General features: G+C 34.9%; 3 protein-coding genes across 9 annotated transcripts; 1 reads left to right on the top strand and 2 right to left on the bottom strand.

The window, feature by feature from the left end:
- Positions 1-6,844: 6,844 nt before the first annotated feature.
- Positions 6,845-16,536, bottom strand: LOC149778676 (uncharacterized). Its single transcript, XM_089939479.1, has 6 exons — positions 16,407-16,536; positions 12,478-12,670; positions 10,878-11,039; positions 9,929-10,045; positions 8,442-8,549; positions 6,845-7,325 (listed from the first exon to the last, which is right to left on the bottom strand). The coding sequence occupies exons 1-6, from the start codon at positions 16,485-16,487 to the stop codon at positions 6,880-6,882; spliced, it is 1,107 nt and encodes a 368-aa protein (XP_089795605.1). The 5' UTR covers positions 16,488-16,536; the 3' UTR covers positions 6,845-6,879.
- A 128-nt stretch (positions 16,537-16,664) lies between these two features.
- Positions 16,665-161,639, top strand: LOC149778675 (uncharacterized). 5 transcript variants are annotated; one of them, XM_089939483.1, is made up of 7 exons: positions 16,665-16,738; positions 73,062-73,256; positions 110,280-110,493; positions 124,961-125,121; positions 131,508-131,581; positions 136,357-136,411; positions 143,599-161,639. In XM_089939483.1, the coding sequence occupies exons 3-7, from the start codon at positions 110,376-110,378 to the stop codon at positions 143,647-143,649; spliced, it is 459 nt and encodes a 152-aa protein (XP_089795609.1). In that variant the 5' UTR covers positions 16,665-16,738; positions 73,062-73,256; positions 110,280-110,375; the 3' UTR covers positions 143,650-161,639. The 5 variants fall into 5 exon arrangements, with proteins under 5 accessions (XP_089795609.1, XP_089795611.1, XP_089795610.1 ...); XM_089939485.1 differs by lacking the exon at positions 16,665-16,738 and adding an exon at positions 28,486-28,525; XM_089939484.1 differs by lacking the exon at positions 16,665-16,738 and adding an exon at positions 44,651-44,791.
- Positions 161,640-165,306: 3,667 nt separating this feature from the next.
- LOC149778674 (exonuclease mut-7 homolog) lies at positions 165,307-240,016 on the bottom strand. Of its 3 annotated transcripts, XM_089939477.1 has the most exons (20): positions 239,633-239,982; positions 234,977-235,043; positions 227,337-227,484; positions 223,033-223,789; positions 220,507-220,560; positions 217,472-217,611; positions 215,677-215,777; positions 214,500-214,573; positions 212,998-213,036; positions 205,767-205,924; positions 202,353-202,527; positions 201,224-201,285; positions 198,699-198,835; positions 183,464-183,573; positions 182,853-183,093; positions 178,811-178,992; positions 175,279-175,437; positions 173,079-173,132; positions 168,894-169,022; positions 165,307-167,094 (listed from the first exon to the last, which is right to left on the bottom strand). In XM_089939477.1, exons 3-20 carry the CDS (start codon positions 227,441-227,443, stop codon positions 166,657-166,659), a joined length of 3,117 nt encoding a protein of 1,038 aa, XP_089795603.1. In that variant the 5' UTR covers positions 227,444-227,484; positions 234,977-235,043; positions 239,633-239,982; the 3' UTR covers positions 165,307-166,656. The 3 variants fall into 3 exon arrangements, with proteins under 3 accessions (XP_089795603.1, XP_089795602.1, XP_089795604.1); XM_089939476.1 differs by lacking the exon at positions 234,977-235,043 and having other exon boundaries at positions 239,840-240,016; XM_089939478.1 differs by lacking the exon at positions 234,977-235,043.
- Between the last annotated feature and the right edge of the window lie 5,780 nt (positions 240,017-245,796).

Below are 245,796 nucleotides of genomic sequence, written 5' to 3'. Positions count from 1 at the left end.
TCCAAAAAGTTATCTTTAACCTGAAATTGCAAGTGTTCACAGATTATATGCAAGTTATTTCCCTTTTCTTTCCCAACAAACCTGATTGCTATGCTCTTTTTCGGAGGATGGCATACAAAAGAACTTGCAACTTTTGTTATTTTTGCCATGTATTTTTTATTTCTTTTAATACAATTTTTTTTATATCTACATACCTAAAAATCAAACTAGCAAGAAAGACTGGTTACTTGTTTTATTTTGCATCAGTCTGCATTGGATATAGATGGCATTGTTCTGGTAGCAATTTCAGATGTTCATGAGTCCTTCACATGCAACAATGTTGATTAACAATACTTATTGCTTAAATATTAAAGTCAGTCCTAATTCAAAAGAACTTTGCTATACAAAATCACCTAGGTTTCTTGAAAATATTCAAGTTCACAAAAAAAATAAGCTTCCTGAAATTAACTTTAAAAAAAGTTGTAAATATATCTTCCTACTGATTTTCTGTGGGTAGGGCTGATGTAGCGTCATTCCAGTTTGCTAGGAGACTAATACAAGAAGAAAAAAATATTTACTACATTCCTTTACTACATTTTCTGGCTGCCTTGCATTTGAGACATGACACCTGTTTATTTTTGGTCAAGATCAGATGGTCTCCAAAAAAGGAAAACTATTTTCATGAAATAATGCGCCTCAACCCATGACAAAAATTCATGGATAGCATGCATTTTTGGGATGAGACTGAAAAAAGAAAAATGCTTATCACAATAACTTCGCATGGTGGTCATTTAATATACTGCGTATGGTACAGCAGACAACTTGTATAGGAAAACACCCATCATGTTTCATTGCTTTATGAAATTCAGAAAAAAATTAAGTTAAATGCAACTTGACTTTGTCAAAGGAGCATGAAACTTAGTCACTGACTTGCATTTGCCTGGCAACTTAATGGGACGAATACGCCCATAAAGTTTCAAAACCACACCCAGTAGTGTCATAGAAATTGATTTTTGTAATCGCGCGAGGATGAATAGTATGTGAAAGTGACCTACTGTTTGCCTGCAGAGTTCAGTACCTTAACAAATTAATACATCCATTAAATTTAATGAAGTCATAAAACTTTTGAGAAAGAACTTCATTCAAAAACTTAATCACCTCGTCCAATTTCCTGCTATCATCTGGGAGAAAAGTACCCTATTAGACAGTACAACCTTTGAATTTCAGGGTTATATACTAGAGAAACCGCGCTACGAAAAGTAGATGAACACAACAAACTTTTGTGCGGTGAGCACTATCAAGATCAATACACCCATGTTTAATGACTGCACACTATTCCCAATTGTTAGGGATGTTTACACTAAAACCTACTTGGGACCCAGCTTGAAGCATGGTGTAGTCACCCAAAGATGCAGTTTAGAATTTTGTTGTCATTTTCTATATAAAAAAAGTACTGCTGCACATAATTTAAAAAAAAGTGCATTTCCTGGATAAAATTGTTGGAAACCATAGTTCCTAAGGGATACCTCCTTCTTCCATCACCGACAATACTTCTATATACTTCTATCTTCCATCACTGGCAATTAAGCAAGCTCTGCCAATCCCATTAAAGTATGCCTCATCGGAGTGTATGCATGTTGCTTATTATCTTGGCTGATGTCTTGATGATGTAAACTAGTGTGCTATGTTTGTGCTATATTATCTTTTAATACCTACAAATCTCTGTGTCAACAAGTAATGTTGATGAGCAAAACATTCACAAGGCCATACCAGGAGGGGAAAAAAGTTTCAGCTTGATAATGCTGTTGAGATCATTTTGTTGGCTTTTCAGCTCTGCTGGCTGTTGTTGTAGGGTTTAACGTCATTTTTCAGCACAAGATAGGCTATACATGGCAGCCAGTATAAATAATTGGTGGAGGAAGAACCTTGGAAAACGTGGGAGAGAACAACTGACCCACGAGAAGCTACTGGCAAGAATTCTTACATAACCATATTAGCTAAACCCGAGATTCGAACTCTCACAGGTGAGATGGCAGTGATCTGTAATGGTGAGCTCTTTAGACCACTCAAAGTGCCCCAGCTCTGCTGGTCTTATTTGGAGAGCTAGTGGGATGGTTTGTTTGTCTGTTGGAAGAAGTTTGTTCTCATTACTGAACATACTTGGACGACTGCCATGAAACTTGACCTTTGTCTCTGTGGTCATCTTAGTCTGGTTTTTGAAACTCTTTCTCACTAAAAGATTCTTTATTATTACAAAATGGTCCTGGATGAAAACTGTGCTGATCTGATGCAGCAGTCATCTACCAAATCTTGCTTTTGATATTGCTCCTAAAGGGAAAGTCATATTGACCTTGGGTTTTCACTGAAAGATGACTTGTGAGGTTGTAAAATAAAATTGATCTGACCTCCAACATAACCACCATTACAAAATGGTCCTGAATGAAAACTGCTGATCTGATGCAGCAATCATCCACCAAATCTTGCTTTTGATATTGCTCCTAAAGGGAAAGTCATATTGACCTTTGGTTTTCACTGAAAGATGACTTGTGAGGTTGCTTGTAAAATAAAATTGATCTGACCTCCAACATAACCACCACAGTGGTCACATTGAAAATCTTGTCACTATTTCTCCTAGATGGCTTGCCATATCAACATTTTGCTTTCAACAAGACTTTGGATGATGTCCAGTTGGTTCTGAGTGGAAATTGTGTAATCTGATATCCATCATTACTAAGCCAAAACATAAAGTTGCATCAGCAGATGACTTGTTTTTAGTGGTCTTGTTCATCCATGGTTAAAATCATGCCAATCTGATGTCCAATATGGCCACCTTGGTTTGCCATCTTGAAAGTCTTGGTGTTAGTTACTACACTTAAATGGGAAGTCATTTTCACATGGGGATTTTATCAAGGTGTTATTGCGGTATCTAGTTGGTCCCTAATGAAAATGGTGCCAATCTGACATACAAGATTGCCACCACTGCAGCTAATTTTAAAATATTGTTAAATGCCATGACTTAAGAATATAGGAGATACTTTTCAAAACAATTGTTAAATGGAAGAAAAAATGGTCTCAAATTCCTTCAGTCAGTTACCTTCCTATTCTGTCAAGTCCTAATGCTGAGCATATTGTGTACAGTAAAACCTGTCTTGAAAAACCACTGTTATGTGAGACCACCTGTCTTGAGAGACTGGTTCTCCATTTACAGATTTATGGATTATATAGTGTCAATACCTGCTGTGAGAGACCACAATATTTTGGCAGAAGGGGTGGTCTTTCAAGACCGGTTCTGCTGTACTAATATTGCCAGCTCTCAGCAATTTCATTTCCACCCAGTAACTCGAGTTGTACTCCATCTATAGTTTACATGTGTAGATGGCTTGCGCTTGGTGTAAGAAATAATCCTATCACTTCGAGGTAAAAAGGTAGTGGTCACAGTAGCTGATAGAACAAGTCTCTTGAAGGAACTGATGCTCTATAGATCGTTTGTTCCTTTTAACTGCAAGTGTTGAAATCATCTCATATTCTTAATCAATAACAAGATTTTCAAATTGGTTGCTGCAGTGGACTGAATATCAGATGGGTACCATTTTCATGTACGATGAACAAGACATCATTTAGGACCAAAACTCCATCAAAATGGGTCTTGTGATAGAAATCCCAGGTTCATAGGACTTTATATTTTTTGCAGGAGATAAGATTTTCATGGTGGCCATATTGGATATCAGATTCACCAAGGCATTTTATAATGTCTAGTTGGTTTTAAAGCAAAATGGTACCAATGGATATCAGATTGGCAACATTTCTGTTTAAAAACAAATGGACATTACAAATGCCTTGGTGAAAGCACAGTATTGATTTAAGTAGCAATAACTTTAAAAAATGACCATTGTGGTGGCCCCATTGAAAGTCAGATCCGCACCATTTTATTTATGACATACCAGATATAAAAATGTCTTTAAGTGAAACCCCTTGCTGATGACGTCATTCAGTGGTAGTGATAAAAAGATTTTCAAGATGGCAACCACCAAATCATTGTCATTTAGGAGCAACTAGTCATAATAATTCGTTACGTAAAAACCACATGTTGATATGACCATTTTTTTTAGGAGTAGTAGAGGTGGTGGTGGCTAAATTGAAAGTGCCAGTCGACTAAGTCCAACTATACATAAGAATTCTGGCGAAAACCCTATGGCAATATCATTCAGGAAGTTTAGCAAGACAAACAATTTCTAGATGACCACTTTGGCAGCTAAACTGAAAATCAAATCAGCAGCATTTTCATTTAGGACTATCTAGATATAAGAAGTGTTCTGGTGAAAACATGTTGATGTGAGCATCCATTCATAAGTAGCAGCAAGACTTTCGAGATGGACACCATGGTTGTCGTATATATTGGGCATCATATTGTTACCATTTTCATTTAGGACTATCTAGATTATAAGAAGTGTTCTGGTGAAAACTTGTTGATGTGAGCATCCATTCAGAAGTAGCAGCAAGACTTTCAAGATGGCTACCACAGTTGTCATATTGGGTATTGTATTGTTACCAAGGAGAGATCATAAGAAGTCTTCTGGTGAAAAACCTTGCATCGGTATAACTTTCCATTCAGGAGGAGTAGGGACAAGATTTTTACGATTGGAACCTTTTTTTATTATGCACCAACCAGACGTCATAAAAAGTCATTTATTGAAAATCATATGTTGATATGACCTTTCTTTCAGGAGTAGTAGTGATAAAATTTTCAAGAATGTTCCTGTGATGGCCATATTGGTCATAAGATTGGCATCATTTTCATTAAGGCCCAATTAAACAAAACGTTTTCTGGTGAAAATGCTATTTCAATATGACTTTTCATTTAGAAGGAGTAGCAACAAGATTTGCAAGATGGCTGCTGTAGCTCATACCGAATGTTACATCAGCACAATTAGGATGAACTAGTCAAAACAAATCTTTAAGTGAAAACCCCATATTGATATGACCATCCATTCGGAAGGAATTGCAATAATGAGATTTTCAAGATAGCCACTGTGGCAACTGTATTGGATGTAGAAGTGGCACCATTTTCATACAGGGCCAACTAGACTGTGATGAATGCATGTACTTGAGGATGAGTATGAATAACAAACTAGGGTTCATGGTGGAGTGTGTGTGATTATAGAGAAAACAATTGTTGATTTTGCATGAAATGTTTTGTTGCATTTTTCTTTGTGTTGCATATTTTAAACCCTGGAATTGTAACAAAACTTGTTATTGCAAGAGCATGACCCTTTGTATAATATCTCCTGACCTTTGTATGATATCTTTGCATATGGTCTGATAAAGTTCTTTCCAAAAATCATGGTGTAATTAGTATATAAAGCTCGCATTCATAATCCCCAAAAATGTATCGAATGTGTTATCCCTTTTACCAACATTTATTGAAATTGGATGAGAAATTTAAGGATAGCCAACCAAATCAATTTGTTAACATTCTCAAAATTTACTTGTTATTGAACATAAGACCATGGTGATTGATGTACACTTATTTACCAAGGATGTTCAAGGTCTGATCACAGAAGGGATGGCAGTCTGATACATGATTACTGTAACGTCAGATGCTCCGAGGATTTTATCATGAGGAGATTTTCCCCCATCGTATCTTTAAGACCCCTATTTTAAAAAAAAATCTTTAAAAGATGTTCCCTCTTTTTGTATAAGTATTAATCTGTTCAGTGTTTTTCAGCTTAATCAGTTTCATATCTCTGTATGAACATTGTTCTGTACTGTGAACACCCTTTCACAGCTCACAGGGATTTTTCAATAACATAAACTCTACCTTCCTTGAATTAGCACTCAGCTGACTACAATGCTGGATTTACCTTAATGATGTATTAGGATTTTAAGTCCATTAATGCCAAGGTCTACTTGTTCAAACAGAGGTATATATTAATCAAATAAATATCTTTACCTTTTAATTTCATTTATAGATTCTTATTTATTAGATGTATTCATAACCTTTATATTAGGGCTATATAGTTTTGTAGCACATGATCCCACTGGGCTAAATTGTGACAAGAAAAGAAACAAAAATTGCTCTCTGCTTTTAAATAGTTTGTATTTTAATTTGGCTTTTTTGTCTGCCTTTTCTACAGTTAATCTAAAAATAGCATTGAAATGATGGGTTGACTGTCATACCGACTGTTTTGGTTCATACAGCATTTACATTGGATTCAAATTTTTTTGTTCAGAATCACTCACTGGCATCTCCTTTAATACTTTCCCAGCTCATATAATCTAATATGCTTCCTGACTTTACAAATAGTCTTCATTACTATCATCAACCAGCATTTGCTGAGCTAAATCGTCTTCTATAGATTAACAATACTGGGAATTGCCCATTTTGGGTCTTCTCGATAGCCCGTTTAAAAACGCATTTGTAGAACTTCCTTTATACAAGGTTCAAACTTTGTCACAATGCTTGTTACGGGGCCTATTGTGCCAATCTAATTCAGAAAAACAAACATTCATGTTAAGCTGAAGAAACCAGAGATGACAACAGTTTACATGGTGCAATAAGGGCTTCAGTATTTTTACCATTTCTACAAGTACTTTAAGAGTGAACGGCTGAATAAAGTTGTATACTGTGCAGAGTACATTATCATATGCAAGACTTGAAATTAATTTGTTGGAGTTTTGCGCATCACTGCTTTCCAAGTGTGCAAATTGAATCAAGCACCCTGGGAGCATCTCTGTAACATACAAGTCTGCCTTGGTGGAAACTTGACATGTAGCAATTATGTGTGTGCGTATCTGTGTATCCTTTGTTGGCTCACAATCTAACACATCCAAGATCTTAAATTTACAGTAAAACGAGACAAAACAGTGAAGACACTTTTTTTCAATGAAAATATTTTAATACTATCCAATGAGGGCTAGATAATCTTTTAAAGTCTGTGGTAATGGCAATAACTCGGACTTTACTAGTATGAAACCATCTAGTTTATCTCTTACAACAATCCTACACAAAGCTTTCAAAGATCTTGGATTATGAGTCATATTATGTAAATATGCTTTGAACTTTGCATAGTCATCATCATCAGATACCACAGAACAAGAATGTCGATGAATTTTTTTGATGGTGGATAATAACAGGGCTGATTCTGCAATATGGAAAAGCTGACTTTGGAACAATGGACTGCATGCATTTAGAGATTTCAACAACCAATGACGATGGTCCTTGTTACTCAAGTCGAATCCTATTCCAGAGGAAATTAATGCACGAATCACAGAAAATCTTGCCTCCAATTTCTCTTCACCATTTCCTTTGTCAATGTGATGAAGTTCATAGCATATAGGTAGTCGTCCTGAAAATAGTAATCAAATATTGACCATAGCTATCTCAGTAAATGTACAATGGGAAATGAAAGACTACCATACATACTAGAGTCCAACTGTAAAGAACAGAGATTCTGATCTACCGAGGCACAAAGCACCTGCAGATCAGGGTTTGTGTTCTTTAATGATTACTCTTGATGAACCGCACAGACCAAGATCTACAAGCAAATTATGTGATGGCATTTCTGGGTCTGTGCAGTTTGTAGTTGGACTTGTCTTATAAGCAAGTACAGGGTACCTATAGCCCAGGGGATTTTTTTTATTTGATTGGTCCCTTAGTCTTGTCACATATTCCCCACTTTTCGACAAATATATACTGGTTCCCTACTCTAATTATGGGAAAATTACAGTAATTTGATGTCTTAATATTTCTCTTCAAGACTATCAAAACTACAAGACCAGTGTTATATGTTTCCCACTTCAATGCAATACCAGTGTTATCTTTTTCTCACTTCAATCTCCACTATTTGCAGCAGAACCTTGTTTTTAAAACCAAAATTTCTTGGAATTCAATCTGTCTAAAACTACCCATACCACAAATGTCAAAAGAAAATACCCAAGGGACATGTTAGGTGCATATAAATTATGTGTGTTATGCCTATCAGGTACATATCGGGGGAGCTTGAGAATTTGTGACTCGGAGAGGGGACACATTTTTATGCCACAAGTGCGTAACTCCCTTCAGAAGTGCCTACGCTTGCTCTGTGATCTCACTTGCTTCTCTATCTCTAACACACACAGTCACATAATTCAGGACTTATCTGAAATTTATGTAAAACCACTACCACCATATGCCTAGCCCAACCCCTAGGGGGTGCATTATATTCTAAAACCCCAATCATATTCCCAAGTTTGAAGTCTATCTTGAATGGCTGAGCAGGAGTTGTGATCCTATATAAATGCATGGGCAGGAAAACTGAATTCTGCCTTTTCTCAAAAAGAATGGGATAATAAAGGTTGAGCTAGCTTTTTAAACTAGTCAGAAATACATGACAGCTTTCTCCCAGAATCTGTGAATGAACCTGTGGAGGGCTGTATATTTAAATGTTAATTTTTTAAAAATAAATATGAATATGCTTAAGTACCTCTCTTGTCCATGATGGTCGAGGAAAGGCCTGCATATAAAAGTTTGTACACTAACTCCTTTCTTATAACTGTGTCCTGGTTGAAGTTGTCACATACACAGTGAAGGGCTGAAAAAATAAAGTTTTCATCTACTGAAACAAATGAAACATTTTCCTTTCTCGTTCATCTTAATTGAACCTCTTTTTAACAGCCTCCTCTGGTGATGAAAAATTGAATGGGTAATGGAAGTGGCTGCTCAAAGAAGGTAAAATACATTGAAACCAGAACTTGCCTTGACAAAGCAAATACTGACCCCCACACACACACTTTCCTGCCTGTGACCAAATAACCCAAAGTCCATTCCATACCATATAAACTTGTTTGTAAGTTGAGTCCGACTGCAAATTGCAATGAGTCAGATATGCCATCATATAAGCACTGGCAGATCTGGCCATTTTATTTTAATACGATTTGCACAACTCGTGTTGCACCGTTATGTGAGTCGTGTCCTTGACGATAATAAAGATTTAACAAATTTTTCCTTATTGACAGGATATTCCTTAAGAAATGAATCATTGTTTACCTTGAGCAAATACACTGGGATGTATATAGCACAAAATACATATAAACGGGAGAGTTTCATGTGTGAAAAAATACATGTTGTCATTATTATTGTACTTTTTCAGATAACTTTTATTTCAGAGAACAATGTCACGACATCCTGTAAGAAAGTGTTGGCACCAAAAAGGGTAAATGGGACATTCACTCAAAACGCCTCACATGTTAAATGTGCACACTTAACAACTGTTGTATTTTCTGCACAACATGGACTACTGAAATGTGGAATCCAGTTGATTCCATGTGTAGTTATAGAGAGTGCAGGAATTGTCAATTGCCCTCATTATTTGAATGTTCAGGTTTTCTCTCCTCCAGAGATCCAAGAAGCCCACTGCTTACAAGAACACTCCAAGGTCCCATGAGCTTATGGGAACAGCATCATTTGGAGAAAAGTAAGATGCTTTTGTAGGAGGAAATAATTTTCAAGGAGTAGAAAAGGAGCAGTTGAACATCCTGTTTAGATTCCTTCAGCCCAATCACACCTGTACAAATTTTGACCCCTCTACCCCAATCAGACATGTAAACATTAAACACAAACATCACCATAACAACAATGATAGCTCTCTCTCTCTCTCTCTCTCTCGCTAACGAAGTTATTTCATTTTGTCATAAATGTCATTTCTAATACAAATTGATAGTGTGGGTGTGTGTGATTTGGATTTTTAATGTAGCTTTAACAATTTTCCAGTCATATCGCTACAGCGTCTACAGTGTGACAGTTTATAGTGATGTCTAGCACTGGGCCATCATGATAGTGTGCACACAATGTGCTAACCACAAACATGGCAATTCTCATGCAAATTCATGGCATCTACACAATGTTCCAATCACAAACCTGTCCATTCTAAAGCAACTTCATGGCATTGAAAACAATGTGATAACCACAAACCTGTCATCCCATCACAATCTGTGAGGTGGATATTGGCTTTGCGATCAAGTAGGTATTGCATAATGGCCAAACTTTCTTTACTGTCACAGCTGCAAGCTTCCATCAATGGGGTTCTACCTGTCAGAAACACAAAACAATGATTTATTTATTATTACAAATCTGATCACTGAATGAGGCAAACTTCTGTACAATATAATAAAAAGAACCTTCCTACAAATGCATCTTTGTTAGCCAAGGTTCTGATATGATAACCCTATCTACACCTTGGCGTATCGAGCAGATATTTCTGTGCTTTGGGTCTGTAAATTTCACTGGATGAGGCAGCAAGCCACCGTATACAAACAAAATTAAGTTGTTCAAGCTTGAAGACTTTTTACATGATCGAGACAAGGGGAGCACACAACTTGAATGGACTGATAAATAAGCAATTTTCCACCCCTGGTCCGTGTTTGTACAAATACGTTTCACTCAACTACACATATAATGGCTTCCTTCTGGTATGTAGTTATACATTCAATGTTAGACTTACAAAGTATCCTTTTTATGTCAATTGCCTCCATCATTTTTGGCCAATGTACAATTCACCACTGTTACATGCTACTGGTTAGTTTGCATTACATACTAATTGAAGCAACTCATGAAATCCAAAATATGTTGCTAGGACAAAGCAAGAAAATATCTGTCTGATCTGCCAAAATGTAGATAGGTTATCATATCTAGGCCCCTTGGCTAGCGAAGATGCCAACAAATGACGAAACTGAAAATGTTGTCTAATGTAAGTTTTGCAACATTTTAAAACAATGATCAATATCTATCAGAATAACTTAAAAGAATTATCAAGACAACTAATCTAACCACCTAAACATCCTACCAGATCATTTTAGAATTGTTCCTACCTTGTCTTTACCAACAAAAAACACATGAACACTTAGCATATGTAGCATCAAACCTGCATTATCTTGAACATCTGTTTTACAGCCAGCTTCTAGTAGTGTTATGACATAAGCGGCAGATGTTCTAGCTGCTATGTGGAGTGCAGTTCGTCCAAACCGGTCCAGCAGATGCAACGAGGTGCCAAAGTACACTAGGATGTGAATAATTTCTTGCAGTTCTGACAAAAGAGAAATATTTTACATATAGGTTATACAATGGAAAAAAGGGAAATAAATTGCATAGCAACTTCTCAAGGAAACACAACTGGAAGGGGACACCATAATCAAGTTTTGCTTTGGGGGGGAGTCAGAATTTCTTACTATGCCATTATAGTCAAGGAATAGTGAAAATTCTTTTCTATAAACCATATCAACCCATAAAGTATCCAGACACATAACCATTGACCTCTGACCTCAGCTTCTGACAAGTATCTGTTGAATGGGTGTAGATACTTTTCCAAATCTTGTATTTGTTCACTGTACGAGTTCAATTTGCAAGTCTAAACATGACATTTAATACAAAGGATATTTGTAACAAAAGTGATCTCAATTTCTTTATAGGGAATTTCATGACACTAGTGATGCAAATAAATGTGTCAACAACAGGTGTACATTTCAGACATTTACCAGCATTTCTTGTGGCTCCTGAGGAATGACTGGCTGAAGGGTCCTTTCTACATTTTAACAACTTGTAAATCCACATGGAATAACACAACCCTATCTTCTGTGTCCATTTCTAAGTTTGTGGCTACATACTGTTGTTCCATGTGATACAGCAATCACATGACTGTGTCAAGAGAAACTTAAGGCGGCAGTGGAATTACTATGAATATTAACAAGTGATTTTTTTTTAGCCCACCTTTATTTACTGTATATACTTGCTTATTATTCAAGTAAAATTGAAAACAACAAAGATCCAGTTCTGTCATTGCATAATGCAGTCACAGATCGGGGTCTATGTTGTTTGCTCTAATGATTACTCCCTATATATAAGCAATCATTTTGTATCATTCTCGCTATAACACAGTTCATTACAGAACATGGTCAGCTGCGTGTGTGTGTGTGTGATTTGGATTTTTAACATAGCTTTTTTCAGTCATATTGCAAAAAAGTCTGCAGTGTGGCAGTTTATAGTAATGTCTAGCATTGGTGCATCATTCCGCAGACATGTAGCATGTTGTTCCACCCAGACACATTATTCTGACACAAGAATGACCAGTCTTAACACTAACCTCTTAATGCTGAGCACCTAGTGAGGCAGGTGTTAGTACCACTTTTATAAGTCATTGGTATGATGCAGCAGGGGTTCAAACCCTCATCTGAGGCAGATGCTCTCACCACTAAGCCACCAGAGCAGTGGTCAGCTGTAATAGAACCTGTTTAGGAATGAGAGAAATCTGTGTCTGCAGTCTGGAAACGTTTTACATTATAGGGAAACAAAATTTGACACTGACCATATCATGACATGAGGAAGAAAAATATGGAAGGAAAAAAATGTTAATGACAGATTTTAAGCAAAATGACAAACTCCTCTTCTTCTTTATACAAAGTTTGCATTTATGTATGAATTTGTTGAAGAAAATTTTTGTATTCCATTTACATGGAAGTGTAACCTACTAGCACTGGAGGGCTGATTTACTGCAACATGGAGTGGAGAGCTACCAAAGTCATCCACAAAGTGAGTGTCTATGCCAAGGTCGATGAGTCGCTTAAATTTCTTGACATTTCTTCCACGAATTGCATCCAGAAGCTGGCACTGAAGATCAGCCGTACCGTCATCATCGAGGTAATCTCTTTCCCACTGCGCTTCCTAGAAATGATGATAACGATAATAATTTTATTACAGTAATACTAAGTATATACTAATAACAGTAACATACATAAAAAAAATAATGAGACAGCAAGCTGCAGGCAAACACACTGTCACATTCTGGGACTGGCGGAAACAGCACAAAATAATTACCAGGTCTAACAATTGCCACATTTTCAACAAGTGTAACCTCAACACCATTATATATGCATATCCAGTTTTTATCGGACCATTATGTTAGCATGATTGACTTTGGAGATTATTACTGACTGATTGGCTTCTTTCTAACCCCAAGTGTATGCCATCAACAAACATTGGTGAAAGTACATGGTCAACAGAGGTGCACTGTATTAATGGTGTACCAGTTTACAGCAGAATTTTTTTTCCAGTGGTACATACCATAGTACTTTTTCACTGTGCTGGTACAACTAGTTTCTGTCAGCATGATGTTTTTCACATTATCAGATAGTGTAAGCTTAATCATCCCACTTTAGTTACAGCTTCAAGATTATAACTTATACATGCACGTGCAAATTCACTGTTGTTGTTGTTGTAGGGTTTAATGCACACGATAGGCTATACATGGCGGCCAGTATTAATGGTGGAGGAAGAACCCAGGAAAGAACCACCGACCCACGAGAAGCTACTGGCAAGCTTTCTCAAATACCCACATTGGCTGAATCCAAGACTCGAAACCACGCAGACAGAGGTGAGATGGCAGTGATCCGTAAGGGAGAACGCTTTAGACCACTAGGCCACATCTAACGTTAAGTAAGATGACCATTTAATTTGTGAGGGGACTGTTATTTTCTATTGAGCTAAAAAATTTCTTTTATCAGACGAATAATAGTTTTTCCAAATACTATCATGGATATAATATGGTGCTATTTTGTTATAAATCAAAGGAAGATCTTTACAATAGTATCAGGGCCATGTCTCAGAACATTTAACTGTTGGTTTCTAATTTTAATTGTGGGATACAGTGGAATAAATTATGGTGTGTTAAAAAATACCACAGTGCAATATTTTTTGTGGTACCCAGCTCCAACAGTAAATACATGTACCTGAAAACTGTGTGATAAAGGCCATTGTTCAACCAGTGTCCTTGGCCACTGACCCACAAAATCCATATACATGTGTGCCTTTTTGCCTCCAATGCAGGCCATTCATAAAGTTTGTTTATGGCATAGGACCAGAATCCTCTTGCAGTCCTTATGATGCTAACCACTGAATTCTAAATTCATTAGTTGTCTTCCTTATCTCAAATGCAGGGGGTGCCAGGTGTTTGAGTGGTCTAAGGTGCTCATTCATATCACCATTATCTACATGGATTTAAGTCTCTGCAGGACCAATGTGGGTTTATGAGAAAGCTTGGTAGTAAGTAGCTTCATGTAGGTTGGTGGTTCCTGTACTGTACATAATACAGATGATGGAACAATACCTCAATTCTAAGGCTTTTGACAAGTCCAGGACATAAGTTTTCTTATCTCTTCTGTCTTGTGTTTTGAGGTTTCAGAGCAAATAAACAACTGGGAAATATAAATGACCAAACATGCTTAGTCTGTGACACAAATGTTTATTGTCCAACAATGAAATGATGTAGTCGCCATTGAATTGAGTGCTGTCATTAGCATCTTCATCGATTTATTGACGATGAAACAATCTGTAAACAAGACCTAGTGACCAATGAACTTAAGGTGTTTATTTGGCCTTATATTGGATGAACAGATCAAAGAAAAGTTGTTATATTAAAATTTAAAAACTCCCACAAGTGATATAAACTTGCTTAGAGGATGTACTGGTGAAAACCTGACCCACCAAACATGTCAGGCAAGAAATGGTACTTAAGAATCTCTGCTTTGCAAATATTTTAAGGAGCAAATCTGATTTTATGACTGCATATTTGTAGATGGTAGTAATGATGCATCTATATGATAACAGTATGCTAACCTTGTATAATTTGTATTGCCATGTTATATTTTGTTTCTTGTATGCAGTATACATAGATGCTGGCAATTTAATTTCATGGCCATAATGTGAACAAGATGCTAGCTAATTATGTCCCCTTAGATAAATCAAGGATATTAACATTATTATTATGAATGGAAACAAAAAAATTTGGGGATTACATAAGCAAAATAGTGTTTTTGAACAAACAGAACTTAAGATTTCTCTAATAATCATGAGTAATACATGTACATGCCATATATAAACTATTTTGTGCGCAGATACACTGGACAGCATTTGTATCACATATGCTTACCAATCCTTTATTTTACATTGGGGGGGGGTATAAATATCAGCAAAAGCAGGCTGCAATGACCCACATTTCAAGCTCAATTTATCACAAAATTTTTTATATACAGTATTAAAATCCTAGGCAGAACATACATTTAGGTAGGAGTGACATCCATGTCCTTTTCATGTCCCATTTAATATTTTTATTTTTGGCAAATAAATGTAAATGTAGTTCAGTTTGCTAGACACTGATAAATATATTATCATGAAAACTGATGTGTCTTCACTTTTATCATGTATGTTTGCACTCATAAAAAGTAAACTGTGGTTGTAATGGCCTACTTTTCTGGCTCCTGTGGCCATGCAAAATTTTAAAATTCAGTACCGGCAAAACAACATTCTACAGAATGTCCTCTTGGTTCATTCTAACCACTGACCTCCACATTTTTAACAAATATAAACATAAAAGATCAGAAATATCTTTTACAGGATTGATTTCATGAATGGGAAACATGCAAAACCTCATGAAATTTCACTCCCATCCTCTCTTTGTGGTGGAGAGAGCCACCTGAATGGAGGTAACCATTGGAACTGATGGTAAAAGCAAATAAAATTTTAAGTTGCTTAGTTCATTTTTTAACTGCACACTATTAATTGTCATCTCTTTCACCCTATTTCTTGTTCACACTGAGAAAATACAGCGCACATTAAAGAAATATCTTTCTTTTGCTCGTCTTCCTCATTCGTCTGTTGCAAAGTTAATTTAAAGATATCATGACCACCTTTGATTACACACATTTCATAATTAGGCAGTGAAGTTTTGACATAAAATATTGCTATTCTTGGAGAACAACTGTAATATTAATACTGAACAGATTTTATGTACAACTTAATAAAGAATAATTAAAAAATATAATAATAAAGATGTTTGCAGACATGGAGAATTACTTGAAATTATTATAGAACAGTGATCAACAAGATGGTCAGATATTACAACCATTACATTTGTTTCCCGTGGAATAAATAATAATATGAAACTGAGGGGCCTACTCCATATTTATTTCCGGTTAAATACTTACAGCTATTATTATTTATAAAGTCAAATTCATAGATGGAGTACAGACATATTGTACACGTTTTTGGATACCAAGTCCATTGCTATTCACCCTTCCCTTGGTAATTATCGAAAGTATCAATGTAGGTTTTGCACAATTTTCGTTATAAATATGGAAGAACTTGTTACGATAGACAGAACAAACATAGAAGATAAGTTTACTGAATCGTATAGAGGTTATAATCATAGAGTTAACACCATCACCATGTAAGGTCAAAGCGCCTGTGGGAATAAGAACGATTTTGAGACAACCCCTTCACAGTAACGTTATAATAATTTACTAATTTGTCTTTCATTTAGATTTGTTGTTGTTTATATAATAGCGAATGCACGTGTTTCTACTTAAGTTAGAATAATCATATGTAATGAATGCTAGATAAAGACCTGAATTTCCCACTTAAGCTCCCGATTTGATGACATACTTCTAACTGCAGCACGCAATGTGCTCCAAGTGACTGGCAACATCAATTCCGGATTAAATTTTTTAATAACTAAATATTTTTTTATTATAACACCTTAAAGATACAAATATAACAAATTAAATAAGACAAATAAATTAAATTCGAGCTGAAGATAAATATAAGTAAGCAAGATATAGTGCTAATTTTGCTTTTCGACATCTAGAGCACACTAATTGATGACGTCACAACAAGAATACATTTGGAAGTTGCAGATGCGGAAGACGACTAGTTAGCAGGTATATAGTTTTGATAACTGTAAGTATCTGTTTTATTTTATTTGCACAATTAGACAACTATTAAGTGTTCATATATTTTTTATAACACTGGCTGATAAATTTGTATATACATAAGGTAGATAAATTTACAGAAAATGTCTCAACTGCTCAGTTTCGCATTCCAGAAATATCTTAACATGCATTTTTTCGCCCTCATTTTTTTTTTTGTTGATTATGTAAAGCTAGCTGTCGTCGTAACGGGGATGCCATAGTTATTACTGACAGTACTGGACGTAATATTCTTCAGAATTGTCTCAGTATTATGTGAGTGGATAATACTGGATAAATACTGGTTATTTTACTCAGTAGTACTGGATTCCATTGGAGAAATACGCTACCAAAATTACCGGGCAAACCAGGTATGGGTACATAATACTGATATATATTAGTTACTGACTGTGTATTAAAAAATATTGGGCCAAAGTACGTTTTCTTTTGCGAGGGTTTTCATTGACATATTAACAAGGATCAAATATTTTGTAATAGTCAGTATTGTTTTTATTATTATATAATTTAAAACAAGCATATCATGCTCTTTTGCTATAAGAATAAAAGAACTAAAACAAAAATATTTAAATGATTTGTAATTTTTTTTTATTGAACACACATACATTGTACGAATTAAACCTTAGCAATTCATGCTACTTTACTGATGTGGAAGAGCTTGAGTTCATGTGTGGCTTTTATTCAGCAATTAATGGAACTATGTTAAAGAGGAAGGAATATCATGTAGCCCCTCTCCCCCCAGTAAAATGTTTATATTAGACAAAAATGATGTAACACATCGATGAAAAATTGTAAATGTAAACTTTAAGAGAAGATGAGCCAGAAAAGTGATTGTACTTATTCAGTAGTGCTCTCATGGTGGCAGATATACTCATTATTCCCACTATGAAAACAAAGTCATATGGACAGCATTCTTTTGCATACCAAGGCCCAGCAATGTGGATTGAATTGCCCACTGAACTTAGACACAAAGACACAGTGATCACATTCAAGAGGGCTCTCAAAACTCACTTATTTCGACTGCAAGAACAAACTTAAAGACCTAATAATGTTTCCTACCTGAAATATTCTCAGCATGTTTTTTATTTTTTAATGTTTTTCTAATTTCATGGTGTTTGTTTTTGTAATAATATTATTATATGTTTTTTTTTATCTTATATGTGTTGTCTAATGTTGTAAAGCGCTTAGAGCTTCTAAAGATTAGGCACTATACAAAGACCTCATTATTATTATTATTATTATTATTGTACATTTGAAATGTGCATTGTTCTGGTGTTTGTCAGGAATATTGCCAAGGTATTGTGGCTCATCACTTTGGACAATACTGAAAATAAAGATATAGATTTTCGAGTTGCATGTTTGCAGGATGAAACAAATTATTAATTGTTTAATTAATTTTCTTGGTGCAGGATTTTGTTTATGTGAAAGACAAGTTGTTTATTGATGCATTGTATTAGAGGCTGGTTTGACTCATTGTCAGTTTTGTATTAATAGCAGCAACTAACAATCACTAACCATCCATTTTCAGTATTTTTATAAATCATTTTTTTTGTCTTGTTGCAATATATGTTTTGGATGTATTCAGATTTTCTTTATTGAATTTGGATGTTTTATTTGAATACATTCAATTTAACTATCGGTTATCATGTGATAGATCTATTGTGTATAAAGAGCAATAGCAAATATTATCATTTTCAGAAAGTTGATTTTTCAGCACTGGTTTAAGGTAAAATAAGCTCTGCCATTGTTGGCCTCTGGTGGGCATCAGCTTTATAATGTGGTCAGTGTTTGACATTTCTCTTGCCTTTTTGTATTTATTGATAACCATGTATTTGGTGTATAAGGAAGCAGTGAATGTTTTTAGTTCACAACAGTTAGTAGTACTTGGGATGTTGACTGGTTGCAATTACCTTAAACTAATGGGATTATTTATAAAGTTTATAACAAACTGCAGATATGGACTATACCAATATTGGTACAATGACAGTATTGGATTTTGCTTGTATTCTTATTATGTGAACAAATTATAAGTGGTGAAGGTATTGATTCAAGTCCATTTCAGCACTGGTATTTGGATCTCCTTCCCCCTCCCAAAGAAAATGTATTGCTATTGGTAAAAGTATGACAGAGTGAAAATATGAAATTGTACCAGTTTTACCTACAATGAAGTTGTTGTTTTGTTGTTGTAGGGTGGCCAGTATTAATGGTGGAGGAAGAACCCATAATCTCCATTTTCTGGCTCAGGACTAGCAGTTTTCTAAAGTTTAAACCTGGTCTATAGTTTTACCAGGGCTAATGCTCTCTAGATCCCCATCAAGGGTTCTTGTACAACGCTGAAGTAATTTCTCTATAATGTAGAACTTGAGTTACTCTTTTGCAGCAATGTTTATTATTATCTGCTGCTCAGGTTGAATCAGCAAGTCACATGATTGTGTTTATTTATTACATTGACTCATATCCCATATAGAAGCTATGTAAGGTTGTGCTTTCTTTCTTTCTTCAGTTTGTGTGTGTGTGATTTGGATTTTTAACGTAGCTTTAACAATTTTTCAGCCATATCGCTATGATGTCTGCAATGTGGCAGTTTATAGTGATGTCTAGCAGTGGGGCATCATGCCGCAGACATGTAACATGATGTCCCACCGAGTCACATTATCCTGACATCTTCAGTTTGTTGTTATATCATTGAATAGTATAATTTTGAAGGATGATATGATTTGTTTAAACAAAAAAAACTCTCTGACATAAGCTGTTCTATGATAATTTTGTTGTTGTAGGGTTTAACACCATTTTTTCAGCACACGATAGGCTATACATGGCGGCCAGTATTAATGGTGGAGGAAGAACCCGGGAAAACCTCAGAAAGAACCACCGACCCACGAGAAGCTACTGGCAAGCTTTCTCACATACCCACAAAAATTGGCCGCATCCGAGACTTGAACCCATGCAGACAGAGGTGAGATGGCAGTGATCCGTAACAGAAAGCGCTTTAGACCACTCAGCCACTCTGGGCCACCACTATTCTATGAAATAATCAAGATGTTAATGACATTTAAATATTCAGTTTAGAATTAAAACATGACACCCCTTAATTCAGTCAATGAAGTCACTTGTAATTCTGTTCTTTTTCGGGAGTACTCCAAAAGTCATGATGTGAAACATTCAACAAATTCCATTAGTGTCTGATCTAAGAACAACGTTTGCACATGGCAAATTGATTTGACTGAGAATGAAGAGAGGCAAGCCCACTTTTTTAAGTGGCTTTGAGAAGAAAAAGCATGCATTAGATAAAAATAAGACTTAGGTGAATATTTGTGATCAACTGGGATGCTGGAATAATTTGAAGGGCCAGCTTGTGCTAAAGACAGTATTTACCAAGCGTGGTGCTGATTTCTTATGTTTACAATGGTGACATCATCAAATCTTGTGTTCCAGCTTTCAACTGAAATCAGTTGACCCATGAATACACTGATCAACATTGGATTAGTTAATGTGAAAAAGGGCAGTGCTTCTCAGTTTGGGGTATATTAAATGGCTCATACTGTATTGAAACATTATGTTATCTGGTTTTAATGGAACCCAATAATGTTTAGGGCCAGTATCTGTCAAGATTTACAATTATTCAGATGATTTAACATGTACAAGTTTTTGCATTTAATGGCAGCATTGGGGTTTTAACTTGTATAGATCTATTGTGCATAGGTTACTTCAGAGTGCACACAAATTTATAAACAGCATGAAATCACCGCATCATAACTGGAAAACTAGTGTACATGCAGGTATATTTTTTTAGTCAGAAAACCTGCGTTTTGTTGGCTTTACAAGACTTGTACAGATATATTTTGATATTGTTTGGTGCTTTGCAGCATAGCAGCACAAATAGGCTATTTAGTGCCAAGGCAGTTGGAGTACATGTTAGCTGACTCAGGCTGGTCCAATGGTAGGATTCAACCCAAACCCTTTTAGTCATGAGTTCAGCATGCCAATCACTGAGCCATCATGATTCCTTGTAAGGATAGATGCATAAAGGCTGTTCAGTTGGCTACAGGGTCATTAGGCCAAGTAGTCTAAAGCATTCACCTTTACAGATCATTGTCACATGGGTTCAAGTCTCTGGCTGTGAGAAAGCTTGCCAGTAGCTTCCTTTGGGTCAGTAGTTCTTCCTAGGGCTTTCCTTCCTCCAGTTAAACTGGCTGCAGTGTATTGCTGAAAAAGAGTGTTAAACCCACCACAACAGAACCCATTGTGCACTGTATATATTTGCATGTAAGTCAAGCCAACCGCACAGATACTGATCTCTGTCGCATAATGTGTCAGCAGATCTGGGTCACTGCAGTTTGTTATGAGTAATCAGTATAACAAACAGCGTATACCTTGATTTCCTGGCACATTATGTGACAGTAGATCAGGGTTTATATTGTTTGAGGTTGTAAGTGAGTACATATAATACCTATTCTTCAAAACATTTGTGGTTCATGTGGAATCTGCATTCTTCTTGACTACTAGAAAAATTACAATGACCATTTCGGCATTGATCATGTTCAACATCAGCATAAATAAGTCCGTCTGTTCTGGATACATTACAGTTCTTCTGTACTGATTGACTACTGCCTGTATAAAAATCTGTATTATTCTGATGCACTTCATATTCATTCATTGATTTAACACCAAAATTTGTTCACCATTTATGTGAATCAGTAATGTACAGGGCCTGCCCTATAAATTGTGATGAAAGGGGTGTGTGTCTAATTAGATAAGAATGGATCCAACAGTTTTGTACAAGTTTGTGATGGTGTTACGATCAAGCTTGGACTTGTCATAAGAGAATTACAGCATTTCATTACACTCTGTGATGGTGCTTGGTGAAGCAGCTACATGAAATCCTGAGAGACTACACAGAATTCCTGTTTATACCAGGCCATGTTTAGAGGGGCACCTTGCATTATTGATGATTGCATGATTTTGATGTACCACAGTTATTCCAGTGAAGGTGCTCTTCTCAGCCCTCATCCATTATGGGGGGGGGGGGGGTCAGTAAATTTGGAAAAGTTTCCACATTTGGGGGACTAAGTCAGAATATATTGCCTTGAAGAGATCAAACTGTAAAGGACTTTATATTAGTTTGATCAAAAGTTATGGACTTTTGTATTGGTTTGGTCAAAAAGTTAAGGATTTGTTTTATCGGTTTGTTCTAGGGGTTGCCAGGTTAAAGATGAACAGTAGAAATATAATAATTATGGTATTGACTCTGTTACCTTTGTATTACATGGAATTAATTTTTTTGTATCATTTATGGTTTAGTGATTTTTGACACCTACATTTAATAAATGCATTTTGAGATGTTACGGTCACAGTATTAAATATTTAGTCTTAACTCTTATTGGCTTTGTAGGATAGAGACGAGCCTTAAATTAACGTAAGCTTCTTTGTGGCCAGAAGGACTGATGAATTAAAACAATTACTAGTCCTGGAGAATCTTCACTAGTTCTTCAGACAAATGCTGACTCATGATAACTGAAACTTTACTATCCATTAGACTATGTAAGTTATGAAAATTATTAGTCCAACAAGAAAGGTACTAGCAGATTACTGCCAAAATCGAGCCCTGTGCTTGCAAGGAACAGTCTAGATCAGGGGCATTCAAACTTTTTGGGCTGGGGGACAACACCAATAACATGCATTAATGTCACCTGCCACACGAGCAGGTACACTTCTTTAACACTAATTATGCATATTAATTAGAATGCATATTTTCAGAAGGACTACCTACATGGCCTTGGGCCACATGCAGCCCAGTCCTTCACCTAGGTTGGACATGCCTGGCCTAGGTAGAGACAATACAGATTTGTCCAGCGTAAAGTTGCTTCCTGTCAAGAATTTCTTATTTATTTTATTAATTTATTTCCCTATACAGTGTTGTAAATTGAGTGAGCCAGGGGATATTCTCCCACCCAAAACTGCATGTGACCACCTAAATTTAATAATTCTATATGTGTTTGTTATAAGGCAAACATGTACACGAAGAGTACAGTGTCCCCCTTGAAAGCTCAACCAAGGTACAGTGTAGTGAGAGATTTTGCTGGATTCTGGGTTTCTAATAACAGGACCTGTTTGCACAAACACAAACATATTCATTATTGACAACTGACTGGTTCTGTTGCTGTGTGGTAGTACATGTATCTGGTTGTAAGAGAATATTAATAAGAATTGATTTTTTTGTTTTTTTCTGACATATTTTTAGGATTGTGTGACAATGAGATTAAATGTAGTGCATTCTCACATAATTTAATCAGGGTGTAAAATTAAGAACAATTTTCACTGTGAAGACAGTTTTGCTAAAAGCCTGTAAAGAAATTTTATAATGAATTAAAAATCAGGCCAAACAATTTAATTTTAAGCATTTAGTCCAAGTTTTAAAGTGTAATTCTCCAGATATGAGCACAGTCCATGTTGTATGATGATGCATTTGGCAAATATCAAATTATGCTATCAGATGAAGTTCCGAATGTTTATGCTTGTTTGAAATTATAGTACTTGATCACTGTGAAAATTATATATCCATATAATTCAATGTGTCCTGATCTAATCGTTGTTACTAAGCTGTTTTATGCATTCAAAAAGCATGATAACATCGTAATGATTAAGATTCAGTCTCATGGTGGATGTTTTGTGTTTTGCAGTCTTCACAAAATACTCCATCAATTTTAAAAAATGCAGTTAGGTACAAACGATGGAATGTTAATGCTTTTTTATGGAATTTAGTAAAATATAAGGCTGCTTGGAAAGGATGGTCCATGTTGTGTACATGTTTTTAAAGAAAATTTAGTTTTGTCAGACTGCCTCTTCTGCCAAGAGGTTGATTTATTAAAAGAGGTAAATCTGTCATTTGTCAGTATTGGGGCTGTTTCATTTGTTCTTCCAAAAACAAAGTGGATTTAAGTCAGGTTTGACCGTATTAATAATGACAGTCTCAATTTGTTGCCAATTCTTTCCCCACCAACCTCCAGATTGGGAGTCATGGTAGCTAAGTGGGTCATCAACTTATAGGATGCAAGTTCAATACCTATTCAGATCAGTCAGGGTCAGCTGTCCAGTAGTGTGTCCTTGAGAAATGCACTTAATTCCCATTTCCCTGGTGTGGTATAGCCAATAATGTATTAATGGTGCTGTTAAAACCAGCACCCCTCTCCCAAAAAGGTCATATGTTCATGGATGGAATAAGGAATTTTCATTATCAATAATAATCACAAAACCCCACCATTGCTGTTCCCAAATATAATGCACATTATAACACTGTCCATGGAGTACACTATTTAATAGTGAAACCACCTTATAATGAAATGAAAGTACAGTCAACTCCACTTATATGCACAGCCTCAGGACCGGACCCAGGCTATGCATATAAATGGAGTAGGCATTTAAGCAGAATTCATGTATATTTACAATGTAAAATGGACCATACTTTCGCTATGCACTTAAGCGATCTTTGCAGTTAAGTAGAGCTGACTGTACATGATACATATATTTCTACTATGAAATAATAAAATGGAATCTGTAGCTGTACACTCATTTTAAAGGAAACTGTTTTAATGAAGGGTGCTGTAATGATGGAGTGTTATATTAAGACATGATTGAAACTGCGTATGAATGTTATCTCCAAAAAGCTATTGTAATCACACACACACCCCACCCCCCTCAAGCAAATGTTTTCATTATCAGCTAGTGACAAAGAAGATCATCTGTTAGGTGCAGTGAACAAAATGGTGATAGATTGTGTTGAGATATTGCCTGGTTATTTTCTCCTTCAGCTAATTGATGTATTATTTATAATTTTTTATATACATTTACCTTCAGTCCCTATAATTAACAACTATTTTTGTACTTTAATATTTTGAACATAAAATGCATAGATGATAAAAACGTTTTTTTCGTTTTTTATTTTATCTCGAAAAACGCGTTTTTTTACGTTCTTTTATTTTTTTTGCGTTTTTTATATTTGGTACTTACATTTTTTTATCATTGGCCATACAGGCGGTCCTCTGTCATACTCTGGATAACAAATATCGATCAATAATGAATCTATGATGCTAGCCTACGATACTTTACGTAAACATGCTACAACATAGTGCTGATATCTGGTAGTGCAGGCCAGGCATGGTCAGATCAGTCAGATGGTGATAACGACATTGAGTGAAAAAAATTTCAATGTTATCTGGACTACGGTTTAAAACTTTTGACATTTTTTCATATTTGTGTCACTGAAACTTTAAAACTGGTATGTAGCGTATAAATAAGTAAAATATTGATTTTTGTGTTGCCTAAAAACTACTGGAACGTTTTTTTCGTTTTTTATTTATTGAGAAAAAATGCGTTTTTTTACATTTTTTATTTTAATTTTAACGTTTTTAACATCTATGATAAAATGTTTTATGTTAAAAATTTGCAAACTTTTGCTTTTTAAAATGGGCTTACATTTAAAATATAAAAAAATAGTCTGAGAACATCTAAATCTAATAAAAATAATATGCATACATTTTTAGAGTTTTAAGGTACTGATAATATCTCTGTTCTGTTACAAGACACATAACTCTGATAGGGTTAAGTTTGGCTGGTACATTATCAGAGACAAAAGTACCTTTCAGATGGACAACTTATTTAATAATAATGATAATAATAATAATAATAATAATAATAAAGACTTTATTTAGAGAAGGTAACTCAATTAGTTACAGAACTAATCTACCTTGAGGCCTTCTATCTGTTATGTACAATATATACAGTATATACAACATGATGTGAAGAGTCTGGCTTGACACTAAATAATTAAGTAATTTTAAAATTCAAAGTATCAAGCCTGGAACACATTCACAGGCATCAGTGAAAACATAAACATATATAAAACAAAATATAATCCTGCATTGAAAAATTCAGCTATGAAAATGATGTAAAATTACAGAAAAGCAGGCGGTATTTTTTGTACTAGAACTGTTCAATGTTCTAAAGATTTCATCCATTTAAGACATTGATTGTGAAAAGATGAAATGCTAGGAGCCTGCCTTATGTCACTGGGAATGTTGTTCCATACCAGTGGACCAGTATATTGAAAACTTTTTTTAAACAATTCCTTCTTTGGCCTTCTTTAACACAGTCTATCTCAGAACTGCCAGTTATTGGAAACCTACCGGTACCAATTATTCACTAGCTTGTGCCACTATGTCTTATATTGTTACAAAATAATAAAGAGGGGTAAAAAACAATGTGATACTCTCAGCAGCTCAGTACACATAATAACTATTGAAGACCAGTGCATGAGTAGACAGAAGTACTGGATATTTTCATTTACAGTTCAGGTACATCTTACTGCAAATATTGTTGGCCCTGATCTGCCATCACATGATACATGTGCTAATCTAGGTCTCAGCTTAATTCTTTAGCCATTATACACCAATATAAATGATATAGATGCCATTATAAGGGATCAACCATTTAAGTTTGAGGGGGGGAGGATGGGATTATTTTAAAAAATTTCCATTACTTCAATAGTTTCCAAAAATATTCTAGCTCTAGTTTATTGGGAAAAAAACACTTACATGTATATTCATTATATTAGTTGAGAACAAAAATTCTCAAGAGAATTAACAAAATTCTGGTTTGAAAAAAGTGCAGAGCCCCCACCCCCCAAAAATTAAATGGTCAGTCCCTAATGAGAATTTTACTTTTAAATTTACATTGACATGCAGTATATGTTTAGCTGGAATCTGATTCAGCTAGACAGTTGTGAATCTTTTGCCTATCAATCAAATTAAACTTTTCCACTGAATGCTAGCAGGTGGACATATTACCAGAGAAAGGAAACCTTTGTAAATACTAACCAAAAGCATGGGTTACACACTTGCACACAAGCACACTTACGCATGCATGCATCCCAAACTCTGGTGAATGATTGAAGGTGGTTTTGCCCACATATTGCATTCAGTTAATTCATTCAAATTTTGTTTCATACACATACTGCATGTACTAACTTTCTTGGAAAATATAACTTGCAATAATAGTCATGAAGGATATGAAAGCAATACATTTTTACCCATAATTCTTAACTCACCATAAATCTATGTGGGTTTTATTATCAGTTTTATGAGAAAGTTCCATTTAATTAGGTTATTTTATATGTATATCTGATTGGCAAGCTTTGTTACTACCAGTACTGTGGAGACACAGTGTTTCTGGTCTGATTATAATAAAACTTGGGAATATTTGTTTGTTCAACATGGATTGTTGTTGTTGTTGTTGTAGGGTTTAACACCATTTTTCAGCTCAAGATAGGCTATACATGACGGCCAGTATTAATGGTGGAGGAAGAACCCGGAAAGAACCACCGACCCACGAGAAGCTACTGGCAAGCTTTCTCACATAACCACATTAGCTGAATCCGAGACTTGAACCGACGCAGACAGAGGTGAGATGGCAGTGATCTGTAATGGTGAGCGCTTTAGACCACTCGGCCACTCGGGGCCCCCAGCATGGATTGTACAAGTTTGATAATGAGTGAGATCCATGTATAATGTTATGGCGATCTTGTGAAGCATTTGTTTAGATTTTTACCATGATCAGAGTCATGTTTTTATTGTAAAATTTTGATCAAACTTGGAATGTGGTTTCATATCATCAAGATCTTGGATACGTTTGAATGAGTGAGACCTACATATATCAACTGAGGTGATTTTGCATGTGCTTATCTGAGCTTGTTGCCTCTCTAAAGATGTATTTATATTGAATGTTGGTAAATAGGCTTAAATCATCAAAATCTCAGATAATTACAGCAGTGAGTGAGATCCATGCATATTATTGATGTTATTGTTTATCAGATTGGCTGATCTTATAAGTACTTTAGCTAGTTGATTCTTATCAGATTTGCATGAAAACAGTAAATAATGTTACATGTATGCCTCGCTTCATTAAAATGTGATTGCCGATCCTGAGCATGATTGAGTGGGCATGACAGGAAAGAGACTGAGTATTTATAGTTCTCTTTGACACAGTTTGATTTCTGTGTCAGGTAAGCAAGTTGTCTTTCATTAATACTGAATCAGATAAAACAAGACTGATTTGTATCTAATAGAAGAAGATGCAAAACTTAATTGAATGAATCATCTTGGATGGAACATGGTGATATATTAAAAAATATTTAATCAACTATTTTTGTTGTCTTTCCTGATCTGGAGAGTGCATTTCTATAAAATTTGGTAAATGGGTTTTTAATATCGAGATGTAAGATGACTTAGATTATTAGTATGAGAATATGAATGTTAATTGTGCCTTTTTCTGTGGAAATAATTTTTATCAAACTATAGTAAAATGGGTAAAATCAGCATGGTATAAAGCTCAGGAGATAAATGATATTGGTTTGCGTTCTGACAGGACTACATAAACCAGCTTAGTGATATGGTCAAATGTTGAGCTGTTTTAGACAGTTGAGCAATATCAGGTCACATGGGACTCTTGTTAACTCAATGATTGGCAGATTGAAGAATAAAGACTGAGGTGCTGTCATTGTGTCCCAAGACAAATTGTGCCCAGCCTCTAACATGGCCAACTTGTATAAGGGTAATAGACCAAGAAAAAAACAAGACAGTGATCAAAATATATTTACATTTTTGTTAAGTCCATACATCACTAATGTAAATACTTGTTTTTTTACCACAGCACTAGCGTGTCCTGAAGATTAAAGAAGCTAAATGGATAATTTGGGTGAAATTTGCAGGTAAAACCATTGTTTTAGATTGGTATGCACAGCTTTGAATATGCTTGCTATATTATCTTAATTGCTATTTTGAGAAAGAAACACTTGGTTTCAATTGACCTTGAAAAAAAAAGGCTTGTATGAATTTGTGGAATGTATTTAACACTTGGACAATCCCACGCAAATTATACCTTGTCCACCAGTGTGCTGTTACAATGGAAAATATGTACACATCCTTACTGTAGATCTGTATATATGGCCTGAAAAAGACCTGCATAGTATAAGTCTGCAATTTTTTTTTTTAAATCACAGCTTAACTGTTTTCCTGGGCTGTGCTATGGTCACGGTAATAAATATCGATTACGTTGAACTTTGTTGTAGAGACCACTATGACACTCAGAACACAACATGCTGTATGTGGTAATAGGATGGTAGTAGCTTGTTGTAATAATTGCTACCATATACACCGATAAAGGAGTACCCACAAGTTGATAGTAGTAAGGTTATATTGCATTTTACCTCATTTTGCAAGAATCTAGCTTCCATAGATACTTGGGATGTGGATAATACTGGATGGGTGAGTGAACTGTCTATCTGTCTGTCTGTCTATCTATCTATCTATCACAAAGGACAGATGGTTGAGTAAATGAATGAAGAGATCATTATGTTTTTAAATTTTCTTTTCTGGCTTGCTAATAGAGCTGGTTACCACAGAACAGTTTGTACATAGGTATACAATAATTATAATGGGGTCTTGCATATTAATGTTCAGGAACAGGGCCTGACTGACACTTTATTGAAAATGTCCAACTGTCAATAGCTGGAAGAAATATCTAAGTCTGATGTACAGTAAAAATAATACCATATTATATCCATTATATTATTTGAAAAAGATAATTATCTTGAGGGGGGAAAAAAAGCAACATATCTCAACTCAAAACATAATTGTAACCCCCTCCCCCCAAAAAACAACTAAGTGGTCAGTACCTTATATTTGACAAATTTGTTGTGTGTACTTGTATGTTAAGTTTTATGTTTTAAGTTGTAATCCAAAACTGTACCGAAAGTGACGATGATTAAGCTTACACTAGAGCTGACACCCTGGGAAAGACATTATGCTGCCATTCGTGAGCTGTTGATAAAAATAGAAGATGCCATTTGAGAGCTTGTTGATAAAAATAGAAGCATTGACACTGAAGTCTACAGCTTACAAGCTACACTATTGATATAATTGACAAAGAAACCTTGAGTGGGATACCATCACCCCGACAGTATAATTATCAGAAAGGGCCAGTAATATACAACACAGTTACTTAAGATACAAGAGAAAACAATAACTTTCCTGAAAATCTTAGGGAATATATGTACGGTACTTAACGTATTCACATGTGCTAGTAAATAACTAAACAATGACATTTAAATCAAAAAATTTTCCAAAAGTTGGAATGATGTCCAAATATCTGTCACATTCTATTTAGCCACCATGTTTGCATACATGACACATGTCTAAAAGCTGAGTAAAGGATGATAAATATATTTTTATTTGTAATATTCGGATTTCACTTGTGACAAATTTAACTTTGTTGGAAAAAATGTTGACCTATTTTGTCGTTACAAATGAAAGCATGCTTTTAATATCTTTAAATTCATGTAAGATTACTCTGGTATTTCCGTATATTTCTTACTGTCAGAAACCACCAAAGTACCATACATTGAAAATGTATCATGGTACATACCACTGGAAAAAAATACTGCAGCAAACATACCATACTGATAATGCCACACACCTCTACACACTGTGTTAGTTTTATAACAGGATGAGTCTGAGTTGGGTTGGATCTAATGGATATACTTAACACATGTCTGTTTTTGTTGTTTCATGGGTTTTAACAACATATTTCAGGACATGATATGCTATACATGGCGGCAAGTATATCTAGTGGATGAAGAACCCGGGAAAAACCACTGACCCATGGGAAGCAACTTGCAAGCTTTCTCACATACCCACGTTGGTTGTGCATGAGACTCCAACAAATTCAGATAGAGGTGAAATGTCAGTGATCTGCAACAGTTAGAGCCTGTAGACCACTTGGCACCCCTCTTCCCCCTCCTTAAATTGAACTAGAATGACTGAAAACTACTTGTACATACAAAGTTCACAGTTGGATATAAAAAATTGTATCATTTCTCTCTGGATATGATCAAAGTTTGGAGTTTCAACAAGTATTGCAGATGGTATTGTTTTTCAATTATATGTTCAATATGTGGATTTTGTCAGTGGATATGATCATTTATGGAATTATTAATGAATATGTTGATCGATGGTGCATTAGATACATACACATTCATCCCATCGTCTAGTTGCACTTGGATGAAAATGTTGCTGCTTGCACATCCATCTTGAAAATCGTGATGTCTCTTTTAATAGATAGTCATGTCACTGTGGGGTTTTCACTAAAAGAATTCTTACGATGTCTAGTTGGTCCTAAATGAAAATGGTCCTGATCTGATGTCAGTAAGGTTGCCATGGCAGCCATTTTGAAAACATTATTATTGCTTCTCTTCCTGCATAGGTGGTCATATCAACATGGGGTTTTCATTAAAACACTTTATGATGTCTAGATGGTACTGAATTGAAAATGAAAATGGTGCAAATCTGATGTCCAATATGGCAACGATCTTGAAAATCTTGTTGTTCCTACTTCTTGAAGGAAATCCTTGTCTTGAAAATATTGTTATCTCTACTCCTCTCAGATGGATGGTTTTATCAGTATACCTTCTTATGATGCCTAGTTTGTCCTAAATAAAAAGGTTCCAGTCAAACAGCCAATATGGCTCTCACAATGATTGTTTCAAAACCTTTTTGTCACTATTCCCCTGAATTGATGACAATTATGTGGGGTCTTCATCAAACGACTTCTAATAATGTCTATGTTGTCCTAAATGAAATTGGTGCCATTATATATACCAAATCAGCTGATTTTAAAATTTTGTGAGATAGTCTCAACACTCAACAGTCAAAAGGAAGAAATGGTTTTATCTTGTATTCCTGGATATATATACACTGTATGTATATATATACAGTGGAGCCTCGTTAATCCGGACACATTCGTTCCCAGAGAATATGTCCGGATTAACGAGTTTTCCGGATAATTGAATCATGCACATTTTTTATTTTACGATATCATCACACCATATATATGTACATGTATGTGCTAGCTTTAAATGTAATGTACTGTATATTCAATAATGGTTGAAATAAATTAATGAATACATCTACTCGTCTGCGCTTGCTTGATGGTGTCGCCATAATATATGTAAAAAGTACAACGAATACAAACTGTTATCTCCCAGTTAAATGCGTAATGGTAAACTAATAAAATGCAGTCATTTTTATAAGTCGTATTTTAAAGTTGCTAATGATTGACGTCCCCCTTTTATTCGAAAATGAAGCCCTATACTGTCCACAGCTTAAAAATGTCAACTGTATTTGCACAGCAAACAATAAACTGTGATTGTTACATACAATTGGTAAACAACAAAGAGGCTTAATGACACTTTTAATATATTTACCATATATTATGTCAAAAAGTGTGGACGATTTGATCCCAGTGTGTTTATTTAATTATTAATCTCCCGTCGGCGACTAGCTAAAACAGACATTGTTTATACAATCGCTGGTTACAATATGGTCACATACTTAGTTATTGATAGTGGCTATAGATTCTCAAGGGCTTCACTATTGTGTTTTATGTATTATTCTTCTGATTGTATTTTCACATACGATTTTTCGAATTTTCTTATTTTTGGACAGATTATTTCTGGATTATTGAGACAAGTTTTAATGTAATTTTACACTTTGGTCCCCGATTTTGATTTCCGGATCCGGAACGCGGATTTCTTGATTAATGGAGCAAATTAACGTTTAGGAATTCCGTTCCTGTTATGTCCGGATAGCGAGGTTTCCGGATAAACGGAGTCCGGATTAACGAGGCTCCACTGTGTGTGTGTATATGTATGTATGTATATATATATATATATATATATATATATATATATATATATATATATATATATATATTTATATATATATATATATATATATATATATATATATTTATATATATATATATATATATATATATATATATATATATATATATATATTTATATATATATATATATATATATATATATATATATATATATATATATATATATATCCAATGTAGTATTCTTATTTTATAACTGAGATAAAAACTCTGGATGTGCTTTTAATTTTGGGGTACATATTTGTTGAGGCTTGTGAAAAAAATGGTGTTTGATCTTCTGTACAGTATTGTAATATCAGGAATAACCTTGTAATGTCAGGAATAACCTTGTAATGTCGGGAATAACCTTGTAATGTCAGGAATAACTGTCAGGAATAACCTTGTAATGTCAGGAATAACCTTGTAATGTCGGGAATAACCTTGTAATGTCAGGAATAACCTTGTAATGTCAGGAATCCTTACATGATCTTTGTCTGTCCATCATATCCCTTATTATTAGATGGAAAAACAATTCTGTGACCTGAATCTGGAACAGAAAGCACTTCAGTAACTAATGTACCATATATAATTGCTTATAAGCCAAGTCAGACCGCAAACATCATACATCCTGATCTGCCATAGGAGAATATGCATACAGATCAGGGTTGATGTTGTTTGTTGTACTGTTTACTCATAGCAACCTGCACAGCCCCAGATCTGCAGGTGCATTATGTGAAGTTTGCAGTTGGACTGCCTTATAAGTTAGTATGGTAAGTCCTAGACCCCCCCCCCATAATTATTTGTTTATTTCCAGATTGTCTTTATTATCATCAGTAAGATTTTTCCATACTACCAAATTAATTACAGAAATCCTCAGAGGTCTTTAGTATTCATATTGATGAAAACTTGGTTATTTAGTGCTAATTGAGGGAAGATGATAACTGATTAGATATGGAGATGTTCCCTCTCATCTACTGGGGTGTTCATGTCACACACACCCCACCCCACCCGTCCCTAACCCATTACTATTGTAACTCATCAGAAGGAATAATTCAGGTTGATTCATATGCTCAACTGCAGTGTCTAAGCATATTAATTTATCTGACCAAAACATAAATTGTGTTAAATATCAGATAACATAAATTATTAAATCTGTTCAAGCTCTCCAGTAGCACTCTTTTTAAGAAAGATAGAAAACATTTTTTGATATACCAATTACATACTCTACAGTGGTAGGGATTAACATCTACCGGTATGCGATGTCTAAGCATTTTCATTTACCTGACCACAACATAGATTGTGTTAAATATTAGATGATAGAAATTATTAAATCTGATCCAGAGTTCTCCAGTAGCAGTATTTTTAGGAAAGATAGAGAAATTTTTGCGATATACCAATTACAGCTCTACAGCAGGTGGGCATTAACATCTCAACAGTGTCTAAGCATTTTAATTTATCTGATCACAACATAGATTGTGTTAAATATAAGATGATGGAAATTATTAAATCTGATCCAGAGCTCTCCAGTAGCAGTAGGATAGAGAATGCTTTTGGATATACCAGTTACATACATTAGGTAGGGATTAACATCTCTGATTAAATGGGAGTTCAGGCATTTTTAACTTAATTTAGTGCCAATTGAGTTTATGTAGTATTAGGGCTTATGAGTTGTTTTACCTTGTTGATATTTAGTGTTAATTGAGTTTATGTAGTATGAGAGCTTATGAGTTGTTTTACCTTGTTGATATTTAGTGTTAAGTGAGATTATGCAATATGAGAGCTTATGAATTGTTTTACCTTGTTGATATTTAGTGTTAATTGAGTTTATGTAATATGAGGGCTTATGAATTGTTTTACCTTGTTGATATTTAGTGCTAAATGAGTTTAGAAGATAACAACCTACCAGATGGAGATTTGATCTGTTATTTAATTTAGTTGATAGAATGTGCAGAGCAAAAAACAAGAGGTAACTATTACAGTTGGTTCATTATCATTGATGCATGAGTAAATCACCATGGTGATAGTATGTCTTGATATATATATATATATATATATATATATATATATATATATATATATATATATATATATATATATATATTCAGACTTTCAATAACTTTTGAGAACCATGGATGTTTTAATGAAACTTTGTCCAAGTATGAATCAAGACTAGATAGATTATCGGTCAAGTACTGTAAGTGAACACTCTTTCTCAGGATATAGGTTAAAACAAATGATAATTTACATTCTGTCCTTGACTTCTTGTCTGTAGTATATACATGACTTTTGAACAACTGATGTTACAAACTTTACTGAAGTATAAATTTTGACTAGTGGAATTTATAGCATACAATAGTTATGCTCCCAGCTTCAGTTTCAAGAGAAAATTAATCATATGACTTGTATCTTTGTGTTTAAGTGTACTTTTGACCCCTCTAAAGCTCAAGACACGCTGATAGGTTAAATTTAAGGGGATGCTGGCAGTTTTAAGTGGGAAAATGTTGTCTTGGCTCTCACAGTGGGTAATACTGGCTTGGTATTTAAAGGATTGTACTATTTTGGGCTTTTTCCTTTGTTTTGTATGGCCTTTACTGAGATGGCTAAACTTCGTATAATAATAATAATAATAATAATACCAATATTAATAATAATAACATTATTAAAGAAGCTCATATTGTCAGTGACATTTGTACAGATATATTTATGTATATAATACATATGTTTTATAATATCAGGTGTATTTAGTCCACAAATGTTATTTTTAAACAATCAGACAATCAGTCTGCTGCTATCGTAAAATGTGCATAAGGCTTCAAGGATGAGTACGTACAGGATTTATACATATAGTAGTTGAGTGAACATGTGTAGAACATAATGGGTGAGTACATACTAACATTATGTTGTGTGTATGTGTGATTAGGATTTTTAATGTAGCTTTAACAATTTTTCAGTGATATCGCTACAATGTCTGCAGTGTGCAGCTTATAGTGATGTCTAGCACTTTAAGGGCATCATGCCGCAGACATGTAACATGATGTCCCACCCAGTCATGGGGCCCCGAGTGGCCGAGTGGTCTAAAGCGCTCTCCGTTATGGATCACTGCCATCTCACCTGTCTGCGTGGGTTCAAGTCTCAGATTCGGCCAATGTGGGTATGTGAGAAAGCTTGCCAGTAGCTTCTCGAGGGTTGGTGGTTCTTTCTGGGAATTTTCTGGGTTTTTCCTCTGCCATGTAATAGCCTATTGTGTGCTGAAAAATGGCATTAAACCCTACAACAACAACAACAATCACCCAGTCACATTATCCTGACACCAGGCCGACCAGTCCTAACTCTGACCTCCTAATGCTGAGTGCCTAGCGAGGCAGCTGTTAGTACCATTTTTTCTAAGTATTTTTTATGACTCAGCCAGGGATTGAACCCACGATCTCCCACTTCCGAGGTGGATGCTCTAACCACAAGGCCACCGGAGCAATACATTATGTTGTAAAAAGTAGTAGTACTGAAGTAAATAAAGTCTTGCAAATGATTTGTTATGTCAAGGTTACCTTGATCTGTTGCTGTTAACCAGTCATCCACCATTCTAGTTAGTGCTTTCTGGCATGAATGTCATTCATGGAAACCTAATTGTCATGGATGTAGTAAATTAGATGATTCCAGGTAGTTTCTAAATTCATTACAAATATGTCTTTCTAATATCTTTGAAAGTGATGATAAAACTGATATAGGTCTATAGTTATTCATGTCAGAAAGATCTCCCTTCTTATGTAATGAAGTTACTTTTGCCAGTTTTAGCCTGTTTGGAAAAATACCTATGGAAATACTTAGATTGAAGATATACATAAGTGAAAGTGGAATCAATTGAGATGAGAGTTTTAGGAATTTAGCACTTATATTTATAATCTAGACCTGTTGCTGTTCTGACATGAAGTTGGTCTAATTCATTTAAAGTGAATTATAGACTTATTTTGGTATTTTGAAGCACTCTTCTTTTCTAAGTTTTGAAGAAATATGTTCATTTAATTCATCAGTGGAGAATTTTTGTGATCTTTGAGATCCACAAGTATTTTGTTTATATTCACAAAGTAATCATTGAGTGCATTTGCAATTTCAAGAGGTTCTTGCTGAATATCACCGTTTTCATCACTAATACATGTAAATGGTAAGTTATTGGCTCTCAAGTCATTTAAGGTGTTCCGGAGTTTCTTAGGGTTCTGTACTGTAATACTATCTGATATGTCAGGTTTTCCTTGCCTTTTGAATCAAATCATTGACTTGAGTCCGTATCTTTTAATTGATAAAATCTGTCCCTTGTCTTAATAGCATTCAGTATATCACCTGTAATCCAGTTTGGTTGATTTTGTTGCTTGACTGTCTTGAAATTAATAGGAACATGAGTGTTCAGGGTGTTAGGAGCATCTGATGGGTCATCAAAAGATTCAACTGTTGATCAAGGGATATTTTTCAGTTCTTTAAGGAATATTTGTGAAATGAATCTTTCCATTATTTAATACTTTTTTGTGAGGATCAGTTTTACTGTTTTGACATTTCGTGTACAGCATTTAGGATAATGATTATTAATGGAATATTGGGGAACTGCAGCCTCTTTAATATTGTCAGCATTGTTAGTATACATATGATCAATTAGTGTGTCAAATACTTCTGTTATCATAGTGGGTACATGAACTAGCTGTTCATAATTCAGGGAATTCATCGTATTAATCCAGTTTTGATTGGTATCACAAAGCAAATTGTAATTGAAGTCACCCATTAAACAGACTTCTTTGTTTTCTGTATAGTACAGAGTTTCAAGCTTATTTTGAAATATAGTATGCCAAGTATTGTCATTGTTCAGTGGTCTACATACATTGCCTAATACAAACAGTTTTTGGACATTATATCTCATTTCTAGCCAAATTTTTTCCATTCCAGTTTATTCAAGATCATATCGACATTCGAAAGAAATGCCATCCTTAATGTAAATTCGAAGTCCACCACCCTTTTGAAAAAGTATTGCCAAGATTGTGCTGATGCAGTGTTAAATCCCATACATACACACACACACACATACATACATACATACATACATACATACATACATACACACATACACAGGATATGTTGGCACCTGTATCTAATGAATTATGTGCATATTCTGTATTTTGCAAAGTTTGATTTTAGTATGGTAAACACTGCTATTTTAATCATGATTTATTCAACACTAGACTGCTAAATTAATCAATGACATCCTGTTAGAATTCCTTTACTTTATGCAGTCAGTAGAATTCTGGTCTCTAAAATGTAAACCTTTAATGTATAATATTTTTCTATGATATATTCTTTTTTTGGTACACTGTCTTGTAACAGATTGTTTGTGCAACAAACTTTTCTGTATGAATTTGTAGAGCAACACAGTAGTTTTAATTAGACAAACTTATTTTCTGCTGGTTTTAATTTCTGAAATTGTCAAATTTCGCTTGTTTAGAAGTAAATCATACATGTTTGTTTTTGCACTTTTGAAATTTCTTTCAGAGACATAAATATGATAATAGGCTGTGTTACAGCACTTTTATTTGTGGTAGAATGCTTTTTTTTCTACTTGAGAGTGGTCCCCCCCCCCAAATCACCTTGCTAATTACAGGTCACCTTGACAACAACAATGTTGTGTGGCCTTCTGATCACCTGGTCATAAGGCCATGGGATGGTCCATTATCTATTGCATTTTGTCCATCCATTGTCTGTCATATGTAATCTGTTCACTTGACCAGTTTGTACCAAATTGTACACAGTGTTTGGGCAGGTTCTCAGATTTGTCCAACTGATGATTATCTATATTTCTTATGGCCACCATTACTAAAAATAAAAATATGCTCAATAGTATTTGAACAAATTTGAAACAAAGCATGCTGGCATAAAGACATTCTAAACCTGCATACAAATATGGTTGCCATTACTAAAAACAGAAAAGAAAAAAGCTCTGAATGGCTTCTCAAAAATTGCTCACCATAATTTGGCCATAATTTCAAAATTAGCATTCTTGCATGAAGGACTTGAAAATTTATGAAAATAATGCTGGTCCATCACATCATATATGGCTACCACAAATAAAAATCTGTAAATAGCCCCTAAAGAACTGCTGAACAGAATTTAACCAACTTGGACAGAAAGCATCCTGGTTTTAAGTGCTTTCAAATTTGTACAAAACATGCCCTTCGGACATCAGGTGTGGCAGCTAATGTTAAAATTAGAAAAACATTTGAATGTTTTCTTCTCAAGAAATAAAACGAAAATTGGACCAAATCTGACAAAAATCTTTCAGTGAGGAACTTGGGAACAGTTGATGCCAATCTGTTTTCAAATATGGCTACTGTTGCTTAAATAGAACTACCTTTAAATGACTCTTTTGACAGAAAGCGCCATGACTTCAAGGGCTTTCAGATTTTTAAACGTTATGCCAATCTGTCATCACTAAAAACAGAATTTTTATTAACAATTTTATTTTCGAGGATCCGCTCAACTTGACCAGCTTTGGCAGAAAACATCTTGAATGATAAAGACCTTTCAGTATTGAAGAAACTGTTGATGTGCAATGAGATATACTGAAGGTGATGATGCGAAAACGATAGAAAAACTTCGAAACAGTTGTTATCAGAGAGCATCTTACTATTGCAGATTTCTTGGCCAGCTGCTTGTGCTTTTGGCTGTTGGGAAGAAGTCAGCCAAGCGGGTGATCTCATGTCAGGTCAAGGCATTGTTCCACTTCTTACCATTTCCCCGCATAATAACCTTCTACTTTTATAAGACCTTCTTCTTAATGCATACCTGCCTTTATACATTATTGACATAGAGTTAATTAGGGCACTGCTTGAACAAGTTGTCTGAATCCTATAGTAATGATGTCTGTCAGTTATTCTATCCATAAACAATTTAGTTTTTCCTTGTTAACTTTACTGGTAATTGGTATGCAGCTATGATGAACCAATGAATGATTTCTATTTTCATTATTTCTACAGCTTTATTTACAAAGCTGTATTTGTGCGTGTGTGTGTGTGTGTGTGTGATTTGGATTTTTATCATGGCCTTAAAAAAACAGTCATATTTCTACAATGTCTGCAGTGTGGCAGTTGATAGTGGTGTCTAGCACCGTGACATCATATATCAGACCTGTAGCATGATGTCCCACCCAGTCACATTATCCTGACACCAGGCTGACCAGTCATAACACTAACCTCTTAATGTTGAGCGCCTAGTGAGGCAGCTGTTTTTATCATTTTTATAAGTCTTTGGTATGGCTCAGCCAGGGTTCGAACCCATGTTTGCTGAATGCCAATCCTCCACCTTTAGCTGCATAAATTTACCAATGCCTGTTATGTTTTGATCAGATTTGGCTTTTCGTATGGTATCGAAGATATCTTGCATGAGTTTCATTTCCATTATCCACAACATCATTTACAGGATTACCCAGACCTTTCACGTTATGTGTCAAGACATTACTTACATCAGAGAAAGTGTCAGTTGATGTAATAATATTCCGTTGTTATGTTACACAAAAATGTGAGAAAATACAGTTCCTGGCCTGTCCCAATCTGCTTTAATAGCCATCTTTGCAGTATGTTAATAATATGGTCACCATCTCAGTCAACTGTGTGTCATTACTGTTGTTTTAGCCACGTTAAATGCACTTTCGGTTGTGAACAGTATTATAGACCAAGATTTGAGGTACAAAACTTGCTTAATTGGAACATTTTTGTCTCTTTCCAATGCATGGAAATTAAGTAGTCTGGATCCTATAAGATTAGCACTTAGTTATCTGTTTTACTCCCAATCTGGCCTGAATATTTTGGTCCATAACCGGATTACACCAGTTTTAAGGTGTTTTTGTTAGTAGTACCACACTCAGAAACTGTTGGATATGTAAAAAGAAAATGATAAATTGGAGCCTTTGTTTTTATGACTTTGGTGGAAGCCCACTACAATAAAAACAGAGGATCAGTCAATCTCAAATGGTTGTAATGAGTAACCATAGGAACATTCCAATTTCTCTAAGAAAATCAGTGGCCTTTTGGGATTGTCCAATGACTCACTTGCCTATAAAAAGCAATACAAAATTTTTTAAACAAAATTAGCCATTAGAAAATTTGAGAGGCTAGCAAGAAAATTTGATGGGTTTGGTATCTCTTAATATTTTTCTTGAAGCAAAACTAAAGCTTTATTTCAACTGGTCATATGGGGAGCCCATTAAAAAATAATTTCATTTTAACTGTATCTGTTATATTTTTCTTTCAAACTGATGCTGGCCTATCCCTGGAAGATCCATGTGATGAGATATGGGTTGAGTTAATGCAACAATTTTTTCTCTGCCACTTTTTATTATTTTTCTGACATTACTGTCTGTGGCTGCAATAGCCAGTTATGTCAGAAATTAATAAAAACTTGGTGGCAGAAAGCAACTTCTTGGTCTTGCCATATTTAATGGCATGGATGACAATTTCTTTATTATTTCTGAGCTGATTTAAACAGCTCAGAAATTGGAATGACTTTTGATTTTTTTTATTATTCTCTTTTGAGTTAGTAGGAAATTGATTTTTTTAGCACACAGTTATAGTAATAAACGGTCTTGGGGGTGGGGGCAAAGATTTTATGGGTTAAAAAAATTTACCTAAAAGATTGAACTTCATGAAGTTTGAAAATTGATTACGTGCTTTGTTAGTGCCTATAGCGTAGCAAATGCCTTTAATACACAACATGTAGTTGTTATTGTTGTTTGGCCCAGCACCTGATAGGGTATACATGGCAGCCAATATAACTGGTGGAGGAGGAACCTGGGAAAACCCCTGATGAGAACCACCGACACACAGGAAGTGTTCTCTCATATCCACATTTGCTAAGCCTGTGATATGAAACCACGTGGACATAGGTGTTATGGCAGTGATCGGTAATTTAGGCAAACGCTTTAGACCATTTGGCCACGCGGGGCCCCTGAGCTGTGTTTAGTTGATTTTCAAGCTATATGACTTCATGAATCCATCAGAATACGAAGTTTAACTGTTATAATTACAAATAGTTCTAAAAAAATAAATAAGAAATGAATAGCAGAATTATGTTTTAACCAGTGTTTTCAAATATCAAAGCACACAAGTATGTTTTCTGACATAAATGGTTTTTTGCTTGTGTTATGAACAAATTCCTTAAAATACGTTATAGGTTTTAATATTAATACAGAACCTGTTCCTGTTGCATAGCTGGTACTTTTCTATGCAGGAAATACCCTGACCACATGCTGAGAATTCTTCATCCCATTATGATGAACCAGAAGATTTTAGAACTCAAGATCGCCCTTGGTCCAACGTGCAGATACATTTCCCATGTGCACTGTCTTTTGTTATTTTTCCAGCTGCATCCATCACAGGGTTCTTAATTCTACATCACAGAGAAATTGCTTTCACTTTGTGTTTTACATCATAATTTGAGTTATCTATTTATGTGCATCATATTTATCAAGTGCTATATCCCTGATTTTTACGAATTGAGCCCTCTCAAGAGCTGTTGTTTCTGGGTAAGTTTTATATGACCTTGTGTTTACGTTCTCACCCAAACCCCTCCATTGTTGGGAATTTATCTCTGGCTTGGTATGTATTTTAGTAAAATATTCCTGTCCTTGTTGAATTTGGTTTGCGGACACTTGATTCTGTTTATTATTTTGCTGCAGTAATGAATCTCCATATCTCACATTTTCTTTTAATGTGACTTGTGCTGTTTTTTTGTTTTTATTTTAATTTCTGGAAAGCAGGTTGCAGACCAGTTTTTTTCAGTATATTGTGTGTTTGGTAATCAGTCACTAACTCATTCTTGTAATTAGTACTGGAAGGAGTACTCATTTTTTATTAGCCTTTTTATTAGAAATCTTATCAAACTAGATTTTTACTAAATTAGTCTTATGATTACTTATGTAGAAGTTCTTAAATAAATTTTCTTTAAAGCATTCTCATTCAACAATGGGTAGGCATGGTGTGGGTGGGTGTACCATGTGAACGTCTCCTTGGGTCCACACCCCACTAATCTATCTCTGGTCTGTCCCCTTCCTTCTTTTTTGACAAAAGGCCACAGGGAATTAAGGGGTGCTGCTTTCCCTTACATTGGGGTCGGTGGGTGGGTGGTCACTTTGCTGAGGGCAAGTAGATGGGTGAGAGGAGGGGTGAGTGCTATGATACCCCTGCCAGTTATGGTGCTTTGGTTATCATTATCATGGAGATGATCAACCATGGTGTTATTGCCCAGATCAAGCAAACAATAAAATAAAATATGAAATTAATGGATAAAATAACAGAGATCAGAGCAAAGATATAGAATAGAACAACATGAGCTCCTATATTTAAAATATAACAATTTAATCAGTTAATTGAACAAGACATTTGAATAATACACTTTCTCTTTGAAAGAGAATTGAAAAATATATTTGAAATTGAATTAGCCATTCTTTTTTTTACCAATAAAACAGAATTTCATTTAGAATCAAATGACTGATTGAACTCAAATTACTGGTATGTCAGCATAACCTGATTGCTTCCAGTCCTTTCCAAATCATCGCTGATGACATGGCAGCATTGTTGTATTTCTTTTCCTTCTCTCTCCAACCTATTCATGTCATCAGCCATAACTTGGTGTAGTTTGCACTCCTTCCGACTGTGTAGCACAGGTATGGAGTTGGTGTAGTTTGCACTCCTTCCCACTGTGTAGCACAGGTATGGAGTTGATGTAGTTTGCACTCCTTCCCACTGTGTAGCACAGGTATGGAGCTGTTTTTGACCTTTAGATAAATATAATATGAAACCTAAATATTTGTCAGATTTTTGTTCTTTTGGGATCAAACAATTTTCCCACTCTTTTACACTAGATATCCTGTTATCGTATTTCAACAGGACTAAGCTAATGTGGTCAGTTCGCACCTGATACTGGTACAAAATCCTATTAACATTGTTATGTATATTTAATGGATTGTCTGTTAGTTTTACTTTTTATTTCATTACATGTTATTGTAATGTGACATTGTTTACTGGACTTGACCTTTTCCAAAATTGAGTTCATTTCTGCTTGAGCTGATTGACGTCTTGTTATTTTTTAATATTTATTTCATTGATGTAAACAACTAATAATAGCTTCAGTATTCTGTATGTTTATGAGCCAATTAACCGAATTATTATTCAGGTAAAGATGTTGATCTGGATCAGGGTTTTATTAATAACTGTTCCTGGACAATTTCATTTTATAAAATTCTACTTCAAATGGCTCAAGATTTCCTAAAATTTGTCTCTAGCTTGTCTCTACTTCGTCATTTCTTCCACTTGACCCAACGTTAACATATCTGTCTGACTGTTATCCTAGAGGGTCCTAATTAAAATCTAATCATGCCTCCAAGCAAGAGAGGTGAACCATCCTAAACTACCAATTTATTGCAAGCCTAGCCCATCCATCGATCTTAATGTTTATGTATCACACTTACCGTGACAAAATGTGCTGCCACTGAACATCTAAAAGGTTTTGCACCATTACAAAGGGGTATGTATTTGTGGTTGGACCCAGGGTGGTTTCACGTTCTGCAATATTCTGGTTCACCCTAATGAGAGGATAAATTCTTGTCATAGAGCTGGGGCAGTTTTCACCTGGATACAGGTAAGTACCAGTTATTCAATAGCAGAGGGTAAATATTACATAATTAAAGTTATCTGGTATTTTGAGCTGCCATGACTGATGTATCAATCGCTAATGCCTAGATTGATTCACTTGCATCTTGCAGTCTCCAACTTAACACCGCTGTGAATCATTAGGTCAGCCTTAATACCCTCCAGCCTGTTTTCTTTCTCTTATTAGCATCTGTATGACAAAGGAGCAAGTTTCATGGCCTATCCATTTGAATGAGGTCCATAAGGTCCTAAACTGACTAATTTAGCAATGCAATAGCAACAGTTTTTGTATTACTGCTACTAAAATGTAGTTTGTTTTAGGTAAAACTAAATTTAATGATACCATACTTACCTATCTATTGCTATTGCAAGATTCTACACTTTACACTTTTCTCCCACTAGCTTTGGATGAAGGACAGTGCACATGGGCAAGTACAAGTGCAAGACATTTGAGGGTTGGATCAGGGGCTATCTCATGTTCTAGCATATTCTGGTTTATTCTACTGAGACGACTGATTCTTATCACACTTTCAGCATATTTTCGGCCCAGCAAAGTAACAGCTATGCAATAGCAAAAGGTAACTATTACATAATTAAAATTTGTTATGTCCCACCCCCACCCCACTACATTTCTGCATTACATGATGTGATTTTAACCAATCTTCATGATGGTTGCAGAAAACAAGTAGCTTTTTCTCGTATGAACAGCAATAAATGAAAGTTAGAAATATGGTCTCCAGTCTTGCAAGACTAGCAGCAGTATTGTTTTAGATCCAGCATCCTCCGTGCCAAACTTTGATGAAAAATTGCCTCAGCATCAGTTGTAAGCCCAGTTACTCTCTGTAGCAGAAATCAACTACAGATAGGTTGTAAAATGACTGTCTAGACAGGTAAGGCATGTTCTATAGCATGCACTGACTGAAATATGCACACTGAAAATCAATAACCTACTTTCAGCTACAAGATACTGTTCAACATTGATATATTATTTTATGAGATCATTTGCTCACAGCTATGAAGTTCTGTTTCTACTCATGGTCTAAATTCAGGCATTCTTTAGTACAGTTTAATAGCAGGAAGTAACTGTATGTTGACCTGAAGAATGTTTCCTTGGTAAGTTATACTTAATGACTTGAGAATGCAATATATTTTTAGCTCTTCTGGTTGTATGGCCAAGTCAGCTTATGCAGTGGTCCTGGGTCTATCAGGCATCATACATCATGTGTTGTTCATAGTAGCAGTTTACAGAAATGCTCAACAGACTTTGATCATATTTGAAAGAATGCATGCTGGCATGTAGTTATTTGTCAAATTTATTCAAATGATGCTGATCTGCCATTAAATATGGCCATAGTTACTAAAAATAGAAAAACCTTTTGAACAAATTTGTCTCAAAAACAGCTTTATGGAATTTGACTAAAAGTAACGGGATGAATCCTGGAATGAGGGTCTTTCAAATTTGTTCAAACAAAGCCAATCCACAGACCAATATGGCCACCGTTGCAAAAAATCGAAAAACCCTTAAAGGACAGCTTCAGCAAAACTGCTCAGCAGAATTTAACCAAATATGACAAAACCATTCAGGCATAAAAACCCATTCAAGTTTGTACAAATGATGCTGATTTGCAAACAAGTATGGCCAGCAGTATCAGGTATTTTATTTGTTATCAATGCAGTTGGAGTAAAATACTTTGCCCAAGGACACACACCACATTGGACGACCTGAATTGATCCAATGGTAGGATTCAAACCCATGCCCTTTTGGTTACAAGTCATTCATGCTAACCACTAAGACACTGCCTCAATTAGTTGCATCTAATGGCACGAACGGTGGCCATATTCTATAAATGGGTTGTGAAACCTAAAACATTTTTCCGGTGGTGATGGGGACATCATTTACATTGATCACATTCTTGCATTGTAAAAATTTTGTTTTGGGTTAAAAGTCAAAGATCAAGGTCATCGGGACTTGAAGAAAAATGGCTTTTGCATAATGACTTCTTTTAAATTAAGTTCCTTGTCCAAACTTTATGTTGGTTTATACTTGGGTATTAAAAAAATCTGGTAGATTCTAGGGTTTAAAGGTTGGTCTTGTTAAGTCTGATAAGAAAAGTAATGGCTTCAGCACATTATTTTAGTGTGTTAAATGCCCACAGAAAACCATTAAATATGGGGTGGGCATATAATGGTCCATTCATGGTACTCCTGTTGTGTCCATGGTCACAAAAATTAGTTTGTATATGCAGTCTTTACTTTGTGGGCCACATATCCTGTTCATATATATATACAGTCCACATATTGTATGGACTTCCAGATTTTGTTGGGATAGATAGCTCTCAAGATCAAAGTCCCTCAGGATTAAATCTAATTTTCTGTTCTGATGGTTGTTTTGGTTCAGTGAGCTTTGTTTTTTCCATGTAAGAATGATGCCTAGTCTGGTGTCTTCTCCTACACAAGTCAGTAGTGTTAAGGTTAGGTTTTTGACAAAATATCGATAGTCAGTCTGTATTTTGTTTACATAGAAATATCTCATTGATAATTAGAATTTCATTGCATCTGTATGTGTTTGTGTTTGGTTTTATTTGCTCTGCATGCTGGTTTAGGCTGTTTAAAGACCATTGGCTGACCATATTCATGGGGTAACTTAAGTTTTATAGGGTTTAAAATTTTGTTTGTTTTACAAAGTAGATGGATGAATGAATGGATGGACATTACATAGAAAATGTGACTCTAAAGTATTGAAAAAATCAGTTTAGGAAGATAAACCCATTCAATTGAACATATTTTTCTGAGTAGAGGGGTTTCAGTTTTGAGAGTTAAGTACATTTACATTAAAGAAATGAAAACTGGGGTCATGAAACTTAGTTTGATTTCAAGGGGATTTTGGTTTACTGAGGTTTGGGTTTTAAGAATTTCTCTGACATGGAAATGTAATTGTAGGTTCAGAGTAGGGATGAAGCAATTCACCAGTGTCTCTACACATACTTAATTTTCACTGTTTTGATACATCGACACTAAAGATGGAGAACATATTGAAACTGGTATTTAGATTATAAAAACAACAAATAATCTTCAAAAGCCATGAGTAATTAATAGTTGTTTGCATCTCTATGCTTTGCATGTATCGATATCTATTGTATCATACATTGAGTAATGTGATACATATTGATACTTGACACAGGGATATAATTTTATGCCTGGTACAGAGGATGCATTTTTAAAGTAGTCTTTTATAAAATCAATATCACTGACTAACCAGTTGGGAGACAGATTTTACTAGTTAATGTGTCTGTTATATTAGTTTGCCAATTTAGACTGGGCACCAGCAAAGTTCTGAGAGATTTTATATACAGTGACTTTGTTGTTTTGTTATTAAATAATGTAAAAAAAAATGTTTATACAGTTTTAACAGTTGTAAACAAAAGTCACCAGAAAATAGGGGAGACTTTGGGAAATCAGTAGCAATTTACAGAGTAGTGTGAAAAAAATGCACACCTACTTATAAATGTTGAAGTGAATTTGCATTACTTAATGGATTCATGTCTACCAGTATGTAAAAATATAATTGATAAAAGACTTGAATACACAAGCAATCATCCTTAATGATGGCTGAAATGTCCTGATTATTGATCTCTGGATATTTAATTTTTTCTGTGCTAAATGGTGGTAAAGAAGACCTGTCAATTGATTGACAGACAAACACATTTACTTGAAAGTTCACGTCTCTACTTTGTATAATTGTCCTTTATCATAGTGGCTGAGTGGTCAAGGCATTGTACCTGTGTCCAGAAGGGTGCCAGTTCAGTTTCAGCATTGGATAAGCCTGGATTGGCAGCCATAGTTTGTCTTCGAACAAGGCACTTTGTTCTGTAACTTGCCTCTTTTTTAGGACATTTCTTTTTCCTCTTGCTTATTTTGGTGGTGATCTTTGACTTAGATTTAGGCATTCTTGGTATTGGTTTAAAAAAAATTGTTTATTCATTAGAATGTGCTGGCATAATACAGTTATATATAGCCTTCATGTAGTGTAGCGTTGTTAAACACCAAATCAAACCTGTTTTCTCAGTGTTCATTGACATCTTTATTTTGTTTCAGTTTTTTTGTGTCTTTGCCTCTGATTATTTACAAAAACCAGTAATAGCTGAAGACCAACATCGAAAAGGCTTTTCTTTATTTAATGTTGTTGTGCCTTGCATTTGTGTCACACAGCAAGGCCAGTAAATTAAGGCATTAAACGGTGGACATTATAAATGTACGGAAATGCATCCTTAACTGTTGGACTGTCTTAAGCTTATATTTTACAGGAAATGGACTTTTGATGGCAGATTAGTCTGTAACAAAAAAGCTTTAGAAAGTAACCAATAGTGGTGGACTGGATTGTGATACCAGTCCATAGTAGTAGTAAACTGGATTGTGATATCAGTACATAATAGTGGTGGACTTCATTGTGATGCCAGTACACAATCGTGGTAGACTGGATTATGATACCAGCACACAGAAGTAAGTGACGAACAGGATTGTGATATCTGCTCTGGATTTCTTTGTGTTGTGCAGACAGTAAGATTGATCTGTAGTTTGCTTGTTGTAGTAAGGCACCGGCAGTTTGGTAAATTGGCACTTCATTGCCTAGCTTACTATTGTACTTTGTGTGAGTCTGAACAGGAATGGTAGATTTTATTCATATACTGCTGTCTGTAGAGATCAGACATATGCATGGTTGTTGCATGTACACCCACAAGTCAACATATAATATAAGGTAAGCTGATATTCATTATCTACATACACACAGACGGACACACATGAATCATGCAGCTGGACTGAAAGCTACTATAGTTTGTTCAGCATTATGAATGATATCCATGTTGATAGCTGAATCAATTTTCACATTAATGTCCTGAAATGCAGATTAAATTACCTAACAATGTTATGTACATGAATGATTTCAGCATACTGAACAACACATTTTGTTTGATACACAGTGGTCTTTGTACTTGTAATCTGCTATATAGTTCCTGACATCATGGAAGAGTTCATTTATGTTAGAGGACTGGGCATTTATGGGAGACAAAAATTATTAGTATCATATAGTTTTCATTCATCTATCTTAAATTTCTACCTAATGTATGTTTATATGATACATTTGTCTAATGAGTGATGATATGTTTATATGATACATTTGTCTAATGAGTGATGATTTTTGTTTGCCTGTGCTCTCTATGTCGATACATATGGGGTTAAAATCATTGATGCTTGGTTACTTTATTATCCACATATCGTAGTATGTGAAAGGCAATGTAGATGCTGTTCTGCCCACAAAATGTACCATGCTGTAAGTGAGGTACGTTATACGGACATTATGGTTCATTATGCATGACCCGACCTATATCATATGAGTTACAATTAATTATGCATGACCCTTCCTGTATCATAGGAGTTATGGTTCATTATGCATGACTACACATATATCATTTAAATTATGGTTCATTATGCATGACTATACATATATCATAGGACTTATGGTTAATTATGCATGACCCTACATGTGTCCTATGAGTTACGGTTTATTATGCATGACTATACCTGTATGCTATGAGTTATGGTTAATTATGTGTAACCCTACCTGTAATATATGGGTATGTATGGTTCATGATGCCCCTACCTGTATCATATGTGGTGCTTATATTCTGTGGTCCTTTTCACTGAGGGTCCATTATGCAAAGATTTCATTATATGATGGATACAGAGAAAGAATATATGTAATTGTGATATCCATTATGTCATACTGACATACATTGATTTGGCAGTTGTAGATACATATATGCAGACAGATGAGTACACTAATTTAATATGAAACAAAGTACGTATGACACAAATTGAGACCAGTTTAATTTTTAAGAAAATTCTCTCTCTCTCTCTCTCTCTTTCTCTCTCTCTCTCTCTCTCTCTCTCTCTCTCTCTCTATATATATATATATATATATATATATATATATATATATATATATATATATATATATATATATATATATATATATATATATATATATATATATATGGACAAATAGCTTGAACATTATTATCATATAATAAATAATATCATAAAATGAGAGTTCATGAGACATGTGGACATACCTGGAAAATTATTAACAGATAATGAGAGTGTTTGGGTTTGGTGGGTTTATGGCTACTCTTTCAGTGCATGATGAACCATGCATGGCAGCTAGTAATTTATTTTGTGGAAGAAGAAACTGGCAAAACCTGGAGAAGAACCACTGACCTATGTGAAGCTACAGGCAATCTTTTTCACATTCCCACATTGGCAGAGTCGAGTCTCAAACCCACATGAACAGAGGTGAAATGTCAGTGATCTGTAAAGGTAAGTGCTTAAGACTACTGAGAGAGACAGAGACAGATTTTACTGCTGTTTTGTGAAAGATTTATCAGTGATTTGCATGTTTTAAGAAATTTAGGCAGGCAATTTAGTCTGAACTCCTATAAAAGCTCAGCCAGAGCAACAGCAAAGATGGTGGATTTAATTGTTGGTGGTTGAAATGTAGATATTTTAAGTGAAGAAAATAAAAACTGCCATTCATGTACATACATACATACATACATACATGGATGGTGGTGGATTTTATTGTTGCTGGAGGAAATACAGATATTTTATTGCTTGCACGAGTCCAAAGTAAAGGAAAGAAAGCTTTAATTCTTGTACATGCATATATACACTGTACAGCAGTGATTCCCAAAGTCGACGTTACCACCCCCTTAGGGGCAGTGGGATTATGGGCGGGGGGGTGCTCATGTTGAATAATGCTTGTTATTTTGTAATGTAGAGGGGTGCTTAGGATAACCAAGGGGGTGGGAGGGGCCTGAACAAGTTTGGGAGCCACTGCTGTACAGTATATGTATGCATCCATCCAGCAGACTTCATAGCGATATGACTGAAAATTTTAAAGCTCTGTTTAAAATCCAAATCACACTAACACACACACACCTGCATCAATCCATTCGTGTATACATACCAGAGATCATAAAATGGCTGTATCTGCCAGATATGTCCAGCAGATTAAAGGTTTGACCAGCAACTGGACATTAGTCATGAGATATTTCAAATATCTTTGATTTGTTTATTTAGTAAACTGCCAACAACAAAGTAAAATTCAAAGTGCTTTTGGGTTGATTTAGCAATTTATAAAAGCATTTCCATTTTAGCTTAATTCAAAGGTGACTAGGTCTAGTTTACTCATTGTTTCTTTGTTTGACAATCAGTAGAGGTGTATAGATACCTAAACTTGTTTGATCATTATGTTTTCTAGTTGACTCAATAATCAATAGTCAATACTCAATAGCTACAAAACAAAAATCAAAAGAGGTTCATCAGAAACTATGATTGAATGATTGCCGCAGGGTCTATACTACAGTACATAAGTAATATTCACATATTGTGTTGTGGTCTATCAGCACAACAGACTGGCTTTTATTGCATCAATTTTAAATTGATAAAGAAAAAAGGATAAAGAAATAAAAATAAGAGTTTGTTGAGATGAATGAAGAAGTAGTTTATTGAACTCTTTATTTTGCTTTATTTATGTCATTAAATTTAAGCATATTAACACTGATACTAAGTGCCCAGCAAAAGTATTTTCCTTAAATAAAAGTCTAAAAAAGAAAATTGTTTCAACTTTTCAATGAGTTGTGCATTGATTTTCTTTAGAATATCTCAGTTACAGTTTACGTACTCAAAGTTCTTTTGACAGTCATATTTGTTCTATAGACTAATATTTAATTCAAAAGCACATCCTTTTTGTGATGTGTACCTGTATGGCAAGTAGTCTATTTAAGTAGCTCAATGCAAGTAAAAGACATACTTGTGAAATTCCTTGCCATTGTTAAGTACCACTGACTTGCCCTGTACATTTGCCCCAAACTGTTTGGAGATTTCAAAACTGATATTTAATTTGATCCTTTCATAGCAACTACATTTATTTGACCCAGTTATAGTAGTAGTTTTAAAATGACCTTTTACTTGCCAGTGTGGACTTGTCAGTTTAAATGCCCTGGCTAATCATATATTGACTAATTGGTTTGGTTTGGAGCTTTACAGCAAAGTGATGGTTGTTTAGTGTCAAGGCACTATTTGAGAAAAGTGTATTGCCCAAGAATGCTTGCATTGTTGTAGTTGACCTGGATGTTTCTTATTTCTGATTGGCTGTTGTTGTTGTTGTAGGATTTAATGCCATTTTTCAGCACAAGATAGGCTATACATGGCGGCCAGTATGACTAGTGGAGGAAACCCCCTGGAAAGAACCACTGACCCATGAGAAGCTACTGGCAAGGTTTCTCATGTATCCACATTAGCCAATCCTTCGACTTAAACTAACGCAGACCAAGATGAGATGGCAGTGATCCGGAATGGTGAGCACTTTAGACCACTTGGCCACTCAAGGCCCCCTTGATTGGCAGTAGTGTGATCGTTGATATAACACATGCATTCCTAAAATTTAACTTCTTATCAAAAGAAGAATACATTATAGCATGTTAAACTAAGCTAACTGCAAGAATAATAAATTGACTACATTTTTTTCCCCAGAGAGACTACTGGAAATGTAGGGGATAACACACTTAGGTCCGTATGTACCTTCAAGCTGGTAGCCATTATCTGCAAATATAGAAACCATTTGTCTTTTCCATGCACATGTCATAGTCATCTAGTCCATACATATTTGTTTTGCAATTAGGGGTGGGGCAATGGCTTGGTGGAAGCACTGTTTTATGTTTTTGCTTCGGATTTTTGCCCATCATGATTTTTTGTGTTGAGGCTTATCATGTTTCTCAAACTTGTTTTACTAGTGTTGCCTCAGTTTCCTGTGGTTTTTTATGAAAATTTTGCAGTGTTAAGTCATCTTCTTCAATTCAAAGCATGGTCATCCTCTCTTTGTTGGTGTTGACAGAGGACATGTTACAGTGAGGACTAGTTGAGTGATGGATATATTCATTGATGAACAGATGGACGTGGCAAATTACAATAATAGTATCAAAAGTGCATATGTAAAAATGATTAATGCAAAGGCCTTTCTAGTAAAGTAAATTAAAAAATATTGTTAATCTCAGATGTGCCACATAAGTAAATTCAAAATCTTTTAATGCCATCATAGTCCATTTTTATAAAATCAATTCTTTCTGCACATCTACTGTGTTTATTAAAAAATGAACATTAAAATTTCTTGTAGAATTGAAATGATTGGAATAAAATTCCTTTGAAAGAAAATGATAAAATCAACAAAAAGTATAAAAGGCCATAATCTGCAGTGAATCATTTTGTTTGCAGAAAAAAGATCTGACCTCAATAACTGTGTCATCCTGAATATTTGATTGTCAACACAGTCCCTGATATAACTCAATCCATGATATAACACAGTCCCTGAATCAGTTACTGGGTATATATTGGGTATGATCATGGATCCCACTACAGGTTGAGTTTACTTTTTTATGTACAGTGATATTGAAACCACCTTATAATGAAGTGCATGATACATATGTAATTTATCTGTTACATAATGAAATTAAATCCATGACCATACTGCATTATAACATGAACCATAATATTCTGACTGGCAATACTTCTTTTGTCTAAATTGACCTGTGTGTTTGGGGTGGGGGTATCTCAGTGATATAAAATAAATCACCAAACTAATTTAAATGTATTGTAGAGAATTTGCTTATGTGCACACTTCATATGGAAAAATTCCTGTCTGCCTCACAAATATTTCTACACTTCAGTCTAGCTACATTATTTTCACTGAACTGTCAAACCACTCCACTTACTTCCTGTTACTTGGTCCCTAAAATCCCCCCTCTCTCTCTCTCTCTCTCTCTCTCTCTCTCTATATATATATATATATATATATATATATATATATATATAGAGAGAGAGAGAGAGAGAGAGAGAGAGAGAGAGGATTTTAGGGACAAAGTCTGTATTGACATACCAGTATTTGCTTCCCTTTCATTCAGAATATGATTGGCTAACTATTATGGATCAGCCTTGTACTTAAATGTTGACCCAGCATTTTAGTAGATCATGATACTGTTTCCAAGATTGTCACTGATTTTCTGTCTCCTATTGTTATGTATATTTAATTTGCATTGTTTGTTAGTCTTTTATGCGTTGTAAGCTATGGATAATTGTATTTTGGACTTGACCTTGTCCAAAGTTAAGTTCAATTTCTACCTGACCTGAATCATTGAAATCCAGTAAACAACTCATACATAGCTATAAAAAAATCGGTGAGTATGAGCTATAAAAAAAATCTGTGAGTATGAGTTCACTATTGGGATTATTATCATTACTGGAGGCAAGGACATTGTGTTTACCATGTTCTTTTATTATAGTATTAGTAACAGATTTTCTAATTATAATTAAGATTTTATCTTGCAAACATTTGGAACCTTCCAGAATGAAATTTTCCTTTAGGTAATAGTTTTGTTTAGAAATTGCTAATTGCTACCTGAGGTCAAGTAGAGGACTATATAAACTTGCTTATCTAGAAATTATTCATTCATGCTATAAGATCTTGAGGCATTGTGTCTAGTATTTCATTTGGGCTGGAATTTATTCAATTCATTTATTAACTGGAAATACAAAGTGCTCTTCATAAAAAAAATAACATTCTTGGACATATAGACTTGGATTGTATAGTGAATTTCAAAAAAGGATATATTCTTGGATGTATTATTGTGATTCAACAAAGACTGTTGGCACATTACTACAACACAGGCCAGTTCAGAAACATCAACACTTTCAGCATTGGATTTTGTTTGGAACACCACTAAAGTTTATTCAAAACATTAATTATTAGGACTTGTGTTAGAAATTCTAGGATTATTTGGGATTTATTTTGCACTACTGTTGGTTCTTTTTAAAATATTCACTTGTATTTTGGGGAGATAAATTATTTGTTGAATTGTACAAAGCTTCTTGCGTCTCACTCTTTTTTGTTGCTTTGTTTAGGACCATGGAGCAGTAATACCATAATCTTTATCTTTTCAACTGTCCATGATGTTTAATATGTTTTTCGGTTTCCTCCTCCACACTTTTTTCTGACATAAAAACTGGTAAATGGTAGTTCATCCTGTTCTGTCTAATATTGCACAACATCTTGAACTTTTTATCACCTTAAAATCCCATTGGTCACATTATACTGGTGGGCATTATATTGGGGGAGTGCTGTATGATTGTACTCTCTTGCCTGTAAGTCAGTACAGTTTTATGACTCACTGGAACATCATTATATTGAGAGAGTGCTGTGTGGTGGTGGCCTTGCCTATCACAGTACAGTTTTATGACTCCCTGGAACAACATTATATTAAGTGAATGTGTGTGGTGGTGCCCTTGCCAGTAAGTCAGTACAGTTATATGACTCCTTAGAACAACATTATTTTGAGGGAATGCTGTATGGTGGTTCCCTTGCCTGTAAGTCAGTACAGTTTTATGACTCACTGGAACATCATTATATTGAGAGAGTGCTGTGTGGTGGTGGTCTTGCCTATCACAGTACAGTTTTATGACTCCCTGGAACAACATTATATTAAGTGAATGTGTGTGGTGGTGCCCTTGCCGGTAAGTCAGTACAGTTATATGACTCCTTAGAACAACATTATTTTGAGGGAATGCTGTATGGTGGTTCCCTTGCCTATAAGTCAGTACAGTTTTACAACTCACTCGACCATCATTATAGTGAGAAACCACTATGCCGACAATAAACATTGCCTTCTCCAGAAAACATTTTTACAGTGGTGGGAAAAATGACAGTCTGTGAGAACTGTTGAATATTGCAGTTCTTAACATTTATCATGCTTAGTGACCTGTCATGCGGGAGTGGACTTGTCATTAGAGAAAAAAGGTTTTCTTAAGGTAAAATATTACCAAAAGTTGTCAGAAATTTGGATAGTTTTCTCCTCATGTATAAGCCTGTTGTGTGTGCATTGTAGTATTGGAATGTGTTAATCTTGAAGGTAGGATAATGGTGATGCAAGCTTCCTAATTTCATCTGTCAGGTAAGAGTGTGCGTGTCTGATGCTGATGAAGCTGTACGGTCTGTAGAGATACTGTGCCATATTTATTCCATTACCAGTAGCTTCTTTGAACCAAGATAAACGTTTGACTAGCAGCATTATGACGGACAAATTCCTTAGATCTGTTTGTCTGATGCAGCCAACTTATCATAGTATAACTGTCAGTCACTGTTCCAAATCTGCAAGAACCACAGACCAATCTCATATGTGTGTAGCATGGGTCAATCAATTATCACTTAAGTGAGATTGCGGTGACCCCAAACCAATTTCATCACTAACTAGGTGTGAATTGTTACTTAATCAGTTGACTTGACCAGGTGGCGGCAACCTACGGTGCGCGCACCAACTATGGCCAGTCAGATTCTTTGGAAAGGCGCGTGGTAACAGTTGTGCTATGTATTGTACGTAATAAAAAATGATGACCGATAAAGGGACGAATATGACCTGACACGTCAGTTCTAAAAGGTTGCCGATGCCTGGACTAGACAAAAGGAAGTTTGAATGAATTAGTCAAATAGATTGCATTGTTTTTGGTTAGCTTTATTGGCGCTTTGAACACATTATCAACTTTACCGTATATCAAACAACATAGTTCTCAAGGACACACACAGGCAGCCAAAATGGGCAGGTGTTGAACCTGCGATCCATGGATTACGAGTCCAGTGCTCTACCAAATGAGCTTCATCAGCTCACATTAGGGAAAATATTTTGCTATGTGGCATAAATTCAGCTCTTTATAAGTTGGATACCTTTTTGTCCAGCTTTCATAATATACTCTTGAGTCTTGTTTTAATCAGATAATATATACTGTTGAAATAAAATACATGTAGGTAGCTAAATGAGTAGGTGGAGTATTCTCCATTTTTATTTATAAAATATCCTAATTTTTCCCTCCATTTCCCCATACTTATTTAGCCTTTGCTTATCCCTGATTTTTCATGAACGGTTACAGGGGAGATCGGTGTTTTAACTAAGACAGGAGCCTCAAACTCAAACCACCCTAAGTGCTGCAAGAGGGAATTTTCGATGGACCAAGGGCCGTACTACCTTTGTTATCTCTCGTGACACCTTGTGATGCCAATCATTTTGCGGGCCACAGAATACAGCTTGAGACCCCTGATTTAAGAAATACGTGTATCTTAAATGATGCCAATAAAATAGCCGTGTCTTTCTTGTAAAAATTATAAATGTATTATAGATTTAACCAAACCCAGCGTCTGTGTATATCTTGACATCTGGGACGAGTTGAGTGATTTACTATCGATTATATCAGGTTCAAGGTTAAAGGCAATGACACTTTTTTTTTTTTACAGCTCTTACGGTTGTCTTGTGAACAATAACGCGGACAATACAACACTATTTTTGTCACCAACTTGGTATGTTTGATTTTCTCAAAAATATCAGAGATGGTCTCAATGCTTATCAGTTAAAAAGAATCAAAAACATTTGGATTCCTGGAAAAAATAAATTGTCCAGTAGATCGTTGGTTCCATCAACGTACTTCTGTTTTATGCTAGCCCATTTTGTGCACCTTCGAGTAAATGTGGCTGTTTCAGTTGACCATGTTATACTTTTTTTGAAAATAGTGTTTTGTTCGCAGTGAGAACTTAATAGCACATTTACAAGACTGTTAATTTAGACAGGAAGTGTGCCTTATTAACAAAATCAAAATCATTTCACAGGATTTTACATGATTTTGGTCTGATGAAGATTGCTTGTCAGAATCACTGTAAATATTAATTATCTACCGGATATACGCCCTCGTAAGTCGACGTTATTTTTTTAAATGAAAATTTGACTAATGCAGCGGAGATGGGGTCGTCTTATACAGGTATTGATGGAAACTCCAGATGTTTGCTTATCACAAAAATACCTTCATTTGAGTATGTTTTACGTTTTCGTACCACTATTACCATTGAGAAATGCATATATGTTATGCAGTTTTTGTTCCATGGCAGTATTCATTACACAATCTTGAGGTATTTGGATTTTAATAATTGAAAAATAAATGCTACCCACCACGGGGCCTCGAGTAACTGAGTGGTCTAATGCGCTCGCCGTTACGGATCACTGCCATCTCAATTCTGTCTACGTGGGTTCGAGTCTCGGGCTCGGCCAGTGAGTGGTATGTGAGAAAGCTTGCCGGTAGCTTCTCGTGGGTCGGTGTTTTTTTCCGGGGTTTTCCCGGGTTCTCCCTTCACCATTTATACTGGCCACCATGTATAGCCTATCTTGTGCTGAGAAATGGCGTTAAACCCTATAACATCAACAACTACCTGCTCAAATTAAAGTGTCGGGTTAGTGTTGTTTACTTGAATGGTTACTAGCAAGTGTATTGCTTTCATTTTCATGCAAGTCCTAACAACATCTATTTGTAAAATACTTGTGTTTTGCTGTATAAACAGTTTGCAGTGTAAGTTTTGATTTTTTTCTTTTCTTTTCCGTCAGTTAGATTTAACTCCCAAGTGACATTTCCCAGGTTTTCGGCCAGTACACGTGGCCCGTTAGACCCTTAACTTTTAAGTCAGCGACCCTTGACTTGTAAGTCAGCACTGGCATTGTTTTCAAGCTGACGATCCTTTTGATCAAGCCGCGATTTTAAAACATGTACTTATTCGGTACCAAATAGAGTTCTACAACTTCCTGTAAATGTTCTATCTTAATCCCATAACTTCTCAAGACACTACCGTCTTTCTTTTCCTACGTGACAGCCCTTTGATCGAGCCCGAGTTTTATATTTGCTTAGTGCCAATTAACAGAGGTTAGTTATTTGAACTTCCTGTGATCTTAGCGCATACCCGATGGTGATTATTTGCATCCTTTAATAGAGTTCACAATTTCGATGTGTTAGGGGTCGTCCATTAATTATGTCAACAAAATGGGAGGGGGGGGAGGGGGTTTGAAGAAGTTTGACAGTTGTTGACATGGGGGAGGAGAGTTCAAGATAAATTGATGTCAACAATGTTATTTTTTACAATAAATTTAATAGATCAAAAAATAGGAAATTAGTCGGTGCGTTGGTATGGCACACGCTTGCCCGTCAACAGCCCACCAGTTTAATCCTAAACCGTTCGAGCTCTTGCCAAGGAAGTCATAGTCTTGCATCATCATATTTTGTTTTTATTCAATGTAGATTGTAGACTGTAGATAGGCCTTAAAGCACCAGATGCATCTGAGAGCGACTTGCAGATTTCCATCTCTTTTCTTCAATCAGTCTTTGAAAGTTGATAACATGCTACCTCGATCGGCAAAGGCATTCAAAATTCTTCCATATGATCTGTATTGTCCTTCCATTCAGTTGTCGTTGCTTGAACGGACCTGCAGAATCTGTCACCCCTATGTTGCTTCACGAATCATGTTGAAGAAACATGTTCAACAGCAGCGACAACGCGATCTTTGGCCTAGGCAATTACCACATGCTCCTCAACCGCAAAGAATTCGGCCAATACGAGTGGCTGCCAAAAGACAGAGAGAGCTGATGGCAATTATTGCTCATGGAGAGATGTTAAGCGCAGAATGGTTATATGAAGATGATGTTGACTTGTCGGGTGTATCGGTTCCACAAGAAATTAATGAATCAGCCACTATGCCCATTATAACAATTGAGGAACATTTGGCTTCCCCATGGGAAGATGATAAAAGCTAGAATATAAACTCTCGATTTTTTCATGAATTCAAAGTGTTATAGTCAATTTGAAATCTGTTAAACAAGTTAAAAAAATGTATTAAAATTTATTTGTAGATCTTTTAATTTCCATAATTCTATTTTTAGCATAAAAGCCAGCCGTATAAAAATATTGTTAGTTTGTAGGGTGGTGGTGGTAAAATTTTATTAGGGGGGTCACTGAAAGTTTGACAGTTGTTGACAAGGGGGTGGTGGTAAAAAATTGCCTAAAAATTGTTGACATAATTAATGGACATCCCCTTACTTACACTACAGAACCCAAGCTCAGTCTGTACATAAGCACCAGCATATGAAAGTGAAGCCGAGAAAACGGAGTTGGGCGATATTTACGGTAACTAGAGGGTGACGGAGGATTGAAGAACTTTACCAGACAGTGAGGATCAATTCTTTGACTTTGTACCAGACGACATCAGAAAGTGCAGTTTATAGGCTACCGTGATTCACAAAAAATGTAGCCTTCATTGTTTATTTGGAAGACGATATGGAATTACTAGATATTGTGAATTGGATCATTATGAACTATTTTTTTTATGGTATGTGATTTGAATTCATGAATTTAAAATATCAGTCATTATGGATTTTAATGGATTTAATTTGGACGTTATCAGTTTATTTTTTTAGATATTCCACTCAATAATATAATTGTATTTTACAAAGGTTTTGTCTTTATTTTTTCATATATGTTTATCCATCTAGTTTGGCTTCTCTTTTTCAAAGAGCAGCTTTGATTCACTGACAAGTCACCCCTTACGGCGGACCTGACTTGAAAATACACTCAGAATGTGGGGTCCCAGGCGCTCGCCTTTGCCGATTACTGACGTCACGACAGCATAGTTTCGAGTCTCGGGCTCGGCCTATGTGGGTATGTGAGAAAGCGTACTAGTAGCTTCCCATGGGTCGGTGGTTCTTGCGGGGATCTTCCTCCACCAATTATCTTGGCTGTAATGTATAACCTATCATGTGGTGAAAATGGCGTTAAACCCAACTATAACAACAACAACACCCCGACTTATAGGAGGGTCAAATATAAATTGGCTTTTTTTTAGCCCATAAAATGGCGGGGTGTGTGTCTTATAATTGAGTATACACGGTAACAGTGCTTTCCAGAAACAGTGAAATAAATTTGTTTTAATGCGGGTTTATATAGCAAGATTTTGTTGTCAGAAATGACGCGGACATGTTGATACCACTACTATGAATTGAAAATAAATCTGCTTGGGAGTGTCGGTGATCTGTGTCGATGAATATACAATGGCAGGGAACAGTCGTTTATGACTTTACAGTTTTTGATGTGGCTACTACTTTATTTATACTGATTGATTTAGCTCACCTGGACGAAAGGTCAGGTAAGCTATGGTACAACTCGTTGTCTCGTGCGTCATCAATTCGGCATCTGTCAACAACAGCTATTTTCAACTTCATCAAGGAAAAAAATTCATGACCAATTTAATTCTAACTTGGCACGGAGCATCCTGGCATAATGTAATTCCAAGTTTGTAGGACAGTAATATGTAAATAATATTTGTTGTATGTCACAAAATAAATACATTTCACTAAATGACTTCTTGTGATACGGAGTTGGTCTTTATTAAATATGGCGCTGATTTGGCATTCAACATGGCCACGCTGTTCCTACTGACTGGAACGGCTTATCTACTTGGGGTTTTCAATGAAAAACATCTTTTGACATTAGTCTGTCCTAAATATAATTGACGTCATTCTGACCTACAACGTAGCTAATTTAAAAGCCATGGGGAAGCTTTGGGGGGGGGGGGGCTACTCTTGCCATACTGACCATAGGTTTTCAACCAAAGACTTTTTTCTGATATATATTTGCTCGGAATTGAACATGTTTCCAATCTGACCTCAACTTGGCTACCATGGTGGCTATCTTTACAATCATTCTCTAGGTCAGTGCCTTAACTAGGATAGTTGGCCCCTATGCGGTTCTATAGCAAAGCTTACTGATAGGATTCGAACATTAAATTAGTGGCTCCCTATGCTGTGCATACTCTTGCTATATGGTACCTGCGCCGCTATTCTGGGTTCACCTCCAGAATGGTTGGTTGTATCAACATGAGGCGTCGTAGCGGACAAAAGCTGGTCCAAAAAGAACGTTGCCGTTGAAATTTTAATGTCACGTGTCCAAAATTCCAATTTTACGTGTTGTATCAAAATTGCTTGTCCTTAAAGTTCCATTTTCTAGGTCGAGATTTTAGATTGCATCAGTTGAATTAAACAGTAGTGGTTGAAAGTTATATTTTCTATGTCGAGGTTTTAGATTATGTCGTTTGAATTACACGGCGATGGTTGAAATTTCAATGTCAAACGTGGAGAATTCCTAATTTACGTATTGGTTCAAAGAGTTTACATTGAAAGTTCCATTTCATATGTTGAGTATTTAGAAATTATCTATTGAATTACACAGCGCTGGTTGAAAATTTGATGTCCAATGTCGAGTTATTAGATCGTATCTTCTGAGTTACACGGCGGTTGTTGAAATTGTAATGTCATATGTCGAGAGTTTCAATTTAACATGTTGAATCACATTGATTGTGCTGAAAGTTCCATTTCATATGTTGAGTTTTTTGATTGTATTTGTTGAATTACACAGCAGTGATTGAACATTTTATTGTGCTTTTCTGATTTGTTATTTTTAAATGGTGTAATGATGTGTTGGTGTTAAAAGTAACATTACACAGTGTCCACTTTATCAGTTCAAAATAATATCAAGTATTTAAATACATCATTTGTGTATTCAATTATGAGGCGCCATTACATTTCATGCATTGACAGTTTGAAAGTTACCATTTACAGGTCGAGAATTACTATAAATTTCTTCGCTAGATGTCGCTCTCGTGAATGGCCCGCGTTTGATTTTAAACAAGGAGGCTGCTTCTCGTTGCTGTGAAATTCAACAGATGAAATCTAAATACTCTCCATATGAAACTGAACTTTCATCACAAACAGTTGCATACAACGTGTGAATTAGGGATTTTCGACGTATGATTTTAAAATTTCAACCACCGCTGTGTAATTCAAAATATACACTGTAAAACGTCGACATAGGAAATAGAACTCTAAACCACCACTGTATAATTCAACATATATAACCTAAAATCTCGATCTAGAAAATGGAACTTAAGGACATGCAATTTGATACAACACGTGATATTGGATTTTTCGAAATACGATATCGAAAGTTCGACTGCAACTTTCTCATTGGACCAGCTTTTGTCCGCTACGGCGCTTTATAAACACGGGAATTTCTCAGAAGCATTTCTTGCAATATCTAGTTCATGGGTGACAAACATAGGGCCTGAGGCTCTGCCAGACTCATCAGTGCGGCCCGCAGACCAGTTCTCGTGTAAGCGTATTCTTATCTTGTTCGTGATACGTATCGCTCGAGTGAAGTATATCAAATATACGAGTGAAGTATATCAAATCTGCAAGTCTGCGAGTGGAGTATATCAAATATACGAGTGAAGTATATCAAATATACGAGTGAAGTATATCAAATCTGCAAGTCTGCGAGTGAAGTATATCAAGTCTGCGAGTGAAGTATATAAAATATACGAGTGTAGCATATCAAATATACGAGTGAAGTATATCAAATATTTGAGTGAAGTATATCAAATCTGCTATTTTGCGAGTGAAGCATATCAAAACTGGCCCGCCATAGCAAACGAGTGTACTACCCATAATTTAGATTGCCCTACGAGTTTACTACCGATAATTTAGATTGCCCTGCATTTAAATGATGCCAAAAAATCCAACCTCCGAAATGGCTGCCTTGAAAATCATCTTGAAATCTTTTTAAGGCTACTTCCCTTCAATGAAGGGTCGTATCAGAATTGGATTTTCTCCCAAAGACCGTATAAATAAGCAGCAGGTATCGAGAGAAAATGATAAATGGCTACTCTAGTTATCACTACAGCTCTGTGGGTTCTTGCTGGAGTACTTCCTACACTATGTTGTTGATCGTCGATGAAAATGATGTAGATCGACAACTGACGTGTTCATGCTGTTGTGAACAAGTTTGAAAACCAGACCTACTTGATCTTGGTGTCAAGTCAAAGGTCACAATTACACATGTACAAATGAATTTTTACCAGACATTTTACGTAACAGGTTCGTAGTCAGACTTTAAATTGATTTCAGTGGTCAAAAGATTGACTCGTGTGTTGATCTGTAAAAGGTTGTAATCCTGATAAAAATTACGTGTATGTTCTTTTTTAAACTTGTTAATCAAAAACAGTTTGTGGATATAGTATATTGAAGAATACTATGAGTGATTGCAGTTTAATAACTATAAGGCACGTGCAACCTGCGGCCCACAGTCTAGATGTGGCAAACGACTTAGTTTTATACGGTTGCACTTACTTTATATGGGTGCATTTACAGATTTCTATCTGACCCGTTCCCTGGAGGAAAGATTTGTTGTTGTTGTTGCTGTTGTCGTTGTCGTTGCCAAATTTGCTATGTTGGAGTTATGCAAGAATATCTGAGATAGTTTTAATATGCAATACCGCATCGGACGTGGGTTCGAACCCTGGCCGAGTCATACCAAAGACTTATTAAAAAATATGGTACTTACAACTGCCTCGGTAGGCGCTCAGCATTAAGAGGTTAGTGTTACGACTGGTCGCCTAGTGTCAGGACAATGTAACTGATTGGGACATGATGATACATACATGCCTGCATCATGATGACTGAAGTGCTAGACATCACTATAAATTGTCAAACTGCAGACATCGTAGCGATATGACTGAATTTTTTTTTTAACGCTACATTTAAAATCCGCCACCACCCCACACACTATTCACCAGTTTAAAATAATATTAGACGAAATGAAACGGACTTCGTATGAATACTTGCTAATGCTTTATGGCCAGTAGAGCATAAGCCCGTTCAAAGGGTTCTTGTTTTTTTTGTGTTATTTTATAGGAAATTTTACTGTCAACATAAGTTTTTTTTTAGTTCAGGCTTAGTTAGATACGTGTAACTGCTCTGTTTATATTGAGCACAAAAACAAGCACAAGCAAAACACAGATCCAACAAACCTAGTTATTCTAAGAATACAGTTCTGTCCACATTAAAAATTACACAACTCGTACATTTTTAAAACTTGGTTCATATTGGCAAAATTCAGTGAGAATTTGGCAAAATTTGAAGAGGCTGTAAACGTATTCAAATGACTTTTAAAGGATAAAACGCACACTCAAGGTGAATTCAAGGACACTGGAGAGTAACCTTCAGAATTAGAAGGATTTTTCAGGGTTGTATGAACCATTGAAGAAAAAAGAAAAGGGCAAGTTGCGCAGAAATGGCCGATACAGTAACATCTGACTTGAAAGACCACGTACTTTTTTCTAATCACATTTTCACTAATGGGTCAACCTTGTCATGTAACGTGATGATCTCAAATGAGAAGTAACCTGTCTCTAGCAAATTCCTTTTGTTGGCAAAAGGGGTTGTCTCAGAACTAAATTCTGATAGATGCCAATTATCTAGTTTCAATATACAGTTGGAAAGTAACCACCTAAGTACCACCACTCCAAACCCGATCTGCGGTACGGTGGAGTGGTGGCAAACTTCCCATCAATTAAACATCATTTTCAATTGGGAGCGGACCCTGAATTAAGTTTAGCAGGGGCTGGAGGTTGGGACATTACTTGCTATGCAACTGCTTAGCAGAAACCTCTATATAAAGGACATGAAATACAATTTTGAAAATACAAGTATACACTGTATTTGCCAAATAAAAACCAATATATAGTACCGCTTTGGTGGCCTAAGTGGTTGGAGCGTCCGCCGTGGATGCGGGAGGTCGCGGGTTCGAACCCCAGCCGAGTCATACCAAAGACTTACAAAAATGGTACTGACAGATGCCTCGCTTGGCGCTCAGTTGTTGTAGCTGTTGTAGGGTTTAACGCCGATTGTCGGCACAAGATAGGCCAGCATAAATGGCGGAGGAAGAACCCGGGAAAACCCCAGAAAGAACCACTGACCCAGGCATGTTTTCTCACATACCCACATTGACCGAACCCGAGACTCGAACCCACGAAGACGTCGGTGAGATGGCAATGATCTGTGACGCTGACCATTCAGGGCCCCTTTGACGCTCAGCATTACAAGGTTAGTTTTATGATTGGTCGGCCTCGTGTGAGGATAATGTGACTGGGTGGGACATGATATTGCATGTCTGCGGCATGATGCCTCAGTACTAGACACCACTATAAACTGCCACGCTGCAGGCATCATGGCGATATGACTATAAAAAAAATTGAAAGCTACGTTAATATTCTAAACCAGACGCGCACACACAAAACCAATATATAACTAACAACACTAGGTGACCCAGCTGTTGTTTGGTACAATTTATGGTAAACTTGTGATGTCATGTGAAGCACATTTCTCCACACAAGCGTAGTAGATTACGTCAAAGCAACAAAATCTATTTGAATAAGATTTTTGCTTACCGTAGGTAAACAAGGACAAAACTGGGTCGATCGTCATCTTACCAAACACGGGATTAAGACAGTACTCCTTATTGTCTTAACAGTAGCGGTATATAGCACTAATTTATGTAATGTTTTTCAACGCCTGTTGTTGCTTCGCAGTTTTGTTGTTTTTTTTGTTTGCCTCATTAGGACAGCACTGGCAATATGTATATTGTTTACACTTTGCTGGCTATATTTAGCAACATACCTTCACATTTATCCAGAGGGAGGGAAAAGTAATAACATATAACACAGTAAACATTACACGTTGATCTATAGTATTGTTGTACGGCGGTGTGGTGTATTCATATAACACGCTGTCATTGAAGGCTATTAAGTGGAAAATTTAAAGAAAGGAGCAGATTTCGCAATTTTGTTTACTGGGATTAGCTATAGGAAGGAGTGACAAGAAATAATACTGGAATATAAAAGGGGTAAGGGTGCATATGCTTTTGATAAACAGGTCTGGTTTGCATTAACTGAAATCCTCAGGAATATTTTGGTTTTTAAATTACAAATGGATAGTACTCATATGTGTAGAAATGAAAATGGAGTGGGATGTTGGAGTTGGGCTGTGATAGGTGGCTTAAAAGTTTTAATTTATGGTTTGGGGAGGGGATAAAGCAAATTTAGTCAGTTAGTCCATGGAATGATGAGGAGTTGTATGTAAGAAAACAAAATTAGTTGTACAAGCAGGTAGAAGGGGGTGGGGGTAAACAATCTTCTTTGATCTCTCTAATCAATAAATCTGCTAATGTAGTTGGTCAGCTAGCAATCTAGCTAGGTAGAGATATATCAGTAGAAATATTATTGAACATACAATGTTTCCAGTTTGATGCTTCCTGTTATTTTTCTTTCTTTCTTTCTTTCTTTCTTTCTTTAGAAGAGCTTTCATGCTCATGTAACATGAAAAGAATTGTAAACTTTCTGCATTGGAATAACGAGATTATTACAATAAATATTTTAATTTACAACATTTTTAAAATCAATTTTTTTTTGTACACAGCGGAATTATATTAATTACAGGTATTCACGTTTTTTGTACAGTTCTGTTCTTTAATTAATATTTTTAAAGTGTATTCGGTTGCCATTGTTTTTTTAGAAGACAATGCATTGATCTTTCTACACTGTTCAAAATATATCTTTAAAGCTTGGAATATGATTGGGGGGTGGGTGGTCTGGAAATGTTCACCGTTTTCTTAGATTTCTGACTCGGGCCCTGGCGACAGAGCTTTGTAATTGTGGAGGCTTGCATCAATATAATTTTATGTAAAATGTTTTGTAATTTCAGTTATTTCCGTTGTTGCGTTGCACAGATTCTCCTGCTCCATTGTAACATAAAAGTTACTGGTCTTGGGGTGTGATTAAGCATGGTCGGTGTATGTGCAAAACAGTTTTAAGCGTTCAGGGGCGCCCTCTGGATTATTTTCGGGGAGGGGGTGGGTGTTCAGATGTTGATGAAGCATGTTAAATAGTATCATTTCATCAAAACATTGAATGAATTTGATTGTGAGGAAACACTACACATATATGTGAGGTAATCATACATCTAATTGGCTTGTGATTGATTCTGGAGACCGAATTAAGATTTTATTTATTCATATATGTTAAGTAAGCTTGTATCATCATAGCCTTTTCAAGTTCCATAACAAACGAAATATGCCCGTATTAATAATATAATCTTGCATCTGATTGGCAGAGATTGTTACTTCTTTCGGAGACTCTATTTCCCATCCAGTTTGATAAAACAGTGTAAACAGATTTATACTATCATGGCCTTGGATGCATTTGACTGGGAGTAAGAGTGCAATACTTTGAAAATATTCTTTTTTTTTCAGACAGTAGTTTTTGTGCTTGTTGTATTGTGTGATTCAGATTTTTAACGTAGCTTCAACAGTTGGCACTATGGCAGTTTAACCCAGTGCTGTCCAACCTTTTTGACACCATGGGCCACTGAAAAAGTTTTTCTTAAAGCCGAGGGCCACAGCAGAAAATTGAAAAGCAATGACTATATAGCTGTTCGAGCTCTGGCAGGCCATTTAAAATCAGCCCGCGGGCCGCGGGTTGGACAGCACTGATCTAACCACTTAGGCCACCGGAATGGTCAGACAGTAATAAAATGGTACAATATACATTTTATATATATATATATATATATATATATATATATATATATATATATATATATATATATATATATATATATATATATATATAAAGAGAGAGAGAGAATTTCAAGGCTGCTACATAAAGGACAAGACTGTATGCCCCCCCTAGGATATTCTTCTATGGTCCGACTGAAAGCCCCATCAAAAATTCACAAAAAACTTGGATATTTGGGATGTAGTTTCAGATTAATGAGACATTGAGTGAGTTCCATCCGGAGCTTTCCATGACCACATTTACAGGAGCTATGGACTCTGCCTGATTTGGTTTCTGCAGTTAACTTTACTAAACTTTGTTGGATTTGAATTAAATTTGGGATCCACCTTTTAGTGGTGTGTGAGAATATAAAATATCTGTATATCATGATACAAATACAAAAATATGTATCACAATATTTAATTAAAATATATTGTTATAATATTATATTGATGTAATATTTGAAAAATAATCTGTTGAAACACTATTATTTTGGTACAGTTAATATTACCAACCTTTTTCCACTTGAAACACTTTCTAACTGACATGTGTCTATTCTGAATATAGGGTAATGGAACAATACTCTGAGAAACTTCCATTAATTTGATGTTAATAAATTACCACTTTGTTGGCTTTGATATCTGATTGACCTTGAATTTATACAACAGGGTAACAAGTTTGTCAAGTATTGCAGAGGATTTAATACAATCAGAGATATTAATCTTGATCCCCTGTATGTATGACCTCATGAAATCTATTGTAGCATGCCAAGCATTATGGAATCTAGGAAAATAAATGATTGATGAGGCAAGTGAACAGGTATTCTGATTGAATTTTAAATTAATTCGATTCTGTTGAGTCAGTCTTGTCCAGAGCAAGTGCAAGGCGTTTAGCATCTAATTTTTTTCTTATTATATTTTAAATTATGTTATTGGTGTTTGCAGTTATTTTATTTCAGCAAAATAAGAACGTTTTTTCTTCAGTATTAAATATATTGCAATATAATTTTCAATACAAGATTTACCGCTGGTAGCTTTTATTGATAAGAACTTTAATTTAATTTCAAGTTTTCCACGTTTTCATTTAGAAGAGTTATGGCCCCTGATTGACTCTCCTCCTAATTTTGTTTTCCATAATATAACTTCACTTGAATGAGTTGGATTTTTAACATTCCAAGTCATCAGAAGTGTTATAACCATTGAAAATCCATCTTTTATCCTTTCCTAACAGAAGTTCTTCTAAGGTAGGGGACCGCTCTGGTGGCCTAGTGGTTAGGGCATCTGCTTTGGATGTGGGAGGTCGTGGGTTTGATCCCCGACCAAGTCATACCGGAGACTTACAAAAATGGTACTTACAGCTGCCTTGCTTGGCATTCAGCATTAAGAGGTTAGTGTTAGGACTGGTCGGGCTGGTGTCAGGATAATGTGACTGGATGGGACATTGTGCTACATGTCTGCGGCATGATGCCCCAGTGCTAGACATCACTTTAAACTGCCACATTGCAGACATCATAGCGATGTGACTGAAAAATTGTTAAAGCTACATTTAAAATCAAAATCACATCACATCACATCTAAGGCAGGGGTCTGAAACATGCGACCCGTAACAGGATAAACCTGAATGGATGCTTGGATCAAATGACAACACAAAACAATGTGATGAAAGATGGAAATTGATGAAATGAATTAATAAAAATATATATATTCTACAAATACAGTGATTTTTTTCACGGTCTAAACATATGTCTCATTCAGTTACTTTATCCAAACATTCACAAATAGGAAAACAAACAAAAAATGATTCATATATTCAGATGTATGACGGTAAGATTCATATAATCTCACGTAATGAAAGTGAGATTCAAATAATCTCGTGGAATGAAAATGAGATTCAAATAATCTCATGGAATGAAAATAAGATTCAAATAATCTCGTGTAATGAAAGTGAGATTCACATAATCTCATGTGATGAAAATAAGATTCAAATAATCTCATATACTGGTAATCAAAATGACTCAATTGTAATCAGTTGAAACAACAATCAATTGAAACGAACATATGACTCGGTCATTTGTACAGCCATGTGATTTATAAATATTTATAAAAACTTGCAAATGTGTCCACTGACAAACCACATAGTTCTCCCAAATTCTTCGGTTGGCCCACACTTGTATCAGCTACACACACCCTTCATGGATCCATCATGCGCACAAGTTTACAAGTTAGCGGTTTCATCTTCATATGGCCTTGATCGTTACATCATCTTCCATGTCTGTATAGACACACAGACAGCCAGACAGACAGCCTGATATACCCGCACACACATACGTACAGACAACACACAGTTCTCCTGAATTGGGTTGGCCCACTTGTATTGGCCACACCCACCCTTCATGGAGCCACCATGCGCACAGACATATGTATAGACATACATACAGACAGCTACAATAAAACCAAACTGATCATAATAACAGGTATGCAGTTAAAATCTATAGATACATGCTACTAAATTAAACCCCTAATAGCAACTTGTAACAATTCAAAAGTTCACACAACGTTTCAAATCCACGCAGTAATAAAGGTAACATTGCGCGCTACGACATTAAAATTGAATATGCTTCAGATATCAAATAAAATACAAATGTAACACTTACCCCTTTAGCTGTAGAACAAAACTGGAGAATGTTCACTTCTTAACAAGATTCAAAATACCAATTTGTCAGTTAGAAAAGAAACTTGCCTTAAATCTACAGGAGTGTGAGTAAGGATAAAATACCAGTACATATCATGCTTTTAGTGTATCTTGATGCAAGCAACCTACAACAAGATACATGCTATTTCAGTTGCTTACCTAGAAAAACAATTATCCACCCTAATGTTGTATGCATGTACGATGAAAATGATCAAGTTGTTCTAAGGCAAAACCAAGTTATTTCTTGCTTTATTCTGTGGCACTGCCAACCAAGCCATATCCTGTGGCCTGCAAAATGATTGGCATCACAAAGTGTCATGATAGATAACAAAGGTGGTGTGGCCCTTGGGCCATTGAAAATGCCCTCATGTGACCGTCAGGGTGGTTTAAGTTTGAGACCCTGTTCTAAGGCCTTGCCAAATAAAGTTGTAGAGAGCAGGGCCCTTTGTGATGCACCCATTGCTACAGTAGAGTATATTGTTTCAACTTCATACACGATAAGAATACAATCTCCCAATTATGTATTTATTCTCAGGACTGATGATTATTGGAACATTGAAAGTTGGAACACATTTTGACATGTGTAGAATAGGAAAGTAATGAATCTAGCTTACTGGGAAAAACTGGAGTTTATACATACTTTCTCTTTCAGGGAATACTGTTTACTATTGAGAATGAGCATTTGAGTGTGAGCTTTCATTGAAATAGGTTGACATTTGATTCTTTCATTGGAAAGTTTTTGAAAATGTATGCACAGGTGGATGCTCCCCAGTTGTATGTTTTTTTTCCCCAGTGCTTTGAATGCCTTGCTTGTGACATGTTTGTATTTCACACATAATAATAATAACTTATCAATCAAAAGGATTGGCATTTGTTTTGCAAGGAGGTTGAAGGGGCACAAAATAATTTAAGTGAGTCAAGAAATAGAATAGTGGAACCTTGAAATATCATCCCGTTAATCCCTTCTAAAAATAGTTTTCATTCTGAAAGCGTTTTGCATGTGTTTATTGTTGTTGTTGTTGATTTTGGTTTTTAGGGCACAGCAGCACAGGTAGGTTATTTAGTGATGTAGGTTATTTAGTGCCAGGTGCAGTTGTAGTAAAGTGCCTTGCCCAAGGACATGCCATCGTAGCTGACCCACGCTGATCTGATGTTATTATTCGAACCTGCACCCTTCTAGTCATGTCTGGAACACTAACCACTGAGCCACCGCAGCTTCTCAAATGTGTTGGAGAAACAGTTAGTCAGTATTCTTGAATGGATATGCCTGTAACTAATGTTGTTTGGTCCTTGTCGTATATGCTTGCATATTAAGTTAAGTTCATCAGCAGACAACATATACCCTGATTTGCCATCTCATAATGCATTGGCAGATTAGGGTTTATGTTGCTTGTTGTACTGATTGCACCCAAAAAAACTTCATAGATGGAGATGGATTTCGACTAAAGTTGATGTGTGTGTCTTGATTTTTATGAGACATTTTCAGCGTTTGATTGTCAGCAGCCTGCGTTGTTTTAGGGAAATTATAGCCCTTGATTGTTAGACCCATCCACATTTATTTCAGCACAAGAAGTCACTTAATTATTATTGGATTTGAACCAGATTTTGACAGTGGGGGACATGAGTTCCTGGAAATTTGTAGTCCACTATAGAATTAATTTCAATATAAGAGAACTCTTGTTACTACACGAGTGTAACTTTTATGTCACTTTCAAACAAATGTATTTTTATTTTGTTTTCTTTAAAACAGGTTCTACTGTTGTGAAATGTAGACAGCTACAGGGAAAGATGAGATGTATTTGACAGAAAAAAGAAACCCTGCTGCAGAAAGAACAAAAATCATATTGGAGGATTTACCTTAGTTGCTCATTTTGGTTCAATTTCATTCAGCAGTGAAAATTCAGTGACAAGAACATCTTCTTCAACAATTTATTATTATATACAGGTGAGTTCCAGTCTTCTTGCTCTAATGTTGTATTTGATTGTGTTATACATTTGCAAATAAAATAGACCCAGTTTGTGGCAACATCAAAAAATCAGGTTCTCTGGTTTCTGTTCAACTTGCGACTTTAGTGAACAGCATAGACTCTGATCTACCAGTGTTTGATGCAACAGAGTTTATTGTATGCTTTTAATTTATGTATTTTTCTAAAAGATATTTTTCTAAAAACATTTTTTCTTTTACGAGTAAATATTTATCATGCCATATATTTCAGTACTCTTCATGTTTATGATTTTTAGAACTTGACTTTTAATTGGCAAAATTTAACGTTTATTTGGCACTGTAACACTCAGCCAGAATTTTGCTGCTGCATTCAGGCATACAACACAATTTACAGTTGAGTGCATGCTGTACACTAGGGATGTGCATGTTTTCACTTTAGGAGATCTTGGATCAGTTTCATTATGAGTGAGATCTATTAATGCTAATTAGATGATCTGGTGTCTGATTGGCTGAGATTTTAACCCATCTGGAAGCCACATTCTTGATGAGATTTTGATCAAACTTGAGATGTGGGCTTATATTATCAAGATTTTGGATGGATTTTATAATGAATATCATCAAGATTTTGGATGGGTTCAATAATGAGTCATTTATAAACCAATTCTTTTGAGGTCAGGACTGTCGGACACCATGGCCCTTCCTATAGCAGTGAATTATGTTGGGACCCAAACATCAGTCCCTATCAGATGCAGCAGACCAGTTCATGTTAGGTATACCATGAAAATCTCTGTAGACCAGTTCATGTTAGATATACAATGATTATAGACCAGTTCATGTTAGATACACAATGATAATCTCTATAGACCAGTTCATGTTTGATACACAGTGATAATCTCTATAGACCAGTTCATGTTAGATATACAATGATAATCTCTATAGACCAGTTCATGTTAGATACACAGTGATAATCTCTATAGACCAGTTCATGTTAGATATACAATGATAGTCTCCCTAGACCAGTTCATGTTAGATATACAATGATAATCTCTATAGACCAGTTCATGTTTGATACACAGTGATAATCTCTATAGACCAGTTCATGTTAGATACACACTGATAATTTCTATAGACCAATTCATGTTAGATACACAATGATAATCTCTATAGACCAGTTCATGTTAGATATACAGTGATAATCTCTTTTAACCAGTTCATGTTAGATACACATTGATAATCTCTGTAGACCAGTTCATGTTAGATATACAATGATAATCTCTATAGACCAGTTCATGTTAGATATACAATGATAATCTCTATAGACCAGTTCATGTTAGATATACAATGATAATCTCTATAGACCAGTTCATGTTAGATACACAATGATAATCTCTATAGACCAGTTCATGTTAGATATACAATGATAATCTCTATAGACCAGTTCATGTTAGATATACAATGATAATCTTTATAGACCAGTTCATGTTAGATGCGCAGTGATAATCTCTATAGACCAGTTCATGTTAGATACACAATGATAATCTCTATAGACCAGTTCATGTTAGATATACAATGATAATCTCTATAGACCAGTTCATGTTAGATACACATTGATAATCTCTTTTGACCAGTTCGTGTTAGATATACAGTGATAATCTCCCTGACCAGTTCATGTTAGATACACAATGATAATCTCTATAGACCAGTTCATGTTAGATAATAATTTCATCATTTTTTGATTGATTGATTGGATTTACATCACATGCGCCCGGAAGGGCTAAAACTCATCTCATCATTTGCACAGTTACTCCTTTATATGTGTGGTAAATTGCCCATGTGAAATCTGCCTGTCTCACATAAGGCCAATAAAGTATGTTTGTTTCCAGTTGTACTGCTTTTAAAATTAGGACAGACAGGTTCTTTTTTTAAAAATTATATATATTTATTTTGCCAAAGATGACATTGTTATACTTAAAATGTCATGAATCTGAGAAATTTTTCTTGCTGCTGTAATGTTAAAATTACTAATTTTACTGGCCAATAAACATCAGTTATTATTTACAACAAATTCTGCAGATTCTGATTTACAGATGGGATTTCCCCTACTGACAGGAGCGTCTCCTATCATTGTATCCCATTATTTAAGAAATACCGTACTTGCTTGTATATGCCAGTAATATGCTTCCAATGGCAAATGTTACAGATTTTCCGCTGCATCAGGGTTTGCATTATTCATGAATAAATAAATAAATAAGGTAGAGGCTTATTTTCCTGAACACAAACGGTTGATTAGGTAATGTGGCTTTTGTGATCAGATAGGGTAAAATAATGTCACAAATGTATTTTGTTGCAGTGGATTAGTTCACTCCAAATCAATAGTTCTCTCAAATCATTTATATTTTTATGATCATCTACTGTATGTACTCAGTTATAAGTCGATTCAAATTGCAAACAACAAAGATCCAGATATGACATAGCATGATATGCATGTAGATCAGGGTATGTGTTGTTTGCTCTATTGATTACTCCTAACAAACTGCGCAGACCCAGACTGCTGGTGCATTATGTGCGATAGCAGATCTGGATCTTTGAAGTTTGTAGTTGGGCTAATAAGTGAGTATATGTGGTAATAAATGTGATTGAAGTTGAGGTGAACTTATGATAAGGGTAAATGGGCTGGTGGTTTGAAGATTGAGAAGGATAATCCACTTCCTAAAACAAAAATATAATTGTAGTTTACCTGGCCATAAGGCTATGTACATAATTCATCATGTGTAGTGTGTTGTGTGTCTGTCTGTCTGTCTGTCAAAAATTGCTTGTTGTCACTATGGACTCCATATTTCTAATCTGATTTTAATTAGACTTGGAATATGGGTTTTAATCATCGAAATCTCGGTCGAGTGTGATAGTGTGTGAGATCCATGCATATTAAAGAAGCATTCTTGCATCTGATGGGTTAACCTAGTTACCACTCTATTGGCCATATTTCTGTTACATGTATATGGTTATATCGTTTAGATCTCATAGGTTTCATAAAGAGCATAATAATTACATTATCTTGGATCTAGTAGGCTGAACATGTCACACTTTTAAATGTTGCATTTCTAATCTGATTTTGATCAAACTTGAAATAAATGCTTATATCATCAAGATCCCGAACAAGTTCAATAATAAGTGAGATTCGCACATGCTAATTAGGTGATTGCATCTGATTGGCTATGACATGTTTGGAAACCATGTTTGATTTTGATCAAACTTAGAATGTGCATTTTGTGTAATCTGATTTTGATCACTCTTGGAATATATTCTTATGTCATCAAGATCTTCAACAAGTTCAATAATGAGTCCATTATGTGACCAATTTCCTCTGCAGGTATGTCATATCATGTTCAGTTACGACATTTACAAAAGTGACGCATTGCAAAACTATCAAAAATTACACAAAAGTGCCATATTGACTGGTGATTACATGTATTGTGTATTGCAGAGAGAATAATTATCTTCAAACAGAGAACATTTTATACCTTTAATTTAAAAGAACAAGAATGAACAAAAAGTAAAAAAATACCAAGGGTCCTTAAGGATCCATTCCACAGTTTCATATTTTGCAGCTCTATGGGGTGAATTTCTAAGTAAAAAGTGAATGCCACCATTTGAACAATAGGATCATGTTTAAAGATTTAAAATAGAATACATGAACACTTATATTGGTTTGAATCTGTTTTGTTTAAGTATTCATTATGTACCAGATTTTTTTTGTATCTCATGATACCATTGGGTTATAATACAAAACATAGAGTGAATGCTCAGTTTTAAAAAGTTGTAAAAAGCAGAAGTGTTTGAGGCAAAATAAAGAATTGTTTAGCAAGCCAATTTTTCTTCAAACTTTTGTATAGAGAAGGTCATATTCAGATACTTTAAATTCGATTATGAGCGTACTTGTATAAAAATTCATTTGGCCAAGCAGACAGGGGAAAAATACAGAAATTGAGCCAGTTTCTATTAATTTCTTTCTAGTTTACATTAGCTGGATTTCAATGGATGTGGAATAATTCTGACTTAAACCAAAAGCTAGAACCTGTAACTACACATGTAACTAAAAGCCATGGTGGCTCAGTGGTTAGCATGCTGGACTCAGAAATGAAAGGGTACAGGTTCGAATCTTACCATCAGACCAGCCTGGGTCAGCTACTATGGTGTGTCCATGGACAGGGCACTTTACTCTCATTATCATGGCAGTAAACAACCTACTTGTATTGCTGTGCCACCAAACCTATAGCCTAACCTAACACATATAACTAAGCTTTCATGTTGTCAAGGCTTGTAGTCATCGTTTTTGATTTGGTGCAGTATATATTCAGAAAACCAGGAGTGTATACCTGCTATACCCTATTGTAATGGACTTGAATAAATTAACAGATGAATCAAACCTTATCATAGATTGTTGTTGTTGTAGGGTTTAACGCCCTTTTTTAGCACAAGATAGGCTATACATGGCGGCCAGTATAATTGGTGGAGGAAGAACCCTGGAAAACCCTGGGAAGAACCACCGGCCCACGAGAAGCTACTGGCAGGCTTTCTCACAGCCTGAGACTCGAACTAGCGCAGACAGAGGTGAGATGGCAGTGATCCATAACAGTGAGCGCTTTAGACCACTTGGCCACTCGGGGCCCCCATGATAGATTGTATAATAATGGCTTTCAGATTAAAGCAAATAATCTTAAGGAATAATTTTGCTGTCTTTACTCATGTATTGTGCATACAACCAATTGCAAACAGTTCATATATAGAAACAGATCAATCCCAACAGATCATGCTACCATAATATTTTAGGCAAACACCATTGACCTTGATTTGCCTGATAAAGTATATATACTGTGATAGTCTGGGTCTTTGCTGTTTGCTGGTGGGTTTGTGGTATTCATTGTTGAATATGGTAGATGATAACATACGATAGTGGACCATTCCTGTACTGATTTTATTGGATACTCATTGACATTAATCAGATAACACAAGACAAAATCATGGAGAAAACTAGAGAACTGTTGCCTTGTACAAGGTCAATAACATGTGATTATAACAGACCATTGCATTAATTAGCCACTAAATATTTTACTATATTTCAGTTTACAAGGGAGTTGGGTTTACTGAGGTTTCAGTCCAAACAGGTTTTTTGCTATTGCCAATTTAATATGAGCCTGAAACATGCTTAAAACTTTATAACATTGGGATGCCCAGACGTGACTTGTTTTTAAGTTGTGGTGTTTCCAGCTATTAAGAGACTGACACTTTGCTCCATTGGCCTAAGTGGTTAGACAATCGGCCTTGGATGCGGGAGGTTTCAGGTTCACACTCAGGCTGAGTCCTACCAAAGACTTAAACAATATGGCACTTGCAGCTGCCTCATTTGGCACTCAGCATTAAGAGGTTTGTGTTTGGACTGGTTGGCTTGGTGTCAGGATAATGTGACTGGGTAGGACATGATGTCACATGTCTGCAGCATGATGCCTCAGTGCTAGGCATCACTATAAACTGCCACACTGCAGACATTGTAGCGATATGACTGAAATATTCATAAAGCTACATTAATAATCTAAATCCAAATCACACACACACTATAGCTTTGGATCATGCTGTTTTGAGATTTTCGTTTTAGAAAGTCATTTTTATTATCTTACCTGGCTTTAAGGCTAAGGGATCTAATGGCATGGTTTATTGTCTGCCATGAATCGTCCATTGAGCATTGTCTATTCACAAATGATATTTTACAACTTCTCAGAAATTCTTTAGCAGAATTTTAGCAGATTTGAAATAATATCCTGGCATGAAGTTCTTTCCAGATGTTGCTGACTCCCCATTTAACCAGATTTGAAATAAAACATCCTGGCCAGAAGCTATTTCAGATTGTTCCAAATGATGCTGATTCCCCATAAGATATGGCCACTGTTACTAAATATAGAAAAATATTTTCCATATATTCTCTTGCAGTTTTAGAGAAAAAAATTATATATAATTAGTAAATTACTTCTCAGAACTGTTAAACAGAATTTGACCAGATTTTTTTTTAGCATTCTGGCATTGCTGCATTTCAGGTCTGTACAAATGATACAGCTCTGTCATCTGATTGGACTGCCTTTACTAAAAATAGAAAAACCAATGACTTTTTCTCAAATACTGCTCAACAGAATTTAACTCAAATTTGTTAGATATCATCCTGGCATGAAGGTCTTGAATATTTTTTTAAACAAATGCCAATCTACCATTAAGTATGACTGACATTACTTAAATTAGAAAACCTAAAAATGACTTCTCAGAAACCACTGAACATAAATTTTACCAAATTCGACAGTATCCTGGCACAAAATCTTTCAAAATTATACAGTGGATACTGATCCAGTGTCAAGTATGGCCACCATTACAAAAAAATAGAAGAAATAAAATACCTAAATGGTTTCTCATAAACTGCTCAGCAGTACTTTACAAGATATATTGTTGTTGTTGTTGTTGTTGTTGTAGGGTTTAATGCCATTTTTCAGCACACGATAGGCTATACATGGCGGCCAGTATTAATATTGGAGGAAGAACCCAGGAAAACCCAGGAAAGAACAAACCGACCCACGAGAAGCTACTGGCAAGCTTTCTCACATACCCACATTGGCTGAATCCATACAAAATACGAATATGCAAGTTCATTATTTTCCATTCATGTTATTCCTTTCTTTGTCAAATAAGACATTTTGTTTACAAATTTTAATCTGTGATGGTAAAAATAAATCCATATGAACTTATTTTCAGAAAATTAAATAATTAATTAATTAATTAATTAATTAATTAAGGTTCGTAATCGAATATACAAAAAGTTTAGTATGAAACTGTTAGGAGTCAGACACTTGGATTTAAAGTAAAGGACAAGCACTTACAGAAAACTCTTTCATGTATGGTGGTCGGCCTCTAATGAGAGGGAATTGGGGTAAGGGACAAAATAGTACACTGAAAACATATGGTATATATTCCATGACAAATCAAAGGACCCACCATGTAAATATGATGAAAGTTAATAGATAATTTGGCATGTTTATTTTATTAATAGAAACATTTACCAAAGTGTTTGGAAGTTGGAAGTTGGGTTTTTCGTTAAAAAAATGGGCTAATCATTGGAGAATTACAGTGAAGCAGAAGCAGCTTTTAGTGAGCCGTAATTGACCTTTTTTGAGTCGTAATTAACCTTGGATGATTGTTTGAGACATTTGCAACTACATTTATTCCTGATCTCTAACCATCTCTCACTTCATAAACAAAAGAAATCATGCTGATTATTTTTTCTAAATTAAATTTTTTGAGCTAAATTTTTTTGTTTTAATATTTGTCCATTTTTGCTTCAGAATAAGGTGGATATTTGAAATATTTATGTTTGTTTTCCATAATTATTAGTACATGAGGAAAATTAAAAGCATAAAGGGTACATCTGTCTGGTGAAAATTTTAAAAACTAACACTTCTTATTTTTCATTTGCTTGTGAAAGCAGGCATGATATATGACAGAGATCACTAGGTCAGCATTGTCTCAGACCAAGCAGGCATGATATATGACATAGAGATCACTAGGTCAGCATTGTCTCGGACCAAGCAGGCATGATATAAGACATAGAGATCAGCATTGTCTCAGACCAAGCAGGCATGATATATGACATAGAGATCACTAGGTCAGCATTGTCTCAGACCAAGCAGGCATGATATATGACATAGAGATCACTAGGTCAGCATTGTCTCAGACCAAGCAGGCATGATATATGATATGGAGATCACTAGGTCAGCATTGTCTCAGACCAAGCAGTTTCACATAAAACTTTTACTATACCAGCAGAAAGTTATTTTTTGGCTCTACTGTTTGAAGTCCAGATGTGCTTCTGTGTAATCCTGCATCTGGCATCCAGCATGCATTAGCATTCATATGTTATTGCCACTTCCTGTGAAATACTTGGTTTTTTTATTGCCATTTCCCATAAAATCTTGTTTTTGTTATTGCCATTGCCTACAAAATATTTGTTATTGTCACTTCCTAGAAAATATTTGTTTTGTTATTGGCACTTTGTGTAAAATGCTTGTTATTGCCACTTCCTGTAAAACACCTGTTTCTTATTGGCACTTTTTGTAAAATACTTGTTATTGCCACTTCCTGTATGATACCTGATTGTTATTGCCACTTCCTGTAAAAACATGCTATAGGCACTTTCCGTAAAATACTTGCAGAATTAAAGATTGTGAAACTTGGCAGTTTTATCCAAAGGTCTTGTTGGTTGTAAATGTAAAAAGAGTCTCTTCAACATCTGAAATAATTGTCATGCAGCCATCTTGAAATCTTGTCATTGCTGCATCTTCAGCAAAAATTGATTGTAATGGAGTCTTCACTAAAACAATTCATACAATATTTAGAGGTCCTAAAATCCAATAGATTTAAGCAATTTTTTTTTTACTGTTAATATTCTGCAATGTAGCTTTTTTGCCTAGTGTAGCCAGAATTTGGCTGATGTGCCTATAAACCCTATATATACATATATGCTTAAATGAAAGCAGTGCAAATTTGAGTACGAGTATGACAACCTTGATAGATACTTAAAAAATAATGTTTTCACTACCCCTTTTGAATAGATGGACATATTGATAAGGGTTTTCACTTTAGCATTTCGTATGAGATGTAGTTGGCTCTAATTAAAAATGGTTCTAATCTGAACTCCAAAAATGTTCAATATGGTGGTTATCTTAGTAATTTTGTTATTGCAATTTCTCACATAATCTCTTCACCAAAAAATGTTTTACAGTAATAATTGTTACTAAATTAAAATTACATTATTTGTCCAGCAAAATTGAAAATCTCATTATCACTACTTCTTTTGGATAGATGGTTCTATCCATTTGTAGTTTTCACTACAACAGTTTTACACTGCGTAGTTGGTCCTGAATGAAAATGGTGCCTATCTGACCTTCAACAGGGCAGCCATGATAGCCATCCTGTAAATCGAGTTTATCAATATTTGACTTAAGCAGGTGGTTGCAATGACATTGGGTTTCTTTATAGTACTTCTTGCAGTAGCTAATTGGTTCTGAATGAAAGAAGGTGCAGATCTGACTTCCAACAAGTCACAACTGTTGTGAACATGTTTGAAAACTAGATTATTCGGCCTTGAAATCAAGTCCGAGTTCACTTACATTTTTGTAAAATGAGCTGAAAAACAGACATTGTATTAACAGATTGTAATCTGTATTTAGCTGCTCTTTAGTAAACAAGTTGATAGCATGCTAAGATTTTTTTCAAGGTCACATCTCTTGATTTTGGTTATTATCTGTAATGGCTTGAAAGCATGATAACAAAAGTACATGTGAATGGCTTTTATTTTATGCAGTTGATGGCTTTATCTCCTCAAGAATATCTTGAGTTGTCATAACTGCTCTCCTTATTAAATCCGCTGGTTATAGACCAGAAGAACTTAAGGGATGGTCTCTTGTTCATCCATCATCTGTTGTCTGTCCATCCTAACTGAAATTGGTTCTGCTTAGGCATCCAATATGGCCATCATTAAAATTTTGCTTTTGCAACTTCTATGGTCGAATCAGCATGGGGATTACAAAAAAAAAAATTCTTTTGATGTCCATCTGGTCCTAAGGGGTCATCCATTTAGTATGTACGCAGAAATCTGGCAAAGCTTGACTCCTCTTCCATCCCTATACACATGCATACTTTTATACACTCCACACCTTCATATGTATGCTTGATGCAGGCCCCCCCCCCCCCCCCCGAATTTTATAGAACATCCTATATTTAATCCACGCAGAAACCATAAATGATTAATAATATTAACATGTTTAATAAAACAGATAGTCCACCAACGTTGAATGTCTGGCTGCATCAAAGAAATAAGCTGCGTAACTTTAAACAGTTTGTCTAGTGTCTGCTAAAATTCAAATGCAGACTGAACACAGTTGAATAGGTTATGTATTAGACAAATTATTATCAAGGTTCCACCCCCCACCCCCCGTTTTCTTATGTGTACGTACATTATCAGTAGACCCCCCCATACGCAATTGCTACTTAATCTGAATGGATGGTTATATCAACATGACACTTTCATTAGAAGACTTTTTAAGACATGAGCTGGGGCTAAATGAAAATGGTGCCAATCTGATGTTGAATATGGCGCCACAGTGGCCATCTTGAAAATCTTGTTTTTGCTCCTGAATGAAAAGTAAGATTACCATGGAGTTTTCATCAGAGAACTTTTTACAATGTCTAGTTTGTCCAAAATCAAATTCTATTGAACTAGTGTCCAATATGGCCAAAACAGCTGCCATATTGAAAATATTGTTATCACTAATATTCTTGAATGGATGGGTGTATCAGCATGGTGTTTTTACTAAACAGCTTTGTAAGATATCTGTTTGATTCTAATGGTGCCATTCATAGATTCAGTATGACTAGCACAATGGCCATCTTGAAAATTTTATGAAAACTGCTTTGCCTAGATGTCTGATCACGTCAACATCGTGTTTTATTGGTAGTAAATAGAAATGGTGCCAGTCTGATATCAAATATGGCCACCATCTTGAAAGTCATTGCCTTTCCAAAACGGAAAGTCAAATCAACATGAGGTTTCCACCAGAAAACATTTTAATCCATTTTATTTTGTCTTATTAGTCCTAAATGAAAATAGTGCCATGTTCGGATCCAATATGTCCACCACACCAACTAATTTGAAAATCCTGCTATTCATGAAGAACATCAAAGATGGTTTCCACACTGCAGTTAAAAAGAAGAAATTCTTTTCAGTCAGTAGATCATCAGTTCCTTGGAGGGATTCATTATGTGATGGCAGATCTGGGTCTGTGCGGTTTGCAGTTGAACTCATCTTGTAAGCGAGTATTTATGGTATTTGCTTGTTAGTAGGGTCCTACTGCAAACAACATAAACCAGATCTTCTGTCACATAATGTGCTGGCATGTCTATGCAGTTTTTACGAAAGCAATAATAAGTAAAACAAACAAGATAGACCCCGATCCACCAGCACTTTATGAAACAGAAGATCACGGTCTGTGTTGTTTACGGTTGCACCCAATTGTAAGCATATATACTTTTGAAGAAACATTATGGATCGTTCTGACGTTTACGTGAAGTTACGCGACAATTATAATTAACTAAGTTGGAATTTGAAGGGGTGATTCATCCAGAATAATGGGATCCATGACCAAAGTGACTTTTTATAAGGGACTAGGTTATATTGTGGTACATTTATCTTGTTCGCACAAGTAGATTAGCATAATGTCGGAACTGCTATAATTTGAATGAGGTTTACACTTTATTCTGTGTGAACCGAAGAGATGTCAGCTTGTCCACATTTTGCTAACCCAGATTTCATGTGTGTTTGACCCAGTATAATCATAGAGGTTGTATACAATGTGCTTGACCCAGTATAGTCATAGAGATTGTACAAAATGTGTTTGACTCAGTATAATCATAGAAGTTGTACAGAATGTGTTTGACCCAGTATAATAGAGGTTATACAGAATTCCCTGCAGTATCTGCAGAACTGGAGTGTCATCTTAGGAACAGACCATTACATTTTTGGGGAGGGGCAAGCAGGCTGGAATTTTCTTTCTAACTTGGGTATTTTTTCTCATTCACCTCATAGTTATTTTTCAGATAATATAATGAAAATAATAGGTTCTTATATTCTACAAACACAGCCCAAAACAATTTGTTCAGTTTGTTTTGGGGACTTCCCTTTCTGCTAAAATTAAATGATTGGTCTAATTTGAAATGTGAACAGTAATTATAAACAAAATAGTGGAGAAGCAAACAAAAGTGGTTTGATGTAGACTGTGGATAGATCCAAAATACTAAATAAATTAAGGAGTGACCCAAAATTCAGGAGGATTTGGAAACATCCACAAGAGAGAAGTTTTGACATGTGAACATAAATTATACTGGTAGAACTATGCCAATATTATTAATATAATTATGCCAGTACCATGTGTCGTGTATGAAATCTGAACAAAGTATCAATAAAAGCAGGAAACTGCTAAACGTTAAACAGCTCTTGTCAGCGACATTGCTTTTCACAGAACACATTTAAATTGTATGCAGAAACTTACAGCAGCAATTCTGAAAAGCTTCAGGTAGTATGATAAAATCTTGGTGCCTTATATACTGAAATGCCTTTGACATTTATATAGACTGACATAAAACTAATCTCATCAGATGAAAGAAAGATGTGCAGACTAAGAGATGACCATTGTTGCTGAATGTATATTACCATACATCCCCTCACTAATGACAGAATGTAATCAAGTTTCATGACTGCTTTTGGTGTAAGGAAGTCTGTACCATATACACTCATTTATAAGTCAAGTCAAACTTCAAACAACAGACTATCCTGATTTGCCATAGCATAGTTTGCCTCCAGAGCAAGGTCTATCTTCTTTGCTGCACTGATTACTCCTAACAAACTGCACAAACCCAGATCTGCCAGCGCATTATGCGACAGCAGATCTTGGGCTGTGCAGTTTGCAGTTGGACTCATCTTATAAGTGAGTGTATACGGTAATTAAAAGTATATTGATTTATAGCAGAAGTGCTTGGTTTGTCTGAAAGAAAGGTCACTCAATAAATGGATTGTAGGTGTATGTATTGCTCATTAAGTCTTGTTGGTTAATCCACCAAGCCATAACTTCTAGTTGCTATTACTTGGTTGTTGTTGTTGTTGTTGTAGGGTTTAATGCCATTTTTCAGCACATGATAGGCTATGTATGGCGGCCAGTATTAATGGTGGAGGAAGAACCCGGGAAAACCCCAGGAAGAACCACCGACCCACGAGTAGCTACTGGCAAGCTTTCTCACATACCCACATTGGTCGAATCCTCTATTACTTGGTAACATCTTTCCTATGTCTGAAGGGATTATACAGTTGTAAATTTTCATGTTGGAGAGGTATTCTTTTATCAGTCACTTTCTTTGGTATCTCATCAACCAGTTGCCATGGAGACGTGATTGTGGTACATACCATATTTACTTAAAAGTAAACAACAAAGGTCCTGACCTGCCATAGTTGTTCTACTGATTAAGGTACTCCTTACAAACTGAACAGACCCAGATCTTCTGGCACATTATGTGATGGCAGATCTGGATCTGTGCAGTTTGCATTTGATTGATTTATAAGCAAGTAAATATGGTACTGTATGTACTCACACAGAAGTCAGATCAACTGCAAACTGCATAGACCCAGATCTGCTGGCACATTTTGCAATGGTACCTTTGGGTTTATACAGTTTAGTTTTGAGTAATCAATAAAACAACCAGCATGGATCCTGATCTGCAAGTATATAATGTGCTGGCAGATCAAGGTCTATGTTGTTTGCCATTTGACATTACTTAAACGCAACTATGTACAGTACTGGGTACTTGGAGAAAGCAATGGGGGAAATGAAAAGTGCCAAATAACTGCTTCTTTATGATGTCCATTTCTCGTGAGTGCATTATCAAGTTACTTACTATGATATTAACTGATGATTTTTTGCCAACAAGCTGAAGCTGGGTTGAAAACAGCTTTGACATATAAATTGGTTGCTTATATCTCTTTGAAAATGGCAGAACATTAGAATGAAACATTGCAGGACATTGGCTACAGGGCATTTCTCACCTCTTATTTTAGCATATGATACTTAGAGAAAGAGTTCTTATGTTGTTTCTGGGGTTTAACACAATTTCTCAGTGCAAGATAGGCTATATACGGTGGTCAGTATAATTGGCTGCTGTAACAAGCTGCAGAGGAATGATGATAAAACTGAGGCCATCTTGATCACAATACAAAGACTTTCTCAGTCACATCCTTTACCTCAAACAATAAATATCAGTAACATTAACATTAAATTCACACAGTCAGTACGAAACCTGGGTGTCACTCTGGACAGTACTCTCACGTTGCACCAACATGTCATGAACATATGCAAGGCTGCATATCTTGAGCTGAGATGCATCAGCTCCATTTGCAAATATCTTTCAGTTGGTGCCACTAAAACACTTTTATGTTCATTAGTACTTTCAAGACTGGACTATTGTAACTCAATTCTGTCTGGTTCATCTCAATATCTACTTCAGAAACTTCAAAAAGTTCAAAACACAGCTGCTCGGATCATACTTAGAGTACCACGATCAGAACACACCTCCCCGCTGCTCTATACCCTACACTGGCTATCCATTCGTTCCAGAATCAAACACAAAATTTGTTCTCTGTGCTACGTTTCACTGACGGACTCTAGTCCAACATACCTATCCGACCTCACCCATGTGTACACACCAGCAAGATACTTACGCTCCTTTTCTGACATTCGTATACTCATTATTCCCACTGAAAATGAAGTCATATGGACAACGTTCTTTTGCATACCAGGGCCTAGCAGCATGGAATGAATTGCCCACTAAACTTAGACACAAAGACACAGTGATCCCATTCAAGAGTGCTCTTAAAACTCACTTACTTCGACCGCAAGAACAAACTTAAAGACCTAATAATGTTTCCTACCTTAAATATTTTCAGCATGTTTTTTGTTTTCTAATTTCATGGTGTTTGATTTTTGTAATAATATCATTATATATGTTTTTTTAAAAATGTTATAGGTGTTGTCTAATGTTGTAAAAGCGCATTGAGCTTCTAAAGATTAGGTGCTATACAAAGTCCTCATTATTATTATTATTATTATTATTATTATTAATATTATTATTATTATTATTATTATTATTATTATTATTATTATTATTATTATTGAGGAAGAACCAGGGAAAACCCCAGTAAGAATCACTGACCCAAGGGGAAAGGGTTCATAAGAAGGAATACAATAATGTGAGTTATTTCATAATGAAAAGATCATTACTGAAATTGTGTTGGTGAAGAAAGGTCTGGAAGAGTGGGAAGAATGACTGGTATTGAATTCTTCAAAGGAGGGAAAGTTACTTTTCAACTTAATGACTTGTGTCAGAATTGAGACTATGCTAAGAACCAAATAATGGCATTGACCTATTTAATTCCCATGTAAGCAATCTGTATTGCATTCATTTATTTAAAGTTAAAGAAATGTTACCTTTGAATGGTGCTTGAGTAATTTTTGGATATCATAAGTGACAGATTGATTTATAGCCTAAACCAGTCAATTTGGTGCTATTAGCAAATCTGTCATTTTTTGTGTTTATATGTGTGAGGGGGGTGAAAATCAGGGCTAAAATATTCCACTTGTCCACTCATTTATGAGTGTTGATTTAGAAAGGACAAGTCATGTTTTCGTGATGCTTGTTCAGTTGATCTAGTGGCATTTAAGTAGATCCAGTATCATGTAAAGGACAGGATAAACACGTTTTAGTGTAGGACAAGTAGAATTTATTTCTCTGTAGGACATATATGCATGTAGCCAATTGTTCATTATTGAGCCCTTAATTAAAGTACTTGCTCTGTTGTAATTGTTTTTGCATTTCTTTGTAATTGGGAGGAAATTTATACATTATAACATGATCATTGTTTGGAACAAAAGTTTGAAAAGTTTTCCTTTTTTCTAAGTACAGTACTTGATATGACAAAAATACATCTGGATTATCTCCCAAACATCTGGTCATAAAAGCTGTAACAATGTATAGGTAGAAAAAAAAGTATTGTAATTCATGCATCCATTTTACATCCAGACCATAGTTTGAAAAAAACAAAACAACTTGCATTTGATTCCACCATGTTCCACATGCTCAGAGGTATAAAAAAATTAAATCTAAGAAAGCCTTATTCTACAAAAAGCATACATCCTACATTTGATATGCCTGCCATAATGCAGAGTGTATTATGTTATGATGTTCTTCATCTATCCATCTTCCATCAGTTACAGTTTTCATTTATGTGCAGTAGCTGAAGTTGTCACCAGTTATCAAACTTTGTTGTTGGCCTGCATGTATAATAAGGAAGAAGTGCATCAATTTGGGGTCAAAAGGTCAAGGTCAGTGTGAATGGGTTTTTTTTGCACAACTTAAATTGTCTGCCATCTCCAGCTTCCAAACTCTAGGAATAGCTTGCATCAGGAGTAAGTAAGAACCATTGAAGTTTTGGGGTCAAAAGGTCAAAGGTCAAGGATGCATTGAAAGAAGTAAAATGGTTTTCAAACAATAACTTGAGCTCTGTGGCTACAGTTACCAAACTTTGTGAATGACTTGCACTTAGAAAAAAAAATCCTATTTTCCTGAGGGTAAAAGGTCAAGGTCACTTTGACTAAAAAGAAAGTTGTACACAGTAATTTGAATTCTCCATCATCTAAAGTTATCAAATTTTGTGGATAGCTTGCACCTGGATAAAGGAGAACCTGGTGATTTTGGATTCAATAGGTCAAATGTCAAAGGCCACTTTCACTGAAAGAGTAAAAATAGCTTTTGTATCATGACACTAGTTTTACATCACATATATTACTGGGACTAAACTTTATGGAAAGTTTGCACTGGGGCCTATTTATTAACACATTAACCCTTGGAGCTTTTTGTCATTTTCACCAGAAAATCGAGTAGGAAACACATTTTGAAAGCTATTTCTGAATAGACTCAAAAACACCAAATCCCCGGTGATCTTTCAATAATATACTACCTAGTTGTGTTAGAAATATCATTTTTCATTGGCTATTTGACTCACTCATTAGCAGAAGGGTAAAGGTTGGATTTTTTCTTCTTTTTTTTGCTACACAGAGCCATTATTTTTGTATGGAGACTACTCTTTATTCCAAATGCCCATCTTATCCTACTTTTTGCAAAGGCTCATCTGTCTGTTTGCAGTTTATACTGGTTTGCCTTAGATCTGATACCAAAAAGTCTAAAATCCAGACACAAAATTGGATTCCGACCGTTGGCAAATTTTGGGTAGAAAAAAGTCGGGTCCAAAAGGTGAGTTTTTTAAAATCTGTATTATGTAGTGAAACTAGATATTCCAGATTATTTGGTATCATTGTAGAGCTACATCTAACTACCACCAACTTTAGTGTATCATGCATAACCATGATGCTACAGAGCTCAGCAGCAGGCTACTACCTCCTGCCCCGTTAAGTTGTCACTATGGGTTAATGTGTTAAGGGGGCAAAAGGTTAAATATCAAAGTCACTAAATGAAGGAAGCAATAGTTTTATATTACAGAACAGGACCAAACTTTGTGGATGCTGTGCACTTAGGATAAAGGAGAATCCTTATGATTTGGGGGTCAAAAGGTCAGTAGTCAAGGTCACTGTGAATAAAAGAAGAAAAGTGATTTCTACTTAAATTTTCAATTATCTACATACAAGACAATTCAATAGAATATAGTATGTAGTTCATGTTACTTGTATTATAACACTGATAATGCAAGCGTGGGGACTTGTCATAGGAGACATACATATAGAATCTATGTTGGGGTTTAGACTGGGACAAGGAAATTCCAGTCAAGGGGTTACATTATTAGTCTTCCTACAAGGCTTGCCAGTGGGGAGGTATATAATGTAACCCCGTGACTGGGATTTCCTTGTCTCGGTCCAAACCCCAACATAGATTATTTTTCTCGCCTAATATTTACATTTAAAGTAAAAAGAACTCTTCACTAGTGTAATATGTTGAGTTCATGTCCAAATGTTTACATGTGGCTCATTAATACAAATATGTTAATGAGGACTGTGGTGTGACTGTTGCATCAGAAGTACACAGTTTAAACACATGAGCAAAAAAAATAACAACATTCAACGTCTCATAGTAATGAGGTATTGTCACATTTAATGTATATATGTTATATGAAATTGACAATAAATAATTAATATGCATTACAAGAAACTTTCATTTTCATCAGTTCCAATTTTGAAACGTTATATTGTAAATAATGAAATGATACTGGGTACTCAGCTCTACTGTAGTTATACTTAGTTCAAGCTGTAATGAAGAGTAACATGTTGCATTAGATTATTCATGGGTAATTAGTGATCTGTGTCACTATCATATATAGCTTTCCTTTTCTTTGGAGGAGGTGAAACTGTTTGTGACATACTTGTGTTGTCCTTAATATTGATTGTAAAATTACCCTGTGTATAAAAGACCCTCCAAATACAGACCCTAGTGGATAACCATGTGCTAAATTTTCAAGTTCACAGATTTTTTGAAAATTTATTTTTCTGTCTTGGAAATATGGCAAGTGCTACAGTGAAATTTGCTTATGGATCAGTGAGTTGATGGATAAGTGATTCTTTCTGGCTGGTAAAAGCATTATTTTTCATTAAATGTTGTAGGTATATTTTTGATTCAACTGGGGCACAATGGAGATGCTTAACAAGATTAGAATAAAGCATGTTTGACATAACACATTTCTGGCTGTTACTAAGTTTTCTCTAGTTGGTAAGAGAGTTGGGAGGCTAGAAGCGTATAGGTCTATAGTCTCTGTGCATGGATCAGTGTTTTCTGTCATAGTTCATTTCACACCGCATTGAGAATTTTATTGTATCTGTAGCACAGTCAATTTTCAGGTCTGGATCATTAAATGTAGCTAACAGTATATAATTTGTTTCACACAAAGTATTTAAAACTAGTTAGGTAGCTTTAGCTACATTAAATGACGCTGACCTGAAAATGTTCTGATCTAGGCCTGCATATAGGATAAAACTGACCATGCTGTGTGCAACAAAATAGCATAATACCAAAAAGCTCAACATCGTATGCATGTGTGATTTTGTCTCTCTCGAAATGTTTATGTATGGTATGTTCTAAAAGATGGATTGACATTAAGTTACTGTGTTTTTGTTATATATTTGTTGTTGTTGTTGTTTTATTTTAGAACAACTACATGAGGCACAGCAGAAGACAAGGTTTTTTTAATAAAAAAAAGTAGTTCTGAGCGCATGGACACCTTGACAGAGACGACTGGTCTGAGATGACTAGAATGAGATAACAGCAAAACAGCTAGATTTCTCTGTTGCATGGGTGAGAAAACCAGAATAGTAACTTTGGGGAAACCAATAACGGAATTTAGATTTTGCAGAAATTGTGCAAGTTATGACTGATGGAAATGACAGCTGTCAGAGATGAAGTCCATGAGATTAATTGTTTGAGGTTTCTTTTATTTTCATATGTTAGGAATTATTGAAAATATTGGAAAGTATTGGCTGTTGCCCAGCTGCCTACTGTAAAATGGACAATTACATACTCTTACTGACCTCATTTGCAAGAAGAACTTGATGGCACATCATTTCATATCCTTCCCCACCCAATTTCCAAGCAGTGCCACTAGATCATAAAGACAAGGACTGATGTCTGACCCAGTGGCCATTGCTGTGAAACTGAGCACTTCTGTTTGTTTTAGTGCGTGTCCAATTTGGACAGTTGGGGTGGGGGTTCCTTATTTCATTGTCATGACTCAGAAAGCATCAGTGCATTTATCTCTTCATTCCCACTACTGTAAATGTTTTAATGCTGCATGTCTTAACAGTTTCCAAGTTATGACCTAAACGCCTCTAAGGCATGACATAACATTTGTATTGGATAGGTTTGAATTGGTATCCTTTGGTATGGTTACAGGATGGGGTTCTCAGCAGTTTCCAAAATTATGACCCTGAGACAATATTCCCATGGCCCAAAGGCAAGGTCCAGAAGTAAGATCTAAAATCTGTTACCTATGACCAATGGGCAAGTCTTTATTGGATGTGTTACATATGACCAGTGGGCAAGTACCGTACCTCAGGGTGATGGCCTGATGTCTTTACTGGATATGTTTGATTTTGTATCTAATCTAAAATTCTCTTACATTTGTTACGGCCCTGATCTCATTGATGAATGATGTGAACTTTCAGATGTACATCTACAATGTTTAAAAAAAACTTGTTTTATATCCCATCCCACCAGTTTCACCACCAGGGGTGATATATAAAATCTAAGACTATTGTACACACCTACAGACCAACCCCAGTGATATCCACAAGTTTGTATCATGGACTGAGTTATAGGAGCTACACAGTTACTAATGAATGGATGGACTGATTAAATGCACAGTCAGGATGGCATAATCCCCTCTTTTTCAAATTTTGTGGATTACTTGCACTTGGGGTAAGGAAGTAGTGTTTTGATTTTGAGATTAAAAGGTCAAAGACCAGAGATATTTTGACTGAAAAAATGTTGATGGTTTCAATACAAAAACATTATTTATGCATCACAGACCTGGACCAAACCTTGTGGAAGAAGCCCGTTGATTTGGGAGTCTAAAGGTCAGAGGCCAAGGTCATTGTGACAGAAAGAAGACTTGGGGTGGGTGTATAATGTACCATTCATGGTACTATTGTTGTGTTTAGTTGGGCTTTTTTTTGGTACCATTTATACTGTTGTAACTAGAACGATGACGCTGATGGGATGCATTTTGATTAGTGCTAGATCCTCATCACCAAAGTATATATATATTTCAGACTGAGATTATTTTCAAAATTTTGTGTTCAAGTTTATTTCTCAGTTTCTCTTTATGCTACTGAGAAATTAGGTAATTGTATACATTTCTGTTAATACAACACACTTGCAATAGAAAACAATCACTGTGACCTACACTTCATGTATTACTGGATCAAGGTTAGTTTTTCATTTAGCTCATGACCACACAGGTCTTTTGCACCCCTGTAGATCACTGTCACCCGTCGCTTTACTGACTCGGGTTTTGTTCTGTGTGTTAAATTTATTTATCAAGCACTGTTCATAGTAGAATCATCAGACTGGATTATTTAAGTTGTCTCTCTATGGTATCACGCTGCTACAATGTAACAACAAAAGAAGAACGCTGACTTACATTTCACAGTTTTTAGGCTTAGATTAAGTTTCTGCATTTAGCTGATGACCACAGATTTTTTTGCATGCTGTATACATACTGTCTACACAAGAACAAGCATGATAATGTCAATCATGAAAATAGGTAACAGCAGCTGGACTAAAAGATCTTTTGACATTTCTCTACCAAATGAACTTTCTTAAGGAAATTGATATTTATTTGTAATTTATGGTAAGAAGGTCATCTTTTATGGTCATAAGGTCATCTGTGAGGTGTGTAATCTCTTGGAAAAGACGATACTGCATGAAATTGTCACTTATAATTGTTCATGTAGATGAATTCAGCTGAGAACTGAAGGTTCAAGGTGATTTCATTGTTGGTAGAGGCATGTTTTTAGGTAAAGTCTTGCAGTTTTTGGAGACTTTTTCACTCACTTGATGTGGTAGCATGTTTGAACTATAATTCCAGTATGTTTCCACCTACTACTGCCAAACTTACCATGAGAGTGCATCTTATAATGAATGCATTTCACACATCAGACCAGTGTTGCTTTGACCTAATTCCCAAATTTATTAAAATTTTCTTAAATATTGGGTCTGTGTCTAAATTCATGACTTAACTGTAGCTCTTATATTATTATTATTAAACCTATTAATATTGACCTTGTACTTGTGCATCTTGTAATACTCTGTATTAGGCACACCAGAACTAGGTTGTTGTGACTTACTTTCCAGATTATTTTTTTTGGGATGGGGGTGGGGGTGGGTAGGTCAAAAATCATGTTTTTACTATAATATCAATAACTTTTCACCTATTGCCACCGAACTTATACAGAAAAGCATCTTAGGATAGATGTGTGTTGTACACCAAACTGGATCCCTGTGAACAATTTTCAAGGTTTTATTCACAACTGCTAAAAATACACACTGGAGCAGTTGTATTTGCTACACATTTATCATCAAATTTACACTTCACGTGCATCTTGATGGGAGCATATTTCATGAATGAAAACCAGCCCACAGTGACTTAATTTTCAGGATTTATTAAACTGTTCTCAATTGGTGTCTAGCCTGTCATTCTATAACCTTTTCATTTGTTGCTACCAAATTTACACCTTTAGAGCACATCATAATGGCTTAAATGAATTGAAGGTAGGGCACTGACCATGCCTGTTAGTAATGTTTAAATTCTTATTAATATTGTCATTCCGTTTTTAATGCACCAAATGGCTTAGTGGCTAAAGCAGCATTATGCCATATTGAATGCACCAAATAGCTTAGTGGCCATGACAGCATCATGCTTTTATGAATGCGCCAAATGGCTTAGTTAACATTGTCATTCCTTTTTGAATGCACCAAATGGCTTAGTGGCCATGACAACATCATGCTTTTATGAATGCGCCAAATGGCTTAGTGGCCATGACAGAATTATACCTTTTTAAATGTACCAAATGGCTTAGTGACCATGACAACATCATGCTTTTATGAATGCACCAAATGGCTTAGTGGCCAAGACAGAATTATACCTTTTTAAATGCACCAAATGGCTTAGTGACTTTGACAACATCATGCTTTTATGAATGCGCCAAATGGTTTAGTTAACATTGTCATTCCTTTTTGAATGCACCAAATGGCTTAGTGGCCATGACAGAATTATACCTTTTTAAATGCACCAAATGGCTTAGTGACTATGACAACAACATGCTTTTATGAATGCGCCAAATGGTTTAGTTAACATTGTCATTCCTTTTTGAATGCACCAAATGGCTTAATGGCTAAGACAGCATTATGCCTTTTTTGAATGCATCAATTGCTTAGTGACCAAGACATTGTTGTGCCTTTTTTAATGCTCCAAAATGGCTTGATGAACAAGACAAGATCAGGTGCATTCGACTATCACAAAAACAGAACAAGTGCTTGCATATACACTGCACTGTGCAAGTACAGGTAAAAATGCATGTTTCAAGATAGCACAAGAAAATTGCCAATTGAACAGACATAATAGGCAAATGTAGCTTACAAAGTTATGTGTGAAGTTGTGTATTCTTAGATTTTGGCATGATTGCCTTGTGCAGATTAAGTGCAATCATATCTATATTAACCACCTGTGCGATATACATGTTTATAGCTATGTACATGGTATTCCAGAAGATTGCTGGATTTAGTTTCATGTGCCATATACCACCAGCATGTTTAGACAGTGCACTGTTGATTGACATAATTCCTCTATCACCATGTACATGTATATATTTTAGTCTTGACAGTATTAAGTCAATTAATTGTTGTAGTGAATGAGACTTGTACTTACATGTACTTGATGATCTGGGGTGCTCTGAAGAGAAAGTAGAGAGATTAACTCAATAACAACAATATAATGGCTCTGTTTGAGTGAGTGTTCTCACAGTGGTCAAGTGCTGTCATTTCAAATGTGCATGGAATATCTGGTACTTGAACAGATAGTTCAATTTCTATTGATCGTAAGGGCTATTATTATAACGTGGACTGTACCTATGGTAGGAGCAATAAACTGACAACTTTCAGCTCAATACTTAAATTGCTTGCTTTGCATAAGTTTAATGCATTTACAAATTTTGTCATGCATTTTTGCTTGTTATGATTACATAAAATATGTAAATATGCTGCTTATATGTAGAACTCTACATTTTGGTTATATTTTTATATTAAGTTTTTTTTGGTATATATATATATATATATATATATATATATATATATATATATATATATATATATATATATATATATATATATATATGTGTGTGTGTGTGTGTGTAATGCATAGAGTGATTCGTTAATGGGTTGGTTTGGAAGTGAATTGAGAAGAAAATTTATATAAAGATAGCATATTTGAATCTAAAGGATTTGGATGTTACTAATTGGTTTTTATGTCAAATTTGGTTTAGTCTTACATGGGAAAAACCAAAGTACAGTCTTTATAAGAAGAATAATCCAAATACTTAAAAAGTCATCTGAGGGAAGCAGGGAAAGCAGTACTTTAATGACACTAATAATCCTTTAAATGGTAATAAATTTTGATCTTTCAGATAATTGCCAAATCCATATTCACTAGAATATATATCTTTGACTAATGAAAATCGTGAACAAGAAGTTGTCAGTTTTATTAAGTTAAGGATCAGCTCTCATACAGTTTTGTTAAGCTAAGGACCAGTTTACAAACAGTTGTTTTAGTTAAGCCTATGGATCAGTTTACATACAATTTTTTAAAATTTAGGATCAGCTCTCATACAGTTTTGTTAAGCTAAGGACCAGTTTACAAACAGTTGTTTTAGTTAAGCCTATGGATCAGTTTACATACAATTTTTTAAAATTTAGGATCAGCTCTCATACAGTTTTGTTAAGCTATAGATCAGTTCTCATACATGTTTGGAAGCTAAGGATCAAATAATCGGTTTTATAAAGCTAAGGATCAGTTTTTTACAGTTTTGATTATGCTAAGGATCAGCTAATACTGTTTTGAAGATAGGGATCAGTAATCTAATAGTTTTGTTAAGCTATGGATCCATTCTCATACAATTTTATTAAGGTATGGATCAGTTTTCACAAAGTTTTTTAAGCTTAGGATCATCTCTCGTACATACTGTTAAGCTAAGGATCAGTTATCATACAGTTTTGTTAAGATAAGGCTCAGTTCTCATACACTTTTATTAAGCAAAAGAGTAGCTTGTGCAGTTTTCCTATCCTTTACTGGCTGTGTAAATTGGTTATTGAAGATGAACATAATTCTTAATTGGTTGTCCTGTCAGCATACCTTTTCTTATCAAACTAGTTGTTATAGGTAAGGATCAGTTTGCAAACAGTTGTTTTTAAGTTGGTTTTTAGGTAAAATCAATTACAATGAAAAATGTATATTTATACTTAGTGGGATGAATAAGTAATATACCATATCAATAAACAATATGAAAAATGTTTACTAATACTTAGTGGGAATAATTAAAATATTAACAAGATGTATGTTTCTCTAACTGTATATGTAATGCTTATCTCCGGTCATATGGTGCATGTATTTACTAGATAGAGTATGTCTTTTTGGTGATAATCCTGTCATTGGATTATACTGAGAAATTGAATTGAAATATTTTGATGGGAGAGAGAAGTCTCCTTGCCCAAACTTTTGGCCCAAGATGGACTCTGTTTTTGCTATTGTTATTATTACTTTGTTATTATTACTGTATAAGTGCAATTTATTGCATTTTCAGCAATATGAGGTGGGCCATCATAAGAGATGACACCGTTGTCAACAGTGCTGCTGGTGTCCATATCATACATAACATTTTCATGACTGTGTTTTTCAATCGCTGTCCTTGGACTTGCTTTTAAGACATGTTATTTCACTAATTTTGCAGGTAATTTGTTGCTTCAGTAGAATCAGCATCAGCTTCCATTAACTTTGGAATCATTAAAGTCTGGTAACTATTTTTAAATTGAATTTGAAGTATTGCTATCAAGTTGGTTAATCACCAAGCAGATATTGTTGAAGTCCAATAAATGGTTTTAAATTGAAACATTGGTATAATAATGTACTTCTACAACGGGTGATTCTTAAGAGTGCTGATCAGGAGTTAAGTTATGCAAGATCATAAGGTGAAACTATCCATAAAATAGGATGTCTCTCACTCTAGTTATAGAGTGCATCATTGTAGCATGGTCCCTCCATATAAAGCTCCTCAGCATAGCATGGTCCCTCAGTATAAAGTACATTGGCATATCATGGTCCCTCCATATAAAGTACTTCATCATAGCATGGTCCCTCCATATAAAGCTCCTCAGCATAGCATGGTCCCTCAGTATAAAGTACATTGGCATATCATGGTCCTTCTATATAAAGTACTTCAGCATATCATGGTCCCTTCATATAAAGTTCCTCAGCATAGCATAGTCCCTCAGCATAAAGCACCTCAGCATAGCATGGTCCCTCAGCATAAAGCACCTCAGCCTAGCATGGTCCCTCCATATAAAGCACCTCGGCAAAGCATGGTCACTCAACAGTAAAACACCTCAGCATAGCATGGTCACTCACAATAAAGCAGCTCAGGATAACATGATCCCTCACAGTAAAGCAGCTCAGTATAGCATGGTCCCTTACAATAAAGTACATCAGCTTATCATGGTTCTTAACAATAAAGCATATCAGCTTATCATGGTTCTTAACAATAAAGCATATCAGCTTATCATGGTTCTTAACAATAAAGCATATCAGCTTATCATGGTTCTTAACAATAAAGCACATCAGCTTATCATGGTTCTTAACAATAAAGCATATCAGCTTATCATGGTTCTTAACAATACAGCATATCAGCTTATCATGGTTCTTTTCAATAAAGCACCTCAGTATGGCATGGTCCTTCACAATAAAGCTCATCACTTTTGCTTAATTTCTCACAATAAAGCACCTCAGCAAGCATGGTTGCTCACTATAAAGTTCCTGTTTAACAGGGTCCATCACATTAAAGCAAATCAGATTTTCAATTTTTTAAGTTTTTACATGTTTCTGAAGTTTTTGGACAAGGACTTTTGTGACAGAAACATTATTAGTAGTACAAGTAAGTTAAAACTCCATAAGGGGGCTAAAGGAATTATGTAGGTGAGATAAGGTGAGTTACAATAACACAAGCTCTCCATGATCAACAGGTACTAACTGTGCGGATGGCTTGCACATGGGACAAGGATGAAGCCTATTGATTTTGGGGTCAAGAGGTAAAGGGTAAAAGTCACTTTGTTTAAAAGAAGCCCAATAGTTTTTGCCAATAGCATTATATTTATATCACATACCAGGATCAAACTTTATGGATGTCATGTAAACAAGTAAGTCTGTTTTGGGGCTTAAAAGGTCATGGTCACAATGACTGAAAGAAGAAAAATGCTTTTTTGCTCTTAAATTTCAGTTGTCAACCATGTACCTTCACCAAAGCTTGTGGAGGATTTACATGCTGGGTAAGAAAGAAGTCTACTGATTTGGAAGTAAAAAGATCAGAGGTCATGGTGACTGGAACTGAAAGAAGAAAAATGGCTTTTGCAAATATAGCACTAGTTCTTGACCATGACCAAAAGCTCATGGAAGGCTTGCTTTTAAGGTATGGAAGGGGCCTGTTCATTTGGGGGTCAAAGGTCAAAGTTATTTTGGTTAAAACAAATGGGTTTAATTGACCAGACATTGTGGATGACTTGTACTTAGGGTAACAAAGAAACCTTCTGGGTCTAAAGGTCAGAGGTTGAAGTTACAGTAAGTCTTGTAAGAAAATAATGGTTTGTGCACATTCATTTTAGTACAAGACTGCATACCTTGAGCAAAGGTTGGGGTCATTGAGACAATATCCAGTGTCAACCATAACCTTCTAGTGCATTCACTGTGCTCTTGTTAGTGATGAGTTTGTTTTTTAAGCATGATTAAGTAAAAACCACTTGTAGGAGCCTGATGAAACTTGGCAGGCATTTTTTGTTTTTATATAAAACTTGGCAGGCATTTTTGCTTTAGATACAATTTGTCAAACATATTTGTATTCATTTTAAATTTGGTAGGCATATTTGTATGGCTGCCACAGCAACTGTCTTGAAAAATATTGCTACTCTTACTAAATGGATGGTCATATCAAGATAGGGTTTTCACCGAAAGACTTCTTATGATGTCTACATGGTTCTTGATGAAAATAGTGCTAATTTGGTATCCGATGTCCAGGTCACCATGGCAGCTAGCCTGAAAATCTTGTTATTAGAACTCCTCCTGAACAAGTGGTCATTTCTACATGAGGTTTTAACTAAAAGACTTGTGGTTTCTGGTTGGTCCTGAATGAAATGCTGATATCTTTTGTCCAGAATGACCACTACAGCAGCCATCTTAAAATATAGATATTGCTACTCCGACATGGATGGTCATATCAGCTTGGGGTTTTGACCAAAAGGCTTCTTATGACATTATTTTCCCAAATAAAAATGGTGTGTATTCGAAATTCAGTATGGCCACCATAGGAGCCAGCTTGAAATTCTTCTTAATGCAGCTCCACCTGAACAGAGTTGTATTGACATGGGGTTTCACTAAAAAGACATCATATTATGTCGAGTTGGTCTTAAATGAACAAGGCGCCAATCTTACATTCATTATGGCCACCACACATTGGCCATTTTGAAAATCTTATTGCTTCTTCTCTTAAGTGGATGGTTGTATCAACCTGAAGGTTTGCTTAAAAGACTTTTTATGGGGTCCACTTGGTCCTATTTGAAAACGATACCAATCTGATGTCTAAAATATTTTTATTGCCACTCCTCCTGGAAGGAAATTCATATTGAAATCGAGAGTTTGCCAAAATACTTTTTATGATGTCTACTTGGACCTGAATGAAAATAAGGTCTAATATGTCTACCATAGTGACCAGATTGAAAATCTTGTTATCACTACTTCTCTAGAATGAATGGTCCTATTACATCATGGGGCTTTCACTGAAAGATAGCTTGTGATGTTTTATTGATCTTAATTTAAAATGGTGCTGATCTGACACCCACTAGGTGGCCATCTTGAAAATCTTATTTTAGCTACTCTGGAAAGGAGAGTCATTTTGACCTGGGGTTTTCATCAGAAGAGTTTTTATGTTGTCTGCTTGATCCTAAATAAAAATTAATAACCCTCAATATGGTCACCATGGTGGTTAATTTGTAAATGTAGTGTTATATCTACTTCCAAATCAATGGCTATATCAACATGGGTTTTTCACCAATACACTTCTTATGATACCTAGTTGGTCCTGAATGAAAATGATGACAGTCACACATCCAATGTATCTGCCATGTCATGGTTGTTTTGAAAAGCTGTTGTCACTATTCGCCCCATGAATGGATGATTATTATGACAGGAAGTTTTGTCCAAAATACTTTGAAGATGTTTACTTTGTCCTAAATGAAAATGTTGCCAATCTGACATGTAATTTGTCCACCACAGCAGTGAATTTGAAAATCTTATTTTCACTGAAGAATTCTGACACAGAACATTTAAAAGAAAGAAATGGTCTTATCTTGAAATTCCTGTACTTTTACAGTTTATATGAACAAGTCAGGTTTCTGTGAGATCTTGGATATTAAAGGGTTATAGGATTAATGGTTTTGTAAGGCTGTTGGTGTGGAAAGATAATCAGAAAAGATGATGAAATGTTGCTTTTTTAGAGGTTTCAGTGCAGTTTAGTGAAACTAGTATGGCTGTAATTTCTTTGGTGAAACTGTAGCCTGTTCAAGATGGTGCCATGGGGTGTTGCCTGGCAGCTCCAACCTGTCTTCATCTTAAGACAGTTTATATGCAGAACATTATGGTCTTGAAAGCTGACTGATTTTGCTGAATTGACTCTGAAAAGATTTGTTGAGTACTTTATGAATTGGCATTGATCAAGTATAATTTGTGCAGTTTTGATAACTGAGTGATGATTGTGGAACATAGAATTGTGCAGTATGTCTAACATTGATTTTAGCTGTTTCTGAGTGAGGACAATTTAGCATGCCAGAAGTGGAGTGAAATTTGGTTTCTGGGCATACGGCGATTGATATTTGTATCTAAAGACTACCTCATATGTGGGATTAGATGGACTGGAAGAAAGTTTGGTAGTTTAATCAGGAACCAGTTTTGTTCATCTGAGATAAAGTGATGGTTCTTTTGCCTCATTATAGAGGCTGTTTGAAGGGTAAGTTCTAAATGCACCCAAACAAAATGAAAGACCCTCGATTGTGTATTGAATCAAGCATCTGCAGTTACGATTTACAAGCTGATCTTATCACAATTGAAACATAGTCAAGTTTAGATCGTACTAAGGACCTGTATAACCACAGCAAAATCTTCCGATCTGCTCCCTAATCTGTATTGGCCACAACTCTTATTAATTCCAAGGCTTTTGACATTTGTTCCTGAGGTATCTAGTTTGTGGAAGGAAAGTTAGTCTATGGTCCAGAATAAGTCATATAAATTAGGTTTCATCAACAACAGGAATAAGAGAACCATAAGACAACCATCAAGATAGAGTTTTGGGCCATTGTGAATTCACTGTAATCAGCAGAAATGCATACAAATAGTTATAGATTCGGAAAATTTGAATCCGTTTTTCTTCTGCCCATTTCTGAACTCTAGCTTTGAATGTTCATATTCAGAAGGATCTGATTAAAATCAGATTTCCACAGTTCTGTCTGGAGCTCTGATGCATGCCGATAAGTGGTCATGTTGAGCTTGTAATTGACCAAAAAAATCACAACATTCAAATTTACAAAAGTGACACACCTCAGAACGTAACCCTAACAATAGCTGTCCTTAGCATGAATTTGCAACATTTTATCTGATACGCTACTAAATATAAGGGGGGCCCCGAGTGGCCGAGTGGTCTAAAGCGCTCTCCGTTACGGATCACTGCCATTACACCTTTGTCTGCATGGGTTCGAGTCTCGGATTCAGCCAATGTGGGTATGTGAGAAAGCTTGCCAGGAGCTTCTCGTGGGTTGGTGGTTCTTTCCAGGGTTTTCCCGGATTCTTCCTCTAATACTGGCCGCCATGTATAGTCTATTGTGTGCTGAAAATGGTGTTAAACCTACAATAATAACATCAATAACAATAACAACTAAATATAAGTGGACTGGGAATTACAAAGGTCACCAAAAAAATGAGGTTTTGTCAGTGTCTGTCAGATGCTCTGATGACATTTTTGCGGATACCATTCGATTTATGACATTTAACCAGCATTAATTGCAAAAATTCTTTAGATTCATGACTGTTTTTCCCCAAAATAGAAGTACAATAAATGTAGACCCTGATTTGTTGATATATGCTGCATTAACAGACTTGGGTGAATGATGTTTGCAGACAGTTGCACCTCATATATGGACAAATATTGTTATAAATAGCATTTTATGGGTTTTAATGTGGCAGACACCAGTAGATTCAAGATGTTCATTTAGGATATATATTCTTCCCTAATAATGAGCAACCACTCAATTTGAGGGGGAGGCTTGTGCTTAGGAATTTTAAAAAAACGGTTTGGCTTTCAGACTGCTTTAAAAATTATTCAGTTCTTACTATAATCTATTGAAGCTTAGAATTTTATCCATTATATTGAAGAAAAGTAATTTATCTTGATGTAAAACGGAAAAAAAATATTCCAACTTGAAAGAAAATCCCTGGCCTCTGCCATAAAATAAATGGATTGTCCTTAATGCATTTCTGTCATTAATGCACAGCAAAATTTGCATTAAAAGCAGTAAGTAATCTTGTGATTCGCATTAAAAAAGAATTTAATCTTCTTCTTGTCCACATATTCCCAGCTGAATAGAACTAGGATTCTAAAGTTGTTAAGAATGGGACTATAATCAGTTGGTTCATACATGCTTAATGGAAAGTCACGATTGTAGAATTGTCTGGAAGTGACAGATCTTGCTTGTTGCCAAGTGCACTTTTTAGATTTTAGGGGAAGAAAAAGAACTATAGCTTCAAAACGGGATTGATTGTTCAATATAAATTGCTGGTAACAGATGCAACGTTATTACATTATCTAAACCACATTCATATGTTAGATTGTGTCATAGTGTGACAACATTCTAATTAAGAATAATTCTTGAAATATCCAAACAGACTGTGAAGGTGTACTCTTCAAAGTTGCAAGGGTGGAGATAAAAACCATATTCTAACTTAGGAATCTGGAAGTTATTGTTTTTGTAGGTCAGTCTCATTTATTTGAAAATATTATTCAATAGTTCTGCAGGTACTTGAATTGACTAGGAAATTGAACAAAATAATGAGTGTATTAAAGACCCTTGTGACCATGACATTGACAGGTAGAATAAGAAAGAATTAGCTTGATGCAGCAAAATGCAGTTGGACAGTGTTTTTTTTTTTCTTCTTCTGATTATTGAATGAGATGCAGACAGACAGACAGAGAGAGGAGAGGGAGAGAGAGGAGAGAGGGAGATTGATCTCCTGACTTGTATAACTTGACAGTTGAACATTTTAGCAAGCATACCAATGTAGTAGTGTAAGAACATGTACTTTTATGTAAACTATGTTGATTTTACTTACTTTACTTAATCCTGATAAAACATTCTTTCTTAGATGGTGGCATAGTTAATATGCACAGTCAATTGCTCATAATTGAAGTTATTCAAGATGTTGATGACACACACACAAAAAAACGACATATCAAAAGTATGGGTTTAGGAATGGTAAGAAACCCAGTGAAGCATATTCAAGATTTCCTCATTAATATGCATTGATGTCTCTTATTATTAAAACAGTCCATGATCTAGTGCTTCTGAGACAAAAGTTATTAAAAAAATTATATGCAATTACTAACAATGCAGATGTTTGATAAAAGTGCTAAATATTTCTTCATGTCTGGGTCGGCTTTAGTGCTAGCTTAAATATAAAGAAAGCTTTTGTGTTTGCATGTAGTTAGAAAAATTAATCCATACAATTATTGAATAGATAATTACACATGGAAGTTTCAGTAATCAGTAAGTGAATTATAACAAGAACATCCATTGAAAATAAATCATGAAAGTTGTCACAGTTCACAAAATTATTTTCTTGAAATTGTCAGAGTGAAAATATTCACAGAAAGAAGGCCCCTACTGTGGAGTCCTAATTTATTGTTTTACATTCTGTAAGTCAGCTTTGATGGTAGGTTGGCCTCATCGATTCAGCCAAGTAGCTCTGATTTTAATTTTTGGGTACTGTGTTGTAGTAAATGTCTTTTATGCATGGTTTGGCAGTACATGTACTTAAAAAGTCACCTTTATCCACCATAGTCATTACTAATGAACCTTTTGGCATGCTTGAAACAATCCAGGTAATGTAAGGCATCATTCATTGACTGAGTTTCCCAGTTTTGGAGGATGGGGTCATAATGTCAATTATTTGTTGTATAGAGTTGACTCACAGTGAGATTTAGGGCTGCAGGTGACTGAGCTGTCTAAGGTGCATGCCTTTACAGACCACTCTGACATCTCACCTCTGTCCATGTGAGTTCAAGTCTTGGCTCAGCCAGCATGGACATGTGAGAAAGCTTGCCAATAGTTTCCCGTGGGTCTCAGTGGTTTTTACTGGGATTTTCCTGAGTTCTGCCTCAACCAAACATGCTGGCTGCTATGTATAGCCTATCATGTGCTGAAAAATGGCATTATATGCAGGAACAGTAACAACGCTATACGTGGGGTCTATGCTCCTTCCACCCATGTCAGATCTTGTTGACATGTATCTCATTGAAAACAAAAAAAATATAACATGTATTTCAAGCATGAAATTAAATGCAGAGACATTACAAAGTTGTTTTCTGTATTTTCTTGTGTGTAATAATATCATAAAGTGTTCCCTCACTGTAAAACCCTGCCATATACCACTGCCTCTTTTATAATGTGTTACCACTCTGGCCTTAAATTATGTAACAGGAAAGGCAAAACCAGCAGGTTTTGTGAAAGTCATGAAATAATTGAATTGTCTAAGTTATAAAATGAACATTTAAGAGAAACTTACAGTATTGTGAATTACTGGTAAATCCCAGATAATCCTACAAGTTCTATCACAAGTCCGAAAGCGTAGAATGAATTTTCAGTTGTGAATGTACTGATGTACCAATAGCCTTGAATGTTCCAATGTACCAGTACTCTTGCTGTATCACAATGATATAATCCAGAATGTCTTTGAATGAATTCACAATAATCCCAAAAAATGTGTTTCAGTCCAATAGTCGGTGAACACTATGTAATTCAATAAATAATTCCAATTATAAGTGAACAGAAGTAAAAGTGATTTCACAAAGACTGATGTTAAGACAGGAATGAATAATTTTGTTGATCACAACATTTATAGAAAAACCTAAAACACGATAAGATGATGATGATGTGGGCCATTTTCACATCAAATTCATAAACAGATTCATTTGTAGAACCTTCTTGGGCTATAATCAAGGCTAGTAATTGAATTCAGATTCAAGTAAACCTCTATTTATAACTTACAAGACAAACCAAGTACACACTAAAACTCAATCTTCATAGATAAAAGGTGAAGCACACAAAAATAAATATACATAACAATTGTATCACTATATTAATCATGCCAAAGTACTGTTATAGTCCATTTCATACCGAATTTAACTGAGTTGCTCCGTAATTATCCAAATAACCTCTCGAGTTACTTTATACTCCAGCCAATCAAACGCTGGTGGGTACATGTACATAACAAAATGGTGTCCATTGTTGTTTAGAAATATTTCATTAATAAAATTAATTAAATGACTGAAATTTGTTTGTAAATTATCCACAGACTTTCAAAAACAAATCTGATAAACTCATATGAAACGCATTTTATTATAGTGATGTTTCGGATGCAAAGAAATAGTTTGAACAGCTTGCTCTTTGATTGTCAGGGTTACATTTGTTTACTTTGACACTGTTTCCTTACTTACATGTACATGTCCAGATGTAAACAGCTCAAAGCTACTCTCTCATATGGGTTTGAAATTGCCCTGGTTTCCAGAAAATAAGACAGGATGGCTTCAATATTAAATTTCGTCAATATCTGCGGTAGCATCGCTGTTGAATATGCATTTTTCAACTCGATAAACGATGTTGAAGTAGTTACAGAAGTTTATGCAGATGCTGAAGTGTTAGCCATATTTTGCCCACCACCTATCAAATGGCTATTATAATCAGCTGACCACCTGCCACGTGATCAAAATTCCGAGCAAATTACGAAGTTCACCAAAGTCTGCATGAAATGGGCTGTTGCATCCTGTTCGTAGTCTCTTTTAATATCATTATTTTTCTTTCTAATTTTTTGTCCATATTTGCCGACCAGTGAAGAATCTTACATGCGTTCATTAGAAAGAAGCAGTAATGTTTAAACAGAAAATAGTTTAACCTGTTGGCATTTGCATAGACTGACAAAGTACAAAAGATGTGATTTGACCACTTCCAGAAAGGTTACTTATACTAAAAATTTCTGTAATTTATTTCAGATTCAAATATTTCCTGAAAATGTATCATTAACAGTGCTTAATTTTTCATTTATTTTATCTGTTATTTCCTAAAATAAGTTAGGTAGAATTGGTACATATGAACTATAACTAGTGTAGTGGATTTTTTTTTTTTTAACAAATATACAAAAATAAAGGAAATATATAAGGAACTTGAATAGTTTGGTGATACCTACAACACACATGGTCATGGATCCCATTAGATGAGTAAAATTTTCATATCATTGCCTTTAAAAATTCATTCCGTTAATTTTAGTTCTTGGCTAATGGAAGTACTTATAGTACAGTTTAACATCATCATGCAATACACTATTACTTGTGTTTTCTTGAATTATTCTGACCAAGCTTTCTCGCAGCATACCTTGATATATAACTGTTTTGTATGTATCATAGGTCACATGACTCGTGAACAGCATTATAGCAAGAGAGTACTGTATCAATGTGTCTGCAGTTGCGACTGTTACATCTATGATTTCACTAGTCAAGACCCTGACCTATGTTGGTGGATTATGCAAGAGAAAATAGTCTAATGTTATGTTTATGGTTGAGTTTATGTAATATTTGCAGGTAATACAGGTTATTTGATGCCATCAATATGACATCACCTTTTACCATTGTGTATCATGGCAACATGAACTCTGGCAAAGTAGGATGTAAAATGATGTGATTACAGCTTCTGGCCCATATTAAATATTGATAAAGATAAATAATAATATAAAAGTCCTTTGTTGTTGTTGTTGTAGGGTTTAACGCCATTTTTCAGCACAAGATAGGCTATACATGGCGGCCAGTATTAATGGTGGAGGAAGAACCCGGAAAGAACCACCGACCTATGAGAAGCTACTGGCAAGCTTTCTCACATAACCACATTAGCTGAATCCGAGACTTGAACTGATGCAGACAGAGGTGAGATGGCAGTGATCCATAATGGTGAGCACTTTAGACCTCTCAGCCACTCTGAGCCCAAAAAGGACTTTGAAAGGTAATGAAAAAATCCATGAAAAGTATGAGACATTGGAAAATCTTTAGCAATTACGACTTGCTGTAAATTGGTCATGCAAGCTTTCTATTGCAGAAATTTCATGTGATTTCAGTATATGTGTCATACTAAAAATATCCACTGATGAACATATAGTTTTCTTTGCCCTTTTGGCAAGAGGAGTCTGTGATCTTCATTCTGTAATATATTTGAAATGTTAAGGAATGTGTTGAGCTGTAAAAATTATATGGACCGTTGGTGACGTGGTGCATTTTTCCATAATCTTCTGTGCAATGACCTTTAACTGGGGATATTTAAATAGCATAATAAAATACACACCAGCCTGTACATTTTTAAGTGACTCTTGATTGCTTGGCCCCTTGGTTATTTTTGTACAAAGTTAAATAGTCTCCATTATTTCACAAGACTTTAACGGATTTTGACCATTGGAATCCTTTTAATTTGCCTTTTTACAAATTTGAAACTTTAATGGACAATTTGTCAGTCAGTAGGCCATTCTAAACATGAATATGCAAATGGTCCATTTCTCCAGGCCATGTGGAATTCTTAAAAAGTCCAGAACAAGACTCCTACATAATAGGTTTAATAAAATAGTGTGTTATTTCATAATTTTTCATGAATGAACACAAAATTTGGATTTTAAGAAAAAATTCACACATCTGTAAAGATTTTGCAAGAACTAAAGCACTCACCATTACGGATCACTGACATCTCACCTCTGTGGGTACATGAGAAAGCTTGCCAGTAGCTTCTTGTGGGTTGGTGGTAATTTCTGGGGTTTTCCTGAGTTCTTCTGTGCATTAAACCCTACAACAGCAACAACAACCTTGAAAAAGATACATTGGTTACCAATACAGTCAACTGACTAACTTCACAATATTATATTTTAAACTGATATGGTATTGGTAAAAATTATTTTTCTACCATGCTACAAACATGCCATGTACACTTACTTATCAGTCAAGTCCAACTGCAAACCTCAAGGACCCAGATCTGCCATCGCAGAATGCACTGGCAGATCTGGATCTATGCAGTTTGTTAGGAGTAATCTGTAGATCAAACAACATAAACCCTGATCTGCCAGTGCATTATATGATCAAATAATCATGTTGGTGTTTCTCGTGGGCTTTATTTAAAATTTCTTACCTTGAACAAATCTTTTTAAATAAATCTTTTTTTCTTTCTTTTCAGGGTCATCATTCAGTAGTGACTGCTTACCATAATTAACGGTAACTTTTACATAGCTGGAAGGGGTAAGCCTGGTGGCAGGTGCAGGAATCTAGCTCGATGCTGTTGTTGTGGGACATGGGCTGTGGGCGCAGTAAGCAGAGATCACCAACAAGCAGTAACGAAGATTACCTCAGTGAGAAAGAATCCAAGAAGAGGAAATCAAAACACGGCTCAGGTATCTATCACTATAAATTCATTAATTGAATTGGGTTTCAAATTTGTGTGGTTTTGTAACAAAAGAAAAACTTTTTTGTGGGTAAAGGCATCCTGACAGTTCTTATTAATAAAACATTATTTTAATGTAAAAAAAATTAGCTTTCAGTATGTTTTGTTATGTATATTTTATTTAATTATTTGTTTGTTAGGTTTTAATTTTTTAAAATTCTATTACATGTTATTTGTAATGTAACTGGATTTGACATTGTCCAGAAATTCAGTACAGTTCTGTTTGACCTGACTGTTATTGTTAAAAACCTAATAATAGAAACACTGTATCTAGTTTCTGACCTTGATTCAGAACCATCTGGGAATCTGTTTTGCATCTTAAGTTAGCCTTATACCTAATGTTTTCTATAGAAGTAGTCAGTGGGCTTTAAACTTTGGACATGTTGTGTTGTTGTGACCAGTTTGGGCTGAGACTTTATTTTCTTCAAATTATTGGATTTCAAGTGATTATTTTCCCTAGAAATGCTAAAGTGCTCAAAATTCATTCTTGAACAAGGACATTTATAAAAATTTATACAGAATTCAAAAAACTAGAATATTTTCTGTGGCTCAACAAGAGACTGTTGACACTACAGCACTTTGCAGGTTACAACAGATGTCATCATCTTCCATTTTGGATTTCATCAGGATTTGAACTCAGTTTCATTCAGGACTTTTTATTACTAGGACTTCTATTTTTTAATTCGTGGATTATTTTTGGATTTATTTGTAAAACCGTAAGTTTTTTTCTTCTCATTTTTAACTTGATATTCTAGTGAAATAAATTATTTGTTAAATTTTACAAAGCTTGTTGTCTTCACTTTTTTACTGTTACTTTTTGTAAGAGCCTAGACTCATAACAGTTTTTATTAGTTTAATACCAAGATTATTTTACTTCTGTGTCTAAAAGAAATCGAAATCATTATTTGCCTGCAAATATTGTGTTGCTTCTTTTGTCCAGGGTCCCCAGTTCAAGGGTAATTTTCCTATGTTAAAATTCTCACAAATTGGAGGGACAGAAAAAACATATGATCCCAGTCTGATTCCTTAGCTACATCCCTCATATGGAAAATCTTCCTCTGTTTCCTTGGACTCGCATACATATCCGTGTGTGTCAGGATGCTCTATGATATCATCTTTGTTGTTGCCTTTTGGTTTATTGTTTGGACCAAATTATCTTTTGATTTGGCTTTGGGTTTTTTCTTTCCAGTCCTTGCATTCTTATTTTGTATCTTTGTCCCTGCCAGTAGCTTCTCGTGGGTCGGTGGTTCTTCCCCGGGTTCTTCCTCCACCATTAATACTGGCTGCCATGCATAGCCTATCGTGTGCTGAAATATGGCCTTAAACCCCACAACAACAACATAAAGGTTTTGCCGGATCACTTGATGCAGAAGGTATAATTCCCTCTGTGACAGCACAAGATTTGAGAGACCAACAAAACTGGTCCTTGGCCACAACTCTGGACCTGTCAAAACATTAAAGTCTGTAGATTCCACCCCCTTCAGTAAGGAGGGAGGCAGTTGGCTATTGGGAGTTGCACACTTTCCTGCAGAGTCTCTCTTCCCGGAATCTAAGTAGGTGTCAGACTAACTCTGTAATGAGAGACTTGATCAAGCCTCTCAGATAATGCATGTGTGTCCTTTCCAAAATAATTTTTTTTTACCAGCTTTGCTTCTGGGACCCTCCACTTCTTTCATGGAACCCTGATCTGTTCCACCATCACAGCTGGTATCTCCCCATGAAGCGTTGGACTCCTATTTAAGTGCAGTTTAGAGAGTGAAATTGCAGGAATTTTATCCAGATTTGTTTTTTTGGAATCAGTGTTGATCTTTGAACAAATTCCTTCAGGAAGAGTATTCCAGATGGAGACAACTACCTTAGTCAAGAATGCCATCATGTCAAATGACAAGAGGGTTTCAGTAGATTTCCAGGAACTCTAAATGCAACTGCTGACTTAGTTCCCTGAAGAAGACCTCATGGGCAGTTCCACATAGCTAACTGGAGACCTCACATGGATCCCCTGTCCACTCATATCCCCTTAGGATCCAAGTTTCATTACCATCCGAGTTAGTGGATAAATCAGAAAGGAGTTCTGATTCACACTTCAGTGGTCAGGTACACCATTAACTTGGTTTTGGACTAAGGTCAATCACAGAATACAGATATATATATATAATCATTGAGAAAAGCCTGCAGACATCACAAAAATAAATATACGTAACACTTGTCACTTGAAATCAACGACCTGGATAAAAAATATTTGACAAGATGACTTTTCAGATGGAGTACATTTGTTTTTATCAATTTAATTTTTCCCCAAGGAATATGTTTTGGTCTCGTGTAATTATATCGTAAACAGCAGATCATAAACACTGTTTGTGGGTGCTACGTTTTCAGTGCAACAATTCCACTTTGAACAAAATTCTCCTGGTGGTTAATCATTAGAGAGACCAGTGTCTTTTATTTTTAAACATACCTGTCAGAGAAATCTCACAAGTTATATTTTTAACAAATAACACCAAATCACTGAAAATCGGCAACATGCTTCAAAACAATCTTTGACCAGCCAGTTGTTTAGAGTTAGCAAGTCCATGAACTACCCAAAGCTAGGTTAGGACCTGAAAGTTGTCAGATTCCGGATATTTGTTGTTGTTGTTGTTGTAGGGTTTGATGCCCTTTTTCAGCACAAGATAGGCTATACATGGCAGCCAGTATAACTGGTGGAAGAAGAACCCAGGAAAACCCTGGGAAGAACCACCGACCCACGAGAAGCTACTGGCAGGCTTTCTCAAGTACCCACATAGAAATAATTGTCAGTAAATAGCTCTTTTCTAATGAAGGTGTTCACTTTTATTTATAAGTTACATTTTCTATTCAAAATGACAAACCTTTGAAAGAACGTTAAAAACATTGCTCCAAGAGGTTTCCATCTGCATCATATGTACCAGCAAAAATATTGTTTTATTTCACTGTATTTTGCATATGAATTTGGATGCATTCCAGTGTTATTGTTGATTCAGAACAGAGCTAGCAATATATCAGGGTTTCATATGTCAGTTTTTTTTCTCAAGATTTTTGTCACGTTCAACAAATATAAGCCCATTTTGGGAGTGTTTTCTGTAAGTAAAATGGAATTCACATGCACCTGCCCACATGTTATGAGAGGGCCTATGAGTTATCCAGGTACGTTAAGATTAGGGAATGTTGTACTTTTAAAGATTTTATCCATTCTGGATTGGGTGCTGAGGTTCTGAAAAATGTATGATCATATTCTTGACAAGCATGTCCATGAGTTGGCATCTCTGTATATTTTAGTGATTTGTTTTAGTTCAGTAAGTGCATATCCTTGTACACTTTTATAGCTACTGTCTTTCCAGGGATCCTAGCTTGTGGCTTTTAGTATGTTCCTTGAGCAGGTGGATGTTAAAGTACTGTTGAGTTGGCTTTGCCCATGAAATAAGGTCATCTGCTGTGCATAATCTATCATGCATGTAATTGCTAGTATATAGGTTTATTAAGCTGTCAGTGGCATATGTGGTAAAATAATGGATTGCAATTTTTTCTTCTTATTGGTGTCCTATTTTTCCAGCAAAATATAGTAAACAGGATGGATTCATTTTCATTAGAATTTACAAGTCAGAAATGATTCATGCCCTTTAAAAAAATAAATTTCAAAAGTGAATAAAACCTAAAAGAACACAGATGTAATTCAGATTTTATAAAGTTGGCTTATTTCAGCATTATGATGAGAATTGGTTAATGACGAACTGGTAGGATATATTTTTTCATTTCATGGTGTTGCAAACAATTACATTTTCAATAGTTGTTGAGTTAATGACTCTGCCATTGGCTGAGGAAGTGGTACCATATACCCTTAATTTCAGGTCGAGTCGGCATAGATTCTGGTCTGCCATCGCATAATGTGCCAGCAGATCAGGGTCTGTGTTGTTTGTTCTACTGATTACTCCTTTATAATTGCATAGATCCAAATCTGCTGACCCTTTATGCGATGGCAGATCTCGATCTGTACAGTTAGCAGATGGACTTGACTTTGAAGTGAGTCCATTCAGTATTTTTCATTGTCATAGATAACTCATTCTTCATTGGAACTTTTAATTTATAAATAAAATGAATTTGCATTCATCGTGTTGTTGATAATATTCCAAGTAATTATATATAAAATATACCGTGCCATTCTTCGTTATGATTTTTCGAGTAACATTTTTGTTTTCCACGATGCATCAACTTTGTGCATAGTCAGCCATCCTAAGTATAACTTAAAAGTACTTGATTTGATGTACAGCAATCTTTACACCACACCCAAATGCCCACCCAAGCTGCCACAGTTTTGAGTAAAATATCTTGGCATAGAAAATAGAAAACCTTACTGAGAGCAAAAGTTCTGTCCAATTCAAGTACTTCATGTTTCCATAGTGATGTAGTCAGGAGTCCAGATTGATCATGGCCAAATTTTCAATTAATTCTGGCTTATGTTAAACCAGTTTTGCTGCTAATCATAAGAAAAAGAAATCCCTTTAGGCTATCTGATCTTATCTATCTAATCAGTGTAACTTGTTTGAATCACCAGTTGGTCTGTAGAAATCAGTGTACAAGACAGATGTCATCAACACAGTCAACAATGACTCAAAACATCCTTTCCGAATTTCTTTAAAAAAGCAGTCACATGTTCTCGCATTTGATTATACAGTTTAGTTTCCTTTCCATCACTATTATAAGGCTGATTGTTATAACACTTACCTGTCATAAGACAGGTATGGTCATGGATCCAGTTTAATTTTTCAGTAATAAAATTATGTTTTATATGGTTCCCCAACCCACTGCTACTTATATATGGAAAATAATAAACAAGAAAAGTTTTTAAAAAAAATTATATTTGATGTGCTTCATATAAGGTGGTATAGTTTATGGCTTCATTTGATATCATCATAATGAGGGAGAACTTCTTCATAAGTATGGGGTGAAACAATACACCTGTACCATGTATCGATATGATTCACAATATATAGCCTACAGTATGATTCATTATTGATACAACTTTATGGTCTTTCCATCTTTAGAAGGTCTGTAAGTGGTAGTTGGGACCTTTTAAGTTTTGTTGACGTATCGGTTGTATTTCCAGCATGCAGATTACAGACAAATATAGACTTAGCATCTAATTGTATGCCATGACAGGGAGAAAAAAAAATACTTGTAAAGTTGCAACAGACTGCCTGTTAGTTGTCAATGATTTTAATTCAACCTTTTAAGTCATTTTGGGCTGCCCCATTTGATCAGATGCATGATTCATCTTTCCCATCATGTCATTCATTTTGCACTGCATCAGTGCTTTAAATTTTTTTTAGTTATTCTGTGTTTTAACTTAAACTTGGAAGACATTATGGTGTTATCTTCAAAACCAGAAATTTTGTGGTTTCTTCGTGCATGGACAATCTCATCTAGATCAAGTCTGGATGTGGGAGTGGGGATGAATGTCAACAAAATCTACCATACTCAGCTTTATGAAGATGCAAAACAACTATTGCTCTTGTGTTTGTTAGTGAAGAAGGAGAACCATTGACAACACCTAATGTAAAAAAAGGAAATTAAATTTATGGAAGGTGGCAAACTCATGGGCTTGAAATCTGCACCCTTGCAGATTCTGTGCTAATTTTATTTATCTCATAAGCACATTCAGTCATTGATTAAATACCTCAACAAAAAAGAGACATTCCAAATTTGCTCTCCATGTATGATTGGAGTACTTTACAGAATTATGACATATAGCCTCTTTTATGTGAAGTTTCTCAGTTGCTTTACCAGTAATTCCTTTGTGTTATGCAGGAAATAAGTTCTGATTGGTGGTTATTGTTTACCCTGGACTGGAACCAACAGTAACAAACCAATCAAAATTCAATTTGTAACACATTTCAAATAGGTAGTGTAGCCATCAAATTAGACCCAAGTAGACAAGATACAAATCTACAGAGTTGTTATGAAATGATTAGCAAAGTACTTCACTGTACACGGGGAATGTCTCCTTCGTGCCGAACATGCAGCTGGGATAAGATAATTAACATAGAATTGGCAATGGTGGAGGGGGGCAAGCCATAGACCCTCCCCCTTATCCTCTTAAAACCATGTCACCTTGTGTTAATTTACAGGTGAGTGGGGGTCCCCAAGTGGTCTAAAACACTCACCGTTAACGGATCACTGTCATCTCACTTTTTTCTGTGTTGGTGGTTCTTTCTGAGGTATTAATGGTGCAGGAAGAACCCGGGGAAACCCCGGAAAGAACCACCGACCCACGAGAAGCTACTGGCAAGCTTTCTCACATACCCACATTAGCCGAATCCGAGACTCGAACCCACGCAGACAGGGGTGAGATGGCAGTGATCCGTAACGGAGAGCGCTTTAGACCACTCGGCCACTTGGGGCCCCACAACAAGAAGAGGTGAAAAGTAGATTAATAATTTTTCATGACTGCTGAATGTTAAAGTAACTTGTATCAGGTGAGTATTGCATGGCTCCTGTTTGCAGCATTGTAATGAGGGAGAACTGTATAATGGACTTCATTATTAGGCAGTCTGACTATAAGATAGTAGAGTGCATGGCTCCTGTTTGTAGCATTGTAATGAGGGAGAACTGTATAATGGACTTCATTATTAGGCAGTCTGACTATAAGATAGTAGAGTGCATGGCTCCTTTTTGCAGCATTGTAATGAGGGAGAACTGTATAATGGACTTCATTATTAGGCAGTCTGACTATAAGATAGTAGAGTGCATGGCTCCTGTTTGTAGCATTATAATAAGGGAGTGCTGCATAAGGAAAAGAAAGAAAAAGTAAGAAGATGCTATTGATAAAAAAGGGAAGGATAGGCGAAGAGAAGAGATTTCATTGTGTATGTGTTGAATGTACATTAAAGATATATGTACCAGTCATTGAAAACAAGAAAATAAAACAAGGATATAAGAAAAGGAAAGGACAGGAAAAATATTGAATAATTGTTGAAGTATGTGTCAAAAAGAGAAACTAAAATAAACACCTAAAACTAAATGAGTAATTACCAAATATTCATTTGTAATAAAAAAAGTTAAGAACCATGGCCATATTCAATCATCTTGACTGCTTCAGCATTCTGTTCTAACTTAAAACAAAAGCCTTCACACTGAGCACGAATTCAGGTCACATTTTCCACATTGTTTGGACAGCAAGAAATTTTCAGCCAGGTCACTCTAGTTAGGAAATGTCAGGTGTACATGAATCAGCGAAACCAGCCTTAATAGTTCTGCTAATGCTGTGATTCAATTGCATGATGATAGGCTCACCTAATTGGGGGATTTAAAACTCTGTTTGCATTACATTAGTGTATTTTATGTTCAGATGAAGGTGCTGAAATTGGAAATTTAATTTATCACATTAACAAGACTAAACATAATGGAATATGTTGGTCCTTAGTGCCTTTGTCAGATAAAAGTGGTTATCAGGTAAATGAATCAGGCCTGGAATATAACATAATTGAATCAGGCCTGGAATATAACATAATTGAATCAGGCCTGGAATATAACATACATGAATCAAGCCTGGAATATAGCATACATGAATCAAGCCTGGAATATAACATAATTGAATCAGGCCTGGAATATAACATAATTGAATCAGGCCTGGAATATAACATACATGAATCAAGCCTGGAATATAACATAAATGAATCAGGCCTGGAATATAACATACATGAATCAGGCCTGGAATATAACATAATTGAATCAGGCCTGGAATATAACATAATTGAATCAGGCCTGGAATATAACATAATTGAATCAGGCCTGGAATATAACATAAATGAATCAGGCCTGGAATATAACATAATTGAATCAGGCCTGGAATATAACATAAATGAATCAGGCCTGGAATATAACATAATTGAATCAGGCCTGGAATATAACATAAATGAATCAGGCCTGGAATATAACATAATTGAATCAGGCCTGGAATATAACATAATTGAATCAGGCCTGGAATATAACATACATGAATCAGGCCTGGAATATAACATAATTGAATCAGGCCTGGAATATAACATACATGAATCAAGCCTGGAATATAACATAAATGAATCAGGCCTGGAATATAACATAATTGAATCAGGCCTGGAATATAACATAATTGAATCAGGCCTGGAATATAACATAATTGAATCAGGCCTGGAATATAACATACATGAATCAGGCCTGGAATATAACATAATTGAATCAGGCCTGGAATATAACATACATGAATCAAGCCTGGAATATAACATAAATTTCTTTGTAGCCACAAGGAAGAGTAGATGGAAAATGTACTAGTTCTGCTGAATCTTCACTGGTCCTTTCCACAAAACACTGTCAGTCACATATTAAGATTTACTTGCCATTGGGCTATTGAAATTATGAAAAACACTAGTCTGACAGGAAATTTTCTAGCCTTGTGCTAGTGGACTAACACCAATTTTGAACCCACTAATTGCTGGAACTAACAATTGCTAAAAGTCAGCTACAGTTGATATCTTTAATTATTAGTCAGGATTATCTGAGTAGCAAAGCTTAGACTGTTACCATATTCGTGGATTATCTGAGTAGCAAAGCTTAGACTGTTACCATATTCGTTTTTTTTTTCTTCTTTAAAGGATTGTTTAGATTAACTGTTTGTACGCCCATCTGACGACTTGCATATTATGTAATGTGCTGTCTCTTCAGTGGTTTTAATACTTGCCAGTTCCATAACTTTGTGATGCTCGGAAAGATTTTCATTGTTGTTGTTGAGTTTAATTATAGTAGCGTTCGCACAATTGTGCATGTGCCACTTTTTTCTGACTGCACCGCAGCCTGCTAGTTGTTCATGGAGAAGGGATGGTGCCACCTCCCCCAGGCTTTTATGGATTCAAGGAACCCTGATAGTTTGGCCTCAATCTGTGGGTCCATAAAGGTCCCTACAGTTGAATGGTTGGCTGTCATTAGTGGGAAGGAGAGCTCGGGAACGGTCCTGCTTGCTTTACATCGCTGGTTTCTTGTTGCATTTGCCTTTTTTTTTTTTTTTTAATTGAGATTTTTTTTTTTTTCGAGATTTTTTTTTTTTTTTTCTTCTTCAAAATGTTTTAAAAGGAGGGGGGAACTTTTCATAGTAATATGTAAATTATGATGAGGCATGTCACATTCCACGACCAGGAAATATAATTTGGTGACTTGTGTCCTTGTCTGGAGTATAATTCTGAACCAATGAAGATATTTTATGAGACTCTGCCCTTGACTTAAACTATGTGCCATGCTCCATAGCCACACCCCTGAAATGAAGGTCAGGGTCATGGCAACAGAAAATATGTTTCTGTGAAGAGATTTTAATGAAAATTTTCATGCATGAATGGTCTGTCACATACTGTAATAGTCTTCCCGACCTCAAAGTGAAGGTTACACAAAAAGGGGTAAATGCAACTCTGACTTGTATCCTTGTTCAGAGTGTGACTTTTGGATCACTGAAGATATTTGAATGAAACTTGAATCAGTTTTATATCATGACTAGACAGTGTGTCTTAAACCATATCCATACCCCCTGCCTCAAGGACAAGGTCATAAGAAGGGAAAATATAAATCATTGACCTCTATCCACATATGTGAACAGTGTTTTGACCATGAAGATATTTGAATGAGCTGTTATTATATCTTGACAATTTATGATGCATTCACAGTCTTGCAACCTTTTTTAAGGTCATAGTCACCACAAGGAATAATGTAAGTCATGGGTATGTTTCCTACACAGGTTGTCTTTTTTTAAATCTGACATATTTTCATGAAACCTAACCCAGGTGCACACCTTAACGTACAATAAAATCTGCAAAGGTAAAGGCTTTTAGTAGGGAAAGGTCATGAGATGGGCATGTCAAAGAACCTTTAAAAAGGGTTTAGTCAATTGGGTACTGTATTATATACTCCCTGGATTGGAACTAATTGCACTTTCAGAGTTCATATGGCCAAAAGGATAAGTGAGTTTATAGTATGACCTTACAACCATCGTGTGTGATGCTTTGTGTTTCAGGGTCATAGTTTATCCATCAATATTTGCTGTTTTGTATTTCTTCACAGAAACAAAATTTGGTACACATATCATCTTGGCATGAAGGGTATTTCAAATCAGTGCAAATGATATTGATCCCGCATTAAATATGGCCACCATTACTAAAGATAGCTAAAACCCTTTATATGACTAAAAAACTGAACATGTAATTCAAGATACTCGTAATTTGTCATAAAGCATACTGGCAGGAAGACTTTTCAAATTGGTAGAAATGAACCTGATCAGCTCTCAGAAATGGCCCTTATTACTTGCAACAGCAAAGCCAGCATTACTGAAAATAGAAAAACCTTCAGTTGACTTCTTCAAGACTGTTGAATAGAGCAAATTTCACAAAATTTGACAGAAAGCATCCTGGAATGAATACCTTTTTCAAGTTTGTACAACTGATGATAATCTGCCATCAGACATGGCTGCCATTACTAAAAATAGAAAAAACTAAACTTCTTCTCCAAAACTTTTGAACAGACATTTGATCATATTTGACAGAAGTAGAGCTGCTGTTATTGAAAGTAGAAAAATATTTATGCAACTTCTGAAGTTTGAGAGAGAGCATCAAGGCATAGAGGGCTTTCTGTTTGTACATCTGATGGCAATCTACCATGAAATATATTTTCACTGTTACAATTATTTTTTGAAATGATGTCTTTGCCAAAACTGTTGAACAAAAACATTTCCCAAAACATTACAGAAATTAGCATGGCATGATGACCTATATAAATGATGTCAATCCATCATAAAGTCTAGCTGCAGTTAGTAACAATAAAAAAATGCTTCAAATGACTTCTTCTCCAATATTGGACAAAAATGGTGATGTGCCATCAGATATAGATGAAGACCCCAAAAAAAAAAGCACTGGAAGAATTTCTCTTGGCCAACTCCTCTTGCATTTGGCTATTAGGCAGATGTCAGTCAGTTGAGCAGTCTGAGGCCTACTTGGGTCTCTTGTTTTAAGTTCAGTTGTGAATGCCACAAAATACAAACCTAGCTGAGTCTTAATCATAAGGACATTATTCCATTATTCTTGTCATTCTGAATGTCTCAAACTGCTTTGTAATCAAGACTAATTCAAGTTGCAGTTATATGGCTCAATTTGAGTAAGTATTTACACATTGATTAAGTATTATTTCAAATACAAAGAGATTAATAAATTGAATGATGGCATAGTTTAAATGGGTTGAACATGCCATCCTTAAACATTGCTTACAGCAGGAACAATATGGTGACAACATTGGACTACATGCTAAAATTAAATTGTTTTGCATAATTTGAATGCATGAAAAACATTTTTGCAAGCTTTTAGTCATTTTGCATTAGATACTGTGGTTTTATTTTTAGATCATTTGTCATAGACCAGAAGAGTTTTGGAAAGGTAATTTGCCATCTGTCAGATAACACAGTTTTTTAGCACTGCTGTATTTCTCCTCAGCTACTTGGAAGATTGCCATGAACCTTTACACACCAATTCATCCCATGGTCTTATTGGTCCTTAATGAAAATGGTGCTGCTTGGATATTCAATATGGTCAGCACAAGAACCATCTTGAAAATCCTCTTATCACGCCTTTTGAATGGATGGTCATATAAATATTGGGTTTTCACTATATATAAAAAACGTTTTATGGTGTCTAGTTGAATCTGGATGAAAATTGTGCCAGTCTAAGTTCCAGTAGGGCTGCCTCCTTGAAAATCTTGTTATCACTACCCATACATGGATGATCATATGAACATGGTGTTGTCATTAAATGACTTGTGATATCTTGCTGGTCCTAAATAAAAAGGGTGTTGATCTGACATTCAGTATGGCTGCCATTCAGCCATCTAAACAATCTTGTTTTCACAACTTCACCTGAACAGAAAGACATATTGATGTGGGATTTTACCAAAAGACATTTTATGATGTCTAGTTAGTCCTAAATGAAAATGAGGCTATACTGATATCCAATATGGCCACATTAGCACCATGGGAACCAGCTTGAAAATCTTTACTCCTCCTACATGGATAATCATATCAACATAGGGTTTTAATCGAAAGACTTCTTATGATGTCTAACTAGTCTTTAATGAAAATGGTACCAGTCTGACAATCAATATTGCCACCATGGCAACCAGCTTGAAAATCTTGTTATGGCTACTGTTCTAGAATGTATGGTCATATAAACAGGGGGTTTTCGCTAAAAGGACTCCTTATGATGTCTAGTAGTTGCTAAATATAAATGGTGCTGATCTGACATACATTATGGTCACCATGGCAGCCAGCTTGCAAATCTTATCACAACTTGACCATAGTTATATTAAAGTGGTATTTTCAGGAGAAGGCTTTTTATGATGTCCATTTGGTTGTAAATGAAACTTTGCAAAGATGTCTTATGATATCCAGTTGGTCTAAATGAAAATTGTGCTAAACTGAAACCCAGTATGGCCACCATCTTCAACATTTTATTATCTCTAATTCTTCTGAATGAATATTCATATTAGCATGGGGTTCAGCTAAAATACTTCTTATAATACTTTGTTGATCATAAATTAAAATGGCGTTGATCTGATGTCCAGTATGTGGCCATCATCAAAATCTCGTTTTCTCTACTCTTAAATGAAGAGTAATTTTTACATGTTGGTTGGTCCTTAATGAAAATGACTAACCCTCAATATGGCCATCATGTTGGCTGTCTTGAAAAGATTGTTATCTCTGCTCCCAAATGGATGGTTGTATGAGCTAGTAGACTTCTTATGATGGTTATTTGTTCCTGAATGAAATTGGTGCCAGTCATACATCCATTATTGCTGCCATGACGAATGTCTTAAAAAATATTTTTGTCACTACTAATCCTTGGATGGTTGATCATTATGATGGATATCTTAACCAAATAACATACTATGATGCCTTCTTTGCCCAAAATGAAAAGCTGACATCCAGTATTTGCATCATATATTGGGAGTGGGGTAGAATCTCAGATCTTATTTTGCCACTATACATTTTTGAGGGTGTTGTCTATACATTGTGACAATGATTTATAATAACTTGAATAATTTACAGTGATGAGTCCACCACCAGTCGCCCCCAACTAACTTTTCAAAACGATGTTATGTATGTTCCACAGGACTTATTAAATGAGAAATGTGATCAATCTTCATTGTTTCAATGTCAGATAAATAATACGTTTGCAACTTTAATGCACAGTCATTGTTACACAGACAGTGGCTGAAGTACAGTATTTTTCTTCTGTGTTAAAACCATGAAATCATCCATGGACAGTTATGTAAAGTGGAGAGTGGGGTTCATCATTGCTAGTCAGAATCAGCTGGGTTGGTTAATTCATCAGGCCATAAATAACCTGTGTATTCAGTTAACAATTTGTTTGGGTTTTTAAAAAAATTCTTTTTGTTTAATGGTACTTTAAACATAATTTTAGCCACATCATACTCATGAAATGGGAGCTTAAGTCCCATTTCCAAAGACACGGTGAGGAAGTTGACCCTGTCTGGCTTAGGCAGGTATCAAACTTGGGATAACAAGTCTGAGTCTAATGCTCTACCAACTGAGAATCACTGGTCCCTATTTAGTTAGGGATCTACCGTTTAGATGGGGGTTTGGTATTCTTTTTGAAAAGAATTTCCAGCCTACAAATGGCTTGAAAAAATAATTTTGCTGTCATTTAAGAGAAAAAGAACCTATTAAATCCATAATATTGGTTGAAAAAAAAAATATCTTGTAGTAAATAATAATGTATCCTGGCATGAAAGAAAATCCCAGGACCTCCTCCCCCCACTCCTCACCAAAAATGAAATGGTAAGTACCCTAGGTACTAAAGTCTGAGCAAGTATTTAGTTTGTCCTTCGTTGCTGTGGTTAAATTTTCCATTGCCCATGACCTAGAAACTTGGGTAGTGCAAACTGGAGGTCTGAAAGTAGTTTAATATATTACGTGCATAATCATGAAAAAGGTTATATATTTTTTAATGTCTTTTTTAATACAAAATGTTAGTAAAAGATATAGAATCCAGTACTTTTGTGGGTTTTCTCAGAAGATAATATTTCAGAAATTAAAAATTTTGAGGTGAAAAACATTAACATAAGTTTGAAACTTGTGCCACTGTAAAAACCCGACTTCACTTGAATGACTGCTGTTATCGGAGACCACAGATCATTAGGATGAGGTTTTTTAGGCATAGATTAATTTGTTACATAATGCATATTAGGCACAGATTAATTTGTTACATAATGCATATTGACATACCACCTGTCATTTTGTGGTGATGTGGGGAAGGGACTTTCAAAATAAATGTTACCATATTTGATTGTGTCAGAATTTTTTAGTTAAATTTTTCTTTATTCAGCAGAAAAGAAAGAGAACAAAGATCCTGGTAGAAAGGTGTCTGATAAAGAAATAAACGAAAACAGCAGCCAGAAGTTCAAGTCTCCAGGGCTAATAATCAATGGATCCACACAGCAAACTGGGAACAATGAACCAACTTCTCCAGTTTTCATGGACAGTTTTGTAAGTCAGAATATGAACTAAATATATATTTTCAGATTGTTCTTGTTTTGTTTGAATTATTTTTTTGTGGTTTAGGTAAAATATTTAAATTTCAGATGATTCTAAAATGCAAAACAAACATTTACTTTTCATAAATGTTCATGTACATAATTCTCCATAGTGGAAAAATTCAAGCACAAAAAAAATAAATTGGATTTGCTGAATTAAGGGTGTACAGAAAATTTAAAGGTATGAAGAAATACAACAACTCAGTACTTTTTACATCCCACATATTAGCAAGATGTGGTGTTTGATGGGGAGCAAAAAAGGATAACCAACATGTGCCTCTTAGTGGATTACCTCCCCTTGATAAGATAATACGAGTTCTAAGATGCTGTCAATTTCATCACATGCCAGGGAAATTCTAGTACATGTAGTACAAAGTCAGGGTTCTTCAGTATACTAATCCACGGAGACAATGGACTAAGGCTAAGCTGATATTGGGGTCCAGATTTCATTACTTGAAGTAATATAATCTGAAAGAACTTTAGCTGTGAGGACATCGAGAATCCAGAAGACATTAATCATGTACCCTTAATTGTACATGCTGGAAGTAGTGTTTGAACCTTAGATGACATTGGTGCAGAGCAAGCATATTGTAAATTGTTTCACCAGGCCAAGGTCTGTATTCTTTGCCAGCTAGCTAGAAGTGGCCATAGAGCAGGTAGCATAGAATTCTAGGTCATCTACTTTGGTTGAATTTTTCAGGAACTTTTTTGTTTTTGTTTTACATAAATTTTTGTACAAAATTTTCATCTTTGTGGAAGAATGTGCATTGCTGCATTCATATAGGATAGGATGACTTGGCAGATTTGTAACATTCAACATGAGCTTGATGTTAGATACATTTTAGATCCAATCTTTGTAGTTTTCAGTATAAACCTCTTAAAATAGAAAGGTTGCTTGCCTTGAGCAGGTCAAGCTAAATTATGCCCCTCCCCTTTCACTTTGCTGCAAGAGAGGGATACATATTGGATGATTGATTTTAACAGAACCTTCAACACATTAATGGCTGTACTATGCTGAGGAAATGGAAGCATAATTCCTTCCCAAGGACACACTGAGGTAGCTATTAATGGCTGTACTATGCGGAGGAAATGGAAGTATAATGCCTTCCCAAGGACACACTGAAGCAACTAGCTTGAGCATATATTGAACCCACAAGCTTTGGGTTACATGTTAGGTACTTCACCGGCTGAGCTGAGACTTCATGATTTTGTGCTATCCATCCATAATGTTTCTCACACTTAACCATGTAAACAAGATATTTAAGAAAGAAACACACAAAAAACTATTGATCTAAACCAGACTAAACTGCATATTTAGTTATTCTTTTTGTGTCCGAGTATCAATTAGGTTCTAATAACAATGGTAATTTTTTCCAAGTCATGGGACAGTAGTACCATAGATACTTGCTTATATGTCAAGTCAAACTGCAAACAACAAAGATCCTGTTCTGTCATAGCATTATGCAATGGCAGATCTGGGTCTATGCAGTTTGCAGTTGGACTCAACTTATAAGCTATCATATATATGGTACATGTTATTGATGTATGTAAATGGCGAAGTGGGGAGACAAAAGCTTTTACTCTCAAAAACAAATACCGTCTTTTTTGTTTTACTCAGTAATGAGTTGAATAGTATAAAAGCTTCGAGAAGCATGGTTTATTTAGACTGAATTTCATGCATTATTGAATATCTCAACTTTCATGTAAAAATGTTGCTAAATGTACATTTCCTAACTGTTTATTTGGCAATGTTAGAAAAACGTTTTTAAACTCTAGAAAAGTCATTGCAGTGCCACCACAGTTTGTGATTTTATTGGCCATCTTGTCAATTCAAAATAGACCAGCAAATCATAACTCATTAAATGTGGCCCAGGTTACATTTGTGAAAAGATATTACAGTGTAAATTCTGATTTTCATGAAACATATTTTACGATCAAATTACTGTAGAGTGAGTATTACGCCACTGCAATAGAAGGTATAGACGGTTATTACCTTCAGTACAGAATCCATTGATTTTAAGGCAAATAAATGAAATTGCAGTGAAATCACAAATACTATACACCTCTGATTACATCTCTCTTGGCAGCACACACAAAAACTCTTTACTAGTGAATTCTCCTGGCAGATTTTCATTATGGAAGCCGGATGAAGTACTAGCTAAAATTCGTTGAATTAAGATGCTCTTACAGAGGCAGCAAGTTGAGTGATCTGTATTGATTAGTAATACGATGTCGTGTGATGAATTGGATCAGGGTTTCTAAAGGCCCTTTTTTGTGTTTGGGGAGTTTTAATTGAACATGCTTGTCATGTTGGTAATGACAGTGAAAGATTGCTTTCCAAGAATTACCTGCAGTCATGTAGGTCTTTGATACCATAGATTGGTGCTGGTGGTGGTGATCATTGTTGCTGATCTTGGACAGAAGTCAAGTTTCTAATAACGCATGAGAAAAACCCACATAATTTCCATTGAGAAATGAATCCCAAATCACCAGATTCAGAAATTTGTGTCCTCTAGACCAGTCATTTAACCCACATGGTTGTTGGCATTTATACTTCACATTGTAAAATAGATTTTGATCTGCCCACCATATCAAAACAAGTACAGTGCATTATGTCATGCATCCAAATCTTGCCAATTTCATTTCCACACAATAACTCAAGTTCTTCACCATGTACAGTTACCAAACTTTGTATATGGCTTGCACATGGGATAAGGAAGAGCAGTGTCAGTTAGTTGCAGGTTCAGAAAGTCAGAGGTCAAGATCACTGTGACTGAATGAAAAAAAGTTTTAAACAATAACATGAGTTCTCCACCATCTACAGTTACCAGTCTTTATGTGTGGCTTGCACTGATTGGGGGGGGGGGACAAAACTTTTGTATTTGAGAGTCAAGAAGGTCAAAGGTCAAGGTCACTGACAAAGCAGAAAAAAATGGTTGCTGTACCATAACAACAGTATGATCTATCTGTAGTAGACTTTGTGGATAGCTTGCACATGGGATAAGAAAGAAACCTATTTTGGGGTCAAAAGTTAGAAAGAAAAAAATGGTTGCCACACTATAACATCAAGTAACAGACCAGGACAGGTCTTTGTGGATGGCTTGCACTTAGAATAAGGAAAAAACCTATTGGTGTTGGGGTCAAAAGGTAAATAACAAGAAGAATAGTTGGGGGTGGGGGGGTTTGCATGGTAACTGTAGTTGTAGACCATATAACTTGACCAATGTTTCTTTAGAGCTTGCATTTAAGGTATTGAAAATGCCTATTGTTTTGAGGGTCAAAATGGGATTAAAAGTAAAATGGGTTTTCCAGAAGAACGTCTGTTCCTTTGTAAGTACATTGACCAAACTGAAGTTTGTAGATGGCCTGCACTTAGGGTAATAAAAATGCCTGGGTCTAAATGTCAAATGTCACAGTTGTCCAATATAAAAGTAATGGTTTCATGCACATTAACTTTAGTTCAATACCAAAGGTCAAGGTCTTTGAAACCTTTTTGGTCAATGATCTTCCAAGTCAGTTGTACCCTATTGGTGTACCACTCTAATGGCCAAAGTGGTTAGATCATCCGCTTTAGATGTGGGAGGTCACGGGTTTGAACCCTTGCTGAGTCATACCAAAGACCTATAAAAATGGTGCTTGCAGCTGCCTTGCTAGGCGATTAGCTAAAAGAGATTAGTGTTAGGACTGGTCAGTCTGGTGTCAGGATAATGTGACTGGGTGGGACATAATGCTAAATGTCTGCGGCATGATGCTTCAGTGCTAGACATCACTATAAATTGCCACACTGCGGACATCATAGCGATACGACTGAAAAATTGTTAAAGCTATGTTAAGAATCCCAAATTACATATACTTTGATGATAATAATACATTAGAATCCTTTGCAATAAAATAACTGAAAGCATTTACCTAAATACACTGTGGTATAACCTTTGATCTTAGCATGTGTTGTTTTTTTTGCTTCACACATCATCAGATTGAGCTATATTGATTTTGAATACAATCCAAAGCAGTAAAGTCCATACAGTTTTAATTACCTGTTTTAATTACCTGTTGCAGCTCTTGAAGTAATTATCAACACTGCATTGAAGTTTGCCTCTGCACCATACTGCATCATTTCTCCTGTTGATTTCTCAAATTTGTTTTCCCTAACAGTTTGTCTATAATAACCTACATGGTAGAGAGCTATTAGGATTTACCATTTGAAATATGTCAGATCTAACCTCGTTGAAAATCTTATAAAATCTCATTGATATCAACCAAAGTTCTTTTTTTGTTTTGCAGATCAAATAAAATTTATTTTCATTTGACCCTCCCTCTGCCTGTTTTACACATGTTGCTTTTTATGAAATCAGCCCATCATGTAGTTAACTGTGGACTTGGAAAAATTAAATCATCGTTCCATCATGTAGCTAACTGGGGACTTGGAAATATTCAATCATGGGTCCATCATATAGTTAACTGTGGATCTGTAAATATTCAATCATGGGTCCATCATGTAGCCAACTGTGGACTTGGAAATATTCAATCATGGGTCCATCATGTAGCTAACTGTGGACTTGGAAATATTCAATCAAGGGTCCATCATGTAGCTAACTGTGGACGTGGAAATATTCAATCATGGGTCCATCATGTAGCTAACTGTGGATGTGGAAATATTCAATCATGGGTCCATCATATAGTTAACTGTGGATTTGGAAATATTCAATCATGGGTCCATCATGTAGCTAACTGTGGATGTGGAAATATTCAATCATGGGTCCATCATATAGCTAACTGTGGACTTGGAAATATTCAATCATTGGTCCATCATGTAGCTAACTGTGGACATGGAAATATTCAATCATTGGTCCATCATGTAGCTAACTGTGGACTTGGAAATATTCAATCATGGGTCCATCATATAGTTAACTGTGGATTTGGAAATATTCAATCATGGGTCCATCATGTAGCTAACTGTGGACGTGGAAATATTCAATCATGGGTCCATCATATAGTTAACTGTGGATTTGGAAATATTCAATCATGGGTCCATCATGTAGCTAACTGTGGACGTGGAAATATTCAATCATTGGTCCATCATGTAGCTAACTGTGGACATGGAAATATTCAATCATGGGTCCATCATGTAGCTAACTGTGGACGTGGAAATATTCAATCATGGGTCCATCATATAGTTAACTGTGGATTTGGAAATATTCAATCATTGGTCCATCATGTAGCTAACTGTGGACGTGGAAATATTCAATCATGGGTCCATCATATAGCTAACTGTAGACTTGGAAATATTCAATCATTGGTCCATCATGTAGCAAACTATGGACATGGGAATACTGAGTTATCAGGCTGTAACTGATTGTGATTGTTGAATTCCAGATTGCTACAAAGATACTGCCATTTTTGGACCCACTGTTCAGTTCTTTCTTTGACTTTGTCATCATCAGAGAGGAATCAGATGATGCTAATCCATAAATATATTATGTGATAGATACTTGATGTAACCTCTGATTGATAAGTAAAATTGTTCGTAGTCCTTAATCAGTGTTTCCCTTTACCCTCATTTGCGCTTCAGAGACCCCCAAATTTTTAATTTGACCCCCAGTTTTGATATCAAAGTTTGTTTTTTACTCAGTCTGACCCCCAGTTTTGACACCAAGGAGATTTTTGACTCTCAGTCTTGCACCCCTAGGGGATACACTGCCTTAATGTTGATCATAACATAGATGCTTTCATATAATCATAATATGTCATAATATCATTTTGTGAGCATTGCTTTCAGTTGATTTGTTGCTCAGCTCTATTTTTTTAGCATAAATGAATAATTTAACAGTTTATTTAGAAATTTTAACAACTGATCATGGTTACATGATTGTATTTTGGATAGTATTGTAGTTAAGTGATTTGCTTTATACATTTATTCTGAGTTAGATCCTTAGCGATGACATGTAATAGTCTTATCAGTCACCCATAGCCATTTAGGCTGAAATGCCAAGCCTACTCACACTAGTCCAAGCCATCTGTGGGTTTGTACAAGTTGTTAAGACCTTATTTTTTGTACAGTCAGTGTAATTCATTGAACAATGGATAGATGGATTCATTGCTATTCAAAAGCACATCAGCATAAGTAGACCTATGTGAGTAAACAAAAGTGACTTGCTGAGAGTCACACACATACAGAAATCCAGGTTGGTCTGTGCTGGAATCCACTTCACTGTCCACACTTTGTAAGTTGGGCAATTTAATATAGCTGTAAAGCCACTGATGCTCACATAAAATAAAATAAATTTTAAAAAAATTAAAAACAAATATTAAGTTGGATGTTCTTGTTATTCATTACAGGATGGGAATGGGAGACTGTCATCAAAGTCTGCACACAGGGATAAAAGTGTTGTTGTTAATCAAAAGAATATTAAGTAAGTTTTTAAGTTCTTTCCCCCGTTCTTTCTCTCTCTCTGTCTGATGCACACACACACACGTACACACACTTAGTCAAATATTCACAATCACATTTGTTTTTTATGATCTTGAATTTGCCATGACGGTCATTCCTGCATTTTATAAAGTCTGTCTCTCATCAACTCGTAACTTTATCGTATCATCGTCTCTATATCAGTCATAATTTGCAGCATGCTATAATTTGGAAAAATTCCCTGTTATAATGTTTAAAATTCCTGAAACAAGTCCTGGATTGTGTTGAAGTATATTAAAAATGGTAGATTTTAAATCAGCTGGGCTTGTCATGATTAAACCAAGACCACTAAAGGCAGCCATACCTGCTGTAGTAGAGAGATAACTTTTATTTGCAATCAAAGTATTAGGGCTAATAAAAGGTCTGCCATCTTGGACAATTTTCATGGTAGGTCTGTTGAGTAAAGCTGTAACAAAAGCTGATGTGAATGATGACCAACACATCTCTATCCTTACTTGTCTTTCCAGATTACCATGTGTGTATGAATCTTTTTTGAACTATTTGTAAATGAATGCAAAGAATCTTGTTCATGCTAATCATTGGGTTTTCAAAACAGAATCAGTGATGTAAAATTGCACTAGTATCATTGATTGAAAAATGGCTGAAAGCATTAGATAAAAGAGAATAGTTGGCACTGTTATGATTAATTTTCATATAGCCAAGAAATTCATGCACAAAAAATTTAAAATCTATCAATCAAAGGAAAACTGTTTACATCTTTACTTAAATAATTGAGTACAAGCATATTGTTGAATCGTCACCTTCTTGAAAGAAAACTTATTAATTATAGACTACCCATAAGGGATCTATCCTGAGACCTCTGTTACTAATGACTTACCTCTGAAGATCGGCAGTTTAATTTCTTGCACTTACCTTTGTGCAGTGGGATCTAACCTGAGACCTCTGTTACTAGTGACTTACTTCTAAAAAATATCAACTCAATTTTTAGCACTCACCTCAGTGCGGATGACAATACAATGAGCCATGTAAAACCTGAACTGAACTTCAAAAAAACTTATAAAATGCTGCTTACAGACCTATGTATGGTGCAGGGAAAGTAGAAGGATTAAAATACTTATAAAATGAAATCCAAACTAGTTTCAGCATGAAAATAAAAACAAGGTTAGATAGCCACCAACTCTTAATTTTTGTGTGACAATTTGATCGTTAATATGACCTCTTTATGTTAAAATTTGTGGTGAATTTGTGGATAACAATCTAACTTGGTCTGTTCACATTAAACAATTTTCATAAAGGCTTTCAATTCTCTTTTCTTACTTTGCAAAATCAGAACATTCATTCCTGGTAAAATCAGAACATTCATTCCTGGTAAAATCAGAACATTCATTCCTAGTAAAATCTGAACATTAATTCCTGGTCAACATCAGAACATTCATTCCTAGTAAAAATCTGAACATTTATTCGTAGTAAAATCTGAACATTTATTCTTTGTAAAAAATGAACATTTATTCATAGTAAAATATGAAAATTAATTCATGGTCAAAATTGGAACATTCATTCCTAGTAAAATCTGAACATTTATTCATAGTAAAATCTGAACATTTATTCATAGTAAAATATGAACATTTATTCCTGGTCAAAATCGGAACATTCATTCCTAGTAAAATCTGAACATTCATTCCTAGTAAAATCCGAACATTAATTCATAGTAAAATCTGAAAATTTATTCATAGTAAAATCAGAACATTCATTCCTAGTAAAATCAGAACGGTCATTCCTAGTAAAATCTGAACAAAATTCCTGGTCAAAATCAGAACATTCCTTCATAGCAAAATCTGAACATTTCATTTCTGGTAAAATCAGAACGATCATTCCTAGTAAAATCTGAATATCAATTCCTGGTCAAAATCAGAACATTCGTTAATAGTAAAATCAGAACATTCATTTCTGGTAAAATCAGAACAGTCATTCCTAGTAAAATCAAATTGGAACATTCATTCCTGGTAAAATCAGAACATTCATTCATAGTAAAATAAAATTGGAACATTCATTCCTGGTAAAATCAGAACATTCATTCCTGGTAAAATCAGAACAGTCATTCATAGTAAAATTAGAACATTCATTCCTAGTAAAATCAGAACATTCATTCCTGGTAAAATCAGAACAGTCATTCATAGTAAAATTAGAACATTCATTCCTAGTAAAATCAGAACAGTCATTCCTAGTAAAATCAGAACATTCATTCCTAGTAAAATCAGAACAGTCATTCCTAGTAAAATCAGAACAGTCATTCCTAGTGAAATCAGAACAGTCATTTCTAGTAAATCAGAACATTCATTCCTATTCATCATAGGGTCATCTTTTATAAACGTTACATTCAGTCATACTTGGACTATTGTAATGTAATTTGGAATACCTCTTTTCGAAATGCTTCAAAACTTTTTAGATTCCAAAACAGGGAATGGTGTTTAATTAAATTCATAAGATAATTTTTAGGATGCAGTGAATTTTGATTTTTTTTTACTAATACATTATATAAGATTCTTTAGAAAGGTCAAATTTATGTACAGGTGTCCAGAAAAGTCATGTCTACCAAAGCAGTATCTTTCACCAAAGTAATGATGATGATACTCCATATTTAAGCTCTGCTAGAACGAAGTTTAAATTATATCAAACCAAGATAACGATTTGTTTAAAAAGAGCTTGCACTATACTGGTCCACTGGTATGGAGCAAAATCCTGGTGATACAGTAGAGGCTTCTTGCATTTCTACTTCAAACAGTTTTAAGTAGTATGAATACAATTCCTGCTTTCTCTGCTTTAACATTTTGCTTAAAGATGTGTGTTCAATACAATATGATATTTAATATATGTTTATGTCATTGATGCTTGTACATGTGTTATGGTTTTGAAAGTTTGTTTGATTCACAGAATAACTCAGTTCTTTAGTGTTTGGCCAGATTTATTATATTATGCTATGTATACATGAATATAGTTCATATACTGTATACTCAGATATAGTTTGTATACTATATATATATATATATATATATATATATATATATATATATATATATATATATATATATATATATATATATATATATATATATATATACATACTTGAACATAGTTCATATACTATATAAATATAATTCATATACTGTATACTCAGATATAGTTTATATATATATATATATATATATATATATATATATATATATATATATATATATATATATGCTTGAACAGTTCATATACTACATACTTAAATACAGTTCATATACCATATACTTGAATATAGTTCATATATATATATACTTGAACAGTTCATATACTATATACTTGAACATAGTTCATATACTATATACTTGAACAGTTCATATACTGTATACTTGAACAGTTCATATACCATATACTTGAATATAGTTCATATACTATATACTTGAACATAGTTCATATACTGTATACTTGAACATAGTTCATATACTATATACTTGAACATAGTTCATATGCCATATACTTGAACATAGTTCATATGCCATATACTCGAATGTAGTTCTTATGCCATATACTTGAACATAGTTCATATACTATATACTTCAACATAGTTCATATGCCATATACTTGAACATAGTTCATATGCCATATACTTGAATGTAGTTCATATGCCATATACTTGAACATAGTTCATATGCTATATACTTCAACATAGTTCATATGCCATATACTTGAACATAGTTCATATGCCATATACTTGAACATAGTTCATATACTATATACATGAACATAGTTCATATACTGTGTACTTGAATATAGTTCATATACCGTATATATTGTGCATAACAGAAGACCTTAAGGTATATTACTTCATTTAACTAGACGAGTTAACTCACCTAAATAAAGCTATTATTATTATTATTATTATTATTAATCGTTCATTTGATTTGTCTTAATTCGAGCCTTAGTTCTCCTTCATACTTTCTCTACTACAGTTTTATATGAAAATCTTGTTTAATTAATGGTGAAACTATATGTTTTTTCATGTCAATACATGTATAGATTACTCTCAAGGAGGTTTGACAGTTTATTGCATAATGTTTGATAGGTTTGCATATCAAGATAATTTTTTTCTTCTTTTTAAACTTTGTACCAACATATATATTTGTTTTTAAGTCCAGTCCAGTTGCAAACAATGAAGACCCTCATCAGGGTCTGTGTTGTTCTACTGGTTACACTAACAGTGAAGACCCTCATCAGGGTCTGTGTTGTTCTATTGGTTACATTAACAATGAAGACCCTCATCAGGGTCTGTGGTGTTCTACTGGTTACACTAACAATGAAGACCCTCATCAGGGTCTGTGGTGTTCTACTGGTTACACTAACAATGAAGACCCTCATCAGGGTCTGTGTTGTTCTACTGGTTACACTAACAATGAAGACCCTCATCAGGGTCTGTGGTGTTCTACTGGTTACACTAACAATGAAGACCCTCATCAGGGTCTGTGGTGTTCTACTGGTTACACTAACAATGAAGACCCTCATCAGGGTCTGTGGTGTTCTACTGGTTACACTAACAATGAAGACCCTCATCAGGGTCTGTGGTGTTCTACTGGTTACACTAACATACTGCATTGCACAGGATATCATGGTGCATAATGTGGCAGCAGGTCAGTTTGTAATTGGACTTGACTTAGAACTTCCTCTAGTCCCAAGGTGACAGTTTATTTTCTCAAGTGTTTTTTTTTTAATTTTCAGGATAACACACAGCCAGATAGAGTTTTTTAAAATGTTAGATGAGAAGATAGAAAAGGTATGCAAAGTACTGAACAAGAGAGTAACATTTTTCTTCACATTGAACTACCCATTCTTGTTAATTCCAATGTGTCATCATATGATGACCTGGTAGAGCTGAGAAAATGGGGAACATTATTTGTTTCTATCCATCCTTCCAAGCATCCCCATCCATTCATCCATCCATCCATCCACTTCCATCCATCCATCTGTCTGTCCATCCATCCATCCATCTGTCCATCCCCCTTTCATTTCCCCTTTATTACATTAAATCAGTTTGTGCTTAAGGAATGAATCTTGGTAATACAAGATATGCTTGGACAAGGCTGTGTCTAAATAGTAAGTATGTATGCTCGGACAAGGCTGTGTCTAAATAATACGTATGTATGCTCAGACAAGGCCATGTCTTAATAGTACATATGTATGTTTGTGTTAGCATTTTATGGCATTTCAGCACAATAAAGACTTAAAGGTAAAGTTCAAAAAATGGAAAAAAATAGAATTATACAAAAAACTTAAAAACATAAACCCTTCCAAGTAATGTATACATGAAGTAATACAGGAAACAAGATAAGAGCCAAAGATTTTTCAATTTTGTAAAATATAAATATAAAATACAAGATGAAGATTAAAAAGATATAAAATCTTTCAATTCCTTAAAATATGTGTCCTAATACTGTACAAACGTGAACACAAGTAGTTACCCCAGTGATATGAAACCACATTTTAATTGGTTCTTAATGCTACAGTTAAATAATTCAAGTCTGAATACGAGTTTCTTGTGGCTTAGCAGAAACTTCCAATGTTCAATTTGAACATTTGTATAGTCAGTCTGAAAAATCAGCCCCATTGGACTTGTCCAACATAAATGACAACAGATTCCAGAGAGCTGCAGTCAGTTTAATTAAAGTAAATTGGCCTTATTTTCATGCAATTTTATTTGTGAACATATCACTTCCTATCATTTAACTGAACAGGAAATCAAGTCTTTGTCATTCTTTACTGTCACCTTCCGCAAAAACGGAATGTTAATGGTTGTACTGAATTTTGAAGTGAACAGGGAAAATAACATGTACATTTTTAGTCTGAATCCAAAAGAAACTTTATTCAAGACCCCAGCTGGATTCAGATGACTGGGCTGACAATGTATTCGATCCTGCTTGGCAGGGAGTGCGGGTATCAATAAATAACACGTTAGGCAAAGAAGAGTGGATGAATTTACCTTTGTTAATATAGATGAATATTCAAATTCTTTCTGTAAACTTTCAGTAAAATATAGCTTTAAATGTTTTTTTTTTTTGTTGTTGTTGTGGCAAACATAAGAAATTGGCCGTGCATGTGAGACAAGTGTTTAAGGGTGGATGGAATGTAAATTTTGTATTTCAGTTACCCGTTTCAGGTGATTTTGAAAATACAGTTATAAACTTTCAGGAAATGCTGCCATCTCTGGTGTTGAAATATATTCCTGCAAAGTTTATTGATAATGAATGTATTATTACCATACCATTCCAAAGAAAACCAGGAAGCATAGTATTTGTGGTTCCATCCATCCATATGGATGTCCGTCCATCTGTCACATTTTTCCAGCTACTCAAAAACTTAAAGCTGTTTGAGATTATGGGATGAAACTTGATTGCTTATACATCACATAGAAGGTGTGTTATTTCCACATGGGGGGGGGGTCCTATCTTCAAGGTCAAGGTCACAACTCAATATTTTGCACTTCATCACAGTTTCCATTCTTTTCCATAACTTTAAAGCCATTTAAGATTAATGCTTGAAGCTATTTTGACTTGTTGATTGTCACTAGATGTGTCACATATAACAGTATGGGTCTTCAAGGTCAAGGTCACAGCTTAGTGTTTAGCATTTGCAATCGCACTTATGCTCAACAAATTTAAGGCTGATTAAGGTTAAATCATTAATCTTGGTATACATATTAACCATCACTAGAAGCTGTGTCACTTATCAGACTTGGATGCTGGCTTCAAGGTCAAGGTCACAGCTAGTATTTTCCATCACATTCTTTGTGTCTACAAACTTCAAAGACATTTGTGATTAAGGGATGAAACTTGTTATACTTGTACATAATAACTAGAAGGTGTGTCACATACCACATCGGTGGTCCTATCTTCAGCGTCAAGGTCACAGTTATTAAGTATTATATGATTTTATTGTACAGTTCCTTCTGCTCTATAATTTTATTGCCATTTGAGATGAAGGTACACAACTTGGTATACTTGTACATTGTCATTAGAAACTATGTAATTTACACATTGTGCTTCTATTTTTGAGGTCAAGGTCATGGCTCATTACTGTTTGTTTCCATCACAGTTTTCCTTATGGTCTGTAACTTTACAGCTGTTTGAGATTCAATTTTGAAACTTGGTATTTATGTACATCATCACTAGAAGATGTGTCACTGGGTTTGTTGTCCTATCTTCAGCTGCAGGATCAGTAGCTCAGTATTTTATGATTTCTATGACACTTCTTTTCCAACTTTATAATTTGAGCTATTTAGAACAGAGCAATGCAGTTTGGTGCATGTATATCTTATGATTAGCAGCTGTGATATGTACCACATTAGGGGTGTTATTTCTAGGTCAATTTGATGTTGCTTGATGTTGAATTTTTTTTCTTTTAAACTTTCCTTTCCAATCAATAATTTTAGAACCACTTGAGAAGAAGGAATGAAAATTGGTTAGCAATATATCATCATTAAAAGGTGTTTTATTTACCACATTGGGGTGATTAAGGTCAAAGGTCACATGTCACTAGGTTAGGTTTCAGTCACACTTGACCTGCTTTCTTAACAGCAATTTAAAATAAAAGGATGAAGCTTGGTGTACTTGTATATTGTCACTTGAAGATGTGTTCATTGCATGTTTGAGGTCTCTCCCCATCCGCAAGGTTAAGGTCACAACTGAATATTTTAAGGTTTCTATTCCTTCTGCTCTTTATCATAAAACTGCTCGAGGTACAGGGATGAACCATGAAGTGTGAGGCACAGGGATGGACCATGAAGTGTGAGGTACAGGGATGAACCATGAAGTGTGAGGTACAGGGATGAACCATGAAGTTTGAGGTACAGGGATGAAACTTGAAGTTTTAAGTACAGGGATGAATAGGGATGAACCTTGACAAATTTATGCTTCTCAGTGCGATGGCATCTCATGTATCACAGGTTTTTTCTTCTCCAAGGTTAAGGTCACTTGTTTATTTTTCACCCCTTTTCTGCACTATTCCTCAATGTCTGCACAGTAACTGATCAGGCTCATTCTTCGCTCATGTTCACATTTGATAATTGTAAACTTGTATGACCATGTCATGGTTGATAGGCAACAAAATGGTACTGAGTTTGCTTGTTGTTACAGTTATCAGCACTTTTGATTCCATCTTTTGTTAATATATCCAGAATATTACGTGTGCCAGAGTATTCATTGTTGTTCAAATCCTTATTCTTATCTAGCTTATGATCCCAAAAATACAAAAGAAGAAAAGAAGGGGTTGGTTTGCATTTTCTTTTGCAAATCTTACATGAATATTTATAACTAAGTAAGAGTCATTACATTGCAAAGTATGGGAAAAAGTTACCAGTTGCCTGCTCTGGTGGCCTAGTGATTAGAGCATCCACCTTGGATGCGGGAGGTCGCGGGTTCGAACCCTGACTGACTCATACCAAAGACTTATAAAAATGGTACTAACAGCAGCCTCGCTTGGTGCTCATCATTAAAAAGTTAGTGTTAGGACGGGTCAGCCTGGTGTCAGGATAATGTGACTGGGTGGGACATGATGCTTCATGTCTGTGGCATGATGCCCCAGTGCTTGACATCACTATAAACTGCCACACCACTGGCATCGTAGCAATATGACTGATTTTTTTTTTTTAAAGCTATGTTAAAAATCCAATTCACACACACACAAACACACACACACACACACATTCTTGTAGTTGGTGGATATCAAGGACTCGTGTATGGAACCACATACCGAGGACATATGTTCTGGCGATGTTAGATCAAAAAGAAATACAGTTTGAGGCAGTAAATTAATAGCAAATGGTGATGTGTCAAGGATGGAGCTGTATTATCAATTCTAAGGAATACGAAATTTTGCAGTGCAAGTGAGGATGCACATGTTTGCACAGATATTTTGTATAATCCATGCAGACTAAGGACGCACACTATTTGACAAAATCACGGAGACCATTGACATTGGTAGATTATGACCAATGAGGACATGTTTGCATATCTAGTCCAGTCTTAACAATTCATACGACTGCTTAGGTGGTCTAGTGGTTAGAACGTCCGCCTCGGATGTGGGAGGCTGCGTTTTCAAACCAAGACCGAGTCATAACAAAGACATAAAAATGGTACTAACAGCTGCCTCGCTTGGCGCTCAGCATGAAGAGGTTAGTGTTAGGACTAGTGTCAGAATAATGTGTCAGAATAATGTGACTGCATGGGATATCATGCTACATGTCTTTGGCGTGATACCCCAGTGCTCGACATCACTATAAACTGCCACACTGCAGACATCATAGCAGTATAACTGAATGATTGTTAAAGTTATGTTAAAATCAAATCTAAATCACATACTAGTATTAAGTAACTGTAACCTCCATAAGGGTTTCATCTACAACTGATCTTTTGGGCAATTACATTATTAATTGAATATATGTCTTGTTGTTATTGACTGACTGATGAATTTATTGATTGACTGATTGTCCTGCAATTAGACTTTACTACGACTTAACACGCTTCGGACTAATCCACCACTTTGGAGATCATGCTGTAATAAATTTGGAGTATGCGCATTTGTTTATTGCACCCTGTTTTAAGGAATTCTTAGATTTGTGTGATTACTTGTTTGATTATTGGAACTCAGTACAATGGAAATATTCCTTAGCCCGAAATAATTAGCCAATTAGTATGAGCTAATGTCATGGAGTGAAATTTTTGTGAGTTTCCATGATGCCATGGTTGACTTTTAGTGAATTCAGGTCAAAATTGCATGAGTGTCCCTGGAGTAATATAGTCTCTATTAAAACCTAATGGCGTACATTGATTGTGTGACTGCAGTGGCAGTATTTACAGTAGGAGACTGGTAAATTACACAAAGGAATAAACAAGAAGGGACTTGGCAGATACCATTTATGTCACCATAGTGGCAAATGTGATGCAGGCATACTGGCGAAATGTGCCTTGAAACTATGAATTGACTGGCCTAAGGTGGTGCAGTAAAAATAGTTCCTTGTGTTAGGGGATAGTTGTATAGTTTCTACGCTGTGAACTGCTGACGGTACGGAAAGTTGATGAAGAGAAACCATGCAGAAGTGCGGTTGATAGATATTTGGCAAGTTTTGAGATCTGTGGTCTTGCATTGATTAGCGAAAAATTTATGTATAGAATGGACACGTCAGGCTCTCTAACGTACAACTGACGTATAGAAGTCTTTGGAAATACAAAATGCTGTTGGAAATACACATGAATTCATTGTTCAGTTGTACCGAAATTGCCTACTTTTCCAACCCATCTGTAAAGTTAAAACATACATATGGGCAGATATAGCTATTTAATAATCATAAAATAAATTTTGCATATCAAGGATGTCTTTTCTATAGCTTTACATGTGTAAAATCTCGCCGCAAACAGGGCATTTTTACTTTACAGATGGGTGGGATAATTAAACAATTTCGGTACAACTCTACAATGAATTTATGTGTATTTCCAATAGCATTTTGATGTGCCTCTTTCATACATGTTGTAGATTTATTTGCCTGTATTGGATGCATATGGTATGAATGTTTCTTGAGTTTCCCAACACTGTTGTCTCACATGCATGAAATATTAATAAAAAAAATACCAGGGACTGTTATATGCACCAGCTTATCTTATAGTTTAGCTAAGTAGTTGGTATCTGATGCTTGGATCTAAAGGGAGATAATACGTTTTTGCAACATGTAATTTGATAGTGGAGATCTCTCTACAAGATTTCCACCAGGCAATCAAGGACACGGTTTCAGGCATGTGTATCGCCAGCTTTGGAAGAAAGATACACACCAAAATCATGAACAAGTACCAAGCGTGTAAATGGGGACTTTCCTACAAATCCTGGTTTTACGTTATTCTAGGCTAAAATACTTAATAGTTGGGAGAAGCAAGATTTTACCATTTTTCCAACCAAGGACATCCTTGGTTGGAAGTGTGTTCTCGGTACACTGGTGTGTAATCTCATGAATATCCTCGGTTTACACCAAATACAAATGCACACACACACACACACACACACACACACACCAGTTGCCCATAGAAAAGAAATAGTTCAATGCATACTTAGAAATTTATCAAAATTGCACAGGTTGAAGATCATTGATTGCTGTCAAATACATGAAGGAAAAGGTATATTGATGTTTTTGAGATCATATTGGTCTCCTGCGCAAAAAGCTTGCACAGCCAGTTTCTGGCAGGTTGTGAGTCACTTAAAATTTCCAGAGGTCTTGTATACTTTTTATTTACTTATCATTTTCATTCCCAGCATTGTTATCACAGTTATTAAACATGTACAAGAATTTTTCATTCCTAATATCAAAATAAGACAGAAGTTGCAACCACATTATTTTGCTTCATCTCTTCCAGGTAAATGTGATGTCATATCAATGTTGTTGTAAAGTAACAGTCACATCATTTCAGACCTAATATCATTTGATATCATATCAGTGATGTTGTTAAGTAACGTCGTTAAGTAACAATCACATCTTTTCGGACCTATTATCATTTGATGTCATATTAGTGATGTTGTAAAGAAACAATCACGTCATTTCAGACCTATTATCATTTGATGTCATATCAGTGATGTTGTAAAGTAAGTTACATCATTTCAGACCTATTATCATTTGATGTCATATCAGTGATGTCGTAAAGAAACAGTCGCGTCATTTCAGACCTATTATCATGTGATGTCATATCAGTGATGTTAAGTAACAATCACATCATTTCAGACCTATTATCATTCGATGTCATATCAGTGATGTCGTAAAGAAACAATCACGTCATTTCAGACCTATTATCATTTTGATGTCATATCATTGATGTCGTAAAGTAACAATAACGTAATTTCAGACCTATGATCATTTGATGTCATATCAGTGATGTAAAGTAATAATCATGTCATTTCAGACCGATTATCATTTGATTTCTGTTGCAGGGAAGAGATTTTAGTGATGAAGACAGTTTCTGTGAGACTAAATCTACATGATACTGGTAACACTTCCTGTTAGTGTGGATATTGACTGTACCCCTGCTGTTTTCTGTGATAAAGACAACTCATAAGTATGAAAAGATACCAAGAAGCATTCTGCTAATTATCAAGATTAACTAACTCTGATGTTTTTCAAGGGCAGAAAACTCTGGTAGAATGCAGCATATGTTTGTTTACCTTTAGTCAGCTGGACTGAACATGTATCTGTGAAAAATTACAGACAATCCATGCTTATTGGAAGAAAATTTGAAAATGCATCGATGTTGTTATCAGTTTCTGAAAATTATAATATTTCCGATCCTGGTTACTGTACTTGCGAAGATTTAATATGTGCAATGGATGTATCGAAGGCCAAGATTATTTGTGAAAGATTCCCAATTCTGCATAAGAGTCGACATCATTTGACAACAGATGTTATGCAGATCTGGCTTTATAAGGCTTGATTCATTTCTACAGAAGATTTTGTACAGGCACTCATTTTATCATACACGGAGTACTTAGTGGACAGCATATTAGATCTCTTCTTCCATCACGATCATTTGATACATGATGTGCGAGGAAATTCAGCATTCCAAATGGATCAGCTTAGCATGTATAGTATTTACCTCACTCCACAAAGCGGATGTGGAGAAATCATCATAGCTGTTGGAAAACTGGTTCCGGTCGACACAGAATTTTCTACCATGCCATCCTTAGAAGATATTCCACATGGATGTGTCAGTTTATATTTAGTATCGTCCACAGGTGCTTTTTTGCATATTGTAATACTATTTCAATTTAATATAAATCTATCAATGGCAGTCATTTAAGCAGGATTTGTGCATTTCTCAGTAGTTTGCATTTCAGTCTAAAAGGTATATTAATAAGAAATGTTCAGATATGCAGTTATTTGCAATTTTTCAACACATTTAATGTGATCTGTAATATCATCATGAATATGAACAGTACAGCTGTGCAATTTTCCAAAAATGTTATGTTTGTATGAAAAGTCCACATTATTGGCATTAATAGTCCCGATACCTTGATGCATGTAGTTAAATTGTAGCACTATATTAGAGTAAGTCCAGATATGCATGTACCAAAGCTTATGAGTCGAGTAAAACTGGAAACTGCACAGACCCAGATCTGCTGTCACAAAACACGTTAGCATTTCTGGGTCTGTGCAGTTTTGCTTGGAGTAATCAGTAGAACAGACAACAGAGGTCATGATCTACAGATGCATTTGTGACAGCAGATCAGGGTCTCTCTTGTTTGCAGTTGGACTAGGCTAGTACACAAGTAAAGTGTTATATAGCTCACAGAGTTGCGAGAAACAATGTGTTAAGATTGAATGATTACATTATATCTATCACATGTGGTCTGGTTACAACTTAAACCAGGGACCTTCCTAATGACAAACATTCTCTTAGCCAGAACTGGTAAAAATTCCATTGAACATGGTTCAGAATTGTCAAGGATTTGAATGCCTGTAGCATATGGCAGATTTGCCACTCTGAATTTATGTTACAAGCACTATGATTTGGTAGCAACAGTCTGCTACCAGGTAATGGTGGAATTGAATTCATGACCTGTAAGGCACGGATAATAATTGGCAGATGAGAGATAAGACTGCCAAATTTTTGCTATAATTTCCGACACAGTTAAGTGATACATAGTTTTGTCAACATATTGATGGGTGGAATTATATAAAACGATTATTAACTCAGCTGAATTTACAGGTATAACCCAGCAGTTTGAAAATCCTGCTTTTTGTGGCAGGTGATTATGCTTATTATCTTCAACCCAAGCAGCATGTAATTGCTACCTGCCCCCCACCCATTTTTTTTTTTTTTCCAGAAGAGACTGATGAACAGGCAAAGATGCAAAACATTGATTCCCCTTCCTTATTTAAAAAAAATCAGGCATTTCAAATATTGATTTAGTGATATGTTCATAACAGCTTACTGTTTATGTATATCACACATTTCACATATTTTTCGTCATTCTCTGGATATGAAAAGTCTGTTTATATTCAGTTTGTAAGAAAATACCTGGTTTAGTATTGGGGCAATAGTAGATGTGGGAATGCACATTTTTCATAACATAAGATCTAGTGAACACTTTTGTATTATTTAGACACGTTTATCTTTTGTTAGCTCAATTTACGTATGTATGTATGTGTGTGCGATGTATGTATGTCTTGAGGCCTCTCACTATAAAGCCCCTCGTTATTATGCTGACCCACTTATAACATAGGTATGGTTGTTTAAATTTTGTTTTATCATTGCTACTTGAATTAATTCACTTAATTTTCATCCTTAGATAATGAGAACCAATTATGCTTTGATTTAACATCAATAAATAAACAATTTTGTGTTTTGATCTATTATTTTGACACATTTTGGTTGGAAGGTCAATCAGTTCAAGGGTCCGTGATAATGTGGGTCATTTTTAGCACTCCCACTGACAGCATTATAAAGAGAGAGCACTGTACGCATATGTATGTATGTATGTGTTTGTATGTATGTATGCATGCATGCATGCATATATGCATACATTTTGAAAAGATGGAGAAAAAAGGAAGTAATGGTCTCAATTAAAATTTCATTTTGACATAAGCAACTGTCATTCTGTATGATTATTGCATCTATGTGTTTGTATTTGTTTCTTTAAGAGACTGATAGATTGTAGTACAGATTTTCACCACATACCATTTTATCTTTGTTTTACCATGTATCAGATTTGCGATTATATAATGCACTGACAGATCATGGTCTGTCTTATTCCTGATTTCAAGCCAGCTGTGTCTGTCAGCACAAAGTGGGTCTTTGTTTTTGGTGGTTTGATGCATGTGGTCACTCATTATAATGCACCTCATTATATCATGATCCATTTTATAAAGCATAGCATTGTCATGGATCCAATTACATGATGTAATAGTAATTACTGTCTATAATATACTCCAGTAAAAATGAACTCAGTATAGCAGGATTTTTTTATAAGGCATAGTATTGTCATGGATCTAATTACAGTCTGTTATAGTAATTACTATGTATAATGTACCCCAGTATGAAATGAACTTGATATAACACAACCCTTTATATAAGGCATAGTATTGTTATGGATCAAATTACATTATGTAAATAGTAATTACTATGTATAATGTATCCCGGTATAAAATGAACTCAATATAACACAATCCTTTATATAAGGCATTCTATTGTCATGGATAGAATTATATGATGTAATAGTAATTACTATGTATAATGTATCCCGGTATAAAATGAGCTTGATATAACACAATCCTTTATATAAGGCATTCTATTGTCATGGATAGAATTATATGATGTAACAGTAATTACTATGTATAATGTACCCAGTATAACACATTCCTTTACATAAGGCATAGTATTGTCATGGATCAAATTACATGATGCAGTGTTGCACCTTGAGCACTGGGTTTTTTTCCCTCTGTCTTCCAGATCTTGACCCTGTGGTCCCCGTTGTGTGCATTTTAGTCAGACTTTTTTAATTTAATGCACACTTTTCTTTCTTTTGTGGATGTCCATTCATGTCCTTGTTGGTACTAGCAGTGACAAGATTCATTAGATGATAACATCTGTAAGATGGCAGTGAATATCTATTTTAAAACATTGCATCCGGCAATGAAAACATTCAAGGTTTGTGTTAGTTGGCAAATTTGAAGTGTAAGGTCTTTGATGGCCTCTAGTGTAAAAACTTTAAGAGGTTTAAGTCACACTTATGGCAGCAAAGACTTAATTGGTTTTGAAGCTGAATGACTGACAATAGACACTAAATTTATACAGGTGTGAAATTTTTAATTAATGATTTAATAAGTTGAAAAGAAAAGTGCATATTTATCATAATAAATTCTTGCAGATAATGAGTGAACAATTAAGCAGGCAAAACTGTCAAAGCAAATAACATTATCTCATTTTTAGCACTACTAGAACATTAAGTACTGCAGTTTTTATTTGTCCCTTAAAAATGTTGTGTCTACAAAATTTGGAGGGTAAGAGCCACAGTGTGTGATGTAATAGTAGCACTATAGATAATGTACCCAAGAGTAAGACAACCTTGTTAAAACACTCATTAATAAGGCAAGTGTCGTCATGGCTGCCATTGCATGATATAATGGTTGTACATGATCCTCTTTATATGGCAACTTCAATATAACACTGGCCATTTTATAAGTTGGGTATGACCTTGGATTCAGCTACATGATGTAATAGTAATACTCTGAATAATGCATCCCAGTATAAAGTAGCCTCATTATAACACATTTAAAAGGCAAATATGATTATGACTGTCAATTCATGATGTAATACTAATGCTGTGTTTAATGTACCCCAGTATAAGGCAACCTCATTATAGCACCAACCTTATTATAAGGCAAGTATATTCATGGTTCTCATTACATGATTTAATAATATGTATAATATAACTTACTATAATGCACCTCATTTTAACACTGCCTCTTTTTTAAGGCAGGTACAGTCACGGTTCCCATTAAATGATGAAATAGTAATATTGTAACATGGCACAGTACACATTTTACATTGATATAGTGGGATGGCATTATATTTGGATAAGTACAGCTATTGTACTTTGATATAATTGATAGTTGTCAGGTTCTGAAACCCTTTTTTGCCTCTTACTTTTGAAGCATGATTTTGGTTAGATTTCATTTTGATGTAAAATTGAAGAAGAAAAATGTTTTTGGTATTGTCTAACATTTTTACTCATGTCCAGTGCTAATTCATTTCTTGAGTGAAAATCTGCACGAAAGTATCTTTGTGATAAACTAAATGGAGCAGTAATAGAGAGTAACATATTTACTGTGATCACATAAATCCTCTGCATTAGTACATTTCAGTTTATAAGATATAAATGGCAACACTCTAAATGCAGTGGACATTAGGAATTATGATATGATCTAAATAGTATTGTAAAAGTGTGATATTGTGATACATGGTTAGGCTCAAAATAACATTGTATGCAACTGTATTTGTCACTTAACATTATTTGTGGGTGTTTACTCCGAGGTATTCCTTTCCTTGCCTATCCAACTTTTCTTTAATTTTTTCTTGTTTTGTTTGGGTTTTTTGAGTTTATTTAAAAAGAAAAAGCACAATACTTTTCTTGTATTATAAAGTTCATTTTGGTCTGCTTCTCTCTCGCTCTCTCAGCAATCAAGTTTAAAAGGAAATGGACGAGAGAGATGTGCTTCGTAATTAACACACCCTTATGACAGCAGTGTAAAATGTATGTGACTTGGGAATCAAATAATCAAGACCTTTGTTCAACAGCTGAACTTTCAACCTGATGGAAATCTTTTTTTTTCCTCAACAGTTTCGTTTCATTTAGTTATTGCAGAGCTAGTTTCAGAGGTAGGCCAGCGAACATATAAATAAAATGTTTTCTATTATTTTATTTTCTTCTTATGTTTGACAATGTAGAAGTTTATATGTTAAGATTGTTGCTGAGAATTCTACTTTTTTTAATAAAAAAGGATTGGCATGTTGCAATTAATAATTATCATTGAAAGCCTCACAACTCTTGCTCTTTAACTTATAATCAGTGAGAAATAATTATGTTAATTTTCAGTAATAATGACTTTCAGGCCTCTCAAATGTACAGTTCCACTCAGAAGAATACTTGACAACCAGTGTCACTATCATACTTGTGTACTGGACATGAGCCCCCATCCAGTTCTGCAAACACGCATCTATAACCGAAAAATAGTACAATGTTGTGTCAAGAGAAGACCCAAACTTATGGCTGTGATAATATTGCTCTACCTGATATTACATTAAAATATTCAGATGTGGACACTAGAATTGTTGCAGAATTAAATACGTCTGTTTGGTAGGCCATTGACAGTTATGCTCAAACTAGCTGAACATTAGAAGATGCGCTGTCATATATTAAAGAAAACATTAATTATAAAAGCTATTAAACAAATCAAAGACATGATGTATCCCATACTGTTGATATACATTCGGTTTGCAGGTTAATAGATAGTAAAGGAAAGTTAAGATTTAGTAGTGAAGCTGGCCCAAAAAAATAATTTCAAAATAAGACTAAAAGTCATTAAATCCCTGAACTAAATGCTAACTACATGATGAAAAATAGAGTCTACTGCAGTCAGTGACAAACTTGCAGATTGATTGTGTGTCAGTTATTACATTTGTCACATGTATAGAGATATTTGTACTCGTCATATTTAACAGTGATTGCTTATAAATGTGTTTATATAAAAATCGGTAAGATATTTGCTTTTCAACAATTTTCAACTGAGAAAATTAGTTTTTCATTAGTTTGACTTCATTGCATAAACAGTATTCTCTTCACACTAAAACATGACCAGCATAACTGTTCTACATTATGATTATTTGTATTTTACCTTCATAATTAAAACAGTTTGATAACATTGAGTTTTTTGAACAATGAATGCTGTATTTAGTTGGATGAAAGAATCTGCCAACAATATTATTTTAACAAGTCTTTTAAACCTTTCCAACAATAACATTACTTTTTGGTTGCTATGGCAACTAAAGTAAATCCATAATTATTTATCATTTTCAGTATGATTAGTATTGGTTCCTTATCAATGAACTATACATGAATAGAAATATATTTTATATGCAGAAATTTTGTGAATAATAACTACAACAATATTACATTATCTAAATATTGTAACATACTGAGACTTGTTTGAAAGTAAAGTTTTAATTATCTAGCATAGGCTTAAAAGTAATGAACAGAGAATATGTGATATGTCGAAAACAATTAACTGTCCATTTACACATTTAGAATAACTATAATTGATGGAAAAGTATACACTATATTTGATTTTTTTGGTCAAAAATTACTTTTCCACCCTTTTTCTCTATTTGGTTGCTACGGTAACCATGAACAGAGATCAGTTTCACTGAAACTTTAAGTGTTAGCAATCTGCATGCATATTATATATGCATCACTTTGTACAATTTCACAGCATTCTGATTATAAATACTAGTTTAGTAGTTGTTATATGTATTTGGCCCAAAAAGTCTATTGTTCGAAACAATTCAGAATACACAGATGGGGCAGCTAGAAACAAATTAGCACTGGTTTCAAGGTCAAGCAAGACAACACAATACTACTAGATGTACCCGCTTACAAATTTCCTACTTGAAAATATAGTGGAATATATTGTATGTTTAATATATCCTGAAGGGATTTCATAACTTTGTTTCAAATAATATCTGTTCCCACAATGTCAGCTTATTTGGGGTCAAGATTATATAAGGCATTCTATTGTCATGGATAGAATTATATGATGGTCAAGATTCTAATTAAGACAATCAGTTACAATGCATACTTGTGTAAAAGTTGGATCTAACTGCAGTTACAGAGACCCACATCTACACTTACACAATGCACCAACAAATCTGGCTGCATGCAGTTTGCTAGGACTAATCAATTGAGCAAACAAAATCGATTTTGTGTTCTTTACAAGCCATAAATTTAATGACCTAACAAACTCTTCATTCTAATGAAACAGTAGTACATGTGTTAGGATCCATGAATTTAAATACCGACGAAAATGTAATTTGTTGCAAAATTCTGAAATTGATTGCAGTCATGAATATTAATGAATTCACTTTATTTTCATCATCAGTAGTGGTCATAAGGTCATAGTAAAACCTATAAAATTGTAAATATTAAATCCTATATAAATCGTTTTACAGTATTTTGATTTTTCTGTCCAAATTTTGGAATTTTAAGTATTTTTATAGACATGAAATTTTTTATAAACTTTAAATACTGGTTCAAATACTCCAGATGTTTATGGTGTTATTTGATATTTAAAAGACACATAAGATGTGTAAATAAATTGACTGTTGACAGTTACTCTTCTTTGCTCATCCTTTTTAACTAGTTACATATCTAGGTTCAGAAAGCCATGAAGGCACAGTGGTTAGCATGATGGATTCGCAACCAAGAGGTCACAGGTTCAAATCCTGCTTGATTATCCTGTGTCAGCTGCTGTGGATGTCCCGCCTTAACCCTAATTGCCATAGCATTGTATGGCCTCTTTTGTGTTGATGTGCCTTAAACACCATGTAGACAAAGTTTAGATTCAACATGCATGATAGCAATAATATTTTCCATGTGCGTACTTGAGTAGCTTCCCTTGGGTTGATGGTTCTTAATGGGGTTTTCCGAGGTCCTTCCTCCACCAGTTAGACTAGCTGTCATGCCTATCTTGCGCTGAGAAATGGCGTCAAACCAAAAACAGCAACAACCATAATATTTTTAGTAAAGAAATAGCCCCACTGCATTTGCATATACAAAGTTTCAAGAAATTTATATTCCCAATGGTATAACAATTCAGACTATGGAGGATTCCAGATACTTCCTTGTTGGGAATTCCATTTTATTGGATAATATAAATACTTATAGTCATAAGTGTATATCAGAAAGGCTGAAGGTTCATCCAGATCACAATTTTATATGCTACACAAACACACACACACACACTGGGTATGATGAATAATCTTCTATCCAAATATGTAAACTATATGAGTGTATGAGACAAACAAAAATTTTCTGGCAGCTTTATAATCATGTTATGCCGTTGACAAAATAACTTTTTTCTCCACAAAGATCATGACTCTTTTACAAAATAACTAATTCAGACAGAACATTCCTAAAGTGTGAATAATGTATAAAACTTAAAAAGTTTAAAATTATACTTGTGTATGAAGGCAGTCATAATATATGACAGTGCTCTTGACACTTGACACTTTAAAACAGGTTGTGACACAAGTCCTACTGCAACATGTCCTTGATACAGGCATACATCCTTGGCAAATATTCATGTACCATATTTGTCCAATGATAAATCCATGCTTTATTATAAGTCCACCCAAAACACAATTTTTACCAAATTGGGGCAAATATTTACTTAGGATATCTTTGTCTAGTAATACTAGATCACACCACATGCATTAAAAATGTATTAGACTGCCATCCTTATCTTATCATGGATGTAGACCCATGTCTGCAATGTGGACCCAGATCTGCAGTGTACACCCAGATCTGCAATGTGGACCAATATCTGCAGTGTCCACCAATATCTGCAATGTGGACCAATATCTGCAGTGTACACCCATATCTGCAATGTGGACCAATATCTGCAGTGTACACCAATATCTGCAGTGTACACCCAGATATGAAATGTGTACCAATGTCTGCAATGTACACCCAGATCTGCAATGTATATCAATATCTGCAGTGTACACCCAGATCTGCAATGTGCACCAATATCTGCAGTGTCCACCCAGATCTGCAGTGTACACTAACATCTGCAGTGTACACCCAGATCTGAAATGTACACAAATATCTGCACTGTATACCCACATCTGCAATGTGCACCCAGATCTGCAACATACACACAGATCTGCAATGTACACCAAAGTTTGCAATGGACACCCAGATCTACAGTGTGCACTAAGATCTGCATTGTACACTAAAATCTGCAATGTAGACCTGGATTGACTGTGTAGACTCAGATCTGCTGTTAATGCTTAAGGAGATAAGGTTCACACTGCTCACTTGTAAGCACAGTTTGCCTTCTCAATAACCCTATTCATAGGAGCAATAAAAGTGGACATTATATGACTGAGATACCTAATATTGAGGTATTTTTAACATTAATATTACTGTTATTAAATAATGAAATGGGATCCATGCAATATCTGCCTTATAAAAAGGGATTGCTTTAAACTGGGGTGCCTTATATTGATATAGTACCGTAGAACAAAACAGCATAGACACTCATCTCCAGATTGGCTGATGGCTGATGGCTTTGGGTCAGTGCCATTTTCAGTTTAGCATGTGTTATGCAAGATCATTTTGATTGACTAAATAGAAATGGCATTAACCATTCTTAACTTGAGAGCTGTTCATTTCAATTGTAGAGAATTTTGTGATTTTTAACTAATTTTATACATGTTTTATGTTGTTTTGTGATAAACATGCATAATTGGATTGAAGACGATTGAGCAATGTCAGAATTGTATGTGTCAATTTCTTTCCCTTTTTATGTGTAACAAGTTTATAACTAATATTTCAGTTAATCATTATTTTTACTGTAATGGCTCAACACTAGATGCAATGCAATTTGAATATTTATGCGAATGCTTGTTTGTAAGTTTGTTGTTATGCAAGTCTGTTTCTATCAAACTAAATGAATACAAATGCAGTGACGAATCCAGAGGGATTTTCATTCAGGACCTGCTTTTCTGATTCACATGCTTTTCACTGAAAACAATATGAAAATCAAGCCACATAGAAAACACCCTTCTTCACAATGTCTATGTTTTAAAATCCAATAATATATGGCAAAATTTTCAGTATTCCTGATGAGATGCATTTAAAAATAGGATGTAAATATTCAGTCAACAAGATTATAAAAACACATTTTTTATATAAAAGAAACAAAATAGATTTAAGCTTCACTTACCTCAAGATAGTGGTTTGGATTCATTTCATTTTTACTTGTTCCTCTGTTTTTTAAAAGTATGTATACAAGATTAAATTAGTTATCCATCCATCCACTCTATAACTCAGATATAAATATCACTGAGAGCAAGCTTACACTATGAGTGTATCTGTAACACTTTAAGTGATGCATACCAAAACTGATCACTGTGACCTACTTTATTAAGTATTTTTTGAAATCTTGTACAGACTCTTCCATTACCTTTTTGTGTCTGGTTACCAAACTTGTACTGTGGGTGCATCATTGCATAAAAGTAAATCACATGTACATACAAAAACACAATGATTGGGTCAATGTGACCAACTTTCCAGGATTATTCTTAAATATTATTGTAATGATTACTAGTGTAAAATAGGAGGGGTAGGATGCCTTGTGAACTCTTGCTCAGTAATAACTTTGGTTGTTGTACAATTAAATGAACTTTGGACAAGGTCTTATCTTTTCATTCACATTAAATACAGTCAAATCAATATAGCTGATCTGATGCAAGCCATAACTAATAAATATGATGTATAAATTGAGATGTTTAATCTTGTAAAGAATCATTCTATTCATTGTTTTGCAGTTAAAATTAGTAGAATATATGGAAATATAATATGCATGGCTAAATTTGTATGCTATATTTTACTTATAAAATGCAATGAACTGAGCAGAGTAGACCCTTACCTGTTCCCCCATAATGCACTGGTAAATTGCAATCTATACAGTTCATTTCAATAATTCTTTAATGAATGATAGGCTGGGCACATCTGTGGAATATTCCATCTCTCTTTTGGAGTTGTAGTTGGGGAAATAACTGATGGATAATGCAGAAGTGCAGATTTTGTCATGATTGAAGTTTAAATTGTAAACTTTACTGATTTCATATTTCTTTTAGCATCCACTGTTACTTTGTAATTTTCTTTTCAAGATGTCTCTGATGTTTGTAATGACTGCAGTCTGAAGATACAGAATGATTATCCTGATTTTTATGGCCATTTGTACGGCTTTCCATTCTGATTTAAATATGGATATTAATTCTTAAATGTGAATAAAAGTAAGGATTTTTGCATTTTCAGTTTGGTTGCTGTGGAGTAATGACCCAATTTTGTAATGGTAGATCTTATTCTTTGCTCTCAGTATGGATTTTTATATATATATATATATATATATACACACACACACACACACACACACATATATATATATATATACATATATACATACACACACATACATATATACATACACACATATATACATACATATATACACACATACATATACACACACATACATACATACATGCATATATATATATATATATATATATATATATATATATATATATATATATATATATATATATATATATATATACACTCACTAATAATTTGAATCCAACTGCAAGCTGCACAGACCAAGATCTGCTGGCGCATATGCATGGGCTGATCTTGTAAGCGAGTATATACGATGTTATGTAGGTGATAAATAATGATATGTCAGCATATTCAATGTAAAACTTTCAAAGATGTCAATTTTTCTTTGTCCATCTAATTAATGTTTTAAAAAGTCTCATTCTTATTTATGAGCTTTCGTATTTGTCATGCATTTTCCCTTCAGTTAAAATAGTATTATTTCCTAATTCTTCTTTTATGGTGATTTCATGCAATAATTATAATAGGTGCAAGAAATGATGTTTCCTCCAGTGCAATATTGTAAAATGTCTTTGGAGTCAGTTTTATATCATACTTTGGTATTTTATTAAAAAAATGTTTGTGAATTACATCTGCTGCATAAAATATTTACCAATTCTTGAGATAGTTTTTAATATAACCCACATTCCTTGGGGTATTTTTTTCCTAAGCAAGAGTTGTTTTAAAGTTTTTCACGGTTTTCTTCATCTTCTTATAAGCATTTTGCAATAAAGTTCTCTTTAAAACCCCAAGTCAATATTCGACTTCTAGTGCTTTCATTGGATTTTGCCACGACCTGTGAGCGTACAAACTATTTATACTGATTTATACAGATTACTCACACAACATATTTTCTGAACTCTTTGTAGCAAAAATAATGCATGTTTTGTTTTTCATCAAACATTGTTGGACAACAAGGATTTAAAATACAATGTTCTCATTATGAAACCATAAAAATGACACGTTGTAAAGCATGCTGTTGAGTACAGAGGTATGTTCCAACAAGGCATTATCATAATAGTAATTAATCCTATAAATATTCAAACACAAAAATATTTTTGTGAAGAAAAAAAAAGCTATTTTCTATTTTTCCTGCATGAATTCAATCTGTACTAAATTGGAATTTAAAAAAAAATTTGAACATTTGTTGCTATACTCAGAAAAATGAGCAAATTAATTATAAATTAAAAAACTTGGATAGATGTTATATGTCAACAATGGCTTTGCCAGGAAAAATGTCAAATGAAAGTATTGTTTATTGCACAAGTATTGTTGGTAATAGTTATTTACCACAGAGAGAGAGAGTGAAAGTGAGAGTGTGTTTTGGTCATGTGCAGTCGATGATTACTATGCTGGTATTAGAAATCTCTGGCTATAATAGTGTATGCACACAGTCTCAATATTACAATAATATAATATCAAGAACTTGTGATATTATTTTTTATCAGCCTAATGTCTAATACAAAATATAATTACTGCATTTATGTGAGAAGGAGTACAGAGACACATGACTGCCAATGACTTGCAGATCCATACTTTTTACATGCACAATAACTTTCTCCCAAAAACAACATAAAAAATACTAGTTGTTCAGCAAGGAAATTTCAAATGCAGACATTCTTTAAAATGAGTAGAAAAAATATCCATGATTAAACCTCCAAGTAGGGGCCCCGAGTGGTCAAGTGGTCTAAAGCGCTCACCATTATGGATCACTGCCATCTCACCTGTCAGCATGGATTCAAGTTTCGGGCTCAGCCAATGTGAGTATGTGAGAAAGCTTGCCGGTAGCTTCTTGTTGGTTGGTGGTTTTTTCTAGGGTTTTCCCGGCTTTTTCCATCGCCACTGATACTGGCTGCCATGTATAGCCTATCTTGTGCTGAAAAATGGTTTTAAACTGTAAACAACAAACCTCCAAGTAAGATCTTGTTCTGTTCTAAAGCATGTTAGTTTGAAGCAGAAGCTTTGACAAATGAAATTCCATGCAGTTCCTAACATTATATCAATGGTTAAGAGTGAAACTAATGGATATTCACAATGATACATTGTACCAGATCATCATTTATATCCAGTTCTAGATTATTGTCTTGACAGTTGCCCTAAGACAGTTACTCACAATACTTGACCTTTTTATTTAAGAAAGGATAATGGACCAATAATATAGTTACTATTTTTCAGTTAAAAACTTGATTACGTATTTTCATGTAATACTTGCAGACAAAGGTGAGATGGCATTGATCCGTAATGCTTTAGACCTCTTGGCCACTCGGGGCCCCTGTAATACTTGAAATGTAATGCATAAAATATTGACAGAATGAAATTGAATCAGATATATGAATAAAACCTTTATTCCATTAGAACTTTTGAATGAACAATGAATTCCTGGAATAGTAAATTACGACAACTATATGATGAAAATTGTTTTTTTTTTTAAAAGAGTGGTGTGGGTGGGGACAACACATTCCGAGGTGGGTGGGGTGGGGGTGTGACTATATTGCATCATGTACAGTTGGTTTGTTAGTTCTGACCATTAATTCATTGAGGGAAATTTTGGTATACATCTCGCTTCTGTCAAAGCTCAGTGTGTATCAAGAATAGTCTCTGAAGCGAAAAGACTTACAAAAATGGTGCTAACAGCTCCCTCGCTTGGCGCTCAGTATTAAGAGGTTAGTGTTAGGACTGGTCAGCCTGGTGTCAGGATAATGTGACTGGGTGGGACATCATGCCACGTGTCTGCGGCATGATGCCCCAGTGCTAGACATCACTATAAACTGCCACACTGCAGACATAGTAGCGATATGACTGAAAAATTGTTAAAAGCTACGTAAAAATCCTAATCACACACACACCCTCAAGCGATGTTTCTGTTAAGGAACAATATAATCTGAATGATCCTTTAAATAAAGCTGTACTAATCTGTCGCTCAAGTTACACCACTGTTATTGAAAAAGTAGGCATGCTTGAGAACGTCAAAACAAGCAGTAAGCTGATGGTTAAATGAAGACCACAAATTGACACTGATATATAAACTCTTTACTCTTACATTTAAAAGCAGCTTCTTTCATTCCTTCGCTCATTCCATTCATTTAGAGAATTATTAGGGACTGAAACTAACACATAGTTCATTAGTGAGAGATAAAACTATTGATGTCACTTTTTTGTGTGCTTGGATTTTAAAGAATTTCAGCAATCACAATGTGGCAGTTTTCAATAATTACAAAATTTGAATGTCAAAATTATTCAGAATGGCACTTTTGAAAAATGAAAACAAATTTTTAAAATGTTCTGATTTCTATCACTTTTACAGTAAAGTGATTTTAGAAAGTAACCATATACATAATCAGAGCTTATTAGCCAAGAGTGATTGTTTGATTGTACCTTGCACAAAGATGTGTGTGTGTGTACATGCATGTATGTAAGTATTGAGTATTCATGTATGTATGTTCTAGCATTTCACAACAACTCAAGTCAATAGTGACCATATGGTGTCAACTAAAGTTCAAGTTTAAAATATATAAAAATGAAGAATTGCATATAAACTTTAGGAAAATAAACCTTTCTAAAATTAATTTAAACATGAAGTACAAGAAGATAAAATTAAAAAGTAAAAATGTTACAATTCAGAATGAGATAATTAAAATAAAAGATAAGGTATTACACGTAAACGTAAGTATTGAGTATTCATGTATGTATGTTCTAGCATTTCACAACAACTCAAGTCAATAGTGACCATATGGTGTCAACTAAAGTTCAAGTTTAAAATATATAAAAATGAAGAATTGCATATAAACTTTAGGAAAATAAACCTTTCTAAAATTAATTTTAAACATGAAGTACAAGAAGATAAAATTAAAAAGTAAAAATGTTACAATTCAGAATGAGATAATTAAAATAAAAGATAAGGTATTACACGTAAACTTTAAACAGTCAAAATCTGTGGTATAAACAGCATCCCCTCAGAAAGTCCAAAATTTATTTTGGGAGGTATATCATCATACAGTTTCTTCATTGAGACACACAACCATTACTGCCATGGCCTAGTCTGGGCAGGATTTGAACCTGTACCCTTCTGGTCATTAATCCAGCATTCTAACCACTGAATCATTGTCATTTTCATTAACTCAGATTAAATAAAATAGACTGAGCAATCAATACTAAAACAATACAGACCAATTTAATTGGATCCATGACAAGATCTGCAATGTAACAGGAACTGCAATATTCTGAGGGAATTCATATCATAGCAAAGGAAACTAATTGTAAATAACAGTTTAATATTTTGCAATAAGATGCTGTAGATTATTTCAAAACTGCATTTCGATGCAAATTTTGTTCATCTGAAATACTACTGCATGGTCTCCTCACTATATTGGTTCAGTGCCTCTTCACAGTAAGGTCCCTCACTTCACTGCTGCATTGTCTCACTGTATGGTCCCGCATTATAATGCTGCAGTGTTGTTAAGGTCCTTCTATGCTGGTGCAGTATCTCCTCCCTCACTATACTGGTGTAGTGTCTCCTCACTATAAGGTTTCCCATTAGAAAGGTACAGTGCCTCCTCACTGCAAGGTCCTTTACTATACTGGTGCAATGTATCTAACTGTAAGGTTCTTCACTATACTGGTACAATGTCTCTTCACTATGAGGCTTTTCACTAGACTGGTACAGTGCCTTCTCATTGTAAGGTCAATTGCTATACTGGTGCAATGTCTCTTCACTGTAAGGTTCCTCACTATGCTGGTGAAGTGCCTCATTGTAAGGTCCCCTCACTAAACTGGTTAAGTGCAACCTTGCTATAAGGTCCCTCACTATACTGCTGCAGTGCTTCATTGTAAGGCCCCTTACTATACTGGTGCAGTGCCTCATTGTAAAGTCCCTCACTACAATCTTACTGTAAGATCCCTCATTATACTGGTGCAGTCTCATTGTAAGGCCCCTCATTATACTGTGCAGTATCTTCTAACTATAAGGTCCCTCATAATACTGCTTTCTATTGATGCAGATATGGGTAAGGACATTTATTAAATTTTGTTTTATCATTGCTTAGTTTACATAAATTTAATTTTTGGTTAATGACAACTACATATAATGCAATTTCATGCCATTAAATACCCTGTTTTTTTGCACCGTTATGACAAAAGCATTGTTGGAACTTCCCTCACTACAAGGTTCCTCACTTAAAATGAACTTCACTTTTCTGACTTCTATGTACAGTGTTGTACAGTGGAAGCAGTGTATTAAAATTTAAATATTTTGTAGGCACAATTTTTTGTGTGTGCAAAGCCTGACTACTAAGGCTAGTTCAGTTTGAGGATGGTAGGGTGTGTCTGTCTTTGGAGATGGATCATTGTTCATTTGCTATTTAAATGCTTTGTAACAATCAAGATATCCCAAACTATCCTAAATTAATTCACTGTATGTCCTTAGATTTGAGGATTTGGTATCAGCCAAACATAATCTGAGCTCCAATTCATACTGTCAGTAATCTTCTGTTTCTAGGTCAGATATTAGTCTGGCTTACTCATCTAAACTCTTTTCTATGTCAGGTATTAGTCTGGCTTACTCATCTAAACTCTTTTCTAGGTCAGGTATTAGTCTGGCTTACTCATCTAAACTCTTTTCTATGTCAGATATTAGTCTGGTTTACTCATCTAAACTCTTTTCTAGGTCAGGTATTAGTCTGGCTTACTCATCTAAACTCTTTTCTATGTCAGATATTAGTCTGGTTTACTCATCTAAACTCTTTTCTAGGTCAGGTATTAGTCTGGCTTACTCATCTAAACTCTTTTCTATGTCAGATATTAGTCTGGTTTACTCATCTAAACTCTTTTCTAGGTCAGATTTTAGCCAGATGTACACAGCTAAACTACAATCAATCCTACTAGAAGGGCTCTTTATAAAATTCTAGCTAATGAATGGCAAATAAATGCAGAATAAACCCAATTTTTGTTCTCATTCTCCATAATGTTTGATTTGTTGTTTTTATCGGAAGAATACATACAGTATTTTAGTTTGATGAAGTATTTTCAACTTAGCAGACAGTGTAATAATGGTGTCCAAGCATACAACATGATTTATATATCAGTGTATTCAACATGTTTAGTCTGTTTTTGTTGCATAAGTTTGTTTTTTTTTCTCAGTTTGTATAATACGAGACAATATGAATGTTATAAGTATTGATGTGTTTTCATTATTTTGTTACCTAATCAAAGATTAATTCTACAACTACAGCCAAACTAGCAATAAAACACTACATTCAAAACTTCTTTCTGTTGCCTTTATTTGAATCTCAACAACTACAAAGGGTACAATATAACCATGACGTTCATATAAAATAATTGAAAACAATGGTCTTTTTCAAATCAGTATCTCCAATTTCAGATACAAAATCAGCATAAAACATATTTGTCGTAATTTATGTAATTTTTCATGTTCTTTAAACTTTTGCACACAGGTGATCCATAAAAATCATAATTTTATATTAATATCTTTCATATAGAAGTTACTTTTATCACTGCTAATTGCTAAATTTTTGTACCAACAAAACTTAACAACCAGACACTTGATCTGTTAGAGAACTTACAAGTTTATGTTAATACTGTTTTAAAAAAATAGCAGGATTGAAGAGGTTTACTAAAAATGAGTTTTATACTTCACATTGCCTGTCATTTTTAATATTATTTTAAAAATTTCTCTTGAAATCAAGTGTTTAAAAAAGATACATGCCATTTTCAGAGTATGTATATTTTTTTTAAATTTCTAGAAAAACTTTAGTTGAAGAGGTCAAAATATTTGTGTTAACCGCCCTTGCAAGGTTTTACAAATATAAAGATGACACTTAAATTAGGTGGTAGGTAAACCATTTTAAGTTTGACCCGGAATTGTGACGGATTTCTTTTACAGTATTGGAAAACTGACAGAAAATTATACACTGAATTAAATAGTCTTCATTAGGATAAGGTCAGGTGAGGATAGGAAGAAGTAAGAGTTCTAAATTGTAAAAAGTGCCTATCAATACTAAATGAGTTGTTTTTCAGTGGCAAACAAACTTTTAAGTCAGCTATGCAAAAACAAGTGCACCTGAGATATCAGACAACAACACAGCCAAGAGCAATCTATGGCTGTGCCAGGTTTTAAATTGTACATTATATCATGTTTTACATGTAAAAATCACTAATCCAGCCTGTTCCCTGCAGGAAGACACACATGCCTACAGTAACATTTATTTTATTATGTTAATACTTGATTGTAAGTGGAGTCCAGCTGCAAACATTGTAGACCCTGATCTGCCATTGCATAATGAGCTGACAGATCAGAGTTTATGTTGTTTGTTCTCCTGATTGCTCCTAGCAAACTGCATAGACCGAGATCTGCCGACATACTATGCGATGACAGGACTGGTTCTGTGCAATTTGCAGTTGGACTTGTCTTATTAGCAAGCATATATGGTATTCTAATTTATAATGGCATCAGTTACAAAATCTTTTAACATTACTCTAGAGAAGAAAGGATTACTGAAATAAATTCGCTCTTTTTATTCCTTAATCAACTTCATTTACCTCTCACCATATCGCCTCTGTCCGCACAGGTATGCATCCATCTTCAACTCGGCCAATGTGGGTATATGAGAATGCTTGCCAGTAGCTTTCTGTGGGTCAGTGGTTCTTTTCAGGGTTTTCCCAGGTTCTTCCTCCACCAGATATACTGCGGCCATACAAGGCCTAACATGCACTAAAATGTAAATGCAAAACTAAGTACGGAATTCACACAGATCTCTGCCACACATGTATAAACAGGTTGTTCCTCACTTTGCCAAACTAACATTTTTAATTTTAGGAGAGCAGCCATGCTTCTAATGGATGACACATGGATCTTGGATGCTCAGCAGTTTCTCCTTTCTCATGCCTATTCTTTTTATATAATGCTAACAGGCAAAGTATTTGATGGATAATGCCATTTTTTTAATAGTAAATTGTTTCTCCCACAATACTTACTGGATCACATTACAAATAATCCCTCCTACCCTTCCCTGTAATGTATGCATCCTTCAATGTTTTGCTCATGTAAACACAGGTTTAAACCAGTAATAAATTATGGTAGTCACCTAAAGGTACCAAGGGGAGTCAACCTGTAAGAGTTGCTTCCCTTTATTTTATAATGGCTAGACAGAAAGATGTTTTCGGCTTTTTGGGAAGGCTGGATTCAGAGGTAGCAGAGAATCTTATTCTAATATAATATGATGAGGTAGGTATCATAGTGGGTATACAATACATAAATGCCATTCCCACTCATCTTCATGATGATAACAAAGCCTTTTGAATCTTATCAATCATATGCAATTCCAAGGCCTGATTTTAATTGCCTGGCTTTTTACAGTATTCATGGATACAGTATGTTTGGTGCTGTTTCTATGTCAGCATGAAGGGTGGAGAGGGCATCTCAACATCACTCATTCTACTGTACTGAAGTTAAAGTATATTCTGGTGCTGTTCTGCTTCTTCATGATGGGTCAAGAGGACATATCAAAATCCACTACAAGACTGATCAACAATTCATATGTGATGTGAAAATTAAAAGTCTTGCTGTGATGTATTGGTTTGTTCTAGTGGGTTTTTTTAAACAATTGACAAAATATCTTCATATCAAAGTAAGAGCAATTGTACGCATGGACACATCTCATGTCCTTCCTCTTTGAGCAATTGCATGTATAGACATGTCTCATCTTCCATGACCTTAGATCGTGTACACTTCTTGCACTTGATTGTCATCTCTAAGATTAATGATGAAAAGGAAGAAACGTGCATACAACATATATCAGGGGTGGGCAAACTACGGCATGCGGCCCGCCAAGGGCTTTCATGCGGCCCGCCAAGGGCTTTCATGCGGCCCGCCAAGGGCTTTCATGCGGCCCACCAAGGGTTTTCATGTGGCCTAGGAACAAGTCATCATTCGCACTGACTCTGTTTATGTTACTCTGTTTATCAAATAAATGTGCTTCTTTTGAAGTTTAAGTTTTCAAATATTAACAACATATTAACAACTGAAAATTAATTATGATATTATTTAGAAAAACCTTTTGTTTTTGCTATTTCAAATATGAATTATTTTACTCAATGAACTACGCGACAGGGTGTAAATTTGTGTATGCGGCACTTGCACTGGAAAGTTTGCCCACCTTTGACATTATATATATATATATATATATATATATATATATATATATATATATATATATATATATATATAGTAAACCAGATTATCAAAACCGCTTTTAAGTGCCCAATTTTTTCAGCACATGATGAGCTATATATGGTAGCCAGGATATTTGCTGGATGAGGAACCCATTAAAACCACTGGCCCATAGGAAACTAGTGGCAAACTTTCTCATATACTCACAATTGGCCAAGATGTGGACAAATCAGTGATTTCTAAAGGCAAGTACTTTAGATGACTTAGCCCCTGGTGAAAACAACTTTCCTTGATTGAAATTACATATTACATATGACAATAATGATTGATACAATAATTGCAAACATATGAATAAATTCTCTTGAATTCACAAAACCAACTCCTAATTCCACTTGAAGTAAATGATGCATGATTAAACAGATTCTATGGAGGACATTTTACAGCATGACAGCAAAATTAAGGGCTTGTGTAAATCAAGAATGACTGGGTAGCAAGGCGAGTTAACCTCTAAGAGTTGCTTCACTCTGCATAGTATATGGACAGAAAAACGTTTTACAACTTTCTTGTAGGTCTGGATTCTGAGGTAAATGAGAAAGTCATCCTAATGTGATGTGATCAGGCAATGTATTTGACAGAGAAACAAAACTTCCTATATGAATTGGTCTGATCCGCATGTTCTATATGTGTGGTTTTGTGATGTCGTTTGTATTAACACAAATTTCACATGACGCTGGAGTAAAAATTGTTCAAGTTTTTTATTCAGGCATTTGACATAAAATTCATGTACAGTCAACTATTGTTACAATGACATTTGCTACAACAGAATATTCAGGTTCCAATAGATATTTGGTTGTTCAATGGTAACTTTATCAACATAATTGAATATACAGCTTTTAACTTCAATGACAACTACCCAGTAATAAACCTGATTTGTACCGAGAATATGCAAGAGATATTATGTAAAACATTTTATTTGAATGCAAGTGAATTTTATATAGAGGAAAATATGCAAGTGATTTAAAAAAAAGATTATGATAATATTAGCTATAATGTTCAAGATTTATATTTCTGATTCATTTTCTCACTTCTTTATGCTGGTTTGACAAGGTAAGGCAAGGACTCCAGTATATAAAGACAAGATCTTTGCAATGACAAATTCGTTAACATGGTAACTGTAATCAACATGCTGAGAATACTTGAGCCTAGCGAAGTACAGCACATTAAACAGCATCAAACAGATGAACATAAACTTTAAATTATATAATCATCATGTTCCTTTTTAAGACCAATTATAAAAAAAACACTCCTCTAGAAACATGTAATATGAATGATAATGGTTTAAATCTTTTCTTCTCCTTATCTCTTAATGAATAAAAACTTTACAATCCATTTAATTACAAAATAACCTATTCTTTTATGAACATTTTGAATTACAATATTCCACAAAGACAATAACGATAAAGGGAGATAACCAAGCTGAGTACAACGCTTCATCAGGATCAAAATTTGAGTTCTGTCTCATTATATAGCTAGACTAACTTTTTCAAGGCCAAAAGAGCTAAATATAAGAATCTATTTTACAGAAATACAAAATATTCTTAGAAAGCATGCCATAGACCATAGAGAGAGAGAGAGAGTGCAATGAGAGTTGATTAAGCTGATCCTGTATGAATAATGATTTTACAATGATTGCAAGATAAAGAGATGTTCAACATTGAAAAATAGAAGCATTATTTGCTCATGTCACACACAACCAACCAACATCCAAACTCTGAGTATTTCAAAATTAGCTTTCAAATGGATAATTTCAAAACCTTTAATAAAATGTTTCCGATCAACATTATTTAGTTTAGTAAAAGTCATGAAAATTTTCAGTGCTGCATCTACATGTGAACAGCGAAACTTTAAAGTGACATCCTTGAGTCAAACGTTTATTTAATTAGACAGTTATATTATATCGCTACAGCAGGCAACAGAGAATTTTATTTTGCAATGCTAACCTGTTGACAACTGCGTAAAATATGTTCTCAAAATTATCGCATCCCGTTCAAGTGACAAAGAAAACCATGATTGTATGTCCATTGTCTCAGCTACCAATTTTCTTTCAATCTATCATATACAGAAGTGTCACCTTCACCAAGAGACAATGCATGAGAAAACTGTTCTTTGACTCTATCGAAATGACTTCCTTTCCAGAATACTTTACCACAGGCTATACAGCAGTAGAACAGATCAACTTTGTGAATCACAGGGTAAGGAACTGTTTCCACTTGAAGTGGGACAGCTGTCTCTATTACAGTTGCTGTGGTCAGATCAATGCCATACTGAAGCAGAACCTTGGTATCTTCCTTGCTGATGCTGTGTGTATTTGAATTTGTGGGCCTTTTCATATTCTCCAATTCTGAGGAAGATGAGAGAGTTGTGGGACGAGAAAAAGAAATGTCTCCCTTTTGAAGTTCTTCTTTTCTCTTCCACACAATATCTATCAAGTTTGCTGGTAAGGTCAAGTACCTGTTTCCATTACAGACCTTGAAACAGAATAATAATAATAATAATAATAATAATAATAATAATATCTTTGAAGAGGGTAGCTTAATTAGTTAATTACAACTAATCTCCCTTGAGGTCTTAATATATATATATATATATATATATATATATATATATATACATACACATTTTTCTCTCTTATGAAAATAACTATTTACAAGCAAGCAATTTACAAATATGTAATAAAATACATTATGAAATTAGGTGGATTTAACTGCCTATATAAATTTTTGTTTCATCTCTCCAATAACTGTTCTGAAATTACTTTCAGCAAGATTTTCATATACACATAGCAGTTAATGATAACTTCCATTTAGATACAGCTTAAGGCTATTCTGCACAAATATGGCATATAGTAAGTTTACATCAGTATCAGTCATAAAACACTATTAGGTACAAAAGTAGACATTCATACAGTGTATGTGTATATATATATATATATATATATATATATATATATATATATATATATATATATATATATATATATATACACACACACACACATACATACATACATATATATATATATATATATATATATATATATATATATATATATATATATATATATATATATATATATACACACACATGACATTGGTACATACTTTTATAAACATGCTAATATAAAAGATTTGTTGTTGTTGTTGTTGTTGTGAGGTTTAACGCCATTTTTCAGCACACGATAGGCTATACATGGTGGCCAGTATTAATGGTGGAGGAAGAACCCGGGAAAACCCCGGAAAGAACCATTGACCCATTAGAAGCTACTGGCAGGCTTTCTCATATACCCACATTGGCTGAATCCGAGACTCGAACCAGCGCAGACAGAGGTGAGATGGCAGTGATCCGTAATGGCGAGCACTTTAGACCACTCGGCCACTCAGTGCCCCAATATAAAAGATAAAAAAACAAGCAAGTAATAAATTTGAAAAGTAAAGTTGTGATAAATCTTCAAAATTATATTTTTCTAGTTTGTTTATTAATATGTAGGTTTGAAGTACTGCATGTACGATAACTTAGTCATGCATTCTGGAACATCTCCTTTAATAATTAATATGAAATAGGTAAATTCAAGGGAGCACACATGGCATGCTATGGTGTGCTGTAATATCATGTTGACATGGAGGGGTGTCGCATGGTATGCCATCATGTGTACTCACATGTTGACTTAAGGAGATGTGTCACATGGCATGCTATCATGTGTATTGACATCATGTTGAAATATGGAGGTTTGTCACATGACAACATGTTGTTGTTGTTGTAGGGTTTAACGCCATTTTTCAGCATACGATAAGCTATACATGGCAGCCAGTATTAATGGTGGAGAAAGAACCCGGGAAAACCCCGGAAAGAACCACCGACCCACGAGAAGTTACTGGCAAGCTTTCTCACATAACCACATTAGCCGAATCTGCGACGTGAACACACAGACAGAGGTGAGATGGCAGCGATCCGTAACAGAGAGCGCTTTAGACCACTCGGCCACTCGAGGCCCCTGACAGAACATAAACATTCTATCACTTTGCAAAGTAAGTGTTCTAGCAATGTACATAACATTAAAAATACCCAAATATATTTAAATGTGATATTCTATAAGCAATATAAATCTCCTACATCTTCTTTAATATTATCTGTTACAAATTATCATTCACTGCTAAGTATTTCTCTGATTCTTATTGGGAATGATGAACTGAACATGACAAAATGACTGGCTTTAACTGACTAAAAGAATGAGACAAGAGATGACCCATTAACATCGCTGCCAACTGACCTGACATCTGCTAAAGATATCTTCTACTTTCGCCCTGACATTGAAGTAGTTTAAAACTTCAACCACCTGGTCTCTACATAGAAGTCCAGTCACATTGTAACACATATCTTCTCCTACACGTGCAGCAATCTGTAAAGAGAGATAATATTTATTGCTACTGATGCATAAACTGAAGTAAATTTATGCTGCTATCAAGTGAATTGACCTTTTTTTAAATGCCCCGTCTTCTCACCAGGCATCATAATGATTTGCAGTCAGTCTTTAAGAGACTGTCTAATGGGTGCTTAAGCAGCTGTCAACATGTAAATATGTAGTTTTGTGGATGGAGAGGGGAGTAAAATTAATTTTAATGATGTAATATTTACCTGTTGCTATTGCATAGCTGGTACTTTTCCAGGTGGAATATACCCTTACATATGCCTAGAATTTGTCCTCCCATTACAGTGAACTAGTGGATTCCAATTAGGATCACCCCTGGGATAATGTTACAGAACTGTGCATACTTAATGTCAATGCATTATATATTAATGAAAATGTACTAGAATACTTGTCTTAGCACAACGTGTTACACGAAAAACATGCTTAGAAAGTCATGTTCTTCAATAATCGTGGGCAATTTTTAAAAAAAATTGTCTGACCACAACTATACATGTCTGAAGCATGTAGTAACAAGGAGTCAACAGTCCTGGAAAGAACCTACGTAAAACTATCCACTGGATAGTTTATCATGCAGTCAATTAAAAGATAAAGTAGTAACGTAGTAACAGAAAAACAACCATCATATTCCTGGTTACTTAATTTACTGAATAGCTTTGATGATGTTGTTTTAAGTCCTTTGAGGACTGCTGTTGGTGAGCCCATTAGGTTTATCTGCATAGGTACCTAAAGTACAGTAAGTGAAACAATCCAATTCATTTGAGTTGGGTACAAGCATAAAGATTCGGGTTCAAGAACAAAAGGTTTAGTATGGTGTTGAATGAAAACATTGAAGCTATCATTGTTCAAGATTATTGTCAAGTTTGTGATCAGAGGCAACATCCATTTGAAGTCGGATTTTACAACATATATGATATGTGAAACAATTATTTGGTAGTTGAAACAGTGTACAAGTGTGGTTCATTTTCTTTTATAGCAAAATGTTTAAATAGAGCCATATCATAAGTAACTGACTTATGCAAAATGATGAACAACTAAAACTAAACATAACTCATGGATGAAGTCTGACTTTGTGATGGGTGTGTGTGTGTGTGTGTGTGTGTGTATGTGCATGTGCATGTGCACGCATTTTTATTATTTGCACACAATGCAAACACCATTTTGACATCAGTCATTCTGTAGTAATTCTGGAGCGTACAACATTCATTGACATAGCAGTACCACCCAGCATGTTTGCCACTCCTTTACAACCATGCAGATGCAGAAAGATCATTTTCAATGTTAAAAAAAATTCAACATCATATTCAAGATGTTCAAACAACAGTAAAATCCAGGTCTAAAATTAGTGACATTAGAAACAGCAAAGGCTGTATCTAATTAAAAAAATATTCCATTATCCAATGGATTTTAAGGCAAAAATTGTTTATATTTTTGTTATACTTAAGGTCTGTTAAGATGTGTTATGTGAGTATTGACAGATGCATATGCACGTGTGTTGATGATACTAGACGATGCTAAGTCTACCAGCTATTTAATGCTTCAAAGAAAACAGGTTGTTTTCTTTTTTTTGATTTACAAATCAAATTTGAATTTCCCGCAAATTTATATAGGCTCAATTGGACAACATCACTTGTTCAGCTCAAAGTGCACTGACCCCCTTTGAACCTCAAAACACACTTTCTGAGTACCTAAAACCCACCAACACTCTCTGGAAATATGACAAGTATGGACTAGGGTTTTGTTGCTGCAGACTGTGTTACCTGATGATGGTTTATTTTTAGGTTTATCAATTTCAAAACACTGAGTTCAGTTAACCCCCTGATGCATGCAGAAAGTGCCTGCAGTGAGAAATCCAATTACCGCAAGCTCCCTGGTTGTAGATTTGGCTATAACCAGGGTCCTTACAACCAACAGTAATGTCTGTAAGGTCACAATATGACAAATTTTGTCCACGTTAGGGAAGCAAACTTGCTGCCTTTTCAAGGGGAGTCAGAACTCTCTGGGATTTCATGCAACCCAGATGATGTGGTCAATGGTTTACTTGCAGTGTATGACCAACAATTCAGGACCAACAGGTCTGCTGGGAATAAGGAGGTCCCTGAGGAATCCTTAAGCAGACTCTGGGGAGCAGGCCAGGTGTGGTTGCTCCTTGACAATTCAACAAGAGCTGTGGAACAAAAAATACACCGTGATTGCTATTAGACAAAACAAGACACATATATGTTCCATTTTTAAAATAATATTATTCAATATTACTATCAAAATTTCAATATTTCTATATGAGTGAAAATCAATAATATATACATCTCATGGGTGAACCAAACATTGTTTAAATTACTGTATAAATTTTATCCAATTATCACCCTTGGTGGTAGATTCATATTTGTGCATAAATTCATTGATCACTTTGGGCTGTAGAATCATACATTGATAATATCTGTTTATAAATTCTATAAATTGATCATCAAAGTAATTCATATATCAATCATATTTGTTTATAAATTCCATTTCTCTTCTGATTGCTCATTTATTTGATTTTCTGATTATTTCCATTTAGGAATAATAACATTTGCTTATACTGATTGTTAAACTCTGAGCACATAACTCAACTGAATCTATTGCTGGACTTCATGTGTGAGAGTTTGTCGTCAGATTCCTTCATCATTCAATTACATTATAAATAAACATTTCATTCACAAAATTGGTTTTTGCATCTTTGTAAAATCCACTCCCAACCCAGCTTCATCCTGTTATAGACACCCCACAGACATGTTGCCCATGCATACCTCTCTGCATTTTTTTCCTAGGGAGCAGCCTAACTTAGTGCAACATAAATGCAGTGCAGGAGGAGGGAACCTGGCAATAGCAACAGGTAAGTATTACATCATTAAAATTAGTTTACCCCCCCCACACACACACACAAACACATCAAAATTCTATATTTAATATTAGTAATACTATACCTGTTGCTATATTTCTAATATCACAGGCATCAGCTTTTTCTAATACACTGAAGAATCCTTTGAACCTCAGGAAAGTTTGTGCAAGAAGGGTCCTGCATTTGTTGACAGTTAATCTAAAACATACTTAGGCTTAAATTGCCAACTCACCAAATAGAAGTAACCAGAGACGTTTGAATATGATTGTCACAGGTGATGAAACATTGATCTACACTTTTTGAACCTGCGTGGAGAAAACAATAAAGGATGGATAGGTGAAAATTAGTGAGCATCATAAATAGTTTTACTCAGACCGTCAAGAGAGTATTATACACATTATGTTTTTTTATGCAAAAGGCCCGGTCGTCCAGGTGCCTGTGCTGACTCTGCTAGTGTCACTGGACATTTTTATGCATCCAAAGAGTTGGCAGCAAAGGCTGATGAACGCTACCAAATATCAATACTCAAGGTATCCATCTACTACATGACAACATACCTACACATAAATCTGCCATCATTACAGACTTCTTGCAGGCAGACAGTATACAAACTTTGCCATTTCCTCTATACAGCCCTGATTTAAATACCAATATCGAAGATTTGCTGTGGGACCAAACAAATTAAAAGACTACAATCTGGCTAAAAGTGCACTTCTACAGTGTATTCACAATATACCAAAAGTAAATACAAACTGTACAGTGTAACAGTGTATGCACAACATACCAAAAACTGAATACAAAACTGTACGGTGTAACAATGTATTCACAACATACCAAAAAGTGAATACAAAACTGTACGGTGTAACAATGTATTCACAACATACCAAAAAGTGAACACAAAACTGGCATTTAATAATAAGAACTTTTTAAATACCTTTCTTTTAAGTAGTTTAATTTACACATATATCTTAATATTTCCAATTAAATTTGAAAATAATTCCTACTGGCATGAAATATCCAGAAGGTTGCAGTTATCTATGGAGCTCCACTGTCCTTTCATGTATCAGAATCCAGCATCCCAGTATAGTGAACAATATAAGCTTTAGGAAGCAAACGAATCTGATAAAAAATATACTTTCTTCAATACTTACCATCTCATAAGGAGTACCACTTGTTAAGATGATCCTTCCTTCTTTTAGACAGATCTGAAAAAAGCAGTTACACATTTTATATGTGAATAAAGTATGCTTCATTAGATACATTGCCCTGTGTGTCAACCATAAAAAAGGTATTTATTAAGAATATACAAAAACTGAACACAAAGTCCATATTATACCTATAATAATTTTCTTTGAACGTCACCAAAAACAATCTGGAGGAATAGTGATCAATTTACTCATGTAAATACACCCCAAGGGTACAAATGATCATAACATGTGCAAAGCAATCCTATAAAAACTACAAAAACTGCATTCACAATATTCTGTGACCCACTGCAACCAGCTTAAGTCAAGAAGGGTCATAACTCTTACAAAAATCACACAAGCAAGATTTGTCCATCTTTAGGTGATGAATATAATATGCACTTAGTTTCACCAAGATCAACAAAGATTCCAAAATCAACTCCACAATCTGAATTAAGATACTTTGGGAGCAAGGTGTTTCTTGATACATACTTATGACAATAATATTTACCAAGTTTTATGCCAATTCATCCACAAGAGGCCCATGTGGGTCTCGTATCACTCATATAGCAGTTGACCATTTCACTAAGCAGGCTTAAGTGGTATTGCAAGAACACTTCTTATGAAAATTATATCCCAAACGTTTTATATTAATAATTAATATGCAGTCTTTTGTTCATAACTGAAGTCATCCAGATCTTGATAGTAATAAACCAAACAAATAAAAAATATGGTTTAAAGAGTGGCAACAAGGTCGGCCAATCTGATGCAGGATCATCAAAACTGCCCAAGATCTTCAAAAAAATAAGCCTACATTCCAATTTTGATCAAAATGGGATCAGATTAATGGCTTCCAGAGTGGTGTTAAGCTCAGCCAATCACATAAAAGATCACTTCTTAAATATGCATTGATCATGGTCATGCACAGATCATAATTGGTCATCATGATCCAAGATCTTGATAATATAAGCATCCATTCCAAGTTTGATAAAAACCAGGTCAGAAATATGACCACCAGAGTGGTAACAAGTTTAGCTAATATGATCTAAGATAACATCATTAATATTTGAAAGATCTGATATTGGGATATATTCTGGCGATTTCATGAAATATTTTAACGAGAACAAAGAACAAGAATGCTTTGTCAATGTTGGTTTATTTCAATGCATTTCCAGTATTTAGCTTGTTACCGACTCATTTCTAAATGATGAGTGTCGGAGTGGATGTATGTAATAACTGTGTGTGTTTCTTACTACCTTCTTAGATCTGGATTATTTGTCCAGTCATTATATTTTGGTAAGTGCGCCTTATCTACAAAAAAACTTTCATGTTTATTATACATTATTCAATCCCTTAATACGATGAAGGGTCCAATTATGCCAACTTAAAGTTTTTATCACTTTTCATGACTTTGGGCATTGCTAGCACCAACAGAGACATGGATGGACATCCACTAATGAAATGTTGTAGGCCTATTTTCGATTCTTTCTGACACCCAAAGGGGCACACAGGGTCAGGATATGGGAGACAAAGGATCAAAGATTGTGTACACACAATGTGCAACATTGGTACAAACATGTATCCCCATCCAAGACCTTACATTTGCAAGTAAACTGGAAGTATCATTCTTGTTCAGCAAATCATTTTTCTGCATTTTGTATACTACTTCTGATATTCTGAAATCGTTTTTCAAATTCAATGATCTTTGATAATGATGGACATAATATAATGTACGTTTTATTTTGTCAACTTTCTTAATTCCAACATGAATCAATGTGATGAGTTACCTGATTGGTTTTGTGTCCAAATCTGTTTCATTCATTTACAATATACCATCAGAGATGTGTGTGACACTATGAATCCATGTTATATGATTTTTGCCCTTGTGTATTAGGCAAGTAATTGTATTAGGCAAGTAGTTGTATGATGCAGGATTATACTGGATAGTCATATGACTTCCACTGACCAAAGAGAACACAAAATATTTATATTTAATGGTATCATTTTCATGTACTTCTTTATATGTTTGACTGGATCAAGTAATTATGATTAATTACACATAAGAATGTTTACATTTTGTATTCGTTACAAAAAATTATATGCACATAAATTTGAATAAATTCATGGTGTAAAGAATATTATGGAGTATCTTTAAAGATTTTAAAACCTGTATGGCTTTTTCATGTTCTGCGTATGGATCAAGTATGTTTACATCAACACCACAGCTCCGTAACTGTCGCCCAAGTCCATTTAGCATGGTATCCACTACCACTCGCAACTCGTTTGGGGAGATTGGGGGCCCAGTCTGAGGGACAGGCTTCTTTGGCTGAAAATATTATATTCAATGGTCATAACCCAGTAATCTCCATACTTTTTAAACAAGCCAAGGATCAGGTTCAAATTTCAAAGTTAAAATTTCATTCCGTTCTAAGAAAAAACTTTGAGATATCAAAAGTTTCTTGTATCTTAATAGTTTCAGGAATATTGCAGGTGGAGTTTATTGAGTTTCTTTATGTCCTAATAGTTTCAGGAAAATTGCAGGTGGAGTTTATTGAGTTTCTTTGTGTCCTAATAGTTTCAGGAATACTGCAGGTGGAGTTTATTGAGTTTCATCTTAAAAAAGTTTCTAGAATACTGAACAATCTTGAAAAAAATCAACAAGAAAGCAGCAGCATTTCTACATTTTTATCAATTAATCCTTATCCATTTCCACTACCAAATAATTCAAGCCCTTTCCCTGAAAGAGATTAGGATTGTCCAACACATCTTTATGCCGACTTTATTCATTATTTATGAACTCTTTCTCAAACAATGAAAGAAAAAGTTAATATTCCGACCAAAGACAAGTAGGACTGAAAGAAAAGATAATGCTTTTTGTCTGTGTATAATATGCAGCATATATTTTATACATTATACCCTTGTACAGTATATAATCTTTACTTTATACACTAGTACATTATATAGTCAGACCTTTATACACTAGTACACTATATAATCTGTACTTTATACACTAGTACACTATATAATTTGTACCTTATACACTAGTACATTATATAGTCTGACCTTTATAAACCAGTACATTATAGAATCTGTACTTTATACACTAGTACACGATATAATTTGTACTTTATACACTAGTACAGTATATAATTTGTACCTTATACACTAGTACATTATATAATTTGTACTTTATACACTAGTACAGTATATAATTTATACTTTATACATTAGTATGGTATATAATCTGTACTTTATACACTAGTACACTATATAATCTGTACTTTATGCACTAGTACACTATATAATATGTACTTTATACACCAGTGCACTATATGATCTGTACTTTATACACTAGTACACTAAATAATCTGTTGTTGTTGTTGTTGTTGTGGGGTTTAACGCCATTTTTCAGCACACATTAGGCTATATATGGCGGCCAGTATTAATGGTGGAGGAAGAACCCGGGAAAACCCCGGAAAGAACCACCGACCCACGAGAAGCTACTGGCGAGCTTTCTCACAAACCCACATTGGCTGAATCTTAGACTCGAACCGACGCAGACAGAGGTGAGATGGCAGTGATCCGTAACGAAGAGTGCTTTAGACCACTCGGCCACACGGGGCCCCCTAAATAATCTGTACTTTACACACTAGTGCACTTCATAATTTGTACTTTACACATTAGTGCACTTCATAATTTGTACTTTACACACTAGTGCACTTCATATGTTATACTTAATACACTAGTACAATATATAAGCTGTACTTTACACACTAGTACACTTCATAATTTGTATTCTATACACTAGTACAGTATAGAATTTATATTTTATACCTTAGTGCGGTATATAATTTATACTTTATAAACTAGTACAGTTCATAATTTGTACTTTATACACCATTACAGTATATAATATCTACTTTATGGTACACCATTTTTTAAATTTTTTGAGGTTTATATTATTTAGTTAGGTTTTCTTCAGTCTTTTTAGTTTTTTTTTTAAAGATTTCTAATGTCCACTTATAATCATGATTTAGTACAGTATATAATTTGTACTTTATATACATGTACACTATATAATTTTGTATTTTATGCACTAGTACAGTGTATAATATTAATACAATATATCTTTTTATTTATTCACTGCTAAAGTATATACTGCATACTTTATACACTAGTATAGTATAAAATTTATACTTTATACACCAGTATATAATTTGCTCTTTATGCACTAATACAGTATATATTTTGTAATTTATTCACTAGTACAGTACATAACTGTACCTTATACACTAGTACAGTATATATTTTATACTTTATACACTAGCACATCATATATTTTTCACTTTATGCACTGGTACAGTGTATAATTTTCTCTCATTAACTTCTGACAACTCCTATTTCTAAACTCACATGTGAATGTATACCACTATTTGAAATACAGACAAACCTTTATCTAATGACAAACAGGTGACCAGGAGAAAAAGAGTTTTTGTTAACAGATCATCATCATATACAGATGAATATGGACTGATTTGTAAATTGGACCTACTGGACTTTCTGATTAAATAAGTATTCTAAGAGAATTTACTAAATAATTTACCTTCTCAGTCAAATGCATTCCCCAATCAAATTCATGTACGGAGAATAGGTAAAAGGAGTAGGCAATGCATGAGCATCCAACCTCTATCATCGGTACCCATGGATTCCTTACAAGAAGGATAAAGATTTCCTAATATAAATGTAGCACAACTGATGGTCTCAAAACATGTGACATGTATAAAAAAAAAATCAGTATCACATGATCTTTATATCCAGTGAGATAGTAGAAAATTCAGTCCATTCATAACAATTGGAATTATATATGAATAAATTCACCAGGAAAAATTCAAATGCTTTATACGCCTGGTTTATCAAAATTTTGATTTACTATATGAAAGTAACAGAGTGTAGCTTCTTAACAGTAATACAATCAGGTAATCCATTTGACAGAAAAATTCAATCAGTGTAAAACAACCAAGAACATCAAAGATAACATGCTGGCGTACAAGGTCAGAAATGAAGTCCACAAACTGCTAAACTATCGCACATTTATCAATCAATGAAAGAAAATATATTAATCATACTGTATCAAATGTTTAAACCGGTAAGCATCCAATTCATGCATAGCCACCTAGTGGTGGTAAAGGGATGTCGAGTTTCTTCCCTTTGTGTGTGTGTGTTTGTGTGTGTGTGATTTGGATTTTTAACATAGCTTTAAAAAAATTTCAGTCATATCGCTACGATGTCTGCAGTATGACAGTTTATAGTGATGTTTAGCACTGGGGCATCATGCTGCAGACATATAGCATGATGTCCTACCCAGTTACATTATCCAGACACAAGGCCAACCAGTCCTAACAATAAGCTCTTAATGCTGAGTGCCAAGCGAGGCAGCTGTTAGTACCATATTTGTAAGTCTTTGGAATGACTCGGCCAGGGATAGAACCCATGACCTCCCGCATCCAAGGCAGACGCTCTAACCACTAGGCCACCGGAGTGGTTTCTTCCCTTTGTCTATAGGACATAGATGTGAAAGACACAAATTCAGGGCTGGATTCAAGAGGTATTGGATCTAATTTCAAAAAAACTTAACTTGATCAGAGGCTATATTCAATGGAAAAATTGCTTTTGATGTGAGTAAACTTGCTATATCTCACCAACTGTTTATTCTTCTGTGGACATTTCTCCCCTCTGGCCCTGGCTCTCCTTTTCTCATTTTTGCTGGGTTTGAACCACTTCATGGAGATAAGAGGCTCAAGGTCAAGTTCGGTCAGTTTCTCCTGACGGGCTAGGCTGCACAGCTGGTTATACACCTCTAGCAGGACGTAAGCGTCCAGAGCTAAAAGTATAATTGTGTTCATTTTAGGTTATGTCACTGCATTGCTGACCCTTACTGTTCATTTTTGTGCAAGCTAGTTGCTTTTACAGTGCCCATTGGGCACACACATACAGCACATACATAGGACACATACATATACTGCAGAAAATAAAGATAATAGATGATAATAGTTAATTTTGGAATGATTGAAAATCAAGTGCACCAAAAGCTGGATTACTTAACAGAGTGCACTTCTTGCTGCAGCAGCATAAGAAAATATTTAATGATTTTGATTAGCTCCGACACAAATCATAACACATGGCTGATGATTATAAATTAAAAACACAGGGAAGATGAAATCTTTAGCAAAATTACTGCTGCATTTATTTCCAGTGCAAAATACAAGGAAGAGACAAGAGTCCCTCAAAGGGATTGACACTCCACAGCTTGAATACAATTTCCATTAATCCAAGAGTGTTGAAAACATTGATGTTCTTGAGCAATAACAAGATTTTCAATATGGACACCATGGTAGCCATATTGGATAAAAGTTTGGTACCATTTTCATATATGACAAGCTAGACATCATAATAAGTCTTTGGATGAAAACCTTATATCAATCTGACCATCTATCATGGAGAAGTAGCCATACATTTTTTTTAAAGATAGTCATCATAGTGTTAGATCTAAGATCTGTCCCATTTTCATTAAGGACCAATTAGGTATGATAAGAAATCTTTTGATGAAAACCTCCTGTCAATATGGCCAACCATTCAGCAGAAATAGCAATAACAGGAATTTGAAGACACTTTATTGGCTGACAGAAACGTTTAACTGATTTTTATTTCTGTCCGCCAATAAAACTGGATGTCAGATCAGCATCATTTTCATTTAAGACCAACTATACACCATGTCTTCTGATGGAAACCCAAAGCTGATATGACTTTCTGTTTAGGACAAGCTATGCTATAATGTCAGCCATGTTGGAAGTCAGACCAGCATCATTTTTGTTTAGGCCCAACTAGGTATAAAGAAGTCTTTTGGTGAAAACCCCCAAGTCAATATGACCATCCATCCAATCAGGAGTAGCCATAATATGATTTTCAAGATGTAAGATTGGTACTTTGGTCACTGTAAGTAGTCTTCTGGTAAAAACCATCAGCAATGTGACTTTTTGTTTAGGAGGAAAAGCAAGAACAAGCTTTTAAAGATGGCTGCATTGGCACTGACACTGGGAGTCAGATTGGCATTATTTCATTACAGACTGACTGGACATCATAAGACTTCTGGTGAAATCCTGATGCTGATATGATCATCCATCATGGAAAAGCAACACCAAGGTTTTCATCAGAGGTCAGGTCAGCACCATTTCATTTGGGCCCAATAAAACATCATAAGAAGACTTTTAGCGAAAACCCCATGTTGCTATGACCATCTGTCCAGGAGTTGGAATAACAAAATTTTCAAGATGGTCACTATGGTAGCCACATTTATATATCTGAGTGGCACCATTTAAGACGGACTAAACTTTGGGGAAAATGTGTGTGTAATTGCAATCCTCCAAGTAATTTAGGAGCAGCAGCAATAACAATCTGGTGCTAATGGATGGAAAGATGAGAGAAAACAGTCCATTCCATATGTTCTTCTGGTCTATGACCAGTTGAGCTAACAAAGGTAGATTTAAGTGTCCAGAATAAAATTCTAGAGGTCGATGGTTATCATCATTTCCACACAACATATTATCCTACCTCTTATAATCTTAAAGATAAATCATATTTTCTTTCAAAAAGTCTTGGAGCAATTCCAACATTACAACACCAAATATGGTGATGACTGCCCAAATATGTAAATGAGCCAAATCAGACTGGTTCAGGAATTTCTTTACAGAGCACCAGTATTTGGAATAATACTTTAGGTAGAAAGACTTAACTCTGTCAAAAAGAGAGATAATCATGGGGAAATCTGCACTGAAAAACAATAAGACAACAAACACTTGCCTGTCTAATATGTTGACTGCTTTATCACAAATAAGTGTCAACCCAGTTTATCTTACTGGAAAAGGAAAAACAAAGATAATAAGTTGCATACATATTTAAAACTTTATATCACACAAACTGATCCACATTAATGTGAATTTCTGTATCAAATCTTTGGGTATATCACACATGACCATCACTAGTTGTGGAGCATGTCAGTGGATTATATTTCACCTATTAACAACACAATCAGTTAATCCATACAATCAGATGTGTAGTCAAATCAACTTCACTGTCTGACAGGCCATCTATTCAGACACCCATTTCTGAGTATGGGTAAAACATGCCTTAATTTTAATTCCAACTTTAATGTTTTAATTTTTGTCAGCTTTAAAAAATGTAATTGGTGTACGAACATTTTTGTTCAATTTAAAATTATCAAAAACTGATATGTTTTCAGAAAGCATATAAAACCATTCCATTACTTTGTTCTTAGTCATATTAGTTTGTTAATTGGGAGGGGGGAGAAACTGTTATATCAATTTATGTAATTTCACTGAATTTTTCAGATCTAAACTTCTTACAACTTTTATATGATATACAATTCAAGTTTTGAAAGATTTAAATTATTAAACATGTCAAAAGAGTTTTGTTCCTCATTTTGTTTTTAAAAAATGTTTCATGTATAAACATACAAAAATAGCATCAGCAGGTGTCCATTATCTTTGTCCACCTTAAAAATGTTTTGTGGACAAGGTGAAGAAATAAAATGACTATTGTTAATAATTTCGGAACTCATGGTTAACACATTAACCCCTGGAGCTTTTTGTCATTTTCGCCTGAAAATCGAGTAGAAAACATTTTTAAAGCTATTTCTGAATAGACTTGAAAATACCAAACCTCCAATCATCTTTCAAAAACATACTGCCTAGTTGTGTTAGAAACATCATTTTTCATAGGCTATTTGACTGGCACATGAACAGAAGGGTAAAAGTTGGAGATTTTATTTTATTTTTTTAAATATTTTTTTGCTAAATGGAGCCATTATTTTTGTATGGAGACCACACTTTATTCCAAATGCCAATCTTATCCTACTTTTTGCAAAGGCTCATCTGTCTGTTTGCAGTTCATACCGGTTTGCCTTAGATCTAAGACAAAAAAGACTAAAATCCGGACACAAAATTGGATTCCGACCACAGGCAAATTTTGGGTAGAAAAAAGTTGGGTCCAAAAAATGAGTTTTTTAAAATCTGTATTTTGTAGTGCAACAAGATATTCCAGATTATTTGGTATCATTATAAAGCTACATCTATCTACCTTTCTATAATACCACCCACTTTAGTGTATCATGCATGACCATGACGCTACAGAGCTCGGCCGTAGGCTACTACCTTCTGCCATGTTAAGTCGTCGCTAGGGGTTAATGTGTTAAATTGTACACTTGTCAATTCAAGTCCTATTTTGTCAGTCTTATTAAGTACTACAGTAGGGGCCCCAAGTGGCCGAGTGGTCTAAAACGCTCTTCATTACGGATCACTGCCATCTCATCTCTGTCTGTGTGGGTTCAAGTCTAGGATTCGCCTAATGTGGGTATGCGAGAAAGCTTGCCAGTAGCTTCTTGTGGGTTGGTGGTTCTTCCTGGGGTTTTCCCGGGTTCTTCCTCCACCATTAATACTGGCTGCCATGCATGGCCTATTGTGTGCTAAAAAATGGCATTAAACCCCACAACAACAACATAAGTACTACAGTATGTTATCATCTGATAGTTAATTTGTACACTTGTCCATCAATCCAAGTCTTTTTTTGTCCAAATATTTAGGTACTACAAATGATATCATCTTTGAAATAAAATGTCTTCTGTATTAAATTTTTTCATATTTATAGAAATAAGACTGGCTGACATACCTGCATAGATAATCTGAGATTGTCTTAGTGGTCGTTTCTCCCAGTCTGACATCTGTTCCTTCTTACTAAGTGGCTTGCCAAAACAGCGCCTCACTAGTTCACTCAGTCCCTTCACAGCTGGCTTTGAAAAGCCAACACTTATGGCCGAATCATTATCTTCTTCCTCCTCAGCAGGAGTTGGTGTCACTTTATCATTATCCTCATCTTCATCCAGAAATAATTCATCACCTCTGTCCAGAACCTGGATAAAAATAAAGCTTATTGCAGCTGTGAAAGATTGTCTCCCTTGCCTCAAATATCTGAAGGTGGTTATCTCCCTGGCTAAAATTCAAATCGTGTAGGTATTGTTCAAAATTGGTATGATTAATTGCAACTGAAGATGTTATTGATAGAAACTAAAAGAATTTTTATCTTCAAACTTCAATATATGGTTTCCAACAAATTTTGCAAGGGCTTTTAACCAGTATCAAGGAAAGACAACCCTAAAAGAGGCCAGTTAGGTTAAAAGGATACTCTGATTCTTTTAAACTAATACCAATCATAAAATCATTTCCATATTAAATCTGAGAACAGAATAGACCAGATACAGTCTAAATTCCACATGACCTTACCTGTTTGGCCAGGACTTCCAGATTAGTGACTCTCTTTAAGTTCTGCAGGGGTTCCAGCATACTGGGGAAAGTCTTCATAATCATCCTCAGATCCGATTCTAAGCCATATCCTGAAACAAATTTATATATCAATGAAGCTGTAGCAATAAAAGGCTGGTTAAATGTTCATGCAAACCTTTGAGTCTACTCAATGGTAGATTAGTATCACTGTATAAATTTGAAAGGCATTCAAGATAGAAAGCTTCCTGTCAAATTTGGTAAACTTCAGTTAAAGGAATAGGGAACATACAATTAAAGTTGTGGGCATATTACTCATTTGTTGTCCAAGATAAATTAAATAATAGTTTGGGGCAACTCAGTTACCCCAAAAATGATTTACAGTACATTATAGGGAACGAATTGCGCGAGCATTCTGATATGCATATTTGTTGAGTAGGAATGAGGCTGAATTAACGTGACGTCACAGGATCTTGTGCAGCCATTACTCAGTATCCTGTTGATTCATTGTGCCTGAGAGTAGGCAGCTTATTAGTGTTTGTATTAGAGTTTATTTTTCCAAGAATCTTCAAAATGCCCCACTGTGCAGCATTTGGATGCAAGAACAATTCGACTGGTAATTTTTTCCGATTTCCAAAAGACAAAATCTGACGAAAGGCTTGGATCCATTACTGTCGCCGTGAGAACTTTGAGCCCGTAACTCATAGACTTTGCAGCCTTCATTTTTCAAAAGATCAGTATGAAGTTGAACCAGAAAGACATGCAGAATTGGGATATTTAAATACCAGGGCAAGACTGAAACCGACAGCAGGACAGACGTCATTCTAACCCTAGGCCTGGGGGAAGATCTACCAACAGATCCGAATGGCAGCAGCACCACAACTGTCAAACCACAGCGAGTAAGAGGAGCCTATCACAAACGGCGGAATGCAGAGGTAAATAAATATGTTGTGTGCACTCTAGTGTCCATAATGTAAATGAGGTATTTAACAATAATATCTGCATAAAATAGAGCTTTATTCAACTCAGATTCTCGTGATTCTCCAGCATGAACACATCACACCCACACCCCATGTGCTGTGGAGATTGAATTGTTGCATACACTATATATTCCTGGAACATATTTATCTCGGAAAGAGTTGTTTATGATGCTAACGTTAGAGTAACAGTATTATGTATTTAAAATAGAGTGGAATGCATAATTTCATGTGTTTTTCACTATAACCTGAGAAATATGAGCCTTAGGATATGACACGGGATAAACTTCTTTGTGTCCCCCCCACTTCCTTTTCCCCTTTTGTGTGGCCATAAATTTAATGAATCAGGTGTTGCCATGTGACTACTCAAATGTTTCAAAGATACTACATCGATACTACAAAAATGCGTTTTCTTGTCAATAATACTTGTTTTGGGTTTGTTTGTTTTTCTTCAGGTTCTGCATCAAGCAATGCAAAGTTACAATGCAAATTATGTGCTTGATACTCCTGCAAGTGCATGTGCTGTGGTAGAGGTATACCAGCTTTCACACCAAGTCCTCAGGCCAACAACAAAAAAGAAAACGGAGTGTGAAAGTTTAGGCTAAATTAGATCCCACCAGAAGGACTCGCAGAATTCAGGTTCGAGCTGCAACAAGATCAATAGCAATTCAGTGTGAGCTCCTAAAACCAACAGAGGATTCAGATAATGAACCTGAACCACGCAGTGAGGACGACACTGACCCTGATACATATGATTCAGATAATGAAACTAAACCAAGCAATGAGAATGACATTGACCCAGATACATACCATAATTCAGATAATGAAACTGAACCAAGCAGTGAGGACGACATTGACCCTGATACATACGATTCAGATAATGAAACTAAACCAAGCAGTGAGAATGACTTGACCCTGATACATACCATGATTCAGATAATGAAACTGAACCAAGCAGTGAGGATGACATTGACCCTGATACACACCACGATTCAGATAATGAAACTGAACCAAGCAGTGAGGATGACACTGACCCTGATACACACCATGATCCAGATAATGAAACTAAACCAAGTAGTGAGGATGACATTGACCCTGATACATACCATGATTCAGATAATGAAACTAAACCAAGTAGTGAGGATGACATTGACCCTGATACATACCATGATTCAGATAATGAAACTAAACCAAGCAGTGAGAATGACATTGACTCTGATACACACCACAATCCAGATAATGAAACTAAACCAAGCAGTGAGGATGACATTGACCTGATACATACCATGATTCAGATAATGAAAATGAACCAAGCAGTGTGGATGACATTGACCCTGATACACACCACGATTCAGATAATGAAACTAAACCAAGCAGTGAGGATGACACTGACCCTGATACATACGATTCAGATAATGAAACTAAACCAAGTAGTGAGGATGACATTGACCCTGATACATACCATGATTCAGATAATGAAACTGAACCAAGCAGTGAGGATGACATTGACCCTGATACACACAATTCAGATAATGAAACTGAACCAAGCAGTGAGGATGACACTGACCCTGATACATATGATTCAGATAATGAAACTGAACCAAGCAGTGAGGATGACATTGACCCTGATACATACCATGATTCAGATAATGAAACTGAACCAAGCAGTGAGGATGACATTGACCCTGATACACACCACGATTCAGATAATGAAACTAAACCAAGCAGTGAGGATGACATTGACCCTGATACATATGATTCAGATAATGAAACTGAACCAAGCAGTGAGGATGACATTGACCCTGATACACACCACGATTCAGATAATGAAACTAAACCAAGCAGTGAGGATGACATTGACCCTGATACATATGATTCAGATAATGAAACTGAACCAAGCAGTGAGAATGACATTGACCCAGATACATACCATGATTCAGATAATGAAACTAAACCAAGCAGTGAGGATGACACTGACCCTGATACATATGATTCAGATAATGAAACTGAACCAAGCAGTGAGAATGACATTGACCCAGATACATACCATGATTCAGATAATGAAACTAAACCAAGCAGTGAGGATGACACTGACCCTGATACATATGATTCAGATAATGAAACTGAACCAAGCAGTGAGGATGACATTGACCCTGATACACACCATGATTCAGATAATGAAACTGAACCAAGCAGTGAGAATGACATTGACCCAGATACATACCATGATTCAGATAATGAAACTAAACCAAGCAGTGAGGACGACATTGACCCTGATACATACCATGATTCAGATAATGAAACTAAACCAAGTAGTGAGGATGACATTGACCCTGATACATATGATTCAGATAATGAAACTGAACCAAGCAGTGAGGATGACACTGACCCTGATACATACCATGATTCAGATAATGAAACTGAACCAAGCAGTGAGGATGACACTGACCCTGATACATACGATTCAGATAATGAAACTAAACCAAGTAGTGAGGATGACATTGACCCTGATACATACCATGATTCAGATAATGAAACTGAACCAAGCAGTGAGGATGACACTGACCCTGATACATACCATGATTCAGATAATGAAACTAAACCAAGTAGTGAGGATGACATTGACCCTGATACATACCATGATTCAGATAATGAAACTGAACCAAGCAGCGAGAATGACACTGACCCTGATACACACCATGATTCAGATAATGAAACTGAACCAAGCAGTGAGGATGACACTGACCCTGATACACACCATGATTCAGATAATGAAACTAAACCAAGTAGTGAGGATGACATTGACCCTGATACATATGATTCAGATAATGAAACTGAACCAAGCAGTGAGGACGACACTGACCCTGATACACACCATGATTCAGATAATGAAACTGAACCAAGTAGTGAGGATGACACTGACCCTGATACACACCATGATTCAGATAATGAAACTGAACCAAGCAGTGAGGATGACACTGACCCTGATACACACCATGATTCAGATAATGAAACTAAACCAAGCAGTGAGGATGACACTGACCCTGATACACACCATGATTCAGATAATGAAACTGAACCAAGTAGTGAGGATGACACTGACCCTGATACATACCATGATTCACATAATGAAACTAAACCAAGCAGTGAGGACGACACTGACCCTGATACACACCATGATTCAGAATATGAACCACATTCAGATACTGATGATGGAGAGGACAGTGATGATAACAGTGACTTTGAAGATATGCACATGAACTATAAGCTTGATAAAGATGCAAAACCAGAAGATCAGCAACAGTTTCTGGTGTCTGAGTCTGCTTTGGCAGAATTGACGAGTGTGTGTAGATCATGTTGTTTGCCCTCCCAGACTTTTTTGAAATTTTCTCAAGGAACAATGATCACAACAAATTCAGTTTGTGTCAATGGGCACATTTCAGAATGGAAAAGTCAGCCCTGTTATGGAAGAATGCCATGGAGTAATATGTTTACTGCAGGAGCAATAGTTTTCTCAGGTATCAATTGTGCAAAAGCTTTGCTCCTATTTGAGGGAATGAATATGCAAAGTTTCTGTAAGCGTACATTTATAAAGTTACAATAATCTTATATTGTACCTGCAGTTGAAAGTGGTATGGGAGAAACAACAAGCTGCCTTAACTGAAGAGTGGACTGGAAAGCAAATAATATGTGGAGGTGATGCTCATTGCGATTCCCCTGGGTTTTCAGCCAAATATGGGGCTTATACTTTGCTGGATTTGGAGGCCAACAAAGTACTTGACATCCAGCTAGTACAAGTACAATATATGGTTGTAATTAGAGCGTTATGTGAATGTCATTATGATAATGTATACAACTTTTAAATTGGCACACGAAAGAGGGAGGCAAAAAGACAGCATTTAACTTTAAGTAGAACTGCTGAATTGTCAAGGTCTTAGTAACATTGGTTACTCCACTGGTATACCAAATTTCAATTGTGTATAGCTAGCACAAAATGTGGATTGGGTTGGTTGGTTAAGTTTTACCAGTATATTATACTTTTGTATTATAGTCTATACTTTGATAACATAGCTGTATCAAATTTTATCAAGTTGAACTACCTCAAGATAATGCATTAGATCAATTAAATGTTAGCATAAGTGATTGTTAGGTTACTGGGAACTAGACTTGTTGTTTTGAAATTGTCAGCGATACATATTTAGACTGCTCAGCAAATTTTAATACCTGCAAAGGCTAGCCAATGCCACCTGCCTTTTGTATCCTTGAATGTGTAATCAACTATACAAATTGTGCATTTTCTTTCTATTTAAGAGCAACGAAGTTAAAAGGTCCACACATATGGAGATTGAACTTCTGAAGAGAGGATTGAATCACATTATTAATGATCATGGATTGACCATTAAAGCCCTTGTTACAGATCGGCATAGAATGGTGCAGAAATATATGAGAGAGGAGCAAGCGGATATGAAACACTATTTTGATGTATGGCACTTGGCAAAAGGTACATATATAGACATGTGTTGTAATAATTAAATTGAATTTAATTGAAAACATTGTAATTTTCTTACGGATGCTTTTCTCATGCAAAATTATGCCTTTGTTTGAATGCATGCTTTTTCATTTTCAGGCATCTCCAAGAAGCTGGAGACAGCTGTTACAAAGAAGAATGGTGAATTGATCCAACTGTGGATCAAGTCTACAGTGAACCATGCCTACTGGGTTGCAGCTTCTTTTGAAGGACAATGGTAAACTTAAAGTTGCCAAATGGGAATCACTGATGAACCACATCACAAACAAGTACAAGGACCATTCTACCATCTTCTGCAAGTGCGAACATTTTGGAAGAAAGACAGTGGTTGAAGGATGGTATGTTTACAATTAGAATGTGAATAGAAAACTATACATATGCTTACATTGCTCTATTTCAATATCCAGTTACTGATACTAGCTGTTTGCACACGTGAAGTATAACCAAACAGAGAATGAGATTTGGCCATAATTTTATCAAGATTTTTTTCTAATCAGAGATTTGTGTGTGTGTGTGTGTGTGTATGTATGTCTATATATATATATATATATATATATATATATATATATATATATATATATATATATATGGTTGGGAAACCCACTGCTATTTATATTGTGGGCTTATTCTAAAGAGCTTAAATCACAATACACCTTTGATTTAATCAAACATGTAAGCACAGACTGATAAACTTGTTCATTTACACAGTCATTTCTCTTGATTAGGATCCAGGGCATACAAACTTGTGGATAAAGTCGTTTGCAGTCCTCACATACATCCGAGACATCCAGGAGCTATCACCTATACATCAAACTTATGGCTTAGATGTGTTCCACAATGTTGTGAATCACTATGCTCCCAAGAGCACACACTTTTTTGGATCCATGCTTGCAAGGTAACTAGTATGCAATCAGAATAGGCAAAAATGAGAACATGTGTTACCGGTCAGCTGGTCAAAGCACTTTCTTTCCCCCATGGTGATAAAATAAAAACTGTTGCAGAAATTGATTATTGCATGAAACTGAGCCAGTTTTTCCCAGTACTTCAAAATGCTTAATATATCAGATATTAATCATTGTATTGTATATATGATGTTTAAAAACTAAATTGAAAAAACTCTACCTTCCTACCCTAATTGTAAAAACAGCTCAGTAAGTAGCAAGAATCACTGACCATTTTATTCTGATCGGGTTTGTTTTTTTGCTGCTTTTATTTCTTCAGGTTGCGTCTAGCTGCCCTGCACTATATCGAAAATTCAAACAATGCCCATGTAGTGACCAAGACTGGCCAGGAGTGGTGGAGAGTTGTTTATCCAAAAAGCAAGAAAGGGATGGAGGCTGTTGTAAAGCCCTGCAAAGTATACCCAACCTTTGGTAAGATTTTGACTAAATATGTTGGTGGCATATCTGTTATGTGCTTTATTCTCCTTTTTTATACCAAAGTCATTGTGTATAAGCTGCTGTCACAATTTCTTGAGGATGGCAGATGTCAATTGTAGATTGACAATAGCCAATTTTAATGTATAAATGTAATGTCCAGTGTAAACATGTAATCAGTGCTGGATTAAGGCGTTGTAAGCACTGAAAATATTATGGTATCCCCCACCCACAAAATGTGAAACTAAAAAAACACTATCAAAAGCTAAAAAGAAAAGTAAATCAAAATACATGGAGATCGAAATGGTCATATATAATTCATTGATTTCATCATCAACACTTAATTTGAATTTTTTCTGGTGCCCCTGTTGGGCTGGTGCCTTAAGCATGTGCTTAGTGTGCTTACTGGATAATCAGGCACTACAAGTAATTAGAAGAAATAAAGTAATCTCTAGTAAAATCTGAAATATAAATAAAATAATTAAATACATTTATAGTTCATGGAATAAATTTTATTAAAGTTCATTATGTTGGGACACAGGTTATTCTATCATTAGGAAAATATAATAGTTCAAAATTAAAAAAGTTCAGTGAGTTCATATCTTGGTGCATTTTTATTCTTTACGGTTACATTGCAGGCATTGCTGGACTTCAGGCAGGACTTGCCTACATACACAAAAGCATACATGTTCATGAAAGGGGCATCTTAGTATCCACCATCACTCATAGCATCATATAAACCATTTTCAAAAGATGAACTCATCAAAAAGCACAAATCACGCTTTTGAAATCGTAGAATTTTTATGGTGTAGCATATATGAAGCCAACATATTCCTATGAGGAAAAAGATTCTCTGATTTCTGGAACAACACAGGATGTAAGAACTTTACGGCTATGTCTGCTTAGTCGATCCCAAATCCATGTGACAAAACGCCGATATGCTATATGTCTGTATGTTCTGAAAATAAATATAGAATGCACATAAGAGTAAATTCATACAAGAATTAGACAGTTCTTCTTTGGTAAATCATGCTGAATTGTACTTTTAGTACTTTGGGTGAATTACTTTTGATAAGTTTATTTTTATAAAATTATTAATCTTCACTGAATACATATAGATTTGATACAAGACATCATACATGTAAAATGACCCATATCATTGTAAAATTGTTCTATTTATTTATTGTTTATTTACTGTTTTCTTGAAGACTCATTAACCCTTTACCTCATACAACCATCTTTGGACACCTCTACAAAAGTCGCATCAAAGCGACTTTTGACGCTTTTACAAAAGTCCCATGGAAGCGCCTTTTGACGTCAGCTGTAAACATCAGCCATTTTAAGCTGGTTTTCGTAGCACCACCTTCGGGGAAAACCCCTTATCAGATACTACATTCATTTCTGCGAATGACAATTACATCAGATCACGTGGTCACTGTTTATGTACTGGTTGATATCTGCTATTTAAAGTAAGTGGGTCGTAATCTCCACTCTCCAAAATGGCGGTCGCGGATTTCATTCAGTACTTATGAAGTTTTCATGATTAGAATCACAACTATGAAAGATTCAATAACCTAGGCAAAGGCTCTGATATTGATATAGGCTGCAATTAGTTTTTATAAATTATTAAATTTAGATGACTTAGTGATGTAGACACAGACGAAAAACTTGTAAATTTCGAGTATGAGAAATGGCAGCTACGGTTGGTCACATTGCCTCACTGACATGACGATGAACGAGTTCTCTCCAGATTTTAAAGCACATAACAAATTCTTCCGTGATAAATAATTACACAGCTATAACAATGAAACTTTACTCTTAAATTGTTCCACATATAATAGATGTGTACCAAAAATGTAAAATTGTTAAAATTGCTGTTAAACATAACATACACTACATTGCTTAACCGTTCACAGGCAGACTATGCGTATGCGGTCGACTAGGAAACATGTGTTCTATTTATAGCGAGCTGCACTTTGTCACTATGCTCTATGAGGTAAAGGGTTAAAGCTAGTTGATAAGCAAAAAATGTTTTCTGTCATGATTGCAACATCATAGTAATTATTACAATTTATAATAAACTTGCTATTCCTTTCTCAAAACAAGCAATATATATATATATATATATATATATATATATATATATATATATATATATATATATATATATATATATATATATATATATATATATATATTAATGGCACATGAGCACAATCCAGGTTATATAATGTAAAATAAGTTTAGATATCAGCCCAAAGAAAAGACAAGAGAAAAGGTTAAAGTCTTTAAAAGAGAAAGCCACATTTTGTTCTTAAAAACTGCATTCTTTTCATAAGTTCAAGACCATCATAGCTTGAACATCATAATGGAACGCATCCCTCTGCAAAAATGTTGCCTCCTTGAGTTGTAAGCTGAAAACAATTTGAAGTAAGAAAATCTTGCGTATAGTTTGTTTTGTAAAATGTGTCCCAAGCATTGTCACACGTGTAGGAGAATCTGATTAAAAATATCAACAGGAATTTAGAAGAAATTTGTATAAGATTGGAAAAATTACTCATGTATTGGTTCATTATCATCCAAACGTCCATGATGTTCCATGTATTCATACAGGGATACTTCCAGCATGTGTCTGTTTAAGCAGTTTGCAATGAAACCTTCATGGAGGGTTATACATGTCAGGTCACCCTTCTTTTTCTCAATTACCTCCACCTCTTCACAGCATAAGCACTCAACTACCGAGTTCATCATTCGGCAATATCCATAATCACACCTGTAAGGAAAGTGCACAACATAATTTTGACCATTCATGAATGTTTAAAAATCACTTTCAACATTTTGTAAGCATTGAAAAGGAAAGAGGCAGATTAGAAATAGCATGTTGATTCTGCAACTGAAATAAAGTTTGACAAAACAACATTAGTTCTCACTATGTTGCCTTTCAAAGTTTGGAGTAAGCATTATCAAGTCAATGTGATATTATGAGTCGAATTGTATTGAAAAGGTTAATAACATTTGACCTGTGATTTTTGTGTTAATAATTACAGAAGGAGCTAATCTTTGGTGTGCACTGATATTCATTTATCATAGTCCTGTATTCTGAGTGGGGTTTTATCCTTTATTTGAAAAAGAAAACATATACTTCACTGTGTGAAGGAGTAAATGTAGCTGAAGTTTAAAATAATGAACAACAAAAATTCTGTGATTACAGCATACAGCATGTTATTATTTTCACTAGAATTCGTGCTTTGAAACAATGCAGCTATTCTAAATTTACAAAATCTACATGTGGCTTTTAAAAATTGTGAAAACTTTGCTACTTAATATCAAAAATGTTTTATTTAGCAAGACATAAACACTAGAATACAAACATCTACTTTGATAACGAGCACTATCGATATATTTTAAAAGTTTCAGGCAATTGAGGGAGGATTATCAAAATTTGGGTCCACCAAAACTTACAGATTTATACTCATAGGAGTTGACAAAGTTCCAGTTTCTTTTAATGAACTCTAACGTGCGTGTTGCTAATTTTTTTATATGAAATGCATGCTATAAATCGGTACAAACCATTGTGTGTTCTTGAGTCGTCCTTCTTCACTCTTCAAAATATCCTAATCATTCGAAGAACATGATGCCGTGTCATCACTACCCTCTTCGTTGTTAGTGTTCAAAAGTGGCTCAAACTGATAAGGTAAAATGTTCACGCTTACAGAGAAGTCTGGGAAGTCGTGCTTGCAATTTTCCATGATGCAAAAGGGAAAAGAAATTATCTGAATCACACTAGCAATCTTCGTTGTCAGCTCGGCTGGGTGGTAGCAATAGATCCTATGATGTCACTACTGGCCACGTGATATGTATCTAATTATTTCTCAAGGCACTTGCATGGATAACCTAAATATTTCCTTGTAGTAACTAAAGGGCCAGAGAACGGTGTATGGGAATAAGATAAAATATAAATTTGCACGACAGGCAATCAAATAATAAGAAACCAACTTGTACGTTCCCTATTCCTTTAAGCAGCTTTTGAGGAGTTATGCAAGGTATTTCTATTTGTTGTAACAGCAGCCATATTTGATGGTGCATCATTTGTACAAACTTAAAGGATCTTAAATGTCTTCATGCCAGGATTCTTTCTGTCAAATCATGTGAAATCTACTTGGATTTTGGAAGTTGTTTCAAGAATTTTCTAATTTTAGTAATGGTGGCCATGTTTGATTAGAAAATCTGCATCATTTTGTTTTGTTTTGATTTGGTTTGATTTAGAGCTAGTTTGCCATTTATTTTTTCCTTTTTGAAATTGTATCAGTCTTTAAGGCTTGGCGTATAGAGATACCTCCTTGTAAACACTCTTTCAATACTCTCTCCCTTTAAGTGTTCTATTTCCTTTGGTGGTTTACAGCACAGCAACACCATACATGCCAACCCCTGATAGGCATAAGCATAATTATTGCTATTATGCCAGGCAAAGAAGCATAATTTGGACGTAAAAAGTACAATCTATACATTACATGCCAGAATTACAGCACATATGAAAAGATACATTTTTATGACTAACCTGGTTCGGCAGCTGGTCAAAATTCATGTCACAAAGGGCAAAATCCATATGGATTATAACCAGAATACAAACACAAAATACACAGAAAAATTATTTATATTCAGCACCCACTTCAACTAGTCTACATGTGTATTAACTATTGCTGAATGATCGTGAACTGGAAATCTGCAATGATCATGGTCAGGTGCTCAGAGTGTTGTATTACATTACTCACATATTCTTCATTTAAAGTTTGTAATGCAGACCTGATCTGTCACTTTTTCTAATCTAACACGTTCAGAAATTTGAAAAGATCCATCTGCTCTAACATGTTCCAACATATAACATCCACAACTCACAATCTAAAGTGTTCACAAACCATCTGGTGCCATTTTCTTGTTAAAAAAATAGACTGGTTCACTGCCTAATTAGGTTAGCAATAAAATGAATTTGTTAGTCAAAATGCACCATTTTCTCAGAAATGAGGTCATATACAGTTGACAAATAGCAAATAAGGAAAGTCTTCTTCCACTTTTCTTACATGGCAGTCACCATTTTAACAATATTCTCAAATTTATATGAGTGTAATTAAAACAATGATAATTAAATGACAAACACAACTTTTTATTACTTTAAGTTTTTAATGCAGCAAAAAAGCGTAATCCATATGCAGTCTCATGGAAAACATAATTTGCTGAAAAAAAGCGTAATGATTACGCCAAAAGCGTAATATATAATGGCATCCTTTTCTACAAGCTTGCACAACTTTCATGCCAGAATGCTTCCTCCATAATTTGGTAAAATTCTTCAAAGCAGTTTATTCAAAGAAACCATAAAAAGGTTTTTCTATTTTTATTTGTATAAACTTGCAAAGTTTGGTTAAAATTGGTTTAGTTGTTTTTGCAAAGACATTGAAAATATGCAATGGCTGACAGACAGATGGAGCATGACAGACAGATGGAGCATGACAGACAGATATGACAGATGCAAGGCTACACTATAAGCTCACTTAACCTTATCACTAGGTGAGCTAAAAATTCAAACAACAATGTAAGGGTATCCAGAAAAACTCAAGGACAAAATTAGATGTGCACCAAATATGATCACCATCAGTAATTCCATCTCATGCAAGAGTTCCTAGAAGGGACTCATGCTCTTCTGGCTTAAATGAACTTCCAGAAACCCATGATAAGACTGTTTCTTCTGTCTTTTTATTCTTTTAAACTGTTGAGTACTGAAACTATCTCTGATATTCTTAAGAAATTCCAACATAACAAATTTGGAAACAAAAATATTTTCTTACATTGCTCACAAGACATCTGCAAGTGCAGTACAAAATTGTTGTCATGGCCTGATCCTGAATGTGATATCATGGATAAAAGAATCCATGAACTTTTCTAAGACAATGTCAAAATACACCCACATTTCTTTTAGAACCAACTGAAAATCATAAGAAATTTCTCTGTTAAACTCGAATCTTAATGCAACCAGCCATATAGAAGAAGTAGCAATTAAAATAATTTTTTAAGATCACAGCAGCCATATTGGATCTCAGCTCAACAATATATTCAGTTAGGCTCAGGGAGGAAGAATCAGCCCATGCACTCATCTGCATGTCGTAAGGAGAAAGTAATGGAGGCAGGGGACACGGTGGCTAAGTTATTAACATGTTAGATCTTACCATCAGAACAGCCCATGTTGGCTACTATATAGTTAGCCCATCCTTGTGTAAGGCACATTATTTCAACTGCCCTGGCACTAAATAACCTACTTGTGTTGCTGTGCCTTTAAACACCAACCAAACCAAACTATATTTATGTCAAATCAGATGTCATAAGAGATGAAAACCCCTTGCTGATATGACCAATCTTTTGGGTGGAGTAGTGATCTAAAAATTTTGAATATGGCCACTGTGGCTGCCATATTCAATTTCAGATCAGTACCATTTCCATTTAGAACTAAATAGATATCACAAGAAATCTTGTAGCGGAAATTCTGCATTAACTATCAATTCAGAAGGAGTAGTAAAATCTAGATTTTTAAGATGGCAGTCACATTAAGTGCCAGGTTGAAATTAATCAATCTAAGACCAAACAGACATCATCATGAAGATTCCATGCGAATATACTCATCTATTTAGAAGTAGCAGTGATAACAAGATTTTCAAGATGGTCACTGTGGCAACCATACTGGATGTCAGATTGGTACCATTTTCATTTAGGATCTATCAAAAGAAGTCTTTTAGTCACAAACCCACATCAGTGGTACCATTAATCCAGGAATAGTGATAAGAATTTCATGATGGTCACCATGGCAGCCATATTAGAAACTGGACTGGCAAATTTTCATTTAGAACCAACCAGACATCATAAGAAGGTAATTCCTGAAGGAATGTGGAGGTGTTCCCCCCATCTACTGGGGTGCTGTTGTCACCCCTGGACCAGATCCTTCTCGTTTTAGACCAAGAAAACTAAAATCCAGCAAATAAGTCTAGTACAAGAATTGGGTATTGCATGAACATGAGACTACACTGTAGTTTAAACTTTTAACCAGCAACCTCTAGAAAGTAAAAAGAGTGATCTCCAAAACCAGGTGGTTGCTAAAAAAGGTTTATTTCTACATGAGTTCAGGCTGGAAAACGACAGATTTTTGTTTAACCCTTTAGCTACTACAGCTGTTGTGCAGTCTCACTACTGCTGAGTGTTATCATATCAGTTACTGAGACTACTGAGGCTGGTTGCTAGGCTGAATACTAGAACATCATCAAGGCTGACTACAGAAACTGACAATGAAAACATGGTTACATTTATATTCATTATTTCATTAGGTTCTGCTGGATCTCAGTGAAATAAAAAAACAGCTTACCTTGTATAGTGTCTGTTTTTCATATATTTCCACTTTATATTACAAAGTTAAGAGTGGTATCTCTCAAAACAGTCATTATCCACACATCAATGACGATGTATATTCCAAAATATGCCCACATCTCCGTGATGCTGATTTCATACCATTTCAGCCTCAGGTCTTGCTTTTGGTCCCCCATTTTCTTGACATAATCATTTGTTTCTTTCACAAGCTTTTCCACCAGACATTCAGGAAAAATCTTGAGGAAAAAAGTCGTTCTCATTGCTTAGTCCAAGCTTGATTGTTGAACCAACATGAGAATCAAAATCATTGATCTCAAACACGGCAAGGTCATTGTGCAAGTGTGACTATGTCCGCCTCATCATCCGATTAAAAATCATGCATCTGGTGTTGAAACGGGACTAACATCAATATCCGATCCATTTTCTAAGAATGATCCATTAAACTCTTCGATATCACTTGCACTGAACTCTTTAAAGTTGCTCATATCTGAATCGGAATCCCTCTTTGTTTATCTCAACTACACAAGTTTCGTAAAGTGCAGAAAAGCCCCGACAGTGCATGTAAATTTAACCTCTCAGCATTCACACTTGTATCAAAATGTTGAGTAAACAGTCCTCTCATTGGTTATGATAATCAAATATATGTAAACTTTTGTACTTTCAACCAATCAACATTTAGTTAACATAGCAGTCATGTCCACAGAGATGCGACACTGGGGTCTCGAGTACTACTGAACTATACGCACATAAGTGACACCGGGGGTAGTAAACTAGGCTTATCGACAATGCATATATGCGTCAGTGGGGTTCAGGAGCTATTTACAGGTGACACTTTGATGTGGTAGTCGTAGCTAAAGGGTTAATATAGCAGGACTTTGGGGCAGATTTGTCATCAGCTGCACAAATATATACACATACATAAAAATCTATCTACATAAATAATGTCAACTGACCTAATTTAAGGACATCATCATGACAGAAGATATCTGTGGCAAGCTGTTTCCAGTCTGCATCATTTAATTCCCTCTGTAATGCAGGTATGTCCAGAAGGTAGACATGGTCCTTGACTGCTAGCTGTAGTAAAGCCACTCTGGAATACGAAGAATGTATACTAGTCAGGATCTGACCTCATAGTCACTAACCTGACCCTGTCTTCAACAACCTGACCCTGTATTCACCAATCTGACCCTGTATTCACTAACCTGACCCTGTATTTATTAACCTGACCCTGTCTTCAACAACCTGACCCTGTATTCACCAATCGGACCCTGTATTCACTAACCTGACCCTGTATTCTCCAACCTGACCCTGCATTCACCAATCTGACCCTGTATTGACTAACCTGACCCTGTCTTCAACAACCTGACTCTGTATTCACCAACCTGGCCCTGTATTCACCAATATGACCCTGTATTCACTAACCTGACCCTGTATTCACTAACCTAACCATGTATTCACTAACCTGACTCATTATTCACCAAACTTTTTAATCTCCATCAACTCTTGAACAGAAAACATTCTTAAAAATTGATTTTATGAAAATTAATTTTAATAAAATAACTTCTTTATTAAGTAACTTTTTTTAAACTAAATATATACTGACTTTCAAATTTCATGTATATCAATCAACTGACTTATTATCAAGTATTCACAAGAATTCCATGGGATATTTTTACTTCATAGGTAAGATAAAACACAGAGTTTGTGTGTTCACTCAATTTGAGTTTTGTGAATATGAGGACTGTTATTAAAAATGCTGTTATGTCACCATGAAGAATTGCAAAAAATACTTACTTTTCACCTGCAGATAGGAAAAGAATTCAGTATTTAAAGTAAACCAACAAGCAAAGTAACAGAAATAACATTTTAAAAAATCCAGGTATAATTTAAAATGGCATTTTCCTTCATATCATCACTCAACAGGCAAAACTGGCAAATGCAAGAGCTATTTTGTAATAAAATTAGACATTAAAATTCCAAAGCAACAGTAAGTTTTAAAATGTAGTTTTTGATCATGAAAATAAAACAAACACATCTGGATTATCTGCCCAAATAGCCACAATCAAACAATACAAGAGCTGACACCATCAGAAGATTTTTGGTAAATACTCGATGTAAATCTGGAGATTTTGAGACAAGATTTTCATAATGTTAATAATGGGAGTCATACTTGAGGTCATATCAGAACCATTTTCATTAGGTACCATCTAGGCATCACAAGTAGTCTTCTGGTGAATACCCGAAGTTGATATAACTTTCCATTTCTTTGGAGTAGCAATAAGTGAAAGTTTCATACACAAACAATGAATTAAGATTATTATCATTTTGGTACTGTCATTTGAAACCATGTCTCATTTCAGTGAATATTACTTTGGCATTTGATGTACAAAAATACTATAGCAAATTTGGATGCAAGTGGTGTCTTGCTGCATCCCAATCCAGATTTTTACATCACGTGAATGCAAGACAGTGTGTGATTTGGATTTTTTTAACATAGCTTTAACAATTTTTCAGTCATATGGCTACAATGTCTGCAGTGTGACAGTTTATAGTGATGTCTAGCACTGGGGCATCATGCCGCAGGCATGTAGCATGACGTCCCACCCAGTCACATTATTCTGACACCAGGCTGACCAGTCCCAACACTAACCTCTTAATGCTGAGTGCCATGCGAGGCAGCTGTTAGTACCATATTTGTAAGTCTTTGATATGACTCGGCCAGGGATCAAACCCACGACCTCCCACAAATCAGTATTGTTTCTTTCTGAAATGATGTTTTTATATTAAGGATCCAAACATTTATGCTAATGTAAACTCTGGTCATGGTTTGTAGCAATCGCAAGATGCATGAAAACTGGTACCTAATAAAAATTTGTGAATTGACGGTATTTCATTTACTAACAAGTGTCCTTTATATTACAGAACATGCCAACCCTGAATTTTGTTTACTAACATTTCCCCAAGCAATAACCAACATTTTTATTCAGAATTTCTGATACAGATTTGTCTTCATTATGCTTACTTAATTACAGTCTTATATGTTTTTGTTGACAGAAACAAAACAGGTCCAATAACCCCCAATATATCTTACATTTTTAAATGTAAGCATAAAACATTTGATTAGTCAAGCACAAATTTCACTCAGATTACCTGGGTAATGCTGATGTTATGTCCAATCACATCAATAGATTCAATACTTAGTTTAAACCCAGATACAACTCTGGATGATCACCCAGGTGCATGATAACAAATTCCATGAATAACTTCCAGTCATCATTTTGTGACAAGTAAGAAAGTGCAATATGTGCATCAAGGCATTTCAGGCAAAAATAAAGGTTGTATGTCCACATAAGACAGGTGTCCTTTACGAAATGAACAAATACATAATGATATTCAAGCAGGATTCCTGCACATTTCTTTATGAGCAGGTGAGATTTACATAAAGGTGTCTCTGACAACAGGTTTCACAGTAACTCACTTCTGTATTTGTCCCGTAAATCCAGGCTTCCACTCCGAATCTATGCCAAGTACAGCTCCTGGCTGTCAACAAAGGAAAATCAAATACAATAAGAATGCTATTGTCAAAGTGGTTTGACTTGATAATATATTGACTAGGCATAACTTGATAATATATTGAACACTGATAGCAAAATGGTTTGACTTGATAATATATTGACTTGGTCCAACTTGATAATATACTGACTAGGCGTAGCTTGATAATATATTGAATACTGATAGCAAAATGGTTGGACTTGATAATATATTGACTTGGTTTAACCTGATAATATATTAACTTGGCTTGACTTCATAATATATTGACTTGGCTTGACTTGATAATATACTGAATACTGATAGTAAAATGGTTTGACTTGATAATATATTGACTTGGTATGACTTGATAATATACTGACTTGATAATATATTTAATGCTGATGGTAAAGTGTTTGATTTGACAATATACTGACATGAGTTGACTTGATAATATATTGACTTGGTCTGACTTAAAATATACTGACATGGATTGACTTAATAATATATTGACTTGGTTTTACTTGATAATATATTGACTTGGTTTGATTTGATAATTTATTGACTTGGCTTGACTTGATAATTTACTGAACACTGATAGCAACGTGTTTTGACTTGATAATATATTGAACAGGTTCTGAGTGATAAACAATATTTGAGCTACAATAATATTTATATTCTCATTTTAATGATTTTATACAAATACCAGTATTCCTCAGAATGGTCTTAATTGTCAATTCTTTACAAGTATTTTTTTTCATCTTTCAATTAAACATTTATAACAAAGTTTAACATATTTGTGACATATCTGAAATATTATTGAGGGAAAACATTTAAAAGAGGTTATACTTAAGAGATTCTGTTTTGTTTCACGAACTACCAATAGGTGTAAAACTATCAGGAAAATTAATTATACATGGGTTTACCAGGGTAATGTTGATATTATGTCCTTGTGTATACCTGGCTAAATGCCTAAGTGCAAGGAGGAAGACTGAGGCACAAAGACGCTGCAAGTCCTTACTCGAGTCATTCATAGTCTTAGAAGATGAAGACAATGTGTAGAAGTATCATTATCTTACCTCTGTGATAGCCAGGATGCATAGTTGGCATTTCTTTCTGGTGTCTACCAGGGTAATTGCTTCAGGAGGTAGAGACAGGTTATAGTAGTGTGAGTCCATCTCAGTCTGTGAAAAACACTCATCATCCCATGATTCCTCCACTGAACTACCACTTGGAAGGATATTACCCTGATTCCTATAGACAACCAATTAATCAATCAATCAATCAGTTAATCAATTTAATAAATCAGTTAATCAATTCATCAATAAGCAGATAAATAATTGATTACATGAACACATTTTGTTTTGCCAATTTGTCTCAGCAACTGATTTTTCTGTATGAAAAGTGCTCACTAAGAGCATTTCTAGACAGAAAATTCATGTCATACTACTTTCTTTCCTCAAAATTTGCCAACAAACTGCTTTTCCTTGAGACCAATGCTAACTGCTTGATAGCCCATGACAATGTTCAACAGTACCACGCTAACTGCTTGATAGTCCATGACAATGTTCAACAGTACAATGCTAACTGCTTGATAGTCCATGACAATGTTCAACAGTACAATGCTAACTGCTTGATAGTCCACGACAATGTTCAACAGTACAATGCTAACTGCTTGATAGTCCATGACAATGTTCAACAGTACAATGCTAACTGCTTGATAGTCCATGACAATGTTCAACAGTACAATGCTAACTGCTTGATAGTCCATGACAATGTTCAACAGTAGTTGGACAGTCTTGGTTCCAATGATTATGAAGCTTTTGAAATGAATCTCACTAAAATGGAAAAATCAAGGAAATGTTGCATTAAATCTAATGACCATCCAGGGTAATTAGAAAATTTGTTTTTGGCATAAATTCTTAGGCAGGGTTACTTTTTATGCAGTATTTATGGTGGCGCTCTGAAGTTTCATATTTTGCATAGGGATAGAATTTTAAAGAAAAAGAATTTCCCATGATTTCTTCACTGGGTATACTGACTATATAATAAAGACTTTTGTATGTCTTAAGTGTTGTTAAAAGAACTTCTAATTCCCTTTATTCTGATGTATGATTGATGAGTGTAATTTAAGTTCTAGAGTATACAGCTTGGGTCCACTTAAGATGTGCTTGTATAAAAAAAACTGCTAGCTCCCGCATGGTCATTTTCACTTCCTGGACTTCAGAGGTAAATTGTAGAAAAAGAGCCGATAACTTTTTTTACTTTTCAGATATTCTGTAATTGGTTCATTGCACTCTGAGTAGCTGCTATTGTCTACTTCAGCAAATTTTGTTTTCCCTATTTTAATAACTGCTAAAGTTAGTGTACTTTTGTTTAATTCTGGTTAATTTGTCAAGCACATGGGAGCATCCATTTTGTTATACCGTGTGCTTAGATCATGTACAATTTCCACAAAAACAGAATCCAAAGAAATGTCAGATACATTAAATAAAAGCAGCATATAGGTATGCCAACATTATCTCTACTGTGCATGTTAGAAATGCAAACAACTTCACCTTACATATGTCACTCTCTGAAAAGTACATAATAACTGTTGAGCGCCCCCTATGTTGTAAATGGCAATTTTCTGGCCAATCGACTCTCTACAGAAATTTCACTCTGTCAATCTGATGCAAAACTACTTAATTTAAAACTAGTTTAATAGTTTCAAGTAATGCTGCATTAAATAAAGTATAAAAACTTGAGTAACTTTATAATGTGTGTTCCCTGTATAAACAACTAGAAAGGCATCACTTGACTTAGAACTTTGGTGACTTGTCATTTATTGCAGGATTGAAACTTTCAAAACATTTGGTCTACAAAGTTTGGTCATGGAACTTACACTAGAACAAAGGTTTATTGTTGAGAAAATTCATTTTCCTTTAACCTCACTTTAGACCTTTCTACCCACAAATCAACAAGCTTCTTTCTTACCCTAAACAAAGGCCATCTTTAAGTGTTGGTCCAGGTATGTGATGAAGAACTAATAATATTGTGTATATACTATTTTTCTGCTTTCAGTCACAGTGAGTTTGACGTTCGACATGTTGATCCCAAAATCAATTTGCTTTTTCTTAATCACTGGTGCAAGCCACCCATAGCTTATAAACAGCTGATGATGAGCATCTAAAATTATTGTGCTGAAACCCTTTTTATTCTTTTAGCTTGAGTGACCTTGACCTTTGACAAATGGTCCAAAAGTCGTTGTTGTTGTAAGGTTTAATGCCATTTTTCAGCACACGATAGGCTATACATGGTAGCCAGTATTAATGGTGGAGGAAGAACCCAGGAAATCCCCAGAAAGAACCACCGACCCTCGAGAAGTTACTGGCAAGCTTTCTCACATACCCACATTGGCTGAATCTGAGACTCGAACCTACGCAGACACCAGTGATCCGTAAGAGAGAGCGCTTTAGACCACTCGGCCACTCAGGGCCCTGGTCCAAAAGTCAATAGGGTTCTTATTTATCCCAATTACAAGCTATCCACAAAGTTTGATAACTGTAGATGGTGGACAACTAAGATTATTGTCTGGAAACAAATTTTCTTCATTTACTGACTCTAAAATCAAGACGTTTCTTCCATACCCTGAGTGCAAGCAAGCCAGTAGCAATTATACCCATTAATGATGCAAAATATGAATTCAAACTAAAAAAGATCTTGATAATGAAATGTTGGTCCTCTGCTAAATTTTACTTTGCAGTTATTTATCTTTACATTGTAATTATTAATCTTTTTCAAATTTAAACATTTAACATGCATTATATATAGCTCCAGTACTGTGCTGACATGCCCACCCTACCCTGAAACAGACTGGTCTAAAGCACTCGCCTTTACTGATCACTGCCATCTCACCTCTAACCACATTGGTTCAAGTCTACTGGCACATTATGTGATGGTAGATCAGGTTCTGTGTTATTTGCAGTTGGACTCAACTTATAAGCAATACTGTATCCCAAAAATGTATTTTGTTTTTTAAAAATCAACAAAAATGATAAGCTACAAAATAAACGAGTTCAAAGAAGATAAAATCTTTTTTACTCAATTCCTCATTTAAAAGGGTAAGCAGTCATCATTAAATGGTCGGTATGTCCCCTACCCCACCCACCCACCCCACCCCATGCATACTGGAGGGATACATATTTTGTTTTGCACTGTCTCTTTATCCATCTGCCCAACACACTTACCATATGTAAAGATGTCTGAATAAACTAATGAACCGAACCAGAACCAAGTCATTCTGACACTTTTTGTGGGTCTCAAAATCTAATAAGAATCCAGTGACTGTGACTTATTTTTCACGGTCACAGGAAATACATGGTACAGGCAGGACATATGACTTTGCTTCCAAAAATAAATCCCTCCTTGGTGGGACTTGGTTTCTTCCACCTGCATGTCCATAACCTGGGTCTGTGAAAGCACAAGATGTAAAATTATATTAATCTACTCACGATGCCAATGATTCCCTGGCTTTTCTGACTCGCTCTGGAATTTTATCATCAGGAAGTTTGTAAACCACTGACCACCTGATGGCCTCATCTATCTCGTTGTAACAGAACAACTGTTCAACCAACTGTTCCTTCAAATATTCATTGTCTCCAACAGCATGCTGCAACAGAAGGTAAAAGAAGTTATCAAAAATTAACACAGGAATCATATGATATTGTATTTCATCAACCTAATTCATGATTTTGATTTTTTTATGTGAATTGACAACAAAGATAATTAAAGTACAATGTCCAAGGTGTCAAATTTATTAAACATTAAAATGTGTAAATTTTCCTTAACGCATTATCAATATGTGGTCTTGTAATACCAATATGTGCTCTTGTAATACCAATACATAGTCTAGCATGTAATCTAGTAATACCAATACGTGGTCTTGTAATACCAATACGTGGTCTTGTAATACCAATATTCGGTCTTGTGATACATGTGGTCTTGTCGTCATGCAATACCAATATGTGATCTTGAAATACTAATTTGTGATCTTGTAATACCAATATGTGGTTTTGTTGTATATGTGGTCTTGTGGTCATGTAACATCAATATGTAGCCCTGTGATACCAATTTCTCACCCATGCAACAGATAAATCTAGCTGTTTTGCTAACCTTACTTTTCTTATCTCAGTCTAGTCATCTCAGACCAGTTGTCTCAGTCAAGGTGTCCACGCACTCAGAACTACTTTAAAAAAAAATGAAAACCTTGTTGTCTTCTGCTGTGCCTCACCTAGTTGTTCTAAAAACAAACAACAACAACAACATATATATAACAAAAAACATAGTAACTTAAGGTCAATCCATCTTTAAGAACACACCATACATAATATTTCGAGAGACACACACACACACATGATATTGAGCAATTTTATCCTATATGTTGGCCAAACTCAGTACATTTTCAGGTCAGCATCATTAAATGTAGCTAAAGTCACCTAATTAAATTGAAATACTTCATGTGAAACAAATTATATGCTGTTAGCTACATTTAATGACGATGACCTAACAACTGACTGTGCTACAGATAGGAATAAGATTTTCAATGCTGTGTGGAAGAACTATGACAGAAAACACTGATCCATTGCAAATAGGCTAGGCCTACACAATTCATAGCCTCCAGTAGAGACAAATAATATAACCCCTAAACTGAAATTTCCTACTCTTGGTCCAAAATCCCAACAAATATTCTATTAATCAAGGGACACTCTGGCTATACACATTACTGGCCACAAAAATCTCAACTCTCTCAACAACTACAGAAAACTTAGTAACAGCCAGAAATATGTTATGCCAAACATGCTTTCTTCTAATTTTGTTAAGCATCTGAAATTGTGCCCCAGTTGAATCAAACACATACCTACAATCTTTAATGACAAATAATACACTTACCAGCCAGAAGGAATCATTTATCCATCCACACATTAATCCATAAGCAAATTTCACAGTAGCACTTGGCATATTTCCAAGACAGAAAAAGTAATTTTCATAGAAACCGTGAACTTGAAAGTTCAGCACATTGTTATCCGCTAGAGTCCATATTTGGAGGATCTTTCATACACAGGGATAATTTTACAATCAATATTAATTACAACACAAGTATGTCACAAAACAGTTTCACCTCCTCCAAAGAAAAGAAGAGTTATATATGATAGTGACAGAGATCTCTAATTACCCATGAACAATCTAATGCAACATGTTACTCTTCGTAACTGCTTGTTCTAAGTATAACTACAGTAGAGATGTGTACCCATTATCGTTTCATTTTTACAATATAACTTTTCAAAATTGGAACTGATGAAAATAAAACAATTTCTTGTAATAAATATTAATTATTTATTGTCAATTTCATATAACATCCATATATTAAATGTGAAAATACCTCATTACTATGCGATGTCTTACGTTATTTTTCTTTGCTCACGCGTTTGACTGTGTACTTTGGATGCAACAGTCACACCACAGCCCTCATTAACATATTTGTATTAATGAGCCGTATGTAAACATTTGCACGTGAACTATATTACACTAGTGAAGAGTTCTTTTTACTTTAAAGGAAAATATTGGGTGAGAAAAATAATCTATGTTGGGGTTTGGACCGAGACAAGGAAATATCAGTCACGTGGTTACATTATATGTCTCCTCATTCAGCAAGCCTCATGGGGAGATAAATAATGTAACCCCTTGACTAGGATTTCCTTGTCTCGGTCCAAACCCCAACATAGATTCTATTATGTAGTCTAGTAATACCAATATGTGGTTTTGTAATACCAATATCCAGTTTTGTGATGCATGTGGCCTTGTGGTCATGCAATACCAATATGTGATCTTGTAATACCAATTTGTGATCTTGTAATACCAATACCAATATGTGGTCTTGTGGTCATTTAACACAACATGTTATCTTGTAATATCAATAGGTGGTCTTGTAATACCAATACCAATACATGTATGTGGTCTTGTGACACCAATGAGGTTTTGTAATACCAATATGTGGTCTTGTAATATCAATACCGATAATTGGTCTTGTAATACCAATACCAATATGTAATCCAGTAATACCAATATGTGGTCTTGTGATACCAATATGTGGTCTTGTAATATCAATACCAATAATTGGTCTTGTAATACCAATAAGTGGTCTTGTGTGGTGTTGTAATCCAGTGTGTGGTCTCGTAATATCAATATGTGGTCTTGTAATACCAATACCAATATATGGTCTTGTAATACCAATATGTGGTCTTGTAATACCAACATTTGGTCTTGTAATACCAATATGTAATCTTGTAATCCAACGTGTAGTCTTATAATACCAATACCAATAATTGGTCTTCTTATTGTTATTGTTGCTATAGGGTTTAAGACCATTTTTCAGCACAAGATAGGCTATACATGGCGGCTAGTATAAATGGTGGAAGAAGAACCCAGGAAAACCCCGCAAAGAACAACCGACCCATGAGAAGTTGCTGGCAAGCTTTTCCACATACCCACAATGGCCAAGCCTGAGACTCAAACCCATGCAGATAGAGGTGAGATGGCATAATGGTGAGTACTTTAGACCACTTGGCCACTTAGAGCCCCAATAATTGGTCTTGTAGTACCAATATGTTGTATTGTAATACCAATATGTAGTCTTGTAATACCAATGTGTGGTCTTGTAATACCAAAATATGGTCTTGTAATACCCAGTACAAAAAAACCAACAGCCTGATGCTTGGGGCATCTCTAATTTCACATTGAGTCTCACCTGTATATTAAGTAAGGTGCCTGTCAGGCTTTGTCAAAACTAAATCTAATTTGCCTGAGATAACTTTGATCATACTGATGAAATTTGGACATTTATTTTCAGGATGTTGACCTGCCATATCACGGCGTGTCATGCTAAAAACACGATTATTACTCCCGAAACCCCTGACACAGTCGTGTTTCAAAAAACACTATTTTCAGCAATCTTCAAAAATGGTACCCAAAAAAGCCCATAAAAAACACTTCATATGTCTGTTACTAGTAGCATGTATAAACTGTAAACAGTCATGACTGGAGCTGATGTAAAACCATCCTTTGGGCTGGTAAAATAAATGTAATTAAAAAGGAAAGAGGTCAGGTATAAACCACCATTTCACGTATTACTTAAGTGACTGACAACAGCTAGGGTGATGTATTTCAAGAATGCAGTGGGAGAGCCCATTGTGATAATTTGCCAGATTTGTGTAAGAGAACAAAATATATTAAATATGACTGCCTTGAATGAGAATGTTTAAGTCATCCATATTAAAGATTAGTGACAAGTTTGTGAACAGCGGCAAAATTTCTTTGAAGTCAGATTTAACTCTATGTATAAAACGGAAAGCATGATTATTTCAGTTGTAAGAATGTGTTCAAGTGTGATTCATTTTTTAATGGTGATTTAGAAAGCAAAGCCCAGCAAAACTAAATTTCAGAACTCTTGGTTGATGGAAATTTACTTTGTGAAGCATGGCAGGAAAACAAAGTGTGTGTGGGGGTGCATTTGATTCTTGGCACATACGGCAAAAAACATATTGACAAACATGTACCATATCTGTCAAAAAAAAGAGCACCACCTGTATGTAACATCTTCAACATGCTGAACGTTCAGATTCATTCTCTTTATTATTATTTAAGCATTACCATCCATATAAGAGACAGAGGCATTTATTACTGTTGTATTGCCTGTAAAGCCCCCATTAAATCTGAACATATTATGCCCCCCCCTTCCCCCCATGAAATGATCAGCAAGCATATCCCATGATCACACTGCATGAGATAAAGTTTTGACAATGCTAATGTTATGGTGGTTCAGATCAACTCATTTCTTAACAGAATTCACTCAGAGAATCCAGCAAAGAAGTTTGAACACCAGTATTGTCCAGTTTCTACTGAGTGTAGTGATTAACACTAACGACACTTGCAGTACCTTCCAACACCCTACTGAACCCCACTGAATTCATATCTGATGTGTAGCAACTAAAACTTTGTGTGACAAATAATATTAAAAAAGGGGCATTTTGGGCCTATGGAAATTGTAGTCCGCACTTGTGGAATTTGAGTCAAGGCATTTGATTTTTATATAATGACCAGCCTTGGACCTGTGCCTAACATTTTTTATATAGTTACCAGCCTTGGGCCTGTGTCCAACATTTTTTATATAGTGACCAGCCTTGGACCTGTGCCTGGTATAACCCTACAGGGATGACCTCCCTTGAAAAATGAAGTGTCACTGTTATTGTGTCATGATTTACAATAATTTATCATTTGTTCTGAGTACCGTATTTGCCGGCCTATAAGTCCTATCTGTAACTCAGTAACCTTCCTGGTTTGGATCAATAAATGTAACTAAAAGTACCTAATTTGTTTCATACAAAGTATTTTAAATGTATTATGTACTCTTAGCTACATATAATGGCAATAACCTGAAAATTTATTGAGCTACAGATAGGATAAGAATTAGGATGCTGTGTGGAATTAAGCTATAAAAATCTTCCGGTTTCATATATATTAAAAGTGCAACTGTATGCTATTTCAGATTACCAACAATAGGGAAACTGCATCACTGATGTGAAAATGCTTTTTCCACACTTTTCTTTTTTTTGGGGGGGAAAGAGAGATACAGAGAGAGATGCATATTTATTCCCACACATTTTTCTTCTTGCACTCATGATCAAAATAAAATATGTCCCGCCCTATATATATATATATATATATATATATATATATATATATATATATATATATATATATATGAGAGAGTGAGAGAGAGAGAGAGATTCCAGGTCTTTGTAGGTTTTTTTCTTCACCTTATTACCCCCGTTTAGCTGAAGTTTTTGTCAAAGAGAGAAAAAACAATAAATTATATAGTAAATGTAAACTATGAAAATACATACCATACTCCTTCAGGGTTTGAATATTCACAATAGTCATATCCATATAGACTCCATTTACTAGGTTAAATCCCAAAAATGACAATTTCGCATGATTTCTAGTTTTGTTTGCAAGTATAACAAACTCTCCATTCCCAACAAATAAGATTATTTTTTCTCAAGTGCATGTACTCTTCCTGTACTTAAGCTGCAACGGTTTTTGATCTTTGCTCATGCTATCTGTTACTTTAAATTGCTGTCAGTCCTATCGCCAAGTTCAAAAGATGTCACTGATTGAGAAATTTACACGAGTAAAATCTTGCATTTCCTTTCATTATATGGTACCATATTCATAATACCCACGGTTAGCCTCATTTCCCTATTGGTAGCCTCACTAATCTGATCTGGTCTCCCAAATCTTGACCTCAAACAGGTGTTAACTTTGGAAAACCTGACTACAGCTGTAGCATATTTAATTAGCATGTACATACCAGTACAAAGCCACATGATTTGTGAACAATATAAGTCATAACTAAAACTAGAAGGAATTGCTTACCTAGTGGTATTAATTGATAATGGAATATGGTTCTGCACTTTTGAACATGAGTCATCAAGTAAATGAACAATAAAAGATTACTGTACAATCGTAAATTCATCTCTCTCTCTCTCTCTCATAATGGGGCATAATTTTTATTTGATCATGAGGTGCAGCAAGAAAATTGTGATGCAATATCTGTCTCTGTCATGGTTATTCATCTTCTAACTTTTCAATTCTAATGCCCCTGTATCAAATTTAAACAATGTATAATACCAACAATGTATATTGCTAATGTATGCTGCTTTAGAGCAATTACATCTGATATAAGTTAATTTTAATACTGACGATCATGTAATTGTTTCAAATCCTCAATGTGGAGTTCTATATTTTTTCATACACGATCCCTTCCCCAAAATGAAATATGTTTCTACACATTATTTTTCATACTTTTGGAGAATTTGTTCTGTACGAAAAATTATGTGATATACAATAAAGTGATTTGGATGACAAAATCCATATATAAGTCGATTTGGAGTATAAGACGAAGCTAAGATTTTCTGGTAAAAAAAGTATCATCTTATAGGCTGGCAAATACGTAAATATATACAAGATCCTTCAAGAGAAAAAAAAAGAAAACTCAACTAAAGAAAATGCTCAAGACAAATTTACAAAATAGTTATTGACCAGAAATTAGCTGGTAGTCTCGCGCTTGCACACCCCTGCAAGAAACACCATTTGACAAAATAAAGGCAGTCTGACATTATGAGGGCCTTTACTCTTTGAGGGTAAACCTAATGCCCAATGTCGTTATCACAGTGGAAAATAATGGTATGGAATTGTTAAAGCTCATGTAAAAGGAACAATCTTTGTTTGTTTGAGGCAACATACAATTCCAAATCCAGCAAGATACCACTGACAATGCTTTTTTAAACTAACTACAGAAATGTGTTTACGTAACACGGATCTTCCACAACAAAACCCCAAAACCTAAATTCACATTTTAACAAAATGAGTGGACAGACATTGATAACTTTATAAAACCTACCACTTTTAGAATTTATGCTCATAGTTCTAATGTATACACCCCTTATAAGTTGAATGAAACAGCTAACAACTCAGACCCTGACCGGCTGTAACAAGATATACCAACAGGTTAGGTCTGTGTTGTTTTTTTCCACTGATCACTCCTAACAAAATGCACAGACCCAGACTTGCAGGTACATAATATTGAGGCAGATCAGGGTCTATGAAGTGTTCAGTTAAACTCACCTGCACCATGTCTTCCCAACTTCCTACACCCATGGACCTCTGAAAAGGAAACAATCTCATAATCATCCAAATATTTTACAATAAATATCAATCAAGAATCCCTCTATTGGACTGATGCTCTACTGGCATAGAGGAATTTCCTGGACCATTTATTCCTTTTAAATGCAGTGTTGAAACCATCTTTTTTGATATTCTTTAGTGACAACAAGATAATAAGTGAACATAATGGATGCCAGCTTGGCACCATTTTAATTTAGGACCAACAAGGCATCATAAAAAAGTCTTCTGGTGGAAAACCCTTGCTGATATGACTTTCCATTTTGGAAGTCTTTTGGAGGAATAGAAATAACAAGATTATTAAGATGGATGCTATAGTGGCCACATTTGATATCAGAATGGCACCATTTCTATTTTAGTACCAGTTAGACATCACCAGAAGTCTTTTGGTGAAAGTATTTCAGGAGGACCATTATCGCAGGTATATTAGAAGTTAGACTGGCAACATTTTCACTCAGATCCAAATCAACATCATAAGACATCTTTCACTGAAAACCCCATGCTGATATGACCATTCATTCAGGAGAAATAGTAATAACAAGATTTTCAAGCTGGCCACTGTGGCAAGCATAATGAATGTCTGACTAATCAGACATCATAAGAAGTTGTTTATCAAAAACCCATTGCTGATACAACCAGCCATTCAGAAGGATTAGTAATAACAGCATTTTCAAGATGGCCATTGTGGTTGCCATCCCATTAGCACCATTTTCATTTTGGACCAAGCAGACATCATAAGATGTCTTTTAATGAAAACCTCATGTTGATATGAGGAGTGAAAATAACAAGATTTTCAAGATGGCCATTGTGGTGGCCACATTTGATGTCCGAGTTGTACTATTTTCATTCAGAACCAAGTATACCATGAGATGAATGTGTGCTTAAACTTTCATGGTAATCCCCCAAGTAGTTTAGGAGGAGTAGTGATAACAAACTTGCACTAATAGACTGACAAACGATAGGCAACTAACCATCCCATAAGCTCTTCTGGTCTATGACCAGTAGAGCTAAATATATCAAATTAAATATTAAAATATATAAAATAGAAACATATATATTTATGTAGATAAATCATGATACTTTGCCTTTATTAATATGAGATACAATTCGCAAATAGTAGAGGACCTTAATGGAGATCAGTCATATTTACCTGTTGGAGTTAATCTCTATAAATAATTAAATAATTAATCAATTTTTATTATTCTTCTTATTATTACTGTTATTCATTTACATCAGAATGTTTAATTGGGATATCCTGATATCAAATGTTAGAAGTCAATTCTAATAGCCTGCATGACAGAACCAGTGTCTGAAATTTAACAGAAATTATATTTTTTATAGTTAAAAATATCAATTATTATATATATACTCTCTCTCTGTCTTTTTCCCTGTCTCTCTCTCATGTATGCACATACACACATTCAAAATTCTCCAGATATACCAACCTCTATAAATTTCTTGTGAAGTAGATACCTCAAAGCTCCAACACCTCTAGCATTGACAATGTTTGGACACAGATCTTCATGAAAAATACGAAATGCAACTGTAATCAAACTGAGTTTCAAGAATTCACATTTCAACAATTCTTAATGTTTTCAGCTTTTAAAACCCTCTTATTCACCCACCCCCCCATGTAAATTCTTTTACAAAGCAGAAATAATTGATAAAGTTCATGGTACCAAAGATACCTGAGTACAAGTCCAATTGCGAACTACACGTCATTTCAGTTTGTTATAAATAATTAGTAGAACAAACAACATGGACCTTTATCTGCCAGCACAGATCATGATGTATGTTGTCTGTAGTTGGGAAGTGACTTGTAAGTGAGTATATATGGTCTGTGGTAATCATATTTGTCAACAAATGGCATTAAAATTTTCTAGATAAAACAAAATCCAGATAAGTGTCTAATCAAGCAGTTTTGATTGTATTTACTTTTTTCCTGCCTAATGCCGTTAGAATGTGTTTGAAACTATTGATTACATATTTCATAACTTTTCAATATTTACTTTTGCTGTGGAAACCAAAGAAGCACAGGTAAAACCTACCTTACTTGAACCTGTACTAATCAAACAATGATAATTATTTTATTCCAAACAAATTACATCTCCTCTACCCCCAAACCCATCCCACAGTAAGCCTCTGATTTATATTTCCAATTATGATTAATTGTGTATGGTATGACCATTCTTAAAAGATCCCATAAAAATTTGGAGAAAAAATTATGAAAGAAAGTCATGTAAGATAATCTTCCTCTTTTCATTAAATTTACAAGACTGCCTTTCTTGGCTTGCCATTTAAGAAATACTGTATTTGTACAGAAGTATCTAAACAATTTTCAAACTCCTTATGTGTTCTGATTATTAACTTGCAGGGTTTTTTATAGGACTTAAAGGCTCAGTCCTATCAGGAGTCCCAATGCTATTTATGTAGCACTTAAGAGTCCCATACAGATTATTATACATATATGAGTGTCACGGACTCTCCCTGTAGGGTGAAAGAGAAACCATGATAAACATGATAATGTACATTTTACAGATAGGACTGTTACATTAAGAAGTACATGACTTGCAGAGTGGTAAAAGTGAGAAAATGTGTGACTGCTTTTTTCACTCTACTAACCAGTGGGCACCTGGTACTGTTTCATCAGGCGGACGGCTAATTTACTGAGTGGCTTTTTCTGAAACTTCTCCATCTTCATTTTGGCAAGACCTGTCACAGAGCTGAAAAAGAAATTTCACTTTCATTACATGCTTCACCAAAATTTCCATTAATTTAATATTGGTAAAACTGAATAAATAGCTGTCTTGACACAAGTCAAGTCATATTAAAGTCTTCATTCACTGACAGATAAGCAGCAATATGTTTGAAGAACAACTGCATATATACAAGGAAAAATAGTGACTCAGTACACTGTAGTTAGATTGCTGGATGACTTGCACCTGACAGAGTGTGGTTTCGAATCCTACCATTGGTACAGCCCAGAACAGCTACTGTGGAAATGACTTGCCCCTGACAGTGTGGCTTTGAATACTACTACCCAGAACAGCTACTGTGGAAATGACTTGCCCCTGACGGTGTGGCTTCGAAACCTACCAATGGATCAGCCCAGATCAGCTACTGTGGAAATGACTTGCCCCTGACAGTGTGGCTTTGAATCCTACCATTGGATCAGCCCAGATCAGCTACTGTGGCATGTCCAACTGTCTCAGCATTAAAAAACCTACTAGTTCACAATCTGTCAAAGAGATCAGAGTGTTAACCATCAAATGCTGCAGTCAGGTTAATTACTCAAGAAATACTGACCATGAACTCCCTTGCATGAACACTGCCCAAATTTTCATCAAGGTAAAAAGCTGTTCATGACAGCAGATCAAGCAGCAAAGATGTTGCCACTATATTCCACATTAATCTGGAGGTCGAATGCTTTCAATACTATACCGACTCTGTCAATGGATTGTCAATAATCCACAAGATTACCTTTGATTTTGTGAGACATACAAGTGACAATGAATGTCATAGCAAGCAAAAGCTAAAAACTTTGTAAATAACTGTAGCCGTAGCCACTTAGTGATGGTAACTTGAGGTAATAAGATGGGTTGGAAAGAGTTTCTTCCCTTCATCTAAATGGTATATGGTACACAGATGGGAAAACATTTTTTGAAAATCTTTCTGCAATTGCTGGATTCAATAGGCAAGAGTTTTCCTAATATTCATGGGGAATATATTCTAAGGAGAAATACTGCAACATATAATACATACAAGGGTCGCAGGTAGCCAAGTGTTCTAAGACACTTGCCTTTATGGAACACTGACATTTCACCTCAGTCTACACTAGTTTGAGTTTTGGCTCAACAAATTCACGTAGGTGAAAAAGCTAGCCGGTAGTTTCCTGTGGGGTCTGTGGTTCTTTCCTGATTCTTCTTCCACCAAATATACTGGCCACAATGTGCTGAAAAATGGCATTAAACCTCACAAAACCAAACTATGGGATAAATACCTGTAAAGTAAATACCATATCAACTTCACCAATAAGTGACTGAAAACTGTCACAATATCTCTTGGGCTTTATGAGGCACAGGATAAGGTGGTGTTCATACCCAGTGAAAGATAAAACTGAGTAAAGAACTGCAGCTACCTAGCAGTGATCAGGGGAGGTAATGGGAAAGGGTTTCTTCCCTTCTTCTATATGTTTTATAGACAGGAAATAAATTTTCCCCTTTCATGACGGCTAGATTTGAGAGGTAGCAAATTTTCTTTCCTAACATTGATGTGGTCAAGAAGTTATTCCAAGGAGAACCTTCTTTTGCTCTATTTCACTGAGGTCAGTGTCTCTATTACACAGAAGATCAAAGTACCACATTAAAAGCTTCTGTTACTCTTGGTTAAAGATAGGTAGATGAACAGACATACACACCTGGCCACTTGACTTAGGTCAGTGCCTCTATCACACAGGTGATCCAAATACTGCAGAAGAATTTTCTGTTGCTCAGGGTTACCATATACATAGGTCTCCAATACATTAATCTTGTCTTGAAGAAGTAAGGGAAGTACCACCTGAAATGAAAACAATCATAAATATATTATCTTATTTTCAAAATGTGCTTATAAGTACCAGGATGAATTTTGATACATTTATAAAGTTTACGATTCTCAGCCAGATTTAATATAGCATATAGCATGAAGATAAATGATGAAAGAGAAAGGTAGCAAGAAGGAAGGACAGAATCAGAACAAAGGAGATAAATAGTCACACTAATCACTTATTTAGGCGAAGCCATGGTATCTCAGCTGGTAGATTATCACTCATAATCCATGTCTTGGGTTTTTTCAATACCCACCCAGGGCAAACTGGGTAAGATACCTCAAGGTGCCCTTGAGGAAGGCACCTATTTCCAATTTCCTTGTCATGATATAGCCAAAAATGTGTTTAAAGTGCCATTAAAACCAAATAAAAATAAAAATACAAAATACAAAAATAAAAACAATTATTTAAGAAAAGAACAAGTACCAAAAGAATACATGCTGCCTGTTTCTCCTCCTTACATACTGGTTTTTAATTTTGCTACAAAAATAAAACAAGTCCCAAAAATGTTTAATTCCTTGAAGTTTAATGTGAAATCAACTACAGTTGTTATATTGTTTTCTGTTGCTAAGCTTTTCCCTAATTATTTAAAGCTCAGTGTCTGATGGAAGGGTTAACATAATGTGACATATCTAAATGCATCCAATCAGAGTTACTTAAATAGATACAGTGAATTCATTATTATTTAATGGGGTGCAAATTTTCAGTTTTTGTGGGTAAGCAAGACTAAAACATTAAAGTCACAATGAAATATGAACACAGCTGATATTTAATAATTTTTCACAGCATGAAAAAGCTAAAAAAATATTCATGCACAAAAAGAATGGATTGTACATGTGCAGGAGAAGGGTTGGGTTGATGAGATGATGATGCAGTGGATTAAAGAGTTTTATCTTAAAGTACACAGTTTTACATTTTTTCAAATAAAATTTAAGTTGGAATACATTTTCCGACGTAATTTTCTATTGATTTAAAAGGTGTCCCATAACTTACCACTCATAAAAAATATGTGTCCCAAATCATACAGTGCAAAAGGAAATTACTTCAAAAATTAATTTATGGTGTCCCAACAATTAAAGTGTCCCAACATATACTGTAAATATGGTAGCTTGATTATATTACTTGCATAATGATATTTATAACAGTGTTCAGCTGATCAATTGAAATTAATTGACATGACACATGACCATGACTACAAGCTCTTACACAGGTAGGATTTGCATGCCTATTAACTTTTCTTTAATACCAGCCCATTTATCTGATTTGACAAAAGAGACATAATGAGAGTGATAATACAAAGCAGGCCTGCTTTTAACTAAGTGTAACAATAAATACTTCTGCATGTCAGATATCAAAACACAGCACTTAATTAGGTTCTCACAGAAATGCAAGCAGAAATAGCTTCTGGCAGTTCACCGACATTTTTCATGCTTGGATACATTAATGACAATTACAATGAAACCAAATTAAAAGACAGAACTAAAACACAAACTTCACTTGTCAAATCCTATTTAAATGGATTTATTTATTAAAGTATTTCCACCAGTACGATGTATTAGCAACATTTTCAGAGCCCTTGCTGAGACTAGCAATTCCAGTTGTCAGCATCTATCTCTGTCATGAAGCCAGCACTGGATATACCATGTAAATAGATCACCACACCATGGTTCTGTGAGCTGCAGGCACAGGTTATGTTAGAGCTGGTAAAGATCACCAAAGTGGGATGTACCAATATTTCCATTGCTGATCCAAAGACATTAATGGCTCTATTGGTAATGCCAAGAAGAGAGGTTCCAATCATGGAGGTGATGATTATGCTAGCACTCTGATTATCTGGCCAGCATAATTTTCTTTTGGACTTGTAAGCGCTTTACCTTTAATGTCTCTATCAAAAGGAAGATGTCATCTTAGGCAGCGTCAGCAGTGACACAAATCGAGCCTGCTTTCTTTCATGCTCTTCTGCTTGCCCAATTAATTCTGAATATATTCTGAATTGCACTCCATACAATTGAGACAGGAATCAAGGTTATCTTCATCCAGCTTAAAATGCTTGCGCTTAGTCTTACACATTGTGATGACAACGCACTAATTAGAAAGACAACTGAATACACTAAACACATATACAACCTCACAACATATAATAAATGATAATTACTAAACAGAACTCATATAACAATTCATGTACTGAGATGAAAAGAAGTACAATAGATCTTCATGCAGGTAATTCAAATAGCCACTAGGTCTATGGTACTGCATGTAATAACTGATAATTATAAAATATAATTCATATACCAGGTCAATCACTGAGATGAAATGAAGTACAACAGATCTTAGTGCAGGCAATTAAAATAGACATAGGGTCTAGAGTAATGCAGGTAATAATTGACAATTATTGAAAAGAAATCAAACACCAGGTCGAATAGTGAAGTAAATTTAATAGACCAATATAAATATCATTTAGATAGATAAAGTGTGACTTCTTCATCTACGACATAAGCTAAGTGAGAAACAGACAGAAATATGAAATGAGTATACTTCCTTGTTGTAAGAAAACTTGACAGAATCACTCAAATGAAGTGAAGGCACTAGTAGATTCAATTTTTTAGAACAAGCTAAACAATGAAAAATGCTGACAGATGATGGGCAATGCATGCCAGACACCATTTGGGCTTTTGACCAAGTGATCTAAAATCTAAAGCCGATTTAATTTATACAAATAAAATTAATGTAACATATTTTATCTTCTTGTTTCAAAGACATATTTTTTAACAATACTGGCAATAACCCACATGTTCAACAGGACTGCCTGCTTCAGGTATTTCGTACAGACCTCAGATAATGGAAAAAGAAGGTAGAACATAAATTACCTCATCCATTGAAAAGTGATTGTGCAGCCCCATCTTACTAATGCAAATGGCAGCCTGTGACAAAGGAAGAAAAATTTGTGTACATTGTGTCAGGAAATAGATTATGCCATGCTATTACATAATACCAAACTTGATCATGAAAAAAGCAACATTAAATGTTGGATCATAATTATGTAATAAGTAAATCATAATGTGTAGAAATATTGGAGAAAAAAAACCCAAATATATATATATATATATATATATATATATATATATATATATATATATATATATATATATATATGTACATACACGTACACACACAGACACAGTGGTCCCCCTCTTATACAGCCACCCCTTCTGCACCAGGAAAGTGGCCTTATAAGACGGTTGGCCTTTCCAGAGGGGGACCAAATTTGTGAGATGTGTATGTATACGTTTATATAGTACGAAAGCTACATATAACTTAAAGCGTGTGTGTGTGTGTGTGTGTGTGATTTAGATTTTTAACATGGCTTTAACAATTTTCCAGTCATATCGCTATGATGTTTGCAGCTTGGCAGCTTAAAGTGATATCTAGCACTGGGGCAACGTGCCGCAGACATGTAGCATGATGTCCCACCCAGTCACATTATCCTGACACCAGGCCAACCAGTCTTAACACTAATCTCTTAATGCTGAGCACCTAGTGAGGCAGCTGTTAGTACCATTTTTATAAGTCTTTGGTATGGCTTGGCCGGGTTTCGAACCCACGACCTCCCACATCTGGGGTAGACACTCTAACCACCAGGCCACCGAAGTGGTCTATAACTTAATGCAGTTAATATCTTCATTAAAAGCAGCATTAATTATTAAAATGTTCTTCTTGTCTTAAAAACAGAGTTATTTCAAATAACATAAATTTATAGTTCTTATTCTTAGGTGTGAAATCTAAGTGGGATATTGTTGGCATGCGCATTACAAAACCAATGAAAAACATTATTTAAAGCTACATTGTTTTGTGTTTAAAATTATTCTCTTTCCGTTTACTCAATTTTTCCATCTGCTAGAGAATATTCTCCTTATCTTTTACGATCTTGTTTTTTTGAGTCTTCCCAACATAAAATCTTTCGGCAAGTGAATTTTCCTCATTGTCGTCAAGTCGAATAGCTTTTACTTTTTCTTCCTAATTATTTTTTCTTCATCTACATGATGACATGTCAAAGTTTTGTAATGATTTATTTCTATGTTGCTAATAGTACAGTACTGCAATTTAATTTTGCAGACAAAACTTTTTGTACACAAAAAACCTTGTTATAAAGAAAGTGATACATGTACTGTCACATCATTTTTTGTTCTTTGTCTGGTACCATTTTGTTCAAAGTTGATTGTTTCTGTGTGCATGTGTTAATCCATAAAATCTATTTGTAGCCTATCAATAGGATTCTATCTTAACCCAAGAGCAAGCTACCCACAGCATTAGGCTCAGGTCTGAATTCTAGAATATTATTGTGCAGAAACCTTCTTTCTTTTTTTAGTTACAGTGACCCTGGCCTATAACCTTTTGACATCAAAACCAATATGCTTATTCCTTACCCAAAGTACAAGATATCCACAATGTTTGCACAAGATATGTCATGAAGAACAAATGTTTTTGTGTGTCTTCAATCCCAGTGACCTTCATCTTTGCCATTTTGACCCCAAAATTGTTAAACATATTCCTTATCCAAAGTGGAAGCTATCCACAAAGGTTTGCCCAAATCTGAAATGTAGAATGAATGCTACTGTGTGAAAATCATTTTTCTACTCTTTAGTCACAGAGATCATGACTTCTGACCTTTCAAATCCCAAATGTGATATGCTTTCCCCACCCCCAAGCATAAATGATCCACAACATTTGGTGCAGGTATGTGATAGAGAATTTAACTGCACAGAAACTATTTTTCTTCTTCAGTTCTTGTCATCTTGACCTTTTGACCTTTTGACCTTTGGATCTTTAGACCTTTTGACATGAAACTGATAAGCTTCTTTCTTATCCCAAATACAAACTATGCACAAAAAGTTGGTGAAGGTACTTGTTGTAGAACTAAGTTAGCAGTAATGGACAGTTTGGAAAATAGTGTCACATCATACTATGCTCTACTTAAATAGCATCCAATTAAAACAATGTAAATTATAAAAAGTATTTTTTTAAAAATTCCATTCACATGGGATTCCAACTGGTTTTTTACACTGATGGACAACCATATTTCATACATGAGAAATATTGTCAAAATACAGTGCATTTTCCCTGTCCCCATTTTTTTGGCTATCATTATATAGTGCATTTTCCCTGTCCCCATTTTTTGGCTATCATTATATAGTGCATTTTCCCTGTCCCCATTTTTTGGCTATCATTAAATAGTGCATTTTCCCTGTCCCCATTTTTTGGCTATCATTATATAGTGCATTTTCCTTGTCCACATTTTTTTGGCTATCATTATATAGTGCATTTTCCCTGTCCCCATTTTTTGGCTATCATTATATAGTGCATTTTCCCTGTCCCCATTTTTTGGCTATCATTACCTCATTGTATTTTTTCTTGTCCATAAAAGCCCTGATTTCATCTATGTAAAACTTGCTGTTCTTCGGCTGGTACATATCAAAGCATCTTACACACATGTCAAACATGGCCATGTGATTGTGTATGCACACCATGAATATGCGCTTCTGTAAATTCTCCTCAAAATACTGGCGTGGGTCTCCAATACGACGCTGATTCTGTCTGTAATACTTGTCAAATTCTTTCATGATGAAAAAGGAAAGGGTGGTAGTTTTGCCTTTAAGGTTATCACGTGCATTCAACACTAAGTAAGCTGCTAGGACAAAAGGGTTGCAGGAACTTGAAAATGCTCGAGTTAAATACTGGCCAATTTTGGAATTATCTGGAGTTTTGTGGTCATCAAACCAAATACTGTCCACAAAATCCAAGATCTTTTTCATTTCCATTTCTGACTGTTGAACTGGCTTCTGTTTAAGAGCTTGCACCACCCATGGAGATGAAGAAGCAGCACTCTGAGTCCTCCTACCACTAAAATCTCCTGGATGTCCACTTGGTGAAACATGAGAATTAATGGGATTTTGGACTGCTTTGGCAACAGCTGTCCTAAATTCACTTGTTATATTTTCACCATGCTGATCCTTTGTTGACTTCTTAGAATGGTGACTTTCATCAAAATTGGACTCTGCAAGATGTTTTGAAGCCTTTCGGGGAAGTGAATCTAGGAGAGGATGTGGCTGGATACCTTCTCCACTCTTTGCTGGCATTCCACTTTGGTCTCCTCTAATAATAATAATCATAATAATAATAATAATAATAATAATAACAATACATGGTTCCACTTTGGTCTCCTCTAAAAATAATAATAATATTAATAATAATAATAATAATAATCATAATAACAATACATGGTTCCACTTTGGTCTCCTCTAATAATAATAATAATAATAATAATCATAATGATAATTATAATAGTAATAATAATAATAATAATAATAATAATAATACATGGTTCCCACACTTTTCTAAATATAACTTTCCAGGTGATGTCCAGGATAAAATTAATTTTTTCAAGGTTAACATATGACCATTAATGAATTAAAGAACATTTTGGATTATAAAACATGCATTTTCCAAATCTGAAGATGTTTCTCTTTCAAGACTCTCCAAAACATATGTCAGAAAAGATGATCATGTTCAAAACCACAAGATGAGTCACACAAAACAAATTTGACTATATTCCCATAAGTTGGCATTTAAAGCCATTTCAATGTACAGAATACAAATTCTAACTTTACTTTGCTGACCTGCATTATGTTGCTATATGGAAACAACATAATAAGCATAAATTATTTTGTTTCCTTTCAAACCTTTAATTCCAAAGAATTCTAGAACAGTATGTGTGCATGTTATACAAAGTAAACATTTCCTATCACAGTATGAAAAAAAACCAATGCATGCAAAGTTTTAGAATCTTATCTTGTTACAAAAAAAGTTTAACCCTGAAATTATGTGTGCCAATAAAATCTCAAACAAGATTTTTCAACCAACCTAAACTCCTTAAGACGATTTGGTTAAAACTTCCATCATTTCAAAACATTTACAAAAGGGTTGATTTAAATTTTGACAAAAGACCTTCAAAATTATATACTGTTGTATAAACAAGAACTGAATTTTCTGTAAAATCAACAAGTCTTCTTGTAGTTCAATAAACCAGTCCCCAAACATGTATTGATACATAAGCTCAAATTGTTTCTTAATATATAATAAAAGGGACAACGATTTCCCATTTCTCCTGCATTCCATTTAAGATCTGAAACCAATGCTTCAAGCTACATGTACCTGTGTAATAGTTTCACACTAAAGTTCAGCTCAGAGGTTCGAAATTTTTCTAATCCGGTTTTCCGCCGAATATTCCAACCCCACTTTTCACATTTGGACATTTTGTATGGAGTGTGGGTTCAGAGCAATTACATATACAAAATTTGGAATCTGCTGCCACCGTATGATAGCCTACCAGCAGGCCTAGCAAATTTAAACTAGGTTATATCGACTTATACCTGCATGAAATCGATAGGAAAATTATTTATTTTCTCAAAAATGGAAAGTATTCCGCAGACAAACTAGATGAAACTCAGCACAGATGAAACCTGACCCGGTAGTCACCATTTGCGTTAATAGTCACATTACTTCACAAATCTCAAACAACGACATTGGAAGTCCAATAGTCAGGTGATATCAACAACAAATGCCTTTTTAATGTTGTTGTACAATATTTCAATTATATTAAATGAAAAACTGATACCTTTTGTAAAAACTAGAAAGAACATATAATTCTCAACATATTTATTTTGAGAATAACTACAAGAAACTTGGCCAGTCTGATTCATCAAGCAGAGTAGTCTGGTTCCCTGCTTCGTTTGCCCCCTACATGAGAGAACACATGTCAACATGGTAGTCACATGATACAACAAAACTCCGAAGTTGGTCTCAAAATAAATATAGGGAATTGTGTACTCTTTCGTTTTTGTATTTTTATTACAACCAGTATACGACTTTCATTTTTTTATAAAAATTCTACAATATTTGAAAATGACAGTTGTGAGATTCTGTGTGCTCGTGCGACATGCTATATTAATCGCTAGTACCAGATCAAATTTCATTAACGCATTAGTTTCATCGTCTTTCAGCAGATTAAAGACATAAAGATTTTAATCACAATTTCTGAGAAAATAAATAATTTTCATATCAATTTCATGCAAGTATGACTCGATTTAACGTTTTAAGTTTGCTAGCCCATCTGCTAAGCGGATATGCTTTAACGCCACCATGTTGGCCTCCTATGCTGCTAGACTGGTTTTCATACCTTCCATATAAAAAAAATATGGATATCAAGCATTCTGTGAAACAAAAAGTCTACTAGGTGAATCTAATCCACTGAGCGTTTGGATTGTCTAAGCAAATATATTTATGTCAAGCACCCAAATGATCCATGCTGCAACCTCCTAATATTCTGGTTAGAACTCGATAAATTTAACTCACGATCAGTTCAGTTATGACTCTATTACATAATTGTTTTGGGCATTAAGTTGTGGAGGAAAATTCCAGGGTTTTTCCCAACTTTCGTCAATATCTGAAAAATTCAAGGACTTAAGACGGTCGGGAACAAAATTATCATTTCTCCCGACTTTTTCACAATTTCCTAGTAGCATGGGAACCCTGATAATAATAATAATAATAAACAGAAACCTGCAAGGAACAAAATTTATGAACTACTTTCCTTAATTTCTTTTCGATATTTGACCTCTATATAAAGGGCACCTGTCCATTAATTAGGAAATGGTAAGGTCTCTTGAGTAAAAGTTATAGAGAGCTTTCACTGCTGTAGCTATTGTGATGATCATGTGGATTGTATGAAACCTTAATACATATGCTCTCTCGAGTCTGATTTCAGACAACATAGATCCTGATCTGTCATTTCATTATGCACCAGCACATCTGGGTCTGTTTTGCTTGTTCTGCTGATTACTCCTAAAAAAACTGCATAGACCCAGATCTGCCAGCACATAAGTCAACAGCAGATCTAGCTCTGTGCAGTTTACAGTTGGACTAAACTTATAAATGAAAATATAAGGTAGAATTGGTGCATACAAATCATTCTGCTTTTTAAAGTAATAGAGGAGACCAGTGGAAGAAACAAAAACAGAAATGTGTTCAACAAAGACAGGTGGATTGATGGATGGATGTGGGCAACACTTTATGTCATGGATAAGCATAAAAATCTAAGCCTGACCAAATGCTGTTGATAACCTGCAACTGTAGGTATTAATTTCATCCAAAGGAAATAAGATATACTGCCATATAAAAAGCATTTGATAAACTTCATGACAGTCCTAACATAAATTTCATTAAACAAATTGAACTACTTTAATGCCTAGTGTGGAAATCATTAAATATATCATGCAAAGAACTCTGCTACATTCTCCTTTTAACCTTTTGACTGGAGAAACTGGATAACACTCAAGCTGACTATTTCTAGCTGAGTAATTACATTTTAATGCATGCATATTGTATTCATGTCCAAGTCCTCTATTGCTTTAAACATGTTAAAGAAACAACTTTGGTAATTCTTTTTACATTTTTCTGCAGATTTATGGCCCTCACAGAATGTGACCACTGATATAATCTAAGCTTACTTTTCTCTTCATTTTGTCTTACTGAGCTGGCACTTTCTGTATTGCTGAGCCAATGTTTTAAAAAAGCCTTAAACACAATCCTGACTGCTTACTTCTACATAGGGATTCTAACGTTAATATGGAGTCACCCTGACCTGGCTTGCTGATCATTCTCTGACCAGCTCAACTCATCCAAGGGTCCTGACGTGAACTCAAATTCATCTGAATCTGAGTCAGATTCTGGAGGGACAAAATTGGACATACTTTTCACTGTCTTCTTTACAAAGCAACTCAATGATTTTCCTGGAACAGACAAATTTAATATTTATAATGTTATATTTAGAATAGCTGTAAAATGGGCGGTAACTCTAGCAGACAGTAACAATTTTATAGGATTCCAGATCATTTGTATTTAAAAGTTTATGATATGGTAGAATTATTAAAATAAAATAGACTACTCAGAAACTTTATAACTAAGTTCTCCAAAGAGTATAAAAAAATTCCTAATTACCGGGAAGAAAAAGGCAAAAAAGGCAAAATAATGTATGTTTACATAAATCCAAAATGGTTTCCCATTTTTTCAGGCTAAACAACTCTTCATCAGCGGAGAAAAACATCTTACATATACAAAACACCTAAACAATAGGTACAATTTACAACATGAGATATAACAATACAAAGTTGTGAAAAAATAATAGACAAGCAGGTTCTTGTGTCTATCACGCAGTGGACCAGTATGTTTTGACCTAATTCTATGTTGTGAACAAAGAAGGGAAACACAGAATGGTGTGAGATGAACACCATCTACAGGTATTGATAAAGAAATTCAAGTATGTTATGGTGTATTTTTATCTCGGGGTCCATATTTTATCCATCACCAATGGTTGCAGTGTTTAGCAGAATTTCTAAACTTTTATATGGTTACCAATAACCACACAATGTTGTTTAATTTAAATGATTAGAAACTCAACTTTTGACACTATCTACGCATAAGACTTATTAAACAGCAGGAGACTGTTAAATTATGGATGCTGTACCTTGTTCAGCTTGCAACTGTTTCATCTGCTGGAGTATATATCTGATAATTTCAGTAAAACTTGTCTTTGTGAAATATATCTGGTAATTTAAGTAAAACATGTCTTTGTGGAATATATCTGGTAATTTTGGTCAAACTTGTCTTCGTGGAATATATCTGGTAATTCAGTAACACTTGTCTTTGTGGAATATATCTGACAATTTCAGTAAAACTTGTCTTCATGGAATATATGATAATTTCAGTAAAACTTGTCTGCATGGAATATATCTGGTAATTTCAGTAAAACTTGTCTTTGTGAAATATATCTGGTAATTTCAGTAAAACATGTCTTTGTGAAATAAATCTGATAATTTAAGTAAAACATGTCTTTGTGGAATATATCTGGCAATTTCAGTAAAACTTGTCTTTGTGGAATATATCTGGTAATTTCAGTAAAACTTGTCTTTGTGGAATATATCTGGTAATTTCAGTAAAACTTGTCTTCGTGGAATATATCTGGTAATTTCAGTAAAACTTGTCTTCATGGAATATATGATAATTTCAGCAAAACTTGTCTGCATGGAATATATCTGGTAATTTCAGTAAAACATGTCTTTGTAGAATATATCTGGTAATTTCAGTAAAATGTGTCTTTGTGGAATATATCTGATAATTTAAGTAAAAACATGTCTTTGTGGAATATATCTGATAATTTTAGTAAAACGTGTCTTTGTGGAATATATCTGATAATTTCAGTAAAATGTGTCTTTGTGGAATATATCTGATAATTTCAGTAAAATGTGTCTCTGTAGAATACATCTGATAATTTTCATTAAAACATTCAAAGGATTGTTGCATCTACTGCTACATATATGTACCTGAAAAAACCAATATTACAACTGGGCATACTCAGTGGACATGCACATGCAAAAAAAACAATAATACTAGCAGCTGGACATATTGACTAGTCATGCACATAAAAAAGAAATGATAATTTTAGCTGCTGGACATACTGAATGGACATGCACATGAAAAAAAAATATATGAGCAGTTGGACATACAGGTAAAACCTGCAAAAATGCAATGCTCAGGGTCCAAAGAATAACACTGTGATATAAGTGGGATCGCGTTAACAATGAAAAACTTTCCATAGAAAATGTGCATTGAAATTTCAATGTCATTAGTTTTAACTAACTTCTTGATCATATAATCTGCTAGGGATACAAGTAATCGGCTTTTCTGAGAGCATGTATTTAGGATGTTAAAAAGAGAGGTCACCTTAAATTAAAAAATGGGAGCCATGCTGCCACCAAATTACAAGTGGAACTGAATTATAACAAATCGTGTTATAATGGGTTTTACCTGTACTGACCTGGATTTGCATACAAAATGCTTTTGTATAATCTACAATGAGTGACAAACTATGCAATAGCTTATAAACTTGAAATGGTATTTACTTCCCCCAAAACATTACCACTACAATAGTTTATAAACTTGAAATGGTATTTATTTCCCCCAAAACATTACCACTACAACATCTGATAAACTTGAAATGGTATTTATTTCCCCCAAAACATTACCACTACAACAGCTGATAAACTTGAAATGGTATTTATTTCCCCCAAAACATTACCACTACAACATCTGATAAACTTGAAATGGTATTTATTTCCCCCAAAACATTACCACTACAACATCTGATAAACTTGAAATGGTATTTATTTCCCCCAAAACATTACCACTACAATAGCTTATAAACTTGAAATGGTATTTATTTCCCCCAAAACATTACCACTACAACAGCTGATAAACTTGAAATGGTATTTATTTCCCCCAAAACATTACCACTACAACATCTGATAAACTTGAAATGGTATTTATTTCCCCCAAAACATTACCACTACAATAGCTTATAAACTTGAAATGGTATTTATTTCCCCCAAAACATTACCACTACAACAGCTGATAAACTTGAAATGGTATTTATTTCCCCCAAAACATTACCACTACAATAGCTTATAAACTTGAAATGGTATTTATTTCCCCCAAAACATTACCACTACAATAGCTTATAAACTTGAAATGGTATTTATTTCCCCCAAAACATTACCACTACAATAGCTTATAAACTTGAAATGGTATTTATTTCCCCCAAAACATTACCACTACAATAGCTTATAAACTTGAAATGGTATTTATTTCCCCCAAAACATTACCACTACAATAGCTTATAAACTTGAAATGGTATTTATTTCCCCCAAAACATTACCTCTACAATAGCCAATAAACCTGAAATGGTATTTTTCCCCCAAAACATTACCACAACAATAGCTTATAAACCTGAAATGGTATTTTTCCCCCCAAAACATTACCACTAGCCAAAGGTTCAATTGATAAAAATGCTGTTCAAATGCAAATAATGTAGTTTAAAGAAATTTATAGCAGCGTCAGCAGTAAATTAATGTGATGTGTAATGCAGTGTAATATGTACTACAACCAATTCTCATCAACTTAGCTTTTGTCTAGATTCAGTGTTATACCTAGCGATGCTATATTTGATGTTATACCTAGCGATGCTATATTTGATGTTATACCTAGCATGCTATATTTGGTGTTATACCTAGCAATGCTATATTTGATGTTATACCTAGCAATGCTATATTTGATGTTATACCTAGCGATGCTACATTTGATGTTATACCTAGCGATGCTATATTTGATGTTATACCTAGCGATGCTATATTTGATGTTATACCTAGCATGCTATATTTGGTGTTATACCTAGCAATGCTATATTTGATGTTATACCTAGCAATGCTATATTTGATGTTATACCTAGCAATGCTATATTTGATGTTATACCTAGCGATGCTATATTTGATGTTATACCTAGCGATGCTATATTTGATGTTATACCTAGCAATGCTATATTTGATGTTATACCTAGCGATGCTATATTTGATGTTATACCTAGCAATGCTATATTTGATGTTATACCTAGCAATGCTACATTTGATGTTATACCTAGCAATGCTATATTTGATGTTATACCTAGCATGCTATATTTGATGTTATACCTAGCAATGCTATATTTGATGTTATACCTAGCAATGCTATATTTGATGTTATACCTAGCGATGCTATATTTGATGTTATACCAAGCAATGCTATATTTGATGTTATACCTAGCATGCTATATTTGGTGTTATACCTAGCAATGCTACATTTGATGTTATACCTAGCAATGCTACATTTGATGTTATACCTAGCAATGCTACAGTTGGTGTTATACCTGGCAATGCTACATTCAGCGTTATACCTAGTGATGCTACAGTTGGTGTTTTAACTAGTGATGCTACATTTAGTGTTATACCTAATAATGCTACATTTGGTGTTATATCAAAGCAATGCTACATTTGGTGTTTTACCTAGCAATGCTACATTTGGTGTTAAACCTTGCAATGCTACATTTGGTGTAAACAGTTATGCCTAGCAATGCTACAGTTGGTGTCATACCTAGATGCTACATTCTATTTTAAACATAGTGATGCTACATTCAGTGTTATACCTAGTGATACTGCAGTTGGTTTATAACTAGTGATGCTACAGTTGGTGTTATACCTAGTGATGCTACAGTTGGTGTTATACCTAGTGATGCTACAGTTGGCATTTTACCTAGCAAAGCTGCATTTGGTGTAAACAATTATACCTAGCAATGCTACAATCGATGTTATATCTAGCAATGCTACATTTGGTGTAATACCTAGCGATACTGCATTTGGTGTTATACCTGGTGATGCTACATTTTGTGATATACCTAGACATGCTACATTCTGTGTTAAACCTAGTTATGCTACATTTGGTGTTATACCTAGTGATGTTACATTCGGTGCTATACCTAGTGATGCTACATTTGGTGTTTTACCTAGCAATGCTGCATTTGGTGTATACAATTATACATAGCAATGCTACATTTGGTGTTATACCTAGCATTGCTACATTTGGTGTTATACCTAGTGATGCTGCATTTGGTGTTATACCTGGTGATGCTGCATTTGGTGTTATATCTGGTGATGCTACATTTTGGTGTTATACCTAGTGACACTACATTAGATGTTATACCTAGAGATGCTACATTCTGTGTTAAACCTAGTGATGCTACATTTGGTGTTATACCTAGTGATGCTACATTCTGTGTTATACCTAGAGATGCTACATTTGGTGTTATACCTAGTGATGCTACATTTGGTGTTATACCTAGTGATGCTACATTCTGTGTTAAACAAAACAATGCTACATTCATTCTTATACCTTGTGATGCTACAGTTGGTGTTTTAACTAGTGATGCTACATTTGGTGTTAAAGTCATGCATAACAGAAAAATGTATGTCTAACTGCAACCTGCAGTCCCAGATCTGCCATCACATAATGTGCTAGCAGATCTGTGTCTGTGCAGTTTCTTAGGAGTAATCAGTAGGACAAAAACACACAGACACTGATCTGCAGGAACATTTTGCAATAACAGGCTAGGACATTTGCAATTTGCAGTTTGACTCTACTTATAAGCGAGTATAGATGGAACAAGAATCACATGATAATGAATGCCAGTAAAATAAGGGAGAACTGTATTAACTTCCCTCATATTGAACCACTAACCCCAACAATACATGAAAAATTTTAGTACACCATACCTTTTCTCTATTTGCTCTTATGCAAATAATTTTTATTTTTATTTTTGGCTTTTCTTCATCTCTTCACATACAAATTCTGGGTGCAGCAACATGTCAATTTAAATTAAAAAAATAAGATATCCCACTTTGGGAAAACATCATTAGAATCAGGACAAGTTAATAATTTTAATGTACATGGATAAAATACTTGTATGCATAATGTTAGATCTAAAGAAATGTCAGAACCTGATGCATTTCATAACTGTCTGATTGATTTAAAAATCTGTGCCTGATAATGGCACAATCAAATAAGGAGTTCATATTTTCTTAAACCTGATCCCCAGTTAAGTTCTATTCACATCTACACTGATAAAATGATCACCTATGCCGCCTGTAAGACTCATTCTCAGTGTTCAATAAATTGATCACCTATGCCACCTGAAAGACTCATTCTCGGTGTTTGATAAAATGATCACTAATGCCACCTGTAAGACTCATTCTCTGTGTTTGATAAAATGATCACCTTTGCCACCTGTACAACTCATTCTCTGTGTTTGATAAAATGATCACCTTTGCCACCTGTAAGACTCATTCTCAGTGTTCAGTAAAATGATCACCTATGCCACCTGTAAGACTCATTCTCAGTGTTCAATAAAATGATCACCTATGCCACCTGTAAGACTCATTCTCAGTGTTCAAGAAAATGATCACCTTTGCCACCTGTAAGACTCATTCTCAGTGTTCAATAAAATGATCACCTGTCACCTGTAAGACTCATTTTCAGTGTCTGATAAAATGATCACCTTTGCCACCTGTAAGACTCATTCTCAGTGTTCAATAAAATGATCACCTATGCCACCTGTAAGACTCATTATCAGTGTTCAATAAAATGATCACCTATGCCACCTGTAAGACTCATTCTCAGTGTCTGATAAAATGATCACCTATGCCACCTGTAAGACTCATTCTCAGTGTTCAATAAAATGATCACCTATGCCACCTGTAAGACTCATTCTCAGTGTTCAATAAAATGATCACCTATGCCACCTGTAAGACTCATTCTCAGTGTTCAAGAAAATGATCACCTTTGCCACCTGTAAGACTCATTCTCAGTGTTCAATAAAATGATCACCTGTCACCTGTAAGACTCATTTTCAGTGTCTGATAAAATGATCACCTTTGCCACCTGTAAGACTCATTCTCAGTGTTCAATAAAATGATTACCTATGCCACCTGTAAGACTCATTATCAGTGTTCAATAAAATGATCACCTATGCCACCTGTAAGACTCATTCTCAGTGTCTGATAAAATGATCACCTATGCCACCTGTAAGACTCATTCTCAGTGTTCAAGAAAATGATCACCTATGCCACCTGTAAGACTCATTCTCAGTGTCTGATAAAATGATCCCTTATGCCACCTGTGAGACTCATTCTCAGTGACTGATAAAATGATCACCAATGACACCTGTATGACTCATTCTCAGTGACTGATAAAATTATCACCTTTGCCACATGTAAGACTCATTCTCCGTGTCTGATAAAATGATCACCTATGCCACCTGTAAGACAGGGCTCAGAATTAGCTGTAGCCCTCGAGCTTGAGGCAAGAAAATTACCTGTTGGACTAGTAGCTTATATTATTTCAATAGCCTTAAGGCTAATAAAGATTCAGTTCTCTCCAGTCATTGTTTGTAGGAAGAACTGGTTAAGATTCAGCAGGACTTATAAATGTCACAATTTACTAGTCCATCTGGCTACAAAGAAATGTATGTTAGATTCAATCCTGCTCTATCATTTTCAATGTTCCAGGATATATGTGATGTACAACCTCTCTATGATAGCATTTTTCATTAAGTCGATAGGTCATGTTTTCTACCAGTAATGAGTCTGAATACACCAACTCTGTTCTCAGGGGCCATGGTGGAACAGTGGTTAGCAAGCTGGATTTCAGAACAAAAGGGTGTGAGATCAAATCCTACCATTGGACAAGCCTAGGTCAGTTACTGTTGTGTGTCCTTGGGCAAGGCACTAAATAACCTACTTGTCTTGCTATGCCATAAAGCACCTAACTCAAACCAAACCAATTCTGTCCTCAAGTACTATCTACCTGAAAACTGCACCAATCCTTTATGTGCTTGCCGAATACTGGTATACACTTGTCTTTCGACCAATACCTGCATTAGAGAACAAAATATGCCACATGACACAGCAAGCCTGGAAAATAAAATATTTTATAAATAATCATACAATCCCAAATGGGTCATTTCTGTCTTACATGAAAAGAATCCATATTTAGTTGAATTTTAAATACTACAAAATTAACTATAATTAGGTTAATGATATGCCATTATATATCCAAGTGATACAATGCTTTGTGCTGGGGGTAAAGATACCCAGGGGCCGATTTTAGTATGTATATCTGAATTCTTATTTTCCTCCTGAATATGGTAAGTATGGATAGGGTATGGAGAGAGGATTTTTGCAGCTTTCAAGTCATTACTGAGGTACAAGATGCTTCAGTGCAAACTTTTCAGCAACTTTTGTTTAAATGAAAGGTGAAATTGGAGTTTTTGATGTTTTACTAATTTGTTTTTCACTAATAGTATGACTTTTGTAAAACACTTTACTACTTTGGTCTTCAAGATAAAGCAAAGAATATGCATGTTTCCGGTTGACTGACTGTCCATTTTTTTAAATGCTGACATTAGCATTTCCCCTCCTCACCCCCATAAAAAAATTCCAAAACCAATTTGAGTCAAGATTGCCCAGTATTTAAAGTGCTTAGTACATTATATATACTAACCATTATAATATATCTATAGTTTAAAAACAACTACCCACCTACCCTAATTTTAAAACCAGTGCAACAGTAAACACATTGGGGGTGGGTGGCCTAAAACAATAAAACTTAGATTATTTAAACTCCAAATACATTGAACAGCTTGTATTTCTATATAAAGTCCATTTTTCCAATCTGTAACCTTTTAATCTGAAATGACATTGCCAGAAATAATATATATTTTCAATGAAGATAACTTTGTTTCAAATGACAAATATACTATATTAATTATAAGTCCAAACAAACTGCAACAAAATAGTGAAATACTTGGGCTCTTGCAATATCAAGGACCCTAATTATGATATGTCAACTATCAATCACCAATAAGCACCTGTCAATTGAAAGAAGTTGAATGACAGATAAAAAAAATTAAAAAATACTAAGGAATGGACAGAATGTTGAAATGTTCTTTGGTTTAAACAGAGTTGCCACAAACAATGACTCATCACCTTTTGATGAATATAACAGAATCTTAAAAAATAAACTGACTGAAAATAAACACAAGGATTTTTTTGTAATATTATGAAAAAACACTCAGGAGAAAATCGTAAATCATGTTGTATCCAGTGATGATAACTGGTTAAAAGTTCTGCAAAACTGGAAACCAAGGAAAACTGATGAACTTTCTGCACAAATCCCGTATTAAATTAACAAGAAGCCAAACCAAAGAACTAGGTGCTGGAAAACAAAAATGGAGAGAAAGTAGGACACATGCTTGAAATAATGACCAAGAAGCAATATGGATGTTGAAATGATTTTGTATCACAATTTAGGTCTCTTAATAAGACGTATGGTGAAACATACCCTTCTACATTTGGTGACTGATTTTTCACATCAATAATACACATTTTTAATATGTCATTTATGACATTGTGTGCCTGTGTGAAAAAAAAGCCATTTCATTTAATATGGCATATTTTGAACCCTAGTCTTGCGGTTTGGTTCATTTATTGATCAAACCCATATTGCTACATAAATACACATTTCAAATTTGACTCTGTATGACTCATTCTTGCTTTGCATGCCTTTCTTATGCTTTTACAAATATAGACAGATTATATTATCTTAAGGTGTCGACAACAAATGTATAACTCATTAGGACATATATTGAAAATTTCCATTTTCTTTCAATAATCAGTCAAATTAACAGTTTATAAAATAATAACAAACATTTCAAAAATTATTTTGTCTGACTTTTTATGACTTTTTCATTATTTGAATTTAAACTCTGTCTCCCAATTTTCAGTCATTTAATTTGGCATATTTATGTTTAAAAGTACTCTTTCAGTCTGGTTAATTTATTAATCAATATCAATTACAATATAAATACACTTCTGTCAGTAGCTTCTCATGGGTCGGTGGTTCTTTCCGAGGTTTTCCCGGGTTCTTCCTCCAGCATTAATACTGGCCACCATGTATAGCCTATCATGTGCTGAAAAATGGCGTTAAACCCCACAACAACAACAACACTATAAATACACTTTGCTATTATGACTTTGCGTGACTCTGCCAGGCTCTGAGTAGCTTATTCGAGCTGTGAGGCTTGGTGGTGTAAGAACGCTTTCAAGAGAAGCTATAAGAATTTTTAAGACAATGGCTATTACTGACTGTCAGATCAGTGCCATGTCAATTTTAGACTAGGCACACATCATAAGAACTCCTTCTCTATGGGGGTGGGGTGGTGAATATCCCATGATGATATTACCATCAGTTAAGGAGAACATTGTTGTACCGTATTCTCGCAGTACTAAGCAAGAAAAAAATCACAAATAAAAAGACAATACAATTTATCTGCTAACGAAAGTTGCCATACCTGTTTATTTATCATTGATCTCCGTTCCTGTATTCAGGAAATATTGCAAATGTTACCAGTTTTGCGCTAAACAACACCTGATTTAACATGCTATATGTGCCACAATATAAAAGGAGATTGTTGTGTGGGTCTGTGTGCGTGTGTCAGTTGGATTTTTAATTTAGCTTTACAAAAAATCAGTCATATTGATGTGATATCTGCAGTGTGGCAGTTTTTAGTGATGTCTAGCACTGGGGCATCATGCTACATCCTGACACCAGGCTGACCAGACCTAACACTAACCTCTTAATGCTGAGCTCCTAGCAATGCGGCTGCTTGTACCATTTTTATAAGTCTTTGGTATGACTCGGCTGGGGTTTGAACCCATCCCACATCTGGGAGATCCTTGTAATCTCGTTGTAAATGATGCAATCACTGTACTGGGGCATGAAATAAACATAATGTCAGCAATAATGTACAACATCATTGTGAGTAGCAAAATAGTTCAAATGAATACTTTTAAATTATTAAATATTTAGGATCATTACTAGAGGCAGCAGTGATGTTTCCTGAAAACATCTCTCTTATATTTTCACTCCCTTGGTTCCATCTATATTATATACAAGAATTAATTACTTATTATGCATTAATTATAGGTTTTCTCATAATTTAGTATGGATTACTGGTATAATTTCATTAACATATCTTCAGATATTATCATGTCATAACACAATTCCAACATTCTGGATGGACGCCATGTTTCAGAAGAATGACCATTATCCTCTACATTGTTTTGGGGGCAATGAGTGATATGTAAACAAGATCAGTCATGTGACTATGCTTGTACAAGTGCAGACACCATTAAGTCGATGACCTTAATCAACCAAGTGGGACTTGTATTTGAATAGGGGTTAAAGGTTATACATTCTCTATTGAGCAATTATTTTCTTATTTACTTTCAGAAAAGGAAACTGCTCCTGTGGCCTAGTGGTTAGAACATCCGCCTCAGATGCGGAAGGTTGTGGGTTTGAACCCCAGTCAAGTCATACCAAAGACTTATTAACAAAATGGTACTAACAGCTGCATTGCTAGGCACACAGCATTAAGAGGCTAGACATCACTGTAAACTGCCATATTGCAGATATCACTGCAATATTACTGACAAATTTTTAAAGCTACATTCAAAATCCAAAATAAACACACTCTGACAAGGAAACATTGCTGAAGGAATGTGTTACTATAGTCTGTGTAAATATACCTCCCCACTACTGATTTAAAAAACAAAAAGCACAAATGAGATCAAAGATGCATAGAACTTTGTTCATTTATCGGTTTATAATTTCAGACCTGATTATGCGAAGGTAGGACCCTAACACCATCATCATCTGCAGGTTTCATTCCAAACAAAGTTTTCAGTGTAAATGACTACCTTGTTCAACAGTCATTTCAAGTTCCTGGACAAGTCCATTTTTAGCAATGGTGTGTATGCACAACTACATATGCATGTACACAGAAGGAAAATACTATGTCGTCTGTTTCAGATATTTGCAATGTCAAATCAAGTAAAGCAAAATAATGACAACTGCAAATTTGCCTTTCACATGGATTTAACAAGCAGTGTAAATGCTATGTACATGAGTGCAAATATATATATATATAAAACAAAACTCTCAATATCATGGCAATTTATGGAATTATTCAGCAGTTACTGCGTATAATGAACTATGTCACAATGTTGTCAGAGGAAATCAACTTACCCATAGTGTACACAACATGGCACCATGTTAGAATGGAAAGTCCATTAAGCATAAAAGGTGCAGAGAATGCCAGTTTTATGGCCAATCTCTTCACATTCTGGATATAAATTATAAATCAATGAATTAACTGACTACGTTTTGTGCGCTTTTTGTCACATTAAAAGTTTCCCTTTCTGAAATCAGAAGGGGGTCCAAACAATCGGGGAGGTATATTAAAACAAAAGAATTGATCAAATACTTCTATTTAACAAAACTAGCGTTTTAAACGACCCGCAGATGGAGCACGTGTCTATTTAGAACAAAAATAGTTAATACCGCAAGATTATGAAAAGCAACTATAACGATCTTGCTGTAACTGGTGCACTCAACTATTACCTTTAATATTTATGTCAAGATATTTCTTTGGTAATAGTATTGACGTTGCAGTAGTAGTCTCCCTTTAACGTCAATGCAGGTGGCTACTCGCTACTGACCCTTTACTGTACAAACACACCAACTTCAAATTTCCACGAAGTTTTCTCTCAAGTCACAAAATACGAGCACAACATGAGCAGGTTCGTATCACCACATAACAAAATCTACCATTTAAGAGTTCCTGAAAAGTGTCAATATCTCGAGGGTTGGTCTGCACGGATTTTTCAACATAAGATTTTCTCGCCTTCTGACTGACAATATACTGAACTGCATGAAAAATTATTTGAAAGAAAACTATCATTTTACAGAAGGCATTTTGATCTCAATGCAGCACACCAGAAAATGTCAAAAAGACGTTTAGATTTCAATTTCGATATACCAAAGCATCTTATTTACATTGATTAGCGACACGAAAATTTAGAACGTAAAAATCTTGAAATGTGATTACAACTTTACGAATCTCTGAATGATACATACATTCTCGAAAACGACAGCTCTTACAAATCGAGTCAAAAAGGACGAAAACGTAAATTGATACTCTTGCACTTTTTTTTAACCTTTCCTATTATTTCTTTTCTTCTTGCTCTATCTCTGCTATATTTCCAATTATCTTATTGGATAATTGTCAAGCAAGTATGCATCAATATTGTATATAGGCATGGACATAAGTTTACTAGATTATAATGTAAGAAGGCGCGTGTGTGTGTGTGTGTGTGTGTGTGTGTGTGTGTGTGATCTATTATTGATATACTAAATATTATTTCTTTAAACTACCACCAGGTTCTCTGAGATTTGTATATGATGATTATTGATGATGAAGATGATGACTTCCATCAATGCCTCCGTTTGTCTTTCTTTTGTGTCATATATAAACCAATTTCGTTGCACTTAACTCCATTGTCATAATTTCTCTTTCACTTAAGGACACCAAGAGTTAAATTAAGTCTTTAAAAAATGACATACAAAATGTAGTTTCTAGGTTTCTTAAAAGGAAGCATGGGTATTAGAAACAAGTAAAGTTTTGTTTAACAAGAATCAACATGATGAACAACAGAGAAAAAACTTGACTCCCCAATGCACAGCAAAGAAAACATACGCAGAAGCCGTAAAACGGGGGGAATCAAAAACAGTGACCATGAGAAAAACACTGACAAACCTGGTAAAGATTTTACAAGGGCTAATAGAGACGACATAACAAGTCAAAATAATAGGAGGTTCCACATATTCAAAAGTAGAAGAGAGTGGGGAAAAAAGCAAAGAAAACAAATTAATAGAGTTTAAGAAACAGTGTTAAACCTCTCACGTAGAAGATTAACTGATAATGACTATATACTGTTAGGCAAATGGCTACAATTTTGTCCCAAACTAAAATGTCACAACAAAATTAAATTAGCTGAAGAAATTTTTAATTTTTCTAGACGCATAAAATTAAAAGAACTTTTTATGATAAAGCATACAACAATTCAGAGAGTAAATCGAATTCTTTTCATTCTAAAAAATGGGTTATTTTAACACAATTAAATCATCCTTTACGCCACCTAGTGGACGTGATTCATATTTAGATTTTTATATTGACGCGATCACAAAAGAGATTTTAACTGGTAATCATCAAAAGCAATATCATAGTAATATTTCTAACGACGAAATTAAGTCTTATGTAATCTAATGAATGACGACAGTATAGTGATTAAAAAGGCTATAAATCAAACACTATTGTTATTATGAATCGAGAAGATTATGTTGAAGAAGTTGAACGTCAATTAAAATATGATACATACTACAAACATATTAACGAAGACCCGTCAATAGAAATCAAAAAAAAAATTAAACATGCATTAATGATATCGCTAAAAATAATAATTCCGTATGTGAGAAATTTGATACTTTCCGTCTTAATATACGTACACTTCAATTCTCACCCGACTTTACCATTAAATTATCCAGGACGATCCATTATATCCGGTTGTAATTCATATACTGAAAATCTATCCAAATATATTGACAGTGTTTTACGACCCTTAATGAAATCACTTCCTTCATACATGAAATATACTACTGATTTCATTAAAAAGGTGAAGTCTCTTCCACAGCTATCTGTGATGTGATTTGGTTTTTTAACGTAGCTTTAGCAATTTTTCAGTCATATCGCTACGATGTCTGCAACGTGTCAATTTATAGTGATGTCGAGCACTGGGGCATCATGTCGCAGACATGTAGCATGATGTTCCACCCAGTCACTTTATTCTGATACCAAGCCGACCAGTCCTAACACTAACCCAGGGGTGGGCAAACCAGGGCTTTCATGCGGCCTAGGAACAAGTCATCTCTGTTTATGTTACTCTGTTTATCAAATAAATGTGCTTCTTTTGAAGTTTAAGTTTTCAAATATTAACAACATATTAACAACTGAAAATTAATTAGATGTTATTTAGAAAAATCTTTTGTTTTTGCTATTTCAAATATTAATTAATTTACTTAATGAACTATGCGGCCCGCGACAAGGTGTAAATTTGTGTATGCGGCACTTGCACTGGAAAGTTTGCCAACCTCTGCACTAACCTCTCAATGCTGAGCGCCAAACGAGGCAGCTGTTAGTACCATTTCTGTAAGTCTTTGGTTTGACTCGGTCGGGGATCGAACCCACGACCTCACGCATCCGAGGCGGACGCTCTAACCACTAGGCCACCGGAGTGGTACAGCTATCTGTTAACTCAATCCTGGTATCATTAGATGTAACATCCCTATATAACAAAATTTCCGCATGCAGATGATATTGAAGCGTGTACATTTTTTTTTTTAAATAGCAATCCTAATAATAGCACACTATCTAGTGGAGATATTTGTTGAATAATAAAACTTATCTTGCAAACGAATTATTTTCAACTTAATAATACGAATTACATCCAAATAATGGGTACGGCAATGGGTAGTCGTATGGCTCCTTCATACGCGTCCCTTTTCATGGGTAAATTAGAAAGCGATTTTCTTCAAAACGAAAAGTTTAATCTATCTGTTTGGTTCAGATTTTTAGATGAGATATTTAAGATCTGGAACCATTCAACTGAAGAAGTGAAAAAAATGTATCGATCGCCTAAATCATTTTCACCCGACGATTAAAGTTACTTACACTGCATCTAGTACGTATGTTTCATTTTTAGATGTAAATGTAATCAAAATATGGATAACACTAACTCTACAAATATTCATATCAAGGAAACTAACATCCACCAATATGTGGAATATTATTCGTGTCATCCCACGTCATGTAAAAACGGTATACCATGTAGCCAGGCCAAAAGATACCGACGCATTATTTCTGATGATTGTCAATTACAAAATTTGTTGAATAAATTACAAACATATTTCCAAAATAGAAATTATCCTACACATACAATTGATTCTGCGCTGGACAAAGCCCGTAATCTTACTCAACATGAACCTTTAAGCACAGCAGAATGTAAAATAGAGAAAAATATAATTCCTTTCACAATACAATATAATCCTTCATTACCTAATAATAGGTCGTATAATTAATTAATATTATAGCCTCCTAAATTTATCAAATATAACCAGCGTAAAATCACTTTACAAAATTAAACCAATTTTCGCTTACAGAAGACCCAATAATTTGCAAGCTTTTCTAATTAGAACTAAACAGATAGAAAATAAGAATGACAATTTTCATCGTTTAAATGTAACATACATCGGTGCTCTTAATGTGCAAACATAAAAGAAAGTATATCTTTCAGTAGCTCTAATACAAAAGAAGTATTTTCTCTATGTGATAAAACTAACTGCATATCAACTGATGTGATTTATTTGATAACCTGTTAAAAAAATGTAGCATGCAATATGTTGGATAAACACTTCAACAAGTTTCTAAGAGAATGAATGCTAATCGCTTTCATATAAAATTATAGAGATCCTCAGTTTTCCTCTAATATTTCAACACACTTTAACACCAATAATCACTCTCTACTTGATTTTTCTTTCATGCCAATATATATTGTGCATGGTGACATGAATAGACTCATAATAGAAACTTATTGGATTCATAAGTTAGATACTTTGTATCCTGATGGCCTTAATAACAATAAACTATATAAAGTTGTATAATTTTTTTTTTAAATTTATATATTGTATATCCTTTATAACAACATAATTATATGTATGACTGTTTGTCTCTATTTTATTTTATTATTTTACTGATTCAGGTTTCATTAGAAACTCGTGTATCTTTTTCATCATGTCATATATATATATATATATATATATATATATATATATATATATATATATATATATATATATATATATATATATATATATATATATATATATATATATATATATTATGACGATGCATATTGCATATGATTGATGACGTCACGTAATGACGTATTTGTTATTTTTTAAATAAAAGACGTCATCCGTTTCTTTAAAAACATTTCATGCCTGAAGAAGCATAAATGCGAAACTAGTTGCACATAATTTTCAGCGTTTGTTTTGTGTTTTTTTTAAATTTATTTTTTTGTATTTTTTTATCCCAACTCTATAACTGGGACACTCAATGTCGCTTTGGGAATTATGGTAGTTCTTTTCTTTGATGCCTCGTTCATTGACCGTTTGAATTTCCAAACTATATGACGAAACTCGATCACACAAGATGACCATTATCACTTTGAGTACCTTTCTTAAGAATTCCAGTGTTTCTGCTAGAACGCTAGATATGGTTTTGACAGTACTGTGAACCACGTTGTTAGTGTTTAAGTCAAAACGGGGATGAGACTCGGCTAGAAAAACACGAGTTATATCCAATAGTAGTATTAGCCATTCAAATGTAGGGCCCTGACATGGCAAGCAATTATATTAAAGGTCAAGTTCATTTTATATACAACCTATATTTTAGAAACTTCTTGAGTTGTAAATATTGCCTTTTTAATCATAATACATTGTCATTCTTTGAACGATAGAGCCGATCGAACGTTGTCTACACAGCGCATTACTCGCGGTCTACTCGGGAGTTTACGTTTGATTTCGCACAACGAAAGTTTGTAATGTCACTGGTGCCAATCTGTAATCTTTAATCGAGATCTATTTATTTCTAAAAAAAGTTTGCTAGTATCTTACTCTTTGTAGCAATGAATTGTTCCAATCTACGGATCGGCACAACGGTGTGTGCAGTGGAAGAGAAATGATGCTTAACCTTCAATGATGTCATTAAAATGATATTTTATCGCTTTAAAAAGATAAAATATATGAAATGATTTCGTTGATATAATTTAGGTAAATTAAATTAAGTTATTTTTCAAGTAAAGTGAGTATAATTGCATTAGAATATTAATCTATATAAACTATAAAAATTCTTATATTAATCACTTTCCAAAAAAATGGATGAATGGATTTCTTAAGTCGTTTCAGGTCCTTCTGAAAGTTCTTCGCTGCCTGTCCCATCAAAAATGTGGTACTGCATCACTCGTAGATAGAAATCTTGAAGTGCGAGCAGGGATTATCATTTATTGAAATATAAGACATGAAGGAAAACTTCCAAGTGGTTTTCTCATTGGGAAGTAAGACATGGATGTTCAGGAACAAAGAAAAAAGATTTGTTGGAGAGAGAGAGAGAGAGAGAGATTACGTTTATTAATATTTTCTGACAATTGATTTTTCTGAATTATTTTAATGTAGCTTACAAATTGATAATCTAACAATATATATTTCCAGTGTTGACATTTATCATTTAAATTAATATGATTTTTAAAAAGTGATCTCTAAAAACCTGAACAATCAAACATACGCTGGAATAGAATAGGAGAGTAAGAATAGAAATGATGAAATGAACGAACGAATAAATCAATGTACTAGAAAAGAAAGAAATAGGAGGATTACGAAATATGTCGGCATGGGTAACGGTAACATTCATTGGGTTCCCACTTTAAGACCTGTATATTTTTCACGTGCTCTATTAACAACATTTTTTTAATTTACTTTTTACTTGGTAATACATATCTCTCAGTAAGAAGAGAATGGTGACTGTTGTCTTTGGTGATCGCAGAACGTAAATTCTCTTACTGAAGTTTATCGGTTTATTTAAATACCAACACTATAAAATATACGTAACTACA

The sequence above is a fragment of the Sinohyriopsis cumingii genome, chromosome 17 (assembly GCF_028554795.1).
Source record: "Sinohyriopsis cumingii isolate HCF-2022 chromosome 17, ASM2855479v2, whole genome shotgun sequence".
Taxonomy (NCBI): Eukaryota; Metazoa; Mollusca; class Bivalvia; order Unionida; family Unionidae; genus Sinohyriopsis; species Sinohyriopsis cumingii.
This window is presented reverse-complemented; position numbering and strand designations above follow the sequence as displayed.

What these genes read in the sequence shown, in the direction of transcription:
- LOC149778675 (XM_089939483.1), top strand. Translation starts at nt 110,376, where the DNA reads ATGCTGTTGTTGTGGGACATGGGCTGTGGGCGCAGTAAGCAGAGATCA. An exon ending in CAGTTTTCATGGACAGTTTT is followed by an intron (nt 125,122 to 131,507) that starts GTAAGTCAGAAT and finishes TATTCATTACAG; the next exon opens with GATGGGAATGGGAGACTGTC. An exon ending in GTTAATCAAAAGAATATTAA is followed by an intron (nt 131,582 to 136,356) that starts GTAAGTTTTTAA and finishes TTTAATTTTCAG; the next exon opens with GATAACACACAGCCAGATAG.
- LOC149778676 (XM_089939479.1), bottom strand. Translation starts at nt 16,487, where the DNA reads ATGTTGCCAGTCACTTGGAGCACATTGCGTGCTGCAGTTAGAAGTATG. An exon ending in AGATGTTCAAGATAATGCAG is followed by an intron (nt 10,046 to 10,877) that starts GTTTGATGCTAC and finishes TGTTTCTGACAG; the next exon opens with GTAGAACCCCATTGATGGAA. An exon ending in AGATTGTGATGGGATGACAG is followed by an intron (nt 8,550 to 9,928) that starts GTTTGTGGTTAT and finishes TTATTTTTTCAG; the next exon opens with CCCTTCACTGTGTATGTGAC.
- LOC149778674 (XM_089939476.1), bottom strand. Translation starts at nt 239,972, where the DNA reads ATGATAGTTTTCTTTCAAATAATTTTTCATGCAGTTCAGTATATTGTC. An exon ending in ATCACTTTTCAATGGATGAG is followed by an intron (nt 217,612 to 220,506) that starts GTAATTTATGTT and finishes TTTTCATTTCAG; the next exon opens with GTGGTACTTCCCTTACTTCT. An exon ending in TTTACGGGACAAATACAGAA is followed by an intron (nt 198,836 to 201,223) that starts GTGAGTTACTGT and finishes TTCGTATTCCAG; the next exon opens with AGTGGCTTTACTACAGCTAG.